At 37.9% G+C, this 288,358-nt stretch overlaps 12 protein-coding genes and 1 long non-coding RNA gene across 36 annotated transcripts in view; 6 read left to right on the top strand and 7 right to left on the bottom strand.

The window, feature by feature from the left end:
* Positions 1 to 24,102, bottom strand: part of nav1a (neuron navigator 1a) — a 148,037-nt gene extending 123,935 nt beyond the window's left edge. For 4 of the 7 annotated variants that reach the window (XM_082144968.1, XM_082144966.1, XM_082144967.1 and 1 more), the window contains exons 1-2: positions 11,038 to 11,168; positions 907 to 1,761 (exon numbers count right to left, since the gene is read on the bottom strand). In XM_082144968.1, the coding sequence (XP_082001094.1) occupies positions 907 to 1,742 (836 nt within the window). In that variant the 5' untranslated portion in view covers positions 1,743 to 1,761; positions 11,038 to 11,168. Of the gene's footprint in view, positions 1 to 906; positions 1,762 to 4,709; positions 4,732 to 6,421; positions 6,434 to 11,037; positions 11,169 to 23,998 lie in introns of those variants that run through there. The other 3 variants (XM_082144964.1, XM_082144965.1, XM_082144963.1) reach the window with 3 other exon arrangements.
* Positions 24,103 to 33,008: 8,906 nt separating this feature from the next.
* Positions 33,009 to 43,579, top strand: csrp1a (cysteine and glycine-rich protein 1a). Its single transcript, XM_082145296.1, has 6 exons — positions 33,009 to 33,167; positions 39,093 to 39,202; positions 40,519 to 40,687; positions 41,270 to 41,399; positions 41,532 to 41,625; positions 42,880 to 43,579. Exons 2-6 carry the CDS (start codon positions 39,094 to 39,096, stop codon positions 42,954 to 42,956), a joined length of 579 nt encoding a protein of 192 aa, XP_082001422.1. The 5' UTR covers positions 33,009 to 33,167; position 39,093; the 3' UTR covers positions 42,957 to 43,579.
* A 3,711-nt stretch (positions 43,580 to 47,290) lies between these two features.
* phlda3 (pleckstrin homology-like domain, family A, member 3) lies at positions 47,291 to 49,894 on the top strand. Its single transcript, XM_082144526.1, has 2 exons — positions 47,291 to 48,044; positions 49,143 to 49,894. The coding sequence occupies exon 1, from the start codon at positions 47,659 to 47,661 to the stop codon at positions 48,040 to 48,042; it is 384 nt and encodes a 127-aa protein (XP_082000652.1). The 5' UTR covers positions 47,291 to 47,658; the 3' UTR covers positions 48,043 to 48,044; positions 49,143 to 49,894.
* A 6,924-nt stretch (positions 49,895 to 56,818) lies between these two features.
* Positions 56,819 to 65,113, top strand: tnni1a (troponin I type 1a (skeletal, slow)). Of its 2 annotated transcripts, XM_082144633.1 has the most exons (7): positions 56,819 to 57,095; positions 58,001 to 58,029; positions 58,440 to 58,575; positions 59,746 to 59,877; positions 60,296 to 60,385; positions 61,907 to 62,083; positions 63,291 to 65,113. In XM_082144633.1, the coding sequence occupies exons 3-7, from the start codon at positions 58,567 to 58,569 to the stop codon at positions 63,393 to 63,395; spliced, it is 513 nt and encodes a 170-aa protein (XP_082000759.1). In that variant the 5' UTR covers positions 56,819 to 57,095; positions 58,001 to 58,029; positions 58,440 to 58,566; the 3' UTR covers positions 63,396 to 65,113. The 2 variants fall into 2 exon arrangements, with proteins under 2 accessions (XP_082000759.1, XP_082000758.1); XM_082144632.1 differs by lacking the exon at positions 56,819 to 57,095 and having other exon boundaries at positions 57,722 to 58,575.
* Positions 65,114 to 66,660: 1,547 nt separating this feature from the next.
* lad1 (ladinin) lies at positions 66,661 to 87,013 on the top strand. Of its 4 annotated transcripts, none has more exons than XM_082145194.1 (14): positions 66,661 to 66,829; positions 67,814 to 67,939; positions 68,641 to 68,932; positions 75,835 to 75,914; positions 76,075 to 76,243; positions 77,355 to 77,441; positions 77,754 to 77,797; positions 79,235 to 79,277; positions 79,402 to 79,445; positions 79,542 to 79,608; positions 80,080 to 80,208; positions 80,306 to 80,398; positions 86,135 to 86,230; positions 86,305 to 87,013. In XM_082145194.1, the coding sequence occupies exons 1-13, from the start codon at positions 66,792 to 66,794 to the stop codon at positions 86,201 to 86,203; spliced, it is 1,281 nt and encodes a 426-aa protein (XP_082001320.1). In that variant the 5' UTR covers positions 66,661 to 66,791; the 3' UTR covers positions 86,204 to 86,230; positions 86,305 to 87,013. The 4 variants fall into 4 exon arrangements, with proteins under 4 accessions (XP_082001320.1, XP_082001322.1, XP_082001319.1 ...); XM_082145196.1 differs by having other exon boundaries at positions 86,341 to 87,013; XM_082145193.1 differs by having other exon boundaries at positions 86,135 to 86,225.
* Positions 87,014 to 88,861: 1,848 nt separating this feature from the next.
* Positions 88,862 to 104,871, top strand: tnnt2a (troponin T type 2a (cardiac)). Its single transcript, XM_082145272.1, has 14 exons — positions 88,862 to 88,972; positions 89,172 to 89,210; positions 89,483 to 90,126; positions 93,213 to 93,266; positions 95,499 to 95,528; positions 95,876 to 95,900; positions 95,995 to 96,058; positions 97,272 to 97,388; positions 97,724 to 97,801; positions 97,891 to 97,998; positions 98,110 to 98,219; positions 99,410 to 99,500; positions 99,707 to 99,747; positions 104,644 to 104,871. The coding sequence occupies exons 7-14, from the start codon at positions 96,002 to 96,004 to the stop codon at positions 104,675 to 104,677; spliced, it is 636 nt and encodes a 211-aa protein (XP_082001398.1). The 5' UTR covers positions 88,862 to 88,972; positions 89,172 to 89,210; positions 89,483 to 90,126; positions 93,213 to 93,266; positions 95,499 to 95,528; positions 95,876 to 95,900; positions 95,995 to 96,001; the 3' UTR covers positions 104,678 to 104,871.
* A 1,474-nt stretch (positions 104,872 to 106,345) lies between these two features.
* On the bottom strand, positions 106,346 to 147,634 carry pkp1a (plakophilin 1a). Its single transcript, XM_082145115.1, has 14 exons — positions 147,353 to 147,634; positions 143,393 to 143,505; positions 131,812 to 132,059; positions 131,227 to 131,371; positions 129,514 to 129,721; positions 129,107 to 129,275; positions 122,883 to 123,000; positions 121,604 to 121,762; positions 119,647 to 119,814; positions 117,251 to 117,404; positions 112,981 to 113,167; positions 112,699 to 112,783; positions 108,413 to 108,504; positions 106,346 to 108,326 (listed from the first exon to the last, which is right to left on the bottom strand). The coding sequence occupies exons 1-13, from the start codon at positions 147,528 to 147,530 to the stop codon at positions 108,424 to 108,426; spliced, it is 2,013 nt and encodes a 670-aa protein (XP_082001241.1). The 5' UTR covers positions 147,531 to 147,634; the 3' UTR covers positions 106,346 to 108,326; positions 108,413 to 108,423.
* A 2,067-nt stretch (positions 147,635 to 149,701) lies between these two features.
* Positions 149,702 to 162,045, bottom strand: smpd2a (sphingomyelin phosphodiesterase 2a). 2 transcript variants are annotated; one of them, XM_082145185.1, is made up of 11 exons: positions 161,840 to 162,045; positions 161,454 to 161,533; positions 159,509 to 159,605; positions 159,261 to 159,337; positions 157,044 to 157,137; positions 155,107 to 155,196; positions 154,921 to 155,003; positions 154,714 to 154,846; positions 154,522 to 154,626; positions 153,594 to 153,732; positions 149,702 to 151,520 (listed from the first exon to the last, which is right to left on the bottom strand). In XM_082145185.1, the coding sequence occupies exons 1-11, from the start codon at positions 161,843 to 161,845 to the stop codon at positions 151,123 to 151,125; spliced, it is 1,302 nt and encodes a 433-aa protein (XP_082001311.1). In that variant the 5' UTR covers positions 161,846 to 162,045; the 3' UTR covers positions 149,702 to 151,122. The 2 variants fall into 2 exon arrangements, with proteins under 2 accessions (XP_082001311.1, XP_082001312.1); XM_082145186.1 differs by having other exon boundaries at positions 161,454 to 161,576.
* A 2,001-nt stretch (positions 162,046 to 164,046) lies between these two features.
* On the bottom strand, positions 164,047 to 208,549 carry tead3a (TEA domain family member 3 a). Of its 8 annotated transcripts, none has more exons than XM_082145179.1 (13): positions 208,351 to 208,546; positions 193,735 to 193,985; positions 180,590 to 180,654; positions 179,390 to 179,452; positions 177,873 to 177,884; positions 176,222 to 176,350; positions 176,094 to 176,137; positions 175,945 to 176,009; positions 175,733 to 175,869; positions 174,279 to 174,452; positions 174,003 to 174,146; positions 173,743 to 173,895; positions 164,047 to 167,196 (listed from the first exon to the last, which is right to left on the bottom strand). In XM_082145179.1, exons 2-13 carry the CDS (start codon positions 193,871 to 193,873, stop codon positions 167,083 to 167,085), a joined length of 1,239 nt encoding a protein of 412 aa, XP_082001305.1. In that variant the 5' UTR covers positions 193,874 to 193,985; positions 208,351 to 208,546; the 3' UTR covers positions 164,047 to 167,082. The 8 variants fall into 8 exon arrangements, with proteins under 8 accessions (XP_082001305.1, XP_082001304.1, XP_082001303.1 ...); XM_082145178.1 differs by lacking the exon at positions 179,390 to 179,452 and adding an exon at positions 179,572 to 179,634 and having other exon boundaries at positions 208,351 to 208,545; XM_082145177.1 differs by having other exon boundaries at positions 175,733 to 176,009; positions 208,351 to 208,549.
* A 980-nt stretch (positions 208,550 to 209,529) lies between these two features.
* LOC309480617 (tubby-related protein 1) lies at positions 209,530 to 219,436 on the bottom strand. 2 transcript variants are annotated; one of them, XM_082145226.1, is made up of 10 exons: positions 219,325 to 219,436; positions 217,683 to 217,793; positions 216,854 to 217,018; positions 216,574 to 216,653; positions 216,330 to 216,500; positions 215,047 to 215,159; positions 214,848 to 214,956; positions 214,659 to 214,757; positions 211,327 to 211,498; positions 209,530 to 211,115 (listed from the first exon to the last, which is right to left on the bottom strand). In XM_082145226.1, the coding sequence occupies exons 2-10, from the start codon at positions 217,729 to 217,731 to the stop codon at positions 210,982 to 210,984; spliced, it is 1,092 nt and encodes a 363-aa protein (XP_082001352.1). In that variant the 5' UTR covers positions 217,732 to 217,793; positions 219,325 to 219,436; the 3' UTR covers positions 209,530 to 210,981. The 2 variants fall into 2 exon arrangements, with proteins under 2 accessions (XP_082001352.1, XP_082001353.1); XM_082145227.1 differs by lacking the exon at positions 219,325 to 219,436 and having other exon boundaries at positions 216,854 to 217,002; positions 217,683 to 217,764.
* A 33,529-nt stretch (positions 219,437 to 252,965) lies between these two features.
* On the top strand, positions 252,966 to 268,220 carry LOC309480675. Of its 5 annotated transcripts, none has more exons than XR_014199699.1 (5): positions 252,966 to 253,488; positions 253,594 to 253,665; positions 253,818 to 254,065; positions 257,767 to 257,870; positions 264,300 to 264,437. It is a non-coding gene; the product is annotated as an uncharacterized lncRNA (long non-coding RNA). The 5 variants fall into 5 exon arrangements; XR_014199700.1 differs by having other exon boundaries at positions 253,594 to 253,629; XR_014199701.1 differs by lacking the exon at positions 252,966 to 253,488 and adding an exon at positions 268,206 to 268,220 and having other exon boundaries at positions 253,519 to 254,065; positions 264,300 to 264,362; positions 264,437 to 266,141.
* LOC309480620 (adenosine receptor A1) lies at positions 264,958 to 272,428 on the bottom strand. Its single transcript, XM_082145231.1, has 2 exons — positions 271,715 to 272,428; positions 264,958 to 268,831 (listed from the first exon to the last, which is right to left on the bottom strand). Exons 1-2 carry the CDS (start codon positions 272,035 to 272,037, stop codon positions 268,141 to 268,143), a joined length of 1,014 nt encoding a protein of 337 aa, XP_082001357.1. The 5' UTR covers positions 272,038 to 272,428; the 3' UTR covers positions 264,958 to 268,140.
* A 4,499-nt stretch (positions 272,429 to 276,927) lies between these two features.
* Positions 276,928 to 281,132, bottom strand: LOC309480840 (uncharacterized protein). Its single transcript, XM_082145506.1, has 6 exons — positions 280,973 to 281,132; positions 280,753 to 280,770; positions 279,294 to 279,444; positions 278,588 to 278,715; positions 278,342 to 278,486; positions 276,928 to 277,648 (listed from the first exon to the last, which is right to left on the bottom strand). The coding sequence occupies exons 2-6, from the start codon at positions 280,768 to 280,770 to the stop codon at positions 277,350 to 277,352; spliced, it is 741 nt and encodes a 246-aa protein (XP_082001632.1). The 5' UTR covers positions 280,973 to 281,132; the 3' UTR covers positions 276,928 to 277,349.
* Positions 281,133 to 288,358: the final 7,226 nt, after the last annotated feature.

A 288,358-nucleotide genomic window follows, 5' to 3' on the forward strand; every position in this document is an offset into this window, starting at 1 on the left:
AGTGTTCATGCTGGCAGGAGAAGCTTTTAAGCAAGAGCGACACAGTTTCTGAGAGCGGGACAGAAACTTAAACCGCTTGACTGATTCAGCACTGGAAAGATAACGAGTGGAAAAGGACTAATTTTAGGCATAGGTAAGACACAAAGTTGCCCCTTTAAGTGTACTGACCCAGTGACAAACTGTTGTATGATCTCCGTGATTTTGCCAATGTTCCCTGGATGAACAACATTCCTGTCCAAAAACATAGTCCTAACAGTATCCCTACCCCTAAACCTAACCCTACCCATTAGTTATCCCTGAAACCAGCTTTCCAGTAGCTCAAACAGTAGCGCGTTGGTGCTTGCAACGCCAAGTTCATGGGTTGGATTCCCAGGGAAAGCAAGAACTGATAACAATGTAAATGTGTACCTTGGAATGCAATGTAAGTCGCTTTAGATAAAAGCATCTGCCAACTGCATAAATGTAAATGTAAAATCAGAGGGAAATTATGGTGAATAACACTTATGTAGAAGGACCTAACCCTGGCTATAAGCCTAAACTTGACATTAACGGTAACCATCCCTCAAATCTGATTGGTTGATTGGACTGTTTTTCCAGGATCAACAAGGACGTTTATGTGAACAAGGATGCTGACAGTCAGTAGCATATGTTGTGTTTTACATATCAGTCTCGAGCATTAGGGGTTGATGTCCCCAATCACACTTCTTAACTAGCTTTACTAGCAAGCCCTGATTGGTCAAAAAGCTTTACTCGAAAAACCATTATGAACAATTAGGTCAACATTATACTGACTCTGCACTAACTAGAATAAACCAGCTGGGTCTTTTTTTTTTTTTGGTTGTGGTCTAAACTGATGTTGCGATCATAGCAGTGCTACCGTCCATCAGTGTATTTTTAATAACTTACCTGTATCTGAAAGGTGCGACGGCCGCCATATTGACCTTCGGTGTCTGTTTGGCTTTGAGCAGTTCAACACTAGAGGCGTCGTGTTTAGGGACTGCAATAGCCTCGGGTGGTGATCTCTGTGGGACCTCCGGGCTGAGGTCATCTGGGGTGCACATCTCCTCATCTGAGAAGCTACTGGAGGCACTGTTCTGCAGGGACACTCTCTCTCTATGGACTCTGAGGAGACTTGTATCAATGTTAGTGGCTGCTGGACCAGGCCTCAAGTTTTTGTTACTAAATTTGAACGAAGGGATACCCGTCTTGCTTTGACTGCTTCCAGAAGCAGCCCTCTCCTCGTGGCACTTGAGTTCTTCTGTGATCAAGCTGTTACCATTGTCCATTCGTCCTGTCTGAGAACAAAAGATCCCACTCTGGAAGTTCTTGTTGCAATTGGACCGAAGGTCAAGCATACTCTCTGTCTTGGACCCATCCAGATGACCCCTTGAAAGTGGGGACACTTTCCGTCGAACTTGTGGACTGTTATGGGCTGATCTAGAGTCTTGGGTCTGTGTTGGAGAACTGGTGGAAGAACGTTGAATAGGTGGACTGCCTCTTAGAAGCAGATGCTGGTTTCTGAGGGTGGTGTCCCTCAGTACATCTTTGGTGGAGACAGCTGTAGGGCTGCTGCTACTACAGGGGCTTTTGTTGCTAACAGGGATGTGTGTGGATGGTCTCGGAAGGCCACTGCTGGTGCACTTGGGCTCAGGTTTCGGGGAGGGGAGTCTGGTCCTGTGCATAGGTATGCCGGAGCCCGGCTGGGCTCGTGGCAGACTCTTCACATTCACTCCCCCACTCATGATGGCACCAAGTCAGATGCTGAGAAAAAAAGGAAGAAAAAAACACAATGAGGACCTGAATCAGTGCGTGTAGCTGTTCTCTTTTTTAGGAAAACTTGTTTTTTAAAGATTGACCCTGAATTGCATGCACAGCGCACACACACATGCCATTGTGTCGTCTCCACAGCCATTGGTTTGTTGATGGAAAACCCTTGCATATTCAAGCTGAGTGATAACTTAGTGATACTGGATGATAAGGAGGATTCTACATGTAAGACATTAGTTAAATATGATGAAAGTGTGCTAATTATAGGGTGCAAACTGCCTTAGACACTCTAAACAGCACGACAGGAGTGCCCTATTATTTGGCAAAACCAGCAATGCAAGTTTGAGAGGTGACGCCCTGACAAATCTCGCAAGAATCATGACTTGCTTTACGGCACGACGTCACATACATCAACAACATATGAAGCAGCCTCTATGGAAGACACTAGCAAGCATTTCAGACGTGAATCATGGCAGAGTTGACGAAGAAAGTGCGGTCGGAAGAGTGCAGAGACAGCTCTGCGTGAGTGCTATTTATGACAGTTACGTTAAATACAAGTACTCCACAGTGACTCTAGGGATCGCTGTTTGAGAAAAATGGAAACTGCATAGTATGCCTTTAACAGTTATTATTATTATTCAGTTCTCTGGATCAGTCAGCAATCACACTACTTGTATACTTATAGTCCTGATCCGTGCCCACGGAGAGCACAGATCACACTAGTCAAATGAACTGGACTTTAGGGGTCAAACGTGCTCCGACATGGTTCAGATCATCTAGTGTGCATACACCCTAAAAGCAGGAGAATCTAGATTAAAAAAGAAATGCAAATGCTAAAAATGTGTAAAAATACTATCAATCAGAAATATAATGATTAATTTGATTGTGTATACAAAAATTAAATCATATCAATTATCATTATTATTACTTTTAATCAAAGATTAGAACATTACTGGAAATCTCAGAGGGTTTACAAATAAATAATTTAAATAATTGGGGCTCAGCTGGCAAAGTCTGGGAACCCTTAGCCAAAGAGTGTTAAAGAAAAAGAAATGGAGACACTATAGAAGTTCAGAGAGACTAACTGATCGTGAACAGTACTCCCAAATATAATGTAAATTCCCACCTGTTGCATTTAAACACAAATGACATCGGCTGTTTAACTAAATCTGAGAAAATCTCCTCAAGAGCTTCTCTAAACAAAATCCAGCCAAGGGGAAGGATTTGGCACGAGTGGTTAAGAGTCTTGTGAAAGAATACAGGAGAAAAGGCAGTCGTTATTTGAAATACTTGCTTTAGAATTAAAACGGCTGATTATATCAATCTCATTTTGTTAAGCCAACAAAACTCTTCCCAAATACTGTAAAGCTCCATCTGGTCACCAAAATAAATCTACTAGCAATAGCAATGGAGATATTCACTGTGGTTTAGTCAAAGACCTTTAAACCCTTGCCAGTTCAGTTAGTCTGGCAGATATATATTCCATTCAGTGCCCAAATGTAGAGGCTTTCATCCCAGCCCACAGACTGGTCAAGATGGCCCAAAACCCTCACTGTTTACTAACAGTCCCATGGTAACTATTGACCTTCAAATGTACAGGCAAAACTCAATCCATCAAAATCAGGGCCCTGCAAACAACAGGCGTAAATGCTCTCTGGCAAACCAGAATCAGAGCAAGTGTTACGATTCAAACCGTGTGGGAGACCCCGAGTGCATGATGGGATGCAAGCTGAGTCGCCTGTGGTCTGAATTCAAGCCACAAACCAATCTAACATTAAAGAGAGCATGTAATACAATAGCCTTGCTTGAAAAGGTCTGCACCCTAATGTTTTCATGGGAATGATCCATTTTCCCAGAGGGATCTGATAGGACTGTGACAGAATTAAACAACAAGAAAACAACTTCAGGCAGTAAAGATTTTTTATATTATTCATGTCTTAACAATCTTCTTTTCTCCACTTATTGATTTTTTTTGCCCAAGCTTTTATGCCTGCTACATTTATTTACCTAATATTAATATACCTTATATTATCCACAAAACGAATCAATCATAATGTGTACAAGTGAACATAATAAAACCACATGGAAATACATTCTGACATTAGACAACTATAATAAAGATTATAATAATTTATTATAATAAAGATACAGTGAACTGTGATCTCAGGAGAGGAGTATTTGTTTTATAAATGTCAAGATGGGTCAAGTTTTCACAATTTTGCCATGTTATCACAAAAGGTCAGGCTGTTTTTCCTGGGCAATAACTGTAGACAAGAGTTTATAGACAACAGAATACAGAAACTGAGTTTCATTAAATAAGCCCCAGGCTCCAATATTTCTACAACGAGACTTACCGGAGCAGAGAACGTGTGATAAACTGCAAAATTGCATCAAAACTTTTTTTCCAAATTCTGCTCTAATGTAATTAGAAGTATAATGTAAAACAGGACATTAGGTAAGAGGAGGGAATTCACACTGACACTTAAGAATCAGGCTATTGTTTAACAACTCTAATCCTTTAAACAAATACAGGAATAATCAGAAAATGAGCTTTCAAATAATGCAGTGAGAGACAGGGCCTAATCGTCCATTTCATCATATGTATCTTAGAAAACTGTGTATGAGGTTTCAATTACCTTCATATATCTGAAATATTTTGTGCATCATTTAGTTGTTCAACTTCAGATCATTAGCTTTTCGGAGACAACATTCATTAAAATTCCACCCCAAAAACCGTAAGCAGACAGAAACAAATACGAATGGTTAACATTAACTCTACAAGTCAGCATGATGTCCAACATTAAGTGAGTTTGACAAGACAAAGCCAGTCTTACAGAAACATATTCTCTTAGCCTAATGTTTTTACAAACAAATCGCATGGCAAGTGACTTTAAAAAGAAAATCACCAACAGAAGCAGTACATCATAAATTGTCATCTTTACCTGAGCATTGACTTTGGCCTACAGCAAACTACAGTAATCCAATGTTCCTCAATGTTTCATGAGCTTGTGTTGGACTAAAGAGAGGCGAACAGAGAGAAGAGGAGACGGTGTGTCTACCATGTGAGTTCTACAGTCACATGATGCACAAAACCCAGAACAAGAAGTTTGCTTTTGACGATTAAACCATTAACAGGGCCTTGAAAGCAGACACCACTGGTGTCAATAGTGTTCTGTAACCAAATAAAGGCTCAGTGTCCAGAAAACCCTTACAAAAATGTGGTCAGCATAGTAGCAGCAATTATTATAACTATAAGCTTTATACATTTATGTAGGATGTTATTCAAAGAGTGTAAGAATGTCTCTCATTTTGTTCAATCATTTTTAATAATAATGATAGAATATCAGGATTATTAAGTGTGCATTTATAATATTGTGCAATTTATAAAACTAGCCTAGGCTGGTTGACTGTTTGAGCTGTTCTTCCAGCCTGGTCACACCCATGCTGGTTCACTTCTTTAGCAGACCAGCTAAAACCAGCTGAATACAAGCTTGGCCAGTCTGGGAGACCAGTTTAAAGCAGCTAAACTTATTTTCAGCAGGGTTGTGCTAGATTAAATAAAAAAAAATCTCAAAATAGTGGCACTTACCATTAACAATGAAATTCTTAATGATATGAATATATTGTCAATAATATTGAATACTATATTCAATCCAGTGCATACTATATCTACTATAAATGTAGTGTACACTTTGATATGGCATGCTTCCATATCCAGGACCCAGCCAGACAACAGGTGAATTATTAACTCTGTTTCACAGGCAAAAAATGTGGGTCAACACAATCATGCTTTGTTCAGGTTAGCAGAGACCTACAAAAGTAGAACCTTTTAGGGTTTCCCATCATGGAATCATTTTATTTATTTAGGTTAAATTTATACATTTTATGAATTTAATAGCTCGTAACCATTCTGTACTAGACAAAAATCGAAATACCCTGTTAAAAGTATTATGCAAAAATGTAAGACATTTGTCCTTATAGAACCTTCTTTTTGCCTAAAATCACTCTTTTAAGGGGTGGTTGAATATGATTTCACATTCCTAACTTTAGTTAGTGTGTAATGCTGCTGTTTGAGCATAAACAACATCTGCAAAGTTGCGATGCTCAAAGTTCAAAGCAAAGGGAGATATTATTTTACAGAAATCGCTTTTTAAGGACTACAACAAACGGCTGGTAGGGACTACAGGAGCTTCCTCAAAGAATAGTGACATCACTAACCCTAAAATGTGCATAAAATCATGAATGTACATGATTGATTTGTTTTGTGGATAATATAAGGTATATTAATATTAGGTAAATAAATGTAGCAGGCATAAAAGCTTGTAAAAAAAATCAATAAGTGGAGAAAAGAAGATTGTTAAGACATGAATAATATAAGAAATCTTTACTGCCTGAAGTTGTTTTCTTGTTGTTTAATTCTGTCACAGTCCTATCAGATTTCTCTGGGAAAACGGATCATTCCCATGAAAACATTAGGGTGCAGACCTTTTCAAGCAAGGCTATTGTATTACATGCTCTCTTTAATGTTAGATTGGTTTGTGGCTTGAATTTAGACCACAGGCGACTCATAAACATGATAGATTATCCAGACAGAATATTCTAATCAATGACTAGAAGATCACTACACATAAGCTACATAAATTCATCAACTAACCATTCAGAAATGTCCTGTTGCTTCTACGTGTTGTCACTTCTTCTCGAGTCTCTCCATCTTTCTGACTTCGGTTTGAACATAAAAGGCTAAAAGTTTTAGACATTTTCAGTGCATGTATGTGTGAGGTAAAAGGACACAAGCTCTTGAAGCTCCGCCCCCTGTGCCGGGAGCAGCAGCTCATTTGCATTTAAAGGGACAGACACAAAAACTGTGCGTTTTTGCTCACCCTCAAAAAGTGACAACTTTAACATGCTATATAAATATATCTGTGGGGTATTTTGAGCTAAAACTTCACATACACATCTCTGAGGACATCAGAGACTTATTTTACATCTTGTGAAAAGCGCATTTTAAAATTGAGTCAAGAACATTTGAACCCATTGAAGTAGGCCATTGAATCTTGTTTTCTAAGAGTGTGCAGCGACAGCTTGGATTCACCCACCCATTTTGCTATTTCCGTGAATTATCAGTTTAATGAAGGGCCCTGAATCATTTCCTCTAAAACCATCAGTTGAACTGTAAATACCTGTTATCACAGAGAAGAGCTGCAGTTTAATTACCAACCTAGAAGCATCATTTGTTCAGGTCTTCCCACGACTTTATCTTCAGACTCCAGTCAAACCCTCAGCAGTGCCGCGTTGGACAGGAAAATAAGGTATAACTATATCGCCTGAATGACTTCCTCACTGTGACATCCCACAAACAGTCCAAAATAGACAAAGTGATGGGATAGAAAACCTTTTACGTGTACAATGTATTCGGCTCATGACCTTGTAATAAATCTCTGTCTTACCAATTCAATCCGGATGCTTTGTAGGAAGTTATCCAATCTAAGATCGACATTACAGCATAATCACTGTTGCGGGTCAGATCAGAGGCTAATATGGTGTGACTCTCTGTCTCTGTCTGTCTTTGTTTATCTATTTTCATCTCATCTTATATAACATTTCAACTCCAAAAGAGGAAGAATGAGCCACACAGGTCATGTGTGGCCGGCAGACAGACACCAAGCCCATCCATATCCTTCCTTTTCTTTGTTTTTTAATAATCCAATAAATGCCAGGAGAGGTCTGGGGCTCTTCAGATGCCCTATTAATAATCATTAGGAGTCCAGCGGCGGCAGATGGGACCCGCGCTGGTCTGTAATGCCATGGAAATTTCCATCCAGAAGAAAGTCAGATAGACACATGCTTAAACACAAGGTATTCCTCAACAACCAACACATGCACAACAGGTTTATTAGTAAGCAACACCGCTCATAAAGGTGAAAACCACAGGATGTTTCACATGCCGTTTATCTCGGTCTGTGCTGACATAGTCAACCTCCTAATCGCTAGTCAACACATTGGATTGACATGGATCCTGTCAGCCAAACAACATTCAAGGCCAAACTACCTGCTAAATCTAACAGCAGACCCTTATTTACTCCGAGGGACCACATGAGAAGGTAAATCTGCAGTCTGGTTCATTCTGATATGTGTTGCTCTGACTTGAAAAGGAGACTGACAGTCTGAATCTGTGTAAAGTCTGCCACCTACTGGATGGCAAAAGAAGTGGCAAAGAACGGAGCTCTATTTTCCAATAAATGTCCAAACATGCTCTTATTTTATGTCATTATGTTCCATAAATGACCATATGAGTGTGCCCACCAAACATTGAGTCTTCAGCACTTAGCCTATCTGAGAGCACTGTGAGTCCACAAACCCTATTATCAAATGTAATTTGCATTTCAAGTGGGTCCTTGTTTCTGTCTCTGGTTGGCATGAACACAACGCAAAATTAATATTGTGGCCTTGTTGCAAACAAACATTTGTGGTAAACATAATGGAAAATTGGTAACAGTTTAATTTGCAGTGTCCTTGTTTCATATGTTACATGTACTTACCATAGTAATAACTAACCCTCCCTAAACCAAGCCCTAATCTTAACCCTATAGTAAGTACATTAGTTAATTATCATTACTTATACTTAAATAATATAATTACACTGTGTACACAGTGTAACCGTATATTTTAAGGTGTACTTGTTATATATATTTATATATTTAGGGTTAGGATTAGGGTTTGGTTTAGGGTTATATTATATTATATTATATAGTATATAGTATATTATTATTATTATTTTATAGTTTATTTCTGTACTAACTACTGTATATGTAACAGGTGTAACAAGGACACTATAAAATAAAGTGTTACCAAAACACCATAGGTATTTTATAGTAATTAGTAATTTAATTAAGTTAATTTAAACCAAGTTACCCCAATTTTATTGTAATAATAACTATAATGTTTTGGCAGAAACTATAGCTAATATGTATGTTTTATTTTTGTTTAATTTTGTGTATGATGATAGCTAATATGTATGTTTGGTCACACTTTAGTTTAGGGTCCAGTTCTCACGATTAACTAGTTTGGTGTTTGGTAACCAGTTCGATTAACTTTTCTCTCAATAAACTTCTAATTACTACTTATTAATAGTTAGTAAGGTATTTGTTTAGGTAATGGGTGGATTAATGGATTTATAAATGCAGGCAACAAATTAAATAAATACATTTGTATTACTATTATATTTCAATAGTCTTTTGGAGGCAAATAAAATAATTATTAAAATACAGTTTATTTAACTATATAACTGTTGGATTAACAGTTTATTTTTTTATTTTTTTTGCAATAAAAATAAAACAAAACAAAATAAAATACATTTTTCATGAGTTGTTTCTTTGCAAGCAAACTTGAATAAATACATAATTATTAATATTACGTTACAACTATTTTCAGTTTTTTTTTGTTTGTTTTTTTAACCAAAATTAATTAATAAATAAATAAAATAAAACATATTTCAGGTCACACTTTATATTAGGGTCCAATTCTCACTAGTAACTAACTATTAACTTTGACTTTTCCCTCAATAAACTCCTAATTACTTTTTATTAATAGTTAGTAAGGTAGTTGTTAAGTTTAGGTATTAATATGTGCTTTATAAGTACTAATAAACAGCCAATAATATGCATGCTAATAAGCAACTAGTTCATAGTGAGAACTGAACCCTAAACTTAAGTGTTCCCGTATGTTTTATTTATTGTATGTTTGATTTTTCTTTCATCCAGAATTCACCCAAATAAGAAATGATAGAGTTTCTTTTTATTTCAAAGATAAATATTTTACCACAAATTAGCTGTGATTGTTACTCATTACTGAGCTGCCACATTAAAAGCTTTAAACTTTCATTGTTCCTATAACAGATGTGCTGAACATTCCTTTTATTTCCCTTAAAACTTCATATTGTTCGACCTGCTACTGTAGATAAAGTGTGAGTAACACGGCAGACAATGAGATGGTTAATCACAAAGCGCTGTGTTTTCACTTGTTGAGTGACCGTGTGACTCATGAAGCCGAACACAATGGACACCCAGTCAGAGTCCCTCTCCCTTAAACTCAATTAACTTCAGTTCAGCACATCTGAAGAGACTCTGAACTGGTGACCACTGTCATCATGTGCTCAGTGTGTGTGTGTGTGTGTGTGTTGGGGGGCTGTGTATTGATAAAAAGGTTAAAAAGGGTCGAGTCTTTCTCGCGTGTTCAGTGGGTCTGAAGCTCTTATGACTCATTTGACCCTGTCATTCATCAGTTAACTTCACTGTATATTTGATGTTGCCACAATGTCATACGCTTAATACAAACAGCATGTGTGACAGAGTGTATTAATTAAAAAAAAAAGTATGGATGCAAATATTTATACTTCAGACAATCAATGGCTTATAACAAACAGATGTTACTGTATTACAGCATCTCTCTGTAATTGGAAATGATTGATCTGTTGCTTTTCTCTTCTATGAAGAGCTGATTTAATCATCTCAATAAAATACCTGAGGAAATATAAAATAACATAAGTATCTGGCACAAATTCATCTGTCACTTAGAAGCAAATTAGACAATTATTAGACAAATTAGTATACAAGATGCCAGCATGGACAGGTAGCATGGCATGCCTCATCTTCCAAAAATCTGAACAATACTCCAGGTAAAAGAAAATTTGACCCAATTGACAAAAGTCAATGCCTTCTGTGACCATGAAGCCATTGAAATTCAAGAGACATTTTAGAATCCAAACACTCACTATAAAAACAAGCCTGTTGATTTACCGACATGACACATCACACAACCTAATAAAGCCTCAAATAAGTGTGTATTAATCTACATCACACCAGTTACTCATCACACCTCAAAGCGCAAAAGCCTCACAAAAGTGCAAAAGATTCAGTTCAATTTTGATGTAATTTCTTTTTATGAACAATTTTAGTACTGTTGAAGTTCAACATAAAATGCAGTTCCTGAAGCAAAACCTGTTGAGAAGTTCTGAAATCTATATCTCTATAGTCAAGTACAGTACAGATGATGACAGCCCTGCCTCCAAACATGACATCCACCAAAATCACTGGAATGAAAAACATTATACATCTCCTCATTCAAATTGTAAACATGTCCTCTGTCCTGAAAAAAAAAAGCACAATCGTCTTCCTCAAATAACTTTTTCCCATACCGCAGTGGCAATTCTCATACTGACACATTCAATAACTAATATGTCTTAATATTAGTTCAATAAGTATTATGTCTTACCTTACTGTTTCACTATAACTTCTGGCTTCTTAAGATTGCCGTTGAGAAGCGCGGGCTGTTGATCCGTGTGCGATCCTAAGAAACAATAGGATGTGTTTTTTCCTGGATTACACTTGCATCCTTTGCCGTGCTTTTCCAATGAAACACAAAGTCCACTTGGAGGAAACAGGAAGCTTCCTCGCAGGGCAGCGAAGCCCTCGGCCAATCAACAGCTTCCAATTCTGTTAACGCGAGGAAGTCTTACTCATTCACAAAAGTTATGGAAAGCTGACCGAACTCTGACATCATATTTCTGATATGACACACAATGACAATGTCAAAACAATGTTCAAAAACACTGTACCGCCCAACATCATACATTTAAATTAACCAGTCCACCCAGACTAAACTGACGCAGTTATACTCCTTATAATGAAAGTGTGGCTCTCTGGTAGTAAACACACGCACTCTGCTCGACTCAAACTCACACATGCTGGGTCACTAACAAGTGTCACACTGACTCATCCGTCCCGCACAGCCCTGACTCAGAATCCTGACTCATTATACCTTCAAAACACAGCCGACTGATGAAAAACTACATCCACTTGTGACACACGTTTCCTGTTTGGAATCTGAGCATCTCTGCTGCCTTTCTGCTACAGAGACTCAGCCTGAGGGTTGTATCATTCCACACATCTCTCTCTCTCTCTCTCTCTCTCTCTCTCTCTCTCTCGATCACGTCACAGCCCTCCTGCCGCAGTCCGCCTGCAGTCCAGATCCTCCCCCTCTCCCTTATCGCTCCCTCTTTTGCTTTCTCTCTCTATCTGTCAGTAAATGGGGCCGTTGGCTGGGTTCCTGCTCAGCATGAAATATTAGCCCTCTCCTACAGCAGTAGCTACCTGAGCCATTAAGAGGATGAAGTTAACGGACATGGAGAACAAATTTGGGATGCGGGTGAAAGACTCTGATAAAGACTCCTGATGCTGCAAATACGACTGACACTGTGTGTGTGTGTGTGTGTGTGTGTATGTGTGTGAGTGAGGGCTATAAAAGCAGCGGAAGAATGATAAGGGTGTAAATAATCCAGTCTGAAGTGTGGGTTTTGAGGTTAAAGATTGAACAGTAGTTTATCTTGTCTGTGTTTATATACACAGCTACGTTGTTGTACAGTTGACATTAAATACTTGCTATACTCCATCTAAAAACTTCAAGAAATATTTGTACTTGTTATTCATTTGGCACACATTTGGCTACAAGATCAAGCCTGCACAACAAGTCGACGGTCGTACATGCTAGTTGGCCGACGACTATAGTTTTATTGGTGTGTTCAAGGGCAACTTTTCTGCCTAAACGCAGCTGACGCAGCCGTCGGTTTTCATCGCAGCTAGTTTTTGTTGTTGGTTTGGTGTACCGGCTTAAAGAGATTTTAGCCTAATTCACCCTTCGCAGAGAGTTTGATTGACAGGCGATCTGACCAATCATAATCCGCCATCCGCAGAATCCGCCATTTTTGTCCGACAAAGCAGTCAGGAGAGTTAGTAGATTAACGTTGGAGGATTAGAACTTGAAAAACGGAGTGTACTGACATCTTTCCGCGGTTAAAACAATGTTCATTCATGTTTATTTGATGCTATAAATTAACTAAGATGATCGGTTCACGAGCAGCTTTAACTGAGGCTCTACAGCGATCTGTCATGACACAAATTTGGAAGTTGAGACTGTAAGTAACCTGCTCTGTCCTGTCTGTCTGCGCATTGTCAGTGTCCTCTCTGCTCCGCAATGTATTTTTCGCTGCGTGAGAACATGGTGTGGCGTTAGAGCGGCGTGGCTTGTAGGACATAGCAACAGTAACTAAAGGGGGCGGGTCTTTGCGAACGATCAATTGTTGCCTAGATAATAAATCTACCCACCATACAGGCAAAAGTTCACTTTAAAGGTGCTCTAAGCGATGTCATGCGTTTTTTTAGGCCAAACATTTTTTTGTCATATCCAGCAAACATCTCCTCACTATCCGCTAGCTGCCTGTCCCCTGAACACACTGTAAAAAAAAGCGGTCTCTGTAGACAGCCCAGGCTCCACAAACGGCAACAAAAACAAACTGGCCCAGCCTGGACGACAAAACATAACAAACAGTGTTCCAGCCAATAACCAACAAGAATGATTTGGGGGTGGGTGTTGGGGGGTTAGTGCGTGTGCACATGAAGGGGGGTGTGGGGAGTGGAGGAGAGAGAAGCATGAAGAGGGAAGTTAGCTAGAGGAGAGATGTCCTAACAACGACTAACGTTAAAATTGTATATTCTTGAGAATTTTTATATGGCCGACACACGACCAAAGAGACGACGTTCCGATGAACAAATAACAAAGAATAGGGAAAAGGAGAAGGAACGCGAAGTCCCGGATTTACATCAGAAAAGCGTTCAAAAGGTAGCGAGAACTCCGCCGGCAGAAGGGCTTCCAATCCGACAATCAGGTGGCTCTGTTTTTGCTGGACAGGGTAAATCCAGTTTGTTTTTTCTAAATGGTTCATGACTGTTTCAGGAAGCACGGAAGGGAAGGGGAGGGGACGGGATGAGGAGGAGGGAGGGTCGAGCTAGCCTTCGTTTTGTTTGACAATACTTCGAACGTCAACAAGAAGTGACGTCACCCAACATCGCTTAGAGCACCTTTAAGAAAGAAAAAAAGGCAAAGAGTTTGAAGTTTGGTGTTCAGAAAAAAAACTGTGCAAACGGAAAGAAAACTTGCAATCTATTTTAGAATATTTTTTATATTAAAAGTAGAGATGCACCAATATGAACATTTTGTCCGATACCGATAATTATTTATATTTGAAAGCCAATAACCGATATATTGGCTGAGAAATCTAAATCCAAATTTGTATATAATTTTTGACATCCTAACCATTAAAAGTCATGTCCCAAGCATACAATTATAATGTTCTCATTATAATTTTATGTAGCTAATATGACAGCCAATGTTGCACTTGTATTTTCCTTTTTTTTTTAAGTGATTCCAATCATATTTCAAGCAATTCAAAACCATCATGGTGAACAGTACACATCTGAAGTGTCTCAGCTGGAGGAAATAATCCATTATTTATTTGCTTTAATATATCGGCCAGATTTTCTTATCAGGCCGATAACGATAACATTATAAATGAACATATATTGGCCGGTACCGATATGGTGGCTGTATATCGTGCATCCCTAATTAAAAGCACCAAAAAGACTGAAAAATGCTAAATACACAATCTTCTAGCATAGGGTGAAGTCAGTAAGTACATTAACAACGATTTGGGACAAACATGATTTAATTTAGTGGACAACTATGCGAGTTGTCCTCTGTGTTGCGGCAGGATTTTAAATAGCCGGTTCTTTACATTCATAAAAATTGTGTTAAAAAATCATCCGACTTATTGGTTCTTTAGTGCAAGCGAGCCGTAAGACCTGTCACACTGCCAGTGCCATCTTAACTGAAGGCTAAGATTCATCACAAAGACCATTAATTCGCCGTCTGTGAACATGAGGTCACACTAGACGATAAAAGAGTCATCATTTTGCCCTAGTAAAATGGGTTGATGACTTCAGCAGAAGTTACTCTGAAATCAGTATGAAACAGAAGCTGCGATTGTCATCTCTTCCTTATTATATCAGAGTGAAATGCTTCTGGAACAAGAACAAATGTAGGGCTTAATTTTTTCCATGGGGAATTGATTGGATGGTTGTGGTTTGCTATTGGTGGGTCTCATGTGAGTGACAGGTTATTGTCCCGCCCTCACGCCAGTAAACACATCATCAGAGAAGAGAAGAGATGTCACTGCTAGAGAGAGAAGACACTTTGATTAAAGATGTGAGGCACGTAAATAAAAAAATAAATAAATAAACGATTTGCATGATGGATAAATCATTTATAATAAAAGGTGCAGTATTCCATAAAATAAGAATTGTCAAAATGGTTGTCAAAATGATCACGTTAAAACTAAAAGTGTTGATGAAAGCTGCTAGCAACTTGAAACAAAAACTGAAAAACATGACTGATCAAAAGTGGAAAAACGAATAAAAAGGTAATGACCAACAATATTTTCGAAGGCTTGTGTTAGGTTTATGAACTAATTTCTTTATTCATCGACATTTCATAGTCTGACATTTGCACATGACCATGAACAGTTTATAGTGTAATAGTTAGCGTCATGCGGGGAACATATAATATTAGCTCTTAGAATCAAAATCCCCCTAGAAGCTGCAGGATTTAATATTCAATAACCTCATCTTGCGACTACATTGAGCAACATATTGGCTCATTAGCTTTGACACTGGTCTAACAAATAAGGAAGAATTAGCCCCTGGGGTGCATAGCATGCAACCAACAGCCTCTTCATTTTGACAAGCTTAAAATATCCGCTTAAATCACTGTAAGTCTGTATCAGAATCAAGTAAAAGGTGCTAAAATAAGACAAGTCTTTTTTTAAGTGGTGAATAACAGTAATTTAGGCCTGTTTGATAGGGACTGGGCGTAAAACCCAAGCGACAGAGGGGATGTTTTAATGAGGACCGCAGGAAGGCTTTCTAGAGACACAGCTGTGCTTGTAAATGGGCATCTTCTCCGTTTCTTTGAGATGTGCACTGAATAGGGTGCAGTAAACATTAATTAAAGCAGTGGGTGATGAAGGTTTACAGAGCAGTGGGCCGTCATCGCTGGCTGTGAGACTTGGATACATTATCAACATGCTAGCTTAAGGAGGCTAAAGGATACAAAAGTATAAAATCACAACAGTGCTTAATGACGCTGTGGTAATTGTCCTGCTTATATTCAGAGGTTAGCAGAAAACACTATTGTTTTACTGGATTTGACATTTAAAGAAACAGTACTCCCAAAAACGAATCACGTTTCTCTGCTTGGCAGTCTGATGGGCGAGTGTAGGTTTGGCGGATACCAGGATAATGTTGCCTGAAGTGTAAAGATTGGTGGAGAATGGATAATGATATGGAGCTGTTTTTCAGGGTTCCCCTTACTTCAAGTAAAGGGAAATCTTAATGTTTTAGCATACCAAGTCATTGGGACAATGCTATGCTTCCAACTTTGTGGGGACAGTTTGGGCCCTTTTCTATTCCAGCATGACTGTTCCCCAGTGCAGAAAGCAAGGTTTATAAAGACATGGTTGGATGAGTTTGGTGTGGAAGAACTTGAATGGCCCGCACAGAGCCCTGACCAAACCCCCCATCAAACACTTTTGTGGATGAGCTGGAATGGAGATTGTGAGCCAGGCCTTCTCGTCCATCATCAGTACCTGACCTCACAAATGTTGATGAGTGGGCAAAAGCTCCCAAAGAAAAGTCTTCAGCATCTAGTGGAAAACCTTCCCAGAAGAGTGGAAGCTGTTATGGCTGCAAAGGGGGATCAACTCTAGTCGTGGCCTAATGGTTCGAGAGTCAGACTGGTAACCTGAAGGTTGTGGGTACGATTCTCAATGCTGGCAGGAAATTACTGAGGAGCCTTTGAGCAAGGCTTCAAACCCCCAATCGCTCCCCAGGTGCCACTGCAAAAATGGCTACCCACTGCCCCTAATCTGCATGCACTAACTTGGATGGGTTAAATGTAGAGGACAAATTCCGAGTATGGGTTATCATACTTGACCATGACATGTCACTTTTCCTTTTCCTTTTATTAATGTCTATGCATTTAGAATGTGATGTCATTATAGTCCCTGTTGGTGTAATGGTAAGGTGTCCCCAATACTTTTGTCCATATGTATCACACAATGCATATGGGATACTTTTATGATGTTTTTGTCCAACCCAGGCTCATTGGAAACATTTCTGCAAAATTACATTTTGTTGCTTCTTGCACGTTTTGTGACTCTTTCAAAGTGAAATGAAAACGTCAATGTATCGCAGCAGTTTGGAAATTAAATGTCCAGTGAGTGACGGTAAAAGGTTAATGCTCTATCGTGTTTGAAAAATAACGAACCACCTACACTAAACCTTACTGATGCGATACTGAGCAAGTTAACTATGTCTGAAAATCTATAGTTTCTATAGATCGTTTAATGCAAATGTCAAAATGCATTCATTTAAAAATCATGCACTATGGTAAAAGTGTTATGAGATCATAACATATTGTGCAAGGAACCGAGAAAAAATTAATATTCACTGATAACATGTCCCTGTAATCATATTTTTTTGTGAAAAGGAATACAAATTGTTGATGTTTTACTGTCAGTAGTGTTTATTTGAGCTGTAAACTTCCATAGTAAATGGATGGATAAAAATATGTTGATGAACTCATACACACATCACATATATTTAGCTCCGCACAAACACCTACAGAAAAATAACTTCACAGTTGTTGTAAATGAGCTTCTCATTGTTGGAAGAGGGTGATTCACGTGTCACGGATGAGTCAGACAGACTTGAGTAATATTATTATGCAGTAAAACATATTCGTCTAAAGAACAAATGAAATGCTGACAGATTCCTTTGTTTTGAACAGATTGGGAAGGTCAGTAACTGAATCACTGGCGATTTAACCTTTGTCGCTGCCCTCACTCTTGAATGCAGGATTATTTTACAGGCAATATCACCCGAGACCAATTTATCCCAGAAAGTGCTAGGGTGACTCAGCAGATGAGCAACTGATCCTGATAAAATGGATCAAATTGACCGAATGGCTCTTTGAGGATGTGTTTGGTCATCAGAATATAAAATGCATCAACAGACAATATAATGTGCTCAGACACACAACAGGGCAATGGGAGATGTCACTGCTTGCTGTACATCTATTTAAATAAACAAACATATACAGATACACACTTGTGGTCTGTATGGAGTTGAGCAAAGCCAGTAAACAACATCTATCTCGCTGGCAGCTGTCGGACTGTAATTTACGGTGCCGTTCCTGGGAGTCAGGGAGAAAATAAACCCAGGACTGCTGGATCTGGGGGGTACATTAGATGTATAGAGAAAAATAACATGATATCCTATTCTAACATTTCAACAGGGCAGAAATAATAAAATAACAAAATAAGGGCCCTATCTTGCACCCAGCGCAATTGACTTACACCGATGCATGTATCATTCCTATTTTGCACCTGACGCATAGTGGACTTTTCCCTCCACAGATGCATGTTGGTAAATTAGGGAATAAACTTACACTCCCAGGGGCGGTTCAGTGCAAAGAGGAGGCGTGTTCCGGCGCAAACGATTCCTGGTGCTATTTTGCAGTTTCAGAAAACAATTCCGCCACAGACCAGGAAAAACCTAGTCTAAAGTCAGTGGCGCGTTATTCAGATGCTATTTCAAGGGTGCATGCTTGGCCATAATGGAGCGTGTGCACAACGCGCATACACTTTGCTTCTCTCATCTACACAGACGCAGAAATTCCAATTTTTGCAAACCATACACAATTACAAGGAAAAATATTACCACACAAGGGAAATCATTGTTGTGTCCATGAAGATGTGAAAAAATAGGCATAAATCTAGCTTACACATTTACCCAAATTATTATACGCCTGTTTAACCAAAGCTTATTTGGGTGGGTTTCTCCATCCCCATACAATGTCACTTCTGTGTCAATGTCGCTACTGACTTATAAAGCCCTAAACGGCTTAGCTCCAGTCTATTTAACGGATCTTTTATCACCCTATAATCCATCGCGCTCTTTAAGATCACTAAATTCAAGGCTTTTGGTCATACCTAGGATATCCAGAACCACCAAAGGAGGGAGAGCATTCTCACATTTGGCTCCAAAACTCTGGAATAGTCTTCCTGATACTGTTCGTTGCTCAGACTCGCTCTCCCAGTTTAAAACTAGATTAAAGTCGCATCTCTTCAGCCAGGCATTCATATAATCCTACAGTTCAAACTACAATCCGGCCTCTAGCTCATAAATGCCAGAGGAGAACTGGCCCCTGACTGAGCCTGGGTTCTCCCAAGGTTTTTTTTTTTCTCCATTAGGTCACCTGATGGAGTTTTAGGACACCATTAGGTCACTTGATGAAGTTTTTCGGTTCCTTGCCACTGTTGCCTTTGGCTTGCTCAGTTGGGGATATTTTGGGGATATTTAATTTAATTTTATCAATCAATAAATTCCTCTTGAAACAAACTTTGTTGTATTATTTTAATTTAATACTGTGAAGCTGCTTTGATACAATCTGTATTGTGAAAAGCGCTATACAAATAAACTTGACTTGACTTGACTTGACTTCTCTGTGTTTGACGGCCCTGACGAGAACGTCGGTCTCCTCGGCTGTGAAACGCTCCTGGCGTGCGCCTGGCAAATCCGCCGTTATAATAGCAATTTGCCATGGAATAAGCGCGCCTGCTCTTAAAGGGAATGTGAGATGTCGCTCTGATTGGTTTATTTCACGTTACGCCCAAACCACACCTATGAATAATGAAGCTACTTCAGACCAACTCATTTTAGATTTGCGTCGGGCGCAAGAGTAATTTATCCCGCCGGTATAACAGCAACAGCGTCCAAGACCCACCCACAATGTTACTTGCGTTTCAGATCATTAAAATAGGGTCCTATAGGTGTTTGTGTTGGTCTCTCTTTTGCCTCCCACACAACAATAGTGGAACTGCACACCTATTAATGTGACTGAGAGGATGATAAAAAAAAATAGGTTTTAAATTATCATCTTCAAGTACTGAAAATGGCAAGTGTCATATCAAGGTAAATTGATAAAATGCATATGTTGGGATATTCTGGACTTGTGAAGGGTCAGAAGAACATCAACATTTCCGTTCTTGTGTCAGATAACTACTAGCTGGCAATAGTGCAAGTGGCATGCAAAATATATCATTTCATTTGGAAAGGACGAGCAAGTAAGAAGAACTGCCTTATTAAGTAAATCACCCGCGGATTAAATTTTAAATAATGTTTCACAACGGACAAAACAATTAAAGAATGTCTTCAATTGCTGGCTACAAAGAAATGTAACTATCTATGGTCGTGTTTTGATATCTAAAGATGTATGTAGTTCTAGGATTGTATACCCAGTTTTGTACATAGACCTATATGAAAACCTGAAAACCTGCTTATCTATCGACTCTATCGACATACTGTTTAAAGTCGTTTCGACTCTAATAAGAAATACTTTGTAGGGAGGTGTGAATGCTTTGGACTTCAGTACTCTCAATCAGGTTTTCAAGATTGGTTGGATTAAACGCTGCTGGAATGCTGATCCTAATTCATTATTGTTTTACATTCCTAAATTCATCTTTGAAAAATGTAGGGGGTTACATTTTTTATTGTCCTGCGATTTCAAATGCAACAAACTTCAGGTCAAGCTTGCTAATTTTCATAAGCAAGCCTTGGAAGCCTGTAAGCTTGCCTTTTGCCACATTTATCCCCCTCATAGGAGTATTATATGGAACAATCAGAATTTGCTGCGTGGAAAAAAAATCTATCTTTATTAAGAATTGGGTTGACAAAGGTGTAATTTTTGTTCTGGATAGCAGCTTTTATTCCTATACTGAATTTACTGCTATTTTTGGAGTGGATTCTTCACCTAAACTTTTGCATATGGTCATACAGTTACAGAGTATCAGTCTGTGAAATGCCCCAGTTATCCATTGGAGGTCAAATGTAACAATTTTTGGATTAGAAGAACCCTTATTAGGAAAATCAGCTGTCATCCCAAAGCTATTTTCAAATGGAAATTAAATGATCCTTATTAATATATGGACCATAAGTTTCAGATACCTAACAAGTTTAAAGAACTTCACTATAAATTTCTACATAATTACTATCCCGGTAACTCAGTTCTTTCTAAGTTTAAGTTAGACATCTCTTCAAAGTGCTCATTCTGTAACTCTAATCTTGAAACAATACCACATTTGTTTTTTGAATGTTATTATGCAAAGGAGTTCTGGAAAGAATTAGCCTGGCTTATTTTCTCTGCTTACAACAACCTTTTTACTTTTGAAAAATTGAATGTACTGTCTTTGATTTGGGACCATGGGTCAAAAGAGATGGACAACAGATTAAAACTGCTAACTCTATGTGGCCAGTTTCCTCTCCATAAATGTAAAGTCACTGATTCTAAGCCCAATGTTAGGCTTTTCTGTGTTGATTTAAAGTTACTCTGTTCTATCAGTTAACTAGCCTGGAAATCCAGACCCAAATCTGAAAGATTAAGGGTCTGGCATTGAGTAATGAAAATCGCCCAACTCCAGGGGCGGCACCAAGCATGCATTTGAAAATTTCACTGCACGCAATTGGATAACACTATGACCAATCACTGTCGTTATTGCGCACTCACTAGCATTGTTGTCATCTGTTTAGCTTGCCTCTGGCCCGCCTATATCAAATACACAGATGTGATTGGTGCTGCTTGGCTACAAGGGTATAGTTAATGAGCATCATTACTCAATGCCAGAGTAACTCGCTGAGCAAATTCAAATTGTGCTCTCGCGAGAACTCTGGATTTCAAGGGTATCAGTTAACAAGAAAGCCGCTAAAACTGCTCTGTTGATTAAAAAAATTATGGTTTCATTATAAGTTACCTCCTGATTGCCTGAGGATGGCAATTTTTTTTTCACGTTATTTATTTATTTTTATTTTTATTCATGCATTGTATGTTTAATTTCTATTGCTTTTATGAAGTAATTTTGGTACACTATCTCTGTTTACTGTATCTTGTTTGAAAATTGACTTTATTGTATGCCTTGCTCTACCTTCCTCTAAAAAGGAAGAAAATAAGAAGCACTGCCTGAAACAATCATTTCCCCTTCACTCATAAACACATAAAATAACGCTTACTTTGAACTAATATTAGTCAAATATTAAATTAACTTTCATTTTACAAATGCCAGTGGACTGAACGTAAATAAATCAAGTTGTGATAAAAATCTTTGAGAATTGTGTTGGTTTAGCTCATTGTAATATGCAATTTAAGTAAACTGAATAGAAGCAACAACAACAACATAAAATCATTGCTGAAAAAGCAAAACGGTTTATGATCTTCTGTCATTATAGAAACCATAAACAATGTTCTTCTGTCTATTTTATTTGATATGTGAATATATCATGCTTGACTAACCTTGTCATGCATGAAAAAACTTTAATATTTGGTGGTAAACACAATTTTTTCTCATCAATAGTTTATAGATATGACATTAGCTAAACATAATCTGCTTCCTTTTCAAAAGAGGAAATCCATTATAGTGACACAAAGATGATCAAAAGCAATGGCAGTGTTTAATTCACTGCATGGCATGAAGCTCTTGCAAATCTGGCACCTCCTGGCATGGGAGGCGTCATGTGGGCATCAGTGATGAATCCATAATTAATTTCATACAATGAACACGCGCAGCAGGAGAACACAAGACGACAGATGAAAATCAGCAACACGTTTAAAAAGGCAGAAATAAGTTCAACAGCAGAAGTATGTGCACCTTTAGTGTGCTGAAAGTTCAGCCTTGAGAAACATTTCTCCTTGTGGGAAAAGCGTCCTCTCACATTGCAATCGACTGAAACTAATCTCTGATACTACTGTATATTGTCCATTACAGCACTCTAGGATCGGTTTCTCCCAGACATTGAAAGTATTTTCACCTTTAAAGGTGCTGTATGTAATTTTTGTTTGACAGGACTAAAGCATACAAATACCATAATATGTTTGAAGCGATTTGGGAAACATGCTAAGTTCACATACTTGTTTCTCTGAAAAACAATGAAACAGCCGGTTATTCTACTGGTGTCCTCAATCTGGCAACTCGTGTGTGTAGATTCTGAAGCGGAGCGGGGGATACGACTCTCTCCAATATTTAGGCTTTGAACTGCAGTGCACATTTCAACGCTAGCTGTTAATGTTACATAGGCTACTGCACCTTTAAAGTATTGTCATGCACAATGTGACAATGTGCAGTTGTTATATATTACTAGCTGAGCTGACTCCTAAATCATATGGAGCTGCCTGCTCTCTAATCACTCTTGCGGGACTTTAACATCATTCACTGATCGGTCTGCAAAGCGCTGCTTAAAGTCAAACACACCTAAAGACTTTTCACAAGTGTTGCTTGTGTTCCTGCACTAATCAGTTTTTGAACAAATCTCAAATGACTCATAAAGACTTGTCGTGTGATATCTACACTATACCATTCAAAAGTTTGGGCTAAGTAAGATTTAAATAACTTAGATTAAACGGATCACAAGTAACAGTAAAGACATGAGTAATGTAAATATATACTGTATAATAAATATATATAATTCATTAATGTAAATAATGTATATATTAATATGTAATATCCTATTACAGGATTATTTGATACAAAGAAAGTAAAAAAACAGCATATATATATATATATATATGATTCACTATATATATATATATATATATATATATATATATATATATATATATATATATATACATGCTGTTTTTTTAAACTTTCTTTGTATCAAATAATCCTGAAAAAAATACCACTTTCCACAAAAATATCAATGTTTTCAAAATTGATAATAACAAATGTTTCTTCAACATCAAATCATCCTATTATAATGATTTCTGAAGGATCATGTGACACTGAAGACTGGAATAATGATGCCGAAAATGCAGCTTTGATCACAGGAATTTTTATATATTTCACAATATTACCTGTTCTTACAGGTTTTGTTTTTGTTTTTTTGAATGGTAGTGAACCTCAAACAATATGGTACTGTGATTCCTTTTTCTTCTTTTTTTTTTTTTTTTTTTTTTTAGTGTATCATGTCCAATCATGTTAATCATGCACAGCACACAGTCAACCATCACAAATATCGAATGGATAAAAAGAGAAGGCACTATGAAGGAAATACAGTATAGCTAAGCTGACTGATTTCAGATCAAGCTGAAACGGCTGTAAGGAAATACATGATACATAAAAAAAAAAAAAAAATTAAATACTACCGGTATATTCAGAGCATGATATAACATCAAACCACAAACTCATCCGACTGTCTATGCAGATTTGAGAAATAATCAATAAGGAGCTACTCACAGCATGAAGACTGCAGAGCTGTTCGACCTGAGCGCGTTTCCACTCGTCTCTGGAGTGCGTGTGGAAGCAGAAGCTCTTCAAATGAAGGACGCACTCACACCAACACAAATGAACACGCTGAAATATCTGTTGCGCAGCACCATAAGGCTCTTACACAAGGCCTATAGAGTGCACAGATTGCACACATTCCCATATGAGAGTGTGCAGTGCAGTGGGTGGGGCGCAGTGCATGTGTGTGTTGGGGGTAAAGTCGCCAGAAGCCAAACTACTTGTGGCCCCCAGGCACGCTTTGTGCCAGCGCTATTAGGGGAAGCCCGGCAGACGCCGCCACAATGGTGCGCCTGTGCCAGTGTCACCCCGGGCCTTTGTATGGGGGCCCCCGCTTCGCTTTACAGACCGCTAATGATGAAGCGAACACGGCCATCTGTGTGCAGGGGGCCTTTTCTGAGCGGACACAAATGAGGAGATAACATGAGAGAGACAGACAGATTAAGGAGGCAGTACAAAGCAAAGTTGGTGTGAGATGATTATACGGATCTTTGTTGAGTGCTTTCGATTGTTTTGGAAGCATTATGCAAATGACATGCAATTAAGGCAAGGATTGACTGAAGGAAATTAAATGGGATTTTTGTCATAAGGGGATTTCACACAAACACTGACTCATATTTTGAAAGTGTAATGTAGACTTTTTTTTTTTCACATTGCTTGAACCATATGCCACATAATCTGCAACGGGAATGAACAATAATTTTAATGCTCAGGATTAGTACAATTGTGGTCTGTTTGCAATGGTGGATGAGCAGGACAGGTTCAGGAGAAAGCAGATCACAGCTGCGGTAACACACATCATGTCGTCCTGCGCACTTGGCATAAACTCGCACACTGATAAATCTCTCCACCTAACTCAAGAACACACTTTCACTAATTAAAAAATCTTTATGCTTACATATAACAAATGTATATGGCTAGGCTAGCACTTTGTAGAGTATTTTAGGGTTGTTAATGCACTCAATACACTCAGCTAGATTCAGTTATAAATACTTGGCCCACACTTTGCAAACACAATGCCCCTGTTGTCCAAACCTGCTGTGGCAGTAAAACACCTCAAGGGGGCGATAGAGTTTCCTTCAAATGTTTGTTCCATTAAAGCGATTTCTGAGAATCATTGTTGAACACTGTTGATAATTCAGATCAACAGAAACAAACACACCCCTCCCTTCATTGGAGGGACACGCAATGCAAGAGTGGATGTCTCTTTATCATAGCCGAAGCGAAAAATAAAGTGAAGATGATGAATGAACGACAAGGAAGAACAAAAAAATGAACATACATTACATGAGTATATAAAAGAAAGAGTTCATTGTTAGTTGCCAGCAGCACACACTCAAAACCAATGTTACTCACGAATGGAGCAGAAACAACTCAACCTCAGCGTCCATTTTCAGGCCTTCCCGCTTAGGTCTTTCCAGCACTGGAAAGCTTTTCTAATATTAATATGGGACGTAAAGTTATTGCCTGATCATAGCACTTCTTTTTCCAATGATACAGGTATTTCTCTCAGCCATCTCTCTTCCTGCAGTGTTTCTTCAAATCTCCCTCTTGCTCACTCTCTCTCCTCCCCATCATAGGTGGACACGCCCCCTACTGTTGACTGGTGTATGGGTGCTGGTACTGCAAGTCTGCATTCACCATCTGCCTGGCCGAGGAGGACGTCACAAGCCCCACTCCAGACCCAAAGCCCAGCCAGCCACCCTAACACTCTGCTCGGAGCAAAACCCAGAGCCCACCGCAGATGGAGAGCCCGAGCCTGCCGCAGTGAAAGAGCCAGATCAGAGGACTGAGCCAACCATCGCCCGGGAGCCCAAGCTGTGGTGCTGCTCGTAGTGTACAACGACATAGAGGAAAGCCCTGCTTACACTCTCACCACTGAGAGTCAGCTGCAGCTGGCCTCTGCATATTGTTATAAGGATTTTGAAGAGGATAATTCCCTGAATCTCCTGCCTCTACTAGTCCTGCCCAGCTCCAAGACTCCAGCGTCTCCTATGGACCCGCTTAGCCTACCTCTCCAGCCTCCTCTTCCAGGGCCAGGTGGTTCCCAAATCTCCTCTTTTGTTTACTTCACAATGCTGCGTGGATGCGCCTCAGATCTTCCAGTCACCATTAACTTTGTAACATTGAATAACACACTACAGTTAAAATTTTAATTAAGTACTTTACATGCGCTTTAGTATATAACTCAACACATCAAAATAAGTGTACTTCTTTCAAGCACGACAAAGTATTATTAAAACATGATTTCAAATGTAAAGTCAAACTTTTAATTTGACATTATTACAAAGTGCACACTTTAAAAGTATTAAAACACAGTCATGAAAGTGTTTTATTTCATTAATATTATATTCTCATATACTTTTAAGATTTTAAGTACACTACAAGTGCACATTCAATACAATAAGCACACTTCTTGTTAACAGGGGCAGTGAGAATGTGGTAAAATGTGGCCCTATATCTCTACACCAAAGACCAGCGAATTACAAAATGTTGAATGTGGCAGGATCCATTGGCTCCTAATGTATATAGCAAAATATACATTGTAAAAAATGTAAATAGCAAAGTATAAATTGTAACCCAAATACCTGTAAAATACACTTCCTAAATCATACAATGCATACAATTTGTATTGATTTTATGACGAGAGAGCATTTGTTGGGCCAGTGACTCATCTTATGATTTGACAACTGTTAAAATCACAAATTGTAAAAAGATTGATAAAATTAATTTATACATCTTATACAGAGGCAATAAAGATAAACAGAGTGACAGCTTCTGTGTCCCGTTTCTCAAACTCATTTGATGCCACAAGATGGAGTCAGTGAGTCCTAGATAAACATGACTGAATTGAAACACAACATCCTCTTTTCACCTAGGAGGTTTAACGCATAACTAATATAAAATATGCAATACATGTAATCTAATATGGCTTTTATTCAGTCTCCAAACATGACCTCCCTAGAAAAACATAAATCCATTTTCCTACAGATCCAAGAATCTCTCTACAAATACACACTAAGGGGAGGGCAAAACGATGAAACAGGACCCACCCAGACAGCATGCACTTCTGGGACAGATGTGGAATTAAGCAGTCACATCTGACCAACAGTATATGATATGAACACATGTTTTGCCCTTCACAGCTGGAGAGAATTTTGGACGTTTGCATATATTTGGGAAAATCAAGCACATGAACAATATATTAATCAATGTGTTACTGATTTGTGGGTACTAACTCTGATTTGAACACCTAACAGTACATGTCACCGTCAACATGTTCAAAATACCTGTACCTTATTTATAAATATGACAATTATTTGCAATGTCCTTACGTTTTAATTTGGGGGTGTGTCATGCATGGTGAAAGTTATTCATTATTAGTCATAATGACAGTCACAGGTGTCTGCTGCAAGCTACAGAAGAAGTTTTTAATAAATGACTGTTACGAAGTTCTTTTGAAGTTATCTGTAAACTTTGCTTTGACTGGAGCAAATAGCTCCTTCAAAAGCAGCACCAGAGTCCCACTCAGTAGATCTCTCTAACATTGTAATTATCCTGATACTGAAAGAGATACTCTGACAGCCGGGTGTGTGTGAGCAGTGCCTGATGGGATATTTAATCACTGTGAAGAGGAGCAGTAGTACATTGCCCACATGCTCTTGGCATTTCCAGACCCACCCAAGCATCAAAATCTGAAGGTCAAAGCAGCTTCGTTTGTCTTCAGCAGCTGGACTCCATCTGTCGATGTAAATGGACCATAAAATAATGGACTGCACATTGTCAGCAAGGTCATTCAGCAGAAATGTTGACAGCACAGGCACAAGTTCTCCATTCCAAAATATAGGCCTATAGTAATATTCTAATTATTATTATTGCTGAAACAGTTGTGCTGCTTTATATTTTTTGTGGAAACCATAATAATAATAAAAAATCTGGATTCTTTGATGAATAGAAAGTTTAAAAGAACAGCATTTATATGAAATCAAAATAGTCTGTACCATTATAAATGTCTTTACTGTCACTTCTGATCAACTTAATGCATCCTTGCAGAATAAAATTATTTTAAAAAGTAATTTCCTGTGAAGCGAAGATGTCCACCTCTGTTTTCGTAAAATCTTTCCCAGATCTGACAGTCCCCATCGGGATGAAGCGTCCAAACCCTTTGTGTGAATCTGCTCCCACATTCATGCTTCCGGGAATGTTAATCGTCCTAAGGGACAGGAACTTGTCCTGAGCCCAAAGCAGAACCTGGTCCGGTAGTGTGTTCAAACGGCGCGGAAGCAGTACGCCCTGGCAATTTATATAAGTGACTACCGCCGTGTTGTCCACCTGCTCCAGGACATGGTAGACTCTTAACTGCCGGAGAAAGTATTATTTAAGGGTCAGAAATACAGCCATCAATTCGAGGCAATCGATGTGCCAATCGAGATGACGGCCTCCAGTCCCCTTGGCTGGACGGCCATCTAAGACCACATCCCAGCCCTTCAGGGAAGCATCTGTCGTTAGCATCCTGCGACGACAGCATGCACCAAGAGTGAGACCCAAGGTGAGGAACCAGGGTCTGAGGCACATAGAAAGGGTATGAAGCCCGCAGCACGTAACCCTTATTCGCCTCTGGGGATTGGCTCTTGATGAAATCCCCTGGCTCGCAGCCACAACTGAAATGGTCATATATTCAGAAGGTCCAAAGGTACAACCATGGACACAGCTGCCATAAGACAGAGAATTCTTTGAAAATGATGGAGTGTAATCTCCTGACCCAGCCTGACATTGCTCAGGGTGTTTGAGATGGACTCGACACGTGCAGGAGACAACCGTGCCCACATGGTGACCGAGTACTATTTAACCCCTAAATACATTGTTTTCTGGGACGGAGAGAGAAAGCTTTTCTTGGCATTGAGTCTTAACCCCAGAGTTTGAAGATGAGCTAGGATGATATCTGAATGTCGTAGCGCAAGCTCTTGAGATTTGGCCAGTTTCAGCCAGTCGTCTATGTCCTGGAGTCGCAAAGGAGCCAGAGCTGCATCCATGCATTTAGTATATGTGCAGAGTGACAAGGCTAGGCTGAATGGAAGAAAATAGCGAAGGTCTAGAACAGTGGTTCCCAAACTTTTAACAAGCATGTACCCCCTGAGACATTATAGATCTTCCGAAGTACCCCCAACACCACCAATTGTTAACAACAAGTTTTTATTTTATTTTATTTTTTATATCAATTTTGTCGAGCATAGTGAATAGAATCATAAACATATGATACAAATCTCATCAAAAGTCAACATATGATACAAATGTGCTGAATATAATGATTTTAAACAGACACACCCAATCTCACACACAATAGGCCTACAACACATAATGTGCAGTGCAAATGCGGAAGTTAAGTTACCACCGTGGGACAGAGAAAACGTTTGAAAAGGCATATGACTTAGAGTCCTGCACGGGTTCGGGTTCCCGCGGGTACCCGACGGGTGACCCGCAAATTTTGGTCAAACGGGTGAAAAATATCCAACTGTGTCGGATACGGGTGCGGGTCGGGTCGGACACGGGGGAAACACGGGTTTAAAACAATCACATGCAAACGTAAAAATATATGCATATTTTTAGGAACACATCTACAAAAATATTCCTGTATTTCAAGTTGATAAAATAATTTAAAATCCACATCAGTTTATTTGTGCCCACGCGCAACGCCCTCCCAGGATCTATAACGTTACCTAGGCTACTTTCACTTTTAAAAATTCCTCATAACCGCGCGCGCGATCTGCTTGCAGTCGTCGAGATGGATGCTGAGGAGCTGAAGAAAAGAATAGCTAGTGGAGATTGTAAAGTTGTCGACAATACGTCATCAAAAGGCAAGTCCAGTGTGTGGGAGAAATTTGGAGTTATCTGAAGAAAACAATATTGTGAAAGGCTTTGCTGCATGCATGTTCGTGTTGGATAGCCGCAAATGTGGAACTTCATCGCCGAGGAAGCACGCAGATAACTGTGGTAACAAACCAAGCAGTTCTATCGAACAGTATTTTTCAAATTTAATACTGTTCAGTATGTGTGGTGTGCAGGGCGTGTTTGAACCCAAAATTGTCTGATGTAGGCTAGACGAAATTGCGTGGCAGATATAGTGTTGTAGCCGCGTCTGTTAGGCTACTCAGTTTTGTGGTAACCTTCCATGTTCTTCATGTAGCCTATCGGCCTTTTGACAGCTTCGGCTGAAGCTGTCCTTCTGTTAATTGTCGTTATAACTTCTGTATGACCTGGCAATAAACATTTTTGTAATTGTGTCTATAATGTGATTGGCTAAACTGATTTTATTTCGGGTGCGGGTCGGGTGTCGGTTCTATTTTAAGCGGGTCGGGTCGGGTGCGGATTTTAATTAGTGCTGTTGACGGATAACAGGCCGGATGCGGTTTGAAGCACTGCGGGTACGGGCGGGTGCGGGTTTACAAAATCGGACCCGTGCAGGACTCTTTTCGCGTACCCCCTGAAATCAGTCCACGTACCCCTGGGGGTACGCGTACCCCAGTTTGACAACCGTGGGTCTAGAAGGTCTAGAATTGGATGCAACCCCCATATTTTTTGGGAGCCAGAAAATAGCAGCTGCAATAACCTGACTGTCTGTCTGGGAAGGGAACATGTTCTATGGCCCCTTTGTCCAGCAAATCTTGCAGTTCATGTGTCAGCAAGTGCGCCTGTTCTGGTTTCACAATAGCGAAAACCACACCACTGAAACGCAAAGGAAAGCGCGCAAACTGTATTCTGTACAGCCTTTATCTACGGTTCTCAAAACCCAAGGAAATAAATTTGCCAGTAGCTTCCACGCTGCCAACTTCTCTGAAAGGTGCACTAGTTTTGACGCAATGTTGCAATGTTTTGTGAAGCAACATCTAGTGACGCAATGTCTGCTTGATGGGGGAATTCTAAATTGTGCACAGGTCCCCAATCTTTGTGAGGGGAGCGCACTCTGTGTCTGAGCTTCCCTCTTTTGAGATGGACCCGATTGGGGCTTGGTGGCCGACAGCACTGACCCTTCAGCACGGAAGGGGTGGAACATAGCAAACGCCTACTCGTATCTCTTAGCCTACTGGAACCTACTGACGACGGTGTTAACTGAGTCGCCCAAAAGGCAGGAAAGAGATACGGGATACGGGAGATATCCTTCTCCCTGATGTCAGTGAGATTGAGCCACAGATGTCTCTCTGTAGCGACCATAGCACCCATGGAATGTCCGATGTCGCGGGCGTTTGCTTGGTCACACACAGAGACAAGTCTGTGGCTCGGCACAGCTCTGCAAACACTTCCTCACTGACGTTTCCCTCACAGATGCTAATTCTTTAAGCAGGTCTGCCTGGTACACCTGCAACACCGCCATGGTGTGCAGGGCAGCACCAGCCTGACCCGCCACCTGAAGAGCCTTCCCCACCATTGAAGATGTAATTCTGCATGGTCTGGAGGGAAGTGCAGTCTTTTTCAGTGATGATGCACTGCCAGGGGAGAGATAGCCCGTGAGCATCACTTCAACCTGGGGTATCATCGTAGAACCCTGTGCCTTCGCACCAACGATAGTTGAATATACTGACGTCGAAGACACGAGAGGAATACGGTTTGTTCCATGAATTAGTTCCATAGTTCGTCTTGGAGATCTTGAAAGAAGGGGAGGGACCGTCTCTCTGGTGCATCCCCTTGGCCACCCGACAGAAATTGACTGTCTAACTTCGATCGTCTGGGGGGTCTCTTGTTCCTGTGGCCAGTCTAACTGAAGACTGTCCACAGCGTGAGTGACAACCTCGAGTAGCTCATTGTACCAGCTGTCGTCATAAGAAGAGCTCTCAGAGGCAGCGCACTCGACATCCATTTTCCCAAGAGAACTTGTGTCCTCAGCCCGGTCTGAATATATTAAAGGGACCTATTATGTCCCTTTTTACAAGATGTAATATATGTCTCAGCTCTCCCCAGAATGTGTCTTTGAAGTTTCAGCTCAAAATACCCCCTAGATTTATTATACCATTTTGTAAATGCCCATTTTTGAGTTAAAGCAAAACAAATGTTGTTTTCGTGCATGTATCTTTAAATGCAAATAAGCTGCTGCTCCCCGTCCCCCTATCCAGAGTAGTGATGTGCTTTTACAGCTCGTGCTTCGGATACTCTGTCAAAAACGAACAAAACATCTCACAAAACATCTCATGTCTGGGGGAAAAGCCCTCGACAAAGCAGAGTATGAGCCATGCGAGTAATTTCCCATACTCGATAAGGAAGAGCGAGCCTGCCCGTCCTTGATGATGAAATCATGGGGCTTGCGTGTCGATCTGGCTGAAGAGCTAGAGATGGGTCCTCCCCTTTCTCTTGCTCTCTCACCAGATCACGAGGTCCTTGAGCCCGCTTCTGGAGCACGTCTTGGCTCTTCTTCAGACCGGGCTCGAGGGCTTTTCCCCCAGACGTGAGATGTTTTGTGAGATGTTTTGTTCGTTTTTGACAGAGTATCCGAAGCATGAGCTGTAAAAGCACATCACTACTCTGGATAGGGGGACGGGGAGCAGCAGCTCATATGCATTTAAAGATACATGCACGAAAACAACATTAGTTTTGCTTTAACTCAAAAATGGGCATTACAAAATGGTATAATAAATCTAGGGGGTATTTTGAGCTGAAACTTCACAGACACATTCTGGGGAGAGCTGAGACTTATATTATATCTTGTAAAAAGGGGCATAATAGGTCCCCTTTAATATTTCCATCTCAAGTCTGAGATATGAAAGAGCAACCACAATAAACCTATAGACAATAAATAATACTTTTTTTACATTATTTTTTCTCCTGTCTCAGAGCGCCAGTGTGTAACAGGTCGTTTTTAGGATGAATAATGTCTGTCAGCCACAGAGGGGGCGTCAGAGAGCAAACACACAGCAGGGTCATGAGGTAGTGCTGTTCCTTTAACATCTCACCACAGCTCATAGTTTAGAGTCACTTCCCTCACTGTTTGCCACACCCTGAGCTCCTGCACTAAAGTTTGACACAGACCCTCCACCACTGCATGTGTTAGGACAGAAGAAGCTGTTCTCATTCCCACAGACTTTGACTGTAGATTTGCTGTCCATATCCACATACCTACCAACGATCACTTCAGGTAAGATGCTCTTCACAGTGTATTTTTTTGTCCCCTACATGCTTTTTCCGCTTCTCTTGTGCAATGGCTCTGCAAACGTGTGTGCAGCTCATGAGGCTTTTTGAGCTTTTGGTTTCCAGGAATTCTTTAAATTCTTTCTACCTCATCAGAACGGTTCGGCTTGTTGAGCTGACAAAATTCCTGGCAGAGAAGATGTAACTTTTGTGAACCTTTACTTATAAGTCTAATTCTTCTCTTTCACAGTTACAAACTACTACTAACTTTTCTAATCTGAAATCAGGAATGTGACTTGTCTTGTCTTGTTTTCTAGAATAACTGTAATCTAAAAATCATTCAGTCTGAAAAGGAACAATTTGACCAAGATTCTCAAAAAGAAGACCTAGACTTTTAACTGAGCTTTCATTTAAAACTGTTGTGCTATGTTGAAAATCCTTTTCCTAATTTGGTGTTCTTGGTCTTGTAAACTGATGTTAAATCTCGCATTATGCCATATTATCACCAAATATGGGATTCAATATTTTTGTCAACTTGTTTTCTTTCAGTTAGCACAGGTTATGTATTTCTTTTGGTAACTGATTGATCGTAGGCCTCATTGATCTGAGCTTATGCCATTTTAAAAAGTTCACTCAAGCTTTTTCCCCACCAAAAAACTGAATTGCATAAGCTCAGAAAAATGAGGCCTACGATCAATCCGTTACAAAAAGAAAAACAAAACCTGTGCTAATTGAAAAAACAAATAAAAAAACAAGTAGATAATAAAAGTCTGAATCCAATACAATAACATAGATAGCATAATGAAAGATTTATAAGCAATCTGTTTTAGGCCTGTCATCTTGGAGCATACTTGTTATACCCTGTGTGAGAAAGTAAGTAAGTACATTTTATTCCAATGTGATAACATTAACTACCATTTTCGGGAAAAAGAAAATACTCTTTGGGTCAAAATAACTGGAACACAATGTGAAGGTTAGGGCATGGGGAAACAACAACATTTCACATGTAACTCAATTTAGATTTTTAGAACTGCTGGTCTACGATCAGTTGTCTCTGTAATAATAGCACATTGGCAAAATATATTTGGCAAATGATCCAGTGCGTATTTGTGTTTGCGCTCTGGAGAATGCCAAACGTTTCAAATTACAACACATTTTTAAAGCATTGAGCAATATAGCCAATCACAAACATCTGTTGATTACTTGCATGCAATGGCCAATCAAAGGTGTTTAAGTTAGCAATGAACAAACACTCTGGTGTTTTGATCGATAAGTGGATTCTGAGTTCTGCATGCTGCATGATATGTAAATAAGGGATTCATTGTGCAGTCCGCTTCATTTATTGTAATAGAACTTTGTGAGATCGCAATTATCTAAGATGAGAGGCCGCTTTTCAGTGATTATAAAGGAAGCGTTCTTTACATGCTTTCTACCATGCCAAATCCTACACACAGTATGCTTGCATTTCTGTTAAAATTAACAGAGGTTTGTGAACATAGATGCAATGATAACAAATAATTTATCAGGAGCGTTTATGCTGGGATGTGTACGTTTTGCGGTGACGCGTAACTGAAACTATTTTAAGGAAATCTAAATATGTTTCGAAAGGGGAAGCGCATCTTCTATCTTTATCCTGGAGTTCACCAACCACCTATGGCCCTATTCTTACAATAGTTGTGTGTTTTTGTAAAATGTTGCTGTTTATTTGGTTGGTTGGAGTTTAGACCTTTTCTGGGTTCATGGCTTTTGTGGGCGAGCTTGGAGACATATGACCTTGGCTTTCAATGAAACTAATACAGCACAGTGCGGATTAAATTGTAGGCATCCAGAAAACTCTGAGAATTCTGATATCACAGGAAGTGTGAAGTAGATTAAATCCGATTCAATTAGACCATGCCTAAAACAATTTCACAGTGTTATCATAATACTGTCAAACATCCTTGAGTCTGGCTTTGTTTATAGTCTGGCCACTTTATCAAGCTTCATATGACCTTTGCAATAGGAAGGAAAAGGCCATAAGAGAGCATGCAGTGTCTGTACTATACTAGAGAACGTTATCTGCATGTGTGGCTGTGTGGCATTTCCTCACATCCATGACAACCCAACATGTTTGGAGTCAGGGGCCGGAGTTAGTGTTTAGACTGGAGACATCAGAACTATGCAGGAATGTCTCGATTACAACCAACAAGCCCTTTTATGGATAAAATCAATGAGGCATTTCCCAGCAATTACAGAAGATCAGAGGCACATGATTCAATGTCAATGTATAGGCATATTTTTGGCAACATGACACTTGAATTGTTTTGTGTCACAACGCAGGCTCTGAATAAAAGTTATGACTGCTGCATATTTACACTTAAATCAATAAACTGCAAAAAATGCTTTTCTTACTTAGTATTTTTGGCTGGTTTCCAGTCCAAATATCAACAAATTCTTAAATCAAGATGCATTTACTAGATAAGTAAAATTAGACAAGATATTAAGATAATATATAAAATTAAGTGAGTTTTTGCTTAAAACAAGCAAAATGATCTGGGGTAAGAAAAATAATCTTGTTTCTGTTTGAATTAAGATTATTTTTCTTACCCCATGGACAGATCATTTTGCTTGTTTTAAGCGAAAACTCACTTAATTTTGATTAATTCCCCCGGAAAACAAGACATAATATCTTATGGCATTTTACTACTTTAGTAAATACATCTTGATTTAAGAATTTTTTTGATATTTGGACTGGAAACAAGACAAAAATACTAAGTAAGAAAAGCATTTTTTGCAGTGTGCTGATCTGCTCTTCACTAGAATGTAGCCTAAATGCATCAGCTCTGCTCAGATTTTGATAGTTGACAGATAAATAAAACAGGCAGTGTGCCAAAGATGTAGGCAACAGGGTAGTTGTGGGTGCAGATGTGAAGTAAATTAACACTTATGAGATAAACTAGTGTTTCACGTGTAGATTGCTGAATTTATGCCTACACAGAAGAAAGCTTTGTAGGATCTGCTTCTGTGCAGTTTGTGTTGTTAGTCTGGAGTTGTTTGATAAGAAAGAGTTGCAATAAAAGCTTTAAGAACCGTAGCAGCGGATGGCTTTTATTCTGTTGGGAGTGGGACTGAGGAAGAACTGATGAAGGCAAGGTTCAATCTTTAATTGACCAATCAGCGGAAAGTTGCGTTTCATTCCCGCTGTAAGCCCGTTTATCGGTCCAAATGGGGGTTTCCGCTAAAACGGGTGAAGGTCTCTGTGAAGGTCTCAGTAGAGGTATGGCCACTATTACATATAAGCTGACCAACATTACTTCTATCATAATAGCTTTGGATTGGCCATGCCGCACGTTCACTTGTAACATTAAATTTAAACAGAGGTAAGACAGACCCAAATTTAGATTGGTAAACGGAAATTCACTTCTCGTCTTTGCAAACCAAGTACACTTGAATTGATGCCAAATATTAGTCGTCACTAATCTGATGCAAAACTTGCGGTTATATACAAATCCATTTAATCTACTTGGGAAAACAATTTCAGAGTCAGTCAGAATAAAAGCAAAAGTAACAATTTATTATGTCAGGTAAATCTATCATGTCAATTTCATAATCAGTTCAAAGATAATCAATACAATAACATCAAATGCTCTGAGATAAAGAGTAAAAGATGTAGGTTAAACCCGACATTTTGAAAAATACATAATGCTGAAGTCTTTGAGATCCTTCAACATTAATGGCTGATCTGAGATACAGAATCGCCCCAAGCCTCTTGTTGCAGTTCATTACATACCCAGATCAAGACAGAAACTCCTTTCACATGGAAACATTTGCTAACAATGGGAATTTGCATTCAGAGTTTACACCTTTTGGGAGCAGGATGCCATTTGCCTGGAAGACCCACCCTCCTCTGTGTGCAAGTTATCTATAAACTTTATTACCTTTTGTTTTACTTCTTGGGAATGAGACCTTTGTGCCAGTCACACTGAGACATTTCAAATTATACCAAACATGTGTAATACTGTATGATAATTATTCACATTAAACCATATAGATTATTGGGTGAATTTTGGTGATCTCAGCATGAGAGAGAAGGAATGGGGGAAGAGGGAAAGAGATGTAGATTAGGATGATTCTGAGATGGTGCACAAGAGTGAGTTCAAATGTTAATTTCCTTTGTTCTCTCAGAGAGTTGCCCTCTCTTCCAGTTTTTCCAGTCCTACAGCCCAAATGAAAACGAATATATTCAGGGCCTTTCCAAATACCCACACTTGCGTTCTTGGCCACTTGAGAGTGCGTGCATGCGACAGGAAGTAAGTGCGCAAGACTGTCCCATGTCTAAAAAATACCAAAGTGCAGTGGCCTTAATGCACACTATCTTGAATACCGCATCGGAACAATATTCAAAGCTAAGCGTATCCCATTATGCATTAGATTCGGGAAATCACATGCCTCAAAATCACGATAAAAACATTCCACTGTAAATTAAATCAATTAGATATTGCATGTATTTTGGTAGTAAAACAAATTGTTAAAGGATCATTTTATTGGTGCAAAGATGAGTAGGCTGTGTGTATTTTGTACAACATTAGAATTTGTATCACTTAATTATAAGCACCACAATTGTAAATTGTGTTTTCTGTTACATAGGGACTACTGACCAGACATGTAGAAGCTTATTTTAAACTTTTTTCAAATAAAGCTTTGTAAACACTTGCATTTTTGCAAGTGTGTCCCATCAGGTAATCAAAAATTCTACACACACTTGCAGTCTTCACACCTACTTTAACACTTGGGCCAAATACAGGAAATACGTCATGTAAGTAGACAAGTGGTCAAGTGCAAAGACCGCAAGTATGGGTATTTGGCAAGACCCTCAAGCTGTTTATTCATTTCATACCCTTGAACATAAAAAGGACAAATCAAGCTTAGAGGGGATTAGAGGTCAGTTGTGACCGTATGAAGCCCCTAAAGGGGCATGGTGAAGGAAAGGAAATTTGTGAATCATGATTTTGCGTTCTCTCGTGAAGTTCAAGCTGTACTCTGGAGTCACAACAAGTATGTGCTTTTGAAAGTCCAAATATGCTTATATATCAAAGCCACCCTGTTTCAGATTTCAGACCTACATACCTTACTAATCTCAATGCCTTTTGTGGCATAATATTTCTCTTGTGGTCTGACATCACTTTTATGCAAAGTTATCTTTTTTTCCATGCTAAATTCCAACTATAATTACATACATATGTAGTGTACAGAACCTTAGGACTTCTCATTGACCTCAATTGTTTTTAGCTTTGAAAGCATGAGATCCCACCCTCCCTTCAGAGCGACTCTAATGCCACGCCTCCTTCAAAACACATGAACACACAGCAGATTCTGCAAAGCCTCACGAGAGACGGTGTTAAACTACCTCATGTCTCAAAGCACGTAACATTACAATAATAATGAACATAAACAACTTAAAGAGCACTGACCTTTAGAACATCACGGGTTGCCATCTCTTAAATACGGTTATGACATGGCGTGAACGCAGCATAAGCTCATTGTTTTGGTTCAGGAGGAACTGTAAAAGGCGACTGCTGTTTGTTTGCGTGCTACGGAATGTGCTGATGACGTCCACGCGAGCAGATGCGTGGAGGTATAGAAATGCAGGCAGGGTAGGACATTGAATGCAATGATTGGAAGAACTTTTTTTTTTTTTTATCCTGAGACTTCCATAGAAGATATATGTACACGTTTAAATATTTTGACCCCTACTGTTATTGATTGTTATCAGGATGTGAAGAGAGTTTCAACCAATATAACAAAAAGTGTTTATATATAACAATGCATTTTCTGGATTTGAATTAAAACCCTACTGTTAGTTGTTTTTATTGAGGGAACCATTGGGAGGTCCCCAAAAGTAGGTGAATTCAGGACACATGTTGTAAGCTACTCTGCTGTGTGTGTGTTTCAGGATGCCTCTTGGGGGTGGAAACAAATGTGGCTGCTGCCAGAAAACGGTGTACTTTGCAGAGGAAGTGCAGTGTGAAGGACGGAGCTTCCACAGATCCTGCTTCCTGTGCAGTAAGTCCTGTTCTTTTTCCTGTGTCTAGTGCCATGACTCCATACAGTATCAGTAGATCAGCATGTTTAACAATGTTTACCGAAGGCTTTATTAATACATAATTTGTCTGATAATAATTATCATCTTTTGTACAATAGCAGGCACAACACATTGTGCTAAAATGAAAAATCTATGCCTGAATGCTTTGAAAGCTGTACTGAAAGAGCAAACTGACACGTTTCATAGTTTACGTATTACACAATAAAATGTTTGCTTTTTGTTGAAGGAGAAGTACTTGTGTGTGTGTGAAAAAGCAGTACACCAAAATAGGAACACCTCCATGTCATAAAATTGCCTTGATTCACAGACTGTCTTGTTGCAAGGGAGAATAAAGAAGGGTTAGTTCACCAACATTTTTTTAAATTCTGTCATTAATTACTCACCCTCATGTCGTTCCAAACCCGTAAGACTTTCTTTCATCTTCAGAACACAAATGAAGATCTTGAAAGTGGTAGTTGCATAGGCTGTCAATGAAGAGACCAAAAGCTCTCAGATTTCATCAAAAAGATCTATATTCGTTCTGAAGATGAACGAAGGTCTTACAGGTTTGGAAAGACATGAGGGTGAGTAATTAATGACAGAATTTTCTTGGGTGAACTAACCCTTTAACATCTAGCTAAATGCATTACCTTACAATTCATTATTACTCACTTTTTCTTACATTTAAAACATATGAAATCTACTATGATTTGGGTGAAACTACTTCTAATTCTGGATAGTATGTGAATCAGGCAGGTAAGAGCAGTATTTGTCCAACAGTTTCAGACTACTATGTGAAGTAAAGGCTGTTTTCTGGCGCCCTCTTCTGTTTGTCTTTATAAGCTACTTTATGATGCATAATATTACCCTGCATCGGGCCCTCAAAGGAATCTGCATCCAGACAGACTGTCGGCAGGGGAGGACGAAAATCAAAGCCCCTTTAATAAAAAACTCAAACACAGGACCCAGCCAAGGTTTTAGAGACAAAGCTGAAGGATTGCAAAATTCACAAAACTAGCACAGTATTATAGTCTTTATCGATCTACTCTGTCAATATATCAGAAGAAAGCAATTGTACAATTATTTTCTAATATAAAACACGACATATTTATAGTTTCTCATCTAAATAATATATATCTTTCTAACAATCATATATTAGTATGATATCCTCCCACTCAACACACTTGATCTACTATATTGCCCAAAGCAACAGGAAATCTTCAAGCTAAAGGTCACTGCAGAACACTTTTATCTATGTTTTTTTTTTTGTCAAATTCACTCATCCTTCTCATTTCAGTGGTGTGCAGGAAAAATCTAGACAGCACTACAGTGGCCGTCCATGAGAATGAGATCTACTGCAAGGCCTGTTACGGCAAGAAATACGGGCCCAAAGGCTACGGCTACGGCGCTGGTGCAGGAACTCTGAGCATGGACAAAGGAGAGTCGCTGGGCATTAAAGCCGAGGAGTAAGAAAAATACACCTGATTTGCATTTTGGTTCTTAAATATCACTCCATATTTTATTCTAGTCTTGCAAGATCAGACTTTTGACTATCAGAATGTACACTCTATCTTATTCTGGCCAAGAACCACTCACTATACTGAATGGGTCTGACTGATATATAAGGCAAAGCAACCAACTACTTTATATGTCTTGAATGCTCTGCTTGGATGTTCTGATATAAATGCATTCAATTTATAGCATCCAAGTTGCTCTTTCAATGATTTGGAATATAGCACACAAGTTGTAAAGACCACTTATAATATTATAATATCTTTATAGCTTTTTTGCTCTTTTTGGAGCTTGACAGCGCTTGGTCCCCATCCACTTTCATTGAATGGAAAAGAGCAGCATGAACATTCTTCAAAACAGCTTATTTTGTGTTCCACAAGACAATGAATGTCAGACAGATTTGGAATGTTATAGTGATCACGGAATTTACATTTTATGGGAAACCATTTCATGATGTGCTGGCAATCTAGCAAACTGTGGACAATCTGGTGACTGTTCATCATCTGATTCTTGTGTTCTGTGTCTCTTGAATGCAGGCCTCAAGAGCACCGGCCCACCAATAACCCCAACACATCCAAGTTTGCTCAAAAGTTTGGCAGCTCTGATGTTTGTCCACGGTGTAGCAAGGCCGTCTACGCGGCTGAAAAAGTCATAGGGGCAGGAAATGTAAGACGAAAGCAGAAACTGCAGGAGGAAATGCAGTGGTGGCGCACCAAAATTAAATAAGCCACCATTTCTGGTTCTGTAAGCTTTGGACGTGGTCTTCATTGAGCGACTGTTGTCTTCCTTCCTCTGCAGGCATGGCACAAGGGTTGTTTCCGGTGTGCGAAATGTGGAAAGGGGCTGGAATCCACAACTTTAGCTGACAAGGATGGAGAAATCTTCTGCAAAGGCAAAGTATCCAATGTTATCCTGGCTTTTTTTTTGTGGTTCTTGCCAAGCAACCACCTAGAAACCACACAGAACACCCTAGCAAAGGCATAATGCACTAAAAAACTTTCAGAAAATGTTAGCAATGGCATCGTGAGAAGGGCTGGGTTGACAATATTGTGTAATACATTTTAATGAATCTTCATTTTAAAGAACCGATATTGATTCTTAAATCCTCAGATCAATCTTTCAGTCTATGTTTTCAGGTGATGCATGAACAAAACTTGATTAAAAATTATATGTAGCGCGCCTCCCTTCCAAAAATCGCAGTAAGCTTCGTGCTTTGTTACTTTTGATATGAAACAAAGTCTCAGCTTTCAAATTCTTTGAGTTTTATCACATCATTCAAACAATAAATGCAGTTTTGGCGTGCTTTAAAGTCACAGCGAAACGAATCGTCTCTTCCTCTTTACCACTAGTTATAGCACAAAACAAACATGAACAAACATCAGAAGGTATGTTGAACGATACAGTAGAACTTACTGAAATATATAATGTCTCATGTAATTGCTCAGTGTTTCAAACGCAGATTTATAGTCATCCAAAAAACAGCATAGCATTGTCGAGTAGTTACATTTCCCTCAGGAAAGCCAGCTATTGTCCATACATTTGATAGTTAGCAAGAAAAACTAACTCTAGAGAGGAGAATTTATAAATAAATGCAGTATATTACATTTTCTATATATTTTTAATCTGCAAGTGATGTCTCCTGTTTGAATAAATCTCATGAGTAGAAATAACTTATCAAAAGTTGACATAAAAACTGCCTTATGTGCAATTTAAATGTTTGTATACAACTCGATTTGTAATTGAGTGTTGTTGTATTATTAATGTACAATCTGAAAGGGTTTCCTTATAGTTTACAGCATTAAAAATGTCAAAGAAAAATTGACACTGTACCTGATACAGTATATCCAAATCATTATCATATCAAATCAAGAGCTTACTGTAAAAAATAAGCAATTTTCAACTTTATTTTATAAGATGTACAAGATTCAACTCATTTTTTTAAGCAAGTTTAATTTAATTGACTACACTTAAAAATGTATGGCGGCAACTTTTTTTACAGTGTGAATTTTAATTGATTTGTGAAATCTGTGTCAATACTCAGCCCTAATAGCACCTAGAATCATGGTGGCGAGAACACCTCTCATTTTAAAAAGCTTTACCACTGTAATGGTGTCATATTAACTTCCTCGTCTTGTGCCCTACACAGGTTGCTATGCCAAAAGCTTTGGACCAAAAGGCTTTGGATATGGTCAAGGTGCTGGGGCGCTGTCACACACCCAATAGATTCCCTAACCCACAACCTTTCCTATACATTCCCCATTGTGAGCATCTGTAGAAGCAGCTGAACACCTCCTGCTCATTTACATGTGAATGCATGTTAGTATCTTCAAAAAGGAAACTGGCGTCAGTCGGTTGTGGGTTACAACCATTGTTTAGATGCTTCTGTCTAATTCTTAAACAAGACGACACATTCCACGTTTCAACACATTCCACAAGACATCATGTCATTGTCTTAAACCCATAAACATCTCTTCTTAACCCTTGAACACTGCCAAATGCTTGGAAGAATGTCAAGTATGTAAACAGAACATGGGATTAACACTTAATCCGCTCACCTAAGATGACCACTTGAGTTTTAGTGGAACCTGAGCTGTGCTGTTACGTCAGTATTACTCTGCTTAGATGTATTGTCTGTTCTCTAATGGATCTGCATATCCAGTTTATAGTTGACCACATGCTTCTTTAATCACTGTAAAGAATGTTCCCTTCAGCTCTACTCAAAGCATGAATTATTCACAAGCACTTCCTGGCTAAAGATGCACTAAATTTATTTCATTGTCAGTGGAAAATATCCCACATATACATTCTGCACGGAAATAGAAGTAAAAGTATACAAATATGTACAATTTTTGTGTCTTTTCTTATTTGTGTCCATTAAACTGAATGGTTGGTGAATGTAAATTTTTTAAATGGTTATAAAAATGAGCGTGCCTTTTGGTGTGTATTTCTAGCAGAGGGTATTTCTTACAAATGATTCTTAATATCACGCCTACATGCTTCCTTACTTTTTTGTAGAATGGTGTTTTACCTTTCAACATCTGGGATATGGAGAAAAATGCAAATTATTTAGTTACTATTTATGCTATCACTCATCAAAAAAAAACAAAAAAAACATCATTGGTTTTTAAAAAACAGTAAAATATTATTACGATTTAAACTAACTGTTTTCTATTGTAATATATTTTAAAATGTAATTTATTCCTGTGATCAAAGCAGAATTTTCAGCATCATTACTCCAGTCTTCAGTGTCACATGATCCTTCAGAAATCATTCTAATATGATGATTTGCTGATTATTTCAATGTTGAAAACTATAGTACTAATTAAAGGGTTACTTCAGCCAAACACAATCCGAGTAATATTTTTTTTTTAAATCCTAATATTTTTATGTATAAAAACATTCCAAACTTTATAATGGGAGTGAGAAGAGTTTTAAGCCCAAAAAAGTGTATCCCTCCATCATAAAAGTAATCCATACTGCTCTAGTGGGTTAATAAAGGCATTTCTGAAGTGAAGCAATGTGTTTTTGTAAGAAAAATATCCATATTTATAACTTTATAAATTACAATCACAGCTTCCGGTAACGGGCGCACGAGTCAAGTTCGGCGGAAGAGTGACCAATCCCTTTAATATACATACCATTTACGAGTCCTCATCTTTTGATTTTCAATACTTGACTAAACATTCACCAAACATTCAATTGGTCAAATGAATTATTCTTCCAAAACTTGCTTATTCGACATGTATCAAGGTTCTCGGCATTTGTTGCATGCGAATGGTAATTTGTAAGGTGTGTGCAACCACATTATATAATTTCAATTACATTTAATAGGGTTAGGTTACCTAACCTAATCATTTTACAATGTCAGAAATGTACTATGAGTCACTCTCGTACTGAGTTTCACTGTGACTGAAAGAGGTACAAGCGGACACTTACAGTCAGGTCGCTTCATTTTGGAAAGTCCCTGATAATCCTTTAAATAGTCATAAACATTTAATTGGTTATAGGATCTGTTGAACGTCACCCTGACTTCTGCCATATCTGAATGCCAGACACAATGCAATTTATAATCTCAGACGTCCCTCCATGACACATACCATTTAAATAGTTATGCTTGCAATTATTTGATTTTTTTTAAAGGGAGTTTTTATGTAAAATTTCATGATATTTTGTACGTTTATTGCATTATTTTTGTGTCATTCTGTGTTATCCTGATGTTGATTTGTGTAGGTTACACAGCTGTGTATATAGCCGTTGTTCATGAAAAGGCCAATTTTAATGTGAACATAATTTGCTACATTATTATTATTCATTATATTATTATTATCATTTATCATTATCATTTAGAAAAATGGATAAAGTTACAATAAACAATGCAAATTGTTAAAATGAGCTTCTGAGAAAGCTTCGTCCCACTACAGTTCACGCTTAGAAGAAAATGTTCTCTACAGGATCCTAAAGGTTTCTGTCAGGTGCGTTATATACCTTTAAGTGGTTCCCATCATAAGATCCTTTTATGGATATAGTTTAAATTATGTATTATTAATTTGTATATGGACTCAATTTTATTTATTAAACAGGTCATAAACATACTTTATCAATAAAATAAAATAAAAAACATAAAAAAGTAGTTTGCGATCATTTAAGATTTTTGTCCTTGCATAAAACTTTTTTGGCATAAAGGCTTCTTTAAAATTGAACCCAATTGAACCTTTTCTTTTTTCTAAGAGTGTACACCTGCTTGGTTCAACTTTTCACCTGATAAAGCAAAGTGAAATGAATGAGTGGGATATGCTCAAGCTGTCAAACATTACAAATAAAAACTCACAGTGTTGTGTGGGAGTAACGTTGTTCGTGTTCAGGGTGTCAGCGTGTAATGGCTGTTGAACTGAGGGAAGGAAAAGGGCCCCTGCCAAATCTAGCATTAACATGCACCACCTACACACATTCCATCTGTGAAAGACAAAGACAGGCAAATATTAAACCATTAATGCAGGTTTCATTCATAACGTTCGAATCTTGCTGTAGGTGTGCATTCGTTCTAAAAATGAGCAGCGAATGTATGAATGTTCAACATAAATATTTAATTATTTAGACAAAGTACATCTTTGTATTATGAGGGGATTATTTTAGAGCGATGACACTGATTCCAAAAGAAGACGACCTAAATGTTTAATGTGTGTCATGACTCTTTTAAAACAACATGGCATGATCCCCTCCAGTTTGGTTTTAAATGTTATGAAGAAGTAAAGATTGTCCTCTAGTGGACAGAATGCAAAATGATGTCCTGCAATATCTTAACTATGAGAAAAGCGCCTATTTCTCACGACCAACAGTGACTTTCAAAGATGTTCATCATTCCATTTGAGTTGTATCAGTAAAGACAACAACATCAGATGAGTTTCCCTTCCAGCTGTTCTGAAGAATCTGAGACACAGAATAAAGATTAATCTGTCCATTTATGTTTTGAGTCTTTTTTTTTTTTGGGTCCCCTTAAATTGATAATGGATTTATTTGATCAATCAATCAAAACAAAACACCAAACAATTACTAAATTGACATGCCATTAATTGCTTTTGATTGTTTTAACTATGACAGCAAAATACTAATACTAAATAATAAGTTGCTGCCTTACATTTTTTAAGTATAATCAACTTGGATGTTTAAGTCATTTGAACTTAAATTACATTAAACTGACTTTTAAAAAAAAAGGTGTTGAATCTTGAATAACTAAAAAATAAAAAATTTTTTTTTTTTTTTTTTTTTACAGTGCTGTAGTAGGTACTTATAGGCAAAGTATTTAAATTATTTGGGAGGGCATGTTGTTAAAGTTAGGTCTCAAACAGAGCATTCCAGCATAAAACACACACACACACACACACACACACAAAACCCCAAATCTCAACAGACCTTAAAGATAGGGTTGTGTCCATTCATAGATTTGGTGAGATTTGGTGGTGTGTAAAAATTGCAAGTGTACTGAAAGCTAATGGGAGAATTTAGCCTCAGTTATTAAATGGAATAAGTTTGACGTTTGAATAGGAGTGAAGATTTGGCCTTAACCTGGTATTAGTTACTTTTTTTTAGATGCTTTAAATTTTTAAGTACAATGAACTTGGATGTTTAAGTCATTTCAACTTAAATTACATTAAGCTTAAACTTAAAAAAATAACGTATTTTGATGAGTTAAATGTAAAAACATATGTAGTCATAACTTATTGATCATATAATTTGTTTGTTTTTTACAGTGTATTGGATATTGTGTAATTTTCAAAAGAAACCCTACAAAAGTTATTCTAAAATATATCCGTTTTTATGTTACGTGTGTTGTATTGGGATGATTTAAGACAAGTACCATTAGGTTCCTTTGGTTCTAACTTATGACTGAATTTCCAATAGAAATCCCTTTGAAATGATTTTTGACTGAGCCAGATGTCAGGACATGAATGGACGTATAAGCTATTAATGTTTATCAGGCAGCAGAAGCATTCCAGAGTGCAGTAAAAGTAGGACTAATCCCCGTGACGTCACGACGGGGTGGGGGGGAAGAGTCCTTCAGAAACACGAGAAGAGTCGCTTTCAGAGGAACAAGTACCAACATGCCCAGATTGCGGGACTTCCAAGCAGATTTTAACAATATATAAAAGTCGGAAATTGATCTTTAGTCACAGAGCTGTCTGGCGGCAATGCAGCGACGATGCGTTATATTCAAGAACGGGTTCTTTAGTGGAATTTCAGCAGAAACGTGTGAAGTTGAGCTAAACGATTAAATGAAGGCGTCTTATACTGTATTTAGGTGGGCGCACAGCGGTTTTGCGCGTTTGCGTGCAATGTTCGCTCTTTAACGCTACGCGAAAACATCAGTGAACGCTTCGCCGCTTCTGATTCACGTTTAATTTTGGTTTCACACCAACCTTTATTCAGAATGAACCAGTGTAAAGTCATGAAGGATGGTTATCTGGAGAAGAGGAGTAATGGACTTCTGCAGCTGTGGAAGAAGAAGCGTTGCGTTCTGTCAGAGGAAGGACTCTGTCTGTACGACAGTAAAGGCGATAGCAGCAAAGAGATGCGCTTCGAGCTGATGACCACGCTGGACTGTGTGGAGTATAAACGGGGTCTGGTGTACTTCACCATCGTGATGAACGGCGGGAAGGAGATTGACTTCAGGTGCCAGCAGGAGGGAACGGCGTGGAACGCGGAGATCGCGCTCGCGCTGGTGCGCTTCAAAAACCGCGTCGCCGTTCAGACCGGCAGGAACAGACATTTGTCACATCTGGGCAGCTGCGGGGAGGGAGACGTCGAGCTTTGAGGGTAAAGACAACTGGTTTTGATGTTGATCAGCATTTATTTTGGAAGGGTTGGCTGTGTGTCCTAGCATGGAGAACCATTCGCGTGCTCTCTCGGGAATCAATTATCCAGAATAGCATCTGCTTTTCATTTACTGGATTGAGCTCTATGAAACACACACACACGTTTTTGTTCTCCTCCTTTGGAAAATCGCGGCTTTAATTATTCGTTCACAGTTCCGAGAGGCTTTACCGCATGACATAGCTGCCTGAGGACTGGAATGATTCCCAATGATGGAATTTCGAACCATTTTTATTTGGGAATTTGCTTAGAATTCAATCACAAAACAAAAGCTGTATCTTTTAGAACGCATAGTTCCCAATACAACTATCTCCAGTTGGAATAAAGCTCATGTGGAACATCAAAAAGACAATTTTAACTTTAACTTCAATAGATCCCAAATGATTGTCACTAGCAAGTCATTAATCAGTTAATTAAAGAGTTTCAGAAGCACACTATTTAAATAGTTATAACATCCTTTTGGGATTTTTACATTATTCAATAGGATGTTTTAAAATTCTTATTTGATCAATTAGAATCCTTTACATTTGGTTCCACATTTTAATATAAAAAATATCCACTACTGTTTTTCATTATAAAGGCATTCCTGCTTGACCAGCTCCCATTCATAAAGCAAAAGCAGCTAAAGCTAAGTGAAACAGGGAAATCACACCAGATATTACAATATGAATATTGTTGTTAAAAATTATATGATCAATTATGACATGTCTTTACATTGCTCTAACTCATCAAAAAATGTAAGCCATTTTTTACACAAGATTCAACTAATTTTTAAAAGTCAGTTTAATGTAATTTAAGTTGAAATGACTTAAACATCCAAGTTGATTGTACTTAAATATTTTAGGTAGCAACTTTTTGTACAGTGTGTAATTTAATTGCACTCAAGCATTAGAAATCCACTAAATGGGGTTTGTGAGAATTTGTGCCATGTCCAACATTTGTGCATGAAAAAAAAAGATATGAATGAAAACGTCAATTTACTGAATCCATCTGTAATTCTTTCCACAACTCACTAATGCTGTGTTACTATTGTATTCTCAGCCCAAACACAGCACTGGATCCAGAAGAGAAAGAGAGAAAGACTGTGGTCAAGAAAATGAAGGCCCATTGTTAAGGAAACGGCTTATTCTGAACTTGAAAACTCGTATATCTTTTCTTTTGTACTTCCACCTTTTTTCACAGTGACACCTTTCGGCACATTGGATGGATTTCTGCAGTGGAAAAGATTTAATGCACTTTTACTGCATAAGTCAACAGGAAAAGAGAGACCCAATGGATTGCTCTTCACCATAATTCAATGCTTCACTCCTCACAATGCCAGAGTGGATTTCGGTGTCGACTTTACACTTTCAAGAGACGTTCTTACCTCGTGTGAAATGGAGGACTCACACTCAGTATTATAACTGAAAGCATGATGCTGCTTCAGGAGACATTAGCGATAGATGAAGTATGACTCACAACTGCACTCTTTAACATTTCATAAGTATTTGAACAAGGAATCTGGATTCATTCCCTTGTAAAGGTTCTTCAATCGCACGGAAAAGCACAGCAGACTGCTTTCCCTTGGAATGCATCCCGACTGCATGGAAAACTTGATGGATGTGTTTTTATTTTGTTTTCCACTGGGCAATGCTGTTATTGCTACAATTTTCTCCGTAATCTGCCTACATACCCAGAGCGGTTGCCAAAGTTTGATGGTTACAAATGATTAAACAGGAAGTGTTTAATTTTTGTTTCACAAAGCTCATTATGTCATTAGGCACGCATTGTCCAAATAAAAAAAAAAAGGATGATTTTGTGGCATTGCTTAATCTGAATTATTTTAATTGGTTTGTTGAGGCCCAAGTCAACAGCTTATAGCAAATTAGAAACAGTATTGAAGGTGAGTCGCAGTCTCTTCAATCTCAAGTGCCTGTGCGGCACATGCCCGGACAATGGCCTCACTGACTAATATTGTCCCGCCTTGCCTGCTTTCCTGTCAGTTTCACTGAGAGGCCGTCAAAGAAGTTGTCAAACAGGGCTTTTTCGTCAGGATGAATGTGTTTTGCTGTTGCGCAGGAACCTGTGGAAGTCAAGTGCTGCACTCCTGCATTAGCAAAACCAGGTGTGAAGGGAAGTATAGGATTAATCTCAAACGTGCCACAACCAGTTTGTTATCGTAGCATGATAAATGGCGAAATTAAATGACAGACTGTGAAAGATCTGTTCACTAAGAATCTGATGGTCTCACATGGAGAGGTCCAGCCTGATCTCATGGCAATTCGTACGAATTCTACGAGGTGACTAATTCGTACGAATTCATACGACCTCACTCGTACGAATTAGTAAGATTTTTGCTAAATCGTACATATTTTACGAATTGCCCAATTCGTATGAATTCATACGAATGACCTACCCCTGACCCCGCCCCTAAACCTACCCATCCCGTGGGTTTAGACAAATCGTACAAATTTGTACGAGTGAGGTCGTATGAATTTGTACGAATTAGCCACCTTTATCACTCGTACGAATTCGTACGAATTGGTCGTGAGATAGCGTTGAGAGGTCAGTTCGTGTCGGACAGAAATCTTCACATTTGGTTCATAGGGGGTCACAACCCAATAATGGCGTGCAGGGGAAAAACAGTGCTAAATACAAACAACAACCATATAATATTAGTGTATAGGTTCATTTGAAAGTACTGTAAACGACAAAGGAATACGACATAAGGTTTGACTAAAGTAAGGAGTCGAGGGCCGAACATGTTTACATTTTTGCGACTGTTACAAGGCTGTTATGATGGCCATGAGTCACATAACAAGTAAAAAGATTTACAACATATGTCATATTAGACATGCGGGTGATACTATGAACTAATTTAGGGGTTTTGAGTGTGACAAATTATATTACAATATAAATATGTTTAAATATGTATATATTCATATGTATATTTTATGTACTCTATATGCATATTTATAAACTTACAGTTCTACAGTACTGTGCAAAAGTCTTAGGCATGTTAATATGGTTAACATGCCTAAGAAATGGCCACACACAGTCACACACACATATATTTACAAACTTTTATGTTAGATGTGATTATTTGCAATTAATCAATTTGACAGCACTAATATACATGCATAATTGCATATTTATATGCATACATACACACATACATGTATTTACAAACTTTTATGTTAGATGTGATTAACTTAGACTTCCTTTATTAATCCCCGAGGGGAAATTAAGGTGTTTCAGTAGCAACAGAAATCGAGACAACATGCATAACAAAAATAGACCATACAGTCAATCAATAATTTCAATAATCTGAATATCTATTAATTACAAAATACCATACAACGACCTACTTAACATAACAAATTCAGAAACACCTCCAATTCCCTTACCCACATACACACTCAATAACCAAAAACAATGCCACTCAACCCCTAGTCCAAGCAAAAACATTCAATATATTATTTAAAACAAGTTATTATGGTAATATGGACTAAAATATTAAAATAGTAAATATACTAAATAATCACAATTAATCGATATGACAGCATATCGACAGCACTTATATGTAATATATATATATTACATGCATTTCTCTGTGTGTCATGACACAAATCAGCATATGTTCTCAAGTGAAGTGAACTTCTACTGATGTCCCCTACTGAGTGTGTAGGCAGCATTAAACACTGTAGTCACCCTGTGGGTCGCAGCACAGCTCCTACCATATTGTATTTTCTGGTCTCCGGGCCGTTCAGTGCCCTGGGCTGTGCCTGTGGTGTTGCAATAATAGGCAGATTGTGTGTGTGGAAAACCCCAGAGCCAGAGCTACTGAGGAGGCTCTGTTAAAAAAAGCCACAGTCTTGAGATGACTCAGCAGTCTGGCAGCAAAACCTGAACAAGAGCCTGCTCACAGTCTGCTCGACCTCGACACATGCAGTGGCTTTCCTGCGTTGTGGACAGCAGTTTCAGAAAAAAGTGTGTATATAAGCTACTAATAGTTCTGTGGAAGTTACTACGCTTTAATTTGCTCTGTGGCAAAAGTAGATAAGAGCCATAATGAGGATCTGTGTAGTTATTTATTCACTCTAAATGTTTGATCTCACTGGAGTTCAAAGCAATTGCACGGCAGTAGGTAAGTTTGTCTCAGATGACTCCTTCACTGTCACAAACACTTACACACACTCAGTCTCTCACAGTTACATAATGCTTAAGCCTGCATCCGGACATGTTGTGGCATCTTTTCCCAAGGTGTGTCTCTGCGGTTTGTGTTATGGCAGTCAGTCTGTGTGGAAACGGCTTCACACCCATAAACACACACAGGATCATGAGGGCATAGAGCATCACATGTGCATGTGAAGTGTGTTCAACAGCTGAGCTCTGCATAAACACTGCATGAAGGACATGCGTCTACTGAGAAGTAACTGTGGGCGTTTACACTACACTGTTTTCAACTAAAAACGGAAAACGTTTTATGCGTTTTGGCCGTTCATTTACACGTCAACAGCTTTTTGGGCGCCTGAAAACGCAAAGTTTTGAAGACGGGTTTCAAAGTGCACGTTATCGTCTCCACGTAAACTACAAAAACGTGAATTTGTGAAAATGGTGACTTCATGCACATGTGTATTGTTCAGTCTATAGGTGTGTAGTGTTTCTTTACAAAGTGACATCGCCATCTACTGGCCTGGCATGAATAATACATCGCTTTTAGTCTTCGCTGATCTCGTTGTCATCTGTACACGAAAAACACAAAGGAAAAACTTTTCCGTTTTACTACATTATTGTTGTGTAAACGTACCCTGAGTCAGAAATTAAAATACAAAAACAAAATTATCATGTTCTAATATTATCGTTAACTAAAACTATTAAAAACATTTCTGTGAACTGAAATAAAGCTAACAATAAAATACAATATTAGTTGAAAAACATGAACTAAAAAATAATTAGAAATGTTGCCTTGGCAATAAAGTGAAAAAAAATATGAAGCATATAATTATTAACTGAAAAAAATGAAAAAATAAAAAATAATTTAAAAGTAAAAAGCAATATTAAAAAAAACAAATAAAAGACAAAAGCACATAATGCATTTACAGAAAAGCTCAAATTAGCTAACTGAATAAAATAAAATAAATTATATATATATATATATATATATATATATATATATATATATATATATATATATACTGTACGTATAAAGCTAATTCAAAATATTAATGAAACTAAAATAAAAACATCCTGATTTTTCAGTTGTAAAAAATTATTGGATTATTAAACGATTGTTGGAATAGGCCTACATTTTACAAGAAAATACTCTTTCAGTCTTTCCACTTCAAAGTTTTCAAAGTGTTGCTCGTTGTTTCTTTGTGATTATTTGTGAAATTTAGGCTACTAGCAATTTCTGAGGAAAAATAGTTTCTACACCATTTTTTTTCAATGTGTTTAATTGGCAACATTTTTCAGAATATCTTCTCTTGCGTTTCGCAGATGAAATGCTCTTTCATCTCTTTAAGCGTAAAACAAACACAAATGAGAAGAAAGGTAAAGTTAATATGATATTTGTTTCCCCTTGACTGCAGTCTTCCAGTCTCTCACATTCCAGAAGCTTCTGTGCGTCACTGACAGAGGCATGTGAGGAGCAGAGAGACAGTGTGTGTAAACTGTGTTAAAATAGCAGCATGGTGAGAGCCTGATGGATTCAACACGCCTCTTTAACCTGTGTTTAATAAACAGAAAACAGATCTTCCCTGAAGCTCTGGGTCAATAAAGTGTGATTCCTCCAGGAAACCAAAACTTGAGTTCTCACAGCCATCAACTATTAGTCAAAACTCATAGCGTCCAGTCGAAAGGGGCCGAGACAGCAACATCGTGTCGGCCCACATCTGGTACTCATTGAATCCACATGTACCAGATGTGGCTCGGATTTGGGCCGACACTATATTGCTATCTGAGGAATGTTTTAAGGTTGTGTATGAGGAAACGAGATGCTGCGTCATGCCTGAAAGCGTGCATTTCAGGTGCCTATTTTTGGTCTCGCTCTAAGACTGTGAACTCATTCAAATGTATGATGTTATATGTATAAAGGGAAAGTTAGATCAAATTAGTGCATTGGCACAATTCTGTCAGCAGCCAAAGTTAGTATATTTTAATATAATGTTTATATAAATATAATGTTTTCTATATGAATCGTAGTAAGGTAGTTGTTAAGTTTAGGTATATGGGTGATTAAGGGATGTAGAATATGATCATGCAGAATAAGCCATTAATATGTGCTTTATAAGTAATAATAAACTGCCAATATTCTAGTAGTATGCATGTTAATAAGCAACTTGTTCATAGTGAGAATTGACTATTGTGACTATTAACAAAAATGTAAATAAAACACTTACTAAAAAAGATGAAAATATAGTTGCCTACCTTGTGACCATGTGAACATTAACCAAATTTAGAGAACCGTGAACATGCAAATGTGTTTGGTAAATTATTGAACATTTTTGGTCAAAAAGGTTTGGGAACCCCTGAACATGATACAATTGACTAGATCTCCAGCAGAGGGCAGACTCACTCAAACATCACGACTGTTTATTGTGAAGAATTTCTGCAGCGCTACATATAATATAATATAATATAATATAATATAATATAATATAATATAATATAATATAATATAATATAATGTAATGTAATGTAATGTAATGTAATGTACTGTAATGTAATGTAATGTAATGTAATGTAATGTAATGTAATGTAATATAGTTATAGTTAACAGTTTTATCAGTTATGTTGATGTATCATTCCTGATTATCCATGATGAAAGGATGAAAGTGATTGCTCATCCTCAAGCAAAACTATTTCGGAGACTACCACAATATGAAAACTAAAGTGGCCTTTTATTTCATTAATATTATATTTGTTTTATATTTTTATCAATATAACAGTAAAAAAATAAATATATATATATATATATATACTTTTGGGATTTGAGATACTCTACAAGTGCACATTAAATACAAAAAAAGTGGTCTTGTTTTTCAACGGTTCTCGGGTTGTTTGTCACACAGGAGGAGTGAGTGAATGAAGGGCTGATTCTCTGAGTGAGGCTGATGTATGATGTCAGCCTGGCTTTAGTCTAAAAATATTTTCATAACATTGACTCTGTGTGATGGCAACATGATGGTTAGTTAATTCCAGGTCATCCAGGTCTAGTAAGGCCACTCTAACAAGTGGCCTGTTGACAGTATTTTCTGAAAAGAAGAGACATCCAAAACCTTTAACTCTACTACAAAATGAAACATGAATTTTAAACCTGGCTTCATCCAATGTTCAGAGTTACATTTTTTAATTATATGCAAGTGAGCACATACTGTATATTTAATTAGATAATTGCCTCATTTGCATGATTAAACATAACATTTCAGAAAACTTGGGTGTTATACAAAATCAACTGGGGTGATACTGCCAATCACAATCACAATCATTGCATATGAAATGTGAGCATCATTGATCATTAGTGTTTCAGGTCTGCGTGAGTGGATGATGGATTGAGTGAGATGCTTCAGCGCTGCAGGAGATCACGAGAAGAGGAGAGGAATGTTGTCCTGCTGCTCGACAGGTGCTGGATTTAACACACACACACACACACACACACACACACACACACACACACACACGTCTGGTTTACTATCTTTGTGGGGACTCTCCATAGACTTAATGGTTTTTATACTGTACAAACAGTATATTCTATCTCCTTACACTAACCCTACCCCTAAACCTACCCATCACAGAACACTTTCTGCATTTTTACATTTCCAAAAAAACCTCATTCTGTATGATTTATAAGCTTGTTTACCCATGGGGACCTCTATTTAGGTCCCCACTGTGACACGAGTCCCCATGAGTCTGTGTGCATTCAGGTTGAAGTCCCCACCGGGATAGAAAAACAGGTACACACACACACACACACACACACACACACACACACACACACACACACACACATACACATTCTTGTATATCTATCTTTATGAGGACATTCATTGACACAATGCAATCTCTAGCTGCTTACCCTAACCTTACCCATCACAACTAAGTGTCTAACCCGAACCCTTACCCTAAACCTACCCTTAACCTCATTATAACCGTATCCCTAAAACCAAGTCTTGACCCTCAAACAGGCCTTTAAAGGGGTCTCAGAAAGTGAGGACCGGCCAAAATGTCCTCACTTTACTCTCTTTGTCCTCACTCCAGTGGTGTAAAACTCAAACTGGTCCTCACAAAGATAGTTGTACAAGTACACACACACACACACTAAAACCAAGTCTAAACCCTCAAGCGGTGTCAGAAAGTGAGTTCTGGCCGAAAGATCCTCGCATCACTCACTTTGTCTTCACTTCAACTGTGTAAAACTCAAACTGGTCCTCACAAAGAAAGTACAAACACCTCAATTAATTGCTCAATTTCACCCACAAAACTTTGATGAGCCATTTAATATGACCGCATGCCTTGAGAAAAGCTCTAGCTCCAGTTATCTGCAGTTGCCACTTGGTTTGATATTGTTCAATGACATTCCGACTTTAAGAGTGGCTTAAGTGTCCAAATACTTTCTGGAGCCACAGTATATAGACATTTCACAGCATAGCAGAACAATCAGCTCTGAGCAGATAAACCAGACTAGTGATGGTCCACTGGCACAGACAGATAGCAAAGAGCGGTGGAGCCGTCAGAGAGAGAGACAGAGAGAGAGAGAGAGAGAGAGACAGAGAGAGAGACAGAGACAGAGAGAGAGAGAGAGACAGAGACAGAGACAGAGACAGAGACAGAGACAGAGAGAGAGAGAGAGAGAGAGAGAGAGAGAGAGAGAGAGAGAAAGATTTGAGCTCTAATAATATCCTCCACTGACAGATTAGAGATAGAGAGACTCTGAGGGTTAAATAAAGGAGCACATCTCTATTCTGTTATCAATAATCAGTCTGAGGACGACACCATACAAACCCACACTGTACGGTAAGATCAGATGCTTCTGATGATGGGGAATCTGATAATCATTTTGCATATTTAGTAATAGACTAAATGTAAACTTCTTTAGTTATCCATTAATTTTAAGTCTCTTGTTGTTTGTCGAATGCATTTCTATATTTAACTTGTATACACTTTTATTGTCTTATTAATAGTCGTATTAATAATAAATGTTTTTTTTTTTTTTCATATATATATATGAAATAAAATCATTTTATCAATGTTTCTCATCCTGACCTTCTCGCAATTTTAAGAATTAGCATATAAATATATAATTTTTACACTCTAATCTAATGCATCATAATAACTGTACAATAAGGGAACAGATATTAAAGTTACAAAATGATGTTTTATGTTATATATATACTGTATATATAATTTGACATTTAAAAGCTTTATCAGTGTATATTAAATAGAATAGAATAGAATAGAATAGAATAGAATAGAATAGAATAGAAACGAATAGAATAGAATAGAATAGAATAGAATAGAATAGAATAGAATAGAATAGAATAGAATAGAATAGAATTCTTTGTTTTATTTGACCTCCCTGCTTATCTTTATAGACTCACATTACTTGCAACCTCATGCATTTATTTTTTTCCAAAAGAAAACAATCACTCCTAGCCAAACGCTTTACACATTTAGGACAGGACAGGTTCAAATTCTTGTCTTTGTGTTTGTCCAGCTAAGAAAGTAGCAGGGTCACTCATGGCTTTGTTTGGGGGTGTTTAAGTCACTGACAGAGACATACAGAAAAATGTGAGTAGGTCAGAGGAGGACATGATGTGGCCATGATGTATTCCTACATTTATTCAGTGGGAATTCAGTGGGAGTACTGAATTAAATCTAATGTATCAAATTCATCTAACACTGGTTTTGCTTTATTTTAGTGCTCATATGCCAAGATGCCTGAACAAGGGTGAGTGTGTATCTCTAAATATGTTCACACCAAGAACGGTAACTATAATGGTAACTAGCATCCACACCAGCAATGATAACGTTCTGTTTATTCAAGTTTTTTGCTCCAGCTCTTTTGAGCAGAATAGATTCTGATTGGCTATCATTGTTTTTATCATAGCCTACATCAGCTGGGAAAATTTCGTTCTGAGAGTGATTACAACTATGTATGTTCTCTGTGCCTTTATTGTGGTGTGGACTCTGCTATTCTTTTATATTAGAACGATTTTTAGATCTATATCTTTACTGTTATCGTTACAGTAGTTACCACTCTTGGTGTGAACGTGAACGGGCCTTTATACCAACAATAATCTCTACAGTGGTCTAATCAAATTTCACCCTACCAATGTACATTTTATGCTGTATTTTCAGGCAAGAGGTAAGTTATGCATTATTTTCTCTAATTAATTACTAAAACTACCTGCAATACCTGTACTGTGTTATAACTTTCATATCTGTGCCCCAGAGAAAGTCCAAGATCTCAGCCTCAAGAAAGGTTATGCTAAAGGTTGGTTTGTAACACATAACAAGTTTGTAACACACACACAGTACATTCGAAACATCCATAAACATAAATTCAACATCCAAAGCACAAACAGTGTGGAATGAATTTAGATTCAACTTAGGCAGTTCTCAAACTTTTTTGGTCACACCCCAATTTAAACCTTCTGCCGTCCACTGAAGAGCATTTCTATGGCTGGGACTGTAATAATTATATGATCAATAAGTTATGACAACTTATGTTTTTACATTGCCTTAACTCATCAAAATAAGTTGAGCAATTTTCAACTTTTTTTTATAAGTTATACAAGAATCAAACATTTTTAAAGTCAATATAATGTAATTTAAGTTGAAATGACTTAAACATCCAAGTTGATTGTACTTAAAAATTTAAGGCAGCAACTTTTTTTAATAGTGCCTTGATTAGACAGTGCAAAGTCAATAACACACCACTAGATGGCAGGCATATGTCTAAACCAAGATAATGTTTGCCAAAACTCAGTGCCCTTAAAGCACACTAAATAGACACCATAGTTAGTTGAGGCTAAGTATATCCCAGACAGCGACATAGTGTCTGCCCAGATTCGGCCCACATCTGGTACATGTGGAATCCACGTATAGCCTACCTGATGTGGGCCGGATCTGGACCGACACTATGTTGCTGTCTGGGATCCCATCATTAATCATGTTCATGACCTCATATGCCCTGAAATCGTGCAATGTCAAGGAAAACTTTACTGTGTAAGTTAAACTATAAAAATATCCCATATAACTTGGTAGTAAAAATGTAAAGTGTTCCACCTTTTACTGGTGCAGAGATGAGTATGTGAATGCTGTTTTGCAAAACACTTGCTTTTAATCACTTTATTAGAAGCACCACAATTACTAAATTGTGTCATCTGTTACAAAAGGACTACTGAACAGACATTTAGATATTTTGTGCAAAGTATTTCAAGTATTGAAAATCAAAATGTGTTAATAAAGCTCTTTAAAACTATACTTGCACTTTTACAACACTATAAGTGTGTCCCATCAGGTAATTAAAAGTTCTACACACACTTACGGTCTTCACGCCCACTTAAACACTTGGGACAAATACAGGAAATACGTTGTGAAAGTAGACTTGCAAGTGTGGGTAACGGGAGAGGTGCATTAACATTTACTTGTGTGTGTTCAGAGTTTGATGGTGGCCAAAGCCAAGGAGGAGCTGGAACAGGAGGGGTTGGATAAAGAGGAAGAGAAGCAGAAGTATCTGACGGAGAAAGCTTCTCCTCTGCAGATGCAGGGCATGTCATTCGCAGAGCTTCAGGTAACCTCATGGCATAATTCTACATGAAGTCCACCTCCAAATTTCCAGTTTAGCTCATTTGGTGCCACACGAAAATCCTCACGACTTAAAATCTAATGGTACAATCACTGCTGCTCACGCCACCCCACCCTGCTATATTTGCATGTTAGCTTACATAAGGCTAATGCAAATGTCCAGCGATCAATGCCTGTCTATCTTAATTTGACTAATTGCAATGTAAACAGCCATCCAAGCCAACCACGATCACTATTATTAGATGTCTGAGTAAAACGATAAGTATGAATTTGCCATATTATATTTCGTTTCTCATAATAAAATACTTTTTTGATAAGCTTTATTTTGTTAGTCTGTGTAATATTATACGCATTCACTTCAAATAGGATTCCTGAAACTCAATTAACATTTCTGTCTCTTTTAGGAACTCTGTCAAGAGCTTCATGGTAAGATTGATGTGGTGGATGAGGAGCGCTATGATATTGAGGCCAAAGTCTTACTGAATAAGCGTGAGGTATGACAATCCTCATAATCCATAGTTTAATAACCAGTTGGACAATGTCATAATGTGCTTTCTTCATGCGGTCTATTTGGAGGTTTCTAATATTAGTATGCAGCTCTGAGCATTTGGGATTGTGATTTTACACTGGCAAAGACCGGTTCACACCAAGAACGATAACTATAAAGATAACAATAACGATATTAGCGTCCAATCCATTGAATGGTAACGTTCTTTTATTCTAAGCGCGTACTGCAATTATGTCATCTGTCACTTTAAATGCTCGAGCTCGTTAAAGCAGGAGGGATTCTGATTGGCTGTCAATGTTTTTATCGTTCATCTGTTGGAAAAAAATCGTTCTGAAAGTGATTCCAACTATATTGTTTATCTATGTGGTTATCGTTATACAGTAGCTGTGGTGTGGTGCTATTATTTTATATTAGAAAGATTTTTAGAACTAAATCTTTATTGTTATCTTTATAATGAACGTCCTCGGTGTGAACGGGCCTAAAGGGAGAACACTAACTGAAATGGAACCTAATTCCGTAAATAAACTGCAAATGTGTGTCATACAAACAGAGTTACTCATGAGAATCAACTCCAAATTGATTCTGATACAGTTTGAAATTAGCATGTCGTCAAGCTAATAACATGGCACTCTAATCAGCTTAAAAACTCAAAGTAGACACAAATGCTGGTTAAAATAGTACTTTTGTAGAATTTTGTTCATAATTGACATTTATTTTGCTTCGTTTGCTACAGTAACTTAAATGGATTTGTTCATCATAGCAGTGCATTATGGGATGACTTATCCACAACGAATAGCCTACATGCACTGCATCCAAAATTGCATTTGATTACGAATTTTCTTTGTGACTGTCAAAAAGTGTGTTCTATGTATGACTGTGTGTAGTATGAATGTAAATCAGACGTACAACGTTTGCAATATTGCGATATTTCACTGCCATTCACAAATCCTCTCCCGTGGCCTCATGGGATAGTAAAGTGTCAATATCAGATGTCGGCCACATAGTGTCGGCCCAGATCCGGCCACATCTGGTACGTGTTGACTGTTATTTTGCCTACGATATAGTAGGGAAGTAGGTATATTTGGACACAGGGGCGCAGTACTACATCTGACACGGACCTAAAAAAGGCATAGTTATAGTAATAATTATTCAAAAGTATATTATGCCTGTGCGCTCACAAAAGAATACAAATATGCGGAGCATGAGTGTCCGAATCCCGACACAGAACCAAAGCCAAACTAGACCGGAGTGCCGGGATCCAAACACCACGCCCCGCACATGAAACAAGGCACATAGACAAGTGAGTGCAGACAAAGACGAGACAAAATAGGAGTGTCAGAGCTCTGTCACAAAACCAAGAAATTAACTAGACAGAAGGGACAGAACCCTGACACCAGGAGAATGCTATCTATGTAGGGAGCTCACTAGCTTTTGGAACAAGGCCTTAGTTGATCTCTATGCTAGATATCTCATAAGTAGGCTAATCAAATGACCGTCCGTCCTCTAGATCAAAGACCTGAACATAAAGGTTCTGGACCTGAGGGGGAAGTTCAAGCGGCCCACCCTGAGGAGGGTGAGGGTTTCTGCAGATGCCATCCTCCGATCTCTCCTAGGCTCAAAGCACAAGGTCTCAATGGACCTACGAGCCAACCTCAAATCTGTGAAAAAAGAGGATACTGAGAAGGTACAATGTCATCTGAACACATAAACGAAGTTACATGACCAATTCAAGCAATGCTTACATAGTCAAATGGCTAAATTGGTGCAAATGCCTGCAGATGAAACCATATAAACAAAACTTGACAAGTAGGAAAATCTTGGAATGTTCCATGTAAGATAATGAGAGTAAACTGTTAATCCCTCAAGGTTACGCCAGTGAAAGGCTTAAAAACATTACTAACCTTCTCACCTTACTCCCTAAACTTGTGGATCAAGCAATAGGCAATGGTCCACAAGCAGATATGAAAAGAGACAATGCACCCTGACTATTCAGAGCTTAACAGAGCTCAGACAAGAAGGATGACATCACCTCCAGCAGCTGTTGGAAAGGCGGAGGCTCATGGGATGTGAGTCAGAGGAGTAAAAAGGCAACGTTTTTGGATACCAAACAGTGACAATGTTAATTATTTTCAGTGTTTGTCTTGACTATAATAGAGATTAGGTGTTGGATGACAGACACGAGAGTGGACAACAGAAGTATGGTACGCTAGAAGAAAAGCTTTTTGTGTAGATGCGTAGCTGAATTCATTGCAAATAAAATATTGTATTGTGTTTCAGATAGATGAAACACAACATACTGATACCGAAGTGACCAAGCCCTTAAGAGTAGATAAACCAGCAGATTAAAGGGACGTTGTGGGTTATTTTCAGTTTAATGTCTTCGGATCATATCTGTCGCGTGCTGTCGATTAGCTAGTGATGGACAGTCCATCTGGTATGCGTAGAATCCAAGTGTACCAGATGTGGGCCGGCTAAATTACGATTTTAACAATCCTTACTGTTCCTTTCTGACTCAAACTGTGTCAAGAACAGTGAGATCCTTGAAGCTTGGTTTATCACATGAAGTTACTAATGACGAATTTTCAATATGGCTACTTTTGAATGCCTGTCATTGGAGATCTAGAACTAGAATGTAGAACTAGATAGTGTAGTTACAACATCTACCAGCAGGGGCTAGTGGCTTTGATAACCAGCTGAACCTCAAGTCTTTGAACGTAACCTATTTTTCCTTTGAAATTCCTATTTTCCTTTTTTCATTCAAGTGAAATCACCCAAAGTGGCTGAACCAAATTCATTATATTGGCATTCAATAGAACATCAATAGTTTGTTGACCACACAAACTTGTTTAATCATCACTTTATAATAGAAACACTGCTGTATCTTTCTGCAGAAGAGGCCAGTTGAGGACAGTGACTGGAGGAAGAACGTCGAGGCCATGTCTGGTATGGAGGGAAGAAAGAAAATGTTTGATGCAGCAAAAGGCCCCACCCAGTGAAACCGTAGTGAAGTTAACATGAAAGATCATGCAACTTTTGTTTGGCAAATAAAAGGTTAGGTTTAGAGTTGCATGCTAAACATAGCATTTATGTACTAGATATACTATAATAGTCTGGTTTCATTTTAGGTGTCATTAAACAGTGCATTGAAATTACAATTCAAGTCAAGTCAAGTCAAGTTTATTTGTATAGCGCTTTTCACAATACAGATTGTATCAAAGCAGCTTCACAGTATTAAATTAAAATAATACAACAAAGTTTGTTTCAAGAGGAATTTATTGATTGATCAAATTAAATTAAATATCCCCAAAATATCCCCAACTGAGCAAGCCAAAGGCAACAGTGGCAAGGAACCGAAAAACTCCATCAAGTGACCTAATGGTGTCCTAAAACTCCATCAGGTGACCTAATGGAGAAAAAAAAAACCTTGGGAGAACCCAGGCTCTTGGGAGAACAATTGCACTTCATTGCAACTGCTCTGCATTGGTGCAAATGATTGTGCAACTTTCATGCGGCCAATAAGTAAATAATTACTTGCTTAGTTTATCTTTTATTATGTCTATATATTTAGTTATGAGAAAGAGTCAATGTAAGGTGTACCAATGTATTACGAGAATAAACAAACATTTGTCGATGTCCAAGACTCATTATACATGTGTAGTCTTACCAAAACTTTTCCACACTCTGTTTGACATGTTTTTCTGATAATCTGGCTACAAATTTACTGTTTACAAAGACTTATAACCCTGACTTGCAATGGTGAAATTGAACTTATGAAATAAAAATAAATTAAAGTTTATTTGATTAATAAGTTATAGCAACATATGTGACACTGCATCACAAAACCAGTCACATGGGTCCATTTTGTGAAATTGAGATTTATAAAGCTGAATAAATAAGCTTTCCATTGATGTTTGGTATAGGATAGGACGATATTTGGCCGAGATACAACTATTTGAAAATCTGGAATCTGAGGGTGCAAAAAAATCGAAACATTGAGAAAAACGCCTTTAAAGTTGACCATTTATGTTCCCAGTTGTGCTGCATTCACTCACAAAAATAAATGTTTTATATATTTACGGAAGGAAATTTACAAAATATCTTCAGTGGAACATGATCTTTACTTAATATCCTAATGATTTTTGGCATAAAAGAAAAATCGATAATTTTGACCCATACAATGTATTGTTGGCTATTGCCACAAATATACCTGTGCGACTTATGACTGGTTTTGTGATCCAAGGTCACATGTGTTTTTGCATTGCTTTATCTCATCAAAATAAGATTAAAGGCCCACTGAAGTGCCTTGGAATTCACAGCTTTGTATGATGCGTTGACATAATTTCCACTGAAACAGGAAGCTAAGGCGGGACATATTGAATGGCTCCTCCCCCTTTTCAAATAGCAAGCAAATCCAAGATGATACGTTGGATTCAATAGTAGAGGTGTGAATATTTCTTTCTTAACCAACGTACAGTTGGAAAACGGAATAAAACTTGAACGTTTGAGCAACTGAACACACATCTCCAACCCAAATTGCTCTCAAATTATATCATATATCATACTAAAAACTAAAAAACTTTAGAGGGCCTTTAAGATAAGCAATTTCCAATTTTATTACACAGTTTTTTAAGTCAGTTAAATGTCATTAAAGTTGAAACGACTTAAATATCCAAGTTGATTGTACTTTTTTTTTTTACAGTGTTGTAAATGAACTTGCCAGAAAGTGCATAATAACATAAGTGCGATAACTTCTTTTTGCATGCTATGCCAATAAAATGCCTGAAAAATTAATCAGATGTGCTGTGTTTCTTTGTTTAGTCTAATTTAATGCAAATGTTTAAATTGCTATTGAATAGGCCATAGGATCATGCAGAGCTGATGAGATAAGGAGTTCATGCAGGAAGTAAAGCGTTAACTGTGGAGACTGTCATCTGAAGACAGTGGACTCCAACCCTTATTTGCATAGTGGATATCGCTGTCTCTTCCCTGTGTTAGCATTGGGTGGAGTGTACAGGCCACTTGTGCTGGATGTAGTTATTTAACGTTTTACTGTTGAAGTTCATTGTGACGTTCCTTAAGTGGAATGTTTTTTTCTCTCTCTGTTTGCTTGAGTGAATATAGAGGCAATTGTAAGTGAAACAATATAGCGGAAACATGTCACCAGATTTGTCATTCCAGCGAAGTTGCCTTTTATTTCCTTTATGACCAAACCCTTTTTATACTGGATAGTCTACTATGGCTTTCATATTGCCCTGGTCAAAGTACAGCAGATCTACTTGTCTCTTGTAGGTGTGGCACAGGGAATAAAGCAAACCCCTCCAGCCCTGGAGTATCAATGCTTTCTGAACTGCAGAGTAAATTCTGCTGTGAATAACTGACATAAAATGTCTTAAACGCTTGACTTCACTTAAAATGCTGTATTCCTCAGTGCTTTGAATCATGTAAGACGTTTCAGAATGTAGGCTTATATCCTTTTGAGAACATGTCACCACATACACTGCTACCAGATGCAATGCAACAAAACTAGATTGCTTCAATACTGAGTCAACCCAGCATAAAATAAAGTGTTCCCATTACAAGCATGCAAAAAGTAGACGTTTGGTGGATCTCACTTACAATGACAGCCTTTTTATAATTCCATATGACAAAAAAATATAAGGTAAAGTCAGGGCGGAGCTTGATTTTGTCCGTGGGGAATTGATTGGATGGTTGTGGTTTGCTATTGTTCGATCCCATGTGAGTGACAGGTTGCCCCGGCCTCATTATTATGATTATTAGTATTAATAATAATGATATTTTTTATTATATTATTTTATCAGGCTATTATTAAAATTATAATTAACAATAATTATTATTTTAAATGCAATTTCATAATAATAATGATGATCTTGTGCACGGAAAAATGTTATAATATAATTATATAACATTATAATATTATAATTATTATAATATAATTTTTTTCTGATATATTTTTGTCAATTTATTTGAGCTTTTTGACATTTCACTAAAACAATATTTTGAGGTTTATTTCTTAAGTAACTATATTGGGGTTTTTTTACGCTTGCTGACCAGCGATTTATGATAAAAGGGAGCGTTCTTGCGTCGTGATATCGTGTAGGTGTTCCTGCGTCGTCCACACACCCATACAGCCGCTCACTGACATCAACATGATACCCGAGCTGATAAAAATACGGAAGTGTTTCAATAATAATGTATTAACAGTGAAGTGAGCATGTATGATGTGAAGGCTTGGCGGGAGGTGATGAAGGTGGTCATGTGACGCGGCTCTCGTGAAGGTGCGGGGTAAAGGTGACACACACACACACACACACACAGTCAGACAGAAGAGCGCAGGACTTCACACACCTCTCTCCTACCGACAAACAAAAATAATGTCCATTAGCAGGAAAAACTGGTCTGCTTTGTCAACGTAAGTAGATTTAAATATATATTAAGCGTTAATTTAGTTTGGTCCGGTTAGTGGTTTTGCGGTTTCCAAAAAATGTGTCTGTACAGGTTGCAGAAGCAGGTGTCCATGGATGTTTAACTTACAACTATCATAACTATCACTGTAAGGCAATTATTTACTTTTTTTCTTCTTCATTTTTTTGAAAAATAATAATAATGAAAACCCCACCGAAACGTAAGAATAGTAACTTGTAAAAGAATAAACACGCCGAGTTTCCTTTCCCAGAAATATAGTTGGCTACTGTAGCACCCACGGCAGCACTTCCAATGTAATATACATTTACAGTCATCTTGATATGTAGCAAGTCATGTGCATGTTGAATGACAACTTTATGACTAAAATAAAAACTGAAAGTAAGTCAGGACTGGACATGGAGTCTGGACTAGTTTGTCCACTAGTTTGTGATGATGCAGGTTGTGTTTGTTTTGACAGCTAATGCATTCATATCCAGAGTAATGTCATGCTTTCAGACTAAAGGTAGTTAGTATCTTTGAACCAAATCAGAGCTTGAAAAACCTGTTATTGCACAATGAAACACTGTTTTCAAACTGAAATACAATAGTCCACCTCTGGGATATATCATCATGACCTTTGATCGTAATGCATCTTCTCATATTTTCAAAAAGACTGCCGGATGGATTTCAGTCGTCAGTAGCTCAGAACGTCATTTCCAATTCATTCAGTTTGCCTGAGTTTGAAATAAGTCAGATGAAAAGTTTGATTTTTTTAAATTATAAAAAATCAATCTATCAATCTATCAATCTATCTATCTATCTATCTATCATCTGTCTGTCTGTCTGTCTGTCATCAGCATCAATAGTCACAGAAAAGTGGAATCATGTATGTTTAGATATGTAGGGAAAGTCTGAATGGTTAGTGCTAGAATATAATAATTCTATGTTTAATATTAATGCCTGTTAAATGTGTGCTGTGTTTGATCTTCAGGCTGGCTCGACAGTGGACTGTGGAGGATGACGAAGAGGTGGAGAGAGAGAAGAGGAGGAAGACCAGGGAGTCTACAACAGACACGGATGAAAGTCCCACTGACGAGACTGAACCACAAACCAGTAGGTGCGAGGACAATAAAAGGACAGAAATTACACCGAAAACACAACTTTAGGCAACTTTCATTTACAGTGCATTTATGTGTTCTACTGTGTGTCCACTTCAACTTGCCTAAGAACTGTAATCAGCTTTAAACTGATAAGACTCTGATATACAGTATATCAAACTAAATGCAAATTTTATGTTCAATATTTGCATGAAGCAATTGACCTTACAGAACACAGGGATGAGCGCTTCAGAAAACTATAGATAAAGGTTTATGGTATCATAAATGTGAACATGAATATGATCTACATGTAATGTTGTAATTTGGTCTCATAATACCATACATGAACACTGTCCATGTTTATGTAGAAAAGCAGTTTGCCCAAAATAAAAGTATTGTCTGAGAAACACGTTTACAAGTATATTCTCATGTACCAGAATCTCTCCCAGTGGCTTAAAAGAGTGATGAATCTATCAAAGTACAAAGACAAATTCTGCCCCCCATGGAGTGGAACAAGAAGGCTTGTATGGAAAAAAAACGATCATGTAAATTTAATAATGCTGTTTTTAGACAAGTCTGCATCCCCTTGTGAAAAAGAAGTGCGCTTAATTGTATTGAATGTCTTAACCTCTTAATCTTAAACCCAGTACGAATGCATGGTAATAAATGTGTAAAAGCCAAAATGACATTATATAAACACACACTTACGTAATGTTTCCAGTGTTAGTGGGCCTGCTGATGATGGCGACTCCGGTGGCGGTGTGGACCAGCTGCAGATGGACTTTGTTGAGATGTTGCGAGTCCGTGATGAACGCCGGAGGATGAGGCACGTTGAAACGCTGAGGAAGAATAAGGAGGAAGAGGAGGGGGGCAGCCTGGACGCGGAGCCCCATGTGGAGCTGCTGGGGGAATATGAGGACGAGGAACTCCAGAAGAACATCCAGCATCTCGTGGAGAGCTTTATGTCACCAGAACCTCCCACCAACTCCAGAGACACAGAGACACAGGACAAGGTAAGAAAACACTAAAGAAGTGATTCTCAACCTTTTTGATTCTAAGTTCAACCACAATTGTCCACAACAAAATTCGAAAGCCAGACACTCCTAATTTCTGTGAATTAAATTTCAGAATTCCAGATGTTTTAAGAGCTGGATGTTCTTCAAGGTTCCCAGTCTTTTAAACCAATGAATTGACATGACTTTTCCAGTTGATCATGATTTACTGTTTATGGATTTACGAATATTTTTTTGAAATGTAAAAGAACAGGCACACTGCTATTTCTGCCTCCAAAGAAGTTTAACAAATCACATTGTTTCAACCACATCCAGTCTTCGTCAGGCAAAGAAAACAACAAACATCAACAACCTTTATATCAACGTGAAAAAGTTGTTGATATTTGTATAAATTTCAACGCATCATAGTCTAATATACTATTTTTACAGTTTTCTTTTGATCGAGCACCTGCTGAAGTGACGTTTGGATACTAATTTGAATTCCTAAAAATATTTCTTATAATTTCTACCTGATAAAATATTTCAGAACATAATTTTTTTTTTTAAGTTCCCATGGAGTTCTAGGATTTTATAAATTGGTATGACATTTCCAGGTTTGGAATTCACTCTTCTGAAGTACAATCACACCTTATATATCAATTTTTCCCATGATTGTGAGAACCCTGCTCCTTCACAGAAACTAAAAAAATAGCTAGCACCAGCATTTTCGATCATTTTCACAAAACCTTCATGGCCCCCAGAATATTTTGTTGTATAAATATCTGAACATGCAATATCAAAAGAAAGAACAGAGCCTCTTCTTTAAAAAAAAATTCTAGCTTTTTATCAACACTTGAATATGGGTAAGTTTCATTAAAAAAAGCAAAATATTAAACAAAAAAAGCTAAGAAAATCACGTTTTGTCAAACACTACTTCCGGAATGGATTCAGAATGATGATCAAAACATAAATGAAATAGATCGAGTCTTAAACCTCATCCTCTGTCGTCATTTCATTCAGTAAAGAAAGGCGGTTTTGATTTAAATGCTGTTTATTAATCACGCTAGCTTACATGTGCGTTAGCAATGCTTCTGTTTCCGTTTCTGCTTCTTCTTCACTTGTTTTTGGATCCATAGATTCTGTACTCTTTCAGAAGATGCACAATAGCGCCCCCCTACAGTATAACAGTGAAAACACAGATTGCCGAAAAATTCTGTCAATGGCGGGGAAGCGTTGTCATAAATGACGGAAAATTCCTTCAATGGCAGGGAAAGAGTTAAGATATTTACAAATCTCTTCACAAGACTTGGGTTAAACCAATCATTTAATTATTTTTACAATGCCTTTCCCTTTCAATGGAACTCGAGCGTCATCGAAACGCTGTGGGAACGCCTCTGCGTGATTGCGTCATGAAGCACGTATGAAACCAATCCAATGGCGTGACGGAACGTCATGTGACGTCATCAACCAGGAAACTATAAAGCACACCTGAACCAAACAGCGTCAGCTTCTGTCTTCAGCAAGCGCTCAATGTGAATCTATGTCCCTGATATTTTAGTCTGTCTTAGAATTTGGTTGGCAGGAGTTTTCTCCCATAAATATATATTTAAAAAAAACGTTATAATGGCGAGCGAACAACATTTCAATAGTGTGTTCATCCCTACCAAATCTACGTCACGGGCGGGGATACACATGTATTGTGTGTTGTTCGTTTGGGAGCGCAGCACGTTCAGTCAGCCCTCGAAGGGGCTGAATATGAGCATTGTTGTGAGACAGTTGAGAACGCTGTGCTCCTGCCGATCGCTCTTTGAGGAGGGCGACTCAGCTCGCGTTCCTCGCGTCCCGCTTCTGCTGTGGCAAAGTGGCGGCTCAAGTCATGGGCTTTGCAAATGGATCTGGCAGAGGGGTTAGAGATGGGCTTTGCCCTTTCTCTGCCTTCACCTGCCCAGGTCCAGTGTCTCATCTCTGGGTCGGAAACACGCTTTGCGGTTACTTCCACCCCGAATGAGGCACCGGTACTGCAATTATCCAGTTCTGAGGAGCTGAATGTTGTAGTTATCGAAACAGACTTGCCACTTCACGTGAAGCAAACACCCTTTTGAATCGTGTGACCCTCCCTGCCCTCACTACATTACATTACGTTAAAGTGTTTGTTTGGGGGCGGTGCATGCACGTCAATGTGGGCTGACAGTTTCAGCCCAAGGTCTGTGGCAGGACCATCATCTCTCATGGTATATCAACTGTATAGAAATGTTGGCGTGTTCCAGGCTCTGAAACACTTCCTCCCAGACTTGAGGGGCCATCATGTGCTTGTTCGGTCAGACAACACATCGGTGGTCTCCTATATAAACCATCAGGGGGGGCTGCAATCGCGCCCCTTATACAAGCTGGCTCACCAGATCCTCCTGTTGGGAAGCTACTTTCGTTGAGAGCGATATATATCCCAGGGTACTTAAATCAGGGGGCAGACATCCTGTCGAGGCAGGGGCCGAGGCCCGGGGAGTGGAGACTCCACCCCAAGGTGGTGGAGCTCCTTTGGGAGAACTTCGGTCGAGCCGAGGCCGACCTGTTCACACTGTGGTTCTCACTCAGCCATCCAGCCCCTCTGGGGTTGGACGCCATGGTGCACACATGGCCGAGGTCACATCTGTACGCATTTGTATTTGTATTTGTATTTTTATTTATTAAGCACAGATAAACACATCAGCAGTTGAACCATAGTGCTGTACAAATAAGATAAAACAATGAAAGGAAACAAACAAAAAATAAAAGGAAACAATACAAAATAAAATCAGCAAAGTTTACAAAGTTTAAAAAGCCAAAGTAAAAAAATAAGATTTAAATTTAAACTCATTAACAGAATTTGACGTTTTCACAGATAAGGGGAGACTGTTCCATAGCCTAGGCCCCACTATTGCAAATGCACGATCACCTATTGCCTTTAACCGTGATCTAGGCTGAGACAAAGAGCAGTTTTTTGTGGACCTGAGACCGCATTGTGAGACCGCATTTTTTGGACCTGAGACCTGATTTCCCCCGAATGTTCTGCTCCCAGGAGTTCTGGGAAGGGTTCGCCAGGATGGGGTCAGTCTACTGCTAGCCACCCGGAATATGTTTGTGGACCTAGTGTCTCTCCTCGACAGCTCTCCTCTGGAGATTCCGATCAGGAGGGACCTACTCTCTCAGGCGAGTGGGACGATCCTTCACCCCCGCCCAGAACAGTGGAAACTGTGGGCTTGGCCTCTGAGGGGGCCCAGCTCATAAGTTCTGGTCTCTCAACTGAGATTGTTGAGACCATTCTCCACTCCAGAGCTCCATCCACAAGGAAACTGTAAGCCTTGAAGTGGAGACCTTTCACTTCCTGGTGTGGAGAGCACCAGCTGGACCCGGTTAACTGCCCAGTGGGTGCAGTGCTGGAGTTCCTGCAGGAGCACCTCTCCGCAGGGTTATCCCCCTTCACACTGAAGATGTACGTGGCGGCACTAGATGCTTACCACGTTCCTTTGAGTGGAGTATCTTTGGGGAGAGACCCACTAATAACTTGTTTCCTTTGTGGCACTTTGAGGCTGAGGCCAGCAGTCCGCACGAGGGTGCCGACATGGGACTTGGCTGTTGTACTAGAAGGCCTCTTCCTAGCTTCATTTCGAGCCCATTGAGGAAGTTTCTGAAAATGTCTCTCTAAAATCTGTCTTTCTCCTCGCTATTTCGTCTCTCAAGAGAATTGGAGACATTAAAACACTTTTGGTGTCTCCCTCGTGCATTGAATTTGCTCCTGGTATGGTAAGGGGTTTTCTTCACCCTAAGACCAGTTTATGTTCCTAAGGTTCCTACTAATACTGTAAGACCTTGAGTACTGCAGGCCTTCTACCCTCCTCCGGACGTCAGACCTAGATAAACTTTATCTACTCTGCCCGGTTAGGGCCTTAGATGCTTACGTCCACAGAACTGTGGAGAAAGTCTGAACACTGTTTGTTTGCTTTGGGGTACCCACAAAGGGGTGCCCAGCATCTAAGCAGAGGATGAGCAAGTGGGTGGCCGAGGCCATCTCACTTGCTTATGAGTCGGCCAGTCAGCCTTTACCTTTGGCTGTACGGGCCCACTCCTCTAGGAGTATGGATGCACCAATCCAGGGGCGCAGGTGCTTTCGCCTAGATGTGCAAATTGATTTCACACAGACAGACACTCGCTGTTACGTATGTAACCCTAGTTCCCTGAGGAGGGAACGAGACGCTGCGTCACCCTGCCATACTCCCGGCATGCCCGTGATCGACTTGCTTCAGTTTATCAAGCTGACGCTGTTTGGTTCAGGTGTGCTTTATGGTTTCCTGGTCGATGGCGTCACATGACGTTCCGTCACGCCATTGGACTGGTTTCATACGTGCTTCATGACGCAATCACGCAGAGGCGTTCCCACAGTGTTTCGACGCAGCGTCTTGGTCACTCTTCAGGGAACTAGGGTTACATACGTAACCGAGACGTTATGAACTCCTGGTTATCTGGGCTTTCAATGGATGGACAAAAAAATAAATGCAAATATCTGGATATGTATTTTGAAGATTAACCAAAAACAGGTTTGGAACAACATGGGGATGAGTAATGATGACAGAATTTTTGGCTGAATTTTGACAGAATATATCCTTACATCAGACGTAGAGTCTGATGTAAGGATATATTCTGTCAAAATTCAGGCAAAAATTCTGAATTTAGTAGATGGACTCAATGACCAGTGACATTGAGCATTTTAAATCTATCACTATTACCACTGGGCTTCGTACGGTTTGGTGTTTGTTGGTAGAACAAATACTTTGCCATTAGCAGGCAGCAATTATGAATAACTTCTTTAAATAAACCAACTAAAAGCTTAGAATGTTTTGGCATAGCATATTCTTTGCAAAGGCTTGCAACCTGAACTGGGATCTTGTTTTTTGATAGGGTTATGCATCAGTTCTCACAGCAGGGGAATATTAATGTTGCAAATGACATTGTAGCACTACGCATTAGGTTCTATATATAGTAGGCCAGTGGCAATGAAATAGTCATGTTGTATCAAGCTGATGGAAGTCAACGAGACATCAACATCTCATTATGTTTGTCATTCACAGAAAAGTTCAAATGAATTTGTTTTGCAATGGATTAATAATAAAATAATAAAATCCCTGTCTCCGCTATCCACTCAGAGTCTGTAAGTTGTCACTTCCACACAGTGTACATCTGACAGGTTTCATCATGTGGCTAGGGGTCAGAGGTCATCTGCTTGCTTTGAAGCTGTCTCCTGTTATACCACCTGTGGAGTGTGTTCTTAATCATCTACAGGATTAACAGAAAGAGCTGTGGGAGGCCCAGTTTCCCTTACACACACCTACATGACCAAAACATGAGAGAACATTAAGTCATTTGACCCACTTCTGAAGTGTGCTGTGAGAGATTTAAAAACAAAGATGAGTTCTCAGCCAACAACATGTAATAATATGCACAGTAATGCTCAAGGACTATTGAAGTTTCAGTAGCACTATAGTTTACAGTCCTGTTTCACATTTATACAGTATACTATATACTTATTGTAGTAAATACAATAACTGGGTAATAACTAGTTACTAACTCTGAAACTACCCTAAACGTAACCTTAACCCACATAGTTACCTTATATTAACAGTACTTTCTTGGTACATGTAAGTAAAGTGCTACAGAAGTTTTAATTAAAAGACGTTCATTTTAATAAAACCACAGTCTTTCTCTGTGAATTATGAATTCTAGCTTGATTTATCTTCTTATGTTAGTATAAAGCAATGTTAACAGCATCTACCCAAAAATAGCAATTTTAACCAATAGTTGTAAAGATTTCAGTGATCTCAATACAAATGTGCTTGAATGTGAAACTAAGAGATATTCTCAGTAATTGGTTGTCAATTCACTTCACATTTTAAATTTAAGGTTGGCGGTATATCCAAAAGCTTATGTCACAGAACACAGATAGATTAACATTGATAATGTGTTAGAAAATATTTTTATTTCAAATGCTGTTCTTTTGATATTTTTATTCATCAAAGAATCCTGAGCAAAAGTTTCACGGTTTCCACAAAAACATGAAGCAGCAAAACTGCTTTCAACATTGATATTAATAAGAAATGTTTCTTGAGCATCAAATCAGCATATTAGAATGATTTCTGAAGGATCATGTGACACTGAAGACTGGAGTAATGATGCTGAAAATTCAGCTTTGACTATATTACAGTACAAAAATATTTATTTTAAAATGTAATGTTATTTCACAATATTACAGTTTTTATTGTATTTTTTGATCAAATAAATGCAGCCTTGATTAACATAAAAGGCTTCTTTGAGAAATATAAAAAAATCTTACTGACACAAAACATTTGAACGGTAGTGTATTTATCAGAATATAATAATTTTTGTTGGAAATTTACAGTAAAAGTGATTTATATATCAAACAATCTAATGATGTTTGCTTTATCCAATCAACAAACTGCACAATTGCACAAACAAAAGTAACTTAATCTCATTATTATTATTATTATTTAGATTTTTGATTTTTTTTGTATATGGAATTTGATGGATGCAAACCAAAAGATAAGATCACATTGATACAATGATACAACTGGCAACAGTGCAAAAATAGCTTCCTGTTATAACAGCCAAGTTATAAGATATGTGTTTAAGATCACACTTAAGTTATAAACTCATATAATGAGACAAATGATGTGATGCTGCCACAATAATTGCAAATAAACGTTTGTGTGCCTAACAACACCACTCAATAACAAATTCTTCTTCATCTTGACACATTCCCAACACAAAGTAATCCTGCACACTATCTAGTGTGGTGTGGCAACACAATATTAACACAATTCTGCCATCGCATCATTTTCGGTTACATACTCAATGGCATTTTTGTCTTTTTGCAGCGAGAAAATGGAGACACGAACCAAGATGCAGCATCAAAAAACTCCCAAGCTCCCTCAAAAGCATCCCGAAAGTTTGTGAGGTACTTACATTTCTTTTAATACATTTTTGAATTAGAGTGAGATGTTGGTTGGACTCACTCTTTTATCATTTCTGTCACTGATGACATTAATGTTTGTAGTTGTGCTGATTGCCATCATGAAAGCCCTGCTCAAATTGATGATTCTGTTCTCTTTGATCAGCTCTCTCTCCATCTCCTTTGATAAGAGTCCCTCATCACCCTCAGCAACCAGCAGACTGGTTTCTCCTCTGAGCCCCAAGTCTCCGCCCCCTCAGTCTCCAGGGGCGGAGCCACCACACAGCCCCGCCCACTCAGGCTCTGTGAGCCCCGCATCCAGCGGAGACACAGCGGTGAGACAGACACAGACTCCCACAGACAGCACAGCTGTTTTGTTTAGTATCGTTTCCCTGCAAAACATACTGTGATGATACCATGGGACAATGATATTCACACCATGATACCAATGGCATTTATATGGAACTGCAAAGAATAGCATAGTATTACCATGGTATATCTGAAGTAGAATGATATCAGGGCTCCCTCTTGAGGAACGCTGACGATATGACATTTACTGTAATGGCTGTAATGCACCTGTGGCCAACAGAAGCAGCAGATTTCCACAGATATGATAAATGAGCAAGGGGATCAACGAGGAAAACACTGATCCTTGTGAAAAAGAAGTGCGCTATGTCTATAAATCTATACATTTATCTTAAATTTATATACTTTTAAAAACTGCACTTGCAGATAACATAATATTAATGACATAAAAGGCAATTTAAATGCATTTAAAGATAATTTACTTTCATGACACTTTGTAATAATGTCAAATTAAAAGTTTTACTTTAAAGCACATTTTTAAATCATAGTTTTAATATTTTTGTCATGCTTTAAAAATTTAATTATTTTGATGTGTTGACTAATTAATTATTAATTTATAATTTAATTATAGTGTGTTATTCAATATTACATTTAAATTAAATATATTTTAAATGTACTAAATTGCAGCTTTATTACAAATGTGTAATTAAAAATATATTTAAATATAGCATCAGTGTATATTTTAGAAGAACAATAGTATACAATAGAAGTAATTATGAAATTACATATAAAGATGTACAGTACATAAGTGGGTCGAAAAAGTGCTCGAATTGCATTTAATATAAATTTGAATATAATACATTTTTATTTAATTGTTATAACATGTAATTAAGTGTCTGTAAACATCACATTCATAAGTATATTCTTTTTAAAGTGTATTATTTCTGTAATAAGAACACAATAAGGGCACTGAGTTGGCATTTCTCTTCTATTTATTATTTACAGGGTTTACAACCACATTCAGCTGAATTAACTGCAGAATAATTTAGGCCAATTCTAGAGATGATTTATCATTTATTTATTGATGATATTTGTGTAAAACATTATGCATTCTCATTTTGTTTTTGCATGTATGCACAGAGACATGAAAATGGGTCACCGAGCAATTTCGAACCAGCTGCGAAACCTGCGTTCACACGGCAGAGCTCCAGAACGGTGTCCTTCAGGGTAAAGCTCTCATTTTACTATATAAATACATCCGAAAATAATTAAGCATGAGAGTAAATATATTTCACACAGTGTCAACATTTGCATTGCATATGGATAGGATAGCAAGCCTGTCAAATTTTCTTGTGTCAATAATAAACTTTATGCTACGTCATGTACTTCATAAATACAGCGAGGACATTCATACACCTGCTTTTCATTATTTATGCCATGTGCTGTGAGGGAGGACTCATTTGTTAAATATTTGACTAACTGAACAAAGAGCAGATAAGACAGTACTGCTTTGTGCCTCACTGTCATAATCTGTTTCAGATGATGAAGAAGAAGGAGGAAGGAAACATGCCGTTACAGAGAAGGTACTGTACTGATCAACACACACACACACACAGAGATTGATTGAAATGTGCATTTGGCTTTAACTTAATTTTTTTATGCATTTCCCTTGCACTTGTAGTGTATCTCGAATTGTAACCGTATATTTGAAAAAATTTACTTGCAGATAATATATTGTAATATTAATGAAATAAAAGGCCACTTGACTGTTAAGTCACTTAAGTGCACGTTTGAAAAGTGCACTTTGTAATAATGTCAAATTAAAAGTTTTACTTTTAAGTACATTTAAATTATTGTTTTAATATTATTTTGTCGTGCTTTAAAGAATGTGTTGACTAACATACTAAAGCACATGTAAAGTACTTGATTTTAATTTTAACTGTAGTCTGTTATTTGATGTTACATTTAAAGTTAATATATTTTAAACGTACTAAAATGCAACTTCAGCATTACAATTGTGTTAAATGTTTTTCAATACATGACATAAGTTTCTTTGTTAATGTTAGTTAATAAAACTCCAGCTGTTCATTGTTTGTATATGTTAGTTCACAGTGCATTAATTAATGTTAACAAATACAACCTTTGATTTTAATAACATATTAATTTAATATTAACTAAGATTAGTCAATGCTATAGGCATTTAACTAATGTTAAATAATGAACCGTAAAGTGTTATCCATATAATTAAGTGTCCAAAAACTTTATATTTAATTTGCATTTAATGAATATATTCTTTTTAAAGTAAATTACTTTTTAAAAGTTTGCTAAAATTAACTTCTTTTTCACAAGGGTATAGCTAATTTTTTAAAGCAACTAACTAGAATACAAATTTGTACCATGACCAAAGAATATTCTTGAGTGTGAACTGAATGTAATGTTTTCTGACACTGAATTGCAAAAGGGAAATGTATTAATGTACAGTGCATGTCAAAAGTTTGGAAACATGGTCTTTTATGGTGTTTGAGTGACACATGCATGTTCCTATTGTTGATACGCAAGGTAATTTAACGGTATGAAGATTTACTTTGACCAAACAAATATAAAAATGTACAGATGTTGGCATGTACTGTAGTTATGTTACGTTCCACTTCACAGGTCTCTGTTTGTATTTGAAGAACATGCTAACTCATTATATACATGTACATACTGTGATTAAATGTGATTGAATTCATGCATTAAAAACAATGATTAAATGCAATTATCCGAACTTTAGAGTTCTTTACCTGCTTATATAAAAAAATAGATAGTTGTGATAGTTGCACTAAAACGGATACAATACATCTTAATTCTGCATTTAATGTCCTAGTAATGACTTTCAGAAAATATTACTTTCTGAATACGGTAGCTTTTTTAAATAAATGATATATGTTAACATTAGTTCATAAGTATTTGAATTAAGCTGTGACACAAATCTGCACTGACTTCCCCTCTTTTCTTTTTCCCTTCAATCTGATCCACAGTGCCAGTGTGCGGATAGCAGCAAAGAGCATTGAGTCCAATAAGGTACAGCTATCAAAGACACATTTACTGTAAAGCTACAGTATATAGTCACACAAACACATCTTCAGTCCAGACTCAATCCCATATTGATGAACTCAAGCTTATTCTGGATGTTTCTGGCCCACAGAGCTCCAACCAAGATGAGGAACAGCAGACCCCATTTCAGAGGAAGTGAGTGCGTCTGTATTACTACATGTATAGTCTGTGTTGTAGCTGCAGTAAAATAAGGGTGTGATGAATGAAATATTGTCTGTGCTGTTTCAAAAGCTCCCGACAAAGATTATCATCTCGCACCATTCAGGAGAAAATGGAACGACTGGCTCAAGCCTCACAGGTCTGAATCTCATCACTGCTTCATCTGAAATTACAAAACAGTTGCCATTTTTCCACACTTTGTACAAATGTGTTTTTGTTGTTGCAAGAACTATTAGATATTTTTGATAAACTTATCTTAACTGAAAATTAAGTTGCTATTTTAAACGCATCAAATGTCTTAAAATTGTTTTTTATTTGATAGATTTTGTCTATTTAATTTGAATATTTATTTCTATAACAGGGTTTTTAAACTGTATCTATTCATGTCTCAAATGTTGCTAATATGGTTGCAATCAATAAATAAATGGAGAAAATGAGCAAATAAAACAGAATCAAATGTATAATAAAATGCTAAGCACCTCATTTCATTGACCAGTTATTGAAAGAGTTTCAGCCTTTTTTGTGAACAGTGCCAGATATCGATGAATGAAGACAAAGAAATCACGCTTAAGGAATGGATTTTGATTTTGTTGCTCTTTCCAACTTTCAGAAATGGGAAATATCCAAATCGCCAATAGTTCCTAAGACTGTGGGATTAGTGGACGAGGTGTCAAGGAAGAGGGAGCTGTTTGAGAAAGAACAGGAGGGATCAGATAAAAGCCATGTGCTCTCCAAACAGGTGATGACCATTTCACTGTCAGAAGAAAACCTAACACATTTAAGCTCATCTTAACTGATCATTCAGTCATTTATTAAAATCATTTACTTTGTTTCAGGAATTGCGCAGTTTTTCTTCAGGAATCTCTGATCGAATTAATCGCTGGGTTCAGAAGCAATCATTTACGGTGTCATCATCTCATAGTCCTACGGTAAGTGCTGCATTATGGAGGAGAAATGAGCTTACATTTTGTTTAAGCTGAAGAGCATCACTATTTTTTATATACACCATTCAAAAGTTTGGGGTCGGTAAGATTAACTCTCTTATGCTGGGTACACACCAAAAGATAATCGGGCTGATTTTGGGCCGATTTCTCCCCTTCCGACAATCCTAGCTATGTCCCGATTATCTTGATGGTTTAACAGATTATTTTATCAGATTTTCCCTTGGTGTGAGGTGTGTTAAGAGTGTCCGAACCTGCTCGGAAGAACGTCGGAGCCGCTCCGATCGCGAATCGTAAATATTAAACACGTTTAATATTTACGATCAGAAATCCTGATGTGTGGGGGGAACCCCGAGGACAAACACGTGCACGCTCTGGAGATTATCACGTGAAACGAAACAATATCCAATCAGAAAGCGAGATGATGGAAGACACGGTCATTCTCACACACACACACACACACACACACACACACACACTTGCAGGAAGCTTAATGTTAAGATTTAGTATTCATAAGTGTAAATTTCAAGGAAACAAGCCTTTGTTTTTCATTTTAAGAGCAGAAATTTTACAATACCTAAACACAATATTGGGTTTGAAAAATAAGAAAGCTGCAAAGTGCGTTTCAATCTGTTAACATTTTCAATTTTTTTTTAACTTTTAAGTTTGTCACTGTTTATGTATATGTCTTTTTATGTTTGTTTATCGGCTTTACTCTTTGTACCCCCCTGACTGTAATTGTATAATTCTTAAAATCAATAAAAAAAAAAAATAAAAATAAAAAAAAAAAGCTGAGTGTTAAGGGTTCAGTGAGGTTCTATAGACTAGAGGGATTAAATAACTTTTTCTAAAGAGACAATAAATCCAATAAAGAATAAATAAAGACAATAAAGAATGAATATATTTCTGTATAAAAGGTTATATATAATGGTAGGAACAATGGTTTTTTCACGTGAATTTTCTGTGAAAATCATTCCAAACACTATCGCAATTTCTTCCGTCATGCTTATTCTGAAGTCTCACGATATTTTGCGAGATTTCCTGTGTTCATAGTCGAGACTCTGGTTGAAAATCTGTTTGTGTGTGGTGTGCTGTCTTTGTCACATCATGGCACACCACACACTATAGGAGCAAAACGCTTAAATCTAGGATTTTTTGTCCTCATGTTTGTGGTCTGTCACATTTTGAAAATCTTATAAGATGTAAAAAATCTTTTGGTGTGTACCCAGCATTATGCTCATCGAACCAGCATTTATTGGATCAAAAATACAGTAAAAACAGTAATATTGTGAAATATTATTACAATTCTATATTATATATATATATATATATATATACAGTGCCCTCCACAATTATTGAACCCCCTGGTAAATATGATCAAAATTGGCTGTAAAAAATAAATCTGCATCGATTATCCTTGTGATCTTTCATTCAAAAAATGTGCAAAATTCTAACCTTTCATTGAAGTAAAAGAATTGAAAGTGGGGGGAAAATCACATTATGAAATAAATGTTTTTCTCCAAAACACGTTGGCCACAATTATTGAAACCCTTTTATTAAATACTTTTTGCAATCTCCTTTTGCCAAGATAACAGCTCTGAGTCTTCTCCTATAATGCCTGATGAGTTTGGAGAATAACTGACAAGAGATCAGAGACCATTCCTCCACACAGAATCTCTCCAGATCCTTCAGATTCCCAGATCCATGTTGGTGCTTCTTCTCTTCAGTTCAGCCCACTCATCAGGTCAGGGGACTGAGACGGTCATGGCAGAAGCTTCATTTTGTGCTCCACAACAAATTTTTGTTTTGATTTTGATGTTTGTTTTGGATCGTTGTCCTGATGGAAGATCCAACCACGGCCCATTATAAGATTTCTAGCAGAAGGCGTCAGGTTTTGATTTTTTATCTGTTGATATTTGATAGAATCCACAATGCCATGTATCTGAACAAGAAGTCCAGGACCTCCAGCAGAAAAATATGCCCACAACATTAAAGATCCAATGGTATATTAAATTGTACACATGGGGTACTTTTTATCCTTGTGTTCACCAAACCCATCTAGTGTGTTTGCTGCCAAAAAGCTCTGTTTTAGTCTCATCTGACCACAGAACCCTGTGTTGTTTGAAGATCCAGTCGTGTCTGACAATTAAATTTGCTGGAATTTGTTTTTGGATGAGCGAGGAGGTTTTTTTTTAAACCCTCCCAAACAACATGTGGGGATGTAGGGGTTGTTTGATAAATTTTTTTTTAGGCTTTCTGACCCTAAGACTCAACTAATCTCTGCAATTCTCCATCTGTGATCCTTGGAGAGTCTTTGGCCACTCAAACTTTCATACTCGCCGTGCATTAAGACAGTATAGACACACGTCCTTTTCCTGGCAGATTCATAACATCTTTAGTTGGTTATAACTTCTTAATTATTGCCCTGATGGTCAAAATGGGGATTTTCAATTCTTTAGCTATTGTCTTACAGCCACTTTCTAGTTTGTGATGCTCAACAATCTTTTGCTACGCATCAGAACTATATTCTGTGGTTTTACTCATTGTGATGGATGATTAAGGGGATTTGGCCTTTGTGTTTCCTCATATTTAAACTCCTGTGAAACACGAAGTCATAGCTGGACAGTTTCATGTTCCTAGTCACCCTGGTGTACTAAAAAAGGTAAATATTAATGGGAATATACTTCAGAGATATTTTACTCGTAAAAAATTCTAGGGGTTTCAATAATTGTGGCCAACATGTTTTGGAGAAAAACATTTATTTCATAATGTGATTTCCCCCCACTTTCAATTCTTTTACTTCAATGAAAGGTTAGAATTTTGCACATTTTTTGAATGAAAGATCACAAGGATAATCGATGCAGATTTATTTTTTACAGCCAATTTTGATCATATTTACCAGGGGGTTCAATAATTGTGGAGGGCACTATATATATATATATATATATATATATCAAATACAATATTTCTTTTTGAATATATTTTAAAATGTAATTTATTCCTGTGATCAAAGTTGAATTTTCAGCATCATTACTCCAGTCTTCAGTCACATGATCCTTCAAAAATCATTCTAATATGATGATCTGATGGTCAAGAAATTTTTTATTATTATCAATGTTGAAAACAGTTGTGCTGTTTTAAATACAGTCATACCGGTTCAACTGCTTTTTAATGCAAATATGTCTAATCAGCCAATCACATAGCAGCAACTGAACTGCATTTAGGCGTGTAGACATGATCGAGACGATCCGCTGAAGTTCAAACTGAGCATCAGAATGAGGAAGAAAGGTGATTTAAGTGACTTTGAATGTGGCCTGGTTGTTGGTGCCAGACGGGCTGGTCTGAGTATTCCAGAAACTGTTGATCTACTGGGATTTTCACACACAACCATCTCTAGGGTTTACAGAGAATGGTCAGAAAAGAGAAAATATCCAGTGAGCGTCAGTTCTGTGGGTGAAAATGCCTTGTTGATGCCAGAGGTCAGAGGAGAATGACCAGACTGGTTCAGCTGATGGAAAGACAACAGTAACTCAAATAAACACTCGTTACAACTGCGATCTGCAGAAGAGCATCTCTGAACACGTCACAGCTTGAAGCAGAAGAGCTACAGCAGCAGAAGACACACCGGTGACACTCCTGTCAGATGAGAACAGCAAACTGAGGATACAATTCACACAGGCTCACCAATAGAAGATTGGAAAAAATGTTTCCTGGTCTGATGAGTCTCGAGTTCTGCTGTGATATTCAGATGGTCAGGTCAGAGTTTGGCATGAAAGCATGGATTCATCCTGCCTTGTATCAGCGGTTCAGGCTTCTGCTGCTGGTGTGTAATGGTGTGTGGGATATTTTCTTGGCACGCTCAGTACCAACTGAACATCGTTTTCACCGCCATTGATGGGAATTTACGGGTTTCCGTGTTTTCACTGTTATCCGGTAGGGGGCGCTATTACACATCTTCTGAAAGAGTACAGAATCTCCTGATCAAAACACATGCAAAGAAGATGCAGAAACAAACAATAGCATATGAGAGCAGATGCATATATACAATAACACGATCATCAACATTAAACAACATATAAATCAAAACTACTGAACCCAGGAACTACTGAACCCTTCGACCCAGGACGAGCTACAGGACTGTGAAGCTTTGGGGTGTTGATGCACTCGATCTAATCCATCTATGTTTTGACAAAGTCTTTGACAAAAACATGAATTCCTCAGCTTTTTGTTCAAATGTTGCTTTATTTAATGAAACTTACCCACATGCAAGTGTTGATAAAAAAGAATGCATGAAGCTAGAATACAACTTTATTCAAAGCTCAAATCATCTCATACGGGTTTCTTGAACATGATAGTGAGTTTACTAAACTCAAATGGCCTCCACAGTCACCAGATCTCAATCCAATAGAGCAGCTTTGGGATGTGCTGGAACAGGAGATTCACATCATGGATGAGCAGCCGACAAATCTGCAGAAACTGCCTAATGCTTTCATGACAACATGGACCAAAATCTCTGAGGGATGTTTCCAGCATCTTGTTGAATCTCTGCCATGAAGAATTCAGGCAGTTCTGAAGGCAAAAGGAGGATCATAAAAAAAAAAAAAAATAATAATAATAATATAATTATATATATATATATATATATATATATATATATATATATATATATATATATACACTTTTTTTTTTTTTTGTGAACCTTTTCTTGATGTATGATTTCCCGGAAGGTTCCTCTTCTACACTAGATCACTGAACACTGTTCTTCTCCAGTCTTCGGCTTGGTGGCAGTATTACACTTTCACTGAGCCAATTTCATAGACTCAGTTGACCTTATTAGTCATCACACAAATATGTGTCATGCATCTTATGAATGTGGAATGATTTGCACCTAGGAAATAATTATACATAACATTATAACGACGCAAGGCCAAACATGTCCTCAAACAACCTTTTTCATCTCGCCTAAAGATCTACTGTAAACAGTGCAAGTTCAGGTGGAGAACATGCTGCAATTAAAACAGTATTTAAACAGTTATAAAACTTTTTTTTTTTCACTGTCTTTGTTGCAGTCAACTAGATTTTTCACAAAGAAAGGAACAATAAACAAAAAGAAGCCTATTTTTAGGAACATTACGAATTATTGCAATTATTTACAAATCTGTTTTCTCAATAGTCATGAAAATAACATTGGCATTGCAATAAAAAAAAATTGAATGGTCCTAAAACAGGTTTAATTTCTCATGCAAAATATATTTTCAGATTTATTTTTATTTTGAGGCGACTCACCCAATCAGATTGCAGACTAAGTATATGCTGTTGATGGCTTGTTCTGCTACATTGATGTTTCAACTCTGGCCAAACTTGACTTGTCTGAATTAGTTATAAGCTTAAAATATGGATTCTCTCATAACTCACTAATTGTCACATTCCCGTTAGTTTGGTCATCACCTGTCTTCATCACTCATCTGTTGTCACGGACACTAATTACATTAAACTGCACTCATCAGTCACCATCATTAACACCTGTATATATGTTCAGTTCTGTTTCAGCTCAGTGTCCGATATTGTCTATGTTAAGTGTGTGTTGCTATCCGTTTGCCTTTCTGTTGGATCTTTCGAGAATAAACCTTTTGAATTGAATCATATACGTCTTCCTCATCTGTCTGCCAGACAGCAACACTAATAATATATCCTGATATTTTTGTCACTTTTGTTCTTGCTCAGGATCTGAGACATGTGAACATCTCCATTAAGAAAAGTCTGTTTGAAAGAGAAGAACAGGACCACAAGTGACATTCTCATGGCTAAAGGCAAAGTGAGGTGATTGTTTGTCTCTAAACAAACATTTAGAAGTATAAATTCGAACATTTCTAGTAATTTTTTCTGCATTTCAGGTTTCATGAGATTCATCTGATAATGTGTCTCCGCAGATTTTGAAGGAAGCACGATCGACTCTTTCAGACAGTCAGTACCAAGGATTGTCTATAAACTCCTTTCCTTCTGCTTCTTTACGTTGGTTAATTCTCAGCACTTTTTTCTGATTTACATTATTTGGGTAAATTCAAGGCTTACATAACTGGTTGTATCATTGAGAATGTGTGTACTGATGGATTGTGCAACTACTGTATTACAGTGTCTTTATAGACAGAAATTGAACATCACAAACTCCACTCCCTCTAACTTGATATATGCGCTGTCGATAAGTAAGTTAGTAGGAGAAAGAGGCATAATCTCTTACCCCTGATCTCAGCCATAACTCATAACAGTCTAAGGTACAACTGTAATATCATGAATGTTTGTTTCAATGAACTTTCTAATTTGTGCTTGATGATTCATGTTTAATAAAGCTGTGTTATGCTCTCGCTGCTGTTGTTTCAACTTGCCGCAGATTTAAGTCACAATATGGAAATGTAATTTAATGACTGAATGGAGACATGTGTCCTATCAAGCCCTTTGCTAACTGACATCAATCCATTCCAACTCAACCAAGCCTACGTTTCCTTTTCTTTTTACTTTGGGAAAAACTGAAAGACCTGACATGTAATTATCTCTTCTGCCCGGAAGGGTTATCTTGTAGATGAATAAAAATTTTATACCAGTGGTTATGCCGTCTCATGTTTTCAGTAATAACATCTATAGAAATATTTGCAATTCGATGCTTAATAATGCTTAAATGATGCAGGCCAGAGAGAATTTGAATTTGTGAAAATTTTAAATGTATTTTTTTATATATTATTATTATTATTATTAATGGTTACACTTAAGTTTAGGGTCCAATTCTCACTACGAAGTAGTTGTTTATTAGCATGCATATTACTAGAATATTAGCTGTTTATTAGTACTAATAAAGCACATATTAATGCCTTATTCTGCATGATCATATTCTACATCCCGTAATCCTACCAATACCTAAAGTTAACAACTACCTTATTAATAAGAAGTAATTAGGAGTTTATTGAGGGAAAAGGCATAGTTAATAGTTAGTCAATAATGAGAATTGGACCTTAATCTAAAGTGTGAGCAATAATTGTATTGTTATTATTATTATTCTCATTATAATTTCCATCAGTGGTTGTTGTCTCATGTTTTCAGTAATGACATGCTACAAGAAATATGTTTAATTAAATGTTGAATAATATAGCTCAAATGATGCAGGCCTATATTAACATTATTAATAATTATAATAGTTACAGTATAGTATATCATACTATAAATAATAACATTACATTACATTTTACATTAGTCATTTAGCAGACGCTTTTGTCCTTTTGACTTACAAATTAGGACTAAATTAAGCGAGTCATCGTGGAGAGGCAAGAGACAACGCAATTAGTGCTCAAAATACGAAGTTCAGGCATTGGTCAGAGAAGCATAAGCCTGATAAGCGAGGATTTAAAGGAAAAAGGAGATTTCTTTTTTCTTTTTTTAGGTTAAGTGCTCACGGAAGTGATGGGTTTTCAGCTGTCTTTTGAATGTTGTCATGGATTCTGCATTCCGGATGAGGGTCGGGAGATCATTCCACCAGCATGGAACCGTGAATGAGAATGTTCTGGAAAGTAATTTTGTGGCTTTCTGTGATGGAACCACGAGACGTCGCTCGTTGCCCGATCGTAGGCTTCTGGTAGGGATGTAGACTCGTAGGAGTGAGTGAAAGTAGGAGGGAGCTGAGCCTGTGATAGATCTGTAAGCAAGCGTCAATGCCTTGAACTTGATGCGAGCAGCGAGAGGTAGCCAGTGCAGAGAGATGAACAGAGGAGTGACGTGGGCCCTCTTGGGCTCGTTGAAGACGAGACGGACTGCAGCATTCTGAATCATTTGTAGAGGTTTGGTTGCACATGATGGAAGTCCAGCCAGAAGAGCATTGCAGTAATCAAGCCTAGATATGACCAGGGCCTGGACGAGAAGTTGTGTTGCATGCTCAGCCTGATCTTCCTGATGTTGTGCAGTGCAAACCTGCATGATCGGGCTGTCTTTGAAATGTGATCTGTGAAGGTCAGCTGGTCATCCAATATTACTCCAAGATTTCTGACCGACCTCGATGGGGTGATTGATGATGAATCATTTAAAACAAAAAATAAATACATCTCTCTTCAAAACACTCAAGTCTACAAACAACATAAGGCCTGTTAACCTTCAAACTTCGAGGCTTGATCATGAATATAAAACTACTTGATCATGGATTCAAAACTAAATAAACTGTAGATCTGAACACAGCGCTGTCTCAGTCTCAGGCTGTTGGCATGAGTAGAGATATGGAATGGTGTGACTGGTCAGAGACTAAGCAGTGCCACATGTTATCACAGGACACCTCAAGAGAGTTGCGTCGATATGGACGTTAGCTGTCTCTCACTTCTCTCCACCATAACAATGGCAGCGGCCTTTTAGGGAGCGCTTTCAAGACCGTTCTCCACTTATCTCTGAGGGTAAAAATAAACACAGTGAGAGACGTATGACCCCAACAAAGACCACCGGCTCCAATCATATAAGAATCAAGAGGAGAGCCACAGCTTGCCTCTCGGACATTAAGACCACCATTCTTTCTACATCTCAGCTGGATATCAGGTAAGAGGATTATATCTTGCATATGTACAGAAAAGAATAACAGTACGATGTACAAAATTTGTGTTTAAAATAAGAATAAGAATTTTTTTGATGCTTTAGAAAAACAGTGTGTTTTTTGGTTCACTTCTGAATTTATGTTATTAACATTCAATAAGAAATAATAAAGCATTAATAATTACAATATACATATTTTATACAGAGTAAAAATGTCTGACAACGAAGAAGTGGAAGAGTACGAGTAAGTGTACCAATTTATCACTCAATTATCATCCATCCATCATTGACAAATATGTCTCTTAAAATATTTCTTTTAGTGATATTAGTGTCAGAATAAGAATACTGTGTATTAACTGTCTACTACAGTCACAAATGCGATAGGGTATTTTAACACCATCTACTTGTGACTCATCTGATAAGTATACTTAATCTGAGAATTCATGCAGCTGTTGGGAAAGTACTTGAGCTATGAGAACAATGGAAATAACAGCACTATTTTGTCTTGTTCTCTAGGGAGCAGGAGGGTAAGTCTTGTGTTTCATAAAATAACTTTCATACACTGTAAACATACTGTTTTTGCTTACCAAAAGGTCAGAAATATCAGCCTTGCAGCTACGGAGTTTAGTAACCACCTACTGTAGGCTATATATGGTGGTTTATGTCAAATAAATAACAACATTTTGTAACAACAGAGTTGTTAAAATATTGTTAGTAAATATTACACTGAAATTTGAAATGGTAGACAATATTAAAACCTTCAAATCATACCAGCTGATCAGGTTTTGCATGCGTTACCCTGCCATTTTAAAACAAAATTCGGACAAAGTTTGGACATGTAAGCGTGGTAACAAGATATGGAGAACCGTCATGTAGATTCATGACTGTGAAATCTAAGATTTTCTTGTCAGTTGGAGAAGTTTTTCTCAACAAAACACACCCAAAAGTGACTATTATATGAAAAAAAGTGGAGCGGAAATATCTGAATGATCTGCATACCATCACTAATCCATGATTGTCTTTCAGTGCCACTTGTGGACAGATCTCTAAGCTTCCATCTGATAGTTTTTTGTTTGTTTGCTTATAACCTGCATTGCATGGCTTAGAGGTGCAAGAAGAGGAGCAGGAGGAGGTGCAGGAGGAGACGCAGCATGAGGAAGGTAGTGAACGCTTATCTGCCAAAGCCCATTCACTAACACTAAAAAAGTACTATAGTAACATGGTAATACCATATACCTGCCTTAAACACCTCGTTTATAGTCCTGGCATTATAGCCATGTCACCATGTAACATATTTGCATAATGCTGGCTACTTTGATTTGCCCTCAAACAAATGTAGCTATAAGGCCAGGAAGTTTACATAGTTTCTGTTGTGCAAATAGGCCGCCTTGTTGGCCGAGGCTACTTTCACTAACTTCGCCCACCAATGTCTGGTTGGGTCAAGACAAAATTACCAAAAACTCTTGTAATCTGCCAGAAGCAGTGCTGTAGGGAGTAAGGTGCGTTGCAGATACTTTTGGCACGATCGACCCGAGTTCTTTTCCTGAACTCGTTCTTCTCCCTTTTCCCATCACATATCTATAGAAGCTTGTTTCCGCCACAGAATTAAAAATAAAAACGTTATTGCGACTTTTTTTCTCACAATTGCGAGTTTACATCTTTTCTCGCAATTGCGAGTTATAAAGTCAGAATTGCGTGATATAAAGTCGCAATTATGTGTTATAAAGTCAGAATTGTGAGATATAAACTCGCAATTCGGAGAAAAATCTTTTTTTTCCTTAGAATTGGACTTTTTAACTCGCAATTGCGAATTTATATCTCACAATTCTGAGAAAAGATTTCAGAATTGCGAGATATAAAGTCGCAATTGCAAGAAATAAAGTCAGAATTGCGAAAAATAAACTCGCAATTCTGACTTTATTTCTTGCAATTGCGACTTTATATCTTGCAATCTTGCAATCTGAAATCTTTTCTCAGAATTGCGAGATATAACGGCAGAATATAAGAATAGAATATAAGAAATAAATATAAGAATATAAGAAATAAAGTCAGAATTGCAAGTTAGGTCTCGCAATAGGGGTTATGCAGAACGCCCAACGTTCGAACCGGAAAACAGGTATAAGCATTTCCGGTTTGCACTACCGTACGCATCTGCAGCAGTAGGTGATCTCTGAGGTAACTTATTTTTCGCTTTTTTAGAAAACAATTCTTATTTCTGTTTTAATTAAAATGTCACGAATGCTTAAGTATCAGAAAAAACATTTTTATAAAAAAAAAATTAAATGCAGTCTTCATTTGATTGTTTTAATCGTCTGCAGGCAAATATAAAAGGTTAAACTACTATGATAGCATACAAGTCTAAACTAACTTACTGATAGTTAGCTAACTCTACATCGGGTGCCATTAGCAAAAGCTACATAATACTAACTTACATACCTTCATAATCATGAATAAATGAGGAGGCGTAAAACTTATATCCTTTATCTAACGGAGTACTCGGGGCTCTGGAAGTCCGTTTGGCAATACGATGTACATCTGAAATGGATAGAATGGGTAGCTCCTGTAAACACCGGCTATAAAAGGTCGCCATTCCTACGCTGTGTTTACCTCAGTAGCTGACGACCGGAAGTAGTTATATCTGTTTTGTAGAACCCGGAAGTATGTTGCGCATAACCTCTATTCTGACTTTATAACACGCAATTGCAAAGAAAACACTGATATTTTTACATAGTGTAAATAAAATCTATTGCTATTTGCACTTAATGTAAATAGCCGCTGCTGGAAGTTTATTGCTGTCAAAATTAAAATGGAATGACGGAACGGCTGTTTCTTTCAGTGTTTTTCTCCTCCGTTTGGCCTAAAACACTGTGTTCGTAGTCATCCAGTTGGAAATGTTGACTACAAATACAGAGTTTTTTCAGATTGACCGTCAGTGTGTTCTCTCCATATTTACGATTCTGTAAATATTGGCACTTGGCCACTGCCTACAACATGCTTGATTCTTCACTGGAAACCGATAAATGGTTACGCTTTAAAAATAAAAATCAACACCGTTATAACTAAAAGTTTGCTAAGAAGTATTTCCTACTAAAGCAAGGCGGTATTTGACTCTGGTTAAGCAAACCCATGGTTGCCTTGGATGGCAACATGCCCAGTGCATTATGAGTGTTGGAATGTTCCTACTGTACCTATCTGGCAAAGGGGAAGAATCTAATCTGATCAGATAGCACTGATTTGAAAATGCCTTTCTACTGCATAGGCATCCACGTTTTATTGAAAGCCTTTTTTGCCAGCAGTTTACCCCCTTTAATATTAATAGATTTTTTTTTTCGTTTTCTTTTTTTTTCAGAATAGGTTTAAACCATCCCTTAAATGTGGATAGGAGCAGGCTTCACTCAATGTGTACACTTGTCAATTTTAAGAGTGCTGGCCTAGATAATTATAATACATAAAGTGAGAGAGAGGCCGCACTATGTTTAAATACGTTTTTATTTGTATTTGCACAGACGCGTTTCGTAACTTATTTAAGCATAGTGCGGCCTCTCTCTCACTTTATGTATTAAACCATCCCTTACAATGCGAAATGACATTTTTATTCCAATTGACGTGGTTACTCCAACTGCGCTATAGATTACAATTGGTTTATTAGGGTCCATGTGATATTAGGGCAGCAAATGACTCTCGCATAAAGTACCAATGTAAACTGAACAATGTAACCTAGTCACTACCGCTAATTTCAGAGTCTTACAGTCTGTCTGGAAAAAGACAAGTGAAATGATACAAACAGAGATCCGCGATCAGTGAAGAGTTTTAACGGCTCGGTCAATCAGATTTGAGGACCAACTGTTGTATAAATCAAAGTATGGTATTATCATCTGTACTACAATACTTTTTAAGTGTCGTCTGACTTCAATCATGCCGGCACATTTATATCATAGACAACAGTTGCGTGGCTGGTAGAGATTGCTGTGAGTGTGAAACCATCTGAGAGATTTGAGGTATGCTTTAATCTGACTGGCCTGCCACTACCCATCATGCCCATGCCCTCAGGAACTAACTCTCTCAATCTTCCACAAAAGAGTTCACCGCACAGTCTTACACACACAGATGTTTTGTTTTGTTTTACATTCTCAAATGACTAATCTCAAAAGAATCTTTATGCAGATTGTCACTTTGACCCAAATGAATCATAGTTGACAGTAATGCGAGCTAAATAGACCCGTCCTGCAACTTTCTCCATATTCAGAGGCTCAAGAAGAGGATGCGGAAGCAGGAGGAGAGGGAGAGACCCAGGAACACGGTGAGTCCTGTTGATGAACCCCTCAGTTTGACCTCAGCATGGATCTCATGCTTTCAAAGCTAACCTTTAACGACATTTAACGTCATCAGGAATTGCTCTAAACATTATGGCATATTCTCTTGGATGAACTGGAAAAGAAATACGCTTAGAATTAAGAATGTAAAAAAAAAAAAATCCACTTTGATTGTTCTCACCAAAATAATATTTTTGTTTAAATACCCAATATTTGTATTATTCCAAATAAAATAGTTTTGAGGTGAGAAGTTATGATTATGCATGATGGTCATAGTAAAGGTTGGCTTGGCTAAAGTCAGGAACAAATCTCATAATCATAAACCAAAAAAAAAAAAAAAAAGAAAAGAAGCAGCAGAGTTATAGATATTTTGTATAAAGTTAAACAATGCATATTCATAATACAGATAAAATCCAACTTTCCGCAAATCTTCCATGTAGCAACACTAAGGGCCCTATTTTAACGATCTGAAATGCAAGTATCAAGCGCAAAACGCAAGTAACTTTGTGGGCGGGTCTTGGGCGCTGTTGCTATACCGGCGGGATAAATTACTCTTGCGCCCGACGCAAATCTAAAAGGGGTTGGTCTGAAGTAGCTTCATTATTCATAGGTGTGGTTTGGGCGTAACGTGAAATAAACCAATCAGAGCGACATCTCACATTCCCTTTAAGAGCAGGCGCGCTTGTTAGATGGCGGATTGCTATTATAAAAGGCGGATTTGCCAGGCGCGCGCCAGAAGCGGTTCACAGCCGAGGAGACCGACGTTGTCGTCAGGGCCGTAAAACACAGAGAAGTGACATTGGTGATGGAGAAACACACCCAATTTAGCTTCGGTTAAACAGGCGTATAATAATTTGGGTAAATGTGTAAGCTAGATTTATGCCTATTTTTTCACATCTTCATGGACACAACAATGATTTCCCTCGTGTGTTAATATTTTTCCTTGTAATAATGTATGGTTTTCTAAAAATGAGAACTGCTGCGTCTGTGTGTAGATGAGATAAGCAAAGTGTATGCGCGTTGCACACGCTACATTGATTATGGCCAAGCATGCGCCCTTAGAATAGCATATGAATAACATGCGCAACCTAGACTTTAGACTAGGTTTTTCCTGGTCAGTGGCGGAATTGTTTTCTAAACCTGTAAAATAGCACCAGGGAACGTTTGCGCCAGAACACGCCTCCTCTTTGTGCTGAACTGCCCCCAGGGAGCGCAAATGCATTTCCTAGTTTACCGGCGTGTTTCTGTTGAGGGAAAAGTCCGCTGTGCGCGGGTGCAAAATAGGAATGATACATGTCAATTGTGTACAAAGTCAATTGCGCTGGGTGCAAGATAGAGCCCTAAGGGTTAAACCAGAAGCAGATGAAAAAAGAATATAAGCAACATAAATCTTTTGGAATTTGCACTTTGTTTCCATATTCAATTGTACTATCTGCCAAATGACTTATCAAAACATATGACCTAGCCACAGAAATGCCTTCTAGATTGCATAGGCAGAAAGAGAAAGTTTGGGCAGAGTTTGAAGGATAGTCATATCTATATTAAATCTGTGGGCAGAACCATGTTGAATTTTCATCCAAGCGTTGCTGTTGTTGTAAAAGGGTTATTGTTTGCACTGATAAAGACCTAAACCAAATAAACCAATAAAAAGAATCAAATAGCAACTCAAAAAAAAAAAAAAAACACAGGGCCAGAAGTTTGTAGTAATTGTTTAACAGGCTCATCTGTTGTCTAATTCAGAAAACACTTTCTGAGGAAATTAATTAAGTGAGAAAATGAAAATTCTAAATATCTAATTTTGCTCCACAGAATAAAATTGTATAGATAAATTGTAGGTATTTCAGTTTTAAAAGTTTTAAATCAACTTTAAAATCAATTTTAAGGTAAGTCGATAAACTGTAAGGTTACTTTACCCCTAATAGATAAAAAAAATATGCATTATCGTTCAGAATATAATTTTAACTTTTATATAGTTGTTAACCTTTTAAATTACTAATATCTTATGTGTATACCAGTGTATCTGGAACTGATCCATCAAATTATATTTAACTGAACTCATAACACACAACAAATCTCAAAATATTTTGCTCCTGTATATAGTTGAAGTGAAGCATTATGGTAACTTCCCCATCATTCTTCTGTCATCAGTTTCTCCTTCTGTCCCTCTGTTCTCTATGTCATTGTTAGTGATGCTGAATACCTTTCCATCTTTCTTTCAGATGGGGAAGATGCGACAGAAGATGGGGGAGGTATTGCATTGGTTAAAGTCAGGAAACCTGAGATTTACCGCTCTCCAGTAATTGTTTGCGACGTGTTGAAGCCTGTATTACGGCACCACACCCTTCTGAATGTGTCTTCAAACTAAGCATTAGATCATCCCAAATCCTTTTATGATAACATTCATTACAGAGAGAAAAAAAAGACAGCTGTTTTGGTTGTAACCTAGTTTGCGGATTTAATGACATATTCATCAGCATCTATAACCGTTTATTGTGCAAATAAACTGTGAAGTAAAAAGAAGTAAAAAGTTTTTTAAAGATCCCTCATATCACTTTGAATGACTTCTGATTGATTGATTTTATGTTTCATTTTTCAGAAGAGTCCAAACCCAAATTCCTAAAGTAAGTTGATTTGTTACATTTCTAAAGATCAAGATCAAACGAACACGATTTCATGTCATGCAGAATTTTGAAAGCCCATCGTTATATTTTTCAGACCTTTCATGTTGCCGAACCTCGTGCCCCCAAAGATTCCAGATGGAGAAAGAGTTGATTTTGATGTGAGTAAAATCCCCAGGAGGTTTACTGAGACTAAACTACTTTGGTTATGATGGGTCAAGATTGCCACTTGTCTTTTCCCACCATACCCTCACTTCAGTTCTGCTATCCAAAGTTTTTTATCATCATTAGGGGTTCAAGCGCGCAGTGCTGAAACCCTATTGTAATGAAGTTTTTCAAGGATCAGCATTCCCCCCTAAAAGTGATCAGGCAGACCTACGATAAGTCGTAGAGACTTGAAACTTTGATGGCTGGTAGTACTCACACCGCCTACAACGTCACCAAGGCCTGCCCTGATCGGCCTGACGGGGGCGCTACAGCGGTCAAAAGAACAAAATGGCTCATAATTCCTAAACCGTTAGGCGTAGGCTCAAGCAATTATATCGTTGGAATCCTTGAATCAAGGCGGACAAATTGTCATTTAGCGAAATTTTCAGTTTAAAAAAAAAATACATTTTTTAAACCTACTTTTGGGAACTTGTCCTAGGTTTTTGGTTCACGGTCCCTAAGGGCGGCCACAACGTTCGAAGTGGGAGGAGACACTTACTAAAATGGTTATAACTCAAGAACGGAATGAGATATTTTCACCAAACTCAGCGCACCTATTTAAGAGCTCTTGGTCGCGTTGAAAAGGACGTGGTGGGAAAAAAAACATGAAAACGGCTATAACTGCTTCACCACTAGTCCGACTGACTTGAACATTGGCATGCCGTCTCTTTGTTCAAGATGCCATGATTGTGTATGCGTACATTGATGTATCTCAAAAAACAAGTCCGCCATCGGCCAATGAATTACTGTTCTGTTAAAAAGCTTTTAAAAAAAACATATATTTCTTTAGTAAATTGCCTGAATTGGCTGTAAATTGTCTTTTTCTTCTATGAATTAAGTGGTTTCATGCTTGCTATATAAAACGTAATATCTTTTTACGCATATGTGCTTAAAGGCCTTAAATTGCTTGAACCCTGATAATTGCTGCTGGCAGCTATATTTATTATTACTTTGCAAGTGAATTGGATTATTTTTTTATTTTATTTTTATAATTAATGTCAAACCACTCTAGAACAATATATATAATATATATATATATTAGAAAGTACTGAAATATCTTGCTAAACAAAAACATTCATTCGTAGAAACCAGCCAATCTGACCCTGCACATATTGTCAGGCAACCTGTCACAGATACAATCTCAAAGGTACATTTTTCCCCCCACAGGATATCCATCGTAAGCGTATGGAGAAGGACCTGAATGAGCTCCAGACGTTGATTGAAGCTCACTTTGTAAGCCGTAAGAAGGAGGAGGAGGAACTCATCAGCCTAACAGACAGGATTGTGAGTGAACAATGCTGTCCCATCACATGGCCTCTGTTCATTATTATGTAAAGCTTCTATTCTCAAATGAATTACTTACAAAATACAAAAACAGAGAAATGACAAGAATGCGCCCATTGAGACAAATGTGACCCAGACTGAAAACATTCCAGTAGGTCCATTAATAATCAGTTCAAGCCTGAATGTGACTAAACAGACAAGTGTCGAATCAATCAGTTCTGTCATTCAATCAGCCGCTCTGTCATTTTGAAGAATAAACGCCGCCATTAGCTCTTGTTGAGTGATCTCTCCCTGCAAATAAAGCTGTCAAAGTTGTAACATGACTGATCCCGCAGGAGAAACGGCGTTCCGAGCGAGCAGAGCAGCATAGGATCCGCAGCGAACGTGAGAAGGAACGACAGAAGCGTGTGGAGGTCAGTAGAAACCAAACGCACTGGGACGTTGAGCACTCAAGCAAACTGGTATTAGCTTTGCAAATCCTTTCCTGTTTTCAAATGTTCAGGAAGAAAGAGCTCGCAAGGAGGAAGAGGAAGCCAAAAAGAGAGCAGAGGACGATGCCAAGAAGAAGAAGACGCTCACCAATCTGCACTTCGGTGGTTACATGCAGAAGGTCAGAGTTGAGACTGAATCTCGCTGAGAAAAAGGCTTTTTTTTGTCTCCCAACATGTTAAGTGACAGAAATGTTGTCAACATTTATATATGTATAAAAAAATGTTTGCAGATAGAGAGACGGAGTGGGAAGAAACAGACTGAGAGAGAGAAGAAGAAGAAGATTCTTGGCGATCGGCGCAAACCTTTGGACATCGATAATGCCAACGACTCCGTTCTCAGGTTTGAAAAGTCATGATGTAGATGTAGTGCTACAACAGGTCATGCATTTCAATTAGTCCACAGTTAAAAGGAATTACTCCACCCAGAAATGAAAATTTGTCATAATTTACTCATCCTTTCTTCTTCTGTGGAACACAAACAGTTTTGCTTCCCAATGACTTCCATTGAATAGACAGAAAAGAAAGTCATGTAGTTTTTGAACGACATGAGATAATAAGAAAAGTTACATTTTTGGGTGAACTTAAGCAGACAAAGCAGAAAAACAACATTAATATGATAATAAAAGCACATTTATTATTAATAATAAATAGAGTTGTAAAACGTACCAGTAGTTTACAGTCAGTACTAAAAACAAAGTGACGACACCAGTATTTCTGCAGTACCGGATATATCCTTCATGTTTGTTTGAGCGTTCCTTGAGCATCAAAGGTTTCTATTAACAGCATGTTTTACAAGTGTTGAGTGTTGTAGCCAATCACAATCATATCTGTTGAGCATGTGAACGCAATGGCCTATCAGAGATGCCAGTCAGTAAGTTAGCCAGTCAGAATCCGTGGTTTCACTTTATTTTGATGGTTCCTTTAATACATTCTGTTGACTATAAGTAACGCTGCACCTACATGTCTACTAACTCTCATTAGTGTATTAGTAGAGTTTTAGTAGACTGGTAGGTTTAGGGTTAAAATAAGTTGACATGCAGTTGCAAAGTTAGTTATATTCAGTAGAATTTCTGTAGAAGGAGCATCACAATAAAGAGTTAGCAGATATTCACAGTGTACAATTCTCTAATGAGAGTTAGTTGATATGTAGTTGCTAAGTTACTTATGGTCAACAGAATGTTCAAAAGGGACCACTGAATTGGAAACTGCAATGACTGACAGTAATAATCAACGGAAGAGACAATTCAACAGTTTTTTTCCCTCTGGAACTGAAATTGGCACAGAGAAGCACAACATTTTACTGCCATTGGTAACAAGTCCAACTACTGAAATTGTGTTACTGTGACAACCCTAATAATAATCTCAATAAACAAATTCCCCCAGCTAGTAATGTAGTTCAATAGCACAACTCTGTCTCGTCCAGTCAGATTTTTTTACTACTCCTTAACTTTTAGATTACTATTCTATACAAATAGCAATCAAGCAGATTTAACTATAAGAGAACGACACTTTCTCTCTATTTCACATCAGGGAGAAAGCAAACGAACTGTGGAGCTGGATGCGTCAACTAGAAGCAGAGAAGTTTGAGTTACAGTACCAGTTTACCAGACAGAAATATGAGGTAAGGCTTTATTACCTGGAGTTTTACTAGATCCACAGTCTCAACATGAAATCAGAAACAACCCTATTTGCTTTCTTAAAACTTTTTTCTAGTCTCTATGTGTACGAGTCATCTGTGCACGTTATTCAAAGAATAAAAAGTCATCATGATCTCATTATCCTGTTCGGTGAGATATTTAGTGTTTTTCATTGTGCATCTCTCTACAGGTCAATGTCCTGAGGAACAGAGTCAGTGACCACCAGAAAACGTGAGTTTATCTATGATTGTCCAACCTGATCTCATGAAAAAACGACTATTGTACAAGGTAGCGATTTTGAATGATGCGATTTGTATGAAAGGAAGCATGAGGGTCCACCCCTAAACCTACAGTCATTATGTATGTTCATATGCACTAACTTCCATCAGTCTGAATGAATCCAGTCCGATTTCAGACTCTGACAATTCTGTTTATGTGATATTATATTGTACTTTTGCAGAGTGCACTTTCCTGTCAATGACAAAATAAACACACATCAAAAGTGACAACCGTGAGAAAACAGCAGTTAAAGGATTAGTTCACCTCAAAATGAAAATTTCCTGATAATTTACTCACCCCAATGCCATCCAAGATGTCCATGTCTTTCTTCAGTGGAAAATAAATTAAGTTTTCTGAGGAAAACATTTTAGGATTCTCCACACAATGGACTTCAATGGCAACCAGAATGTTGAAGTTCAAATCAATGCAGTTTCAAAGGGCTCTGAAGTGCTTCCAAGGGCTCTGCACGATCCCAGCGGAGGAATAGGGTCTTATCTGGCGAAACGATCGGTCATTTTCTAAAAAAGATTAAAATGTATATACATTTTAACCACAATTGTTCGTCTTGTGCTGGTCTGCGATGCACCACGTATTACATCATCACGTTGGTAAGGTCACGAAAAAAAAGAAGAAAATAATAATAATAATTTAAACAAAGATGTCGGACGATTTTGAAGTTGGACGAGAAAATGAGATGGAATTTTTCGCCCTTCCCTATTTTTTTGAACCGGAGTACACAGACAAATAACTTAGAAAGATGACGTGACTCGTAACCTTTCCAACGTGATGACGCAATGCGTGGCGAGTCGCAGACCAGCACAAGATGAACAATTGTGGTCAAAAAGTATATACTTTTTTTTAATTATTTTTTTATGACCGATTGTTTCGCCAGATTAGACCCTGTTCCTCAGCTGGGATCATGCAGAGCCCTTTGAAGCACTTCAGAGCCCTTTGAAACGGCATTGATTTGAACTTCAACATTCTGGTTGCCATTGAAGTCCATTGTGTGGAGAAAAATCCTGAAATATTTTCCTCAAAAAACTAAGAGTAAATTATCAGGAAATTTTCATTTTGAGGTGAACTAATCCTTTAAGAAAGCATCAGATCATAGCGATGTGGATGTTGGCACCAGCTCTGCATTTCGGCACTCCATGTCACATCACGTTTATTTATATAGCACTTTATAGAAACCAAACAGCTTTACAGTATTGACCATGCAAAACAGTGTCAGTGTTGCTTTTACATGAGAATTACACTTCAATTTGTACTATAAAGCAGCTCTCCACTCTGTTCATGTTTTATCTAGATGGACTAAACAGAAGAAATTAACTAGAAAAGATTTCTAATTGAGAGAAGGCGGAGCCTCAGAGCCAAACCTACAAATTACATAATCACCACAGGCAAATGGTAGTACGAAGTTGTTTACTAGCTGAAAAGTTTCTGGATAATTTCGCTTTGGCAAGCTGTTTTGAAGTCCCGAATTGAACTCCAAACAAACTTTGTTTTGGCCTGTTTTTTTTTTTATAACCATAAAATAAGCTTCCCAAACTAAACCTGAGACCTGGAGAAAACCACTGTGATAATGTCACCGGAGTAACCGCGAGTACAATTGTCATTTTTGTCTTGTTGATATTTCTAAACAAAAAGCTGACATACAGTAGTACTGTGCAAAAGTCTTAGGCACATTAATATTTTCACCCCAAAAAGAGTTTTTAAGCTAGTTATTTTATATATTTTGCTGTAGTGTGTCAGTAGGAAATATTGTTTTAAATGTCCAAACATTCCTTTTGCCATTAATTGTAATAATCCAGTGAGATTTTTGTATGCACAAGGAGTCAATCTACTCATCATCAAATTTGCATGAAGATTACTAAACTTGGCACTCAGAAGGTTGGCAAGTTTGTGATAGTTGTCCAACCAACTGGTTCTGGCATTACTTTGGTTAACACATACCTGTGCCATTCTCTCAGGGTTTGGTATAGCTTCTTTTTTTTTTAACCCTGCTGGAGGACTTTCTCATGCAAATCAAGCTCTGACTCATCCACTCCTGCCTCAGGCATGGGACACAGACACAGAGTGTTTGTGAATGCATTGTCAGACAGAGTGACAGACCTGTCAGCTGGCAGAGCTGCTTCTTAGGCAGAAAATGATCGTGGGAGACCGAACTAAAGCGCTCGAGGGCATGAAGGCTTTGAGTCTACTGTACTGCAAACTCAGCATTTACTGTACCTGTGCATGTCCAGCACTAACCTCTCTCACACACGATTAGTCAGCAGAGGGAGAAGCTCTGCTCCAAAACCTAGTGAGCTGCCTATATTGACAGTAGTTTAAGACACTGGTGCACTCTTATATCTTGAACAAGATCATTCTTTGTGTAGTTTAAAGAACCATCCTAAGTGTAAACTACTTTCTTTTTTCAGCCAAACACAATCAGTTATATTAAAAAATATCCTGGCTCTTCCCAGCTTTACAATGGGAATGAATAGTAACTTCCAGTAACTGCCGTACGCGAGTCTAGTTCCGGCGGAAGAATCTGACCTCTGACGCATGTCAAGTCAAGTCACATTTATTTCTACAGCGCTTTTTACAATACAGATTGTTTCAAAGCAGCTTTACAGAGATAACAGGAACATAATGCAAAAAAGTTTGTTTCCAGAAGAAAATAGCGTCACAGTCCAGCTTAAGTAAGTTCAGTGATGTTTCATTTTTGTTTTAAAAAAGTTATTAATTTAGTTCATTTATATATACAGCCGCTCTGGAGTAAACTGTGATGTCATCGTCCAGCTCAGTTCAGTTCTTATATAATAGTGTCAATGCAGGCAGATCAATATTATTGTTGAATATTAAATTAAATGTTACATTTAATGTCCCCAACTAAGCAAGTCAAGCCAATGGCAACAAAGGTGGAAAAGGCGACAGTGGCAGGGAACCAAATCTCCATCAGGTGTGGCAGAATGGAGAAAAAAACCTTGGGAGAACCCAGGCTCAGTCGGGGGGCAGTTCTCCTCTGGCCAATGAACGAACAGTGTATGATTATGATTCAGGCAGCATTATAGGTCAGAAGTCATATTGGTTTGGAACAATCAGAATATTATCCAGTTCCATCTGGTTTAAACCATCAGAGTCATCTATCAGAGTCATCACACCGGGATGGAGACGGGTTTGTTGAGGATCAGTGCTGATGGCTGTCGTATCGATGAAGCCTTCAATGAGAGTCTAGTTGACACAATCTCTGCTGACACTTCAGGGATGCGTTATGGTCGTGTCTAGGTGCAGGTCCTCCTTCTGGTCTGGATATACGGCCCATATCCGGCTGACTACATCATGTGTTGTGGTCGTGTCCAGGCGCAGGTCCTCCTTCTGGTCTGGATACGGCCTGGATCCGGCTGATTACAGTAAACCTCGGAATAAGCAAAAAGACTAACATTACCGTAGATGCCATTCTTCTTATGATGTAACGAGTACATCGGGTGTAATAGGACGTGTTCCCGGTTCCGGCTGACTTAATTTATGCAGCCTAATAATCATTTAACTGATTTGAATAACAGGAATGTATAATTTTCTCTGTGTATGCCAGGTTAAAGAGATGTGTTTTTAGTCTAGATTTAAACAGACAGAGTGTGTCTGCTTCCCAGACAATGTTAGGAAGACTGTTCCAGAGTTTAGGTGCTAAATAGGAAAAGGATCTACCGCAAGCAGTCGATTTTGATATTCTAGGTATTATCAACTGGCCAGAGTTTTGAGATCGCAATAGTCAGTGAAGGACTATAATGCGTTAAGAGCTCGCTCAACTACCGGGGAGCTAAACCATTTAGTGCTTTGTAAGTAATCAGCAATATTTTAAAATGTATACGATGTTTAATAGGAAGTCAATGCAGTGTTGACAGAATCGGGCCAATATGGTCATACTTCCTGGTTCTAGTAAGATCTCTAGCTGCTGCATTTTGGACCAGCTGTAGTTTGTTTATTATGCGTGCAGGGCAACCACCCATAATAGCATTGACAATAATCTAGCCTTGAGGTCATGAACGTATGAACTAACTGTTCCGCATTTTTCATTGAAACCATATGTTGTAATTTAGATATATTTTTAAGATGGAAGAATGCGGTTTTACAGATGCTAGAAACGTGGCTTTCAAATGAAAGATTGGAGTAGTGGAGCATGTAGGAGTAGTGTAAGCTCAGGACTCAGGAGTCGACGCCTCTCGTGGTTTAAACAAATAGAGCTGGGCAACAAACTCAAGCTCCTCCCACATTTCTCTATAAAAATTCTTGTTTTAGACTTCTAATTCGTGACCGGTGTTTTGATCATCAATACGTCATGTGTTGGGTCAGAGGTCACTCTTCCGCCGGAACTATACTCACATACGGCCGTTACCAGAAGCAGGGATTATAGTTTATAAAACTATAAATATTGACAATTAACAAAATAATTAATGATCTTACCTGTCTAAATAAGTAACTTGAGCATCTACTCAGGATTTTCTCCATCATCAAATATATCTTGGATGCCGTACCGATGATTACGCACGCTTTTCTGCGTTCTAGCTTCAGATCTTTTCTGTTTTTCAGCAGTACAGGTACTAATTCTCCCGTTGTTTCCGCTGATAAAGCATGATAAATGTCCACTCATTTTCACGACACTTTGCGCCAAACAGCACTACATTACTAGCGTATACAGAGACGGCAGCCAATGATTCTCTCAGACTCACGACATACTGTACATAATTATATACATACTATTACTTACTTCTAAATATTGACTTAAAAAAAAAATCAGTTAACAAAACATGGTTCATGACTGTAAACTAAAGGCTGTTGTTTTCTTGGCTATTTTTTCTTCTATAGGACAAAGAGAACTAAGAGAGGCCTCAGGAAGTGAACGCTGTGCTGAAAGACACACTCGGCTCCTCACAAACACACAGAAATCATGAAGAGGACGTCCAGGAGAGCTGTGTATACTACTTCACCGATTCATTTGCTTTTAATTAGTCCTTAACACTGTAGATGTCTGTGTACAACTGGACACACAGAAGAAGAAACAATAAATAATAATAAAAACCCTCAGAAAATGAAGCTCCAATGGTGTGTTTGTGTTGTGTACTCTGTTCAAAATTAAATAAAAAAATAAAGACATTTATAATCTTGCAAAAGATTTCTATTTCAAATAAATGCTGTTCTTTTGGACTGTCTATTCATCAAATAATCCTAAAAAAAAATTTGTATCAGTTTTCAGAAAAAAAAAAATTAAGCAGAACTGTTTTCAAAATTAATAAGAAATGTTTCTTGAGCAGCAAAACAGCATATTATAGATTCATAATAGAAAGCATATTATTTCTGAAAGATCATGTGAAGACTGGAGTAATGATGCTGAAAAATTACATTTCAAAATATATTCAGACAACAACAACAAAATAAATTTTTTTAATCAAATAAATGCAGCCACAAATATGCACAATAAACATTTTCACACCCAGCTCTTTTCTTTTATTGACCCCTCAGGCCTTTCTGTGGTTTAAGAGGCAGAGAGGTCAAGAGATTCTCCTCCCAAATGATATGCAAATATTCCCATTCGGCACAGGATCATATACTCTATGAAGTATGAACACTTTCTGCTATTCACATCATCATCATGTGCTAGTGCTTTAACATTGATAAGTGCCCGTCTGAAACAAAACTCAATAAACATGCAAAACAACGACTCTACTAAACAACCATGAGCAGAACAGGCTAAACGCAGCACCAAAATGACCCTTGCTGAAGCCAGCGTTCAAACTCTCCAATATTACAGCAGGAACTTTATAATTACTCTGGAAATTTGTGCGTGTCATAAAACATCTCCTGGCTCACAGCCCGTCGTTTCTAGTGTAGGGTGGAGACGAGTAAACATACTAAATGTGACAAATACAATTGCTTTCTTCAGAAGTCTGCTTTCTGATAGTGAAATGACATTCCATAATCTGTCTCTATAATAAAGACATATGTTTGAGGTTTAACGGCTGTTGATGCCAGCTGTTTTTTGTAAATCATACACAGTAAACCGACATTTCTCATGATTGATTCGAGGTGAAAACTGGATGAGAGGTTTTTTTTTCCCGTCACAGGTGAAGAAAATGTTGTTGAGTTAAGTTCTCGTAATAAACGTGTTGAATGCAGGAGAAATGGGCAGGAATAAAGATCTGAGCGACTTTGACAAGGGCCGATTGTTATGGCAATGCGACTGGGTCAGAGTGTGTCTGAAACGGCAAGACTTGTGTGTTTCTCCAGGCCAGCAGTGGTGAGAATTTACCAACAGTGATCCTGAGGAGAGACAAACTACAAACCGGCGACCGGGTGTTGGGAACCCAAGGCTCATCATATTACTGTATACATATTATAAAATGTTACCCATAATTCCTTTGACAGGATTTGCTTGTACTGTAAATAAATGACAATTTATTACCAAACTATAAATGTCATGATTTCAGCAAATTTATGTGTAACATAGGCTACTCTACACGGTAAAAAATACAGTTAAAAAGGAAACATACCTTAACATAAAACATTAACATTCTTTTTGGATTGCACTTTTATTTCAGAAATACAGGTTTTATGCAAGATTAAAATGTACATTTTTGGTCATGCAGATGCAAAATGTCATTTTACACAGCCATATTTAATATTTTATTACAAAAATATTTTTATTTTTTTTGACAACATGATACAATTATCTAGACATTTTCCCATAAGCAGAGAAAAATCACAATCTAGCCAAACTAAAGTCAAATAAAAAGAATATTCACAAAATACACTATCACACACATTAAGCAAATAGCAATCAAAAAGGCAAGTTTGACTTTAAAAAGGTATGGAATCAAAATATATCTGGAATTATTTAAATATTTTAAATAAAGTCAGAATTGCGAGATGTAAACTTGCAATTGTGAGATCAAATGTCGCAATTATCTTTTAAAATGTTTTATTCTGTGGCGGAAACAAGCTTCCATAGGTTAGGACACAGTGTAAAACATGTTTTTAATTTTTTTTTATTAAAACAACATCTGACTTCATTTCAACGTTGAAGATTGGTCACGTTCCGTTGGGAAGTGAACGTTTTTTTTTTTTAAACATGCTAGTTTTCATACTATGGAAGCTTGTTTCTGCCATGAAATAAAAAATAAAAAAGGTAATTGCGACTTTTAATCTCAGAATTCTTAATTTTTTTCTCATAATTATGGGATATAAAGTCGCAGTTCGCAGTTCTAAAATCAGAATTGTGATATAAACTTCTTTTTTTTTTTACTAAGAATTGGACTCGAAATAATAATATTTCGAGTATATAATTACAATTCTGACTATTTCTTGCAATTGCGAGAGAAAAAAGTCAGAATTGTGAGATAAAAAGTCACAATTATCTTTAAAAAAAATTTATTACGTGGTGGAAACAAGTCTTCCATATAATTCCTAACCCTAACTCAGAACAACTTTTAGAAGGTTCAGAAGGTTAATAATATAAAAGCATATTTCGATTCTAACAACTATTCAGGCATTATTGCAAAAAATTTCAAAAGATTCAACCAGTGTGTACTCTATAATGTTGTAAAATATTGCATTAAAATATTGCTTCCTTTACCGATATGCCCAGCATTTTTGTATATACAACACAGGAGGAGAAGGAAAGCAGCATAAGTAGAAGAGTAGAATCATAACTCTGCAGGACCAGTAGTGTAAGTCTGTCAAGCCTAAGTGTAAGAACATGGTAAAAGTGCACATCTGTGTATTAGGCACTAAACAGGCCTGTACTAGCAGTGCAGAGAGCGACAAGATGAAGCACCATCCACTCATTTTATCATGGAATGGGATTAATTACACAATTTGGGGATGCCTAGCTCAAAAATTCGAGAAAAACATCATACAAAAATAAAAAGTCCATATAACTCGCAAGCTAAATTCCAGATTCACGAATGAATGAATCTGAGCAGTTTTGTGAACTGCTTCATTAAAAAGACCTGAAAATGATTTTCAGAGAAAAACTTTAAGAGATAGTTCACTCATTTACTCGCCACTTTCAAATTTTTTTTCTGTGGTTTTGGTTACTATTGACTTCCATTTTATGAACCAAAAAATGACAATGGAAATCAATGGGAACCAAAACGGTTTGGTTTCCAACATACTTCAAAATATTATCTTCTGTTTTCCACAGAGGAGAGCAAGTCATACATTTTTGGAACATCATAAGGTTGAGTAAACGATGAGAGAATTTTCATTTTTGGATGAACAATCCCTTTTATTTTCAGTGTGTTCCTCACACAAAGCACCTGGAATACAGCGCTCGAGTCATACAGACACTTTTATGATCATTTTATGGGTCTTTTTGCAATTTTGCCACTTGACAGCCCTCTAGTTCCACAGAAGAATATCATTTGGGTTTGGAGAGACATGGCGTGGCGTCTTTCCCTTTAAATCTATACCCATAAATCCTTGGAATACATTTCGTCTGGAAACTTTTCCCAAATCCAGCTACTCTCTCTGTGGCTTCCAGGAGACCTCAACTGCAAAACCCAAATTTTAAAATCGAATTAAAGAAAGAGTACAAAGAGGTGTCAGAATCAAAGCACTAAAATAAAATAAAACTCACCTGCACATCTCTCATTTTCCTTTCGTGCTTGTTGCCGCCTTGTACGCTGTAGCAGTGACGGGATTTACAAACGTGTCCTTGTCCATCCCTTCCTGCAAAAGAACGAAAGGTCAAAACTATAAATGGAGCGTTGTCGTCCTTTCAAAATGACACACAAGTCCATCACAATTAACAGTGTGAAAGCTCTCAGAAGCAAATGCATGTCGTGGTTCTGCAGTGAATCACTGCTTCATGATCACGTGTTCACACATGCCTGAGCTCTTCATGGCAGTTATGCTGAAGTCAGCCATCGTGGAACTCAACCTGTCACTATGGGCTGGCTGATGGATATTTCTACAACCACAACTACATAAAGACTTTACAATAGTGCTGATCAATCAATCAATCAATCAATCAATCAATCAATCAATCAATCAATCAATCAAATCAAATGCATTTCTATTTGCTAAGAAAATCCCTCCAATTGAGATTCTTTAAAAGACCATCTAAAGAAAAGTCTTTGTTAAAGCGTTATAAGCAATTAACCAATTCAACCAGCTGCAATGGCCATGATCTCCACCAGATCTCCTGGGATTGCTTTCCCATCATGAACTCCAATTCCCATAACCCATTGCCTGGACTCATTATTGTTTGATAACTTCCAGCTGTGTATCATTATCCTGTTAAGCTCTTCCTATATAAGCCCTGTGTTTTCACTCACTCTTTGCAAAGTCTGCATTGCACTGCATTTATGAGTGCGCTCTCCCTGATTTTCATGTGTTATGGTTTTGATTTTCTGCCTTGTTTCAAGTGGTGTTCAGATCGAGGCTTCGTGGAACACTGAAACAGCTGAAGCAAATGTGCCATATCGTGTTGAGGCTTCGAAACAATCCGACACCCGTCTCCACGGTGACCCCTAGTGGTCAGAACAGTGGAAATGCAACAAAACCATGCATAAAAATACCTTTAACAAATCTGTTGCAATTTTTTTTGTTGAAAGTAAAATCTTTCAAATGCAATTATCTAATCATCTAATAAGATTATCAAGTGTCTATATGTTCTTTAATCAATTGTCAGGGTTTGTTTTGTTTGTTCTATGAATGGCTCAACTAAACAGGCCAGTAATAGACTATTAACTACCATTATTCATTTTAATTATACTAATGTCTAATTAAAACGTCTACAAATGTATAAAACTGGTTAGATATCAGGTAAAACCAGTGACTCCTCATGATTCATGGGTTGACCCATTCACCCAGCGGTGAACCGTTGAAATTTCAAAGTATTTTGAAACGTCTCGAAACAGTTATGATGTAATGAAGCCTCGTTTACTGACATCACGTGACTCTGACAGTTTGATACAAGCTCCGAACCATTGATTCGGAACCAAAGATTCATAAAGGTTTCAAAGCTTCATGAAGCAGTGTTTTGAAATTGCCATAAATTGCCACTCATTTACAAGTGGTGATTATATAAAACTTAAATATTTTAAGTTTCTTGCAAAATATGCACATATATACAAACATTTAAGTATTTGGAGAGTGTAGAGAGACCGACTCGATTCGCAGTGCTTCATGGGAGTGGGTGGAGCTAAAGAGCTATTTTGCCATGTTTTGCTTGTTTAAACCCTCTAATTGGTGTAATTTTCTGAACAGCATCATTGGTAATGTAGTTTTCCACCACATATTCAGATGTTAAAGTTTAAATAATGTGGGCTGGCGGTCAACAGACGCAAACAACATCGATTAACCTTGTAGCTCATGGTAAGGCTGTCTTTGAAAGTTTATAAGTTACCATTAAAAATCTATTTCTCTATGGAGAAGCTTTTACTTTCGGAACCCGAATGTTGCATAATTGGAAGGATCTTTTCAAGGCAGCCTTTGTTTTGCATCCTTCATTCGGCCCATTTTATAGGATGCATCAAGTGTCTCCTTTGTGTCCTCCAATTACCCACAATGCTTTAAACAGTGGTGGAGGAAGTACTGAATCTCAGTACTTAAGTAAAATAACCAGAGACATATTTACTTTAGTAAAAGTAGAAGTACCACAATGAAAACCCTACTTAAGTAAAAAGTAAAAAGTACCTGATTTTAAATGTACTTTAAGTATTAAAAGTAAAAGTACTTGCATAACAATTTATTCTCTTAATGTCTATATTCTAATAATTAGGGCTGTAACAATATGCAATATGAATCCGAAATCGCTACACTCAGATCTACGAACCTGTGTCGCGGTGTGAGAAGGCAGAATCGCGACACACACCTTTTTTGAAGTTAACATTATACAATACGTAGACCTACACCACAAAACTAGTTGAGGGTAAATTATTTAATATTGGGCAATTCCATCGTTGTAAACGGGACATTTGCAGTAAAAACTTGAAATATAAATTCTCAGAAAATGCATTTAATACATATTGAAAAATATCAGTATGCGTTTTATATTTAATGGGAAATAGCCTAGGCTACACATGCGTTATACGGGACACAAAAAATCTTTCACTTTTAGGTAGAAAAATATTTTTTTGTACCTAATTCTGTAAATTACACTGCGCAAACCAAAAGTAATACCCAACGGATGAAGAAGGGTTGGCTCTCCACAGAACATAAAATATTGATTTTATTTTATTTTTCGTGTTCCCATTTATGAGGAAAAAACAAAAGACGTGACAGTTCTCTGTTACGGACATGACCGCTCTGAAAGCGACTTTAAAACTTTCACTGAGACCTCAAACAGAAAGCACAAAGCCTTTTTTTTTAAGTGAATTTTGTTTTGTATTAATTGTATCTTAATTTTAATCAATGTTTCATCCAGGATTTAATAAATAAGTAAATATGGTAGAAAATAGATAATCACGACACGTAGGCGCCGGCGAGTGAACTGAAGCGCGTCTCATAAATGAACCAAAACTCAGCGTATAAGGTATCCTACTTGCCTCACACAGACCTGATAAATATATCTTAAGAGAGCTTTAAATGTGTACTTTTAAACAGAACAATTCAAAACGAAAGAAAACAGACTGCTCTCTGCTTATGTAATCCGTATGAAATGCGCATTTCTCTCTGGCGCGTTCACTACTGCGAAGATCGCGTATCAGTATCGTCAACCTCATCTTTGCAGCCGACACAGAAAACACTTGTTTATTAATAAACAATTAAAATGTCTCCTTGCTATATTTGACATATTCATTGCTTTTGCCGGTTCTTTGTGACAGCTTTTAGGTGCTTTATTGGCAGCGCCACCAACTCGTCAGCACCGAAAACATGGAGATTTTTTTCAATCCCTGTTTTGGCAGGGGGGAAAACTGATCCGAAAATGTAACGAAAATGTAACGAAACGTTGTAGAAATGTAGTACAGTAGAAAGTATAATAATTGCTGCAAAAAGTAACGAAGTAAAAGTCAAAAGTATGCACTATTGATTCTACTTAAGTAAAGTACAGATACGTGAAAAATGTACTTAAGTAAAGTAACGAAGTATTTGTACTTCGTTACATTCCACCACTGGCTTTAAACACATTCTTATTCACGAAAAACAATTTCACTATGTAATGCAAGACAAAAAAAAATTTTGTTAGTTTTTATTTTTAGTAAATTAATGTACATGCATAAATGTCCATAAATGAAAACCACTCGAAGAGCACAGATGGTTTGTAATTCCCTGTATTGCAATGATAGAAATCAGTTAATATAAAGATTTTAAAGTATTTTCCCACAATTAATTATAATAGTATTTTGCCCTACCTATGCCCTTCAAAACCAACAGGCAGAGAATGAACTCGTCTCCCTGGATTCCTCTCTTACCCCCATCAACCTCATCAAGGGTTGGGTGGAGTACAAGTCAGGGCCTGGAACTGTGTGTGTGTTTGTGCAAGCCAGTGAGAGTTTTATTTAGCATGCAGACAGGGATATGGAGCAAAACCTGGGGATTTTTTTTTTTTTACCTCAAAGCAGGAAAGGAAAAAGAAAAAGAAAGCGCCACATGTGTGTACACACCCTTCCACACCCTCCTTTCTTTTAACCAGATATTGCTTTCATTTTCTTTTCCATCACTCTTTATTCGAAATTTTCATTAACCAAGTATCTGGTTTTGTACTATATAATATATGTAATATATATATATATATATATGTGTGTGTGTGTGTGTGTGTGTGTGTGTGTGTGTGTGTGTGTGTGTGTGTGTGTGTGTATAATATATGCTTTTTATTATAATGTCTTATCATTATAATTATTATAAGAAATTAACATGTATAGGATATTGCATCATTGATTTACCTCCTCTGAGCAGTTTGAGGTGGGACGGTCTTACCTTTTTCAACACTTTCTGGAAGTCTTTTTCTGCCCACAAAACCCAGAGAAGAACTCCAGCATCTTTTCTGGCTGTGTCGAAATTTCTGCAGGCAAGAGAGAAACTCAGAAGGCTATCCACTAATACACATCAAATTCTTATAGAGTACCTGTCATCCATGGGTGAATGTCATAGAGTCATTTATCATTTCTGTCCTCCTAAAACTCCAACCAGTAGCTTGCTAATGTTTGCTAATGCCATCCCTTCACTGTCAAACATGCATTTTCCTTTGGACACACTTACAAATTTGAACTCAGCATGCTCAGGGAGTCGATGAGTTTTGTGTTCAATATCTTCTTCCCAATTTCAGGTTCTGCCAGCATGAGTGTGTGCATCACGCGGCACGCTGTAGCGATGGTGCTGTCCGATTCAACCATTTTCAGGGTCACATTCGAGACCACAGAGTTGACTTTGGGAAGAACTTCCTTGGCTGTTGTTGAAAACAACAACATGAATGTTAGCAATGTTAATGCTGCAAGTGCAGTACAGTGTACTGTGCAAAATAATACTGCAGTCTGTACGTTACTCAAGGGGTCATAGACTGGATTATTTTATTATTTTACAATGTTTCCTGGGGTGCCCTTATAATGTTAGTATGATTTTAACATAAAAAATTGTCATAATGTATAAATATATGGCATTTTTCCAAGCCTAATTTTAGCCTCTGATTTGAACGCTCTGTTTTAAGGGACGTGTCTGCTGTGAGACTTCAGTGTAAACGCCCACTGCTGTGATTGGCTGACATGCTTGCATATGAAATAGCTAGTATTACATGTGGAACTCTCTCTAAAACTTTTACTACGTTTTTACTATAACAGCTATCGAGATTAAGGAATCGTGAAAAGTATTGATCATAATGATCTATTCCCATCACATGAAAGGTTGCAGTGATGAGCATTGAGCAGATGACGGACAGTCTGTTGATCGCGTATGAAATTACACCTCTGGCTTTTACCAAATAACAATGCAAACACGATGTAAATACAGTAAGAGCTTTGTTGTACTGTACATTGTAACAGCGTCATGATTTTGTGATGACTGATTTCAACGAGCTTCGGCAAGTGTCCAGATAAACTTGCGCTGTGTGATTGACAGCTTGGGCAATTGGAAAGGGAGGGTTCTTTGATCGCTTTCGTTATATAATTTAATCACAGTTTAAATACGATTATTTTCATCCTACTAAGAGAAATGTCGTGAAGTTGATAATTTAGTCACTGGCTTGATTTACTGTTGCATAAACAGTATTGAACGATATTTTGAGAGATAATCTGTCTGAACTTGAATAATTACATTAGAAATCACTGATCACAGATCAGGCATTAGAATAAACATGACTACTTACATGTTTGTGGCGTTGCTGGCAGAGCCATAAGGTCTGTTTGCAAAGCCTGCGCCGAAATTGACCAAATAATCCACAGTGAAATACACTGAATACAAACAAATAATGCACTGCTGAGACATTCACATTGTTGGGGGAAAACACCCAGTATCCTAGGTTAGGAAGGTAATGGTATCCTGTATCGATCTTTTCTCGTTCTGATGTCACTGTTCACTAACGCTCCAGTGGGCGGGGCCAAAGCTGAAGTGTGACGTCATTTGCTGGCCTTGGTTTCAATAAAAGCAGTTTTTGGAATAACAAGAAAGTTTTGAGTTTTAAAACGTACAGGTTATTTTTATAGTATAACGAACTCTTAACTGTCAAAGGATCAAGGAACATTTGAATTCTCATTCTATGACCCCTTTAGTGATGTGCAAGTTTGATGCTTTGGCTTTTTTTTCCATTAGAGGAAGAAAACATATATTAAATAACTGGCCTTGATATTAATTACCCCTATATTGCTTGTATTTAAAAAAAGGAATATCACACTAACATGTCATATGTTTTAGGTAACTGGGCTCAGTATGAATTACTTGTAAATGTCTTGCATACAGAATGTAAATCACAATTTTGCAAAAAAAGCAATATCACACTAGCATGTTTTAACTGGCCTTGATATGTGCTGGAGGAGACTTTACAGAGTGCTGAACAAAGATCTTGACTAAAAATTCATGCACCTCTTCATGGAAATAAATGTTGTGATGGCATTGACAATGCAAGAGTCCAGCACTCTGTAAAGTCTCCTCCAGCACATCCCCAAGACTTTCAATGAATTTAAGGTGCCAATTATAAATGTGTAAATATGGAATATGGCCATGATGTGTCTTCCTACATGGTTGTTTAAAGGCCAATTTATACTTCTGCGTCGGGTGCGCGCAGTAGGTATGGCGTAGCATACGCATAGACGTGTATCATACGTCGTACCCTTCGCCGTACCCTGACGCGCACCTCCTCAAAAATGTAACTACACAAGCTGCGTTCACACTACACGCGACAAAGCGACACGATACCATTCATTTCAATGGGGAGCGGGCGACTTCCGGCGACCGTTGGCGACTGGATGGGGCGTGTCTGGCGACACGACAAAGTTGAGAAATGTTTAACTTTATGCAAATGAAGAGCGACTTTCACGAGCGACAACCAATAGGAGTGGAGCCTGGAGCGCGCGTCATCATCCTTCTCCGCTCAGCCCCTCGCTCCATCGACAGAAAGATGGAGGAGTATTTTTTTAAATCTAAAATACTACTGTTATTGTGTCATGAAATGTAGTTATAGGAGTTTTTCAGTCGAAAATGTAGTTGTTTAAAGCTCAAAAATGTGGTTTGTTTATACAGATAGCGCCTATTTTCAATTTTGATCTGATATTTTCGGAGTTGTGAGACCCAGGTACTCGTTTATTTAACTTACATGCTTTACGAGTCTAAATATTTAATATTTTCCCTCCAGAATGTTTGGTTTTAGCAGCAAGAAAACTGATTCGCTGTCATTGGATGTTATTCATAAACATTACAAGGCAACCAGTAGTGGGAACGCCCACTAGCGACCTCATCGCCAGCCACCGGCGACATGCAGCGACAAAGTCGCTTGTAGTGTGAACGTAGCTACATCGCGACGATGCGGACCGCAAGATCTGTGATTGGTCGGCTTGGCTTGGTAGCATCGCATTTCCTCCTATGCATTTCCGGCGTGTTCTTCTGCACTGCCCATTATTTTTAAATTCGGTTCAACCATCAACAGGTTCACGGGTCGCACGTACCATCTCCTCCGACGCCTTCTCTCGTTTCTGCCTTTTAGTTTTAGTAATTTCACTCAAATTAACTGTTTTTCCACCTCGATAAGCTCCAACTCCAACATGTTCCGCACTCTTTCAGTCGCTTAGTAGCCTAAACTCAAAACAGCCGCGAGGAATCTAAACACAGTGGAACATTAAAACCCGCCCCCGCCATCTAGCGTTTCGGCGGTGTAACTGCAGAGCAACACAGACATAACGCAGAAGTATAAATGCTCACCACGGCGTCGCATACGTGCGTAGCCTACGACGTACACTACGGCATACACTCGACGCAGAAGTATAAATTGCCGTTAAGAAGTAAAAGCTACACACTCCATCAGTTACGGTTAGAAGAACTGTTACCAAACATATAAAATCATAGAAACATAATAATCACTGAAATAATGATCCAGTCATAGACCCTTAAGTATTTTCCTATTTAAATCCAAACAGCGACTTTTGGCCAGGCAGTGTATATTATATTAATATAGTATATTTCATGTATGTATATTTATAGTATATGTATAGTATATTTCATGTAAATAAATGCATGCTGCATAAAAGCAATATCACACAACATATATTTTAGATACAAGATACTACATGTAGTGATCATATCAGATGGCTTAATTAGTTTAGTAAATACTGTCATTATGTTTATTAAGTCATTATGTTCAGAAAATGCATTGGGTAAGATATTTTGTTACTTTTACTGCCCCTGGGGTTATCAGTTGACATTCTGCTGCTGTCAGTTTAGTGTCACAATTCACACAGACCTGCTGTTGAGTGACTGAGCAAAAATTGTACGAGTCCTACAAGTGCGTAAAGCGAGCTTCAGGGTGGGGTTGCACAAGCCATTCGTAAGTTCCTACTTAAATTGGAATGTCAAGTCCACAATAGAAGCTTAGTAACTACTAGCTGGTTTGTAACTAAGGGTGTGTTCACAGTTGGCATGTTTGGTTCAATTAAAACAAACTCTGGTGCGACTAACCAAAAACAGGACATGATGTCACAAGATGCAACCCTAAAAAGGACATAATGCTCCTGTTTTTTCTCGTCATAGTCGTGATGTTGCTCATCACAGTTCGATACAGGCATCAGAACCGCGTCTCCTCACAGCATATCTGTGATTGCGTGTGTGACGGAGGGATTCCTGCCACGGTTTTCACTCCTTTACACATTTATAAGCTTTTCACGAGTTCTCAGCTGGTCAAAATACCATCATATGTAGGTTACGCACACACAATGAGCGCATTTATTCCAGAACCCAGCATTGTTTCGGATGTTCGACAAGTTCCGCCATGAAATAAAAATTTTTTTTAAATCACAATAAAAGTTCTGAAAGTGTGAAAAAAGACTCTTACCCATAGAACCCCGTAGAGATGCCACCCGGGACATGTTGCCCACTAAGGATATGGCGGCCTTCTGTAGGCCCCAGTTTGTAGAACTCAGCTGAGTGGAAATGACAGGCAGGCCTTGCAGCTTCTCTATGATGGTTTGACTCACCAGAGTGGACATCTGTGGCAGAGATCCAATCAAAATATAATTTTAACTGCTTTTCCTCAAGCAGAGCATTTGAGGGGTTCTAAGGCTTTTTAGGACCCTTTTTATGACCTGCACAAATACAATTAACACCATATGGGCAGGGTAGGGTAATGTCTATGGTAAAATATTATGGTAACATATAACATAAGCACCTCTGATGCTCTTCTGTCATTTTTTTTTTTACTTCATCGGAATGGTATGAAACCTGGTAAAGATTTTGGGACCTGCTATGTGAAGACAAGAAAAAAGTGTCACACTTGTACTCCTCGTGGTCAGAAATTACAGCTTTGGAAACGAATGGGAAACGAATTTCATCTAGTGGAAACGTTTTGTACTGCGCCCCAAAAAAAATCTTACTGAAAGCTCTTTTTTTTATATATTATATATATCAAGCTCAAAATTGGAACACAACCTGATTATATTTATGGCTTTGATTTTCTCACAGTTTTAGAGTAACACGTGTTTTGGAAAGTATACATTTCATATACAAAATTAAAATAGTATTTTTGTGCATTTTTCATAACTTTTTTTTAAAAAGTTTTTTTAAACAATAATCTACCAAGTGTCTTCTTTAAAAAGAGGATTATAACTACTGCATAAATATAATGGATTATAACTACGGCATAAATATAATTTAGTACCATAAAATCCCCTAAAATTACAAAATATTAAATAAAAAAAAACATTATTGAAAAAAAATTAAAATAGTACATTCATTTCATTAAAATAAAAAGGTTTTTGACAGCCATGTGAAGAGCACCAGAGGGTTAAACCATAAAATGACTGTGAAAAGAATATTTCAACAAATTTACATCTCAAGTAATACAGGTTGACAAAAACAAAAAGTTTCATAAAATGATAAACCTCACATTTCAGTCTTCAAACCATTTAGTAAAAAAAGGTATGAATGTCACTAGTTTACAAGTATGATATAAACACAAAGTAAGCATTGTCATAATTCATGAAGCGTAGTTCATAAGGAATCGCTAAGCAAATGTGCAGTATTTATAGATTGCGAACTGCACTGAAACCGTGAGCCATAACCGTGAGCCTGTTGCGTTTTTACTTTGAAATGTGCAGTGCTCATATTTTCTTTATTAAAGGTGCAGTCTGTAAGAATGACAGCTAGTGGTCGAAATAGGTACTGCAGTTCAAATTCAAAATATCAGAGATCGTTGTTTCCCCCACCCCCTCCCTCCTCAGACTCGACGCTCACATGGGTAGCCAGTTTGAGGACACGCAACAGGAACGAGTGCAATTGACAATGAACGCCGAGGACACTTACACTGTAACTGTACGTTCACACCGCCGCCGGCGAGAGCGGCAAAATTCGCTCTCGCCGCCCTGCCACCGACGCCGTAGAAAGATTCGGGGACGCTCTGACGTAGATTAGAATGCGTGATTTTTTTCCTCTCAGGCGGAGGACTTCTACATTCCGATTGGTTGTCGCTGGTTGCCGCCGAACCGCGTCATAGCTTATTACCATAAAGTTGACTTGATTTCAACTCCTCTCGCCGCTCTCGCCGTCCAAGACGCGCCGCGCCGCCCTCGCCGGAGCTCGCCGCCGGCTCTCATTGAAAATGAATGGCTTCCGGCCACTTTGACGCTCTCGCCGCCGGCGGTGTGAACGCACAGTAAGTTGATGAGTTGATTTATCTGCGTTTTAATATGCTCTCGTTCATAGAGATTTTTAGATGGATGCCTAGGCTTTTTAGGTCGTGTGGAATCTGCAATCTCTGACCCAGTTTGTTTGCTGGCTGCAATACACTGTGTTTCCTGCCAACTGGCATCCCGGGGGGGGGGGGGGGGGGGGTGTGTGTAAATATTATTGGGTATAGTGGCAGTGGGCGGAGTCACACAGACCAAAACAAAAACAGACATTCGGACACGGAACGCACATTTCAAAGTAATATAACTGGCTGTAGAAGTGTTTTTCAGAGAAACGAGTATGTCAACTTAAAATGTTTCCGAAATATCTGCAAACATGTTAATGTTACATACAGCACCTTTAAATCATAGCCTTTTGAAGTTTAATAATTACATTAAGTCATATTGCGATTACTGTTTTTAGTCCCCAAACTTCTTCGAATTACATTTCTTATCCCATTTCAGATATTTAAGACTTTTTATGGCCTTAGCTTTAATACAACTGATTTTACTCGTCTGGGACCGTGTCAAGTTCAATGTCAACTGTATTCCGTGTATCAGCACATACAGGGCTCTTTGAAGCTGTGAGGTTCTGCAGAGCTCCACAACACGCCTCCAGAGTGGCTTCATTCTGACTGAAGGTCAGCAGAGACAGGTACAGCTGCAGAGACTTCTCGTGGTACAACCAATTCACTCCTTCAGGCTTATCCACCTCCATGGCTGAGAAGCTGAGCGCCTGATCACAAAAAGGAGTGTGAATGTACAAAACACACCTTTTAAATGCTTAACAACTTGGTTCAGGCTAGTTAGTGTAGTTTGGGTCACTTCTACACACACAAAAAAAAACCCTCTTTGGTGAGTAAACTCAACCAAAATCAGACAAGTCCAAATAACTTAATTTAATCGGTTCCAAATAACTTGATTCAGTCGTGTCCAAATAACTTGAATCAATCGTGTCCAAATAACATGATTCAATTGTGTCCAGATAACTTAATTCAATCATGTGGAACCTACGGTGGCCGAGAGAGCTCAACGCGCTGCAACTGAAGAAAACACATGCAAATAGAAAAACACCTGCAAATTAAGAAAACATCTTCATCAGTTTCACAACACATGTGTGCTCCAAATACTCAAAACACATCCAAATACAGAAACGCTCTGCAAAAGTTCACAACACAACCAAATACAGAAACGCGCTGCAAATAGGACAGAACACAACGGAAATGTTTCCGGGGAAGCCAATAAGTGACGGACCCGGCTGGGACGTGCTTACGGAGCTGTCTACTTTAATTTAATTAACGTACAAAGTAAGACGTACAGAGATTACACGTTTATGACATACAACTTTGTATACAATATACAAAATGCATTTGTAATATGTTCAATGTCATAAGAATACTAATCAGAAAAGAACAAGCTGAAGACTAAAATAAATGAAAGAAAAAAAGATAGAGAAAAAGAACATGAGGGAAATATATTAATATATACATCAGTTACATTGTACACATTCATGTTATGTTAAAATAAGTTTCATAAGAAATGTTAGAATGAAGGGTCCAAATCATAGACAGTATATAAGAGGTCCAAATATGAGACGGCGCTGCGTTGTCATGGGAACATCCCAGGTGAAAATAATGAGGAAATTACATTGGCTTTCGTTGGTCCCTTCATCAAGTCCGTTCCAAACGGCTACATAATGGCACACAAGTGCCCCGCTCCCTCCAAAGTGCCCACTTCAAGGGCTCTGCCGTCTGCCCTTTTAAGGGAGTAACGTTAGGGCATAGGTAATGCTCACGAGCAATAAAAAACGTCCCTGCCGGGTCCGTCACTTATTGGGTTCCCCGGAAACATTTCCGTTGTGTTCTGTCCTATTTGCAGAGCGTTTCTGTATTTGGTTGTGTTGTGAACTTTTGCAGCGCGTTTCTGTATTTGGTTGTGTTGTGAACTTTTGCAGAGCGTTTCTGTATTTGGTTGTGTTGTGAACTTTTGCAGCGCGTTTCTGTATTTGGTTGTGTTGTGAACTTTTGCAGAGCGTTTCTGTATTTGGTTGTGTTGTGAACTTTTGCAGAGCGTTTCTGTATTTGGTTGTGTTTTGAGTATTTGGAGCACACATGTGTTGTGAATCTGATGAAGATGTTTTCTTAATTTGCAGGTGTTTTTCTATTTGTATGTGTTTTCTTCAGTTGCAGCGCGTTGAGCTCTCTCGGCCACCGTAGGAACCACTGTCCATGATTGAATCATGTTCAACCAAAGAGTGAATTTTTTTTGAGTATACCAGAAAGTATTGCTGGTTTGAGGACTAGTTCACCCAAAACATATATTTTAGTCTGTTTCTTCTGTGACTTCACAAAGTAGTTCCAGAAGCCTAATAATTCACCTTTTGTTTTACACAGAAAGTCATACGCGTTTGGAATGTGATGAGTTTTCATTTTTGGGAGAACTAATCCTAAAAGTTCAGTCAGCATCCCATGACCAGCATTTAAAACATCCTGCATGTTAGTTGTTTCATCAGGAACAGCTTGTACCTTTTGAGTCTTGGTTCTCTTGGGGTTGAAGATGCTCATTTTGTTTTTGTTCTCAGTTGGGCTCTCGTCAGGGCTAGATAACTCTATGAAGTGTTCAGAAGCCTCTTTCTCCAGCTGGTAGCTCAGGTTATGGAGTATACAGACACAGTTTTCCACTGTCTGCTCCCCGCATCACATAAGCAGAGAAACAGGACACAAGAGTACATTTTAGCTTGTTGCACTACATTTTTGGCAATATTCTGGAGTATTCTGGTTGAAGTTAAAATTCTATGAATATGCTTGACCCTACAAAGCCTGCTGTATCATATTTGATGTGCAAAAAAAAAAAAAGGCCTATACATTTTCAACATGATAAAAACTTTATAGTAGTTTATTACATTCCTTCTATCATCTGATTGATAGTTTTCTTAGCAAGTAAAAGGCCTTTTAGTATAATTCTGTATAAAAACACATACATTTAGTGTAAAAACATCCCCCTTCAGATCATGGTTCACATGTCTTTTTGCTGTGAAAACTTTTCTGATTTTTATAAAGTAAATATAAGAATAACTTTTAAATTGTTAGTAATATTTCAAAACAATTACTGGACTGAAACACCTTAAGTTTACTTTTTTTTGGGAAAAAAACGTGTTAAAATGTATCAAATATGATCCATCAGGATTTTGAGGAAGGTTTATTTGTTCATCTCTCGATCATCATTGCATTGTATTTCATTAAATGTTTTGCCCATCAATAAAAACTACAGAGCTTTGATCATAAAATTGCATATTTTTGCTCAGTTTGGGCCTCTGAATAAAACTGATGTGGATTTTTTTGTCCTCGAATATGAGCTCAATATTCTCCTATATCATACGATATGAACCATAAAATCTGGATGCATCAAATATTATAAACAGCCAAAAATATATATTTTTTAATTGTGCCTAAAGGTTCATTAAACAACATTTTCTAAATATTATTTTATATGTCAGGCTTTACAGGGTTAATAAAAGTAAAACCTATTTTTAAAAAAACAAAGTACTTGAAGTGCTATTAATATACACAGCACATGGCCAAATGTTTGTAGACACCCCATTTTAATAAACCACCACTTAATTTCCGTCTTAATTCTACAGCATACAATATCATTTTACATGTACATTTATTAATTTTAGAGGTTAAATACATTTTAAAGAACCTTGTGCTTCCAACTTTGGGACATCATTTTTGGTATCCACATATTTTTCCATGTAGAGTAAGAGCTTGCAGATCATGCAGAAAAAAATGAAAGCATGATAACCTTATCATCTGCCTCTCCTCTATCCATCTGACTCTGAATATACGTCACTAGAGAGTCGATAAGTCCCGTGCAGTTCCTCATAGATTTCCTCTCCTTACCGCTGGCGCAGCTGAGGTTTCTGTGAGAGCACAACCAAAACTTAGCATTAAAACAAACATTATTTTTCCAAATTATCCTTAGAAAACAAACAACACACTTGGTTATATGTGTGCCAGTCTGTGATGTCACAGTTATCAGTCCAACCCAAGTAAACAAACATCTCGTGATATGCCTCTGATAAGAAGCAAGATAGGTAATACAACATTGGTATGAAAACATGCATGGCACAACACGACAGTTCTGAGGAATCTGCTGTAGATTTGCACAGATACATTTTAAGGCATCACACAGATGAAATCAACTGCAGGGGGTTTAGTGTTTCTAAGCCGCTGCCCATGTGAGGAATTATTGTGTGTTAAAGTTAGCAGACTATGATTGTGCTGGAGGAGTGCTTCTATTATGGTTTTATGGATATTACCTTTCATGTAGTGTGTTATATAGCTGTTTGTGAATGTAAAAGGTCTGGGAAGTTTCAAAGATCGAAGTGCACTTTATCTTTATTGCAATATATAGTTATTGTCTCTCAAATGAAAGAGTTGATTCTGAACTGCCTGAAATGAGTCATTAGTAATCATTGCCCAAATCTACATATGTTTGTAACTAATGGCAGTCTATGGTCTTTATTGGCTGCCCGTGAACAATGTCTACTTTGACCCACAAACACTGTAGCTGTAGCTGAGACTGAGACTGGAAGAGTTTGGATTGTGTTGTTGACATGTCGAGAAGACTAGGGCTGTAATCTCCCAGTCGATTAGTCGATTATTGGTCGATACGTTCTGGCTCGACCAAAATTCTGATTGGTCGATTTTTTGCCACGTTCATTTCATTAGTTTTGCCGCGCTCATGATAGTGTCTGTCAGTTATTATAATACATATGACAAAAACAATTGTCTAAATTATGTTGCATATTCCTCAAAATTTATTGTGATGATATCACTAGTTGACAACATAGTACTATTTTCGGAAATCATAGGCTATGATATTGCACGTGATGCAACGCTGTCAGAGCCGACAAACTCGTGTGTCAGACTCATTTCAGTACAAAATAATTAGGTAAAAAAACAATTTAATATACTGCAAATAGCCTACTTGTTTTTTATGTTTATTAATAATTCATTTAGGCGGACAACAAGGCTACCAAGTACTGCGCACAGTGTGCAGCTAATTAATTAAACCTTTTTTTTCCTAACGTCATTTTTAGTAGAAAATTTCAGGACTTCAAATCGACCAAGATTTTCTTTGGTTGATTATAGCCCTAGAGAAGACGCAGTTTTCTGCACTGCGGAGGCAAATCCACTTTACATGCACTTCCAAAGGACTCGCGCTTGAATGAAAAAGGTAAAACCGATGCAATTGTTATTGTTTGTATCACTGCTTATCAAGTGCTGAGGAAGATCCAGAGCTGAAATTCAGATATAGTAATTGGCATTTTGTTTCCGACACGTGCTGTAAGCGGTAGACCAATCACAACAGACTGAGCCATCTGACCAATCAGAGCAGAGTAAACCAATCACAACAGACTGAGCCATCTGACCATGGTTCGGGAGCTGAGCTCCCATAGAGAGAGGATGAGCACCCATGAAAGCAGTAAAATCATACACCTGTGGGGGTCTCTAAAAATCATAAAAACAAATAAAGCACTTTTTCCTTCAGACTACTGTAGCGTGACTTAAAAGATAGGACAAGATGCCATACACATGGATCTCGCGGGATCTCGGATCATCATCACACTACATCCTTATGTTTCGCTTTCTGCCAGGACTTTTACTGACTTTTCTCAACTCACAGAAGTGACGTCAATGTCCGATCTAGCAGTAGCATAACCAGTTAGACAAGTGTTATTTTAACATAGGCGTAATTTTCGGGTGGGACATGTCCCCACCACTTTTTGCTAAGGTCGATATTGTCCCCACCACTTTTGAAACATCTCGCGGCACTAATATACCAATACAAATAAATAAAAACATATTCAGTTAACTAGCAGAGCATTCATTTAGTTTGTTTGTTAAATAAGAGGCGATCTAGCGCTGAAATGTGTTGTTTTTTAAATCAAGTGATCAAAGTGCTCGTTTGTTGCCGCTGCGATCAGTGCGATCAGATACTGTGTTCTCTTGGGGCTCGCGCACAGTCTTCAATCGGATACTCTCTATTCGTTCCGGTGAAATTACAAAACAAAATGCACACAAACGTGTCCCTGCCTGATATACAACCACTGATAAACATAATCGGTTTTGATAAAAAAAAAAAAAAAACCTATACGAGTGCGGATTAGAACCCAGAACCTCTGACACGCTTGGCAAAAGTTCTGCCAGTGCACCACCACTCATTAAACGACAAATTAAACCAAATGTACTATTTAAATTGAATTATGTTAGCAACGCTTTTTTATTAAACATTTTTATTTATTTACATTACACCGCACCTGCTCATATAGGCTACTTTTTTTCACCCATACAAAGATAAGAGACCCCCACAAAGATAAAATCATAATTCGAACCCTGCATCTGACCAATCAGAGCAGACCAGACCAATCACAACAGACTGAGCCATCTGACCAGTCAGAACAGAGTAGACCAATCACAAAAGATTGAGCCATTTGACCAATCAGAGCAGACCAGACCAATCACAACCGACTGAGCCATCTGACCAGTAAGAGCAGAGTAGACCAATCACAACAGACTGAGCCATTTGACCAATCAGAGCAGAGTAGACCAATCACGACAGACTGGCCCATCTGACCAATCAGAGCAGAGTAAACCAATCACAACAGACTGGCCCATCTGACCAATCAGATCAGACCAGACCAATCACAACAGACTGAGCCATTTGACCAATCAGAGCAGAGTAGACCAATCACAACAGAACAGACTGAGCCATCTGACCAATCAGAGCAGAGTAAACCAATCACAACAGACTGGCCCATTTGACCAATCAGAGCAGAATAGGCTTGTGGAAAAGAGGGGTTTAGAGAGTCTGAATCCTTTATCAAACTGTTTTAGACACGGAGAAAAGAGGTGATGCTGGAATGTATGAGAAAATTTAAGTATTTTTTAACTTGAAAACATGTAAACATTTTGTAGGAGACACCAAAACAAAAATAGCAACCTTTAGAATAGCTTAATAGAGGCACTTTAAAGGGATAGTTCACCCAAAAATGAAAATTCTGTCATCATTTACTCACCCTCAAGTTGTTTCAAACCTGTATGAATTTCTTTTTTCTGCTGAACACAAAAGAAGATATTTTGAAAAATTTCTGTAACCAAACAGTTGATGGACCCCATTGACTTCCATAGTATTGTTTTTTTCCTACTATGTAAGTCAATGGGGTCCATCAACTGTTTGGTTACAGACATTTTTCAAAATATCTTTTGTGTTCAGCAGAAAAAAGAAATTCATACAGGTTTGAAACAACTTGAGGGTGAGTAAATGATGACAGAATTGTCATTTTTGGGTGAACTATCCCTTTAAAGCACTTAAAATATTATTCTATTCATCATCTGTTCGGATATCACATGCCCTTGGACTCAACAGTCAGTTTCTCTAGAGCAGGGGTTTTCAAACTGGGGGCCGCCAGGGGGCGCCGCAACAAGTTGGAATGGAAAACAAATGTGTTAATATGAGTATTGTTATAAAATAACATTTTAATAATTTGTTGCATAGCCTATCTGAACATTATACTTTTAATGCTAATCTTTTAGAGATTAACTGATTGATCGGCTGGTAACCAGAATTGGCTGATTTTCACGTGATTTTCAGTCTGACATAATGCCGATTCAAATGCACTCGGGCGCCGCATGATTAACATCGCGCAACATCAGCATCACACGTGCACACAGAACGCACATGTAGGAAACCTTGTGAATTACGGCCGTTTCAGACCGCGAGCGGCGCGTGAGTAGCGCGAATTTTTATCGCCATGCATGTTCAGTGAGTGCATTCACACCGCGAGCAGGAGCAGCGCGTGAGCGTCAAGCAGGAGCGTCGCGTGCTGTGAGCAGTAGTGAAGCGGAGGGTTCTAGTAACCCCAGAGTGCAGTCTGGACGATGGGGCGGGGCGACACTTTTAGGCGGGGCGACACGTGTCGCTCCGCCCACACCCGATTTTATTGGTTTATAATACAGCAATCTAATTGGCGTAGACGCTTGAGGCATGAGCATGCGCATTCCTTTATGTACGAGTCTATGGTAGGAGTTTATGAATGATCTACAACTACGACGCTGTTTGGCAATACTACAGAAATATTAAGTGATGATAACCATGGGGATTTCCAATTTCAGTAGCTTAATGATCAATTGGATAATATTTTGCTGAATTTACGAATCAAGTTAGATGAAGTTACTGTCAAAATGTATTCGTATAGCGCTCAATTCACATCGTCTCAAAGCAACTTTACAAAAAATCATATTGTAAGCTTCAGGCTAATATTGAGCAGTTTTAGGGCTAGGCAATATCACGAAATATGTTGCTGATAAATTACTGTTTGAGATTTAGCCTAGATAGCCTACTCATATTTATTAATTTACCCTGCAGATAAGTCAGTGCCACTTTTAGTGAGCAATGATCATGACAGCATGAAATTACTGGCATAGCACAGGCTATCAAAGGAGAGATAATTTCTAAAGGCTGATATAGACAATATTTCTCTGCATGTCATGCAGGGCTCCGGAATTTCAAATCATTCGTAAATGCTTCTTCGTTTTTCCATTAGGATCAGTGAATAAACACAAACTCGGGATTTTACACAAATGATGATAATTCACTGTATATCAGTAAAACATAGGATAAATCCGAAAGTGTGTTTTATTTTATTTTAAAGCAAAACCACAGTGACAAATAAGACAATAATAGGCTAGCCTACCAAATAGTAAACAAGCCCAGATCGATATAATAAATCTGTTTTAGTAAATACATATTTATTTATTTATTTTCACATCTCAGCACTACACGGTTTTAATTCTATTGTAACCAACGCACAAAACCCAATGGCCTGATGTCACAGTAACAGATCGAAGTAGCCTACGGTTGACACTTATAGAAAACATGAATCTTTAAAACTATAACATAGGGATTTACAGAACCAACAGGCCCTCATTTTATTAACAAAGAAACGTGAGTTTGCCATTAAACATTTTATTTGCACTTTGTAGCCTACCAAATAATGCACGCATTGGACATCATCTCGTTAAAAAAATGACAACAAAAAACGGTCGTGCTTTAAAAATTAAAATCAGCTGCTTTTACATTCTTGGAGAGAATTATCATCCTTTGTGTAAAATCCCGAGTTTGTAAAACATCTCCTTGAAGTAGGTCTGCGTTCGTTTTTAAACAATAACTTCATCCATTCTGTTTCTTAAGTACAATAAAACATTAGCCAAAAGATCTTAACTAAAATGACCATGGTAAACCGACAAGATAGACATATAGCCTACGATTAAAGTTAGCATTTAATATTTCTTTAATACGGCCAAATCATTCATAAAATCGTACTTAAAGGAATGCGCATGCTCAGACCTGAATCGTCTACACCAATAAGATTGCGGTATTATAAACCAATTAAATTGGGTGTGGGCGTCGCCCCACCCCATCGTCCAGACTGCACTCTGGGGTACTTCGAGGGTTCCACCAAAAATGCACATAATTTGCATGTATAGTGTGTTTTAACAAGACCTTCAGTAGGCTTCAAGAAAATGAAGACTCAAAAATATTTATAGAAAATGTACCCATTTAAACTTGTTTTTATTAATCAGTTTGGATAAAAGTGGTGTTTTATAAAAAATATATATATAAATATTTGTGTGTGCTGTAAAGTGGTTAGAAAAAATTTAATCAGAATCTGTATTGGCAGGTCAAACTCAATGACAAATCGGAATTGGCCTTGAAAATTGTAATAGGTTCATCTCTATAATCTTTCTGATTGGCTGGTATCAAACACCATCACATAATCTGATGTTTACCTAGATGTTTTATTTATTTATTTCTACATTTGCCATAGTATTGTCGATGGGTTCAATAACACATCCTGCAAAAGGGGGGCCTTGGCCAGAACCTAGTGGTATTTGGGGGGCCTTGTCATGGAAAAGTTTGGGAACCCCTGCTCTAGAGGACTCAGACAGGGCAACTCTCACCTGAAACAGCCGGTGGTGTTGTAGAAGACCTCGTCGTCAATGTGTTTGCTGGTGTTGCTGTCAGACAAATTGTTGTATGGCACCACAATGCTTTCTGTAAGCAGAGGCAGGGCGTTCCTGATCAGCTCTGGCTTCAGGTCATCAGCCGAGGACAGATTCCACAACAAACCTGAACAGATCCGACACCAAAGGGTCACACTGTATTCTTCACAATGTTCTTTTTAAATAGCTTTTGATACACACATTAATATCAAAACACAAAACCAAACCGCGTCACTTTCTTTCATGTTAACTATAAAGGACACCATTCACATACAATGTGATGAGGTCATACAACAACGAATGAAACCCGACACATTCAAATGTTGAACCACAGGAAGGAGTCGAGTGAGAGAGCCACGTCTTACCAGTGAGTTGTTTCTGGGTTTCTGCTACGTTGGTGTTTCTGAGCAACGTCAGAATGGCTTCTAGTCCTTCACATTTTTCTACCTCAATCTTGTTCTTTTCGTCTTTAAAAACTGTGTTGCGCAGTGCAGAGGCGGCTGTCTGTTGCAAGTGTAAATTGTCACTTTTCAGCAACTGAATCAGAGCAGGAATCCCTGCCAACCGCCAAACCTTTTAGTGATACCAAACAACACTTATTAGTCAATTATTTAAATATCATTATTCTTAAGTACATTTAAGATGGACAGATGGATGCATAGACAGATATACACTGATCAGCCACAGCATTAAAACCGCCTGCCTAATATCATGTAGATCTCCGTCTTGCTACCAAAACAGCTCTGAAATGTCGAGGCATGGACTCTACAAGAAGGTGTCCTGTGGTATTTGGCACCAATACATTAGCAGCAGATCCTTTTAAGCCCTGCAAGTTGTGAGGTGGAACCACCGTGGATCGGATTTGTAGGTCCACCACATCCTAAAGATGCTCAGTCAGATTGAGATCTGGGGAGTTTGGATTCAAAGGCAACACCTTGAACTCTTTGTCATGTTCCTCAAACCATTACTGAACAAGTTTTGCAGTGTGTCAGGGTGTATTATCCTGCTGAAAGAGGCCATTTTCATAAGGGAACACCATTGTCATAAGGGATGAACCTTTAGGTAGGTGGTACGTGTCAAAGTAACATCCACACGAACCAGGAACCAGGGTTTCCCAGCAGAACATTTCCTAGAGAACAACACTGCCTCCGAAGCCCTGCATTCTTCCCATAGTGCATCCTGTTGTCATCTTTTCCACCAAGTAAACGATGCAAAAGCACCTGGCCATCCACCTGATCTAAAAGAGAATTCTTCTATTGCTCCATGGTCCAGTTTTGACACTCACTTGCCCATTGTAGGCTCTTTCGGCAGTGGACAGGGGTCATCATCTACCTTAAAATAGCTTGAATTTAACTCTACACCCTTGCCTCATTTAGTATATGCGGTTCTATGAATATGCAAATTAGCCTTAAGATCCTGAGAGTAACTATTTTGTGTACTTCGTGTAAAATAGATTTATTAAAGGAAATGGGGGTGAAATAGTAAAATTCCAATAAAAATACACACCTGTGCCACAATTTATACAGTCGGCATTAACACAGGAAAAATGATAAAATAAAATAAAAAAAAATGCACAAGGGTTACATTTTTCATCAATATGAGCTACAGTAGCTCTGTGTGATCAGACCAGACGGGCTAGCCTTCACTCCCCACATGCATCAATGAGCCTTGGGCACCCATGACCCTGACACCAGTTTACTGGTTGTCATTCCTTGCACCACTTTTGATAAATACTAACCAGTGCTACCCAGGAACACCACACAAGACTTGCCGTTTTGGAGATGCTTTGAACCAGTTGTCTAGCCATCATTATTTGGCCCTTGTCAAAGTCACACAGATCTTTTCGCTTGCACAATTTTCCTGCTTCGAACACATGAAATTCAAAAACTGACTGTTCACCTGCTCCTAAAATGTTGTGGCCGATCAAAATAGATAGATAGACAGACAGACAGACAGATAAATAGATCTTAGCATTTTATCAGAATAATCAACACATTAACTGACAAATTAACAAATCATTTAATTCTGACTAAATTGAATTCTGACTAAAATCTTGGCACATGCAGCAGTTTCCCGACCTCTTCTTTGGCTCCTTCGTTTGTGAAGGTTTGGTGTTGTATGAATGAAGCTCCACGCAGCTGAGAGCTCTCATCCGAGAGTGTCAGATACCTCACTGCTTCCTCCAGAGTGATATCAGGCAATTCTCCACTGGCACCATTCGCACTGAACCATGGTTTTGAAATATGTAAGAGACACAAAATGTAAGGTTTTTTTTGACAAATAAATTTTTTTTCCTATTTCTCTCTAGGTGAAAAAGGATAAAGATTGTAAAATTTGCCAAAAGTTGTTTTTTTAGGCGCACACTAGCAGACAGAGGATGCGAGATAATATTTTAGACTTTACAGTGCCTAGTACTCTAGTTTACCGTATAATGCGCCTTATAATGCATTGTATGGTCTCATGAATAATCGTAACTACAGTTATAATACATTATAATTCACCTTAAAGGCATACATAAAAGCTTTAATTAAACAGTTACCAAAATATCTTATATGAAATGTTTCTATCAAGCATCTAATGTGCTTTTACATAGTACTTTTAGTACATACTGTAGTACTTGGGACGCAGATGTTTTTGCCGAAATAAATTTCTTGCACACTCACCCTGTCTGTGATTGGCTGGAGGAAGGCTTGATGTTAATGAGCTGTGATCGGCTGGCGCTGATCTGCTGGTTACTCTCCAGCCTCATGGACTGGAACTTCTTGGTATTTCTGCCACCTGTCTTATTCCAGGCAAAGTCATTGCCACTGGTCTTCATCCCATTGGATTGAGACTCCACATTCCAGCTCCTCTGAGACTCCCTCTGGGTCTGTCTTCTCACCGTGCTGCGCAAAGACAAGCTGCGACCAGTCTGGGCAAATAAAAAGCAATGATGAATAAAGTGCTAATAGATTAAGAAAAAAAAAAAAAAAACAGTAATACGATTAAATTATATTTATTATCAATATTTATGTTTATACAACTTGAGCTCAATCAGAAAATAATTATGACTCGTCCCTTAGTTTCTGCAACCAAATGCTTTAACTAGAAATGTTAAGCTTGTTTTTGGTCACACTTTATATTAGGTGTCTTTAACTACTATGTACTTGCATAAAAAAAAAAAATCACTTATTATGTTCTATTGCAAAACACTTGTGCTGCTATTGATGTATCACAGACATATCACACACACACAAAAAGCAAGGACATAAGATGATGTATCAGTGGCCGATTTCTTATGTGTTTAAAGCTCTGTTAATGCTCTACAGGAACATAACTCATACTATAACTGGCCTTTCTACACATGGGTAATCTATGGCCAGAAGGAAGAGGGCTGAAATATTGATAGAGTGGGTGGTCTGGGTCATTTAAAGGCACACTATGCAGTTTCCGTACCCCTAGAGTCGCTGTGGAGTACTTGTATTTAACATAACTGTCGTAAATACCACTCGTGCAGAGCCGTCTCTGCACTCTTCCGACCGCACTCTCTTCATTTTCTTCGTCGACTCTGCCATTAATTCACATCTGAAATGCGTGCTAGTGTCTTCCATAGAGGCTGCTTCATATGTTGTTGGTGTATGTGACATCGTGCCGTAAAGCTAGTCGTGATTCTCACAAGATCTGTCGGGACGCTACCTTTCAAACTTGCATTGCTGGTTTAGTCTTTAGTCTCTGGTCTTAGTCTTTGAAATATTAAGGTGGAGAAAGATATCATCACACCACATACTAAAAATATGCTATGGAAAGTTGATAGTCCAAAAAAAGAGTCATTGTCCTTATTAAGCAGTGCAAGAATGTCTGTAGTCTGTACCATCTGCATATTAAAAGTAACGAGTAGTGGTAAATGGACTCTGACCGTCATTTGTGTAGAGAATATAAAGAAATGGGCTGAGTACGCACCCCTGGGGGGCGCCAGTATTGAGAATACTGGTTGGCGATAATGCATTGTCCACCTTTACCACTTGCGCTCTATTAGAAAGAATATTATAAATCCAATGTATTGGTGATGATGGAACTTGCAGACACTGTAGTCTCCTTATTATTACCTGATGACGCTGAATTTAATTAAAAACGGAGTCAATAAAATGAATTCTGACAAATTTTTCATCGATATCCAGATGTACCAAACAGTGCAATAGACAAGCCACTGCATCATCTGTATCTCTCTTCTGCTTATATGCAAATGGGAGACAATCTAAAAATGGTGTAACATATGGAAGCATAATGTTTTTGAATAATTTTCAACATTTCATTACAGGGCTCGCAAAATCGCCTGCCCGACGTCCCGGGGCTATATTGTTTTCCATTCGGGCTACCAAAATGCATAACCGGCCTGCCCGACGGGCTATCTGAAATACTGTTCGTTTCAGTCTTGTTATAATCAGATTCAGCGCGTTCTTCATCTTCAATCCGCAGTGGCTCCGAGCAGAGCGCACGTCAGAAACAGAGGACAGGGTGTGTGTGTGTGTGTGTGTTCATCTGAGTCTCATTGGTCTGTCAATGTCAGAATATTTGAGATGACCAATCAAATCAAAGTAGGCGGGCTTTATATACACAGAAGCTTCTGAGCGCGAATTTGAGCAGAGCGGTCGACTCGCTTCAGTTTACGGTCAAGTGGGAGATAAGATGTAAGTAGCTAAACTAAACATTTCATATTTGACAGTTTTTTAGGTCATAAATGTGAAACGAATGACAAAAATGATCAGACAAACGAATATACTTTTGTCGAATTTCGCCATTTTGAACTGAAAATAGGCCTATGTAACGTGATTAGTTTGCTGTCATTGTGAGGGGACATTAACAGAGCATTAACAAAGCCGTTTTCATGTTGGGCACAAGATTAATAATGAATGTGTACATGTTGAGAATTAATATACAATTTGTAGCCTTCAGTAAATTAAAAAAGTTCAGCTTTAGGAGGGGAAGAGACAGGGCAAGATGAGACTGAGAGAAAAAGAAAGAGTGATGGATAAGAAGGTAGAGCAGGTATTGACAAATAATCTACTGCCCACTGACGTTGTTTTAAAGCTATTTCTTATCCTTTTTTGGCCTTAAAATGTCTTGAAATGGACATATCAGAGAAATGAAAAAAATTAACCCCCTAATAACCTTAAATGCAGGACCTCTTTGATTATAAAGCCCTGTCTACGGCCCTGTATTAGGAATAAGATCAATAATGAATGTGTACATACTGTGAATGAATTTAATAAACTTAGTTAGGCTACCTAGCTTTCCTAGTAGCTTTCAGTAAATTAATGCGTCTGAGAAAATGATTAATAAATCAACCTATCAGATGACCCTATGTTTACTTCACTGACAGACAAAAATGAAAAGCCTATATCAGTCAAAGCTCAGCTTTAGGAGGGGAAGACAAAGAGAATAGGAGTGTGATGCTGATGAGGAGAGAAAAATAATCAGCTGGCCACTTACATCCATTTTTTTTGGCCTTCAAAACATCTTAAAATGCACATATGTAGATCAGAGAAATCTAAATTTTCTCGGGGGTGCCCCCGAACCCCCCTGACTGAGTATGAGTGAGTATTAGACCCAGATTAGACCCTAAACTAAAGTGTTACTTTTTTTTAGTTTTTTTATCATACCCTCATTGGGGGCTGAGCCACAGACATGACTGATTCATGTTCCATACTTGTCACACACATTTCAGTTCAGTTAGAACCAGATGCATATTTGTTGATATTTTGTGTTTTGAAAAAGTTTTTGATTCATTGTTTTGACTCCTAACCAATTTTCTACATTGAAAATAGTTTTTTTATCTGGGCTAGTAAAATTCATTTCGGGCTACCAAAATCTGAAGAGTGCCTGCCCGAAGGGCTACCAGCGATTTTGAAATTTTGCGAGCCCTGCATTATGATAGGGGTTTACGATACAGGCCTGTAGTGATTTAACTCTGATTGATGAGTTTTTTGGGGGAGAGGAATAACAATTGATGATTTCCAGATTTGACAGGTATTGTTGAAGTACAGAGAGATCGAAGGAAGAGAGACTGAAGAATAGGGGTTAATTCCAGGATGCAGTTTTTCAGGATCCAACCCGAAATTCCATCCGGCCCAAATTCCACGGTGGCCGAGAGAGCTCAACGCGCTGCAACTGAAGAAAACACATGCAAATAGAAAAACACCTGCAAATTAAGAAAACATCTTCATCAGTTTCACAACACATGTGTGCTCCAAATACTCAAAACACATCCAAATACAGAAACGCGCTGCAAATAGGACAGAACACAACGGAAATGTTTCCGGGGAACCCAATAAGTGACGGACCCGGCAGGGACGTTTTTTATTGCTCGTGAGCATTACCTATGCCCTAACGTTACTCCCTTAAAAGGGCAGACGGCAGAGCCCTTGAAGTGGGCACTTTGGAGGGAGCGGGGCACTTGTGTGCCATTATGTAGCCGTTTGGAACGGACTTGATGAAGGGAGCAACGAAAGCCAATGTAATTTCCTCATTATTTTCACCTGGGATGTTCCCATGACAACGCAGCGCCGTCTCATATTTGCATTGTGTTGTGAACTTTTGCAGCGCGTTTCTGTATTTGGTTGTGTTGTGAACTTTTGCAGCGCGTTTCTGTATTTGGTTGTGTTGTGAACTTTTGCAGCGCGTTTCTGTATTTGGTTGTGTTGTGAACTTTTGGAGCGCGTTTCTGTATTTGGTTGTGTTGTGAACTTTTGGAGCGCGTTTCTGTATTTGGTTGTGTTGTGAACTTTTGCAGCGCGTTTCTGTATTTGGTTGTGTTGTGAACTTTTGGAGCGCGTTTCTGTATTTGGTTGTGTTGTGAACTTTTGGAGCGCGTTTCTGTATTTGGTTGTGTTGTGAACTTTTGGAGCGCGTTTCTGTATTTGGTTGTGTTGTGAACTTTTGGAGCGCGTTTCTGTATTTGGTTGTGTTGTGAACTTTTGCAGCGCGTTTCTGTATTTGGTTGTGTTGTGAACTTTTGGAGCGCGTTTCTGTATTTGGTTGTGTTGTGAACTTTTGGAGCGCGTTTCTGTATTTGGTTGTGTTGTGAACTTTTGGAGCGCGTTTCTGTATTTGCATTGTGTTGTGAACTTTTGCAGCGCGTTTCTGTATTTGGTTGTGTTGTGAACTTTTGGAGCGCGTTTCTGTATTTGGTTGTGTTGTGAACTTTTGGAGCGCGTTTCTGTATTTGGTTGTGTTGTGAACTTTTGGAGCGCGTTTCTGTATTTGGTTGTGTTGTGAACTTTTGCAGCGCGTTTCTGTATTTGGTTGTGTTGTGAACTTTTGGAGCGCGTTTCTGTATTTGGTTGTGTTGTGAACTTTTGGAGCGCGTTTCTGTATTTGCATTGTGTTGTGAACTTTTGCAGCGCGTTTCTGTATTTGGTTGTGTTGTGAACTTTTGGAGCGCGTTTCTGTATTTGGTTGTGTTGTGAACTTTTGGAGCGCGTTTCTGTATTTGGTTGTGTTGTGAACTTTTGGAGCGCGTTTCTGTATTTGGTTGTGTTGTGAACTTTTGGAGCGCGTTTCTGTATTTGGTTGTGTTGTGAACTTTTGCAGCGCGTTTCTGTATTTGGTTGTGTTGTGAACTTTTGGAGCGCGTTTCTGTATTTGGTTGTGTTGTGAACTTTTGCAGCGCGTTTCTGTATTTGGTTGTGTTGTGAACTTTTGGAGCGCGTTTCTGTATTTGGTTGTGTTGTGAACTTTTGGAGCGCGTTTCTGTATTTGGTTGTGTTGTGAACTTTTGGAGCGCGTTTCTGTATTTGGTTGTGTTGTGAACTTTTGCAGCGCGTTTCTGTATTTGGTTGTGTTGTGAACTTTTGGAGCGCGTTTCTGTATTTGGTTGTGTTGTGAACTTTTGGAGCGCGTTTCTGTATTTGGTTGTGTTGTGAACTTTTGCAGCGCGTTTCTGTATTTGGTTGTGTTGTGAACTTTTGGAGCGCGTTTCTGTATTTGGTTGTGTTGTGAACTTTTGCAGCGCGTTTCTGTATTTGGTTGTGTTGTGAACTTTTGGAGCGCGTTTCTGTATTTGGTTGTGTTGTGAACTTTTGGAGCGCGTTTCTGTATTTGGTTGTGTTGTGAACTTTTGAAGCGCGTTTCTGTATTTGGTTGTGTTGTGAACTTTTGCAGCGCGTTTCTGTATTTGGTTGTGTTGTGAACTTTTGCAGCGCGTTTCTGTATTTGGTTGTGTTGTGAACTTTTGCAGCGCGTTTCTGTATTTGGTTGTGTTGTGAACTTTTGCAGCGCGTTTCTTTATTTGGTTGTGTTGTGAACTTTTGGAGCGCGTTTCTGTATTTGGTTGTGTTGTGAACTTTTGCAGCCCGTTTCTGTATTTGGTTGTGTTGTGAACTTTTGCAGCCCGTTTCTGTATTTGGTTGTGTTGTGAACTTTTGCAGCGCGTTTCTGTATTTGGTTGTGTTGTGAGTATTTGGAGCACACATGTGTTGTGAAACTGATGAAGATGTTTTCTTAATTTGCAGGTGTTTTTCTATTTGCATGTGTTTTCTTCAGTTGCAGCGCGTTGAGCTCTCTCGGCCACCGTACAAGAGCCTTATTCGGTTTGCACTTAAAGAGCTGGAAATAGACATCCTGCCTAGTTAGAAGGGACAAAGTCATGCTCCAATTTGTTCTTATAAATCTTTTTTAAGAACTTAAAAAATTATTTTTGAAGTCCTGATTTATGAATATGAATTGTTAGATGACCTACTCTTGGTTATTGAAGCTCTGAGACTGGCAAGAGCCGCTTTGGTAACTGCAGTTTTCCTCTTTGATTTAGGTATAAAATCAATGATTTACTGGACATTTGACCATACACACGTTTCTTATCCCTGGCGTATTGTGTTTCATTGACAACTGCACACTAACATCCCTCAGGTAAAGGGGAACTTAGCTAAATCATTCACTTTAACCCTCCAATTTACAATCTATTGATTTACAGTATCAATATCCTGGAATTGTGAAATAGTTCATTTTCAAAATTAAACAAGACAGAACAAAACATTCTCTAGATGAAACATAAAGGGCACAATAAAATTGCTCTTCAATTACCTTGTTTACATGAGCATCATTGTTCCATAAAGATCTATACTCTGGTTAAAAAAAAAATATTACTTAGCAAAGAAAAGTGCAATTTAGCTTTTTGACAAAGAATTCAGATTAATATACTGTAGGTTTATGCCAGTTATCTTATTTGAATATCTAGAAATCTGAATATGAGCTTAACTGGCTTAGAGTAATCATGAAAAAATGTTTACATGATGTATATATATATTTTCACAATCGCTAGGACACATTTCTCAATACTTTTCAAAACTCTTCACACAGTTCTCCTAACCAACTTTCAACTTGGCACAGCAGTTCATTTTGTAACCAAAAAAGCTAAAAAAAAAAAAAAAAAACACTTCATTCATGTCTCAAATCAAGTCATTTTTCCTGAACACTAGCAACGTTTTGTCAACCAACAAACACACATTGTCATTTGTCACTCATAAAACAACAACCTAAAAACACACTAACAGCAGGAGCATTACACAATATGGTCTTTAGTAAAATGTCTTCATAAATGAAGAATGACACTCTCTACTGCTTATAATTCACTGCAGCATATGTTACATTATCCATGTTTACATTACTGTACAAAATAATTCCTACATATATATATATTTTTTTTTTACAATTGCTAACAAGCGTTTACCAATACTTGAAGTGCTTTTTTCTAAACTCTTAATGTAGCAACACACCTACATCACACAATTAGCCAAATAGTTCATTTTCTGGCCAAAACCACTTTTTGTGTTAAATGAATACAAACACAAACATTTCAAAATGCTAAAACCTTTTTCTACATATACTAACTCTATCAAAACAGCAAGCCCGACTCAAAATGTAATCATTCTGTCAAAGCACTATACCCAACATGAACACATACTCAATCATAGCCCACTGACTGAATGTGTGCATTCTTGGCAACGTACCATCTAAAAGCGAATGAGTCATTACTTTATTCAATGTACAGTAGAAAAAAAAATAGAAAGTAAAAGAATCAGCTTCATCTAATAGTTCGTATAGTATTTCCTTTTGTAGATTCAGAATATATTTCAATATGGTATTGCTGTAGCAACTTGTCATGTTCAGTTTTGTATTATGTAAGGTTTTGAAAAGAGTATGTACACATGTAAATTGGCCTGTTGGTACACTGAGGTTTGGTGGTGTTTGTGTCTAAGTGAAAAATGTATTCATGTCATGTAAAAGATGTAATCATTGAATTTCGTGCCAAAGCAATGATAAATGATCCACAGTTTAGCTCACATAGACGGCTGTTGTGCTCACTGTGTGAAGAGTTTTAAAAAAGTGACCTAAGTATTGTGTATAAGAAATGTGTCCAAGAGATTGTAAAAAAACAACAAATAAGAATATTCTTGTACATGTACTGTACACGTTTTTAATATGAATGAAAGTTTATAAGAAGTTATGACACATTTATCGTGAATGCACAAATCCATTTCACAACAAACTTTTGAGGCTGTAGCCGCGTGTCCATTACCCTTCAAATTGAGCAAACTGAAATTGAAACCAATGGAAACCAATGGAAACTAATGGAAACCAATGGAAACCAATGGAAAATTGTTTTGTTTTTTCAATTTAGAAAAAACTCCCATATATCGCAAAAAAGTTTTTGCGCTTGCTTGAGGTGTTTTTTCAGGCAATACGAAAAAGGAATATTTCGCACAACTGCAATGGAAACAATGCATTTTTTTTTGCATTTACAGGTCACCTGGTGTACGTAAAAGTCGGTATGTTTGGACAGAAGACGAGACGAGTTCTTCAATAAACTCATAAAAGACAAAAGCATCACGGGAATACTGGATTCTAAACAACAAAGAAATGCCACAATCAAGATCTTGAAGCAGATATGAGGGAGAAACATCTCATCCGTGCCGCTCACAAGTATAAGGGGCTTCCCTTGCCATTAATGCTTGGATATCACCACGTCTCCTTCCATTAAAAATAATGTCTAGTGCGGTTTACAGTACGCAAACCTCACAACATCTGTTGGCGTAATTGATGGGTTGACTTATCGCGAGAGGAAAAAAATGACGTTTTAGTTGCATAACATCGGTTAATGGAAACGTCGTCATGCATTTCGCAATAGTTTTTAATCGACATTTAGAAAATATGGCAAAAGTTTTGTGCAAATTTGTAATGCAAACACGGCTTTTGATGGCGTTGAAAGACAAAACCTTTTTATGCTTTCATATTTCAATAAAAATGTATTCAATATGTGGGCATCTTAGTGTACGTTTACACGAATGTACTAAAAACTTTGCGTTTTTCGCGTGCAGACTACAACGTTGTCAAAGCGATCCCAGTTTACACGGATCCATGAAAACGCTGTATTATTCATGCCAGGCCAGTAGATGGCGATGCCACTTTGTAAAGAAACACTACACACCTATAGACTGAACAATACCATAGACAGTATAAGAAATGGACAGAGTCATCTCATTGGAACTCAATTGAGGCAAGTGAAGCCCATTTTCAGCGATTTTTTAGGACTTCCGTTCCTGACGCGCAGACTCAAACTGAGCTTGACGACGTATATGTGACGTGAGCAACCCGTCTGTCTTCTAGTGGCTGTGGCATAAGAAATCTGAATCATTCCCTTCCGAATCTTGCAGAGACAGAGATCGTGAGTAGGAGGTGTCCATGAGCTAGGAGCAGGATAAACTTTTGCTAGGTATTCTGATTAATTATTTTGTCATTTTGCCTCCACATCTCCCCGATTGCCCGTGAGCTTCTCCTCCCGTCAATACGGTAATCTCTCTACTGCGCGACAGAGAGTCGTGTGGTTATGACGCAATCGTTAGCCTACTTTTACAAAAACTGTTTTTACGGGGCCATAACATAAGCTACAAGGTAATGGGGCATTTTATACATTGTCGTGTTTCTTTAGAAATAAATAATGGACAAATGGAGTCTTTAAATGCCTCAGATGTAAAGTTATTCGCTGTCAAAGTGACGCCAAAATGAATGGGATTCAATGGGATGCTAACAGCAGGTGAAGTTCTGCTACAAGATGGTGGCACGCGGCCGGCTTCAACTTCCGGTCGACTTCCTTCCCGCTTGAACAATACACATGTGCATGACGTCACCTTTTTCACAAGATCAACTATTTGTAGTTTACACATAGATGATAATGGTATGATTTTCTAAAACGTGCACTTTGAAACCCGTTTCTGGCCCCGAAAACACTGTTAAATGAACAGTGCAAATGAACAGCCAAAACATGTAAATAGCCCCATAAACTGAAAAATCAGACACCATTCCTACCACTCTTATCTGGGAAGAAACAACAGCCGGTCTGATCAAAGTTAAACTGCAAAATGCTATTAAGTCATAATAAATGGTCCTGGTTCAGATTGCATCTTGTATCTTGCAATAATAAACAAACTATCATCTCTTTTTTGAAGCTGCCGTTTCGTGAACAATGGAGTGTAATAAAACATAGTAACCCTCCCTCCTCCCTCCTTACGGCTAATGCCAAGCACAGAGCGACAGAGCACCTTATCAGGCATCACACTAAAGTCTCAGCATAAACAAAACACTCTTGGATTAAGAATACACACACAGGGAACAAAACTCTTCCACCGCCCTTATTGTTTTAATAACCTATTTCAAGTGAACAATGCAGGAGACTGCTGAGTTCAGAGTGTGCTAATCCACAAACTCTCTGCGTGAATTATCTACTGAAAATGACAGACAGTGCTAAAAGTGTGAATATCACAGATATAAGTTGATCATGCTTGTGTCATATTACAGCCTAAAATGAAAAGAAAAAAATATATATACAAATTATATATGCATGAATAAAAATGAAAAAGTCTGTTTTATTAGTACTAATACGTTATTTTTTTTCCAGAGTGAACATATTTTAATGGCGTGCAATCAATCGAACAAATTATCATTACTATAATGCAAAGAAAATCTCATTCTCATTACTGTAATACAGTATATCTGGATGTTTTACTACTTTGTATGCAATTCTTCATCATGAATCGTGTTGTTTTACATTGTCATTACTGTAATATATTGGTCCAGACACAATTAATTTAGTTAATAATGTTTAAAATTCAAATAATATATACTTTTTAATCTTTTTCCACAATAGAATGATTACAATGGTGCATGTGTGTGTATGTGTGTGTGTGTGTAGACAGTGTATATATATATGTATGTGTATGTGTGAGTGTCTGTGTGTGTGTGTGTGTGTGTGTGTGTGTGTGTGTGTGTGTGTGTGTGTGTGTGTGTGTGTGTGTGTGTGTGTGTGTGTGTGTGTGTGTGTGTGTGTGTGTGTGCGTGTGTGTGTCTGCGTGCCGTGTGTCTGTGCGTGCGTGCGTGCGTGCGTGCGTGTGTGTGTGTGTGTGTGTGTGTCCTGGTAAACCCATCATTATGAGGACAAAAAGACCGGGACATGTATACAGTACTTGATTTCGTGACAATAACAACAACTGCAAAAAGCTTGAAAATGTCATGCACACAAAGCTCTGTAAATATTTAATATTCAACAATATTATTTATCTGACTGTACAGACGCTGTTGAATGAGAACAGAACTGAGCTGGACGATGACATCATTTTCTGCAGAACTGCTTTACAGAAGAAATTAACAAATTTAATAATTGATGATTTTCAAAATGAACCTGAATCAACACTGAACAGACTTCAGTCGAAATGCATTCTTTTCCTGCCAACACTTGTAAAGCTGCTTTGAAACAATCTGTATTGTATAAAGCGCTATAGAAATAAAAGTTACGACTAATAAATTGTTTATTTGCATTTTTATTAATTTAAAAAAATTTAAAGCTAATTTAAAGCTAATAATCTACAACATTATTGTTTTATTAATTCACACTATATGCATCAAACACTGCCGACACCACTACTTCATCAAAAGCAGAGGGTCTGTTCTTTCTTTTGAGATATACTGTATGTATGTATAGTATATATATCTGACAAAAGGATTCTATTCTAATTTAGTAATATACTACTAAGTCAATTGGACAAGTTGCTGAGGTTAGGCTACATGAAGGAGAAGAGTTGTCAGTTGGGAAAATATGCACAACCTCTATAAACCAATGTCAATGAAACTTTAAATAGGCAACAATCATAAATCACTGCTGTCAAGCTGTACAGTTTATACAGTAAATCATGCAGTTTTAGTGTGTGAAGTCTTTACCGCTCTCTGGCTTGTCTTCATGCTGGATTCGGAGAATTGGAAGGATGTGCCGTTCAGTTTTCCAGGCGAGAACTGGAATTTAGGCTCACTGAACTCCGTCGCTGATGCCGGAGCTGCAGAAGGTGCAGACAAAACACAACACGGAAACTTTAGAAGATGCACACAGTTAAACATGCACAAAAAATACATTTCAAAAGTGTCACATATACTATAATTTGAGAGAATAGTTTCTCTAAATAGATGTTATTATTTGTACTAACCCTTTATTATAACTTTCATTAACAAAATTCACAAACACTATTACGGTTGTAATAGTGTTTGTAATAGTGTGACATGCTAATCTCCATCTAAAACTATTTTAAACTAACTTTCTAATTCTTGCATAACTATACACTGTAAACAATTATATGATCAACATGTTTTTACTCATCACAATAAGTTAAGCAATTTTCAACTCTTTTTTTTAAGTCAGTTTCTTTCAGTAATTTAAGTTGTAATGACTTAAACATCCAAGTTGATTTAAGGCAATTTAAAACAGCAACTTTTTTTACAGTGTACATGTAGTTGTATGACTACATATTAATTGAGATTCTACATGTTAATTTGAAAAATTATTTTGTTACATGAAGGGATAATTAAATATATGTGACAACGCAAAAGAAATGGTGACCACTATAAATGCACACTCTTCTCTTAAATATTATTGATAACATTTACATTAAAATCCCATTAGTTAACATTAGTTAATGCATTAACTAACACATTTTTAACATTAGTTATAAAAAAAAGAAGTTATTTTTTTTAGTTCATGATAACTCAGTTCTGATAAATAATATTAACAGATTTTAACAACTTTTAATTTTAATGATGTATTAGTAAATGTTGAAATTAACAATGAATAAGTATATCATTGTTAGTTCATGTTAACTAATGCAGTTAACTAATGTTTACAAACGGGACCTTACTGTTACCATATTAAAAAATATTGGTAAATTAATACCATATTAAAAAATCTTGATGCAAAAAGGTTCATTTTATGGTTTGTCAGCAATCCTCATTCAAATATAAAATACTTTAAAATATATATTTTTTAAAATAATAATAATAAAAATAAATAAAAAAACTTTACATTCACATATTTATACATACATTTTATATATATTAAAACAGCACAAATCCTTGAGATATTAAAAGCAAATGAATGCAAATCAGCAAACTTCTGCTCTAGACAGTGTGTCACATCTAAACACTGGGTGGATCCCAATATTATGTCTGTGCTTCAAAGCCTATAAGCTGCCTATTTAGACAGCATTGTGGACATCATGTGACGTTACAGTATTCTTGGCTAACGGCTGCAGTGCTTTCAGCAATTTTTACAGTTGCAGTTCTAAGATTTATAACAACTGCATGGTGTCTGACACTGTGACACACACACACAGAATAATTATTGTGTCGGAAGTTACAGTCTCTTACAGATTACGGTAACTGTAACAGTGCAATGTCCACAACACAGACTACTATGCTGAGGCTTAAGTTCCCAGCATGCACTGTGGCATGCATAAATTATGCGGTTGCATGTTTTAATATTGTGAAAAAGTGTTTAATTGTACATAGAATGTAATTGTAAATCATTACGTTTAATAATATTCTGTCAAGCTTTATGGAAGTACACTTGACTAACATAAAGCACATGTAAAGATCTTGATTGTAATTTGAACTGATATTTGATATTAAATTTGAAGGTATTTGAACTGTACTAAACGGCAACTTTAATTGTGTAATTACAATTATATTTAAATACAAGACATGACATACAAGTTTCAGTAGAAATGGAGTTAAAGTACATTTTAGTTTAATTTAATTTGTTTAATTTGTCCATTTATCTGTTGTTGTTGTTTACTGCAATACTTCCTGCTGCCACAGATATTTGCACTAGTCATAATTGTTTCATAATTGTTAATTTTATATTGCATATATTTTTATACTTATATTTATACTGTCTTTTTTTTATGCTCGGAGCCTTGCAACGAAATTTCGCTCAACTGTATATTGTGAAATGTGCAGTTGAATGACAATAAAGTCTGTTAAGGCTAAGTTTACCATAATTTATATTAGAAGTAATTATGATATGACATATAAAGGTGAACTCAATTCAAACAAATTTTTGCCTCTTGTTAAAATCAATTAATTAAAATAAGCAAAAGTAACCCGATTGTTTAATATTTTGTCACAACTTAATTTAATTGAGTTCAATCAACCTAATATATTTAAAACTGAAGTTTACTTAATTAATTTGTGTGAAAACTACATGAATCATTTTTGTTGACAACTAACTAGGCAGTGGATCTGTAGTTCCCAGCATGCTTTGCAAGGGACTGCATTAGGAGGGTCAATTTAGGGATTAAAGTGTTATTTTATGTGTTTTTCTGTAAATGGAAAGATGTTGTTAATGTTAGTGTTTAATATTCAGTTATGTTAGAAACTTAGAGGACTTTCTGTGATGTTTTTGAATTTTGTGGTTACCATTATGCAGAAGAGTGGCGACTGTGTTTAGTTTAGGGCTGTGGGCACTCAGTATACATTATACATGCATAAAACCTCACTCGCAGATTTGCATAAGTAATATTCAATATTACTATTTAAAAAGAGATTTTAATTAAATTGAACACTAGTGACTATCATTGGAAAAAACTGTAGAGTCAAATTAACTAAAATTATAATGTTGGTAATTTTAGGCCGGGTAAAGATTAATTGTAGTTAACCTGACAAAACTATCTAGCAGGAATGACTAAATTAATTTAAGTTCATACAACAAGATTACAACAAATCATTTCCAACAAATTCGATTTTGTTGGAAAAATGTAATTCATTTTCATGGAAAAGTTTTCCTTAATTTAATCAAGATCGTTCAACAGCTTATTTTTTTTAGTGTAAATGCATTTGATATAAATCTAAACTAAAAGACATTTTTATTTAATTGTAAATGACACGCAATAAGTGTCTTACTATATAAGTATATTCTTTTAACGTACTTTATACGTTGTTTATATGCTTGCAGTCAAATACAACATTAATCAATCTTGATTTTAAAACACAAATAACTACACTAATATTCCACAATAGATGAAATGGTTATTTTTGCAGTAATTTGTTAAGAGACAATGACCTGGATGTGATTTCACAGTAAATATTCCTAACTGTGTAAGAACTAATATTTAATGTTACAGTGCGACACACTGCAGCATTTTGGGCAAAATGTGCCTATGGGCATCAACCCAGAAATACTGTATGGGTATAGGCTTCTATCTCAGAAGATTTGGAGACACACCCCTGTCAAAGAATTGTGTTTGTGAAATTAATTACAAATGAATGCAGCTTTGCCCCAAAGACCTGCTTCAACTTGCTTATGAATTTTTTTTTTTTCATCCGGGAAAAAAACTCATATTTAATTTATTTTTGCATTGGCCTTTTTTTAATCTTTTTTTTTTTTTTTATCTACCTACTCCCAAAAGTTGAGATGACTATACATTTTGTCAAGTCAAACACACTGGACAAATCAATTGGTCAAACACAGTAATTTCTTTTCTCAGTTCTTAAAAATTCTAGTAAAATTATTTTCTTTTCTCAGTTTCACAGTAATACGATACTGCCAGACAAACATGCAGGTTAGCTAGTGAAGATTATTTAGTTTTTTTTTTTTTCGTTCAAGATAACTCAGCTCTATTAAATAATACTAACAGATTTTAACAACTTTTCATTTTAATGATGTATTAGTAAGTGTTGAAATTAACCATGAATAAGTATATCATTGTTAGTTCATGTTAACTAATGCAGTTAACTAATGTTTACAAACGGGACCTTACTGTAAAGTGAGGACCTTACTATTAAAGCTGTGAGCTTTGTTTCATCTTGTCTTATTGGCTTTCTTTATGCATTTGTGCAAATAAACAGCACACTTACTTGTTGGCGACGGAAAGGAGGAACTCTTGACCATCTTCGACTTGCTTCTCTTGATGCTTTTCACCTGCTCCAGCACGCGCTGCTGTCCCGTGCGCTCTTTTTTGTCGGACGGCAGGACCAGCGAGGTGTCCTCGCTCGAAGAGGGGACCATAGCCGAGTGAATCGGTTCGGCAGCCATCGCTGCTTCAGTGCTTCTGCTCGCACCTTCGGTTAAACCCGACAGGCTGTCTGTCTTCCAACAACACGGACACCTGTATGGCTGCGTAGGCTGACAGAGTGCACTTCTGTGGGGAACAACCACACCTGGGCCACGCCCACTGGAGCTGTCGAGCCGCTGGCCAATCACAGGCCCACATTCACTTTTTAAACCTGTCAATCATCTGTAACCCTGTTAACAGCACCATTGTAGTTCACAAGCATCACACATCTATCTATCTATCTATCTATCTATCTATCTATCTATCTATCTATCTATCTATCTATCAACCAAAAAATATTCAGACAGATATATTTGTGAGATGTTGAAGGTGTCTGAATACATTTTGGTTTGACTGTCTCTATCTATCTTCTTGGGGGAGCGCAAGTCTTTTGCAAGAGACCGCAATCATTGCAATAGAATTTGAAACATTTCTCACATCTTTTTTTTTTATTATGTTTTACCAAAAACCTCTAGTTCTGTTCTGTACCAATGAAGCTTTACTTAATATTTGCATACAGTAGCCTATGCCTGTATTTCACAAGCAAATAAATAACTGAAAGTAGCTACATTAAACATCATGTTCAAAAAGTTTGCATATGCCTGGTTTTAGAGTAATATCTAGAAGTGTCCTGCTCAATATCTGATAGTCTATAGTCTATAGTCAATATAGCCCCTTTCACTGCAGAGATGCAGGTGTTGTGGCAAATTTCGACCCCCGCCAAATTATTACGGGATTTTTACGGGTTGTGTGTGAACGCACTCTTTGATTCCAGAAAATCACTGGCAGTGAACCAAAATCAAACGAACCCGGGTCACTTTATCCGTGTATTTTCCGGAATCTCTGTGTGAAATGAGTCTCGGAATTGTTACTCATCTATTTATATGGAAAGACTTGTGTTGTGTTCATTAGAAAGTGACATGCGGATATTGGATTGTGCAATGTTCTCGTGCTCCAGTGTGGATGATGAGAGATCTTTTAGTGCTCAATCTCTGTCTTCACACCTAAGTGACAGATTTCAAATAATAGTCCAAACATTCACTCAGAAGAACAACACGATAACTGTCCTGCACACGCTTCAGTGCTTCACCTTCCGTGACTCACACACATAGCTTTAAAAGTGTTGGAACTCCATATTATAATTATCCCTTCTTTTACAGCCACACCCGAAAATACTACTTTCTCATGCTGTTAACAAAAGGGTTAAGACGTTCATTTGCATTTTAATATTACTTATGGCAATGGTTTCCCAAACTACTCATTAAATATGGTAAAGACCTACTAATCCACAATCTTTAGCCAGTTGCTTTTGAAGTCTGTATAGGTTTGTTAATAAAATATCAGTGTGGCCTGCAGTATAAGTTATAGAGCTAAAACAATATCAATGCTCTTTTTGTGTATAATTCTCTTACATGTGGATTTACAACCTCATATTAAATGAGACAGAATATTTGTACTTTGTAATATTATATAATTTTATAATTAAATATATAATGTAAATAACATTGTATAAAATATATTAACCTAAATATGTTATTTGTCAACTATTAAGTAAAAAACACATTATCTTTTTACTACCTTCAAATTTATTGAAAGGAAAAGTTGCTGCTGTTTGTATCTTCACTGGAACCAGTTTAGACTTCCACTGGAACCAAATTAAAGCTAAAAATAAAAATTGCTTGTTAACCACAGCAAACAGAAACAAAATTAGAAACTTAATTGGTATTGTTTACTCTTTAGTTCCACAAACCAGAGATATATTCACTTCATTATACACATTTATGTGTCACTTTCTTTCACAGTACGTGCACTTACAGTGTATTTACCCACGAAATTACTGGTAATATAATGTAACTACATGGGTTAAGGAAAGGTTTAGGTGTAGGTTCAGGGTTAATACCTAGTTATTAACCAGTTATTGAAATTATTATAATAAGTACATAGTATGTTCATGCGAAACAGGACTGTAAAATAAAGTGCTACCCGAATTCAATGTCATAACAATGGCTTAAAATGTATGTTTTAGAATTTAGGGTTAAGAAGAAGTTGTCTGCTTAAGTTGGCCCATTTGTGTTCTTACACACAAGAGCAACAGCACTATCTTGTGGAAAGATAGATAATTATTTAAAACACCCTACAGTAAATATGAAAATGCTTTAGAATAGTGATTTATTTATTCATGATTATGATGAAATGACATTCAAACGGTGTCCATAATTGCCTAAAATGTGGCGCTAGTAATACTTTAACAAGAAACCATTAAAAAAATCTTCTCTTTCGAGTTACATTAAAATATCAGAAAGCAGTGTCTTTACAAGCAGTGACAAGCACAGAACTGAATAACTCGCCCTCGTGAAAACGAACAGGGCTTTCCATTCAAGCCTTCCAGATTTTGAGTTGTCGAAATGCAAAACAGCAGCAGCTCCGTAACAATTAATGCCTCCATTGACTGAGTTGAGGTAGGTATAGCCTCAGAGCACTGATCTCGGGTCAGCTCTTCAAGTTATATCCTAATAGCTATTATGTAACACTGAGGTACAGTAACCTGATCCCGGACCAGCACTCAGGCCCTGTTTGCACCTGGTATTAAGATGCGTTTTGGTCGATCGGAGAAAAAGTGAATGACACTAAATACAGGTGTAGTCGAGTCTAAAACATTTTGAGCTTGTCCACTTTCCACCACTTCCAGAGGTAGTTGAAAACACATTTGACCGGATTGATTTCGTAGTGTAAACGCTCATGTGGATGAATGTGTTCAAACAGCCACAAAAGACCGTCTCCTCTCCAAATACTGACCTAATGCGTAAACATTATGGGAAGCGCTCAACGTTATCTCACAACCAATTCGTACAAATTCGTATGAGTGAATAAAAGGTGGCTAATTCATACGTTGTACGAGTGAGTAAAAGCTGGCTAATTCATACGTTGTACGAGTGAGTAAAAGCTGGCTAATTCATACGTTGTACGAGTGAGTAAAAGCTGGCTAATTCATACGTTGTACGAGTGAGTAAAAGCTGGCTAAACCCCAGTGACGGATAGGTTTAGGGGCGGGGTCAGGTTTAGGTCATTTGTAGCCTACCAACCATAAAATTCGTACGAATTGCCGTGAGATCGGGTAGGAAGCACACTAGCCAGACGGAATTTAAACTTTGTCGGCTGAAGACCGAAGTTTGGGTTGGAGATGAAAAACGTACCAAGCACAATGTTCTCTCACCATTCCTGATTTCTAACACACAACGCTCGGCTGCTCTTGGCTCAGAGCAGAAACTAAAGCTGATGCTCTCCGTATGTTTTCCCGTTGTCTCCCTGTAATTAAATTATTTAATTTAATTTAAATTTAAATTGCGTGAGCTTATTTTGTGCGTTAGATCGAAAGATCTGAAAAAAAACATACATTTCCCCGCCCATAGACCCTCCCCTCGAAGAATTCAGGACAGAAGTGGTTGAAAGTGGACAAAGAGACGGATTAAAACACCAGGTGTGAACGGGAATGTGTCTCCCTCGTCTACTTGTGATCCGATCCACCAAAGCGCATCTTAACACCAGTTGTAAACAGGGCCTTAGGGGTCAACCTTATTCCTCCCGTTTAAAGGAACTCGACGGCTGGAGCTCTGGAGAGCCATCGGAAGATGAAGATCCAGACGCTCTACATCCTGTGAGTTTAGTGTGGAGCTCGTTTGAGGTCAGCAGCATCTGGTCTTCAGTCTCTTTCAGGACTTTGATGTGTGTGGTGAAGAGCAGGTAGAGCAGAGCTCCAGAGAGGAGTGTGCCCATGCACACGGCTCCCAGAAACCCTGTGGTGGTGAAGGAGAAGTGGCACAGGCAGGGCAGGAAGGCCAGCAGCAGGAGCAGGAGAACACCGCACATCAGATGCAAGGCTTTGTCCCGCAGGGCTTCTGTCAGACACAGGCCTTCCTTCACCACCGCACGCGCCTCTGAGACCACCTCCATACGCTCTGATACAGGAAGTGCTGGAGGATACACAATAAAAACATTCAATAGACCTTATTCACTGCAGCGCCACCTTTGATTTTCAACGGGAATGAAAGAGAGGCTGTGAGAGATAGATGTACGGCACATCTCTTCAGTGGGTTGTACTGTTATTTAATGTGTTTTGGGATTGTTCTGCTGACGAAACACAGTAAAAATATATTTCCGAGAGATTTCAGTAGACAAAACAAAAACTCCAAACATGAGCTGTGGAAAGTTATAAGTGATCAAGGAGCTTTACACAGCATTTTACAGCGGATGCCGTTTAAAACAGAGTAAGTCTATCCCTCACAGTCTCACTTTCATTCCTCTCATGGCGCTGTTCTGAATAAGGTCTATTCTACATAGAATTCGCTTTTATTGAAATTACAATATCATGGTTTCACTGTATGTTGTTTGTTTCAATATGGTTGCCCATCAAAAGTTGGGGGTTGGTTTAGTTTCTAAAAGAAGTCTCTTAGGGGTTTTCAATGCGAGTCTAGTTCTGGCAGAAGAGTGACCTCTGACCCGACGCCGGAACTAGACTCGTCAGTGATTATAGTTATAAATATGGATATTTTTCTTACAAAAACGCATGGCTTTGGGGCTTCAAAAAATCTCATTGTAAAGCTTAGAAGAGCCTGGTTATTTTAATATAACTCCGTTTCTGTTGGCTGAAGGAAGTAAGTCATATACACTTAAGATGGCTAGAGGGTGAGTAAATTATGGGATAAGTTTCATTTTTGGGTGAACTAACCCTTTAAAGTGCCCTCATTATGCACAATAATTCAACTATGTATATTGGAAAGATGGGTTGCTGTGATACATCACAAACACTCCTCAAACCAGTGAAACCAACATACCATAACTCTCATAACAATCACATATCCACTATTCTGTAGGTAGTCCTGTATTCCAGTTTTCCAACATTCCTTTTTGTCAGCTGACACAAAATACCTCCATCTACAGTACCTTATGCAAATTTTGTCACAGAGTAAATGTCACCAGCATGTCTCTGTGCACCACCAGAATGCTGCTTTGGGAACGCTTTTTTGTAGGACTCCCTGAAATCTTGTTTGTTATTGGACAAAGAAAAGTTAGTGTAAACTATTAAAGGAAAGTAATTTTATTGTAAATTGTCTTAAAAATTTTCATATAGGTCTTCCATCACATGGTATTTGACTGAAAGATGTGCAGAAGAATCACACAAATGTTATCAAATTCATATTGTAGCTACTGTAATGACAAATATATTGGCATTTTGTCCCTGCTTCCATATTTACTTCCCCAACACATCACGCCTAAACAGAAAGGCAAAATAATGCCAAAATGCCATTTCTGATGTCAGTCGGGTCTCATAAGAACCCATACTCATTTGTGAGATGGTAAAATCATAAGAAATGACACACAATGTACAACCTAAAACTACACTACTGTTCAAAAGTTTGGGGACATTGAATGTTTTTGTTATTGTTGTTTGTTTTAAATAATGATTTTATTCGGCAAGGATGCATTAAATTGATCAAAAGTGACAGTAAATACATTTATAATAATGTTACCAAAGATTTCTATTTCAAATGTTTTTCTTTTGAACTTTCTATTCATCAAAGAATCCACAAAAACACATGTTTCCACAAAAACATGAAGCAGCACGACTGTTTTCAACATTGATAATAATAATAAAAGTTTCTTAAGCATCAAATCATAATATCAGAATGATTTCTGAAGGATCATGTGACACTGAAGACTGGAGTAATGATGCTGAAAATTCAGCTTTGATCACAGGAATAAATTACATTTTACAATATATTAAACTAGAAAACAGTTATTTTGAATGATAATAATATTTCACAATATTACTGTTATTACTGAATGACTCCAGCATAAAAGTAATCAGCCACCCCTAAACTCACTATGATTATAATTGGGGAAAGAAAACTATAGAAGTCGCATGTTCTCCTACGATTCAAGCTGTACAATATCACGCCATCTCGTCATGAGAGTTAGAGGTGTGCATATAACCCGCACTACAGCAGGGTTTCCTGAAACGATCCCTCGGGAGGTTCTGTACTCACCGTTCCTGCTGTCCTGTGTCCGCAGAAGGCTCAGGTCAGCGGTCAGGGCCTCGTGGTCAGAGTACGGGAAGGGTTTATCAGCCACTGAACCCTTGGTAGTGGACAGGGACTCACATTTCATGTTCACTCTGTGGGAGCCCTTCACAAGAAGAAGAAGACTAATGTTAAAAATGTTATATGGAAGAGCAAGCATGAATACTTTATTTAACATCTCCTATTTTGTTTCACAGAGTAAAGCAACAAAAAAGTAAATAAGGACAGATTTATATATATAAAATATATTATATATTATACATTAAACTTTCAAAACTTTGTGGTTGGTAAAAAAATGTTTTATGTTTTTGAAATTTATTTCATCAAAAATACAGTAAAAACAGTAATATTTTGAAATATTATTACACATTAAAATAGCTGTTTTCTATTATATCTATCACAAACTCTGAATCAACATGCACGTATGCTACAAATTTTCGTTAGCAAACAAGTATTCATTACTTCAATGAGCTCATTGTTTCTGCCTTAAATTATTACATTGTTTAAATTAATACATTTTTAGCTAAATGTGATTTGTATATGTACATTTCTGAAATAAATAACTTAGACAGTTACCAGATAACAGAACACTCTAAATTGTAATGTGGACTCATTCATTTTCTGTAAAGCTGCTTTAAACGATGTGTATTGTGAAAAGCGCTAAATAAATGTATATATATATATATATACTTTTTTTTTACCCCAAAAGCAGAGGGTCTGTTCTTTCTTTTGATATATATATATATATATATATATAATATAATATATATAATGATATATATCATTTTTTTCAAAATAATAAAAAATTCTGGTGGTGGCTCGTAACTGGTAAGCTGGTGGGGAAGTTGATTTATAATATATAATATTATAAGATTATTGTTTGAGATGAATTTACCTTGATGAGAATGTAGTCAATCCTGATGCCCTTCTCAAAAGGAATGAGATCCTGCTTCTTTGTGAAGTGATTGTCTGCTATCAGCGTGTGTCCGTCTTCACAGCCCTGCCGAGAGCAACAGAAAGTGATGCTTCAGAGAAAAGCAGGACACACAAACAAACTGAATACACATGTGAAAGGAAGTGCGCTCACATCAAACATGTCTGTCTCAGTATAGCAGTCTCTGAGGCCAGTGTGGGATCTAAGGAGACGGTTCCCAAGGTCCTGAGGGTGCATGTTCAGATCCCCTCCCAGGATCACCAGGTCTGCTCCACAGGACGTGTGGCTAAAGAAGCCATACGATATGAGTTTCCTGAAGGAATGTGACCTCTTTTCTCTAGAAAACGCACTTTCTCTTACCGCACAAACTGCAGTAGTTCCCAGGACTGCACTATTCTGTGGGGCAGGTATTCATCTTGAGCCCTGGAGTACTCCGCATGCAACTGAGAGCAAAGCAGTGTCATTACTAAAGGTGCATCGTCTCCAGTTACTCGACTGAGCATGAACAACACAAAGCCAGATCAGACTTTAGAGACTGTGACTTACATGGGTAACATAGACGTGAGCCTTTAACCCAAAAACCTCAACAATGACCAGTCCAACTGCTTTGCCTCCAAACCAGTCGCCATGACGCACCTGAGATGAACACACACACATATATGTAATTCTTCAAGCTAGAAAGTTGTTACATGAATCATTGTACCATCAGTATAAAGAAACAAAACACATATCAGATTCATCTACATACATCTTTATATGTAATTTCATAATAACTTGTATTTTCTTTGAAAAATATGGTTAAAGTTACTGCTGAATGCACTGACAAGGATTTATGGTGAACTAATTATGATTAACTTAATTTCTATTGTAACTTGTATGTCATGCATTTAATTTTGTAACACATTTGTAATGAGTAAATGTAATTTAGTACATTTAAAATATATTAACTTTAAATGTAATAATGAATAACACACTACAGTTAAAATTATAATCATGTACTTTACATGTGCTTTAGTATGTTAGTAAACATATTAAAATAAGTGTACTTATTTAAAGCACGACAGAAGACTATTAAAACATAATGATTTTAAATGTACTTTAATGTCAAACTTTGTAACAAGGACACCTTAAAATAAAGTGTAACCAATGTAATTATATATTTAAGTACTGTGTAATAATAATTAACTACATACTTACTATAGGGTAACTTTAGGGTTTGTTTTAGGGTGGTAGTTGCATGTAATTATGCATAATTTATGGTTATTACTACAGTAAATACATGTACCATGTGTAACAAGGACACTGTAAAATAAAGTGTTACCAAAGCTTTTAATTTGACATTATTACAAAGTTACATTTTTAAAAGTGTACTTAAGTGTGTTAAGAAACAATCATGAAAGTGTACTTGCCTTTTATTTCATTAATATTAAAGGTTACACGTCTAGTCACACTTTGTAACACATCTTTCCCTCGCGGGTCAAAATGACCCGATGCCCTAAAATTAAAAGTACACTACAAGTGCACTATACATTCTCTCTGCTTGCAGTGCGTCAGTCACTCTTGTCAAGAAAGTGAGTGAGAACACACACAAACACAGATTTATCGAATCATCCGTCATCAATAGCGGTTCACTTTGCCGATTTAGTACGATTGAGTTCAGCAGCAGCGCACCGTATATACAGGACTTCATATGAGCCGTAGGTGTGCACCCGAATTCGGAAAACAGCGTTCACATCATCCAACTCTGCGAGATTCTGAAGTGTGCATACGATGGACACTTTACTATCCCATAAGGCCACGGGGGAGGATTTGTGAATGGCAGTGAAGCGACGCAACTGATGCTGGAAGGTCACATTACAGTAACAACATGGCGGATGTAGTACGTCCGAATTTCATTCCTACAACACACATTCATACTGTACAGAACATACTTTTTTTTAACGGTCGCAAAGTAAGTTTCAAACCAAATGTTTTATAGTATGCGATTTCGGCTATATTGTTGTCATTTGTCACTCGTCTTCTCCTAGCAACGAGGCACGTTTTTCTGAATTAGTTTATTTTGTTCCTAACAACTTGAAAGTCTGGTAGTGTGTGATCCTCAGTCATTTAGCGTATGATGCCCAGTTTTTCAAAAGCAATAATGTTCAGTCAGCTTCTTAGCTCACTATCATAAAATAAACCTCGACAGGGTGATCAGAACCCCAACATGGAGACGTATTACACAACAATTAAGCAAATAAATGGTCATGAACTATTAATGTTGAGGGGTTTTTATGTGAGAAGAAAGAGAATGCAGAGTTATATGAGCTATATGAGAGAACTTGAAAAAATATTATAAAGCACAATGAGATAATTAAACTAGCACAGCTACAGTATTTTAGAAATCAGTACCTAGGACAAAAAGTCAATTATAGTTTGCATCATTTTGCAAAAATGTCTGATGGCAGTATATATAGCTACAGTAGTATCCTGAAATAACTTACCATATATGGGTAGCCATTGAGAGAGTACTGGTAGAGCAGAGCGTCCTGGATTCTGTGTTTGGAGAAGACAGCAAGACCACTGCCAATGACTCCACTGGAAACACAACACAGCATATCAGATACAAAATAACAGTTTCCTTTAGGTATCTCTCATCTATGCATACACACATTCAGCTGTGTTTACACCAGCAAGCAGGCAGCTGCACTCATTTTTGAGTATTAGTAGGAACTGCGGTAGTGCTGGTTCCTAGATAAGTTAAATGATTACAAATTCTGCCAATTCAGCTTTATTGATTGCATGTCATAAGATCAATGCTTTTTTCTTGTCTCATAATGATAAGGATAAGGCATAAAGGTCGACTGAAGATACTCAGTTCATGATGGAATGTTCAATCAGATATCTCAAAATAAGACTTTAAACTTCTTAAAGGTGCAGAAAGAGATTTCTGAGAAAAACTGTTATCAACTTAAACAAACACAGCCCTCCCTTCATTGCTCCGCCCACTTTATCATAGCTGAAGTGAAGCAAAATAAAGCTTCGCGAAAAATAAAGCAAGGTTGGCGAACAAATGACAAGGAAGAAAACAAATTACATTCAGCACACAAGAATATATACAAGCAAGAGTTCATTGTAAGTTGCCAGCAGTACACCAGCTCCAAACAAACAACAGCACTCAAAACTGTCCTGTAACTATAGCTAACATTATAACAACAGGATATCTTGATGATGTGAAACATAGCAAAACCAATGTTACTCACGTATAGAGCAGAAAAAACACAACCTCGCTGTCTGTTTTCAGGGCTTCCCGCTTAGGTCTCTAGCACTGGAAAGCTTTTCTAATATCAACCTCTTGCCTGATCATAACCAGTGAAATTCCTCTTTTTGAAGAGTTTTTCTCTTTTGTAATGTCTCTCAGCCATTTCGCTATCTACAGCGTTTCTTACCCTACTACTGATCGGCTCACTCTCTCTCCTCCCCCATCATGAGTGGACACGCCCTCTACTGCTGATTAGCTCACTCTCTCTCCTCCCCCATCATGAGTGGACACGCCCCCTACTGCTGATTAGCTCACTCTCTCTCCTCCCCCATCATGAGTGGACACGCCCCCTACTGCTGATTAGCTCACTCTCTCTCCTCCCCCATCATGAGTGGACACGCCCCCTACTGCTGATTAGCTCACTCTCTCTCCTCCCCCATCATGAGTGGACACGCCCCCTACTGCTGATTGGCTCACTCTCTCTCCTCCTCCATCATGAGTAACACACCCCCTACTGCTGATTGGCTCACTCTCTCTCCTCCCCCATCATGAGTAACACACCCCCTACTGCTGATTGGCTCACTCTCTCTCCTCCTCCATCATGAGTAACACACCCCCTACTGCTGATTGGCTCACTCTCTCTCCTCCCCCATCATGAGTAACACACCCCCTACTGCTGATTGACTCACTCTCTCTTGTCCCCCATCATGAGTGGACACGCCCCCTACTGCTGATTGGCTCACTCTCTCTCCTCCTCCATCATGAGTAACACACCCCCTACTGCTGATTGACTCACTCTCTCTCGTCCCCCATCATGAGTGGACACACCCCCTACTGCTGATTGGCTACAAGTGTGTTGTGCTGCTTGGTCCAATCCACTTTCAACAGTGTTTCTCAGAAATCACTTACTGTACTTTTAAATGGGCAGTTCACCCAAAAACAATCATATTTATTTACTTATTCATATTTATTTATTCATGTTGTTCCAAAACCATGTGCCACTATTTTTTTCTAAAGAACTTTTGAAGAATGTCCATCCTGCTTTTTTCCATACAATGAAAGCAGAATGGTTCTTGTGTGTCTTGTAACCAAATGTTACACACCAAATTTGTTAGTTTGTTTTTAGCAAATAAAAACTGAAATGTTGGTCTATTCCTGACAGAATGCTATCATTGGCTTGTGTTTCCACAGAGGAAAGAAACTCATACAGGCTTGGAATGACATGAAGAATTTTTTTTTGGGGGGGGGTGAACTATCCCTTTTATGTGGGTATTTTATTTCCCGCCTTTTCACCAGGATCTTTTTTTATCTCTATGCATTACTCTGGAATGTGGTCGAGAGCGTCTAGCCGCTTGATCGCTGATCAGAAGGTTTCAAAGTCTCTCTTTCAAAATCCCAATCGCTTTGAAGTACAAAGCAACATTCAAAGTCCCTCCATGTCATAGTGAGGTGAACTGACCTCTTGAAATAGTGAGTATAAGGATGAGAGGAGGACAGCTTTCCCTTCAGGAAAAGGAAATCTTTTTCACTCCATACCTAAAACAATGTCAAAGAAACCTAGATTAGTAAAGTAGTAGTAAGTAGTAGTAGTAGTAGTAGTAAGTTTTGGTGGGAAATTAGTGCGAAATGAAGTGCTAAAGCCTCGAGGGCACTGGGCTGAATAAAACCTTGATGATAAGTGTGTTAAAAGTGTACAGTGATACCCACTTCCTGTAACAGGGCGATGTCGTGCTGCTCTCGGTCCAGTAATTCCCCGATCATCTCATACCGCTGCGCGCAGTGTTGACTGAGGAATCGGATTCCCCTGAAAAACATCAAACCACAGTCAGTCTTGTGATCTACCTCTAACCCACATACAGTACAAAACCTCCATAACTGCACACACATGCAGACATTATCCTCTAAACACAGCTGACCTCATCAGGTCACAGCTTCATGCACGCTTTAATAAAGTGATGTGTCATCTAAATCAGGGGAAGAACGGAAAACCACATTTTCTGTCTCAGCTGTACAGTAACAATCTGCATTAATGCGCCTTTGGTGAAGATTGGGCTGTTGTTCTGGAACATGGTGCTGACAGTGCTGGTATCAGCAGAGCGGGAGGCCCACACACACCCACACACACACACACACACACACACACACACACACACGTTATGTCATGTGACCGCTCATGTGCTTCTTTACCCTTCACACTAACAACATATATATATATATATATATATATATATATATATATATATATATATATATATATATATATATATATACATATATATGTCTCAAAGATGAGTAGATCAGTAAATGTCTTGGTCTAGATGGTAGAATAATAGAGATATTTAATAAAGGTTTTTCATAAGTGCGTACAATGCAAATATTTTCTGATCTCTTACAACGTGTCCTAAGGATTTTTATAAGAGAGCAGATTATAACCATAATTTTTTTTTTTAAGCTGAACATAACTAGATAAAAATGTCAACACTTTACAATAAGGTTCCATTTGTTAACATTATTTAACTATATTAGTTAACATGAACTAACAATGACAAATAATTATACAGCATTTATTAGTCCAATTTTATGTTCATTTTAACATTTACTAATACATTATTAAAGTATGAGGCAAATGTCGCAGAGAAAGTATTGGCTTAATTGTCTATTTTAAATGTTTTGTATTGTATGTAATTTTGTGTAGGTTGTTGTAAGTTTTTAATGGACCTTGAGTCTGGAAATAAAGCTGAATTGAATTGAATTATTAAAATCAAAAGTTGCATCTGTTAATATTATTTTGAGTTATTAACAATGAACTGTTGTATTTTTATTAACTAACGCTAAAGATTAATACATACTGTGAGAAATGTCATTGTTAGCTAATGTTAGTTAAGTTTTATAACAAATGTAAACTAATTGCAAAGTGTTCCCGAAAACAAAAGTATCCATTACTTTTTACGATTTTATTCATTTCTGTGACATTTCAAGGCCTGGAAAAATGCTTGAATAGGAAAATGAGATTGTATTATGTTGCTAAAGCTCAGAAACAACTGTGAATGAATGAAAAAATCCAACAACAACAAAAAATATCAAATGCACATCACATTTACAAACTCCTTCAAAAAAACTCTATTCAAATGAAATACAGAACACTTCAATTTACTTTCCTATAGTTAAATCGACTTGTAGGCCAACATCACCAAATACACATGAATGCAGATTGATGAAATATGGCTTATGACAAAAAATAAAATAAAATAATAATAATATATAGGCTATATATTGTTACATTTCAAATATGAACGAAAAATACTCAATTACCAAATAAAATTACTACATTATCTAGCCTAACTTACTTCAAACCTGCGTTTTGCACTTAGACTTGCGCAACAAACTCATACAATATTCGTAAGCAAATACATTAATATTTAAATATGCATGTATTTGCTTACGAATACTATTTTATGAGTTTGTTGCACACGTCTAAGTGCAAAACGCAGGTTTGAAGTAGATAATAAATAAATAAACACAGCGAGCTACATTTCTGACCCATTTAGGCTAAAGAAGTGAACATTGTTCCGCAGCGCAGGAACAGCAATATATATATATATATATATATAAGCGCGTCATTTCGACGCGGAAGCATCATCGTGTCGCTCACCAGCAGTTGAGAGAGAACACGCGCAGTCTGGAGGGCCGCTCTGTTGTCATGGTTCCGCGCAGCTCAGGCTTCACCGGCTCCTGGGAGCGAGAGTCATTTGAGTGCGCTTTAAAGCCCAGTGTACTGCACACACACACACACACACACACACACACACACACACACACACACACACACTCACACTGGGGGCGGAGCTTAAACTAATCCACAAAGCAGCCAAACTCAGTGACATTTGAAACCCTACTGTTTATTCATTTATTAAAAGTATTTACAATCGTATTTTATATTGATCTATGTTATCTAATGGGTTATACACCTACAATAGCTTCACCAAAATGGTGTTAAGCTTACTTTATAAGCTACTCTCTCTTTAGTCATGTAAATACCTGCATGGGACTGCCACTCAGATCGATGCTCCGCGCGCACTACAGTCGCCTCGCGCTCGCCGCAAGCGAGCTCCCTTTCCGAGCGCGTCACCGTATTCTCGCATTGAGGGGTCGATAATCATCATCGTCCCGTCAAATGACCTCCACTGTATCTAGTGTATCACCTAACATTACACAGCACAACATAGCCCGTGCGCATGACATACTGTAAATACCCGCGTGCATTGTGGGTAATGTAGTTAACTCATTTAATCCCGTATTTTCTCAGCCATACACCTTTTTCCTACGCCACATGACGCTTTGCGCGAATTATGGGAGTAACTTTTGTTAAACTGTAAACAAGCAGTGAAAGGTTCGCTCTATGAACGCAATAATAAAAAAAATTGGAACAATGAAATTACATTATTCTACTCATTCTTCACCATCTAACATTAAAAGTGCATTTAAAAGTGTAAAAAGCATTAACAAATTACTAGTACAATAGCATGAATATCCCCAAAAGCTTGATTATTTCCGCATGGACTTGTTTAGCATCACTGTATAGGCCTATATGTCTGTATTATATAACACATTAGCTGGAACATTGAGTGATGATATTTCATTGATTTCCATCATTTTAACATAAAATAAATCTTGTATTTACTTGCTTTAGAAACATTCCAGTAAACACTGCTATAAGAATAAGAAGTAAAAAGGAGACAATTACATATTAAAGCACCCGTGTGAAAACAAAACCTGGAAAGAGACGTGAGGATTTGAGGAGAACAAATCTTGTCATCACGTCACATTAAATTACCAAGCGTTACCTTATTCTCTTGAAGTCTGAACATGAGAACATGAAGGAAAATGTACAGTCAAACTGACTGACGGACAAGAATTGGGCCTATTTGTAGCACAACCTTATGATTTTAAATTATTTGTTTCAGTCTTTTTGAGTGGAACTTGCCCAATCTGGAAGTGCCTGCCATAATCTAACTCAAAATCTTTGTCAAAACGCAGTCTTGTTAGGACAAGCTGCTGTCTAATATAACACCCAGGTCTTTAACTGTAGGGGATCAAGTAACAGGAAATCCTTCTAAATGCAAATTCTAAGAGATTCTGCGTACAGGTTTTTGGTCCAATAAGTAATATCTCAGTCTTATCTCAGACAGGTCATCCAGTATTGTATATCTTTAACAAACTCTGTCAACTTGGATAGTTTAGAGATTTCATCTGGTTTGGATGAAATATATAACTGAGTATCATTGGCATAACAGTGGATACTAATTCCATGTTTTCTTATAATTATAACAAGTGGCAGCATATGTATTGAAAATAGCAGAGGTCCTAACACAGATCCTTGTGGCACTCCATAATTTACTGACATTATCTTAGATTTTTCCCCATTTAAATAAACAAAATGGTAACGGTTTGATAGGTACAATCTAAATCAAATGTATTCAAATGCCTGTCCCTGAATACCAGTGTAATTTTGTAGTTGATCTAAGAGTATTTTATGATCTATAGTGTCGAACGCAGCACTACGATCAAGTTAAACTAGTATTGAGATACAGACTTGGTCAGAGGCAAGAAGAAAGTCATTTGTAATTTTAACGAGCACAGTTTCTGTGCTATGATGGGGTCTGAACCGAGACTGACATTTTTCATAGATATAATTATCTCGACACAGAGCGGATACAACTTTTTAGTATTTAAGTCATAAATGGAAGATCTGAAATGGATCTTTAATTTGCTAATTCATTTGGGTCTAGTTGTGGTTTCTTAATGAGAGGCTTAACTGCCAGCTTGAACGGTCTTAATACATGACCTAGAGATAGAGACGAGTTAATAATATTTTATAATAAAATGAAAAAATATATTTATATATATATATATATATATATATATATATATTTTTTTTTTTTTATATTTGATATTAATAATTTACACAAAATACATATTATTCCCCAGTAAGTACACTGTAAAAAACATCAATTGTTACCTTTAAGAGCAATTTTTACTCGGTTTTATTCAATTTATGAATCAAACCAGTTAATAATGATGTTAGCATTTATGTTTTTCCCCAATGTATACACACAATTAAAATGTGACCCCATTAAGAGTAGTGTAATTATATATAGTCACATCTGTTGCCCAGTATTGATTATCATAATGATATCATTACACTATAGTGTAAACTGTGTTTTTTGTTGGATTTAATGATGAGATTTTAGCTTCCAGGGCTCCAATGTCACTTTAATTGGCAAATACATGAAACACTGTAGACGTTACAACCCTTATTTAATATTAACCAGAACAAAAATTATATTGGAACAAAGCAAAAAACAAATAAAAATAAAGATGAAAAAAAGAATAGACATAAAAACCTTTCCTGTAACATTCTTAAAATATACATTGTAGAATTTCAAAATTATTTCAATTTTTTTTTTCTCTCACACACACAAACACACAGATATGCACTCAAGTGCACAAATACACACTCTCACACAGAAGCATGATTTTTTTTCTTTTAAAATGTCGTAGAAGACATGAAGCACACAATAAGGCAAGACTGGGTTCTGAGGGGGATGCTGTTCACATTCGATTCTTTGGTTAAGATATTACAGATTAGTCTTCAATGTACAACTAAATAAACAGTCCTTTTTATGCAACATGTGCTCTTCATAATGCATACAAATGTACCAAAATATGATGCCATAAATAATCAGATGATTGTCACTGATTACGTCCGACGCAGTGTCAAGGCGCTCGTCTTTAAAATCATATGTACTAACCACTGAAGGTGATTGCGGGTTTAAAAAAAACCGAAATAAAAATCGATTAAAAAAAATCAACACCAAGCTGGAAGCCACGTGTGGATCATAAACAATAAAAAGAGTATTGAATCCTCATACTGTATATGCTAACATTCCAAACCTAGAGTGTTTCTACATTACTGAAAGAACCTGAGAACACGTGGATCGGAATAGCCCGGATCTTATTGCACATTTTGATATGGAATTAAATGTTAATTTCACTTTGTGCTGTTCAAAATCCCCTGTTGACCAATGACATGCCTTACCACACTCAAAAATGTGTTACAGTTTTACATTAAAATACAATGTTTTTGTTAGGAAAATACTCAAGCACCTAGTTAAGTGTAATTGCTTTGGCGATGATGTAATTAGCATAAAGTTCTTATATGAAAAACACTGAGAAATTAAAAGCAAGTGTTACATGCTGAGATTTGTTTTGTCTTGCTATAAAATAGTGAATCTGCCCTTTTGCTTTGGACTATGTAACCTGATCTACTGAATTTTCCTGCTTACTCGCCAGTATGGCGAAGGTAGACACAAAAGTGATAAGGCACTCAAAATGAGGGCAATGGAGTAAAACCATGCATATGTGCTGTCTTTCACAATAATCATTATGGCAAAATGGCTTTATCTGGAAGCTTGTTTCCACCAGGAGGGAAAAAAAGTAATTGTGACTTTTCTCACAATCCTAACTTTTGGATTGCAATTGTACGTTTATATGCCGCAATTCAAGACTTTTTCTTTGCAATTGTGAGTTATATCTTATAATTTTGACTTTTTCCTTGCAAAAGCGAGTCTATATCTCACAATTCTGACTTTTTTTTTTCTCGCAATTGTGAGTTTTTAATCACAATTAAAAAAAAAGATCCACAGTTGTGTTTATCTCACAATTGAGACTTTTCTACTTTTTTTTCCTCGCAAAAGCGAGTTATCACGATTCAAACTTTTTCCAGTTCCATAAGTTTCAATTCTCACAATTGTAATTTTTCTCACAAAAACAAAACAAAAAAAACTCACGATTGTGAGTTTATATCTTACAATTCAGAATAAAAAAAAATTCTCGCAATTCTGACTTTTTCTCGCAAAAGCGAGTCTATAACTCACAATTCAGACTTTTTTAATTGTAAATTATCATAATTCTGACTTTTTCTCGCAATTTTGAGTTATCACAGTTCTAACTTTTTTCTCACAATTGTGAATTTACATGCCGCAATTCAGACTTTTTCCTCACAAATGCGACTTTATATCTCACAATTCTGAATTTTCCATTTTTTTGTTTCTCACAAATGTGAGATTAGGCTATATCTCACAATTCTGACTTTTTCTCGTAAAAGCGAGTCTACATCTCACAATTCAGACTTTTTCTTATCACAGTTCTAACTTTTTTCTTGTGAACAATTTACATGCTGCAATTCAGACTTTTTTCTCACAAATTCGAGTATATCTCACAATTCAGACTTGTCCATTTTTTTCTCGCAATTGTGAGATCCCAATTCTGACTTTGAGTATATGTTGCTTAATTCAGACATTTTCCTCGAAATTGTGTTATGCCTCACAATTCTGAATTTTTCCTCACAATTATGAGTTTATCTCTCACAATTCTAACTTTTTCCTCACAATTATGAGTTTATATCTTATAATTGTGACTTTTTATCTCAGAATTGTGAGATAAAATGTTGCAATTACCTTTTTTTATTCCATGGCAGAAACAAGCTTCCATTTTTAAACCAAAACTCTGCAGTAAAAATGCTCCAAACGCACTTCGTGTAACAACAGGAGGTAGAAATAACTCACACATTTGCACTTTCCAAAACAGAAAATCAAGCCAAATAGAGAGCAAAACTTGCAAAAGTGTGTAACATTCATGTAACTTGCGCTTTCCATCACAACAAACATTCAGTGTCTTTTCCAATTAAAAAAATTCCTATTTCCAAGACTTTCTCATCCTCCTGAGCACAATCTGAACCCCGATCAAAGGTCAGAGGTAGCATGCTTCTGTGTCTAAACCAAAGATTGTGAAAAAAGGACAGTCAGAACAAACATATGCTATCACAAAGTTCCTGATTAGAGAAAGACTTGTATTAACCAGCATTCCTTTCCAATTCGCTTACGATCACTTTTAAAAAGACCTTTGTGCCTTCAGAGTCTAGTACCATAAACATGACAAGGGTCATAATCAGAATAAACCCACCACAGATTTCCAAAACCTCTCCTCTCACAAAAACGGTAAGCAAAAAGGAAGAAATAGAATTATCCCTGAAAGTACATTTTCTTTTCCTTTTAAGGAACACGACTAAATATACAACACAACCTAGTGCAGAGGATCCTGGTTTGTGTTTTGTCCATGATTGTGTTTATGAGCTTCAGGTTTGTCTAATTTTCTTTTCCTCTTTTTGTTCGTACGTATTCGATGACCAGCGTCTGGAGGTGTTTGGGCACAGCGGTCATTCAGTCCTTGACGAGTCTGTAAACGTGATACTGTGCTCCGTGGTCACTCGTAGACACCTCAAACACAAACGCAATGCAAAGCAAAGTCTCTTGTGTGTCTCTGTTTGTGACAACCTGGGGAGGAGAAAAACACTTTAGGGAAAACTGTAGTAGAAGACTATATAGTAACACTAACTTTAATGAAAGCATGACATACACTTGGAAATAAATTTGTATTTTTACTGTATTACAACCATAATGATAAATGACTTTCATTGGATTCTGTTTTTTCTTTCTGATTTACATTTTTAATCAATACTGTACACATACAACTCACCGTTAATAATGTTTTTGAAGTCAAATTCGGTGCCTTATTTAAATTTGAATTGAAGTAGCAAGTGTATTGTAAAAAAAAAAATTCATTTTGAAAATAAGAAAAAAAATGAGACAAACATCATTACATACAAAAATTCTTATTGATTCAATATTGATAAGAATGTAACATGTTTTTTAGTTTTTTTGGTGTTCAGTAGAAAAAACAAAATCTTTTTTGATAGCTGTGTTTTGACAGTACTGAGCTTACAAATAAACTACCGTTAAAAATTTTGGGGATGGTAAGATTTTTAAATACATTTATATGATAAAAAATACAGTAAAAACAATAATATTGTGAAATATTATTACAATTTAAAATAACGGTTTTCTATTTGAACATATTATAAAATTTAATTTATTCCTGTGACGCAAAGCTGAATTTTCAGCATCATTACTCCAGTCTTTGTGTCACATGATCCTCTAGAAATCATTCTAATATGATGATTTGATGATCAAGAAACATTTCTTATAATTATCAATGTTGAAAACAGTCGTGCTGCTTAAAATATTTGTGGCAACTGTGAGAAACGTTTCTTTAAGGGATTCTTTGATGAATAGAAAGTTTAATGGAACAGACTGTTTGAAACAAAAGTATTTTCTAACAATGTAAAAGTCTTCACAGTCATGTTGGATAAATTTAATGTGTCCTTGCTGAATAAAACTATTTCTTAAAAAAAAAATCATACTGATAACAAACGTCTTCGGGTTAAGGTCCCTAAGAAGGGAACTAGACTGTGCATCAGTTGCTAATGCTATGGGGACGGTGTCTGAAGCACATGTGAAATCTATTGGCCATCGGCAGTTCGACGACGTCACATGGAGCCCGTGAGCTTATAAAAGAATGCCTGCATTACAAGTCCTCAGATTTGAATTGTTTGAAGGAAGACGCACAGGAAAACAAGAAGCATGGCAACAGAACGCAGCGTGTCATTCCCTTCTCAGGGAAGTGGGGTTACATACGGAACCCTAAGGCTATGTTCACATTGTCAGTCAAAATCTGATTCAAATCTAAATGATTGACTGTCCACATTGTGTATCGCAACTGTTCAGATGGTTGAATGATCGAATTCCAATCGGATATGCTCAAAAATCGGATTAGGACTGGCAGTCTGAACCTGGCTTAAGACATTTCGAGGGAATTTGACACTGCGTCAGTTGTTGATGCTATGGGGATGGTAATACCCATTACGCCACGGTGACGCTTTGAATGTCGGCAAGCACAATCTTGTCAGACTTAAGCACTGAAGGATTTGATGGACCTTGACCCACAGTAACCTAAATGCATCAGCAACCAATCAGAACACATCCTGTGACACCACATCCTTGCTCTCTAGAAGGCTCAGTGTTATAGGCGCTAGGAAAAAAGCCCTGAAACGTCCATGCCCAATCGTTTCTGAAAAGGGGACTACCGCATTAGACCAGTCTGAGCCACAGCTACAGGACAGCCCAGAGCCCCTAACAGCGGAGCTAACAGGGCAGACTATAGACATAGCCTCAGATAATTCCATAGTCCTACATCTGGCAGCTGAACCAGGTGATCAGTCGCTCACAGCAACTCTACATATAATCCTTCCAGACCTGAAGGGAGCCTAAGGGAGAATTCACCAGCTTCCAAGAATATCCAGATTGATGAAATGGAGAGTCAACTGTGATACAAACTTTTCCGCAAAGCTTTGCTCCGACCTTAGAGTAACCTGGAGATTGGGATCAACCCAATTACAGGGAGCATAATCCTACTTCAATACCCAATATGATCATTTGCAGAAGACAAAAAGTGAGAGAGTGAAGTTTCCATACTCAATCTCAGCTTTCAAGCTCTCCTCATCTAAAAGGCAACCTAAGTGAAGGGAGCATATAATTAAGCAACCCATTCCTTAAAGACTAGAAGAGGCCTCAGGAGAGAGCAGTCTGCTCTACCCTCAGTCCTCCTGAAGGAGAAATAGCAATAAGGAGAAACAGTGCTTTCAAGAGATCTGGCAAGGAAGCACTGAGAGTAGAGTGCCTATGGCAGTGCTACACTCTCATTCTCTACATCTCCGATCATCAAAGAAGCTAGTTAACACCTGCTACCTCCATCAGCTGGAGGGAGCCACAGAGAAAGAGGGACGCTCAAGCTGATAACAACCACTTCTTTCTCTGAAGTTCACTATCGCTGAAAGACTTTTACCACCGAACCCATAGGGAAGAGCTCTACTTGTCAGAAGAAATGAGCCAACGTATTCCCATCAAGCTACTACCTCCAGTGTAAACCGGAAGGGGCTACTAAGAGAGTGGGGCGCCGTAGCACCTCTCTCAACTACTTTCTGCCAAGTGGCCCTCATTGGCTGATGGTTGCCCATTCCTACAGCTCTAGCAAGGAGGTGTAAATGCATATCTACCTCTGGCCAAAGTGCTCTGTCATTCCATTACTCCTCGCAAACCATTGGAAAACACCACATTCTGCCTAACAACCCCTCTTGTTAAAAGTGAACGGGTTGCATCATCTCACTGTGACCAACAGCTTCAGCGGCCTTCAGCAGACCTTACATCAGAGCGCATGCTGAACAACAGCACTACTCTGGACCATATAAGAAAGCGGATCGCCTCATCTCACCATGACTTTACACTCTCACTTAACGTTAGTCCATTCTCTGGACTTGAGCTCCGGAGGAGCATACAAACAACAGCATTGCTCTGGACCAGATAAAATAGCAGATCACATCATCTCACCGCGACTCCACGCTCTTGCTCTGACCTCAGCCCCTGCAAAAGCAGGATGTTAGAGCAGACATAATCTGTGTCTGCTGTAATCTCCAAGCCCAGAAACCTAGAGAGGGTGACAGAGATGAATAAAGCACGATCTACCTCGTTAACTCCTTCATTGGAAAACACCTGCGGGTCCATGAAGGCAGACCCCAACACCACACTCTGGCAGCGCTGCTGAGTGGAGAATGGGTGGATTCGTGTGCAGACACTTGACTGTCATCTCTAAAGAAAAGAGCCAAGCGAGAGAAGAGCTCCCTCACTGCCTCCTCCCTTTGAGAGAGAATCAAGCAAGAACAGAGCTTTATACTGCAAATGCATCGCTATGAGAGCATCCAACTCCCTCGAAAGCCAAACGCGCACCAATCAAACACTCGAATCTATCCCTCGAGAGCAAATCAAGCAAGAACAGAGCTCTTATCTTCACACACACACACAAACAAAGCGGCTTCCTGAAGACAACGAAGCAGTTGGCATGTAATACAAGCCTTTTGTACGCTCAGGCTGTCCATGTGACGTCGTTGGACTGCTGTCAGCCAATAGACTGGTGTAAATTCACAGGGGGGCGTGATGCAGTGTCGAGTTCCATCGAAAGGAAACTTTTGACAGTAGTGTCAAATAATAAAAAAAACATTTTACATATATCATGAAATAAACAGGAATTAGTCTAAATAAATATTTTTTTTAAATATATTTATAAATAAATAAATAATTATTTATGTAGTGTGGCTTGTAAATTCCTCTGTTGAATATGTTTGCAGTGATTAGGTAAATTATTTATCCTTCTTTTCTGATTCAACGTCCTTTGTGGAATGTGGCCAGTTCAATTCAAAATCACACTCATGAATTGGAAGTGGCCCAATCTTAAAGGTGCACTGTGTAACTTTTTTTGTTCAATACACCCTCAATCCTTCTTCCCAAAAAAAACAAAGGAACTTCTGCTTGCAAAAGTAGAACTCGACAGAGCTCATAATAAACGTATTACTCAACAGGCGAGTATGGTATTTTATTGAACAGATAAACTGCCATATGTAGCTCTCTAACAGAGTTCATTGTAAAGCATTATCTGTTGTGAAAGGCTCATTTCATTCAGAGGTGTCAAAAGTATTCACATTCATTACTCAAGTAGAAGTATAGATACTAGGGTTTAAAAAGACTTCTGTAGAAGTTGAAGTATCAACTCAAGCTTTTTACTCAAGTAAAAGTATAAAAGTTCTGGTTTCAAAACTACTTAAAGTATAAAAGTAAAAGTAATGTAAGGAAAAAAATGCCATTAAGGACAAAAGCTTAGGCCGCGCCACAGGGGCCTATATAGTGCACTACCCCCCTCCTCAAAAAAACACATTTCTCTAAAGGCCATATTTGACTATAATTATATTAAAATGTTGATGTTGAAAAATTTGGGATGATGCACTAGGCTACCTGTTTCAGCCGTATATGCCCATTGAAAATATATTTTCTAAATAAATAAGCTAAATAAGTGGAGGAATCAGGAAACTAATAGGATAATGTATTAAGGTTTTTAGTCTATATTGACCTTAACAATACGTAAATTAATTAATTCTGTAATGTTACAAATAACTAATAAAGACATGGTGGCAGTTTAACAGAGACTTAACTTTACTCCGCTCATAGTGCAATGCAATAGTGCAATACTGTCTTGTTCCTTGCTTTTTGAAGAAGCCAAACACATGTCTGCATCTTTCATTAAAGGGATATAGTTCACCCAAAATGAAAATCATTTACTCACCCTCAAACTGTTTCAATCCTGTATGAATTTCTTTCTTCTGATGAACACAAAAGAATATATTTTGAAGAATGTCGATAACCAGACAGTGGATGGACCCCAATGACTTCCATAGTAGGAAAAAAAAAAAACTATGGAAGTCAATGGCTACCATCAACTGTCTGGTTATCGACATTCTTCAAAATATCTTCTTATGTGTTCAGCAGAAGAAAGAAACTGGTTTGAAACAACTCGAGAGTGAGTAAATGATGACAGAATTTTCATTTTTAACTAAGTCAACTAATCATTTAACAGAAATGAACTGTTGGCATATGTTTCACATCAATACTGTCCAGTTTGTCCTGTTGGACACGACACACAGCAATACTGTCGTGTCACTTGTGACCTCTGAGCCATGTTTTCAGTTTCCTAAGAGCACTGAAACTTCTTTCAGTCCAGCTGATGAGACTGGGATGATTTGATCAACAGGCCTCTCATTTCAACAAGACCAGCCTTCAACAGACCAAGCAATGTTATTTTTTCATGTTTTATGGGGACTTTCCATAGAATGATTTTTATACTGTACAAACAAACTGTGTATTCTACCCCCCTATAGACTAACCTTACCTATTACAGAAAACTGTCTGCATTTTTACATTTTCAAAAAACAAAAGTCTGATTTATAAGCTGTTTTCTGAAAAAAAAGAAAGAAAAAAAAAGGACAAGGATTTCGAATATTGACATCTTTGAGGGGATATTTTGACCCTATAATGTAGAGTTGCACACGCACACACACACACACACACACACACTCTCTCTCTCTCTCTCTCTCTCTCTCTCTCTCTCTCTCTCTCTCTCTCTCTCTCTCTCTCGCTCACGCTCACACACACACACACACACACACACACACAACACTCACACTCTCTCTCTCGCTCACTCGCTCACACACACACACACACACACACACACACACACACACACACACACACACACACTAACGATTATGTTAGTGTTATGTTATGATTGTCATTATATTGTAAAAACGTCTGTCCCCAAATCAATATTTGACGCGATTTGCCCCGTATTCTTGAGCACAGAACTGTTGATTTCTCCCTCGCTTACCGCATCTAGGTTTCCTAAGGACTCGTCTCGGAGAAGTTTTGGCGCTTCGCACAACCAAATGTGACTACAGCCTCTCACAAGATAGAAAGAAAACACAAAGCCAATCAGTTTAGCGATGTGTGTTCAGGAGGCGGGACTCAGATCTATTAACCGTTTGTGTAATTGGCCAATTTTTTTTTTTTTTAACGACGACAAGACGGAATGAAAACAAGCCGAAATGAACTAGGAGTAACGAGGCTATTTTTAAAATGTAAGGAGTAGAAAGTACAGATAATTGCGTGAAAATGTAAGGAGTAGAAGTAAAAAGTCGTCTGAAAAATAATTACTCCAGTAAAGTATAGATACCCAAAATTTCTACTTAAGTAATGTAACGAAGTATTTGTACTTCGTTACTTGACACCTCTGATTTCATTATAGTTGTTGTAGCGCTGTGCTGGAATTTATTTTCATGGAAGTACCGTGTCTATTAATGGGTAAAGCTACAGTAATATCTTCAGCTAGTCAGCTTGAGATCCTTTCCATCTAAACTTGTTTGATCTCTTAAGCCGAGTAGTGAATGTTTTATGAGCAGTAAGATAACCATATTAATAAGCACAGTCACACAGAGCCAAAGAACAACCAAAACAATGTTCTTTCACAAAATGCATCGAGTTATTTTTTTAACTGCTAGAGTTACAGTGTACCCAGAATTATGTCCTGTTCTCTCATTCGCTTACCTGCAGTATAGTGAAGTTCTCCAGGACACTGTTCATCATATATTTCTCTGGCAGGTGCTTGAGTTTATGGATGAAGTTGATCATGTATTCACACATGGGTGAGCGATGGATCCGGTAAACGTACCTCCCGCCCTCCACACGAGCATACTCTGTCTAGGGGTCAAAAAGGCAAACTATAGATGCTGATACTATTTCTTTGAAACCACTACCATCTACAGTATATGACAAAAACATATATGGTCAATAAAGGGTGAACTCACTTCAACTTTCTCTACCACCTGCTTCCCAAAAGAACAGACTTTAGTGGACACAGTGATGGTCATGTTTTCAGCACTGCTGTACTGACTGCTGACCCCATAGAACGAGCCTGCGCCATCCTGAACGTTATTATTGTTCAGATCAGCCTGAAACAGATGACATAAAAAAATCACTTATCTCAGCTATATAAAGAGATGAATGTATGACATATCAATTTACAAACTAATAACATACACTAGGTTTTCAGTATTGAAGAACAGATTAACAGAGTAACTCACCCAGAACTTGACCAGAAAGAAGGCGTTCTGAGGGCCTTTCTCATACAGCTCCTTCAGCCCTCCCTTCTTCTCTGGAAACTTGTCGTAGATCTGACGGATGTCCACGGCCTCCAGAAGAGGGTCTGAGTACGAGGGGTTTGTCTGGGCGATGTGGACAAACAGGTGCTTGCTGTACTGTGGATTAAGAGGTGAAGAAGTAACATTTAATGGGCTTTGAAACACATGCATGGAACATCGCCATTCTTGAAACACATTATGTATATTTTTGTCTTGTAAGGGCCGGTTCACACAGAATGCATTTTTAAAACTAAAGACGCAGGGCAGTGGAAGGAAAAAAAGTGCAAGGTCTAAACTAAAGTGTTTTTTTTTAAAGTTGAACTTCTTTTAACTTGAACGTCCTGTTTTTAGAAAGCCATCTAGCACTTTTATATTGAAAAAAAAATGGAAAAGTAACGCAGTGGAATGAAAAAACGCTTTCTGTGTGAACGACCCCTAACAGTGTTACTGAAAATCATTTAAATGAAATGAAATGTAAACTTAATTTTTTTTTTATAAAAATTAGAAATGTTGTCTTGGCTTCTAAATGAAATGAGTCAAATTACTAAACCGATAACTGAAATAAATATAAATGAAAGCTAATAAAAAAAAATAAAAAAAAACGAATAAAAAAATGTCAAAAGCACATAACGAAATTACGGAGCCCCTAAAAGGACATGGTGAAGGAAAAAAAATATGAGATGGAGGAAACATTATCTGTCAACGCTTTTGCGTTTTTTCGCAAATGTTTTGCGTTCCCCCGAGAAAATGTGCGTCCCTTTGCAAAAGCGTTTGCATTCCACCAAGAAACTTTGCGTTTTGCGAGCGAATGCAAAGTTTCTCGGGGGAACGCAAAACATTTGCGAGAGATTGCAAAAGCACTGACTTTTTATTTTTCCTCTCATATTTTTTTCCACCAACATGTCCCATTAGGGGCTCTGTGCAAAATTACTAAAACAAGCAAAAATGAAATTAAAAATCTCAATTCAAAACATTGAAAATACTATTATACACTGTAAAAAAAAAAAAGATTGTAATTTTTACTGTAAAGTGCAACTGTAAAAATCTGTTAATTGGTTAACAGTAAGTTCCCTTACTATATGGAGAAAAACTGTAATAGATCTCTAACCTTACATTTTGTAAAGTAATAACTAACTTTACATTCAGTAAAATACTGTTAAATGTGCCATTTTGGGAAGTAAAGAGAACAAATCATCTTATAATTTACAGTGAAAAGCTGTAAACTGACATTCCTAGAGTGTCCTTAAGTGACACTTCACATTTGACGGTTTTTAATTGTAATAAATGTATCTTCTTAGTTCCTTTTCGACATTTCACTGCATCTTGGTATTGACGCTATGGGAAACGCTATCATCTTGACCGGTGTCTCCAATATTCTAAGCAAAACGCTCACTCACAGTGTCAGGGTCTCTCTGGACCTCCATGAAGGCCGAGTACTCCAGCATGCGGAGTTTACCGGAGGCGATGGTCCGGTCCTGCCACACAGGCATGGCAGTGCTGGTCGGGGGGAGGGAAGTGGGCAACTGCTCATAACCTGTGGAGAAAACATGCTGGTTTAGGCCCGGGTGGGTCAGTCTGAGTTCAGATATAATCCCAGCACTGCTCTTACTTGATATGGGCGTAGGCAGTGGAGGCTGAAGGCTGGAGTACGGGTTCGGTGCAAAGGGCTTGATGCTAGAAAAACACAGAGAAAGATCAGCAGGCTCTCACAACAACACTGTTGATTAGATCAGGAACCAGTTTCGTAGAGATACTCACTCCTGAGAAGGTCCAGGCTGTCCTGGGATGGGGCCGGGCCAAAACTACACAACAAAACAGAGAACAATGGAAGTTTGAGGGTTAAGTTAGAGAACTGAGGGTAACTGGACCTTGGACTCTGAACTAACCCTGGCGGGAGGAGGGTAGGGGTGCTGAGGAAGAGGAGGCATCTGACTCTTCATCACACTGGCAGAAACGATCTGAGCGGAGGACAGAGCGGCCATGTTCTGCAGGGCTTTGTCTTTGGAAGCCTGATCCTGAGAAACACGCAACAAGGGCTTCGTTAATTTTTTTTTTATAAATTACCCAGGATTGAAAGGAACTTCAGAACTTTCATAATACCACTTCTAAGATGCATTTTACTGTTGGAATGTTTTTTAATAGTAATAAATTATTCTCATACACAGACACAATATTATATTATTGTATATATATATATACTTAATATACTTAATGAACATTCAAGAAATGCATTTAAATAAATTAATAATAATAATAACAGTAATAATAACAAAACTAAATGTATTAGTAATGCTAAATATTAATAATAGCTTACTTTAGTATATGATAATATGCAATGTTTATGAAAAACAGCCTTCAAGGATATGTACACTACAGTTCAAAAGTTTGGGGTCAGTAAGGTTTTTTTTTTAAAGAAAAATGTATATTTTTATTGATCAAGAATGCATTCAGTTGATCAAAATCGACAGTAAAGGCTTGTATAATGTTACAAAAGATTTCTATATCAAATATTTGTTTTATTTATCAAAAAATCCCACAAAAAAAAGGGATCATGTTTCCACAAAAATATGAAGCAGCACAACTATTTTTAACACTGATAATAATCATAAATGTTTCTTGAGCATCAAATCATCATATCAGAATGATTTCTGAAGGATCATGTGACACAGAAGACTGGAGTAATGATGCTGAAAATGCAGATTTGATCACAGGAATAATTTACATTTTAAAATAGATTACAATAGAAAATAATTATTTTATTTTGTAATAATATTTCACAGTATTACTATTTATACTGTATTAAACTGTATTTGACTAAAAAAATGCAGCCTTGGTGAGCAAAAGAGGCTTCTTTCAAATATCAAAATACAAAAAAATCTTCCCAACCGTAAACCTTTGTATTGTATTGAATTTTAGTGCGAGAGCTACATGCTAAACGGTTAAGACAAACATGCAAAAATCATGCTTATAAGGGCACATGTGATGCATGATATTGTGCTTGCATTTGAATCCAGCCACCAAAACAAAATACATGATCACACACGATAACAGAACAGGACACTTGAACAGCTCCAACATTCAGTCGAGAGAAAGAAGACAAAGAATCAGACAGAATGAAGGCGACAGAACAGAAGTCTGTCCCAACCAGGAAATAAAGTGATAAATAAACCAGATGAAGTGTTCAAATGTAAACAATGTCTTCAATTTCCTTTAGATATCTTTAAGAGTTCAGTCCATGACTGAGTTTTGTACACACAGGTAACAAAAAAGATAATGAGTGTAATAAACCCTCACATGAAATGACAGAATAAAACTCTCAAAATAATTTGTTCTGAAAAAAATTTAATAAAAAATATTTAAGCCAAACATGAAATGGAAAACAGCAATAGTGGCAGCTAACTTCATCCTGTGAGACGGGCGGCACTGGCAGCCAAAGCATCGAGCTGCGCAAACTGAAGCTCAAATCAGTGAAAGCTGAGCGTCTGCAGGCGCATGAAGCTCTGCAGGCAAAGCAGACTTACAAAACATTTCACTTACCAAGTTCATGGCCTACAAAATGAAAGGAAGAGAAACTGTTAAAAAAACGCTGCGGACACAAACGGATCAGATGACACACTGATCAAATGACTCTGAGTGCAGGTATGCCGAGAGGCCTGTGCTTTCTCTTCTGACACTGTGTGTGTGTTCAGATCCCGCAGAATAGTGCTCTCTTCAACTACAAAGTGAACCAATGACTTCCTGAAAGAACAGCCACAGTTCTCCATTTCACATCTTTAAGGAGGTCATGTGTTTACTTCCCCCTCTTACCGGACTCGGCTGAAAAAGCCGAATTATTAACCATGCGAAAAATCGGAAAATGCTTGTTTATTATCATGTATCAAATAAGGATGTTTATAGAACAATGTTAAATACACCAATAAGTGTTGTGCAGTGTGTAATGTGTCAACAAAAAGGATAGATCAATTAATTAATAAATGAATGAATCAATGAATGGTGGGAATAATAAAGCATTTCTTCTGGAAATTCCATTGGTCAATCAATCAATCAAACAATCAATCAATCAATACATACATACATACATATGGGTGATGATGTGGGAAAACAAGGCAAAATTAAAAGAGACAACCATCATAATGGTGGTTTGCTGGTCTATGCTGATTTTTTTTTGTTTTTTTTGGATGACTTGCATTTTTATGCAAATTGACTTTACATTACATTCTGACTTTTGTATAATGAAAATTATACAAGCAGAAGCCATTAATCAAAACAAAACAAGTAGTGCTACACCAAATTTAAATTTGGAAAGTGCAATGCTTCAATAAATGTAAGCCCTGAAACGGAGTATACATTTAAATCAGAGGAGAAAAAAGTAGAGATGGGTAGAGGTTTGAGTTATGAAGGTCAAGATAATTTATAGTATAGGAGCAAAAAAAAATAAAAATAAAAATAATAATTCTAGGTTCAATCAGGCATTGCATGCACAGCAGCACGTCCTGATGTTGCAGAGTTAGACGCGTTCCTGGCTCAACAAAGTTTGTCGATTCTGGAACCACATTCCTGTCCGAAAATTTTGTCCTAACCCTATCCCTACCTCTAAACCTAACCCTACCCATAACTTACCCCTAAAATCAGAGGGAAATGATGGGGAATAGCACTGAACACTGGTTGTAAGCCTAAACTTGACAATCTGTAAACCTCAAATCTGATTGGTTGATTGGAATGTTGATCCAGGAACATGTTGCACTTGGTGGAATCAGGTTCTACAACATAGCAACACAACTAGAAAGTGATGCAATATTCAGTCAGCCACCAGAGGAAGCCATTACTTTGAAAGCATACTGCTCAATTCCCTCATTCCATCCAATGTATTTGTTTCAATGAATGCATGCACACAACAAAAATTACCTGCATGCTCAAGTCATCATAAATGATTATAACATTGAGGGCGTGTTACAGATAGGAAGGTTTGGTGGTGATATAAGGAAAAGCCAAAGCACTCTGAACACAGTTAACAGCATAGGTCAGAGCAGAGCAGACTGCAGGGAAGCGCATACCTTCAGCTTAGACTGAATCTCGCGAGATTTTCTCCGCGCGAGAACCTGCAGATGGCTAGACACCTGCAGGAAGGAAGTCAGAGGAGGGAGAAAGGAAGGCAGGGAAAAAAAAGAGAAGAGAAGAGAGACATTGAACAGACAGTGAGTAAAAAAGAAGCCACCAGGTGGCGCCACAGCCATACCTTAATGCCTGTTTGATATTCCCGCATTTTCTTCCTGGCTAACACCTGAATGTGACTAGACACCTGAGGCAAAACAGGGCCACAGACATTTGATATCATCCAACATATACTGTATATCTTAACAACAAATCTGTCAAACCACTGAACCTAAGACTATACCAATGAAACTTAGACTAGAATAAGAATAAAGGTTCAATGGGGTTTTATATAGAACCCTAAAAGGTCCAATATAAGGAGAAATGTCTTGTTAAAAGTAGAATTATTACCCAATCATTTGTTTCAGTTTTTTTTTTTTTTTCAGTGATAAAGTATGTTTAAGAGCTGTTTAATTCATTCAGTTTAATTCAAAATAAAAGGATTCACAAAATTTGTCTCAGATGGGCCAAATCATGGCTAAAATTGTACAGTGTGACTCCGGCTTTATATGTAGGCAAATACTCTGTTTATCACACTGATCTGACACTTTTTACAGTAAGTTTATATTTATAGTGTGATATTAAAGTTGCGCTATGTAATTTTTCCCAGTTGCACGCTTAAATAGCTGAATAGAATTTTGCCAAACGTGTTTAAATTTAACTCACATGAGTCATATCATTTAATAAAAATAAAAATAATAAATGAATCGTGTGACAAACACACGTGAACAGTGATGGGGAAAAAAATCTCACAAATGCCATGAGAACTTGCAGCATCCACGCCAATAGGTGTCAGTATAGAGTTCAGTGTTATTTCAATCAGCTAAACAAAAATTCTTACAAAATATTATTTTTAAAATATCAAATATCAAATTTAAGTACCATCACAAACAAGGTGCAGGGAGACACTGTAGTTTAATCAAAACATAGATAACAGAAATACATTGTCTAGCATAGCAACTGTAATCAAGTTGTATTATGAACAAGCCAAAAAAAAAGACTGAATTAATGACTGCATCAATAACAGAATATGGTAATAACCTTTGTCTTGACCTCTGTTGTACCCATTCAAACAAGTGGTACTAGAAACATTTTCACATTACCTGTTTCCGTGTGCGGGTTTTCCCTGTCCGCAGCTTTATGTACCTTGCTATCAACTCATTACGACCTGGAAAAGAATCAATAAGAAACACAATATTAGCAAAAATGTAGTAAAATTAATCATATTATTAATGAAGTAACTGAACAGATATGAACATTTAGAACACAAAGTGCGTTTTATTACCTAAAACATGTTAAGAAATAGCTTTTGGCTGGAAGAGCACTGCACTACCACCACAAGGTCATGGGTTCGAATCCCAGGGAAAACATTAACTGGCAAATGTACCGTGTAGATTAATGCAATGCAAGTCACTTTGGATAAAAGCGACTCCATAAAATATTTTTCTCTTCACATATGCAATTTAACACTTTTAATTAAAGCTGGTGGGAATGAAGACTCCTATACACAGAAAAGCACATGGAATGCAGTAATGCCTCCACCAGCAATATCACAGTAGGGTGTAAAGCCTGCTATGAGACCATTCGTTTATTAATAGACCATTGAAAGACAAGGCTTGTGACAGATGAGTCAGGTGATATGGGTGGTGACTTGGCAAAAAAATAAATAGGGCCACCATGTGTCAGGGCCTTGACCAATCAAGCTGCTCTAAGTGGACAAATGTTTTCATACAAAGAGCTATTTATTAAACGAGTACAATAATAAATCTGTTTGTGTAATGGCATTAATATAATGATATGAGAAAAGGGGACAGGAAACAAGGAAGATAAATTGAGGTAAAGCGATAAAGAGGATTTCATCACAGTTTATAAAGGGTTGACCTTGTGAACAGCTGTGCAAAGTTTCAACTGTGAATCTTTCTTGACACCCCCACCCTCCTCCCACTGGCATCCCACTCACTGACAGCCGGGCCACCTGGACCCAACACAGGAGACCCCTGCTCCCAAACCACAAGCCATATAACACCAGGGACTCATATACTAGCATGTCACCAGCAAACAACATGTGTGGACATTGTGAATGTGCGAACAAATAGAGAGATTTGTGATAAGTCAACCCAAATATAAATTAAGTATCCTGTTCCTCTACATGGGACAGAAGAATTCAGGAAAAATATCCATTATTTGTGGTAATAGACTGATATATATTGGCCACCACTAGTGGCGCTAACAACAATCACAAAGATTTGAAAAGAAGTTTCAAACAATTTTCTCTTTTCATTGATCATATAGAATGGATAGTCCCACCCCAAACTCATGCTATTGGTTGAGCCAATGTTGTTAGAACGGACTCTCAATAAATAGACCTTTATATAGTTTGGTGGGCTTTCACACTGGCAGTTCAGTTCAAAACAGGGCACGGTTCGCATGAAAAATTGGTAATGTGAAAGCTGTCATTTGGACACATGAGCGCACCGGGCTACCGAACCCGAGACTGCCTGATCTGAGTTTGATTACACTGGAACTGTGGCAAGATTCACGTAAATGTGAAAGCAACTCTGACTCGGGCATACACTTGTTCGGGAAGTAAAACAACACGTGCATGCATTTTAGCCGATGATGTGTAGCCAAAACACAAGTAGGGGATGACAATGGTGATGAGTTACTGAGGATATGAGCGAGAGTGAGCATACAGTGTAATCATGCAGAGTAAGTGCAATCTGCGTTAAATGAAAGGTTCACAGTTAGCTTTCTCCTCTAAAGAGTCCGTTTGCAAGAGGCAGAAAGCCGCCTTCAATGTGACGCTCACTCTGTGACACAAGTGTTGTACTGCATATAATAGCACCAATTTAATAACTAATATCAATATATTGACCAGAGTTCTTTTTTCTATCATGCATCGTGCACGTTTGTTATGATGTAAGATTAACGCAAATGCCCCAGGGTTCGGTCATTTCTGCATTTTCGGTAGTTTCCCCCATTGTGAAAAAACCCCTTAATGCAGAAATTACTCACATCATGCATATACCAGCAGCTCTCTACATATCAGCCTCAAATATTTAAATACCAGTATAGGTTGTACAGTTGTTCTTTAAAAGTTTGATTGGAGTAAGTGTGTGATGCCAAGATGATACGAGAGATGTCCAGTGTTTTGTCACACCAACCAGAACAAATTAGAGCCTCTGCAGTTTAATTTAATTATCTATTACTGATGAAATGATAACACAAGCGAATGTCAAAGAGGATTAGCCAGTCAGACAGCCGGAGTAAGAGAGAATCATCCAGACAGTGATAGACAGAACATGTGTAAAAGAGAAGGCAAACATCTTCAGTTCCAGACACACAGAGGAGACTCTGATAGATAGAGAGACTCTGGCTCGTTCCCAAGCAGCCTTGAACTCCTGATCCACATCCAAAAGCTTTCAAAGGGCACCTAACTACCCCCCAGCCCACAAATAGCGCGTTTACGACCCTAAACGAAATGCTGCACTTCCTGGGAGGCTTGGAGAGGAAGAAAGACAGATACGACTGGGAGTCTGTAGAAGGGAGTGAGGAAGAAGTCTGCAGATAGACGATTACATAGAGATGAAAGGAGGGCATGACGAGGGAGAAGCAGAAAGAAATCTGGGATGTAAATCAGAAACCTCTAGCTTCACAACGCATGTACAGTCATCTATGAAGGTCACTTGATAGGTTTATTCATCTTTACAAGTAGTCCTTTGCCCAAAGTGACTTACAGTGCAGTTATAATATCCAGTTGCAGTTATTGATATAATATCAAGAGACAATCACATTGGAGAAACTAGAGGCTCATTACTACAGGTGTCATGATGTGCTTTACCTAAGGACATGATGGTAATACTCATGGGCAATAATAATAATAATAATAATAATTCATTACATTTTATATAGCGCTTTTCTCGGCACTCAAAGCGCTTTACATAGAAGGGGGAATCTCCTCAACCACCACCAATGGTGACCTTTGTGGGACCCAACCTTGCAACCTTACTACCTTACTATTACTAGCAAAGATCTTAAATGACCCTGTTCTGAATGGCACACTTGATAGACTTGCTGTCTTAAGGTTTTTGTGGCCATAAGTTCTTAAGTTCTTCTTAAAACAAAGATTTTCAGTGTAAAGGAGGAGTTGCTTCCTACTTTTGGAGCGGTGGCCTAGAACTTGACATACTTCAAAGTACTTCAGACACATTGACGTTTCATGGTCATGTGTGACATTCAGGTATGAATCCAGCCTTCACTGTGTCTCTATCCCTTTCCCCCTTAACTTCCAACTTCCATTTGCTTCCAACTGAAGTCTACCAGGCAATGCTAACAGACAAGGACACCTAACCCTCCAGCACAGGACCATTTACAACAACTGCCTTCAAGTACAAAAGAGCAACTCTTTCAGTCTCATTAAGAGCTAAAATTGACTACCTGCCTCTTTGGTAGGAAAATTAAAGGCTGACAGTTTCACTGAAAAAGTGCTGAGTATAAAAATATACAAACTTCCACTTCATATCAATGTCTGCATAAATACTCCCGCAGAACTGTCTGAGGTTGAGCCAAAGGAAAGTGCTGATTTGCTCCCAGATTCCTCTAAAGTACGTCCAGGAAAAGCAGGAGTGAAATAAAACCTGCTTCGCACACATTTATCCCCCCAAAAAAGCTCCCTTTAATGGCTCTGGCCTATCATCCTTTCCTGAAATCAGAAAGAACAACTTGCGCTGCAGCTGGGATAAGTATGTGAGATGGATCGCCATGGCGAGTGAAAGGTGTTTGCATATGTTTTTGTACCATATTGTCAAGCATTTGAAGGTTGTCACAATTTAGAAGTGCTAAATTAATTGCAATACTTTTTGGACTTGTCCTGTGGGTCACTTGGCAAGAAGCCTGTGGAAAAATGTCAGTGAGGATGATGATTAGCACCTTACCTCTTCTATTTACCCTCTCTTTCAAAGATCATTTTTCACCTTGAAAGTTTCCTCCCAAAGTTCACCCTGCTTAACCCTCCATCCCATCAGATGTGTATGTTTATTGACGAAAACCACCTGCGTTTTAATAACTCTCCCACCACCCACCTGTTATTTTTTTCCTGCAGTAAAAGACTGGAAACTGCCAATCAGAGGAAAAACCAAACCAAACCAATGGCTGATCAAAAACAAGTGCCATACCATCCAAATTACACTCTCACAGAAATGTTGCCAGTCTACTGGCTTCTTATACTGACACCTTCTGTCACGGATGCAGCATTTGCAAATAAAATCTAGATTTTCAGTTATCAATTCTATTATAAAACAACCCTGGCATGATTTATTTATTCCGCAATGGAAAGTGTCTGATAAATAGGAGTGACTGAGATCAAGTAAGAAGTGTTCAGATGCTTGTACAATCTTAGCATGGCTGCCAGCATGAGAGGTGAGTCGCCCCATGTAACCAAAAATATATTTTCTTGGCCATGACTGGATACTTCATCTTATGCAAGGGTTCATACTACTAATAATTTTATAATGAATATGTGGGGGCAGTAGTGACCTAATGGCAAAAAAAAAAAAAATCAATTAAAATGTATTTTTATTTACAAAATATTCACCTCTAACTTGCATTCACGAGACCACCAAGACACATGCGTGTTGTGTGGACGCGAGACTAGGCATTGTTACATGAACACGCGTTGGAGATATTTTGTAAATAGAGTATATTTACAATACATTTATTATGAATTTAAAAAAAAATTAAGATTCAACCACTGGAGTCACATGGATTCCTTTCATGAAGTCTTAGGTAGTTAGTGGTAGTTGCGAAGGCTGTCAATGGAGGGTCCTAAAACTCTCAGATTTCAATAAAAAGATCTTCATTTGTGTTCCGAAGATGAATGAATGTCTTATGCCTGCTTACAGACTGTGCAATTTCGGCAATCCTAAATCACACTGTACGCACTGATCTAATAAACTTGGTTACGACATGATGACACCTATTGAACCGTAGGCTACGACAGCCCAAAATCGTACCGGGCATTACGGATTTGGAACAATAGGAGGTTGAGTAATTAATAACAGAATTTTCATTTTTGGGAAAACTAACCCTTTAGCATTGGATTAATAAATACTGTAAAAGTTGTTCATTTTAAGTTAATGATACCCAATGCATTAGCAAATGTTAATGAATTAAACTTGTAAAGTGTTACCAATATATTTGTAAAGATAAAAAAACTTTTTAGAAAGTTGACAATAGTTCCTTGGTGCACCTTTAAGTACACAATAGCCTACGGCAAAGTGTCAACTAAAATATATGATTTACTTACAACTTACTTTCGGAACGGTAAATATGTCACATATTTACACTCTTGGTATAACTGTATGTTGTGGAAGAGGATAGAACAAAAACTTGGATTACCTAATACAGACACAGTTTCTTGAGGTGATTTCTTGAGATTCAGGGAAAGACATGCAATCATAAGCTCACTCAGTACCAGAAGAAAATATTGAAGTTAAGTAAATAGTCATTAGAAATATGACGTAGATTAGCAATATGACGTAGATAGGCATTTACACGCACACGTAGATAGATATTTCTGGAAGATCCTGTCTGAACCACTGGAAATCCTGTAGAACATGTTTCAACTTGTTCTGAAACAGATACGGACACACACCTACATTTTCAAAACATGCAAGTTGGAGCAGGAGGCAACTGGACAGTTGGTCCATCTGCACTGAGAGAGATTATAAGGGTGAAAACATTTTCAAATGGTACCATCTCACAATATCACTTCAGGCTAGCAATTATCTAAAGTGGAGAACACCTGAATAACACAGTTCCTGCAGCATTAAGTCTCTCTTCCTTAAATGAAACCCTTCGAACCCTTTAAAACACCGAAGGACAGTGTCCACACCCTTATTTTTGACAAACCTCCTCCTACTGACACTTCAGTTCTCAACCTCTGCTCCTCCCCAGTTCGCTGTAGTCTGTCCCATTACGTTTGTTGTTTTCTTCAGTACTTTCCTTTTCTTTTTCTTTTTATCATACTGATTAGGAGTAACAATTTTGGACACTTAGGTCACACTTAACTCTTTCCCAGGCAGTGTTTTATTTTTAATTTGCCATCGCAAGCATTTTTGATCATGTTCACAAATATTTAATGACCCCCAGAATATTTTGTTGTATGAATATGTAAACATTCAATATATCAAAAGACATAAAATAGCTGAAGAAAATCACATTTTGGTCAAAGACCTCACCCAGATCGGATTCAGAACAATGATCAAAACATCTGTTGTGACGTCACAATCATGTTGCATTGTGGTCTATGAATCTGCCTGCAGTTAACATACGAGTAGACTCGCTCCCTCTATCAAAATTGAGGGGTCGAGAGTCTGTCCAAATAAACTTCCCATGTCCACTTGGCAAAGTTGAGCGCACTTCAAATTGGCGGCTGGGATTCCACCAAGGGTAAGTGCTTAGGGAAGTTTGCGAGTGTGTCTAAAAGTGGAGTTAAATGGAGTTAATGTGTTCGAAATTGCCCCCTATACCCAACAGGGCACTAATTGAGGGGGTATCCATTTGCAGTGATGTCCGTAACCATAGTGGACGTTATCGAGTGCACTCATTCAATCCCACAATGCACTGCAATAACGAGTGTACAACCGATGTTCACTCAACGGCTAGTGAATACCCATAATGCGTCTCTCCAGAAGATGTCGATGCTAGTAGTTTCCATGACAGTTTAAGATCAATCTTTTCATTACTACTGGAGTTGCCAGTTTGCGAAGTTTCAAATAACTATTAAAAAGTGAAAACACGGTTTGCCGGAAAATCGTGTCAATGGGTTTTGTCATAAATTATGGAAAATTTGATCGATGGCGGGGAAAGAGTTAAAATGTATAAAGTTAAGAGGGAGAAAGGGATAAGTAAATGTCACAAGCCAGACTCAAACCAGCATCATGCACTTGAGCATCACGGCACAATATTCACTAACTGGTGCCTCAAGGTCCAGACATTTACACCCATCCCTTGCAAATTAGCTCATTTCTCTCAGCAGCAGTTCTCAGTGAAATCTCCTCAGAAGATCCATCACATCTGGGAAGCTTGTGCAACTGAGATGATGTCATGCGCCCTATCTGAGATGGTTCTAATTCAAAACTTCATGTGGAAACACGACTGTAACTATCAACAAGTTCAATAAAAAGCTACTATCATAAAAGGATGCATAATGATGAACAGAGCCACAAATTAGCCTAATTCAGAAAAGACCTTGAAATCATTTGCTAAGCATTAGCATTGATATTTTATTCCTCAAACCCAACAGCTTTGACACACTGGCAATAAACTAAAATGATTGCAGGTTGAGACTTTAAAAAAAGAAACCTGGCAAGACATCACAGGTGCAGGATGACACATCAAGCTCATTATAGCAGCCAGGTCCTGGATGGGAAGATCAGATTGTTTAACCAGTCTTCCCACGGTGCAATGAAAGTTAACTTTTTTAGAAGAGCTGCTCTTTTTCTAGAAGACAGCAGGAGTTTTGCAGTGAGTAAAGAAGCTCTGAGGAACATTAATGGTCACTAAATGCTAGGGATCAGGACAAAATAAAACTCGATCCTTCAGTTTCCACATCATACAGTGTCCTGAGGCAAAATATTTATAATCCAAAATATAGTGAGCTGTTTTTAAGGCATGAATGATGAGATGAAATTAAAATATAACTTAAGCTTCGAGCCTATCTGCTAGTATAGTCATAAATGATGTCAAAATTCATTTTTAGCACATTTAATACTGAATTTAAAACAAATTTTAAACTGTTAGTCATTCACTTTAAGAAAAATAGACCTAAAATATTGATGACTCATGCTGCAGTTTTGTCCAATCAAATGCTCTCTCTTAGATAGCAAATGACACCTGGCCCACATCTCCCACATTCTGGCCCACATACCTCAAGTAATGACGGCGTTGACTCAACCTGTGTGTGGCTGACAATAGCATACATATCCAGGCCTCATCTGGGCCAACTATGGCAAATATGGCTCAGTTCTGGCAGCGGCAAAGGTCACACATCCGGGCCACACACAGCAAGCAACAACTAACACCGGAACCGGCTTGATGTGTGTGGGCCAGATACGGCCCGGATGACCATTGCCGCTGCCAGAACTGAGCCATATTTGCAATAGTTGGCCCAGATGAGGCCCGGATATGTACGCTATATGGGCTAGAATGAGAATTAGCCTATCTTCGCTTAACTACAAAAAACCAAGGATTATTTCATCTCTACTTCTAAAATCCAAATAAAATATTATTTTTAAACAATTTACGAGCCCTCATAGTCTTTAAATCAAAATAACTTCCCCTTCCTCTGGCAGGGACATCCTCTTTGATGATGTGAGGGCGGGGCAAACTGTCACTCACATGAGATCAACCAATAGCAAACCACAACCAATTCCACATGGACAAAATTAAGTCCAGCCCTACATTTTTCTTGTACAATAGGGAAGACTGTCGTTCCTTCCATTTCATGCTGACTTTTAAGCATGTGAACGCTTAGATCCAACTATTTTCTCAATCAAATACCTCACGTTTCATCCAGAGGTTTACGTTTATTTGACTAAACGGTGTTTAGACATCTGGTGACAACTTCGAAAAATGTCTATAGCAAACTCTGTGCGCACAAAAACCAAATCCACAAAGTCACTAGGCCAGTTCTCTTCTGCCTGCATCAGATAGCCAGACTATTTTAGTGCTGTCTAGTCAAAGTATACATTGCGGCCAATGAACTTGTGTGCACTGGGGGTGGAAGAGAGAGGGGGCATATCAGGAGACGCTGTTCGCTTTTGGAGATTGACATCAGGGTCCTGGCAGGAGTAACGTAACTGGTCCGAGAAAGGGTTGTTTGTAAAGAGAGTGGAAGGGGATGATCTTGTCATACGGAGAGAAGAGAGAGGGCCCAAGGGCCTCTGCGGGGTAACATAAGCGGACACACAGAGTGAACGGATCCTGACAGCCCATGCTACCACAAAAGGACAAAATGCATGGCTGTTGAAACAAACCTTCCTCATCTGTTGCGAGGGGGATTAGAGCTTGTGCGACAGACGTGGGTGGAGTATTACAGCCGAGGACAAGGCCACGGAGTTGTGGAATGTGTGTCCCCTTCAAGCCAAGGGAAAAAAGAAAAGAATATAGGCCGGTCTCCATAAGCCTTTTCTACAGAGAGGGGGCAAAGGTCAAAACACCCCAAAGCCAACTGAGCTCATTTGTGCCAGCAATCATATATTAAATCCTGATGCGTTCCACAGACAGTTAACAAAAGGATTAGGGGTAAGTCATAAAGCTTAGTTTATCGATGTTACATAGTCTAATCCTGGCCCAGTTCTTACTAATTACCGAGTATTCGTGCTAATGATTTGTAAAATCACAAATGTGGCAAAAGTATTATCTCAAGGTGCGGTAATTGCTCGACACATTTTCGCAGGCAAACGTGAATATCGCATGAGTGCAAAATATTTTCCCACACTGATTTTGCAATGGGTTCAATTTGGTTGCACAAGTTTGTTGCGTTGGGCAACAAAATGCTGAATGGTTTGCAAGTGACTTCATACTTCGCAACACAATTGTAAATCATCATTCGCTACACTGTACTGACAATAAACAACGTCCTTTCTAGCTCATGCAATATTGCTGGATTTTTGTGAACGCAGCTTTAGAGTATCTGCTCCTATAGACAATATCAATTTACCAGCATTACACCAATAGTGAAAACACAAATCAAAGTGAATTGCTATAAAAAAGTAATCCAATGGTTTCTGACCCAAAACTATTCACAGTGATTGCAACACATATTTCATTTGGGCTCTGAGAAAACATAAACTGTAGTGAATCACACTCTCAACATTCACACAGCTACCGCAAACATGTCAATGTCAAATCCTGGAATGATACAATGGAGGTCAAATAAAATGATAGCATAAAATATGATTTTATATGATATACACTAATGTTTAAAAGTGTGGGGTCCATTAGATATTTTTTAAAGAAATTAATACTTGTATTCAGCATAGATGCATTAAACTGATAAAAAATGACAGTAAACACTGTTCAAAGAATCCTGAAAAAAGTATCACTCTTTCCAAAAAAATACGAAGCAGCACAACTGATTTCAACATTGATAATAATCAGACATGTTTTTTGATCATCAAATCATCATATTAGAATGATTTCTGAAGGATCACGTGACACTGAAGACCGAAGTAATGATGCTGAATATTCAGCTTTTCATTTATTTTAAAATATATTAAAATTAGGGCTGGGAATCGATTAAAAAAAATTAACTAATTAATTGCACAATTTCTGTAATTAATTGCAATTAATTGCGCTTCCCCCAAGCTTGTAATCATCAATATTTAAACTTAGAATCACCTAATTAAACACAGGAAAAAAAGGGAACAGAAAATAGCCCTATATTAAAATATTAAACATCAATATATCAATATATTATTCTTTTTCAATAATCAATCAACATAATCAATTTAACAGATTATTATTATTATTATTATTATTTTATTAATTATTAAAACAAAATATAGTCCTACAAAGCTATTATTACCAGAGCATGTGATCAGAGCAGGTCATTTTACCATTGTTGCCCAGCATGGCTATACCAGCTCAGCAAACAGAAGTCAACAGAGAAATTTCACGTTACTTGAGTGGACTTTACTTTTCCAGTGCTTAGTACATGATTGAAGCCTTTGGGCCGTTAACGACAGAGCCGCCGACACACACACACACACACACACACACACACACACACGGAACGGAGAGCTCGCCGCTGCTGGGCCATTAACGACAGAGCGAGCCGACACACACACACACGCACAATACAACTTTAACATCATAGGATGTCCTGTTACTTTATCCTCTACAGTAAAAGACCTGGGTGTTATACTCGATTGCAACCTGTCTTTTGAAAATCATATTTCATATGTTACAAAAACAGCATTTTTCCACCTTAGAAACATTGCTAAGCTACGTAATATGCAATCAGTTTCTGATGCAGAAAAGTTAGTTCATGCATTCATGACCTCGAGACTGGATTACTGTAATGCTTTACTAGCTGGTTGTCCTGCATCCTCAATAAACAAGCTACAGTTAGTCCAAAATGCCGCCGCTAGAGTTCTTACGAGATCAAGAAAATATGATCATATAACACCGATTTTATCATCACTGCATTGGTTACCTATAAAGTTCCGTATTAATTACAAGGTATTGCTACTGACTTATAAAGCCCTAAACGGCTTAGCTCCAGTCTATTTAACGGATCTTCTATCGCCCTATAATCCATCGCGCTCTTTAAGATCACTAAATTCAAGGCTTTTGGTCATACCTAGGATATCCAGAACCACCAAAGGAGGGAGAGCATTCTCACATTTGGCTCCAAAACTCTGGAATAGTCTTCCTGATACTGTTCGTTGCTCAGACTCGCTCTCCCAGTTTAAAACTAGATTAAAGTCGCATCTCTTCAGCCAGGCATTCATATAATCCCACAGTTCAAACTACAATCCGGCCTCTAGCTCATAAATGCCAGAGGAGAACTGGCCCCCGACTGAGCCTGGGTTCTCCCAAGGTTTTTTTTTTCTCCATTAGGTCACTTGATGAAGTTTTTCGGTTCCTTGCCACTGTTGCCTTTGGCTTGCTCAGTTGGGGATATTTTGGGGATATTTAATTTAATTTTATCAATCAATAAATTCCTCTTGAAACAAACTTTGTTGTATTATTTTAATTTAATACTGTGAAGCTGCTTTGATACAATCTGTATTGTGAAAAGCGCTATACAAATAAACTTGACTTGACTTGACTTGACACACACACACGCACGCGCGCGCGCGGAGCACAGGGCGCGACGCACATACCGAGCGGAAAAGACCCGCTCATGAAAGCTGCCCGAGAATGAAACCTGACCGCCGAACATGGAGGGGCGGGACGGCATATTTCGGCCTTTTTAATAGCAGACGCAACAGGAAATCATTAAAACGAGGCAAAAAAAAAAAGTGCTGCGTCAATTGCGTTATTTTTTTTTTACGCGTTAAACATTTCAAATTAATCGCAAAGATTAACGCGTTAATTCCCCCAGCCCTAATTAAAATACAAAACAGTTATTTTTAATTGTAATAATATTTCACAATATTACTGTTTTACTGTAAATAAAAGGTACAATATTTGTGACAAAAATTCCTGCTTAATATAAATAATGGAGTGTCTATTTACATTAAGTGCAAGTAGCCCGCCTTGTAACTCCGCCCACTAGAAATGACACTGTTATTATTGCATACTGTTTAATGTACAATACAACTGTGGTGCAAATAGTATCTGCCACTATTTATAAGTGTAAACAACATCTAACAACTATTTACACTTATTGCAAAGAAAATACTGCTATTTTTACATAGTGTACATAGAATCTATTGCTATTTAAACTTAGTGTAAATAGAATCTATCACTAAGAAAGAAAATATGCTATTTGCACTTTTGCAAACAGCCGCTGACTATAAGTAATGGCTTAAAGGCTACATATTAGAACCTAAAACTCTACATATTATAATACATCATTTTTTACTAGAAAATAAATATTTAACTCATAATGTTTGGTTTCTCTAACTATAGTTGGCCTGTAAACAGTTACAAACTGACCTGCTTTTAGAAAAGCTGTGCTTGGTAGAAGCCAGACACATCTCTGTAGATATGCAGTAATTTATACACTATAAAACCCAAACAAACATGAATCAACTCCTTTAAATTATCAAGTATTTTTAATAGTTGATGAGACTGAAATGGATCAAGTCTGTTTATTGTCACGTCTGAATCATCCAGCCAGTAATGAAAAAAATGTCATGCTTTACTCAGGAGGCTGACTCATGCTTTACTGAGAATGCTGACTTAAATGGGAGACACAGCATTCCTGTCAGTGGATCCTGTGTGGGAACGGGAAAATCTGGAGGTGGGGAGTGTCAGAAGTTCACCCTCTGATTCACTTCAATAAAACTCCAACAACATGACTTGGCCCTGTTTGTCCTTTCTTTGTTTCACTACATTTTTTCCCCCAACAACAGCACTGCTGCAATAAATAGCTGATCCGTTTTAGGGAGAAAACAACTTCTAGCAAACTGTCCTACTCTCTCAAGTTTCTAATGCTTTGCCTGCAAAGTGTTCTGAGCACAAAGCAAGCAAGCGACTCTCGCTGGGGGGTATTCAGCTCTCCGAGACTCACCATACATTTTTCCTTCGTCTGAAAGTATGATCTTTCTGCGGCCACAGGGTGGATAAATGGCCAGAGCCTCCTGAAAACTTTGCTCGATGTCAGGGCTCCAGACGCCCTCCGCATCCCCTTCCATTCCGGCCTTGTCCATCCCATCCACTCCATCCTCCTGCCCCTCCTCCGGGCTCTCGTTGGCGCTCCACTCGTTGGCTGCAATGGTGGCGGCTCCACCTGGGCCCCTACGTGAGCCCTCACACCCAGGACTAGGAGAGAGAGGGAGAGAGATGTCATTAAAACAGGAGGCTAGAATAGTTTACCCAAAATGTTTAATTCTGCCATTTAAAAAGGAAAATGCCCTCAGCATGCGATTGCGAATTCAGTTCTCTTTCGCGTCTTGTTGTGCTTGAATGTTCGAATACACACACAGTTATGTCACAATGCCCATCGTGTGTGGAGTATTCATGTAAACACAGCCGGTTATGTGTTAAGTGAATGTAAACAGTTGGGTGTAAACCGGATGTGTATCAGTATAATAGACCTGTGCATTTGGTCTTAAAGTGACAGTAGCCTAATAAACCTGTATCTCTGTCTCATTAATGTGAAAAACAAAAGAGAAAAGAACTTACTGCTCTTGACTGAACTACTTTTTTAACTTTAATACATTTATATTTAATTCATAGAGTGAGGGTTATGCAATATTTTATTTTTACATTTGATTAGTAAATTTCATTACTAATTCTAATTACAAGTTAAATAAACCTACCTGAAAAACTTAATTTGTTTCATTCATATTTTTGTATTTGTCCTATTGTTTGTATTTTGCTGCTTTGTTTCTTTTTTTTAATAACAGAAATTAGATAAAATAACTATATTGTGATATTTAGCGTTGTCTTGAAATAAGAAATTGGTCATATCGCCCACCCTATAATTGGGCATGAAATTGGAAATCGAAAATTCACTATTTTCTAAATGCATGTTATTTATCCCAGTGTGAACGATTCATACATAAAATAAATAAAAAACATTTTTGAACTCATAATTTTTAAATAAAAAAACTCTTTCGGTGAATTTTCGAATCATTTGGTCCACTTAAATCCCGCCACTTTTTTACAATTGGCTGCAAGCTCACATTCAGATCTTCATCCATCCAATCAACAACTGATGCACAGAACCAAGTCCCACACTGCATTTTTTCTTTTCAATAATCCGTTTCATTGCAAATGTAAGCTCCACAAATTAAAAAAAAGCAACATAAAACTCTGTCTTTATTCACTGAGAATCTGTTAGCTGTTGATCAACAGATCATTGAGTCAACTCTGGAAACAAGTCAGTCAAATAACCAGTTTGTCTGAGTCACAAATCGGACTGAACAGTTTGTGGAATGCATGAATGAACTGATGAATCATTCATCTTATTGAACCGGTCGCAAATGTCCTTGAATTAACAGATCACTGGAGGGGAAGGTTTTAGAGGAGCATCAGCTGCCCCTTCCAGACTGTCTTACAATGATTGGTTAATTGAGACGGCTCAAGACCAATAGGAGGGGTTGACAGTTACTATCAGTCCAGATGGTGTGACCATGAATCTCCCTTTGGAGCTGGAGCTTTTCCCACCCCTACTTTAAATAAAGAATCTTTCAGGATCGTGTAATCATTTGCATATGCCCTGTCAATCAGTTTATCCCATTATGCGACGGCGGAAAGAGGAGAATTGGACAGGAAAGACAAAATGGCTGTCGGAGCAGAGGACACACCGAGCTGCCGAGCAAGGTGCCAGATTTTTCAGACTCCTGATGTCAAGTGAAGTTCAGGTGACGAGATATCAGATTTTCAAGGACGTGCTTTACAGCTTTCGTGAGCTGGAGGGTACAGTATTAATAGCACTGGTATTGAAAATCAAGAGAATCTACTGAAGGCACTTAATAAATTGCCTTGGTGTCAACAAGACTGGCTGAGCAATATTGGCTAATATCAGGGTAAAAGTAGACAATGGAAGCTGGCAATTCCCAAATCTTCTTAATGCAATAGGGTCCTTTTTTGACTGATATCTATAACTATAACTATATATAACTGATTCAATTAACTGAACCAGACAGTTCAAAATAATTTTTTAGCAAAAATTAACCAAACTTGGCCAAATTCAAGGCACATTAAAGTCACTGCAATAGATATATTTATTTATACTACAGGGCCGTTGAATGCTTGAATCTGATTGGTTGACGAACGTTCTAAGGTGTGCATTATTTTCAGGGAAACGCACGGCTAAAGTAGTTCCAGGCAGGTCTTGACCGCATTACAGTTCCATATCACTTCGCGTAGTCAACTGTAATAACGGAAAATAGGATACAATTCATAACAAGAAAAAGCATTTCGCCCCGTGCGCTTGATCTGCAATTTTCAATGTCTAGCTTCACAATCAATAGAAACATGCAGTTTAATTTGAATAAATAAACTATAAAGTCCTATCTATAATCAATAGAAAATTAAACTGAATATAGGCTAAATAAATGGATAGTCCTGCAGCACGGATTTTTATTGCAGATAATAACAAATAAATAATTATTGATAGGCCTACTTGTTAAAAGGGCTTTGGGTTTCATTTATTTGGCTAGTCTACTGTCATCTGTCAATAATAGAAAAAAAAAAAGAATTAACGAATTAATTAAAACGATTGAATTAATTAATAAATAATAATATTGACGCACATGCTTTTCTGTCTCATTTATGCAATATCTCTCTCTAATAACTGCATTAATAACTGCATAAAGCCGGGAACACACTTTAAGGCCGGTTATGAATGTAATTTGATACTTTGACTGATCATGCCCGCGCGTGTTCAGCGCGTTCAGTCTGTTCAAAGTCGGTGTTTAAAATCTGCTGCAGTCGATGAAACAGTCAGAGAATGTGTCAGCTAGTCGTGTGTCCCCAGCATTAGTCTGCTATCAGCGGCTCTAACCTCCGTTACTAACTCTACCTAACCCTAACCCTAACTCAGCATTAGTCTGCTATCAGCGTCTTAAACCTCCGTTACTATCTCTCTACCTAACCCTAACCCTAACTCAGCATTAGTCTGCTATCAGCGGCTCAAACCTCCGTTACTAACTCTACCTAACCCTAACCCTAACTCAGCATTAGTCTGCTATCAGCGGCTCAAACCTCCGTTACTAACTCTACCTAACCCTAACCCTAACTCAGCATTAGTCTGCTATCAGCGGCTCAAACCTCTGTTACTAACTCTACCTAACCCTAACCCTAACTCAGCATTAGTCTGCTATCAGCGGCTCAAACCTCCGTTACTAACTCTACCTAACCCTAACCCTAACTCAGCATTAGTCTGCTATCAGCGGCTCAAACCTCTGTTACTAACTCTACCTAACCCTAACCCTAACTCAGCATTAGTCTGCTATCAGCGGCTCAAACCTCCGTTACTAACTCTACCTAACCCTAACCCTAACTCAGCATTAGTCTGCTATCAGCGGCTCAAACCTCTGTTACTAACTCTACCTAACCCTAACCCTAACTCAGCATTAGTCTGCTATCAGCGGCTCAAACCTCTGTTACTAACTCTACCTAACCCTAACCCTAACTCAGCATTAGTCTGCTATCAGCGGCTCAAACCTCCGTTACTAACTCTGAAATTACGTTTTGGAATTAGCAACGGAGGCGTGGGATTAGATGCGTAAGAAATTAGTCCTACATACAAGAGCGTTTTAATGACAAAAACTTTACAAACGTCTTGAAATACATAATCTGAACAATGTTTCGAGGTGTGGTAACTGTAGTATAAGCGGAATAATTGACTTCAGGCCGTTGAATTATTAGAAAAATAATGCACACCCGAGGTGTAACGGCCACTCCGCTTCGCGTCGTGACCGCATTACCACCTCGGGTGTGCATTATTTTTCTAATAATTCAACGGCCTGTCGTCAATTATTCCTTACATAATGCATGCCATCACCGTTCTCAGATTCACGTTTTTGAAGTTTATGATAACGGTATCGCTTTCAAAACTCGTTTTCAAAAGCTTGCACTTTTAAAAATATATAAACTATTAAATAGTTTGCGTTCTCATGCCACCAAAATGCCATTGTCGTGTAAATGAACAGCCAGAACGCATAGGCCTAAAGAAATTCTATTTTCAGTTGGAAACGGTGTTGTGTAAGTGGCCCCTAAGTTAATAACTAATGATTTTTACAATGGAAATTAATCGATTAAAAACGTACTTAAGCTAGACAATGACTTTCTTCTAGATCTGCTGTACAGCCAAAACAATCTTTGCTGAATTAATTTCCCATTATCACTGTAAAGCTGCTTTGATTGTTTATGTATACTGTTAACAAAATCATATTGAATATCTTGTGACTGCAACCCCAAAATGAACATTTCAATGCACTACATAAACAAAATCAACATTATTATTCTACTGTACTGCCGTCCAAAGGTTTGGGGTTGGTGGAGTCTCTAATGCTCACCAAGGCTGCATATATTTGATCAAAAATAAAGTAAAAACTAATATTATGAAAGATTAACATGTTTTCTATTTGAATTTATTTTAAAATGTAATTTATTCCTGTGATCAAAGCTGAATTTTCAGCATTATTACTCCAGTCTTCAGTGTCACATGATCCTTCAGAAATCATTCTGATGATTTGATGCTCGAGAAACCTTTATTATTATTATCATCATCGTTGAAAACAGTCGTGCTGCTACATATTTTTGTGGAAATTGTGAAACTTTTTAAAATAGAAATCTTTTTTAACATTATACATTCCTTTAACTGTCATTTTTTTTTATAAATTTAATGTGTCCTTGCTAAATACAAGTATTCATTTATTTATTTTAAAATCTTATTGACCCCAAACTTCTCAACTGTAGTGTACAGTATATAGTGATCTATAATAAGAGCCCCTAACTTCTCTAAAAACAAACAGGCTGGCATTCATCTTAAGGAAATTACCATTTAGGCCTTCATTCTTCAGCAGAGTCACTGAGGACATTTGTAAAATGAATCTGAAAAACAGAGTAAACTAATAAGAACTGCCCACAAAGCATTTTTGTGGCCATGGATTTGGTGAGCGCTCTGTCCTCCTCATTCAATGATACTGCAACATTCTCAAGAGTCAAGACCAAAAACAAAAAGCCATTTCTAACTATAGTTTGGGTTATTAACTGGTGAAAACACAATTTTCCCAGTTACATTTTTCTAGCTCAATTCCACATCGGCATTCATTCACAGATGTGCGAACTCTGAAATATTTACATATTTTTTTGTTAAATAACTTTTTTTAGGACACATCCCAACCAGTGACTCTAATAACCATAATATGGCAAATATGCAAAAAAAGCCACAACTGCACTTCAGACACAGCCAAAACGGTTATCATAAGGAGGTACTAGAGGAGACCACTGGTATGGACCTACAGAGAGAGAGAAGGGCTGACATTCCAGACATGCCCTTATTAAGAAAGCTAGTGTCGCTAACACACTCTCTGTCCATCTCTCTCTCTCTCTCTCTCTCTCTCTCTCTCTGGAGATCTGTTGTGTCACTCACACCTCCTGTCCTTCCCCTCCCGTCCTCTTCTCCCCTTCCCTCTCACTTACGAGCACCCCAGTCCAAAAAAGGGCCTGAAGAACAGGAAAATCATAGGGGGTGGGAGTGGGAGTGAGGGTTGCCTGACCAATTTAGGCATCCACTAAGGCTCAGGAAACACACAGAGCTCCCCAAGGACAATACTGCTGTTTTACGTGGACTAGGTTCATAACACACACAGCACTCCTGCAAGCCCGTGCTAACAAGACCTGGGGAACACACTAGTAGTGAATGCCAAATAACACACAAATAAACTAATGAATATACTAAAGGTCTACTTTATTAAACATCAGCTTACTAGACCTGAAACTATTCAGAACCCAAACATGGAATCCAGCAGCTTAAGAATAATAATCAAAAATATTAGTAAGATGGTCCTTCTGCAGTCTTGAATTGTTGTGCTTGTGTTTGGTGCGTATTGCTGATGAGTAAATATTGACCTTGGTTTGAAACATGTTGCCTTATCTGTGAGCAGACATCATGAAAAGGTCACCTGCCAACACCAGCAGCGCCTGGCCTCTGAAGAGACATCGGGTTACAGAATCAAGTGACAAACCAAAAGCATCCAACACTCTTGATGGATAACCAGTGTTCATTAAAGAAGCATCTTGTCTAAACCTTTAACTATCACATTGCGCTATTATAAAAACAAGGGAGGGTGCATTTGTTTGAGCAAATCTGAAGTGAACTGTTCGCTGAGTGAATGTCATGAAAGCCCATTTCACCCCAAATGAACACTGATAACATCTTGGTCCCTGTTTACACCTGGTGTTAAGATGCGTTTTGGTTGATCGGATCACAAGTAGACGAGGGAAACACATTCCCGTTTACACCTGGTGTTTTAATCCGCCTCTTTTGTCCACTTTCAACCACTTCTGTCCTGATTTCTTCGAGGGGAGGGTCTATGTATGTTTTTTTTTATTTTTTTTATTTGTCAATCTAATGTCAATTTACATTTAAACGCGAAAGAAGACAATGAGCATTTTGAATGAGCCGCTGTCCAGATAGGGGAGAACAATTGAGTGAGTCTGTATAGCATAGCTTTTTAGAAGTTTATTTTCATAGGATAAAAGTGAATAGAAAACAGTTGAGCCATAGCAATGAAACGCACACCCCGCCACTCGGTTTGAAAACTGTATCCGCTTCCCCCTACTGAACTCCACCCTCACTTCCTTACCTGCCCTATCCAAATACCTAACCACAATAATATAATACAAGTCTACAAAATTCATTATATTCAGTGCAAGTACTCAAACAAACTTGATTATATTCAAATTATTAATGATGTTTTATTAACAAAGTTCGGGAGGAGCACGTTCAAATGATCTACCCAATCAGCATGAGAGGAGGTCTACAAATACGTAGCCGACTCAACTATACTCTTCCACAGTTTTTTCTGCATCCCTCCAACATTGTCTCCTCACATTCGCCTGGTTACTATCCTGACCAGAGATACGGGGGAGTACTCTGGGTTTGGGCCACATTCCGAGCTCAGAGCCCTCCCCCGGAGAGCACGCCAAAAACTCACACTACTTTACTCTATATCTGATCATTTGCAAATGTTTGCAAACTAATGAAAATCAGTCCATTGAGTCCAAATATGAAAAGCAAATGGCTCCAACACAGAGAGCAGCCGCTTTAGTTTCTACTCTGACAGCCGCGAGACCAGCCGAACGCTGTGAGTGTGTGTTCGAAATCAGGAATGGTCAGAGAACACATTACCATGTGCTTGGTACATTTTTCATCTTTAAACCAAACTTGGGTCTTCAGCCGACAAAGCTTCCATTAATGTTTATGCTCTAGGTCAGTAGGCGGAGAGTAGACGGCCTTTTGTGGGTGTTTGAACACTATCGTGTAGTGTTCTCAACAACCTCTGCAAGTGGTCAGAAGTGGACAAGCTCAAAGCGTTTTAGACCCGTTTACACTTGTATTTAGCATCGTCCACTTGTGAGCCCATCAACCAAAATGCATCTTAATACCTGGTGTAAACAGGGCCTTGGTCACCGTGATTTTGCCAAGACATGTTCCTGGATATTTTATTAATCCTGGAACAACATTCCTGTCAGTAAATTTAGTCTTTACCCTATCTTATTCACTTTTACATGGTGTTTGAACATAAATGTGTGTTGGAAGTGTGTACACGACCACCCAATGGTAAAAATCCACCCACTCCTTTCATATATTCCCCATAAATCGCGTTTTCTACACATTGTGACATCATAATGTAACAGGCCCCACCCACGACTGTAGACAGAATCTGCCTTGTTAGCTTAGCTCCTCCCCTGAGTGAGCTGTACACAGTCCGCCATGTCTGTCGCCTCTCTAGAGCAGCTAGTGGAAACACAACAATGACTACGTTTACATGCAGCCAATATCCGGGTTATGGTCGGGTTAGAGTCACTATTTGGGTTTCTGAAACATTCGGAATAACGCGTTTACATGCGTAAGCAGAGAGAGTTACTCCTGTATACATGGAATTTACAATATCCCGATGTAAACGGCGACGCGCGGTTAGCGTCTGGACGTACGGACTTCCTTAAGACGCAATATGCGTCATTTCCGATTCTTTTTCCTGTATCCAAAGACAACAACAACAGCAGCAGCATGCGGATAATGAATAGTACGGGGCAGATAGCGATCGCCTTTGTTTGCGCTTTCCTCCTCGCTCCAAAAGTGTGGTGCTGTGCTGCGTCTCGCCATGTTTACCTCTACTTCTTGTTTACTTCCGGTATACTGCACGCGGGTTTCTGTATGCGCCGTCCCTACTCAAAAGACCAAGATTCCTTGCGAATAGAACATGCGCAGAACACAAATCAATGTCCCTTTTGATGGGGATATGCCGATACGCGTTTACATGACCAAATATTCGGGTTAGAAAGGGGGTACCCCAGGTATAATATCCGGGTTTTTAAAAACCGGGATATGAGCATATCCGGGTTTTTGCCGGTGTTTACATGGCCGTGCGCGACCGGGTTATTGCTAATATCCCGGTTTTGAACGGGTTATTGGCTGCATGTAAACGTAGTCAATGAGAAACAATCTAAATGTTGTTGTTAGCTGTATCAATGAACATTTTTTCCACTGAGCTACTTTTCCATTGCTTTTATTATGGAAACACGCTAGATGGATGTGTTTGACCGCTGTGTTCATGTCTCGCATCTTGTGCAAGAAACAGCGTTTTAAAAACACAGGGCCCAAGAGACTTCTTTCAAAAACATTGAAAAAAGCTTACTGAAACAAAAGTTTTGAACAATAGTGTATACTGTAAAAGGTTTACCCATCATAGTAACTGTTTTACTTCCCTTAAACTACGCTGTTTTTAAAAATATATATATATATTTAAATGATTTTATATAGTAATGTAATATATTGACTGACTGATTGATACTTTGAGTTGAGTTGAGCCAGAAATGTTTTTATGAGAAAAATCAGAGCAAGATTTAACCGTGGCAAGATATTCTGAGCTAATACTGCATATCATGGTGCTCGATGAATAAATAACATAATATTTATGGTCCATTTACACAGCACCATTTTTAACTATAAATGGAAAACTTTGTATGCATTTTGGCCATTTATGTACAATATAATGGAGTTTTGGGGGCCTGAAAACGCAAACTTTTGAAGAAGGGTTTCAAAGTGCACGTTTTTGAAAACAATACCATTATCATGTCCATGTAAACTACAAAAACGTGAATTTGTGAAAACGTTGACGTCATGCGGACGTGTATTACGCGTTCAGTCAATAGGCGCGGAGTGTTTCTTTACAAAGTGACATCGCCATCTACTGGCCTGGCATGAATAATACAGCGTTTTTAATCGTTTTCATGGATCAGTGTGAACGGGGATAGTTTTGACAATATTACCGCCTTTACGCGAAAAATGCAAAAGAAAAACGTTTTAGTTTTTAGTCTATCGTTGTTGTATAAACATAACCTGAGTGCAATTCAGTCTTGGTTTATCTGACAGGGGTTAAGCAGCACAGACAGGAGTCTGTTCTCTTCGGAGACTTGGAAAAACAGCTGCAATGCTTGTCAACAGGGAAAAGGCCTTTGCTCATCAACAACTCTCCTCTTGCACACTCCTCACCAACGCGCACACACACCCTTTCAGAAAGAACAACAGGGCAACAAGTAGGCGAGCAGCTGCTGCCCTAGATCAGATTACAGATAAGGACGGCATTTTAAGGCATGGCCAAGTAATGCTGAACTCTCTGATGGTTTAAGAGAATATATGAATATAAAAGCTGTTTCAACATGGGTTTTAAGTGTTTTATTTCACCAGGCAACTTGACAAGATCCTGCTAACACTGCCCTACAAGGAGAAGTGCTTTGCCTACTTTAGAGTACGATCTTCAAAAATGTCTAAACCAAAAGGCTTTGAGGCTTTGAGTAATGCATTACAAAACGTCTCTAAAACTCTTTCAGGAACTAATCTGCATAACCACAACATTCAAATATCAATTGATTAAATCTTCCTGGATAACAGAGTGAGCAGGACAGCTACTACACTAACACGTCCAAAAAGCTGGAAGCCGCGCTTTGGCATTGAACACTATAAAGCACTTTACATATGCTAGGTCAAAGACTCTACATTGGACAGACAAGAAAAGAGATAAAAACATGTTACAAAGAGGGAAGATTGAAGTGCCTCTCTCTTTCTTCCGTGGACCAAACCCATGTCAAACCTGTACAACCAGCTACTGCAGTTTTCTCAGAGTCTAAGGAAACCCCCGCTCCTTCAGTGAGCATCATTTAAATTTACTGCATTTTACATACTTACAGAATAGAAACTTACATATACACACACACACACACACATATATTTATACATATATGTCTCATATCTCATATATATGTCATTTTATTAAAGCAAATAAACTGGGTTGAATCCAAGGAACTACTTTTTTTTTTGTTTTTTTGTCTGAGGCATCCGTCAACTGAAGGCACACTGCCAGCGCAAATCAGTTTCTAGCATTTAAAAATGTTAAATACACAAATAAAACTGGATTTGTCAAAAAACAAAAACAAAACAGCAGCGATTGATCCAATTTTATTGTTATTGTTGCACAATGAACACTTAAATCTTTTTTTTTTTTTTTTTAAGTCATTAGCCTAACCATTCTATTATTTCACTCTAAATGATAACCTTTTGGAAATGACACAGGTTTTGCGCATAACAAACCAACATGAAAAATATTTGTTATTATAATTATTAGTATTCATTATTTTGTTTGTTGATCATAAAGTTAAAAGTGAGTCATTATCAATGAGAAAATTATTTTGCTATGTTGTGATCACAAGCAAGCAAGTCGTAATCTCGTGAAAAAAAAAAAAATAATAAAAATGTATGTTGGGATCACAAGAAAACAAGAAAGTCCGTACTTACTTGACTTGAGATGTTGTATAAACATTATAGGACATATCAACACACTTTCATGGCATTACGTAACTTTTATGTTTTAGCAAATTTGAGGGCAATTTGAATGAATTCGTAAAGCCTCATTAATATGTTTTTGTACGATCTACTTTTAGCCCACTGACAGGATAAAAAAAAAAATACAAATACTAAATTGTACATTTCTGTATGAATAACATCGAAATTCCATACAAATTCATACTATTTTGTGAGAATTCATACGATTTCATATGAATTTGTGCGATTTCACATGTATGAATTCATTCAAAATCGCCACCTCTTATAATGGTTCCATTTTCTCATGAGATCGAGTTGGACACATTTTCGCTCTGCCGAGCAAAAGAAACGGACTAAATTGGAAGAAACTGAGGTCTTCATTTTTAAAGTTTTTGCCGCTTTTACTGATAGGGAGAGTAGAGAGAAGACAAGACATTATATGGCAAAGAAGAGATGAATAGGAATGTTGCAGGCAGAATTTTAACTCCCATTTCCCACATGAGCACCAAGGGTCAATATGTCAGGGAGCTCACCACCAGGTAACTTTTTAAATAAAGGTGCAAACACACTAAAGAAAAATATGATCCATTTTGAGGGAGTGGAAAGAGCAAAGGGATTTCTAAAATTGCAACTGAACCTGCCTCTCTGAAATTATCATTGGCCAATGGTCAACGAATGCCTGCATTAAAGTACCGGACATCAAAAGCTACAATTTACAATTTTTGGATGCATGACAGAACATCACTTTCACAAATCCTTGCTTTTTAGTAGTTTTCTCTGCTGTAAACCCTAACGTGCAGCCGCCCTAAACCATCAGTTATATTGCATGTTTACATATGAATTATAATGATCTCCAACGGGGCTTCCTCTCAGAGTCCCAGATGCTCTCTGTCCATCACCCAATTTCCTCTCCAGACATTCATACACCCCTAGATCCCAACCAACATGCTTGTGAGTGCTAACATGTGGCCCGTAACATATGTAGCCATTCCATAGCATTTCAATTCACGTGGCAATGCCAGTTGTCGAAAGCCAATGAAACCAGACTTAAGTGAAATCACCATTGAAGAAAATTATCACAGATCCTTTAAATTCCTGATTTGGAACATTAAACACAATCTCCACAAGAACATTGACTCAACTCACCTGATTTCAATCGAGTTTGATGCTAGCGTTGCTATGCTAACAAGGCGATACTCGAATAAGCATATAGTACATATTAAAAAAAACTTGTTTGATGTTCGAGAACCAATGATTTTTGTTCTCGCGCTTCAAGCAAGTACGGCTTAGCTTCCGTGTTTATTTGATGAGCTCTTTGTATGTGCACTGATCAACTGTTATATGATTAAAAGCCTACATTTGTTTACTTCTGTAAGTCTCTACAGAAGACTTAAACTGCTCGTTTCATTAAAAATGATGGGAGTATATCAAAAATACCTTCATTTGTATGCAGAAGATGAGGTTTGGGACAACATGAGGGTGAGTAAATGATGACAGACTTTTAAAACGCTGTCTAGCGAGACAACTCACTAGATTTTGGAAGAAAGCATCAGTCTTGAGGGCACCTCTTAAAAATGCCCTCCAAACAGACCTTTACCAGAAAACTGAACTTGAATTCTTCCATATGGCTAAGAAAACAATGCAGTTGTCCACCGCATGAGGAAAGAATTCGTCACACATGTCTAAGTTCAGACTAAATCGACCAACACCAGATGATCAACAGGAAATTGTACAAAGAGTGACAATTTTGAAGTCTGGGTTTACAGGCGCACCACTGACCTCCACGTCCCCAGGTGCTGAGAGACACAAAAGAGGGTGAAACCCTCAAATCTATAGACCTTAAGGATGACAGAACTGCTTGTGTGGATCAGTAAGCTATCGTTCCTCAGAGTATCGGTCTGAAGCCCAACAAACACACTGCAATGCTATTTAAAGCGGTGAGCTCACCGAACACACTTGTCATGTTTTGCAGGCCCTCTTGAAGCTTCACAGCTTGTGTTAAGAAAATTCCCCTTCTCGTTGGGTTATTTTTCATAGAGAAAGAAGAAATACAATGTAAATATATTCAGAAAACCTTCTATAATATCATTGCCCATGTGAATGAATATAATAGTGTTCAAATCATGCAATACTCCACTAATGTGGAACTGTTTGGTGTTCTTGCTAATAAAAAAGGCAATCATGAAGATGTTATTCTTGTAATAATAATAATAATAATGATGAATATAATTGGAAACATCTACAGTTATGACAACATATGTTTTTACATTGCTTTAACTCAAAAAAATAAGTTAGGCAATTGGCAACTTTTTTTTAGATTCAACTCAAATTTTAAAGTCAGTTTAATGTAATTTAAGTTGAAATGACTTAAATTTCAAAGTTGATTGTACTTAAAAATTAAAGGCAGCAACTTTTTTTTCCTTTTTTTATTATGTGTTAGTCCATTAATGTGAGAGAAGAGTTCATACTTCAACAGGAGCTCTTGAAGGAAATGTCTGGATTTTTCTTTCTTGGCACCACTGTTATATTCGGTCACATTTGTTACAAGAAATTCTCTTTTGATTGCTCACTGTAGCCTTACTCAACCTGAAGAACCTGTTGAATCTCTGCACGGCGAAACTGAGGGGGTGCGTTGAACTGGCACGCGTGATGACTGAACCAAGATGCAAGGGATCTTAAATGACTTAAAAGACTATTTCTGATGAATGGGATCGCCACACTCCCTCTAACAGCTGTAACTGAATCATCCTGGACTGATCATTTTATACGCGCAATGCAAGGCATCAGAATTCAAGAGAGAGAAAGGAGGATTTTCATTTCTTCATGAATAGGCTGGGTTTTATGAGTAATTCTTACAGGCTTAAAGCTCATTAACCTACATGAAACACAAAGACGCTGCCATATTACACTAATTCCTTACAAAAAATAATAATCCTGAAACACATTTACACAGGTTCACCTTTGTAGAGCACAACAAACAACAAAACAATGATTTAAACTTCTGTTCTTATATAATAAACAGTGTTTTTTAATGTTTTCTGATTAGGCCTATGATGTAGTAGGCTACAGCGGCCCTGTTTTAATAACTAAACTAAATTATGCATTTTAGGAAAAAATGCTTTTGGACACACAGCTTACTTACATAATGTAGACAAATACTAGAAAAGTATACTAGAAAATACAAAAAAAATAAAAATTTGGACATTTAATCATTCTAAATGCCAACATAAAACAACTTCAAATGTATTAAAATGAAAAGAGGATGACACAGTTTAGTTAAAAAACAAAACAAAAGCTGTATGTGCTCTACTATTGTATTGTAAATACATAGAGATACAAACCATGAAACCATAATCATATGTGATTAAAATAATTTGCTCCACTGAATTAGTAGTATAGGCGACAAACTTTCTCACGCGCATACAGTGCTTATTCTACAGATGCATGTTTGTTTTGAAATATCAGTAATACGTTTACATTTGTAAACCCACGTGTGTAAGTGTGTAACGCAACATCACTGAAGCAGCTCCGAAAAAATGCCAAAAATGAGAATGATGTAAAAACTGCAGCGCGAGCGCGGTGACTGCATGAAACAAAGGAGCGCAACAAGAGTTTTGCACTTACCTTAAACGCAAACCTCTGCTCTACTGTGCGCAAAAAAATGGATTCCAAGCTCTATCTCATGAGCTCGTTTACAAATGCAAACCACGCTGGTGTTTTTGAAGAAATATTTCTCCTGAATTGACAGTAAAGCTGGAATGTGAAGTATGACTTCGGTATGAAATCACGGCGAACCCGAGCGGAGCGCTGGAGGAGGAGTCACGGAGAAGGAGGCGGGAAATCTCCACCCCACTCAAACTTCACGAGCAAATCTCACGCGTGGACATCACTTGAGACGCGCTCATTGGCTGTGTGTGTGTGTGTGTGTTTCTCTTATATATTTGTCTTTTTATTCTTCTTTTTTTATTTTTTTCCTCAATGTACCCCCTTGACTGTAGTTGCAATTCTTCAAAACCAATAAAAAAAAAAAAAAAAAAAAAAAAATAGAATAGAATTTAAAAAAAAGTGAGTGTGTGTGTGTTTCTCAAAACCTAGAATGCTACTTAGACTGCATTTTTTGGGCATGACTGGCTCATGACTTTCCTATAACTGACTCAGCTTACAAAAAAACAATTTTCATATGAATTCATTCTATTTTATTCTAGTTTGCCAATTATGTGGGACATTATAGGCGCATCACGAGCATTACACATTTTTTTTTTATTTTAGACTAACTAACTAACTAACTAGCTTGATAAATACAATATTTTGACCATAAACGACTTAAAGGGATAGTTCACCCAGAAATGAAAATTCTGTCATCACTTACTCACCATTGTGTTGTTACAAACCTGTATGAGTTTCTATCTTATGTTGAACAAAAAGAAGATATTTTGAAGAATGCTGGTCGCCAGACCAAAATACTGTGGAAGTCAATGGCAACTTTCAACTGTCTGGTTAACAACATTTTCAAAATACTCTTTAAGGAATGTAATATTTTGCTATAAATTCCGTATTTATTAGATTTTAGGTAACACCTCACAATAAGGTCTTATCAGTTAATAAACTAGAAATGAGCAATACATTTGTTACAGTATATCTTTGTAAACATTAGTTATTAAAATACAACTGTTCATTGTTAGTTTGTGTAGTTCAATATAAAAGAATAGGCCTAACAGTATTGTACAGTATGTATGTAAAGTGTTACCGATTTTTTATTTGCCATCACTTTCATGAAAAAAAATTATATCAAATTTAAACACACCTAAGCTGTTGTGGGAAATTTCTATGACCACTAGCCATCAAAAGGAATTGCATCAATAGCTGTTTCCAAAGAGGTTTCCCAGACACTCCCCCCTCTGCTATTGGTCGATCAAACAGTTAATCCCGCCCAGGAATCACGTCATTGGTTAATGTCGACACAGGCCACGTGTTACACTTCTTGGTTGCTGTGTTTACAAGCCTAGTACAACTGCCACATAGATAAGTATCATATCTCAGGACATGTAGGCTATTTCAATGATATCTGACTGTTTGTATGAAAATTTTATACAGCTTTAAAGTGCACAATACTCAAAGGGGGGATTTGGGTGGAAAAATATTTTTTTTTCCTTTTTATTACAATATTAAATAGTGTAGAGGGTGTGTTGAAGACTGGACATATTTAAACAGGTGAAAAGACCTTGGAAGCTTGTGAATTCACACAGCAGTCTGGTGTATTGAGACCATAACGTCTTGCTGAAACAGCACCACCCTAAGGACGACTTCTCCAGTTCATCACAATTACTCATAGTGATAAATAAAAAGCCTTGTTTGTGTGGACAATTTGGTTGTAGTTTGCAGCTGCACAATTCCCCTCCAGCTTGTCTCACTGTTTAAAAAAAAAAATAAAAAAAAAATTCCCACAAAAAAACAATGAAACGGGTAGTATTTATTTTAGAATTATTTGGAAATCTCTGAAAAATAGTCATTTCACTTCATTTCAATAGAAGAATATATATATAGCAATGTCAGAATGAATGGCACCCCCGGTAAATATGATAAAAAATGGCTGTAAAAAAATTAATCTGCATTGTTTATCCTTTTGGTCTTTCATTAAAAAATATAATTATGGCCAGCGTGTTTTGGAGAAAACCATTTATTTCATAATGTGATGTACCCCCCACTTTCAATTATTTTACTTCAATGAAAGGTTAGATTTATGCCATTTTTTTTTAATGAAAGATCAAAAGGATAAACAATGCAGATTTATTTTTTACAGCCATTTTTTATCATATTTTCCAGGGGTGCCATTAATTCTGACCACAACTGTATATATGTATATGTATATGTGTGTGTTTCCATATGTTTTGCACCTCAGGTGTTTGAGATAAAAAGGTACGTTGCATTCATCATTTGCTTTTGATATAAAAAATCCACACATTCATAAATCTCAATATAATCAAATAGTCTTTCAGTCATTTCATGTAGCCTGCATTCATCCCATGCATCTATGCAGCACATGTGTATATGTAATAATGCCTATTATTTGGTGTCAGTTCTTGTTCTGCATCTGAGCTAAATGTATCCCAATCGCATTCAGGCACAGCGAAAATTATAAAAATGTCCCACATTATCAGATAGCACATCTTTCTTCATCTTCCACACTGATGATGAAGTTATTCTGTGTTGACTGCAAAGATGTGACTCTTGGTCATATAATGCTGTGCCTCGTGTTCATTCGCAGGCCAATTTGCCATCAAAGCTGGACAGAGCGATAGCAAAGGCTTGAACTGCACACATGGGGTAATTATAGTCCAGAGTGAACATATCATCTGCCACCCTTCCAAACTGCATCACAATGTAGCTATCTGAAAAAGAGAGCATTTACAGTAAGGTTAGGGTTTTTACATTCATCGTTACAATTCCAAAACCAGCACAATTCCAGCATAATATAGAATTAGAACAAAAATGTTCAATTTGTGACATTTTGTCCTATTGAAAAGTTGTAAGATTTGTGTAAGCCCAGTTGTAGAGGTAAAGGACATTGGCAGGAATGGCAATATCAGCAGTCTCACTCACTGTCTTTGCTGTGGACGATTTGGAAGTTCTTGACAGAGGCCTGTGTGACCCGTCCAGAGAAGTTGAGGACATAGGAAGCCGTGTCGTCGTTCCAAACTGGAGTTTTGTTGTGGAGTTCAATCAGGTTGTCCATCTGTCTGTTCTGGTAGCGCACGAGTATATTGTCGTTGTCCTTTAGGTAAAATAACAAAATTGTTGTGCATGAACGAATTGGTCATTGTACACTGAAAACAGTGAAAAGACCGTGCCATTTATTTAAAGTGCATTTTTTATATCCGTCTAATCGAAAATTATGGTTTCTTTCGTTCAGTTTTACTAAAAGCAAATAACACTGCCCAAACAAAAAAACTAGTAGTATTTTCACTTCACCCCAGAGTGTTGATGTGCAGAACATATACTGGCTAGCTTCAATGACTGCAGGAATTACTGTGGGTTTTATTCATTTTTCTGGCATTTGTTAGTACATAAGAGAAAATATGATGCATACGCATTTAAAGTCGTCTTTATTTATGGTTAGTAAACTAAATTAAATTAAACATTGACCAACAAAATTCTTCAAAGGTGAACATTCTACTTTCGCATTATAGATAATTTAGCTCATTGGTTCTTGCTGAAGCTCAAACGTGCTGCGTAACACGATAATGAACCTCATTGGTTCTTGTAGAAGCTCAAACGTGCTGCGTAACACGAGAATGAACCTCATTGGTTCTTGCTGAAGCTCAAACGTGCTGCGTAACACGAGAATGAACCTCATTGGTTCTTGCTGAAGCTCAAACGTGCTGCGTAACACGAGAATGAACCTCATTGGTTCTTGTAGAAGCTCAAACGTGCTGCGTAACACGAGAATGAACCTCATTGGTTCTTGTAGAAGCTCAAACGTGCTGCGTAACACGAGAATGAACCTCATTGGTTCTTGCAGAAGCTCAAACGTGCTGCGTAACACGAGAATGAACCTCATTGGTTCTTGCTGAAGCTCAAACGTGCTGCGTAACACGAGAATGAACCTCATTGGTTCTTGCAGAAGCTCAAACGTGCTGCATAACACAAGAATGAACCTCATTGGTTCTTGCTGAAGCTCAAACTTGCTGCGTTACACGAGAATGAACCTCATTGGTTCTTGCTGAAGCTCAAACTTGCTGCATAACACGAGAATGAACCTCATTGGTTCTTGCTGAAGATCAAACGTGCTGCATAACACAAGAATGAATCTCATTGGTTCTTGCAGAAACTCAAATGTGCTGCGTAACACAAGAATGAACCTCATAGGTTCTTGTAGAAGCTCAAACGTGCTGCATAACACGAGAATGAACCTCATTGGTTCTTGCTGAAGCTCAAACGTCCTGTGAAACACAAGAATGAACCTCATTGGTTCTTGCTGAAGATCAAACGTGCTGCATAACACAAGAATGAACCTCATTGGGTTTGCTGAAGCTCAAACGTCCTGTGAAACACAAGAATGAACCTCATTGGTTCTTGCAGAAGCTCAAACGTGCTGCATAAAACAAGAATGAACCTCATTGGGTCTTGCTGAAGATCAAACATCCTGCGTAACACGAGAATGAATCTCATTGGTTCTTGCTGAAGCCCAAACGTGCTGCATAACACAAGAATGAACCTCATTGGTTCTTGCAGAAACTCAAATGTGCTGCGTAACACGAGAATGAATCTCATTGGTTCTTGCAGAAACTCAAATGTGCTGCGTAACACGAGAATTAACCTCATTGGTTCTTGCAGAAACTCAAATGTGCTGCATAACACAAGAATGAATCTCATTGGTTCTTGTAGAAACTCAAATGTGCTGCATAACACGAGAATGAACCTCATTGGTTCTTGCAGAAACTCAAATGTGCTGCGTAACACGAGAATGAACCTCATTGGTTCTTGCAGAAACTCAAATGTGCTGCATAACACAAGAATGAATCTCATTGGTTCTTGTAGAAACTCAAATGTGCTGCGTAACACGAGAATGAAACTCATTGGTTCTTGCAGAAACTCAAATGTGCTGCGTAACACGAGAATGAACCTCATTGGTTCTTGCAGAAACTCAAATGTGCTGCATAACACAAGAATGAATCTCATTGGTTCTTGTAGAAACTCAAATGTGCTGCGTAACACGAGAATGAACCTCATTGGTTCTTGCAGAAACTCAAACGTGCTGCGTAACACGAGAATGAACCTCACTGGTTCTTGCAGAAGCTCAAACTTGCTGCATAACACAAGAATGAATCTCATTGGTTCTTGCAGAAACTCAAATGTGCTGCGTAACACGAGAATGAACCTCATTGGTTCTTGCAGAAACTCAAATGTGCTGCGTAACACGAGAATGAACCTCATTGGTTCTTGCAGAAACTCAAATGTGCTGCGTAACACGAGAATGAACCTCATTGGTTCTTGCAGAAACTCAAATGTGCTGCGTAACACGAGAATGAACCTCATTGGTTCTTGCAGAAACTCAAATGTGCTGCGTAACACGAGAATGAACCTCATTGGTTCTTGCAGAAACTCAAATGTGCTGCGTAACACGAGAATGAACCTCACTGGTTCTTGCAGAAGCTCAAACGTGCTGCGTAACACGAGAATGAACCTCATTGGTTCTTGCAGAAACTCAAACGTGCTGCGTAACACGAGAATGAACCTCATTGGTTCTTGCAGAAACTCAAACGTGCTGCGTAACACGAGAATGAACCTCACTGGTTCTTGCAGAAACTCAAATGTGCTGCGTAACACGAGAATGAACCTCATTGGTTCTTGCAGAAACTCAAACGTGCTGCGTAACACGAGAATGAACCTCACTGGTTCTTGCAGAAACTCAAATGTGCTGCGTAACACGAGAATGAACCTCACTGGTTCTTGCAGAAGCTCAAACGTGCTGCGTAACACGAGAATGAACCTCATTGGTTCTTGCAGAAACTCAAACGTGCTGCGTAACACGAGAATGAACCTCATTGGTTCTTGCAGAAACTCAAACGTGCTGCGTAACACGAGAATGAACCTCAATGGTTCTTGCACATCAAGCGAACTTGCTTGAGCTTCCGTTTTCCACAACTGATGTGTGAGTTGATGAATGTTTATATCTGAATAAAAGCCTAGTTTGACCAATTAGCAGTGAACCAATGGGTAATCGTCTTTCTTTATAATTCTAATTAAACCAATCTACCATTTTATGTAACTGACTTCAAAAAGTCAGGGGCAGTCTTGATGAAAAAAATGAGATGACTAACTTTTAAGACTTAAATCACATTTTTCCAATGTGAATGAGCCTTTATTGTGAATTTACTTGCTTGCCTTTGTTGTAGCATGTCAGAGTCAGATATAGCAGCAACTGAACTCACTGTTCGTGGACATATCGGCACTCGCTCGTTGTCGTCATCCATGCCTGGGATGATCACAGTCATTTTTCTGGGCCCTTTAAACCCCAACACATTTGTCTCCTGGACAGAAACACCAGTATCCACTTTAAAACTTCTAAAAGATTATCCAACCTCCAGGTCGACTGTGGAGGAACTGAAGTGAGCACTCACGTAAATGATAGCCGCTAGCTCTTGCCGGGCGTTAGACATGTCCCTGAGGGCCCGGTCAGGGTTGAGACCGTTGTCAAACACTGTGAACTTGGTACCCATGAGATTGGACCTAAAAAGAATAGAAACCACAAAACAAAACAAAAGTGAGTAACTCAGCAATCATATTTTTTTTGCTTACATTTTCTATCAGACGAGTTACCTCAGCTTTCCGATAAAATTATCTCCTCCCCGTGACAGGTCAGTGGCATCTATGGATATCAAGTAATTTGACGTTGCACTCTTTTTTCTTTTTCGACCAGCCAATAGGAAGACCTGCAGGATGGAGAGAAATGGCAGAGACGGTCCCTAGTTAGTCATCAATAGAGCTTTTCATACTGTTGAACCTCATTGGTGTTTTTTAAAAGAGCCTTCTGCTCAGCAAGGCTGCATTTATTTGATAAAAAAAAATTAAAAAAAATTCTATTGTAATGTATTTTAAAATGTGATTTATTCCAGTGATCAAAGCTGAACTTTCAGCATCATTTCTCCGGTCTTCAGTGTCACATGATCCTTCAGAAATCATTCTAATATGCGGATTTGATGCTCAAAAAACATTCATTATTATTATCAATGTTGAAAACAGTTGTGTAATTTTTTTTCTGGATTCTTTGATGAATAGAAAGTTCAAAAGAACTGCATTTATTTGAAATAGAATCATTTGTAACATTATAAATGTCTTCACTGTAACTTTTTATCAATTTAATTCATCCTTGATAAATAAAAGTATTGATTTCTTTTATTTCCCCCAAAAAGTAAAATAAAAATTCTTACTGACCCCAAACTTTTGATTTGAACTGTAGTATTTAATGTTACAAAAGCTTTCTATTTCAGATAAATGCTGTTCTTTTGAACTTTCTATTCATCAAAGAATCCTGAACTAAAAATGTAAATAACTGTTTTCAACATTGATAATAATGAGAAATGTTTCTTGATCATCAAATCATCATATCAGAATGATTTCTGAAGGATCATGTGACACTGAAGACTGGAGTAATGATGCAGAAAATTCAGCTTTGATCACAGGAATAAATGACACTTTATATATTCACATAGAAAACAGCTGTTTTAAATTGTAATAATATTTCACAATATTGCTGTTTTTTTGTTTGTTTTAGTTTTTATCTTCCCGATCCAAAACTTTAAACTGGTAGTGTATGTGCAATTCTAGAGCCTTTATGTAATCAAACTATCAAGCTACTGACACTGCAAATTTGCAAATAAGGATGTTAACCCAGGATTTAGGGATGAACAGTGTGAAATGTCTGTTTATGAATACCCAGGATTAACTGTTAACCCCACTAACTAATTTCTAATTTGTTCGCATATCCTTAATAGAGCCATGCATTTCAAAATATTGATACACTATCCTCTAATTCACTACACAACCTTGTAGAATTGTCAGTAGTTCTGCAAGATTTTGAGCTAAAAGTGTGAGCAAGTCACCTTCTTCTCGTTGTCTAAATGGAGGTAATAGGTGGGGTAGAAGCCTCTGTCCATCCCACGCTTATCTCGCGTCAGTTTACACTTGATGGTGGTTCCCTGAGGCGCAGACTGAAGAACAAACTCCTCAAGGTCATCGAACTCAATCTCCGGTGATGGAGGCCTCTCCTCCTCCTGACACAAGAGACATTTTACTATTCAGATCTTTGTCTCAGGATGACATTGCCTCAATTTACAGGAGTCCTACCTTTTTACTTTTCTTTCCTTTGCCTTTCTTCTTTTTGGGCACTTCTGTATCACCATCACTTTCATCAGATTTAGCAGCGTCTAAAATGAGAAGCATTTATAAGCAGCTTAAAGGAATGAACGTTATTTTGTCTTTAAGTTGTTATATTTATAATAAAGAAATGTGAAATTATAGGGATGAAAATTTAAGTGTAGTTTGCAAAAAAATAAAAAAGGAAGATTTTTTTAACAGTTCTTTTGTCCAAAAAATATTACAAACAAACAGTAAGTCTTTCACTTACTCTTTTTCTTGTTATTCTTCTCTTTGTCCTTATTACTCTTGTCTTTTTTCTTGTCTTTTTCTTTGTCTCCAGCTTGAAACATGGAGCTGGTGTTGGCAGTGGATTTCTTTTTGCTCTTGCTGGGTTTAGTCTCTGGCTCACTCTCATCGCTGTCGGACATAATGGCTGGAGCAGATGCTTAAGTTCCAGTCAGCAAATTTGACAATTACACCTTTTATTAATAATAATCTATCAAAACACTATGGTCTCACTATGCATGCATTCTTTTTTTTTATTGTATTACAAATTATTTAATTATATATTCCAAGAAATGTCCAAGTCATATTTTACCCCTACATAAAAATGTATATTTAAATTATATATTGCATAAAAAAATTAAGTCAACACTTGTAGATATACATTTGCATTTTAACATAATTTTCGGAACTATATATTAAAAAAAAAGATTTTAAAAAATCATTTTTTTTTTTTATCAATGCATAATGTTTTTTCCCCAAGCAAGATGTTTGTGTGTGTGTGTGTGTGTGTATTAAATCACACTAAAAAATATGTTTTAAATTACATTTTTATTAATTTACATAATACATATTTGTTTTACTTTACAGAAACGAGAATTCGTAATTGTACTGAAAATATTGTAGCAATACAAAAAAAACGCAATGGTGGTATAAAAATTATTCATATTTTTTGCAAATTATTTGATTTTGATTTTAAGGTGAAATATGACCCAGACATTCTTCGTGAGATATGACCCAGAAAAGCTTTGTGAGATAGTTGCTTTTAGCAACACAATGATTCATGTACAGTGTTTTAAGAAAAGTGAAATTACCTTTCTTTTTTGCGATAAAATCTGGTTTATCTCCGTTTATCTGAAACATAGAAGCTGGCTCCTTTTTTGCCTTAGATGTCTTTCCTTTGCTCTCTGATTCACCTTTATTCTCTGCAGAGATAATATATTGTGGAAAAAAATTAAATAACTCAGTATTTTCTACAACGATGGCTCGCCTGCAACAAAACCTAAGAGTTAAGTCATTGAAGCCAATGTAGAGTTCGTTCACAGGGTATTTAAGTGACAAGTTAGGACCAGTTCCCAGAATTCCCCTGGGGTTATTAAGGTGTGCCAGCTTCAGATAATCAGCACAGCTTCTAATTGAAGAACAGTTCTTTCCAATATGCAAATGCTGTGGTTAATGGCTCAATAGGCTCCATCACAACAACCAGAGATCCAGCTAACAAAAAATAATCCAAGAACATTATGCTAACATTCCCTTTTTCTTTTTTTTTTCTTTTTTTGGTAACGGAAACATTCCACTTTGCAAACATTATGCTAATGTTACTTTTGAATGTCCGTTAACATCCTGAAACAAGTAACAACATAAAAAAAAAAAAAAAAATTAGATGAATGCCCAACTAAACGTTTCAGAAAAAAACTTCCATGAATAAATAAAGTTCTATAAATAGGTTCTATAAATAAAGTTTTTTGTGCTAACGTTTCAAGAATATTATAAAAGACCAGATAACTTTGAACAAACATTCTATTAACGTAACTGGAAGAACATTTGTTCGTAACTTTGAGAGAACCTCTCCAGGATGTTAGCCAAAGTTCTGAGAACGTTCCCTGTTAGCTGGGGAGTTTTTTAGTATGAATGTTAAAACAGCGATAGCTCAGTATCAGAGTGCCATTAGTTCTAATGTCCCTGCTCTTTTTTTTTTCCATCAAAAAAACATTGTTGAACTTTTGAAACATGGTTTCCACAGCACCATACATTAAACTTGAAGCTTTTAATAGGACCCCCAGAGGAGGTCATCTGTGTATGTTTTCAATCATCTAGGTCACTGCAGATTGTCTGGTAAAACGCATTAGTTAGCAGCTGGACTTTATTTTTTTATTTGTCCAAGTCGTTTCTCCACTTATCCGAGTGGCTTGATCAGACACCCCCCGAGGAGCTCACCATCTGTCTTTTAACAACAGGGAAAATGAGGCCAAGCAAACGAATCCCTAAAACCATAAGTAAAAAACAAGAGTTAAATTCACTTGAAAGTCCCCACTTCAGCTCATAGACAAACCGGAGTGGTGATCTTTTAGACAGCTCTGCCGTATTGTTCTGGCTAATCTTCTTAGCTCACGAGATCTAGCTAATCCTCTTCCTGAGCAGCAAACCCCCATGCATGTGTACATAACCACATTAAGAGTTACACACACTGAAGCCATTGTCTAAGTTTCCTCTGATTCGATACCTGAAGTGTTTTGCTCTGAGGGGGGAAATCAACCTAAAATCTCAAACTGTTTTACGGACCCAAAAATACTTTATGGAAAACACACTCAACCCCCCCAACAAAGTGCAAAGTTCAAAGTGACTCTTATAATAACATAAATGCCACTTGGCTGTTGAAACTAATGGAACAAAGCTCAAAATGAACCTTGGCCTCGCTCATTAGCATGCATTCAAGTGTGAATACGCTCAACTGACCTTTGGCCTTTGATTTCTTTTCTTTGGTGCCAGCAGGGGAGCTTTCTTTGGTGGTTTTCTTCTTTGTCTTCTTCTGTGAGGTCTCCTCTTCATCATCCCCATCATCTTCATCAGCAGAATCTAATCAAAATGACGGTTAGAAACGTCAGTTTTGAAGAACAAATCATATAAATGGTGCAGCAGTTGGTTATCATGGCAAGCAACACAGTGGCAGAATAAGGAGCTAAACATTAAGGCAGGGAGCATCTGATCAATAAAGATATATAAAGACATTTGGAGACAATTTTAAGCAAAATTGTTGAATGCCCATACATAAAATTACATAATTGCTTATTACTTTTGACCAATAGGTGGCACTGAAAATTACACACACAAAGTTTGGTGTCAACATGTCAAATCTTTCCAGCGATACAGACTTAGTTTGGCATTTTGCCATCACATTAGTTGATTCAGTATACGAAAACAGAAGTAAATCAACTGAAGATGATCTAACTCCAATTTGTTGAAAATCAGACAAACGAGGAGTTCGAAAAAGTAGGTTTTTAAAGAAAATCAAAGTGATGAACAGGAAGTTTGGCTAATTATATGGCAAAATTGGTATCCATGTTCTCAGCATGACTCAATGAATACAATAGAAATGCTGCACCGAATCTAAAGAGACAAGTTTTATGATTTTTGGTCATACTGTTTAGAAGTTATAAGCGAAAAAAAAAAAATCATATCTTGTGACCACTAGGTGGCACTGTTCCAAAGCTGTGCAGGTTTCCTGTTGGTCAGAAACATACACCAAGTTTGGTCCGAATACGCTAAAGGGTTGCAGACATATAGCCTTGTGTCCATTTGCATGCTCTTCGTTGAATTATTCGTGCATTATTCAAGAACAGTTTTGAATTCCATGAACATGAATTCCACTTTTTTTTTTGTCAAGATGGTCTGAAGATGATCTGATACAATTTTCGTGGAAATCAGAGCAATGGTCTAGGAGGAGTTTGGAAAAGTAGATTTTGAAAAAAAAGGTGGACAGAAAGTTTGGCAGACTATGGCAAAATTGGTATGTTATCGGCATGACCCAATGAATCTATTAAGTGTTATTACAATAGGCAAAATGAATCAAAACTATTAGCATTTTTTGAAATGTAATTATAATTTTTTGAGTCTTTTTGTCAAATACGCATACCGAGTTTTGTAACGATACACCAATGCACTCGTAAAATACAGACATACGACATAAATAGCAGAAGCCCAAAATGGCAGACATGAAAAAAAAATAATAATAATTAATGACGGAAAATGATGTCAATCAAATCGTCTTGAGCTAAGGAATCTGAGGGAAAAAAATATTTCGCTTCTTATGAACCTTTACGGTTCAAAAGTTATTAGCATAAACGTGAGTGCAACTCACAGTTGGTGGCGCTAGAGGGATTGAGTTACAGACTCCTAAATTGCTATGGTTAATGTTTAGACTGTGTACCAAATTTCATAACTTTTTACCATACAGTTCTATGGGATGCCATGAGAGTTTCTAACATAAGTGGTATAGATAATGGATACATGGATGGATGGATGAATGGATGGATGGATGAATGGATGGATGGATGGATGGATGGATGGATGGATGGATGGATGGATGGATGGATGGATGGATGGATGGATGGAAATTCATGTTTAATGATTATCTATTTGCACTAATTGATGGATTAAAAATCACTTATACCTTTCTTCTTCTTAGGAGTACTCTTGGTCTTCTTTTTTGTGTTCTTCTCTGTTATTTCTTCTTTGTCCTTCTCGATTTTCTTTTTCTTTACTGTTTTGCTCTCTGCTGAGAAGTAAAAAGAAGTTGTTTAAACAACCATAGATCATTCCACTGGTACAAAATGACAGTGCTCCCAAAAAAGTGTTCTAACACTAAGCACCTAAAAAAATCTGAATGTCATTTAATAATCAACTGGCCCCTATAACGATCATTTCCTGTTTAGTTTTGTTGTTCTTTGTGGCTACGTTTACATGCAGCCAAATAATCCGTTAGTAATCGGATTGACGGCTCAATTGGAATGAAAAGCCTTCATGTAAACATCTTACTCGAGCCGATTGAGCTCGATCCGAACGAATTTCGATCGAATTGAAAGGGGTGGTGTATTCCTTTTCTAATCCGATTGAGAGAACACTTGATCGGATTGAAAACCGAAACTGAAAGGACTGCGCATGTGCAATGACGTAGAAATAGCGTAATGACGTATGACGCGCGGAACGAGCTGTTCTTCCTGATCAATAAAGTGTCATATACTGTAAATGAGTGTCCCGTCATCCTAAAATTCTCCTTTCACTCAGAGTCTGTGAAGTGAAGCAGGACAACGTCCAACTAGTCCTTGTTTCGGATTCTCATCCACAGATGATTCTGGGTGCGGGGAGGGGTGTTTTTACTGATAAATATAAGCAGCACTGCACCATGGTTCATATGCTCATTGTCTCCAAATTATGACCTACTGTTTAAAACAAATGAAGAACCAATGTAGGAGAATAATTATTATGCGCAAACAGCAGGAAACTCTGTATATTCGTGCTGTGTGTGCATGTCAAAAAATCAATTCTGATTTGAAGCTTGTGACTGTGACTTGTTACTGTAAACACGCACCTCAACCCGATCACGTTTAGCGTTCATGTAAACAATACGTTCGGATTCATCAATCGGAATGAATTCAGTCCGATTGGAACAAAAGTTGTGCATGTCAATGAAGTCACAAGTTCTTGTTCTCGTTTATTGCCATGGTTACTGATTGAGTAACGCACCTGTTCCTTGTTCTGTTGATTACCATTCCTTGTGTATAAGCCCTCAATTCTAGAGGGTTCAGTGTTGTCAATGTCATTGTTAGTGTGTAATGTAAGTTAAAGTGGTTCTCTGCAAAGTCTCTTTGTATTAATTTATTCCACGTCACGCATCTTGATTCTCTTCTGGTGGATTATTCTACACAGCGTTATGTCATATCCCTAAGCTCTTTTTTTTATATATATAATAGATGTATGATGTCAGTTCTCCAAGAGTTCACGCAGGTGTTCTAGCAGAGAAACCAAAGATGTCACTCTTAGTAGAAGAGGTTCTATATAGAGCCTTAAAGGGTTCTGTCAGGCACTTACATATAACCCTTATTCACAGCAGCGCCATCTTTGATTTTTAAACGAAAGAGAGGCTGTGAGGGATAGACATACATCTCTTCAGTGGGTTGTACTGTTATTTAATGTGTTTTTGGATTTTTCTGCTTATGAAACACTGCAAAAATATCTTTCAGAGAAATGTATAAATTTAAAGTGATCTAGAGCTTTATACAGCTTTTTTACAGCAGATGCCATTGAAAACACGGTAAGTCTATCCCTCACAGCCTCACTTTCACACCCGTCATGGCGCTGCTCTGAATAAGGTCTATATAACCTTTTAAGGCATTCCACCAGGGGATCATTTTATGGATTTAGTTTTAATTCATTCATTTTAATTTAATTCATTTTTATTGCTAATAAAATGTTATCAGTTAAACAGCTCATAAACATAATTTATCATTAGAAAACATTAAATAACTGTTAAACATTCAAATGTATTATGCAATCATTTACAACATTTCAAGTATTTTAAGTTTTTTTTTTTTTTTTGGGTAGCCCCTGTACAGTATTTCTCTCAGAAAAAGAAGCTTGAACATGTGACAATTCAATGTCAATGTAAGCATTGTTTGGTGATTATTTTATTATAAGGAGCATCCAAATAATTTAAATCTGGTAAAAAGTCACAACAGTAGCAAAAGTATGGGTTTGTACTGTATGTCTGTGTGAGATGTGTAATGTATCAGACTGACTCTTTGAAGGCGTATTCTCCTCCTCGCCTGACAACTCTTCAGTCTTTTTAGCTTTGCTCTTTTTCGGTTTGTCTTCGGCTCCATTGGCCTTTCCAGAATCTGCCTCCGGCTTCTTCTTTTTTGTCTTCTACGTGGCTGTTAATAAGAACAATGAATCACATTTACATTTACAGTTTTTCCTTTACATGCTTGTACGTTTCTGTGCACAGCAGTGTAAATGTAAGCAATAGTTTTAAACTTACCAATAGCCAAACGTCAATGAAAGCAAGCAAAAGGAAGCACATACTTTAGAAATTTACATTACTTGAAATCATACATTGTTAAATTCATGTTCCCTTATAATCTTTAATCAAAATAACTTCTCCTCTCTCTTGTCCCTCTCTTCTCCTCTTTAATGGTGTGTTTACTGGCATGACCAACCTGAGATCCACTAATTGCAAGCAACAACCATCCAATCAATTCCCTACGGACAAAATCCCAACCTACATTTTGTTTGTTAGAGAACTCAGATATATGTCATAATAGAGAAGAAAAGACCCAACTTCCAATTAATGCCGTCTTACACAAAGACATGAGTCTTACCTTAAACACGTAATCTTTGTAGTGTGATAATCATGTCTACACCTTTCTTAAGGACAAACAATGAATCAACATTTTCTGTACATTCAAACATTGGTCAAACAAAGGAGGTTAAATCTGTTTAACTGGTGTGGCACATTGGTTTAAGACGTGACCTCTTATGTATAGAATGCTGCAGGAGGAGAAAGTCTAATTCTTACACAATGTGGGCCGGACGTCACAGTCTGCTTCCGTACTGCACGGAGTGGGGAACACATAATCTGATTAGTTCCAATCTTATATGAGTATTTATAGACCTCTCTTTAACAAAGAGCATAGACAGTGGGATCCTTGATTTCTGCCGGCATGGGGATTTTACTCATACATTATGGAAAATCCCTCCGTAGACCGTTACCCACAATAGATTCAGTTTTGTATGTAAGTGAGGTTCTGTTCGACAGAAACATTCAAACACATCTGCTTGGTTGGCTGAGAAATATTGATTGGATAATTTTTAATTACGGTTAATGTTTAAGTAGATGCCATAATTTCAGGGGAAAACTCTTTGGGGTCAGCGAGTTTCAGTGCCATCGCGCACCAGTGGCCTCGGTCAACCCCTCTCTGACATATTCTCGCTCCTTTTCTCCTCCCTTTCTGGTTAAAAATGTAACAGGATACTCAGGAAAAAGGAAACACATGTATAAAATATTTCCTGTTTTTGAAAAACAAACATTTAAAATATTAAACATGGAAAACCTGTTCTACAGCCTGTATTATTTCCAATGCCAAAAATATTCCAGAGAAAGGGTCACGCTTTATATTAGGTGTCATACAATAATAATTGTTAGGTCCAATGTACTTATTGTGTTGATGTTGAATTTCAAAACACTTGTGAGGCTACTGAGGTGGGATTCGGGTTAGGTTAGGGACAGGTTTGGTGGTATGGGTTGGTTTAAGGGGGAAGGTCAACAGTGTAATCAAACATGTAATTACAGAAATTAATTACAGCTGTAATTGCATTCAGGTATCTAAAAAATATAAGTACAATGTAAAAACATGCGTGCATGCAATAAGTTCATTGTATCAAATAATTAATTTAAGTAAGGGATAATGTACAACCCCCAACAGGGTGATCAGGACCCCGACTTGAAGCAGAGGGGTCTTGCATCAGCCTGAAGGGGTTTATTCTGAGATAACAACCGGCTGGATGTACATTACCCCACTTATTATGCATCTACGTGCCACATAAGTAACTAATTAGACATGAAATATTAATCTGAGACAAAATATTTATTAGCTCTTTAAACGTAAAGCTTCCGCGGAGAAAGGAGTTGCTACCACAGCAAGTTCAAACTAGACGGACATTTAAGGGATACAATATATTCATATCCCTTATTACACGCCATTTCGCCACATAAATAATAATGGGATAAGAGATATTGATTTGAGATGAAACTGTTTTAAAATCGTACGTGTTTGTTATCTTATAATCCAACAGTGTACAAAACCATAGTTGCAAAATGGCAGGAGCTGCATAACTATAGAGAGCGAGGCCACGATATACTGGATGGCATAATTAAATAACTGTACACAAAATATTGATTTGACTGAGTTTTGATATTTTATTAGCACAACAAACGCAAAACTTCCAAAAGGAAAAACTGTTCCTAGCAAACTTACAGCGCTGCTGACTTCAGTAACCCGAATGAGCCTATGTTTCTGTTTTCAGGGAATAACATACCGCTGGATGGCACGACTGACCAATCAGAATCAAGCATTCCATAGAGCCGTGTAAGAAATGTTAGTAGATTAAAGTTAAAATAAAGTGGGACCAAACACATTTTTTGAAACATTTTGGCATTAAAAGGTAATTTAAAATAAATTGATTATTCAATTCTTAACAATTTGATCTATTACTTTAATTCTAGCCTAACATTTTAACCAATATACAGATACCAGGAGCCATCTAGAACAAAGACACTGAATCCATTTGCTGCTAATATTGTGAAAGTCAATGTGGTTAGCATTGCTTTCCTCTTCTAAAGACTTTCTAAATCTTGCCAATAAGAAGACACAATAAATCAGATGAACAAAGAGTCACTTTGGTCAATCAAGATATTACACAATTTCCAGACTACGAACTATACCTAACCTAAAGGCAAAGGGCTCCCTTGGCTTACGTAATCCAGAGCCCAAATGTATTGCCAATAAGAACATATTTTTATATGCTATTTTATTTAAAAAAAAGAGATAAATCTCAAAACAGCCCTTAAGAAAACCTTTAACAGATTCAGCAAATTAATTGACAAATTAAGATACAAAATTACTTTTACTATAAGAAAAGATATCCGATTATAGACTATTAGAATGGATGACTAATGAATGACAATCTTAGAGAATCTGGACCTGTAAACAGGATCAAGGCAGAATGAGTCTTTGAGGTGGATTGTGGCACTGCCATCTTGAGATTACAAATTTGCAGTTAAAAAGGCTCTTGAAAAGTATGAAAATCACAAACTAGTACATATTATGTCCAGCAAAAGAACACTGACACATGTATGCTGACAGAAAACACTAACTAAACAATCAAACAGACTTATATTAACAAGTTTAGGCTTGTTTAGTGGCTTCTATAGTTCTATATTGGTCCCATTACTGCTTAAAACATCCGGACTCTTAATACATTGAAATTTAAGACATCTTTAACTGCATTTAGAAACTAGAAGCTCTGTTCAGCTATAAGACGCCACAGTTAAGATGTACCTTCTCTGCAGACATGGTTATTGAGATGACATCGGTTCAAGAGTAAAAGTCCAGGCAAGAGAGCAGATGAATCTGTCATGTGTGTTTATATGAGTGTGTGCTGAGGGCATCAGTGTGGCTGATTATGAAAGCTAGTTTAGTCCAGAGAAGTTGATAATAGGATTCAGTGCAAAGCCCATCTGCCTCAGGAGCAACCAAAACAACACAAGAGGAACGTACCATCTACTGAACTCTACTACAGAATTAGCGCTCTTCGTTACACTAGATTATCAGCAGAACCATTTAAAGTCCCCTATAGTCAATAATTGTATCCCTTAAAACTCATCTTTGATCACCAAAATGACATTTGTAAACATTTTGTCCTTGAAAAAAAATTCCTTCATGCCTTAAAATAGCTTGAATGTAACTAGACACCCTTGCCTCATTTAGTATATGTGGTTCTATGATTATGCAAATTAGCCCCGCCTCCACTCACTCACTCCAGCTCAGAGATCCACTCGTTGACGATCACACGTTGATCTGATTGGTTACAAGGTAGTTTGTGATGTCAGAAACACCAGCAATTTCAAACTGCGTTTTTGAGACTGTCTTTGGTTCACTGCAGTTTTAAGGAGAAAATACTCAGCAATGGTGTCGACTTATGAATTTGCACATGGTTTGCATATTAAAAGCATATTAAAAACACCACATAGACACATAAACAACATTAAAAGCTGGATTTTCACCAAAGGGGGACTAAGGGGGACACACTAAGTGAAAAAGTAGTGTTGTCATCGTATCACTGAGATACTATTGTATTTTTATTAATATTTGGAATTAGTTTTTTTAGGAATTGGAATTGGAATTTTTTTATTTTCTGTTTTCATTTTAATATTAGTTAAAGTATTGGTAAAACATTTTTATTTATTTTTTTAAACCTGTCAATTCAGTTTGAATTAATTTTTATTTCGGTTTTAGTTTTAGATATTATTATCCAATATACTGATATTTATGTTTTCTTTCACAGCTGTTTGCATTCACTTTAGACATAACTATGACAAAACATGACTATGATTACATTGACTATGAGGACACTGGCCAAGACAGTCTTTTTGACATAATTTTGTTTGAATATGTCAGTTTTTAGCGCAAGAAGATGTGAAAGAGAGCTCAGTTCAGTATCTGCACTCTGTCTGAAACGCGGATTTCTAGCTGTGCGCTTTGGAGTAATGAACTGAGTTCCCTTTTACGTGTTTTTGCGCTTGAATACTTAAATTGGCAAGGATTAGACTTCTAGGTAGGTGGAGCTGGGGAGGTGGAGGGGTTCAGAGGAACTCTGATAGCGCTGCAGGTCTAGCTTAAAGCAAACAATAAACCAGACTATTTAAATGTAGAGCACGGAATCTCATTGGCTGCAGAGGCCGAGGCCAATCAGCAGAGGCCAATCAGCTTGTCCCATGTGGTAATGATGCGATTGCTTGCAGATTGCCTGTCAGTCAGCGCCCTCTGGAGTTTCACAGTGGCGTAGACAGGGGAGGGGCCATGGGGGCACTGGCCCCTCCTGAAAACTGATTGGCCCCCCAATGTGCCCCCACCCTTCTACTTGTCTGTCACTCAAAATGTATAATTATATCTTTCGGCTTGCTTTTGAATAATTAACGGTTCGGCGATGCTAGTAGTTGTAGAACACAGATTAGTGAGCTTCAGTTTTCCAACAAAAAAAAAGCACATGGTAAGTTGAGCTAATTTATATTCCTTTTTTTTAAATTAACGAGTTGTTGCAGCGCTAGGTTTTTGTACCGTCTTCAAAAAGTGAAGAACAGTGTTCGATGTCATTACAATCCTCTGTGGCGAATGAATGTAAACAATCAGGGTTTTCCTGTGTAGTGATTTTTTTCGGCCGATACGCAACTGATATTGCAAATTATATGCCGAAGCAAATCGTAGGATATTATGTTTATCTCACGCTTTAAAAATTTATCTTTCACAATTTAAAGCTGTAAATATCAGACGTGGAGGTAAACTTGAGTTACGTGACTGCACGCGAATTTAAAGATTTCTAATAAATGAAGAAAATTACTTGACTTTGAATTGAGAACGAATACTCTAAATTAAATCAGTGTCGTACCCACTGATCTATATAATGACATTGTCATTCTATGTCATTCTATATAGATCGGTGGTCGTACCGCATGACTCGATAATTACTTTATAAGAATTGTAATTAAACTAGGGCTGGGAATCGATTAAAAAAAATTAACTAATTAATTGCACAATTTCTGTAATTAATTGCAATTAATTGCGCTTCCCCCAAGCTTGTAATCATCAATATTTAAACTTAGAATCACCTAATTAAACAACACAGGAAAAAAAGGGAACAGAAAATAGCCCTATATTAAAATATTAAACATCAATATATCAATATATTATTCTTTTTCAATAATCAATCAACATAATCAATTTAACAGATTATTATTATTATTATTATTTTATTAATTATTAAAACAAAATATAGTCCTACAAAGCTATTATTACCAGAGCATGTGATCAGAGCAGGTCATTTTACCATTGTTGCCCAGCATGGCTATACCAGCTCAGCAAACAGAAGTCAACAGAGAAATTTCACGTTACTTGAGTGGACTTTACTTTTCCAGTGCTTAGTACATGATTGAAGCCTTTGGGCCGTTAACGACAGAGCCGCCGACACACACACACACACACACACACACACATACACGGAACGGAGAGCTCGCCGCTGCTGGGCCATTAACGACAGAGCGAGCCGACACACACACACACACACACACACGCACGCGCGCGCCGACCGACCGACACACACACACACACACACACACACACACACTCACGCGCGTGCGCGCGGAGCACAGAGCGCGACGCACATACCGAGCGGAAAAGACCCGCTCATGAAAGCTGCCCGAGAATGAAACCTGACCGCCGAACATGGAGGGGCGGGACGGCATATTTCGGCCTTTTTAATAGCAGACGCAACAGGAAATCATTAAAACGAGGCAAAAAAAAAAAGTGCTGCGTCAATTGCGTTATTTTTTTTTAACGCGTTAAACATTTCAAATTAATCGCAAAGATTAACGCGTTAATTCCCCCAGCCCTAAATTAAACTTTAAAAAGTTAATAAAAAATGATTGCGACATTAAAATGATTGCGACATTAGCTAATATACAAACTGCAAGCGACGGAAGCAGCGGCGCCGGCGCCTCTGATCAGAGTCTACGAGCTGCAGGACGCTGTGCAATCACAAAACAATACAGGAGTAGAGGAGAATCTACGAATATTGTTTGTTTGGATTTAAACACTTCGAAATGGACCATTATTAATAAAAAGAATTTTGGTGTATGCACAATTTCAGTAGCGTACCGTGGGGTTTCAGTCAGGGCCTTCAGTAACGATCTAACGCCTTCAAGCTGAGTGCTCGTTGCCGCGGAAACAGTGTTCTCTTGTGGCTCACGCACAGTTTTCACTCAGATGCGCGCTTCGATCTATCGCCGTTGCGGAGACTTTCTATTTGTTGAAATCTTACTAAACAAAATGCACACAAACGCCCTGCTTGATATACAACCACTGATGAACATATTCGGTATAAAAAAAAAATAAATAAAAAAAAAACTATACGAGTGGATTCGTACCCAGAACCTCTGACATGCTTGGCAGAAGTTCTACCACTAGACTATCACCGTACATGAAAGTTATTCAGTATCAATGCATTTAGTCACGTGGAAATTCTCGGCACTAACAATATTAGTAGATCTAGAATGACAAATGTACCCAAAATGACCCAATGTACTAATGAAATTGATTTCTGGACATCGTAATGTTATTTTTCCTGAAAATTGTTATTGTACACAAACATGTATTGTATCAGCCCACCCACTCGATGACATCAGCGCGGGCTAGCCGTCGACACATCGCTGGGCCTCTGGGGCGTTCTGTCATACGCTTCACAATTTGATTGGCTGATAAAACACGTCAGTCAAAGTTATGATCAAATGGAAAATGGCAGCTTCAACGGAAGGCTAGCTATTCGGTTGTTAAGTCGTGACGTAACCACTCTCCGATAATACTCTTTCCGGGTCCAAAGTCCAGGTCCTCTCTACCTACCTACCGCTTTCGCTAGTGTTTTGGTTATTATTGAGTGTTTTTACAATGCCGCAGTGCTGTGTCCCGTGTCCCGAGCTAACTCACTTCAACCTCGTAAATCTTCTTTTTCATTGATGCCTGGACTCTACCCTTAATTATGCCACCTGAGTGATGAGCTACACTAACCACTCTGTTGGTGTTAAAGGAATTTAAACCCTTTTTGACCGCCAAGGGTGCCTCACTAAGAAGGACGTGATCGTAAATAAATGTACAGGTTCCACCATTGTTATTTCTGGACGAGAGGAGCGCTTGGACCCGGAAAAGGCTAAACGTCACGCGTGACGTCAGACTTAACAATCGGATACAACTAGTGCTGGTCCACGGAGCTGCGTTTAGATGACATATGGAATATCCAGCTCAGACTCACAAAAAAATAACCATATTCTTTCTGGAAATATAATCGTAACGTACTGATAGACATTAATTGAATTTAGACATGTTCAGACACACATTAATTTAATTATAGAAATTTTTTATTTTTTTTATTTTGACAGGGCCAGCAGAGAAGGCCCTGCTGGCTCTGACGGCACACCACTGCACAATTTGCAACCGGGTTGAACGGTCTCTTATGGATAATTTCTCATAATATCTAGATTATGAAGATATCTGATGTTGAGTTTTCTTGCTGTCTGAAACATAAAATAGATGGTGTTTTTCTACAAATATCTTGTAGTTTTGCAATGTTGTGTGGCACAATCTGGCTTTTTTTTTTTTTTTCTCAAGCAAAGTGAACAATATGAGTCTCAAATTAAGTGTGTAATGTATGTTTTCTATGAAGATAGAATTCACAGAAGTTAGTGACAAAACGTCATGACATCCAGAAACATTCTCAAATAAAAAAACATAAATATAAATAGCAATGTAAATAAAATATTACAAAAAATGTTTAATAGCCTATATATAAATAAATAATACTAAAATAACACTGGACTAATTAAGCTATTCTAAACTGTTTTTATAAGATTAATTTAATTTGCATGTAGTTAAACTATACCCTTATATAGGTAGCTATAAAGTAGCTATACCTCTAACAAAAAAAAAGGATATATGATAGTATACAATCATAAATGCACAAGGCTAATTAGCCCTGGCATATTTAGATTTTCTCTATTCATCAATGCAAATTTACTGCAAATGCTGCTATGCAAATTTAATGGGATGTGGATACAAGTTATTATTGTTGTATTTAATTATTAAAGTTATATTAATTAATTGTGTATTTATTATAGGAATAATATACTTAAGCATTTGTATATTTATTTATTTTTGCCCAAGCATTTAAGGTTGTGAGGATTCGTGTAAAGTTTATATGACCTAATGTTGAGTTTTATTATTTTTGTGAGTTGTACTCTATTCACAGATTGGATTCTTGTATGTATTACAGTTTTTCACTTCTGAAAAGTGAAAAGTTAATACAAATTGAATTTGACTGTTTTTATTTACAGCATTGAATAAATGCCATAAAAAAAAATGTATGCAAAATTTAAACTTACTGAACTTTAAATGATTTGGATATCTACAGTTTTACATATAAACACAACATAAGATTGGCCCCTCTGTAATTGTGGCCCCTCTTGTGCCCCCCCGTTGAAAAAATCCTAGAATCGCCCCTGGAGTTTCATGACTGAACTAGATATTAATCCTAGTGAAAAGTTGCATAATATCTTAGCATTTGGTTTGTCACCCTTTTCTTTAATAACAGCAGCAGTTGAGCTCCATAAGTTTGTGCAAAACGTGATGATCATGTCCTCCAGCATGACTTGAGAATGATCCAAAGAGCATCTTGAGCTTCAATAGAAGAACTAAAATCTTCAATCTAATAACTTTTCTTTTTTTACAATTGTTTTTAATCCTTAAACTTTCGAAGTTTAAATGGAAAACAAACAAACAATGTTTTCAATGTGTTCTCACTCTTTCAGACCCACATTAAAGTATGCTTGCCCTTGAATGTGAATGTGTATGTGTAGACATAGACTGAAACATGCACAAACTTACATAAACACATATATGTGTAACTCACCTGTACTGACCTTTTGGAGTCATCATTAGGGAGACTAAGAGATAAATCAACATTATCAGCAAAGCATACACACTTATGACATCAACTATAGTGAAGCAGAAAGCACTACTCACCTGTCCTCCGTCCAAACCTCCTTCAAGATCTCTTTCTGCAGAGGCATCAAGTGAAGATCACTGAAGATTAGCAAAACCTCTGAATTCCCCTCAAATAAAATATCCAAAGCTCAATGGATCAGTAATAATCTCAGTATTCCATTTCAGCTAGTAATTATACTTTTTCTATGTACTATGCATTTTTTCTCCATCCAATCTTGCTTTCTTTTATTTCCGTGGACTATGAGTTATGACACGCATTGCAGAAATGTTGCACTGTTGTCTTTTTGCACTTGAAAACATAGAGGTTGGGTTTTACTGGTCGTCTTAAAATGCCAATAAGATGAGAGCGCAGTTTCCCAGCATTCATTTAGCTTTAAATGAGTGCCATCTGTCACCGGGAGACAAACCAGCAATCTACCCAATACAAAACCAGTCAATGGAGGTCTTACCCATCCACCTGCAAAGATTTAATAGGATTGCCTTCAGAATAAGAAGGCTACCACATGTCTCTTTAGGGGATTGGCTACATAAAGCTCACACATAGGTTCTTATCATTAAAATAATGCTGTATTAATAAAAAATAAAAAGATGACTATAGCAAAATCTGTTAAGCTGTGCTCCATAAAAGCCATGTTATAGCATGACAGTGATGCATTTTTATTATACAATAATGGTAACACTTTGTTTAATATTAGTTTACTACAATAGCGTCAACTAACAAGGATCAATACTTCTACAATATAATCTTATGTACTGTTAATTTCAATTATTATTTTTTTTTTTTTTACGGTCAAAGGAACAAATGCATTTTTATTATCTAATGTTAACAAAGATTAATAAATGCTGTAAAATAAATTTCTCATTGTTAGCTCATGTTAGCTAATGCCTTAGCAAAAAAGGCCTTATTGCAAAGTGTTACCATAGTAATTATAATTGTTAGCACTGTTTTAGGAGTCAATATATGTTTATGAAATTAAAAATGCAATCTGCATTTCAGGAATTGTAAAACTTTTTTGAAAAAATAAATGTGATTAATTAATTAATTAATGAAATAATATGAATTAATAATTAATTACATAATTTAAAGTAATAATTAATTAAATAATTCAAAGTAATAATTAATTAAATAATTTAAATTAATAATTAATAAAATAATTAAAGTCCCATTGTCCACCATAATAGCTTTGTAATAGTAAGAAAGAAATAATAATACGTTTAGGCATGTAGAATCATAAATAATAAACCATATTAAGCAGTCTGTCCATAATAAAAAACAAACAAACATTTTATTTGTATTAATTTATGAGGAATGATTTGTGATTTGGGGTAGATCCAGTCTGGTGTATTTTATCTTTATTCATCATTTCATGTTTCTATATTGATCAAATCATATTTAAAAAAAAAATATCTTAACATTATTTCTGCTATCATAATTCCTGCATATAACACCCTGAGCAAATGTACATTTTCATGGTGTACAGTATAAGGTTTTATATAATTTTGGTATTATTATATTATCTTTAAATTAGCAAATTAACTTTTTTATTTTATAATATATGTTATGTCTGTGTGTAGTTACCAATATGTGCCACACGAGGGAGAAATATTGCAGCATATGTTGTGCTGCTGAGAACGCCAGTTAATTCAAGCAAGTTCTAATAAATATGACACAATATTATAGCACAACATGCACACTTTTTTATTCTTCAACAGTGTAATGCATGCGTTATGAAATGTATTCGATATTATGCATGTTAATGATGATACAGTGCATTTACCCTTTTTTCTCACTTTATATTGAACACGACTTTTGAATGAAATGTACAGTATGTGCGCACGTTAAAGCCCTCCCGCGCATTAACATTATCTCCATCTAAAGCCTGGACTAATTGCACCTCTCCATTTCCTGTCCCTATACTCACACGTACATGTGCTGGCTGCCAAGTGTTGAAAACAGGGACTGTATCTTTAACCTGTAGCTTTAATTACTGAGCCTCGAGAAGAGTGTTAGAGTTCAGTGGCCTGACATACATCTCCTGGTGACCCGAGGGGTCCAGCTCTGTCCTCTATAGCCTTCTCCCCTGCGTGATTATGGCAGTCTAGACTAATGGATCTGCTGGCTGGCCTGCTCTTTCTGACAGCCTTCCCCAACAACTGGCGTGACGCCCAAGAGAAGCTAGTGAATTGACCCACTGTGGCGAAGCTCCTCGGGCCTTAAAGGGACAGTGTCACGCTACAATCTGCCACTGAACGAGGGTAAGTTCCTGTGTGCTTTTCGTGTTTTCAGACGCGAAATATACTGTTAAGATTTAGATTTTTAACTCTTGACAGAATCAAATACATATTAGTATCTTTGTAGCCTACATAATTAATAAATGCCCGGGGGGAGGTGGGAGATAGTTCACCCAAAAATGAAATTTACCCCATGATTTGCTCACCCTCAAGTCATCCTAGGTGTACATGACATTCTTCTTTCAGACGAACACAATCTGAGTTTATTGTTATATTAAAAAATGTCTTGGCTCTTCCAAGCTTTATAATGGCAGTGAATGGTTGTTTCTGTTTTGAAATCCATCAAAGTGCATCACACATCATCAGTGCGTTTCATGCTATTATAGTAAATGTATTGGACTATCACATGTGTGGATAGCATAGCTTGTGTTATTTGGTGGGAGTTTGATGAGTAAGGTTTTATATTGGTGATATCTGCTTCTTCTCAAGCCTAAGTATTGTCTGAGGTATTGTTGAGATCTCTTCTGAAACTGTAAAGATCTGATATTATTGGGGTCGTTTTCACCGGAGAAACATTTGAGAGCTGGAGCAAAAGTCTCCATTTGCTCTCGAATTAATCTCAAAAAATTGTTCAGAGTATTTAGACTCAATGTTTGTGCATGATACATGTTTTATGATACATGTTTTATGTTAAATTGTTAGCTTTTAGGAACACGCTAACAGCTAAATTATGCAGCTCACTAGGTTTTGGAACAGAGCCTAAGACTAATCTTTCTCAAGGTATAACATCATGTCCAGGGTTATGCACACCGTGACAGTTTTTCAGGGTACAGTATGCTCTGCATTGAAGAAAATCAAACAAAAGTAAATGAGAAACAACAGATAATATAACGTCCTTAGGGGATTGAAAAGCAGAGCAGTATGTGCCTTATTCTGCACACACACACACACACACACACACACACACACACACACACACACACACACACACACACACACACACACACACACACACACACACACACAAATACAAAAGAGGGAGGGTGTTAAACAAAGAGGAGAGAAGGCGATATAATGAAAAGGAACAAAAGGCACACGGGAGGTGTTCTCCTTTCTAATAAAGGGCTGTCAGATGATTTGTCATTACAGTACAACAGGCTCCTCGCGCTTGAAAGATGGCATATTCTGTCATGCTGACGTCCTCATAGAGAGCAGATGGAGGGCAGTGTGAACAAGTGCACATTTCTCCCTCGGGGCGTTCTCAAATGCTCCTGCCCTCTCGCTATATCCACACACACGTGAGTTGTGTATCAACAAATACATTCACATTGTGCTACTATTGTTTCTATCTTCTGAACTAACTAACTTTCCCCTTGTGAAAAAGAAATACAATTTAGCAAATAAATGTGTACTTATTATGGAAATAAAATACTATATGAAGAATATACTTAAGTAAGCAGTGAATGTAACATTTTCAATTAAATGAAATTTATATAAAATGCAATTAGTTGAACTTAAGAGTGCTTTTTGACACACTTAAGTAGGATTTTTCTTAACTGAGCCCTGGTGCCTCTACAGAGCATAGCACAACATATGAATAATTAGTTTTTTTCCATTTGTTCCTTATGCTCCAAACAATGTAATGATATATATATATTACACATTTACACATTACGCAATTATACATTTGTGTATTTAATGATGAAGTTGAAATTTTGTACAATTAAAATATAGTATCTTTAAATGTAATATGAAATTGTCAGGGTTCTGTCTAGAGATGTTCCGATACCCTTTTTTCCCTTCCCGATACCGATTCCGATACCTGGACTCAGGGTTTCGGCCGATACCGAGGACTGATCCAATGCCTGGGTGTGTATCTATACAGCTGCAATTCATACTAGCCCTGTATGAATTGATATAATTATTTTATGGTGTGCTTCAGACTTATCCCTTACTAAAACATGAACAAATACATACAGCGAACTGGAGTATTTTTATTATCTGACATACATTTCACAGTAATGTATTATTTATTTTTTCTTAATTGAAAAATAACTTCAAATGCAGCCACAAATCTAATACTGTAAACTCAAAAAGCTATTTTAGTTTTACAATATAACTGTATAAAAAAATAAATCTAGGAATCTAAATATATGAATAATATAAGAAAATAATCCCTTTAAAACTTAAAGTCCAGAAACAATTTTGTTAAATAAACAGCATTTCAGTTTTTAAATACAAAAGTACAAAAAAAGTGCAACAGTAACTTATACTCAATCTAATTAGGCCTTTAAACTAAGTGCAGCCACAATGTAGTGAAATAAGAGACTTGAGTAATAGAGTACAAATAAACCTCAACTAAACAAGTTAAGATTCAACAAGAGCAGTATTAAACCCAGAATGAAAATATACATATTTCAAGTAACTTAAACTAGGTTACACACACTGCTGTGGGAACTTAGTATTGCTCACAATTTCAATAACAATGGCAAGTTCTTCAGGAAAATGAGCATTTCAGATCTCTCTCTCCTCCTAGCCTGTTTCTCCTTGCATCCACAATGTTAGATGCTGTGCTGAACAGTCTCTCACTGTCCACACTGGTACCAGGGGCGCAGAGAAACTTTGCAGCAGTGGCAGCCAGAGTGACAAACCGAACTTGGTTAACTGCCCAGTACTGGCTGCATGTCTGAGTGTAAGATAGTTTGCTCCATCGCATATGTCTAAAGTTGAACGTGTGCTTGTTGTACCTGCGCCATGTTCCTCATCATGCTCCTGTAGGATTTCCTCAAACAGGTCCTTCAAGCTACTCTCTCTGCTGCTGCTGCTGCTGTAGCCTACCTGCACTTCCATTCGTGGAGTTTTCTTGGGGTTTTCTGCTATTGTCTCTGCTACAGTTGTGGTGGACATTTTCAGTGACTTCTCAATCTTCTCCATCTCTACTGTCAGAGCATACTTTGCATTCTTGATGTTGTCTGCACTTGAGAAGTAACTGAAAGAAACAAGAATGAAAAACAATAAATAAATGTAACAAAATAAATAACCTCCCCCAAAGTAGCCTTTGGTGTGGTGGTCACAGACGTAATGCATCTGTGATTTTTAAATTAAGTGTAAAAAGTTTTTGAAAATAGCATTTATACAGTACCATTTAAAATAATATATAACAAGTGAACTAATATACTCAGTATGGCAATGACAATAATCAATATGGACATGAAGAAAATTTTTAATAGACATAACTGTCTTTGAAACGTGGATCCAAGAGAGCTGCAACTGCATACTAGGGTTCTTCTTCGATAGTTGCGAATCGTTTTTTGACGGCCTCAAGAAGGGTAGTTTTCATTGTTTTTATACCGGTGTCCTCCTGGGTCTCCCGTTTTAGAACTTTAACTGAGGGGATGACTTCCGCTACAGATGAGGTGGAGGAGCTGATTTGTTTTCCTCAAATGGTGCCAAAACAGTGACAGTTTTTTCCAACAAAGCCCACTAGTTGGCTGTCAATGTGGCTGGCAGGTCGTGATCAGCTCCGTATGCTGAAATCGGCCGCTTCTGCTCAAGTAAACTCTCTACCATATAAAAAGTACTATTCTACCTCGTCACCACGTCTTGTTGCGTCTTGTTTGGTGGGCAATTTTAGATCTCTCTGAATATCCTCCAGGTGTGTTGTGGCCAATGGCGAGTGTTTGAAATGGCCGACTATCCTCCTACAGTTCACCAGCGCATCACTCACACTTCTCTGTGATCATAAGCCTTCGTGTACCACCAGTTGGAGAGAGTGTGCGAAGCACCCTTAACTTGACACATCCAACTCGTCCATGGCTTTTTTCATGTTGCTTGCGTTGTCGTGCAAAATAACATGAACACGGGACTTAGAGATATTCCAATTCATAAGCATCCCCTCAATTGACTCAGCTATGGACGTGCCGGTATGTGCGAAACTCGTTAGCGCACTTTGAAGAGTAAAAGATGACGGCATCACTGTGTCCACCCAGTGTGCTGTCAAACTTAGTAAAGACTGCTGGGTCGCGTCGCAGCTCCAGATGTCGGTAGTAAAGCACATCTTTTAGTTTATATGAAATGTGTTCACGCACGGTCTCGAATAGCTTAGGGAGCGCTGTTTCAGAGATGTATTTGCGACCAGGCAAACTGTACCGGGGCTCCGAATGTTCAATTAAGCAGCGAAATCCAACGTTTTCGACGACTGACAGCGACTGGTCATCCAGAAAAACAAACTCGATAATTTTGTCAGTTATATTTATCGCTTGTTGGCTGTCTTTTGAAAACTTTTCTCTTTGTTTGAATGAAGCTTCCAGAGATTGTTGATTTTGGTACGGCTCATCCTTCTCTGCCCTTGCCTTTGTGTAACCATCGTGTTCTGCGGGGTGACGTGTCTTCAAATGCTTTATTAAGTTACTCGTGTTGAAGTTGCTAATACTTGTGCCACCCCTCGATATTGCAGTATGGCATATGAGACATGTCGCCGTTTCACTGGCTGGTTGGTCCAGTCTGAAATACTGCCAAACAGTGGACATAGCTGCTAGCGCACGCATTTTCATTTCTTCTTCGCTGCTCTAAACAGTGGTTGCTTGTGGCAACATAGCGCAACTTCCTGTGTTGCCACAAGCAACAACCGTTTAGAGCAGCAAAGAAGAATTGACCTCCGATTTGCAGCGTTAAGCAAAGCTAGCGTGCATAACTAGGTATTGTTTAAGAAAATGGTATCGGGTTGGTACATGAGTACAAGTACTCGCCGATACCAATGCCAGAATTTTTATTAATATCGGCGGCATTTCCGATACTGGTATCGGAATCAGAACAACCCTAGTTCTGTCACTTCAGTCTAGTCAATATTCTTGGTTTTGTGACAGAGGCCTGACGCTCCTGTATTGTCTTGTCTTGTGTGAGCGCGCGGTTTCGAGTTTCATTAGCTGCGTGTTCCTGTCTTGTTTTAACACATGGTTTGCGATTGTGTTCGCTGGCCATGTCCTCTTGTTATTGTCATGTTTGGTGTGAGCACATGGCTTGTCATGTGTTTCCTTGTGCCATGTGCGCTCCTGTCGATTGTCTAACCCCGCCCATCTTGTTACTTGATTATTGGTTCATTTGCCCCACCTGTCCTCTCTCGTGACTTGACTTGTTTGCTCCCTATTTATTCTCCCTGACTGAATCTGAAATCACCCCCTAAACCCTCAATCACTTTTCCCTACATTAGTCCACTAATACAGTTCACTTGAAGGAGTGAATGAAAACGAGTGAGCGAATTCGGACAGCCGTTGAGCATACATCGGCTGTACACTCGTTATTGCGGTGCAATGTGGGATTGAATGAGTGCACTCAATAACGTCAACTATGATTTCGGACTCCTCTACAAATGGCTGTCCCCTCAAGTAGTGCCCTATTTAATGGTATAGAGGACGATTTTGATGGATTCCCCTGTGTTTGCAGTCCTGTGCCAGATCGTTGTTGAATGTTACCTTATGTGTGTTTCCAGGCAAGTCTTCCCCCAGGTGTTTTTATTTATTTATTTTTATCCCATTATTCATTATTGTACTTATTTAGAGCATGAAAAAAAGACTATTAAAACATAATGATTTAAAATGTGCTTTAAAGTAGAACTGTTAATTTGGCATTAATACAAAGTGCACTTTTTAAAATTGTACTTAAGTTTGTTAAGAAACAGTCATGAAAGCGTGCATGCCTTTAATTTCATTAATATTATCTGCTAGGACGTTTTTTTTTTATATATATATGGTCACACTTTAGTTTAGGGTCCAATTATCATTATAACTAACTATTAACTACTACTTTTGCCTCAATAAACTCCTAATTACTGCTAGTTGTTCAGTTTAGGTATTGAGTGGATTAAGGGATGTAGAATATGGTCATTCAGAATAACGCATGAATATGTGCTTTATAAGTACTAATAAACAGCCAATATCCTTGTAATATGCATGCTTATAAGCAACTACTTCATAGTGAGAATTGGACCCTAAACTAAAGTGTTACAAAAAATATACTTAAGATTTGAAGTACACTACAATTGCACATTCAGGACAATCAAGCTCACTTCTCTTTGAAGGGTCTTCAAATATTTTTTGTTTGTCTTGGCTAAAACTTACAGAACATTTATGGGTGAGATACGTCGCGGGTTATATGTGTAACCCCAGTTCCCTGAAAGGGGAACTAGATGCTGTGTCAGTCGCTAAATATGGAGTAAGGAGTCGCTCACAGCAACTCTATAGCAACTCTACATGTTATCATACCAGACCCCAACACAAGCCTTAAGGGAGTGGCGTACCAAAAGGAGTGTGCGAGGGAAAATGTATCAGCTTCTTTGATTGTCCAGTCTAATGAGCTGGAGAGGCAACAGAGAATGGTTTGCTAACAACGATACCGACCATTCTGCCCTGTCAAAGACCTGCGCCGACCTTCGAGTAGCCTGGGAATGGGGATCAACCCACAGCAGCATAATCCTGCTTCAATACCCAATATGATAATTTGGCGAGGACTACAAGTGAGAGAGTGGAAGTTTCCATCCATAGTTGATTTCAACTGTCAAGCTCTACTCGTAATCTTCTCCTGCCAGGGAGCCCAACCCTACTTTAACCCCAGTCAAAGAACTGGGAAGGGCGACAGCTTTCATCTGTCAAGCTCAACCTTACAGATATTCACAAAGGAGCATAGCCCTGCTTTAACACCCAATATGATATATTGGGGAGGACGACAGGTGAGAGAGCAGACATAGCCTCATACAATTCACTGGTCTAGCTCTACTCTTAAATGATACCTGCCAGGGAGCACAACTCTTCTTTAAACACCAGTCGATGAATTGGAGAGGGAAACAGCTTCCATCTATCAGGTTCAACCTTACAGATTCACAAATGAGCAAAAGCCTGCTTTAATACCCAATATGACAAATTGGGCAGGATGACAGGTGAAAGAGTGGACATCATCATTTAATGTCACCTGTCGAGTTCTACTCTTAAGGATACCTACCAGAGAGCATAACCTTGCTTTAATCCCCAGCCAATGAACTGGGGTGGGCGACAGACTCTATCTGTCAAGCTTAACCATAGAGGTTCATAAGGAGCATAAGCCTTCCTGAATACTCAATCTTATAGATTGGGAAGGGCGACAGATGAAAGAGTGGGCTGCTTCTTGTGACTTAGTCCACCTCAGCTCTTACCTGTCCAGCTCTACAATGAGTAGACCAACCAAAGCTAGAGAGGGGAGCCCATAACCCTGCGACAGGTGTGAGAGTGGACATAGACCACATTTAATTTCACCTGTCGAGCTCTATTCTCATAAGGGTACCTTCCAGGGAGCCCAAACCTACATTAACCCCCAGTCTGGGGTGACAGATTTTTATCTTTCACACTCAACCTAACAGATATTTCTAAGGAGCGTAGCCTTGCTTTAATACCCAATCTGATAGATTGGGGGAGGGTGACATTTAAGAGAGCGTGCCACTTCTTGCAGCTTAGTACACCTCAGCTCTCATTTGTCCCGCTCTAAACAATGAGTAAACTAACCGAAGTTAAGGCCCCAATGGGGTTTTAAGCCTCAATTTGAAAAGTTTGGTAGGGTGACAAGTGAGACAGTGGACATAGACCACATTCAAACTCACCTGCCAGCGCTTTCCTCTCAGCTAATCACCCATTCCTTGCAGATCACCAGGGAGGGAGTACTGGATGGAGGGCATCCAAAAGAAAGGAATCGTATAATATAACCACTACTAGTCAACTTTATATCGGAAAGATTGCTCAACACTCCTTGACATCAGGGAAGTATACACCAATGTTATACTACTATGTAGTGCCTCCACTGAAAGGGGTGGGGGTGGGGTGCAGACAGGAGAGTGGGTCGAAAAATCTCACTGCGACTGGCCACCTTCTAATGACTTCCCTTCTCTGGGCAAACAAGCAGACACATCTGCTCGTCTACCTCCCTTTTTTTCTTTTTTCTTTTTGGAGAGAGAACATTGGGTAAAACAGCAGGTCATGCTTATCGTGACTATACACTGCTGGCTTTTCCCAGTCCTAAGCCTTCGCAATAGCAGGATGTAAATCTTAAGCAGGTCCCTTCTGCATGTGAGCTAGAGGAGCTATCTGCTCTTATCTGCTTTTCCGTGGGTGGAGAACGGTACAGTTACATTTTTTACAAAGAACAATTTCACCCCTGGTGGCTACATATTGGCATGTTGTAAATAAGACAAGATCTCTATTGCAAACCACTCCAGCTGTTTTTGTTTTTGGCATATGCTTACCAATGCAACGTCATTGTCAGAGAAACCAATACAAATATTCCGGAAAACAAAGAGTGCCGCGGGACACAAAAATGGATCTGAACAGTCGCCGATACACAGTGTGGACGGTCAATAATTTAGATCAGATTCCAATCGGATACACAAATAATCGGATTAGTACTGACAATGTGAACATAGCCAAAATTTGCAGTGACTCAACACTGTCAAAGTCACTTCCTCAGGGACATGCAAGTCTACATTAGGGAGGCTTACAGGAGGGGACGCCAATGACCTAGGAAATAAGTGTTTGTTTGATCAAACCTGCTTAGTGCCCGACCAGGTAACTAAACCTGGCCGTGGCGCGGATCATAGCCTCCACACTCCTATTTATTTATTTTTTTCAATAGATATCCATTTGGATCAGAAGAACTCGGGCGGGCTACCTAATGCAAAAATGGTACTCAAGAGTCAGGAGAAGAGAAAGAGGAACACCTGTATCAAGCTCTGCCCAATCAGACCCATAACATGCTCTCAACCAGATCAGAAGAGGCTTGCTTCCTGACTCAACATTAGAGCAATGGAGCTAGCAGGAGAAGCCCAAAGAAAGGAAATACCCTTGTCAGACTGCTCCAAATGCTTCACCTACAACCCCCATGATCGATCCCACCTTGCCACCTCGGCAGCCGTGGGACCCAAACCGCGAGGTGCTCAGATGCTTGATTTTCATCCCTCGAGAGTCAAGCAAGAGCGGAGCTTCCTACTGCGAATGCATCGCAATGAGAGCATTCAGCTCCCTCAAGAGCCAAATGAGAAGAACAGATCTTCCTACTGCAAATGCATCACAATGAGTGCATCAAGCTCCCTCGAGAGCAGAACGTGCTATGACAGACACTCACATACAAACAAAGTGGCTTCCTGAAGACAACAAAGCTGATGTGTAAAGCAGACACCCTTTTTGTGATGACATAGGACTGCCATCAGCCAACAAGATTTCCGTTATTTCACATGTGCTTCAGACATTGGTTTCCGCAGGATGTGTCCCCATGGTTCCCCATGAAAGGTGTCAGCAGTGGTGTCAGCAAATGATGCAGCGTTTCCCCTTGAAAGGGAAACTAAAATATATTGGGCCTCAATTATAACTATGAGCTGAATACAATAATTTATATAAGAATGGCTTTATGTATGGGTACAAAATACAATTATTAATTAAATGCAAATGTTTAATTAAATGACCAATTAAAGGTACAATATGTAAGAATTGTGTATCAAAATATCTAAAAACCACTTGGACAGTGTTATATATTTCTTTCAATTGTGTACTTACATTATCCTAAATGTTTCCAAGAATTTGTAAATTCATAGAAATTCACAATTTTAAACAGGTCCCGTGTCCCTTGTTGCCTGGCAGTGACGTAATATCCGCGTTATCCCTGGTTTCCGCTTGTACTGCCATAGTAACCATGGCGACAGACATGGACAACTGCGTTACGTCTAGCGGCACGCTCACGCGTTTTCGAGATGCCGAGAGCTCCGCGACAAACTTGGACATCACAGAGACGCCGCTCTTGCATGTACTTTATTAGACAGGTGAGCAAATGTACTGTACATAAAACAAATCAATGTTATATAGCTCAATATGATGAAATGTTAGAATATGATCAGTATGTTATTCTAATGTTGATCTAGCTTACTGCTAGTCTCATATAGCCAACAAACTAACACATAGAATAACATTATAACTTTCAACACACTCAAGTGCAGTTTAGTATGATAGTGTAGACCAAAGCCGCGTTTCCACCGAAATTACCCGGAACAATTTGTCCCAGGAACTTTTTTTGCCCCAGACCGGTTGCTTTCTGCGTTTACACCACGGTCTAAAGTACCGGGAAGGTAAACTGCGCGCAACTGCTCCTCCCAGTCTGCGACGGACAGTAATCAGTTTTGAGCGCCACATTTATAAGTATGGAGGAGATTCAAACTGTGCTGCAGGTATGTATTGGTTTACTAACAAGGTAATTAACAAAACAAAATAGACGAGCACTGATACTAAAGCGTGTTCAGAAAGCTCGTATGCGTATAAAATTAGACAACGTATGTTATCAGTTATTGTGAGATGCCTGGGACGAACGCGCAAAAATTTCCTCTTTCGCAAATACGCTTAAAAAAAAGCCTGAACCCCGTCTATCAATCATAAATAGTGAATAGTCTTGTAAATAGTTGTTTGTTACTAACCTCAAAGCGCTATTTCAATCCTGTTATAGTAAATTTGTAACATGGTTTGGAGTGCCTTGCAATATATGACAATGTGTAAACATAATGACTTAATAATAAAAGCTGTGGCAGAAAAGAGACGAGCACTGATAAAGCGTGTTCAGTAAGCTCGTAATGCTAATGTTAGATATAAAATTTGTATGTTATCAGCTAGTGCGGACATTGACCGTGAGATGGCTGGGACGAACGCGCAGAAAGTTTCCTCTTCCACAAATACCCTTAATAAAGCCTGAAACTCATCGTCAGTCCACCAGTTTTTTTAATTAAATTCCATATTTGCAGACAGACAACTCTTACTGCATGAAGCCACGACACGAACCGCAATAGATTTTTTTAAAAGGGAGGTTCAAAATAAATAAATGCTGCGTGGAGTCATCCAACCAAAATGCGGCGTGAACACAACCAATCAGCTTGTGCAGCGCACAAGTCCCACCCCTGAAAGTTCCTGAACTTTGAAAAAGTACTACCTCATGAGCAGGGACTATCGGAGGGGGAAATATTTACCCGGAACTTCATTTAGACCCTGGTTCCTGCGGTGTAAACACATCGAGTACCAGCCCAAAGTTCCTAGTTCCTGGGGAAAGTTCCTGCGGTGGAAACGCGGCTCAAGTGAAACAGCGCTGCGTTACCTCACAAGTTAAATTTGTTACATAAACTGACCTGTTTGAGTAGTAATTCAGCACTTGCCGGTAGTTCGGTAGAATTAAATGTCCTCATTCCTTTATATCCGTGGGACTCGCGTGTGGCGCTGATATCTGTCTCTCATACAATCGCGACCTGCTTCATACCACAGTCACGTTAAAAAACATGAATGTATTCACTCATCCATAAACATTATTAGATCCATCAGCATGACGACAAGTTCCATGATTCCGCTTATCACTGCGTCATCAATCTACACCTTTGTTATTGTAAGAACACTAGCTGTGAAACAAAAATACATATTGTAGCTTTGAATGCAATAATGTATATGAGAGTGATTTTATTAAAAATGCATTGTACATACACATTTGTTCAGCTCGTGTTTCATACATTTTGAGCCAAACAGAATTATAATAACAGCTGTTGCTGTGAAACAATCTTACATACAGGTCTCATAAATGAGTGGATAGATCTGTCATGCCCTTTGTGGTTCAGATATGTAGCAGGGGTTACTCATTAACTAAAGATATTTATAGTTGGGGCGACTGTACTGCTCTGAACCTAGCTGAATAAACACACCTGTTTCTCCAATGCAGAAGTCTATGCAAAAATAAATTGTATAAGCAAGTCATTTTTGTAATGATTCCCTAGTTAAATTATACAACATTAGACCCTTATGCTACTCTTATCAGTTCCTTTGGTGAGTATATTATGTCGGTCAGTTAACAGAACATGATGGTGCTACTTAAGAGTAGGGGTATGGTGGGAAGAAATTGTATTAGTTTATTCAAAAGTAAAACTTAAACACAGAGATATCAGGATACTGCGGGTTTAGAACATTAGTAAATGCTTCTTGCTAAACTAGCCAACATAGATAAAATAATTAACCTTGATATTTTTCTGCCTTTAACAACAATTAAATTAAAACACAATTTAAACTATTGAACAATTAAAAATTAAAAACACAACGGTTATTGTATAGTTGTAGATTAAATGTGAGCATGCATTCACTTTTCAGTCAGAATTGCTAGATAGAAACTTGCAATTGCGAAAAAAAAAAAGTCAGAATTGCAAGATGTTAACTCGCAATTGTGAGATAAAAAGTCGCAATTATCTTTTAAAATGTTTTATTCTGTGGCGGAAACAAGCTTCCATAGTTTAATTTTGTTGGTTTTATTGCTGAAGTAAAAGTATAGAACTTTATTCTTCTGAATCCTGTTCTTTTGCGATCCAGAATGGCAGCACAGCTGAAAGGTTTGTTTGTTAATTTTTGGTGTGAAAGGCCCTTGACATTTGCCAAAAATATAACTTTTTAAAGAACAAACAAACAAGTTAGCCCAGCCCAGGTGAGAAAAAGTTACATAAAAGTAATGTAACGCATTAACGCAAAGTAACTAAGTAACACAATTAGTTACTTTTAGGGTGTAACACAATATTGTAACACATTACTTTTAAAAGTTACTTTTCTCAACGCTGATTAACAGCAATATTTGCTTGTTTAAAAAAGGTTTTAGTAAAAAAAAAAATAATAGAATAAATTATCAAGTATAAATTTAGTATAATTTACCAAGTTAATAAGTCCATTTTTAATAATGACACTAACAAATGACTGAATTGGTATTCCTGTAGCTTAACTAGTAAAGCAGGACACCAGCAATGCCACGGTCAATACCTTTGGGACGCACAAACTGATAACCTATTCCTAGAATGCACTGGAAACCAGTTTGAATGGAAACATCTGCTAAATGTAAATGAATCAGCATTTTGTTTTTCATTGAAATGGAGAGCAGATTCACAGAAATGAATCAAACTTCACAATTCTAATGTCTTTTTTACTATAAAATTATATACTGGCATAGTCTTGAGGAAACGTATTGGACAAATAAAAAGCATGTTAATATATGGAAATATGTACACTGTTGATTTATTTTATGTAGCCAACAATATATATATATATATATATATATATATATGAAAATATTCCATATTTGCATAAGCAGTGGATGTAGCATTTAAGAAAATTTCTGCCTGTAAGTGTCCCGAGTTGCACTGAAGGCACAAACATACTACATTGACTCATTTCAGTAAACACAGACAGTCTATACTGTAGACCATATAAAGATGTCATATTAAACATTAAATGTCACTATATTTTACTTTTATAGATCATCACCTGCACCCTTTCCATGATTTTCTTTCCAATGTTGCAACAACATGAAGGCCTCAGGGCTCGGGCTGGCATGTTGTGATGTAGCTATTTCTCGGAGCCCTGTCTCTCCCTCTGAGAATCTGGGTTAGAGACATGTGTCCTGACTTGACCGGCGTTTTACAGGCGGGGCCATTGTTGATGAATAACTGGCAATAACCAGGACAATCAGCTGCTCTGTTGTTTGTACAGAGACACTATTGAGCCTGTCTCAAACACATACTCAGCTATGTATTTATCTTGCTCTTGAACGACAGGGCATTTTATTATGCTCTACTTTGACCAGACTGCCAAATGAAACTCAGTGTCCTGAGCTGAACCTGCCAGGCAGTGTCACCTACTAGAAGAAAGCTGAACATGTCCGCACATGTTAGCTGCAATGTTTTCAAGACATTCTGATTACCTCGACTTCATGTGTGTTTGAATGCTGACAATGGTAGCTTGCCTCTTAATCACACAAATGGGATTGCGAAAATTTGACAGGCTAATACAATCAAACCCCTTTAATGCTAGAGTTGGGTGGCTGACGATGAAAGATGTCTCAAAACAGGCCTCAAAATCATAGTAAAAATCACACACACACAAAAGTACCCATATTTTATGTAGTCTAGGTGGTTTTTTGGGGGGTTTTTTTATACTTTGAATCGTTTTCTTCATGTATTTTTAGGATGAGGGCATGTCCATCTGTCAACATACAATTGAGTTTGATTGGACTTTACATCAATAACTATAACTATAAGAAGCCTTTTCTCTCGTTTAACCCTGTATGCTATTTTATTTTTGCATGATTATGGTTAGTTGCAGTATATAATTAGCATTAGCATCATTTTTTTTTTCTAACCATCTGCAACCCTATCAGAATAGCACCTGGCTGGCACCATTTACATTTCAAATCATATGTTTGTTTTTTCTTCACCAATGATAATATACTTCCACCACACTCGCTGAAAAGAGTGAGGACCACTTCAGTCTCTTAAGCACTCCAGCAGAGCTTTCAGCGTGGCACTTAGGACTACTTAGCAGCTTCATATTTCAAAAATATGTCAGGTAAGCCTGACCAGGAGAAGGCTGGTCCCTTGATGAAGTGGGCAATGAAATAATTCATGCTGGACGTCTCTCAGAGCTATGGTCCATTTGGATAGTCATGAGGGGCTTTTGTTTTTTAGAGTGTTTGCACCGCAGGAACAAGGAACGATTTTAGTTCTAGGAACTCCTATTGGAGGAGCTAATTTAGCTCCTACTTCAGAGTCGGGTCTAAACCAGCACTATAGGAACTACCAGTGACGTTAGTGTTCGGATATTGGCCGAACACGCGCGAAACACCAGCACCCGCCATTTAAAAAAAGCTATGTATACACGCAGATTATAGCCTATATATTTACTCCAGAAACTAACTCTATGAACATGGAAAACAGTGATAGATGGACCTCTTAACCTTTACGCTGAGGAGAAAATCCAACGCAACTTTGAGGGGACCAAGCCAAACAAAGTTATGTATTTCTGCTCAGCTAGCAACACTGAATATCAACCACACGGCATACGCTAATGCTTTTTCATATACTGTCTTTCTAAGTATAACAGTTCTATATAATAATGTTTTAGACAGAACTGTTAGACAGATTGTAAACTAATAAACATGGAGAATGCGAGCGCTGTTTGCTCAGGCTTTGAGCTCTCAGTGCCGTCAAAATATAGGTCCACCGCGCCGTCAAAATAAAAGTCACAACAACAAGCGTGGCTTACATCACTTCAGAGTCCCTACTGGCGGTGCGAATGCAACCAGGAAAATGTTCCTAAGGGAACCATTAGTTCTCGGGGAACCACACTGGTGGCTAGTTCCTAGAACTAAGTTCCTAGAACTAGGGGCTTTCGCACCAGAGGAACCTATTCATAGTTCCTAGAACTAAGTTCCTAGAACCACCCGGTACGAAAACCCCTATGGTCGGACTTCCCCTAAAATGTCCTAAAAAATGTGACATTGAAATGTTTGTCTATGTACAAATAAATGGTATATAATAAATATTACACTTCATAATTTAAGTATTTTACCTAATGTTAAAATTACACACATTTGAAATCAATAGAGCAAAGATTTGATCCCAAAAGAACAAATCATGTTGGGACTGGATTCTGACGTGCCTTGATACCTGTTAACCTTCATAACTTACTACTGGAAGATAACTTTCAGACAAAGCATGATGGACCAGCAACTCTGCTGTATGGCTGAGCTCTTAAATGGGCAGAATATTGCATCAGACCGCAAATAATTTAAATATATAGTAATAGTTAAAAAAAAGAAAGAAAAAGTAAACAAATATTGCCGTTGACCAACAGAAGTTCAGATTTTTGTCTTCACGATAGTGTTAATCAAAAACAAAATCAAATACAACAGTAAAGAGACAAGAGTGCCGCTTGATCGCCACCAAGTTGTATATTTTTATATTACAGCAGCAACTCTAGGCATGTGACCAAAAGCATAAATCTCATTGGCTGGCCAACTTTATTCGCAAAGCTGTGGAAGAGAGATTAGGGTTTCACTTTATTTTGATGGTCCCTTTAACACATTCTATTGACTATAAGTAACTTTGCACCTACATGCCTACTAACTCTCATTAGAGTATAAGTAGACTGGTAGGGTTAGGGTTATAATAAGTTGACATGTAGTTGCAAAGTTACTTATAGTCAGAAGAATGTCTGTTGGCGGACCAATACAATAAAGAGTTAGCAGATATTAAACAGACAGTCTTCCCATACTCTAATGAGAGCTAGTTGACATGTAGTTGCAAAGTTTCTTATAGTCAACAGAATGTTCAAAAGGGACCATCAAAACAAAGTGTTACCGAGATTAGAACACCTCTCAGTAAAAAAAAAAAAAAGATCTGTTTCATTGACACCATGTCAATGTTTCGGTCTGAACAGATGCATTAACAGCCGCTCATACAGATTAAAATGTTTATCGCACCAAATTTTCGCACTGAACATTCATCCTGGTGTGAAAAGGCCCAGACAGTGCTGGAAACATCATAAACAGATTGTGTGGTGATGCAGTTAGTTAAAGTCATAACATGTAATTTAGAATCCGTAATCTTGATTTGGCATTTATAAATGTTGCAAAAACACAGGTCATTAATTACTGTGTAGTACTGTATACAAATATATATATTTGAATAGACCAACACATTTTATCATTAACTGATAGCCATGCTTCCCTCTTGAAAAGCACCGGCGCCACTGATAGTAACATGCACAATAAGGAAAAAAAGGAACTAGGTAGGTGTGAAGGGAACTTGCCCTGAACAAGCTCTGCAGGTGTAGACAACCATAGATGTGACAGTCAGCTGCTCAGACCTGCCATCAGTCATTTTGAGCAGTTCTCTGTGTGTTTTTCATGCAGTGCGAACACCTGTGGAGCGCACCAAGCCAAAGTCAACAGTTCAGGTTGGAAAGTGAGATGACTACGGGTCCACAGACCCAAAACAAACTTGCAGAAAAACAATCAGCATACTGGCATCACCGCCCATCCCATCCCTGCGTTTCCGGCCACATGCATTACACAGAATTCAGGATCACAGATCCTTCTTTGAAAGCGCTTATAGGCTCAGGTGGGACGAGGTCTTTTGTAAGGTATGCTTTACTGTACTGGAGTAACCAGACCCGGTTAGGATCCTGCTTTCAGTTGGCTAGATGGCATGTGCAGGAAGTGCCGAGGGAAGAATACACCTCACACACATGAAAAGGTGCTCTGATCTGTTCCACAACAGGCACACAAGGTCTGACCTAGATTCCCCCTATCCTGAAAAAAGCTGCTCTGCCAAGTAAGGCAGGGTGGGAAGGGCTGAGCCGTGGCGTGTAGCTTTGCCCCACTCTCTCTCTCTCTCTCTCTCTCTCTCTCTCTCTCTCTCTCTCTCTCTCTCTCTCTCTCTCTCTCTCTCTCTCTCTCTCTCTCTCTCTCTCTCACTCACTCTCTCTCTCTCTCTCTCTCGCTCTCCCAAACATGGGCGGAGTGTAGTGTGGCCTTTTCAAACTCACCCGGCTGGCAAGCAGACTGGCTTTTGGAAGCAAGCAATGCTGTTTTGAACCGCTGCCAAATGAGACAGCCTCTGCCGGCGCAGCTGAAACTTTTTACAGCCTCCCCTCATTCGACAGGAAGAGACACGGGGAGCAAATTTGTAGGAGAGGGGGGGGAAAAAGGGCGAAATAAATCTTTGTAGCGTCTGCAACTAAGGCACTGCATCAAGGATTTCCTTCTGTGCTTTCACGCTCCCCTACTTTGGCAAGGTGCCATTCGAAAAGGTTTAAAAATTATGTTTTTTTCTCTCTGTAGGGAGTATTGAACGGGGAACGGATGTGCTAGGAAGTGAAGAGTTCAGCGAGTTCAGTAAATGAGAAATATGTAAATGCATCAATAACAAAGGGACTGTGACGTCACGCACTGTGCTGCCCAGGACAGTGCCTGCGAGCAGACGGGACAAACGTGCGCACATCTGACAAGATGCCATCTGCGTACCATAAAGAGGATGCCTGTTTTACATCACAACTTTCTTGCACAGGAAGATGACCATGTGAAGTCTGTCGCTGCAACGACTGACACGTTGTAGTAACTTCCTCTTTCATGGTAAGGACTTGACAAACTTTTAGTGATATGTCTCCACTGCAAACTGCGATAACTTCTCCAGTGCTTATTTTAATACTGTTTTGCCACTCTTGACTAAATGACTGCATGCAAACTGCAACTTGGACGATGATGTCAAACACATGGCGAGTCATAAAACCAAATGTAGCAGGCAAGTGGGATCAGCCAACTGTGGTGTCTTTCAAGGTTCTTTGAGGAAGTACTACGAACCACTCATGTCATGTTTTCCTGATAAAGAGATCCAAAACGCAGGCAGTGGTAGAACAGCCTCTGGATGTGTGTAATGATTACCGAGGAGTATAACTGGAAGGCTCAAACTACCTGGGACAGATGCCAAATGCTGACAAAGGCAATCATTGCATTCTCAGGGGCGAGCAAAATGAACTCCTGGTCCTCTCGCACTTCTTTTGGGAGGGTTATTTATATTCCTCGAGAAATCACCGAAAGCGTTGACTAATTGCTGAAGGAGTCGGTCACATGCTTTGGCTAAAGGGCACAAAAAAAAAATCACGTAAGTATTGACCAGTTCTGAATCTTTCTCGCCTCTTCTGTCGGGACCCGCTCGGCTGATCAAGTTTTTCCTTTAAATAATCAATTCTGACCGCTTATTTTCCAGACGTCTGCTTGGAATAACTGTGACTGGGGCAGATGGGTACAAGCTGACTCTCTTGCATTCCCATAAATACAAGTTTGTCATGTTTTTGCATGCTAGTCTAGCAAAAGCTGTGCCTTTATGGCCACTCTGCTTTTTTTGCATGGCAAATACTCTCTTCTTGATCTCTGCGTTCTTTTTCGTTTCTCAGTCCCTTTCTTTCTCCACCTCCTCTCTCCCTCTCTCAGCTTCTGTCTTTCACTTCGCATCCTGTGCCAAAGTGGGCAGGGAGAAAGAGCTCGTGGTGAGGCGGGTGAAGCGGAGGCCGCTGTACGTGCTCTTTCTTCAGCCACAACCCCATGGAAGAGCATGTTTGGTGGCAGCACGTTTGTAGGTCTCTCTCCCCGAGATAGGCGTACTATGTGCACGAGTCTACCTCTTCTCGCCGCCATGACCCTGCCTTGTGTTCTTTGACGTTGAAGCCTCTAGTCTGCAGGTATTCCGTTCTTTCTTTTCCCCACTTTCATACTTTGTAATATTCCACTGATTATTTAGTCCCTTTTTAAGCAATTCTCTTAAAGCATCATTGTCGATTATTTTACCCAGCTGCTCTGGCTCTCTTGTTCACTGTTGTCTTCCTCTTGTAAACGTGTCCATGCCTCAGATTCCGCCATTTCTACTCCGCTAAACGACTTTCGAACAAATTATTGTCGATGTCCTTTTGATAAATGTTTTTTGGTTAAATTCTTCTTCTTTTTAAAAAAAATGCATTTTGTTAAGAAGTAATTTTGCAATTTGGTTCACATTCCTTCGTATAGCATGTATGTTCCCTTAGTTTTGGGTCGTTTTGGGCAGTTCATTTTGGGGTTTAAGTTTTTTTTTTAAAGGATTTTAATGATTTGAACATCTAAATGGTGTTTGGCTGCTGCCTTAATGCTTTTGGAAGGAAAATAACAGTGATATTTTTTAATATGATGGCAGTGATTCCTGGATGGCCTATAAAATGCCTCTTATGTCAAATATGTACAGTATTGTACATCCCTCACATTTCTGTACAGAAATTACCTTTTATCTTTATCGACTATATTACTGCTAGCTTTTTATTTTTATTCTATATCTCTCTATAAAAAAGTGCCCATGAGGGCTTAGCTGCGGCATATAATTTGCATTTAAGAAAGCATTAGTAAAGTTATCTTGCATGTACAGTACAAGAGCATTCGGTTACTTGATTGACATTGGTATTGATATAATCAAATTACTTCTTTTTATATTCAGATGGTATTCTTTTAAAAGGTTGGCTTGTTCTGTTTGTATTCGACTGCCTTTTTTCCTGTTGCATTTGCAGTGCAAATTAGATGAATGCCAAAATAAACCGAGTGGGGCTAGTTTGGGAAAGACAATAATGTAACGTAACCGTTTAGGAACTAACTGTATGTGTTAATGACCAAATTACATTTGTTATGCAGAAGTAACTGATCAAACTGATTTAAATGCTAATCAGATATTACATACAGAAAACAACAAACAGGGGTGTTTAAGACTTATAGTAAGACTTAAAATATACTATATATTTTATAGTAAACTGATTAAGTTTCAGTTATTGAACGTAACATCAGAGGGTTACAATCCATCGATATGACAAATTTGATCAATTTGTTTTGTGCAGTTGTTATGTTTGTGAAATTCACATTGAAGGGGCTGGACAATCGATGATATCTGCTTTCTCTAGAGTAAAAAAGGTCATTTTTTTCTAACAAGGACATTATAACTAGGACCAAATTACACCAGAAGACCACCGAAATTGAACATGCATCGACGAATATGATTTAAATCTGATTCACATTTTTAAGAAAAATTACAAAGAAAAGATTTCAAGATGGCGTCGACATGCCACGTGTTTGTGTACTGCTGTATTTTACGAGCGACTTTTTAATGCAGTCTCTTTAAAATAATAGTAAACATTTTAAACAAATCCTTATTTAGCAGAATATCGGCTTTCGGCATGCAAACAAAAGTGGAAAAGCTGTGAAAAATGGCGGTGTTAGGTTGACATAACACATAATATGCTGATGTTTGTTGTTTTGGCTATAGAGCAAGGATTTTTCTTGGATCATGTTCTTTTTAGTGCTTTATTACTCGTCAGCGGAAGGAACGAGGCCAGGTAATTTGCTGCCTTGTACAGTAAAACAGAGAAGTTTGCATATACATGTTTATTTTGCTCAGAGACAGAGAGAGATGGCAACAGGAAAAAAGTGGCGGGAGGGAGGGAGGAAAGGAGAGCATTTCCTCCACCCCCTGTTCTCCTCAGATGAACTTATCATGTAGCTTCATATTTTCTCTCCCTCATGCTTCCCCCCCCCCCCCCCCCCCCCCCCCCCCCCCCCCCTTTCCCATACAGCCTCGCTCCCTCCTACATTTACTGTAGCTGACGATCAGATGCACCCTGGGCCCCGACCCCACATTAGCAAACAAACAAACCGAGTTTAACCCTGAAATGCTTACATTTCACTGCACACACAATCATATCTACAACTTCATGCTAGAAAAGGCAGAATACAGCACCAGTTTTGCCATCTCCAAGTATTTTGACTTCATATTTAAAGTTTTATTTGGAAGAAGTGTTTATAACGAAAGTGTTCACGGCAGAAAATTCTCTGCAGGTGAGAAAACACTGCTGTTCACCTCCAAATGCACAGACACGCAGCATATGCTCGGAGCCTATTAGTTACACGGCCCCAGACGGGGGCAGAGATCTAAGTCTAATCTGCAAGGTCTTTCTATAAACAAGGCAAAGCAGAATCCTTATCGTCGAGTTTCGATGAGTAACAGCAGGCTCTCCGGAGACCGCGTGACAGAGTCAACCAAGGTCAAGCCAAGCCCAACTTCCTGTTTTTTGGGGACCGCTATTTTTGCAATAAGGGCGTTTCTTTCTGGTGTAGGTTGATGACAGGGGATCATAAGCTGAATGATTAATGACATTTTCGAAGAGTTAAAGCTTTCAATGGCTTAACTCTTTTGAGCAGTGTGGAAGAAATAACTGAGGAAAACGTCACAGGTTTAAGTAAACAGGAAGAAATGCAGTTCAGGGTAATACTGCGCTATTTATTGTGTACAATGATTCATACAAACTCAATATATGGCATATTTTGTGTTAAATAACTTGTGCAACAGTTGTACTAAACGATAATATGCTAGATATGGACTCACCAATGCTGAGAATGCTGATCAGCTGTACAAACAAAAGAGATGAGAAGATAGCGACGGTTACTATTAATAGTAAAAAATGATAAACATCTATTGTTTGTTCATAGCGTATCTTTTAGTTTCTTTCTTTTCTTTTATGAGACATCTTTTTTTTTTCACGAAGGCTAATTTTCTGTTATGTGGACGCCGAAGGGATTTTCAACGGGGAAGCTCCCCTCCTACGTTAAATTAATGCTGCACAAAGGCATTGTCTCAAGTTCCGTTTTTTTTTTTTCTTGTAATTGTGGCCTCTTAGTCTTCCTCTGCCAACATCCCCCACCCTTCAACGCTCTACCCACCACCCTCTTCTCCGTTCATTGAAATTCAGCCTGGCATACAGGCACTGCCCCTTTCTTGGCACCAGACTCAGGGACTCGGCGACAGAGAGGAGGGGAGAAAATTTAAATGAAAACATGAATATGTACCAATTTCTCAGTGAGCTTGTGCCAAAACGTTTAGCCAGTTTCATTGGATCTAGCGCAAGATTATCGATAGCCATTTTCGGTGTGCAATTTGAGCAAGTATCCTAACCGCATATGGTCTTGGCAACCATAACGCAGTGGGAGGCGTTCAGAAGGCTAATTGATTTGCCTGTTTACCTCCTGCTATTGGACGGGCACAAGGGCTAACGGCTGTGTCCTTTGATCGCTAGGTAAGATAGAAGGCCTTTTGTTGATCTGGTTTCATTTGTTTACCTCTTTTCTGAGTTGCAAAACAGGGAAGCAAGATGTTCCTTTTGTGACTATAAAAAAATGCTTGGTATATGATTATGCCAAGAGGTGGTATGGCATAGCTGATGTGTAAACAAACGCAGGCAATTAAAAATGGCAGCCATTTATCGAGTGACGCAGAGAGGGCATTAGCGGTTATATTACTTTGAGAAACAGGTTTTGTCATGTATGACAGAGATTATTTTAACAACTGCAATGATAATGTCTCTGTGATGTTTTTCAGATATTAGAGACGCAGGCTCTGTTCCAAAACCTATTGAGCCGCCTACGTAGGGAGCGTATTAAGGCATCATAGGTGCACTCCCGACTTAAAGCCGGTTCCAAAAGGTAAGATACTTCGCTTTAGCCACATTTTAAGGCAGTGCATGTATCGCAATCCCAGAATGCACTGCAAGCTCAGTGAAAATATCAAACCAAGATGGCGAGAGAAACGTTGATCAGCAATAAATGTCATTATTTAACAAAATGTCTGGTAAAAAAGTCAAATTGTAAAGGTATTTTACTCAATATTTTAGTGTGTTCTATCTATTTTTTAATCTGTATAAGAGTAGTATGGAATTAGCTTAGCAATATGCTAACAACAAACTCGACTGAAATCAAATACATTCGAGTCTTACTCTTCCATATTTGTATGATCCACAGAGTTGCTTCGTTCCACAGTATTCACTAATGTGGTCCATAATAATTATGATGCTGCCTGTGATGTAGACTGCTATAGGCAGTTCACTAGGTTTTTTAAAAACATCATTTAATTCGTAAAGGGCAACTGTACACTCTCTTAATTCAGATAAAGATGCTTAATACATAAATGTATAATAAACGGTGAAGTCACACGATGCCACAACAGTTACTAACTTATTTTGGTTGCTAATCTGGATCCCCATATGTAGGCTACAGAGTAAAGCTGATTTAAAATGAATAAACATGTAGAATTAATAACATAAGACACAAATGCCTGCAATGCTATAAAGTATTACATGCAGATTTGTTAGTGCTACTGTAAGTTGCTTGTCCTAACACTATGACTTTGTGCATTCTGTTTAAGAGGCTTGCTGTTTAAAAGTCAAGCTTTGTCTCAAAAAACTAATCAATAACCTCATTTGAATGCCATTATATAATCTAGTTTTGTAAGAGACTTATAGGAAAATTGTTAGCGTTAAACTCTTATGTTATGTTATTGTCATGTAATTTTAGTAACAGTGTTACTTTAATATTATTTATATAGGCCTAATATAACAGTATTTTATTATTGATTTTAATTTGCTTTTATTTTTATATTTTATATATTCATTTTATTATTAATAATTGTAGTACTTCAACTGCAACTTATTTATATCAGTTAATTGCCAAGGCAACATTTCCTTTGCTCAGGGAATGTTTTGTAAGTTTAGGTTTTCATCTAGTATTTATATTTACTAATATCTATTTTTAAAATAGTTTAAGTTTTAGTTTACAGTAACACTGTTTAGAAGATGTGGGACAAACCGTATATTTTTTTCTATGGAAATTATTACATTATCATTTATAAAATTAGGATACTATGTTCCATTCGCTCTGAAATTAATGTGTTAGTTCATCCAAAAATGAAAATTCTGTCATTAAGTACTCGTCCTCATGTTGTTCCAAACCAGTAAGACTTTCGTCCATCTTCAGAGCACAAATGAAGATATTTTTTATAAAATCAAAGAGATTTCTGCAACTACCACTACAGGCTTCAAAAAGTTCATAAAGAGATCGTAAAACTAATCCATATGAATTTAGCGGTTTAGTCCAAATTTTCTGAAGCCACTCGATTGCTTTATATGATGAACAGATTAATTTAGGCTTTTATTCACATATAAACATTGATCAGCGAACATAAACAGAAGCTCAACAGAACCTGGTTGATACGCAAGAACCAACCTCTTGCTGAAGCTCAAACGTGCTGCGTAACACGAGAATGAACCTCATTGGTTCTTGCTGAAGCTCAAACGTGCTGCGTAACATGAGAATGAACCTCATTGGTTCTTGCTGAAGCTCAAACGTCCTGCGTAACATGAGAATGAACCTCATTGGTTCTTGCTGAAGCTCAAACGTGCTGCGTAACACGAGAATGAACCTCATTGGTTCTTGCTGAAGCTCAAACGTGCTGCGTAACATGAGAATGAACCTCATTGGTTCTTGCTGAAGCTCAAACGTGCTGCGTAACATGAGAATGAACCTCATTGGTTCTTGCTGAAGCTCAAACGTGCTGCGTAACACGAGAATGAACCTCATTGGTTCTTGCAGAAGCTCAAACGTCCTGCGTAACATGAGAATGAACCTCATTGGTTCTTGCTGAAGCTCAAACGTGCTGCGTAACATGAGAATGAACCTCATTGGTTCTTGCTGAAGCTCAAACGTGCTGCGTAACACGAGAATGAACCTCATTGGTTCTTGCAGAAGCTCAAACGTGCTGCGTAACATGAGAATGAACCTCATTGGTTCTTGAGGAAGCTCAAATGTGCTGCGTAACACGAGAATGAACCTCATTGGTTCTTGCTGAAGCTCAAACGTGCTGCGTAACATGAGAATGAACCTCATTGGTTCTTGAGGAAGCTCAAATGTCCTGCGTAACACGAGAATGAACCTCATTGGTTCTTGCTGAAGCTCAAACGTGCTGTGTAACATGAGAATGAACCTCATTGGTTCTTGAGGAAGCTCAAATGTGCTGCGTAACACGAGAATGAACCTCATTGGTTCTTGAGGAAGCTCAAATGTCCTGCGTAACATGAGAATGAACCTCATTGGTTCTTGAGGAAGCTCAAACGTCCTGCGTAACATGAGAATGAACCTCATTGGTTCTTGCTGAAGCTCAAACGTGCTGCGTAACATGAGAATGAACCTCATTGGTTCTTGCTGAAGCTCAAACGTGCTGCGTAACACGAGAATGAACCTCATTGGTTCTTGCTGAAGCTCAAACGTGCTGCGTAACATGAGAATGAACCTCATTGGTTCTTGAGGAAGCTCAAATGTCCTGCGTAACACGAGAATGAACCTCATTGGTTCTTGCTGAAGCTCAAACGTGCTGCGTAACATGAGAATGAACCTCATTGGTTCTTGAGGAAGCTCAAATGTGCTGCCTAACATGAGAATGAACCTCATTGGTTCTTGAGGAAGCTCAAACGTGCTGTGTAACATGAGAATGAACCTCATTGGTTCTTGAGGAAGCTCAAATGTGCTGCGTAACACGAGAATGAACCTCATTGGTTCTTGAGGAAGCTCAAATGTGCTGCGTAACACGAGAATGAACCTCATTGGTTCTTGCTGAAGTTCAAACGTCCTGCGTAACACGAGCATGTCAAGCGAACATGCTAGAGTTTCCGTTTACCGCAACTGATGTATGAGTTGATTCATATTTATATGTGAATAAAAGCCTAAATTAAATCTGTTCATCATATAAAGCGATCGTGTCTTTTCTGAAAAATTTGGACTAAATCACACATTCATACGGATTAGTTTTACGATCTCTTTATTCATTTTTGAAGCATCAAACTGGTAATCTTTATTTGTGTTCCGAAGATGAACGAAAGTCTTACTGGTTTGGAAAGACACAAGGGTGAGTATTTGATTTTTTGGGTTAACTAACCCTTTAAAAGCATGACAATTGAAAGAAATCAACTGTGTTAATGTTCGCGTTTGTCTATAGTCAGTTTGAGCTTCAGTACAGAATCAGTATTTGTTCTTTTGGAGAATGATTTGTGTTCATCTACTTAAGTGTAACTTCAGCAGGCAATTAAAGTCACATTCCAGTCACTTAGTGGAAATTCCCTTAGAGTACAAAACTGTATAGTTGGAAAAGTATGGTGATATTCATATTTACGTTTTGTGTCATTAGAATTTAACTTTTGACCATTCTCTTTGTCTTTAAGTGCTATGCAGAACAATCACATGCAGTTTTCATAAGAATTATGATTTTGTGGGCTCAATCATGCAAACTCTTTCCTGAAGTCATTGAATAAAAGCGTTGATAGACATATCCAACTTATAAAGCCATCAAAATGCTATATAAATATTGCTGCAATATCTATTTTATGGTATCTTATGATCCTCTTTTCAGTTCCACCCACACTGTCTACGCTGAAAGCAACAGATAATCTCTAATACTCTCTTAAATACCCATGTTTCAAAAATCAGGGCAGTTGTGTCTAATTTGCATTAGCATTAGCATTACATATTTAAAAAAATTGACTAAAGAGGACATTTACATATGAAAAAATCAAAGCGCCACTAAAATGGACTTAAATATCTGGCAAAGCACCAAAAGCACTGGTTACTCCCCATCAAGGCGATTACCACACATTGGGGAACAGAAGAGCAGACTAGTTCCCTGTGTAATCTAAAAATCCAAATGTCACATCTGTCAGACCATATTAGCGTATTTCACGGGTGAGGCATCATACGTTGTGCTAAAGAAGCAACTCTACTACAGAATAGCTGGCACAATAAAACTACACAGTAAAAGCTATGACAATGTTTTTCTTTCTTTGATTGTTTCAAAGTAAGACAATTGTGTTTTTATTGATTTATTAAAGCTGAAGGTGTTTGTGAACATTATAACTATGAAACATGAATAAAGCGCCTTCACTGATAAGGGATAAAGATAGTTAAGCTTGTGTTGTTGCACAGCTTATGACTGACCCGACCTTTACCGAAAGTTGGCACAACAGTCATGACATGCCATCTCTCAGCTTCTGCCTCTTCTTTGTGTTCCAGCAGACAGCGTCGTGTGCCAAAACTTTTCAATCATTGTCCCTCCCAAATGGGCCAAAAAAGAGCATGTGTATGCTAATTAGCTAAGAAGACTTTTGTATGTTAACAAATTGCTGAAAGTCAGTTTACTGGAAGAGATTTGCATGTCTATTTATGCAAAAAAGACATGCTCCACCTATTAGCGCCACACATTAACTGCTTATACTGTCAAATGTTTTTGCATGTCCTACTTGTTTGATCAAGGTTGGAAGTTCAAGAATGAGTGGATAATGAAAAAGAAATGTTGTATTTAACAACAAACCTTTCACAAATTAGGAACTGATAGTTGTATGCTTACATGTTAGAATGCTGATGTTCAAAGATGTTTAGGTTTGTCACGCATGCTAACATGCTAATGGACATGATGTTTTGTTGTGTAATGAAAGAACACTATTGATTCGAGGAGGATTCTTGGCTTTCTAATCATTATACTGATGCCAAACGTCCCCCAGTGCATCGGGAGGGAGACCCTTACTCTTCCAAACAGCCTCTGAGAACAGTGAACGTGTGAATGGGTTTTTCAGGCACACCTCACAGAGGTTGTAAGGAATGCACAGCACTCGCACCCTAAAATGGCCGAAACGCCGCCATTTTGTTTTCCCACTATTTTGCTGTGCGGAATAGCAGAATCAGCTTTGTTAAAAGCTACAGGAGACAGCTGGGGAAGCCATGTTTTACATCGTCTGTTTACTTCAAAAGCATAGCTTACGCAATGTTGTCTTGTTGGAATGAGCTCAGATTTTGGCAAAACGGGCGCGAATTCCTGGCGAAGGATCAAGCCTTTTTTTTCTTCATGATCCAATGCCAGCCTCGCTAGAATGAGTGAGTAATTTAGCTTTGGCTTTCAAAATTAGCGCTTCCCTTTTAGCCTGAATCCTGGTTCAACTCCTCACAGTTCCCTGGTCTTTTTCATGTTTGATCGTTTTTCCGACTCAAATAAGCACCGCTGACTCGAGTCTGGAGAACACACATGCTGAGCTTTCAACTGCTGTTCTTTTTCGGCAACTACATAGAAATAAGTAGCTCTGTGATGGCAGAACCATTCGGGTTATGTGTGTGAATGACTGAAGTCAGACCGTTGAAGTCTTAACATAGATTGACGACAAATTGAACTTTTTTTGACACCTTGCATTAAAGAATAAAACATCACACCAAGTGGCATCTGCAAACAAATGCTGCACAATCTTTTGTCAGAACTAACTTTGATTTTCTGAGCCATTTTTTTGCAATGACTTTTAACCAGCTGGTGTCAAGATTGTTTGTAGTGGATGTATGAAGTCAGTTCTCCTTAAGTTCACACAGCAGGTGTTGAGGATCACATTAACTATGAACATGATGCACTAATGTTTGACAACCAGAAAGTGTTCAGATGCTCTTGCCGAATTCCAACCATTGTAAAAAAGAAGCACATTTAAGTACAGCATACTTTAAAAAAAAGAGTGCTTATTACAGATATAATAATATCTTTAAGTGTGCACAGCTTGTAATGTTTTCAGACACTTAACTGGATGTTATTTACAATCTGCATGTACATCTTCTATTGTCTTTAAAATAAAGTTAAAGTTGCTGAATGTACTGACAAGCATTTATGGGAGCTAAAATATACATTATTGACATTTCTATTGAAACTTGTGTGTCATGTATTTAAATATAATTGTAATTACTCATTTGAAATGATGAGGCTATTTATATTAACTTTAAATGTGATATTGAATAAACCATAGTCATGATTGTGTACTCTCTCTAAATGCACTTAAGTGGCCTTTTTTCATTAATATAATATTATCTGCAAGTACTGTTTATAAAAATAAACTGTTCAGATTTAAAGTACACTACAAGTGCGCATTCAGCACAATTAAACAGAATGTTTTTTTTTACAAATATACTTGCTCAAACTGATATGTGGAGTCCAGCTACAACCAAAGTTTGACTGTATAGTTGTGCTAACCATCTTTTCTCTCTTTCTCTCTCTCTCTCTCTCGGCAGGAATGAATCCAGCGGTCTGCTGTCTGACGGGTCGACGTCTGTTCTGCTGTCCTTGGGGCTGAGGTAGTAGATTGAATAGTTGTGGAGCACGGTGCTCTCTCACTGAGATAACTATACAATCTACTGTCTTTCCTAAGGCGACAGCCAAATCATCCACAAACAACATGGACTCGTCTGACCACCTCACGCACTTCCTACAGTCTGCAGTCGTCCAATGATTCGGGGAGGATATTCGATCGTATTACAGAAGTAAAATGGGTTGTGATAGATGTTTCATGTTGACAAGTGTGTCGTAGGATTGCACTTTGGTGTCTGGACAGGGTGAGGTAGTAGGTTGTATAGTTTGGTGGGAGGGATCAAACCCTGTTCAGGTGATAACTATACAGTCTATTGCCTTCCTTGTGGTACCAACTATCTGCCCACTAGCTGAAACTCCCTGAAGTTTATAGTTAGATTATAGTTATCGTTACGGTTATCGTTCTTGGTGGGAACGGGACTTTAAAGCTGCATGTTTGTGTGCATTGTGTAACAGGCCTTAACATTCTAACAAGCCTGAACAACATCTGTGTGTCTGATGCAAGCTTAACATGATGATCTGGCATTACATACTAAGAGAAAAATCAGATTAAATGAGATTTACTGAGCTCAGGTTTATGGCTTTATCAATAATTTAGCTTTTCTGTTGGCTTGTGATCAAACAGGATTTTCACACATCATAACAGGAAATTCAGTTTCAATCAGACAATACAAATGACCTTGTTCTGTGAATGGAAAGATATATAAATGCACAATGTGCATTATATGTTCTTGTTCTATGAATAAAATCGTTTTATTCTCAACATATTTTTGACTTTCTTTTCATTTTAAGTTAATGTTGAGCAGTATACAGTCATCTTGTGTAAAGGCAGTCTTGTTTAGCATAAGTAAGAACTTAACAGATACTGTATCTTTGTTGTGCAAACCTTATAAAAAGGTATCAAACAAACACAATGTATAACCATATAGTATTTTGCAGGCATGTACTGTAGTTTCAGGAGTCTTCGTTGGCATAAAGGATCAGAGCTTTAGAAATTCTCCTAATCACTTAGTCTGTGAATACAAAAGATTCTTGAACCATATATACAATATGGTTTTATGGGTGAAAATTATATTTAAAGGTACACTGTAACTTTTGGCCTTTTTAGGGATAAAAAAAACAAAACTGCATTCATTTTACAGAAGAACATTGTTTTGGTTGTGCTTCGGTTCTGCGTGACTGCGGATGAATACGGTTATCTTACTGCTCATAAAACATTCACTACTCGGCTTAAAAGATAAAACCAGTTTAGATGGAAAGGATTTCAAGCTGACTAGCTGAAGATATTACTGTAGCTTTACCCATTAATAGACACGGTACTTCCATGAAAATAAATTCCAGCACAGCGCTACAACAACCATAATGAAATTAGCCTTCACAACAGATAATGCTTTGCAATGAACTGTTAGAGAGCTACACATGGCAATTTATCTGTTCAATAAAATACCTTGCTCAACTTTTGAGTAATAAAAACACCATCTCTGTATCACTTTTACATTTCAAATCTTCAGGTATCGCTATCTCTGAAAAGCCACGCCAATGTTGATTCTTGTTTTATTACGAGCTCTGTCGCGTTCTCTTTTTGCCAGCAGACTCTCCTCTGTTCGGTGTTTGTTTGAAACGGGTGATTCCCCGGAGGGTTGAGATTTAGCTGATCCATGTCAGGCTTTCTCGCTCGCTGTGACAACTAACCTGTGCCACTCCCACACCACAACCACATCAAAGTAGCCAGAGCAAGTTTTCAAGACAAGACGAGACACGCACAGGTGAGTGAGGCATGTTTCCCACCAAAACCTTCCCTAGGTCTAAACTATAAAGACTTAATAGTGAATCTGGGTAAGACAAAAATATGTTTTGGAGGAAGGATTGATGTATTGACTCATTTAAATTTTGTTCATTTTGAACAAAAAAGTTAGCCTAGTTGCATACCTTAACTTCTGAAAGGATACATTGATGTTTAGTCTGCAAACAAACTAAGTGATATATAATACAGTATATCTTAATAGATAACATATTTCTTAGAACACAGTATATACATAATAAATTGTATACAACCAGTACTGTTGAGCTAATTAAAGCAAAACTCTAAAGGTCAACATCCTCAACCCATAAGGTTAGTCATATGCTTCATTTGATAGACTACCCTCATAAACATACCAATTTACTCACAAAGTATCTCACAAAGTTCTCACAAATTTACTCAAAAAGTATTACTGCACAAATATCACCATGTAAACTTTGGTCTAAGGCCCTGCATGTTACAAACATGAACCATATCAACAAAATTACAATGGCATTCAATGACACTGATCACACAATTAGTAAACAAGTATATACTGTATAAACATAAACATTTATAAACAGTTCAGAGATAAACTTGTTCAAATTAAACAAAACTGTACTTTTGTAGTCAAATATGTGAAAACATTATAATAGTCACTTTGAGAGGTAACTCAATTGTAATTGTTTTATTATCTCCCTTTTTTGTCCTTCATATCGATAACTAAAAAAAATATCTAATTTAATTATTCACACAGTGACGTATGGGAATGTACTATTACTGTTTTACATCATCAATTACCGTATGAGAGTTTTTACTTGCAAAACATAATGTGAACTATTTTATTAACAATATTTTTTTTTAACTTGAATTAGCTTTTTAATTTTTACGGTATTCTGCAAAAAAAGAGAAGAAATGTGTATTGTATTGTTATCTAATATAATACTTCACCACACATGGTAGGGTAAATTAATCACAAAGCTTACTGTATCATATTTAATACACAAAGGCCTCTATAATTATTAACCTGATCAAAACAGTTCACAATCTACATCATCTGATTTATAGGTTGTGGTTCACGTGTCTTTTTGCTGTGAAATCTTTACCGATTTTTAGTAGACATAAGAGACATAAGAATAACTTACTGTTATATTCTTACTAATATTTCAAAGACAAACACTTACTGGACTGAAGCAATTTAGGTTTACTTGATTATCCATACTACTTTTTTATTATTATTATTGTGTTAAAATGCGAGTATCAAATATGATCTTTCAGGCTTTGAGGAACATATTTGTTCATCTCTCAATTATAATTGGATTGCATTGCAATGCATTGCATTATATGCTAAGCATTTATATATATATATAATCTGACTAAGACGTATTATATTGTATCAGTCTCCAATATACTGTACCGTCCAGGGCTTCAGACTGCATTTTGTGACAATTTTTCCTGCCGGTTTGTGTTATATTGGTCACACTGGTGCCACGACCACGTTGCCCAACTGATAAGAGCTGCCATTTCTGTTGCATTTGAGAAACATCAAACGGCAAACGAAACAAAAGAACTCGTTTGAGCTGCACAGCGCGGAATGTTTATCAGCTCGGACCAATAATAGACAAACTTAAGCCATGAATGAATAAGTTATAGAAGGCTTTTCAGTCCACAAATCACCAACATTCACCATGGATTTAATGTTGTAACGCTAACTGTAACCATGGTGTTGTGGCAGAAATTGCACAAGTGTTTTTACATTATTCATATCAGGGTTCGTACAACCTTTTGAGAGTGAAAATCAAGCACTTTTCAAGGACTTTCAAGTGCTTCACTCAACTTTTTCCCAGCACTTCAAAGCTCTAAATGTGAATAATTGCATGCAGGCTGATTTAAGGTGTACAGTGCTCCTAGAAAGAAAAGTTAGTCTGGAGGCCTGCCGTCTCTCAAAGATCCATTCAGAACTGTATTACGCAGTGACATTTGGTTTATCTGCCTGATTCATGAACCAGTGGTTTCGATGTGGTTTGATGCCCAGCATTCTGTTCTCCAGGCTGTGATCTCCACGAGGGACTTGAGAAATCTCTTTGTCCTCTCCAGCAGAGAACATACCGTCTCCAGATCTCCAGATAGGCCTCCCTTATCTTTATGATACGAAGGGCGTAAACCACAGGGTTCACCGCTGAGTTGGCATGAGAGAGGAGTATTCCCGTGTAGAAAGCGATCTGGGGGACACCTTGTGGGCCCGTTGAAAGCAGTACACAATTCATGAGATGCAGAGGCATCCAACATGCTGCAAACAGCAGGAGAACCAGAGCCAGAGAACGTGCCAGCCTCTTCTCCTTGACTAGAAAAGCCCTTAGTTTAGATTCAACGGGCGCCGAAGTCTCGTCTTCCCTCCGGAGGCGTTTACGGAGACTGTAGAAGACCAGAGAGTAGAGAAGAGTCATGACTGCCAAGGGGAGTAGGATGCAGCCCAGGTAGTTGAAGTAGACCATATAGGGAAGCGGGATGACAGCTAAAAAGGTGCAGTTGATATGGGAAGAGTTAAGGAGAGGGGAGGACAGGGGATGGCCGTTGTGCCAACCAAAGAGAGGGGTGAAACCCAGCAGACAGGATATCAACCAACACAGGACTACTGCAGCCCATGAGCGCTGCTCAGTGGCGATCTCTTTGTACCTGCAATCACAGAGCATTTGTTCATAAATGTCAGCCGCTAATTAACTTAGCGGGACACACACTTAACCTAAATCAAAGTTCCTTTAAGACATGTCATTGTCAAGTCATACAAACACCTCTCAGGCATGCGAGTGCAGCTCCTATCTCTTTGAATGGGGAAACATTGAATTCCAAAACTGTTTGCCAAGCTTACGATTAAATTTCATATTTGAAATCACCAATGAAATCTGACAACAACTGTCTCATAAATTTTGTTTCTGAACGCTCGAATCATGACAGAAAATGACTTTTTTCAGGCTGGATCAAGCTCATGCGCAGTGGAAGTGCAAGTCTGACTGACTCTGGAGCTTCTAACGGCTGCAGTGACACGATGACTTTACCAATCGGCGATTGGCTCTTATTTAGAAGGCGGGACTTATTCACCCATATTGAGTGTTGCACTTTCCCCCATTCAAAACAATAAGAGTTACGCATCTTGTGTAATTCTAGTCTTTGCCTAAATCTACCACCCTTGTGGAAAAGAAGTTCACTTTGATATATGTGCGAACTGCATGAACTACAGTTTAAAACTATATTAAATGCAATTAGTTTTTTTTTTACCCACTTAAGCAGGACATCATTACATCTTTATATGTCATTTCATAATCACTTCTATTGTTTTTGATATATGGTTAAAGTTACTGCAGAATGAACTGACAAGCATTTCTATTGAAACTTTTTTGTCATGTAGAATATATTGAAATATCAGATATCTGGCCTGATATCTGATTTTATGTTTGGGTTGATTATTATGTGTTTCTCATTGAGCTCTGGATGTGGGAAAAGCATATGTTATGTGTCAGCTGGGAATACAGTCAACAAGTGCCATATTGTTTAGATAAATGCAGTATAATAAGTGTGAGAACACTGTTTATTGAGCCTCAAAGACCAATAAAAACAGGACATGAACTCTGCAAGGCCTTTGTATGTTATACAAAACTGAGAAATTAATAGCTTTTTATTTTAGTGAGTGTAACAAGTGCCACTTCAATTGTATCGTTTGCTAATTAAATTGACCCAAAAATGAAAATGTTCTTATTTTATTTAGGCTATACCCTTCATTATCTCATATGTTGATGTTGATATTTTGAACGTTGATGTTGATATTTTCCATTAAAAGAAAATGAGGCAATGAAGCCCCACAGGCTATATCATACCTTGGTATTCTAGGTTATATTGACTTATTAAATGTTTTACAGTGAATTTAATATTTCTCAATCCACTGTCCTTCCACATTAAAAAACAACAACAACAACAACAACCTCAGAAAACAGTAGGCTACAATATGACACTATAGCCAAACATTAGCAGGTTAGTTTGTTTTACTGTTTGTATATATCTGTGAGAGAAGAACATTTATTTTGCTTTTGCATTATTAAATGGACAGTTCTCCCAATAAAGTACAAATGCTTTTATGGTGCTTTTTATACTTTATGAAACTTGACAGTCTCATTCAGTCCTGACGTCCTGAGTGAGTAAATGAAAGTTTTCATTTTGGGCTGAATAACTAACAGTTAAATGACTCGCAGGCATTGTGTTAAAATGCGGGTTCAAATCAAAACAGATATATAAATAATGAGTAACACTTTGCATGACACGTGTTTAGGGTTTGAAATAAACACGAGCCAACCCGCCAAATGCGGATGAAAATCAACCGTGACGGTTATGAACACACTAGCCAATTTGGCGGGTTCTGATTATGTTCTGTCACTTTCCATCTCCATCAGAGTTTCATTTCATAGGCGACCCCCGTCCCATACATGGACTCGGAGAAATGTCGCACAGCCAAACACTTTTGCGCCCTCTAGCGTCTATATTGCGACGCTGCTAAGTGCCGATAATGCAGTGCTTTATGAAAAACATCTACAGTTATTGACGTGAAGGGCATGACAATTTTATCATCATGAAATTATATTGCTGTGGTATAATTTTGTCATCATGATGATATTTTGGAACATAGTCTTCATTATCATTGTTGGACGTTTTGGGAGTAAAAATCTAATAGTTGTGATTTTGTTAATCTTCTTCTGGCATATTTCTGATATGTTTGTTTGGCTAGTAGAATGGGCGGTTCTTGAAGTCCCCATGAAATTAAAATTGAAACAAATTTTAATGAGTAGGTATTGATATTTACTATAAATTATTTATCCTTGCACATCATTCTTTTTTTCTTTTTCTTTTTATATATTTTTTTATTTATTCCTGTGCCCTCATAATTTTTATTTGAAAATAAACCAGTGCTATTTCTTTGGAATGTTTACTAGCATGAGGGTGGGATATAGCAATAGCAAACCACAACCATCCAATCAATTCCCAATGGACAAAATCAAGTCCTGCCCTAAATTTTTTCTTATTTGAAAAGTCTTTTTCTTTGGATATGTGTCAAAATAGGGAAGATTAGACTATTGTGTCTTCTGTTTCATGTCAACAGCCAAAAGTGGCTGGTGGGTAAAAAAGTTAATTTCAAACCCTGGACTCATTGTATGATACAATATAAATAGTGTACAATCATCTCAAACTGACTAGGAACTGTAGGTGTATTCACGGCATGTTGTAATTACCCGTATTTACAATATTTCAACTTGTAAAAAGCGTCCATGTCCTCGTAGAACTCGTAATTACAGTTTGTAAGATGGGAATTTTCTCCTACTCCTACTTGTACCACCTGACCACTGCAGATTAATTGAGGTGTTGATAGTTTTGCCATAGAAATACATAATTCATAGTCCGAGGACGTGAACAACTTTTGAATAGAACATCATGTGTTGTCATCTCGACATGACGTGAATGCATCACGTGTTTGCTGGTTCTAACTGCTAACATAAGATTGCCAAAAGTTCTTACCTGAGAGGTATCGACACCCGCAGGTATCGGTCCACAGCAATAGCCAAAAGAGACAACACAGATGCTTGGGTCAGCACCAACACCACACAACTGACCGCCAGACAGGCCTGGAATGGGATCTCCACCCACCCGTCCACCAGCACAGCCAGTGGCACTGCCACCGACCCTACCAGGAAATCTGCCACGGCCAGAGAGACCACAAAACAGAAGGTAGGCTGACGGAAAGTCCGCGTCAAACACACGGCCCAAACCACCAGCACGTTCCCCAGGCAGCAAGCCACAGCGATGGTGAGCTCCAGAGAGGTGTAGATCAACCAGGCCATGAGGAGAGCAACCAATACAAGGACAACGAGCAAACAGAACAGAGTCTCAATCGAGATGGAAAAATCTGAAGATGGATCTGAAGAAGCCTCTGAACATCTGGTCTGCTCTCCTCCACACACACACACACACACACCCCTGATCTTCAGTATGCATCTCTAAGGGTCTCGTTTATATGTCTTCTGAATAGACAATATTATTCACTGTCACATCTGTATTTCATCAACTAATTCCATTAGAAGGCGGACAAAAATAATGATGTTACATCCCGAGTCACAATCAAAATGTTGGAAAACGTGCTGCTTATTTTAGTTCTATCACACCAACAACCACAGCTTCAAATTTATCTTTAGCCTCTACAATACTGGCGAGATACTGTTTGTGCAGCAATAAACATTTAATACAGCAGTATGCTACATTTGTCAAGTGACCATATCACATGCAAGTTTAATTCATCTGGGGTCCTCAACTTGGAAATAATGTGTTTTTATTGCAATTTCTGAGGAACTGTTTGTGGTCAAACAATATAATGAGACAAAAAAAAAAATATATATATATATATTGATATTACTTCCAGTAGTGTAAGGTGGTGTGGTAACAGAAGCGCATGGAGAAGATTAGGGGTAGAAAAACAAAAACAGTATTTATTTTAATAAAAAAAACATTCAGTAGATGCAAGGAGACTAAATAACAGGAACTTAGGGGATCACATACCAACATGAACAAACGAAAACTAACAAGGAGTAACTGAAACACAGGGCTTTAAATACACAGACAAAGGAAACTAGATGAGACAAAGGTTAAACTAATAAGTAAATAAGGCAACTAACTAGGGAGTAATCATGGACTAAACTGGAAGGGAACACAAGAAAATGAAGCTCAAGTACAAAATGACTACTTTAGGAGCCGGGCAAGCAGCTGGTACGGATGGGGACCTGGAGGAGACGGTAGAGGGAGACACCAAGGAGGAGGCAACAGAGGGATGAACTAGTGTGGAGCATGGGCGATGGGTCCAGGCAACACCAGGGGACTGACTGACGGATGCAGAGCCGTCAGAGATGGAGACCCAGGTGGAGCTGAGAGGAAGATGATCTAGAGTGACACTGTAGGTTTGGGAGGCCAAGGCTATGTCTCTCACCTGTGGGACCAAGGTGTAGATAGGGGACCCAGAAGACCAGTGGGACATCGGAGGGAGCGAGGACAAAGCAGGATCCAGAGGGAAGGAGGAGCCCAATGGAGCTAAAGGGATGGAGGGCTGAGGCGCAGCCGGAGGCCCGGGAAGTTGATGGCAGGACCAGGACAACGATGGACCAAGGCAGAGCCGGAGGATAGAGGGAGCCCAAGTAATGACAGACCACGGTGAACCAGAGTTAGCGTGAAGCCAAGGCGGAGCAGAGGGACTAACAGACCGAGGTGGAGTCATGGGCCCGGAGAAGGTGCAGCCAGGGAATCCCCCTCACAAGGCCAGGATGGTGTTAGAGATGTCCGAGGGGGAGCCAAAGAGCTGGAGGGAGCCAGTGGATAGGACGGAGCTGATAAGTTGAACGGCACCAGCAGAGAAGGCGGATCCAGGGGAGTGGATGGAGCCAGTGGGGAGGGTGGGGCCAGTGATGGAGGAAGGATTCCAGATGGGACCAGTCCATGCAAGAAGCCAAATGGGACAGGCTGAGGAGGAATGATATATTTCTGGTCTGGAGCGGGCAGGAGGATGGCTGCTGGAGGTGGTTGTGGATCGGGGGAGTTGGAGTTGATGTTGTCCACCTCGACAACTCCCATGGTGAAGGGGATCCACACACCCATGAGGTGTAATTGGAGAAGTCGATTAGGGGACGTGGCCCTCCTTCAATAGCAGTACCTGCTCCAATATTCCATCCAACCTGCTCCAGAAGAGGTACTTGAGTGCCTCATCGTCCCACCGTGCCTCATGGTACAGCTCCAAGAACTCCTCCACATACTTCTCCAGTGAGCATCCACTTTGTAGCACAGTCCACTTTTTTCTTTTCTCTTATCACTTTTAGGTCAATTCTTCTGTATGGTGGTGTGGTAGCAAAGTGTTGTGCTGGGACTACAAACCAAATCATATCTATCAATAGATATGTGTCTATCATATATGTCTATCAACGAGTGCCCCTCGACTTAGGCTGGAACTTATGCTTAAGTTTCTTTCCTCCAGGCATGAGACTGTACTGTGCCCCTACTACAAGTTAAAAGTCAAATGCAGTGTGGCAACTGAGGGTGATTTTGTTTATAGTGGTGTGCAGACATATAGCACAGTTTCAGTAAACTATGACAGTAAACTTGTATTTGACCCGTAAGAACACTAAATCAGTATTGTCATGAGGTGAGATCTCATTAAAGACCAAACAAGGCCAAGTTGAAATCTAAATCCTACAAAAAAGAACAGGAAAATATGACACTTGAGTTACATTTTTAGCAAATCATAAAATTTGTTACGCACACACACACACACAGCTGATGCAACTGGTTTCTGGTTGTGATCCCTGTAATGATGATACATTTCTCATATCAAAAGTCTCACTGTAAGGTCCTCCTGGGTCAGAAGAAATTTGGGATTAGACATCAAAAGGACATTTTTGTCGTGTAGTTGTTCTGATTACACAATCTTCTGTTATTCTCTATTATTGGGACCTTGCTGACATTTCATTCCCTCCATCTGCTGGTCAGTGTTCATTAATGCATCTTGTTTATTTAAAAGAAGTGTTTTGTATTCCTACGGACAACAGGGGGCAGTGCTGCATTTGAGTCTCGGAGCGACAGACAGTTGTGGTTAGTGAATGAAGCAGTTAAAAGGAGATGAATGACTGGGAGAACTGAAAAGACTTAAAGATCAAGTTTGAGAAAAAAAACTATTAAGAAATGCCCAAATGACCAGACAATAGATTCAGTTCTCCTCAAACAACTGGCAAAAAAAAACAAAAAAACAAACTGACCAGAAAGTGTTATTTTTTATAGTTTGTGTGTGTGTTAAAGATTGTGTCTTTGATATAAATCTAAAATATCTAATTCAGTCAATGTTTAAACGTTTCATAATCATGAATTTTAGACTGTCAGACTGTATAATATAAAATTGAATCAAATTTCAGGAGGTTTTTGAAGATTGTATAAGCATGTTTAAACAAAATTTATGTGAAACTGTGCTATAAAAAAAAATAAAAAAAAAAATTCTATATTGAAATTAAAACAGCATTTCTCTGTATGATGTTTCTGCATGTTAGAGCACCAGGGTTGTACATCATGATGTCTATGTAGAGAACAAAAACTTTTTTATTATTATGCAACTCATTTCAAATACAAACCAAAAAAGTTCTGTCAGAACACACATTTTTATAACTTCTAACTGGGATATTTTTTCATCAAACTTTATATAAGAAGTTCATCTATAAAGTAACACCTGCACAGTTTGTCACTAGCAATGCAAGAATTAAAAAACAAAACAAACAAAAAAACAGCTTCATCAGTCTCATTTCAAAATGTTCATTTTGGATCCTAAATGAACCTCATAATTAGTACTTTAACATGATTGCAAAACTAACATTTATTTTACACAACAGTACTGTAAACAGTAATTTGGCAACTTAAGTTTCATACAAAACTGTATAGTTTTATATTTTAAGGTCTAATAAATTAGACTATAATTGTAACAGTTTGTGTGGTTTTAACAGAAAGCCACTGGCATGAGACAAACAACATCTTTCTCTACTCGACAATCATTAACAGTTCTGTTGTAGTGGCGGTTTCCAGAGTACACATGCTTTGCATATGTGGCCATATGTGCGTGAATATGTATATGGTGGGCATGTGGTAAACTGCCATCAGACGGAGCACAGGGCTTTGTCAGAGATATTGTTATTTGTATGAGTTACTCATGGTGAGGCTTATGTGAGAATTCCAGTGTGGCCAGTTTTGTTTTTTGTTTTGTTTCATCTGTCCATAGAACGTTTGAAAAGTTACTGACACGACTGGAACTTCAAACGGGACGGGTTGTATGGTCAGATGACACCAAAAAAAAAAGCTTTTTTGGCAGCAAACACTTAATATGGGTTTGGTGAACACAGGGATAAAAAAGTACCCCATGTGTAAAATGAAATACTCTGCTGTATCTTTATTCTTTAATGCTGTGGGCCTTATTTTCTGCCAGAGGTCCTGGACATCTTGATAGATGTCAAATACCATCAGATAAAAAAATCTAAACCTGTCACCTGGCCGTGGTTGGATCTTCCAACAGGACAGTGATCCAAAAACAAACATCAAAATCAAAACTAAAATGTGTCACTGAGCACAAAACCAAGCATCTGCCATGGCCATCCCAGTCCCAGACCTGAACCCTATAGAAAATGAGTGGGCTGAACTGAAGAGAAGAGGCGCCAACATGGATCTGGGAATCTGAAGGATCTGGAGAGATTATGTATGGAGGAATGGTCTCTGATCTCTTTGTCAGGTGTTCTCCAAGCTCATCAGGCATTATAGGAGAAGACTCAGAGCTGTTCTCTTGGAAAAAGGAGGTTGCAAAAAGTATTTTATAAAAGGGGGCAAATAATTGTTCCCAATGTGTTTTGGAGAAAACCATTTATTTCATAATGTGATTTTCCCCCCACTTTCAATTCTTTTACTTTTAACTTCAATGAAAGGTTAGATTTTTGCATTTAAAAAAATATATATATCAAAAGGATTAACAATGCAGATTTATTTTTTACAGCAATCTTTGATCATATTTAACAAGGGGGCAAATAATTATGACTAGCACTGTATGTTGTCTGGTCGGTTCAGTCATATTAATACTTGGGGGAAAAAAAAACTGATCATGAACAAAACATTTTCACAATGTAACTTTATAAATTAAAAAGATGAACATGACTGCATTGTCAAAAATACAACTTTGCATGCAAAGATTCATTTATTCAGGCACATCAGGTGTCAACATTTAATGGCATTAAAAATTCATTGAAATTAGCACAAAAATTTGTGAATATTTTATATATAAAAAAAACGGATTCATAACTACATATAACGCAGTGTAATGGTTAACAATCCTCAGATTTACATATTTCAAAGATCACCTTCAACTTCATAGAATTCCATGTTATTCAATGTTAGTGTACATACAAATTCCCAAGTTCAACTGAGCCTCAATTAAGCCAAATACTATTATAAAATCAGTGTTTTAAGTCCACATTACATTATGAACATTAAAAAAAGGCAAACCCATCCTCTGTAAAATACTCAGTATTTATTTACTCTTTCCCAGCTAGGAGAAAGTCTTGGTGGATGGAGCACATTAACTACCCGTGAATCTCTACGAGTTGTTCTGCAGGCCTCTCAGTGTTCTCTCAGTGAACTGATAGGTAAGTTTACGCTTCACTTTGCAGATCTCTCCTGTTCGCGAATAGTTTCGCAGGGCACGGGCCATTTTCTGGTACGTCATGGTTTTCCGGTTGCCCTTGCGTCTGCCCCACATCTCTGCCAGCTTTTCCTTGTTCTGGGAGGAGAACTGGAACGTTCCGCTGTTAGACTGAACCCACCAAATGCAGCTCCGCATGTCTGGTGTCTGTAGCATCTCATATAAGAACTGGAACAGGCGCTCTTTCCTTTTACCTGAGAATTGTCAATGGTTTAGTGACTGTTAAATAACAGAATGTAACATTTACACATCTGTCTATTTGTCTATTTATCTGTCTGTCTGTCTATCTGTTTGTGTGTCTATGTAATCACTCAAGTAATTGAAAGACCAACGCACAGTCTATTATCAAGGCCTATTATTATTATAAAAAATGATCCTATATAGTGCCCAGACAGCAACATAGTGTCGGCCCAGATCCGGTCCACATCTGGTACGTGTGGAATCCTCGTGTACCAGATGTGGGCCGGATCTGGGCCAACACTATGTTGCTGTCTGGTTGATGTCCAAATCGATCGAACCAAAGCCAGTGTAAACCACTTGATGGGTGGGTGACATGTTGGAAACATAAACACAACATTTGACACTAAATAAAGTCAAAAGAGCCCAGCCAAGTCTGTCTCGAAGATATTCAGGTCTCTAGATATGACTCCTCAATGTAAGTGGGATTTTATGCCCATGTTAATTGAAGTTGTTTTTGGACCCCATTGACTTCAAACAATCTGTTGTGTTCCACAGAACTTGAGGGCAAGTAAATTATTAGAATTGATCATTTATTGGTGAAACATTCCCTTTTAATTATTTTTAACCAGTCCATTTTAAGCTAATCGACTGCCCCAAAACCAGAATGAAAATAGGACAAACGAAGGCCTACTAATGCCGTGTTTTACCTGAGAGCGGCGCTAGTGCCATAGAGTCATACACAATCTGTCCCTTCCTGTCAGAGGTCGGAGATGGGGGAAATTCTTGGCATCCAGAACTGGTGGACAGCGAATCTGAATCACTGCATTGGTTTCTGTCATACTGGCAGTGTCCCTAAAACGTAGACTCTTATTAACATCCACGCATAGGTCAAACTACATACAGAACTTCATATGACTGTATTATTATTAGTGTTTATGTCTGGTGAGACCTACCCAGTCGTTGTGACTTGACTGAGAGAGCCACGTCTGCTGCTGCTGAGGCTGTTGTTCATGAGTCTCATCTGTTCCTGGTACTGCACTATAATGCCATTCATATGCATAACGACCAGACCAGCTGTTCTCTATGGAAACACATCAATCATTATTATAACATATGCTGCTCGCTACAATCAACAACACATACAAGCTGGAAGAAGTTGTGGTTATTTTGGATGATAAAGCACTTTATCCAATCCAACTTGGCAGCAACAAATACCATTTTAGGTTGATTCCCATGAAAAGTGTAAGTACTGTTAATCTGTGGCACTTTCAAAAGAAACAGCAACAGCTCGACCAATGGTGTGAGTTTGGGGGCGGGGCTAGCTGTCTGACTGACCAATGGGGGATGTGGAGAAGGTAGACCTGTTTAAAAACTGTGTGACTGTGTTTATACAGTTTTTTTTGTGGCAAAAAGATCACACAATTCACAAGTAAGTAAGTAAATTCCAAGTGTTTTTACAGTTTCTCCTCTCTAAACTAAACTGTTATAACCTGAGGTATGGAATCCACGTCTTGAGACAAATAACAAAGCTTTGTCAAAGAGGAAATTACTAACCTTACAAAACTGAAAGTGCACTTCCATTCAATTCAAAAAGGAGAAGTGGCCCTTCCCTCAGTGGTCTCCTATGGTGTTTTAGTTTTGATCGTAACAAACACTCACCTGCCATACTGTGCTCCTCTTGGTTTCTCCTCTGGACACATGGCGCGGACATCACCTCCACCGAGTGCTCCTGCAGGTATTCCTCAATCATGTCGAGGTCCAGGTTCCCTGACAATGCCTCTCTAGGGCCCAGGTCTTGGAAGTACTGAACCTGTAGCATGTAAGCAAGCATTAAATCAGATGCAGTACAGACACTACACAATGAGCATCAGTGGAATAATGGGTAAAATAAAGTTAAATATTTCAGTTTCATTCTTTCGAGTTGGTTTCATGTTTAGGAGAGACTATTTTCTTTCCTTCTCGTAGATTCAAAGAACAACACATTTAAAAATTACATTAAAATGTATATATACAGTCAGGCTCAAAAGTTTACATAACAAATCGAGGGTTCATAAAATTGCATGTTATTTTTCATTTAGAACTGCCCTACAAAAGATACTAATATGCTTCTCAGAAGACAGACAAAAAAAAAAAAAAAAAAAGTCCCTCAATTGTCATCAGTGTGAAAAAGGTAAAAAAACAAAATGCAAAAGATACTGGAAAAGCAAAGAGAGTACAGGACCTGGAGTATTATCCTGAAGAAAAGAGCTCAGAACAAACAAGGGACTCGTGAACAACCATCACAAAACATAAATACAGCCGTGGATCATCCAGGTAATGAAATGCAGTATTAAGAATCAAGTGTAAAATTGTGAATGGGTTATTTTTTATAGATTCAACTATAATTATGTTTTTCTTGTGGACTCTATGTAAACTTCTGTTGTATTAAATATCATTTTCAGGTACTAAATATAAAAAAATAACATGCAATTTTAATGATCCCTTCTTATTTTGTTAAAAATATTTTAAAAGAAAATGCAAATTCTGCAAGGGGTGTGTAAACTTTTGAGCACAATTATATGAATTTATAGTTACAACTGTTTAACAGGAATATTGGAAGGAAGTTGCAACAATTTGCATGAGTACAAAGTGAATCTCCCTCTTCTCAGTAAAAATGATAATAATTTGCATTGTGAGTGTGTGTAAACATTTTAGTGGTAATGCATATCATTTTTTTTTTGCCTACAGCATTTTGACATTTAAGCCACACTTTAAATGTCTGAATGTCATTGCATTAAACAACAAAATATAAAACTAAGTGTCATTTTACTTTCATTTTTACACCAGCATATTTTCATTCAACATATGCAACACTTTAAATGTACATCAAAACTTTCTGAATTCATATGTGTAGATCAGATATGATATTATACAGGAATAATGATTGAATGTGAACCAATAAACAGTCATACAACAGTATAAAATATATAGTATATATATATATATATATATATATATATAAAAATATATATATATATATTTATTTTTTTGGGGATTTATTTTTTTGCAAATCCTGCAGAGCTGGAAAATCATTTGTCATACACCCCCACCCCAGAACAATAAATAAACAAATACTCACGGTTTCAAGGGCCAACATCTGAAAAAGAAAAAAAGAAAGAAAGTCAGATAAGTATACAAAACTCAAACAGCACATGAGTACAAACCCCTTATAGTGACACTGCACAGAATGAACGCAATGCTGTAAGAATGCAGTTTGATCACTTTCTGAAACATATTTCAGAAACTGAAACAAAGAAAAACTACACATAACTACAGACACATTGTGAATATTTACTTACCTCAATGTAGTTCCAGTGGCTGAGTCGACTATTAATGTGTCGCAATAGGAAAGTGGACAAGCCTGTCCTGAAAGTGACTGCTGAACAAGAGCTTGAAAGTGAAGGTGGAGCTGTGCATCACCTGTAATACACACCTGTCGTCTGATCTGACCCTTTTATATCCTCCTCTCTCTCTCTCTCTCTTCGCTTTCCCCTCCTCCTACTGGAATCCTCATAACGTTGAGCCAACCTTCCATCATCAAAATGCAAATCTCTATTAATCAAACATTCATCTGGGTTTAACGGTATGAACGCGTCTTACAACCACTCCCCATGCTCTGTCTGTAGTAAAGCCTTCTGGGTATTTGGTCTGCATTGTTATAGTTTGTGTCCTAAAAAGTGGGATTTTACTTCTAACCGCCACAGCGATTAATGAGTTAATTAGGGTATTACACGCATCCAGATAAAATCTCTTATCCCTGTCTGAAATTTTGCAGTTGATATGATTATGGTGTTGATATGTCAGGATAACCATCATAACACATCCAAAATGGATGAACTACTTGAGATCTACCGAAGCAGATGTTCATTAAATGTTTATTTGTATAAAATGAAATCAATTAACACGTGCATGTGAATCATCATCTTCCTGTTTTGTGGTCAGTAAAGTTTAATGACGGAACAGTAACTCGCATTCAAAGCAAAAGACTGAGACGGCGGCTTCTAATCGTTTAAAGTGTAAAACTTTACATTGTTCCAAAATATTTTTATTTCAAACTTTCTATTCATCAAAGAATCCTGAAAAAAACATTGTGCAATGTTTTCAACATTGATGAATGTATATTGAGCATCAAATCATCATATTAGAGTGATTTCTGAAGAAATATACAGTCTTTAGACATATACACATTTATTCATATATCATTAAACATAGTATTTTCATTGTTTAAACCATCATATTTCCTTATTTCTGTTCATTTTCCCCCTTCTATGTTGTGGTTTTCTCATTTATCTCATGTAATGTCCTCATGGACCACAAGACTTACAATTTTGTTGTACTGCACAGTGACAGAACAGAGTTTGAATTGAAGTAATTTCAAGTGAATTGTATTGAATGATAGATTTCCAATAGTACATATCAGATTGACAGCACTATCAGATCCTGATCCGATTCCTCCTCCTCTCTCTTCCTAAAAAGTCCTGTCTATCTGCTTTCCTGTTCAATAAAACCATTGGTCACACTTTAGTTTATATATACTGTAAGGGGTCTTTACTACTATGTCCTTACATAAATAATAATAATAATTGTTATGTACATGTGTATTGTAAAACACTTTTGCTGCTATTTAGGTGGGATACGGGTAAGGGTAACACTTTTTTACATGTTACATGAAATAACAACAGTAAATTACGCATAATTACAAGAAACTAACCATAAACCAAACACTAATACTAACCCTAACCCTATAGTAAGTACAGTATAGTTAGTTGATATTACGTAGTACTTAATTGTATAATTACACTGTAACAATGGCACCTTAAAATAAAGGGTCGCAGTTTGGGGAACACATATTCACTTTTAACTATGACATTTCCCTCAATAAACTCCTAATTACTGCTTATTAAATGTTAGTAAGGTAGTTGTTAAGTTTAGGTATTGGGTGGATTAAGGGGTGTAGAATATGATCATGCTGAATAAGGCATTAATATGTGCTTTATAAGTAATAATAAACAGCTAATAGTAATATGCATGTTAGTAAGCAACTAGTTAATAGTGAGAATTGGACCCTTAAATAAAGTGTAACTGAATAAAGTGTAACCTAACCGAATAAGGTTTGGGACAGGTTAGGGGTGGGTTGAGGTGTAAGGGAAAGGTTAACAGTGCAGTTATAGTATTTACAGAAATGAATTAAAGATGTAATCACATGCAGGTTCTTTAAATATAAGTACAATGTAATAACACTTACACTGAAAAAAACTACTTGTAAGATTTACTTAATAAAATCCTCGTAACAATTTGCACAAGTATATTTTAAGTAAATTTTACTGCTATAATATCAAGTACAACTTAAGTGTCATTATCAAGTAAAATCTACTTAGTATTGAACGTAACGCTCATGAAGAAATTAAGTAAAAATTACCTATTTACATTTCATTTAGAAGCTATATTTATTTAAAGTAATTAAGTAAAGTTTATTTATTGTTTTATAATTAGGAAGCTTGCTTTTACATTCAAAAACAAAACATTCAACATTCAAAAGAGCACTCTGAAATAGTGAACTTTAAAGGGGTAGTTCACCCAAAAATGAAAATTCTGTCAGTAATTACTCACCATCATGTTGTTCAACCCCGTAAGACCTTCGTTCATCTTCGGAACACAAATTAAGATATTTTTGATTAAATCTGAGAGCTGTCTCACTCCTCCATAGGCTTCTAAGGGATTGGAACTTGCTGGCCCAGAAAATGTATTAAAAACATCGTTAATATAGTCCAAGTGACTCCAGTGGCTCAATCTTAAGTTTATAAAGCGACGAGAATACTTTTTGTGCGAAAAAACACAAAAAAACAGTGAGTTCACGTAGTAAAAGAGTTCTCGTAGCGCTTCTGTGTTGTACGTCACACGTAGGCTCACTATTGGCCGACGCTGGTCATGTGTGTGATGCGTGTGGCGTATAACACAGACACGCTACGCTGTTTTACTACGTTAAAAAAACTCGAGGCCCAGAGAGAAGGAAATGAATAGTGGAATAAAGTCGTTATTTTTGTTTGTTTTTTGCGCACAAAAACTATTCTCGTCGCTTTATAAACTTAAGATTGAGCCACTGGAGTCACTTGGACTATATTAACGATCTCTTTAATACATTTTCTGGGCCAGCAAGTTATAGTGTCTTAGAAGCCTATGGAGGAGTGAGCCAGCTCTCAGATTTAATCAAAAATATCTTAATTTGTGTTCCGAAGATGAACGAAGGTCTTACGGGGTTGGAACAACATGAGGGTGAGTAATTACTGACAGAATTTTCATTTTTGAGTGAACTAACCCTTTAAAGAATACCATTACAACTTTAATGTATTAAAACATCAACAGCTGAATGTTTAAACAATTCTATCATACCATAGCATTTACTACAACTTCATCTTTAAAGGGATAGTTCACCCAAAATTGAAAATTCTGTCATAATTTACTCTCCCTCAAGTTGTTCCAAACCTGTATGACTTTCTTTCTTCTGCTGAACACAAAAGAAGATATTTTGAAGAAAGTCGGTAACCAAACAACTGATGGACCCCATTGACTTCCATAGTAGGAAAAAAAAAATACTATGGATGTCAATGGGGACCAGCAACTGTTTAATTACCAGCCTTCCTCAAAATATCTTCTTTTGTGTTTAGCAGAAGAAAGGAAATCATACAGGTTTGGAACAACTTGAGGGTGAGTAAATTATGACAGAATTTTCCTTTTTGGGTGAACTATCCCTTTAATCTTTGAACTTTTGGGAAGAGTTTAAGAAGGATGGATACATCGATTGGATCTCGATGTTTGAAGTTCTCCATCAGCACCATGGACGACCAGTATTTTAATGATGTGCTGAGTGATGTCACTGTAGCTGTCCTCCTGCATACAGTTTAGAAGAAAAAATATAATTATTTTGAGAAACAAATATAGAAAGTGACTTCATTATCACAACAGAATGAACACATACACATACTTAAAAAAGACCATATGGTTTCGATTATGTTAACCCTTTGATGCGTACGATTAAACCGGTGTGATTATATAGTGCATTTCAGGCATTTAAGTTACAGACACCTAAGTTACCACACACATTGTAATGTAAGTAACTATAAAGTTTACTTTTGTTTTTCTTTCTCCCACTTCACCGGCCTCTTACTTTCATGTATTTTGGGAGAAGTGGATGAATTTACATGTTGTAAATCCAACAGATCATATTCTCTAAATTCCAGTGCATACTAACATGGCGATGCCCAAGTGATGCTTTTAGAAACGCAGCCCTGCTTATTTTGAGACCTCATTCATGCACGATTTAGTGCGATTGAAATATTCTAGATTTATGTGTAGACGTTCCTGGGAAATATTCAGTAAGAAAATTTAAACTTTTCCATAGTCAACAGTATAACGTTAACGTTACTTCAGCAGGAAAGCAGTTAACGTTCATTTTAAGGCCTAATGTTAGCAAGCTAACTCATACCTGTCAAGTTTTGGATTTGAAAATAAGGGAAATTTTCCGTTTTTTTTTTACCCCGTCAGCCTATTATTATTTTTAATAAGGTTAAAAACCGGGAGATTTACGGGAAAATACTAATACGGGAGGACGGCGGGAAAGAAGGGTAAAATACGGACTTTCCCGGCCAAAACGGGATACTTGACAGGTAACGTATGAGCTAACTTAGCAGTTACAATCCAATCAGTTTGAAAATTTTACACGAAAAACAGTGCTTTCCGAATCTATAAAACTATTGAAAACTTTTCCGATTAAATATAAGTTAACCAATGTAGGAAGTGAAACGTATAACGTTAATGTACAATGGATAACCCAGACGCGTTAACTTACAACTTACAGTAATGAGGTCATGTTATAAGATGAGCATTAATGTTTATTGAGTCAAGTAAACAAGAATCATCAAAATCCACACAGACCCATGTTTTATTAAATGTAAAACAGAAAGACAAACTTACCTCAAACACGACAAAAAGCAGCCACGCAGCAGCTCACCAATCCGTCTGACCCAAAGTGGCAGTTAGACTGTCGTGTCTTCTTCTCCAAATACGCATGTGCGGATTCAAACGCGCTATACTTTTCGATTAAAATTTACTTAAAATTACTATGTTTATGTGAAGTGACTATAAAATGTTTAAATATTACAAGCAAATATATAATAAGATTTACTCTTTCCAACCAGTTAATTTATTACATGAATTAAATGTGTAGATATTTAAAATTTTACTTAGAAAATTCTAGTTCTCATTGAATTTTAATTTTATAAAGTAAAAATTATGAAGGTTAATTTAATATATATTACTATACCAAAAAGTTCGTTTTTACAGTGTACATGTACACAATAAGTACATTCCATCCATCCATCCATCCATCCATCTTCTTCCGCTTATCCGGGGCCGGGTCGCGGGGGCAGCAGTCTAAGTAGGGATGCCCAGACTTCCCTCTCCCTAGACACTTCCTCCAGCTCTTCCGGGGGGGACACCAAGGCGTTCCCAGGCCAGCCGGGAGACATAGTCCCTCCAGCGTGTCCTAGGTCTTCCCCGGGGTCTCCTCCCGGTGGGACATGCCCGGAACACCTTCCCGGGAAGGCTACCAGGAGGCATCCGGAAAAGATGCCCGAGCCACCTCAGCTGACCCCTCTCGATGTGGAGGAGCAGCGGCTCTACTCTGAGCTCCTCCCGAGTGACCGAGCTTCTCACCCTATCTCTAAGGGATCGCCCAGCCACCCTGCGGAGAAAGCTCATTTCGGCCGCCTGTATCCGGGATCTTGTCGTTTCGGTCATGACCCACAGCTCATGACCATAGGTGAGAGTAGGAACGTAGATTGACCGGTAAATCGAGAGCTTCGCATTGCGGCTCAGCTCTTTCTTCACCACGACAGACCGGTACATCGACCGCATTACTGCAGAAGCTGCACCGATCCGTCTGTCAATCTCCCGTTCCATCCTTCCCTCACTCGTGAACAAGACCCCAAGATACTTGAACTCCTCCACTTGAGGCAGGAACTCTCCACCAACCTGAAGCGGGCAAACCACCCTTTTCCGACTGAGAACCATGGCCTCGGATTTGGAGGTGCTGATTCTCATCCCAGCCGCTTCACACTCGGCTGCAAACCATCCCAGTGCATGCTGAAGGTCCTGGTCTGATGGGGCCAGCACGACAACATCATCCGCAAAGAGCAGAGATGAAATCACGTGGTCCCCAAACCTGACCCCCTCCGGCCCCTGGCTGCGCCTAGAAATTCTGTCCATAAAAATTATGAACAGAACCGGCGACAAAGGGCAGCCCTGCCGGAGTCCAACATGCACCGGGAACAAGTCTGACTTACTGCCGGCAATGCGAACCAAGCTCCTACTCCGGTCGTACAGGGACCGGATAGCCCTTAGCAAAGGGCCCCGAACCCCATACTACCAGAGCACCCTCCACAAAGCACTTCTCCAAATCCACAAAGCACATGTGGATTGGTTGGGCAAACTCCCATGAACCCTCCAGCGGGTATAGAGCTGGTCCAGTACAATAAGTACATTGTAAATGATTAATTAAGATTTTAGTACATTGTAGTTAAAGACTAGTTAAAGATAAAGTGGGGCCAAGAACTGTACACCCCCCTCCCAAAAAACCCCCTAAAACTAAAGACTTTAGACCACTTTTATGTTGCCAAAACAGTATATATATATATTTTTTTTTATTTTTATTATTCCATGTTATTATTATTATAAAACCAGTCCTTTAATAAAAATGGCTTTGAGTCTAATTTCTTATAGGACGTATTCACTGTCCAATACAGTTGAGTCAATGATGCTTGTAAATCATCCTTTTGACGGGATGACAATGTTCTTTGGCCCAAAGTATTACATATTTTATTAGGATCTTTGACACTATGATAGAACATGAAAAACTGAATACTGCACACATGAGGCAATCAGATTTGAGCCTGTGGTGTAATAGCTGTGTCGTGACATCAAGCTGTGTTACTGCACTGGTTTAGAGATGGGGAAGTACCTATCCAAAACATAGTGTAGTAGGAATGCACCCCTCAGAGGAACAGAGAAAAGGGTTGGAAAGTGAAATGAGGAACAAGCTTATGTTCACGAATCTTTTTCTGGTAAATCCAGTTTTATTCCCATTATGAACTGTGAATCATTTTTCATTCAGACACACTGTCTTTGAAGGCTAATTTAGTCTGTTATTTTATACCGTTCGGTCCATCTCCAAGCCTATTCTGATCCCTAGATATGGCTCCTTACTGTTTCCAAAAGTGATTTTGTCAGCAATAAAAAAATACTTGGGCACTAAACCCTTTGTAAACAGCGCTATCAAGCTGTGTGATTTAAAAGCATGTCTTAGTGTAGAAAATAAATAAAGAGAGCCTGTAAAACTTGACAGCCAATTGTTGGTTCAACCTCTACTTTAGCAACGAGGTAATAAATGTCAAAAAGAAAATGATTTTCAGGGCCACAACAATTTTAAATTCCACGTACAACCGAAGGTCTACATGAATATGTGATTTATTGCAAATAGAATAGTCATCAATAGAGCAGAATATATATACAGTATACATCTAACATTTTAATTTCTGTTCAAATTAAACAATAGATCATCATGTGAGAGGGCGTACAGTATTTCTGGACAAATCTCCTGTTCATAGACTGTTACCTTTGATGAGGTGAAA

Source organism: Leuciscus leuciscus (assembly GCF_965113295.1).
Source record: "Leuciscus leuciscus genome assembly, chromosome: 18".
Classification (NCBI taxonomy): domain Eukaryota; kingdom Metazoa; phylum Chordata; class Actinopteri; order Cypriniformes; family Leuciscidae; genus Leuciscus; species Leuciscus leuciscus.

What these genes read in the sequence shown, in the direction of transcription:
- csrp1a (XM_082145296.1), top strand. Translation starts at nt 39,094, where the DNA reads ATGCCTCTTGGGGGTGGAAACAAATGTGGCTGCTGCCAGAAAACGGTG. An exon ending in AAGTCATAGGGGCAGGAAAT is followed by an intron (nt 41,400 to 41,531) that starts GTAAGACGAAAG and finishes CTTCCTCTGCAG; the next exon opens with GCATGGCACAAGGGTTGTTT. An exon ending in TGGAGAAATCTTCTGCAAAG is followed by an intron (nt 41,626 to 42,879) that starts GCAAAGTATCCA and finishes TGCCCTACACAG; the next exon opens with GTTGCTATGCCAAAAGCTTT.
- phlda3 (XM_082144526.1), top strand. Translation starts at nt 47,659, where the DNA reads ATGAACCAGTGTAAAGTCATGAAGGATGGTTATCTGGAGAAGAGGAGT.
- tnni1a (XM_082144633.1), top strand. An exon ending in TCTTACTGAATAAGCGTGAG is followed by an intron (nt 60,386 to 61,906) that starts GTATGACAATCC and finishes TCCGTCCTCTAG; the next exon opens with ATCAAAGACCTGAACATAAA. An exon ending in AAAAAGAGGATACTGAGAAG is followed by an intron (nt 62,084 to 63,290) that starts GTACAATGTCAT and finishes ATCTTTCTGCAG; the next exon opens with AAGAGGCCAGTTGAGGACAG.
- lad1 (XM_082145194.1), top strand. Translation starts at nt 66,792, where the DNA reads ATGTCCATTAGCAGGAAAAACTGGTCTGCTTTGTCAAC. An exon ending in ACACAGAGACACAGGACAAG is followed by an intron (nt 68,933 to 75,834) that starts GTAAGAAAACAC and finishes GTCTTTTTGCAG; the next exon opens with CGAGAAAATGGAGACACGAA. An exon ending in GCCATGTGCTCTCCAAACAG is followed by an intron (nt 80,209 to 80,305) that starts GTGATGACCATT and finishes ACTTTGTTTCAG; the next exon opens with GAATTGCGCAGTTTTTCTTC.
- tnnt2a (XM_082145272.1), top strand. Translation starts at nt 96,002, where the DNA reads ATGTTGCCGAACCTCGTGCCCCCAAAGATTCCAGATGGAGAAAGAGTT. An exon ending in TCGGTGGTTACATGCAGAAG is followed by an intron (nt 97,999 to 98,109) that starts GTCAGAGTTGAG and finishes AAATGTTTGCAG; the next exon opens with ATAGAGAGACGGAGTGGGAA. An exon ending in GCCAACGACTCCGTTCTCAG is followed by an intron (nt 98,220 to 99,409) that starts GTTTGAAAAGTC and finishes ATTTCACATCAG; the next exon opens with GGAGAAAGCAAACGAACTGT.
- pkp1a (XM_082145115.1), bottom strand. Translation starts at nt 147,530, where the DNA reads ATGGCTGCCGAACCGATTCACTCGGCTATGGTCCCCTCTTCGAGCGAG. An exon ending in TGAAGACAAGCCAGAGAGCG is followed by an intron (nt 132,060 to 143,392) that starts GTAAAGACTTCA and finishes TTATTTGCCCAG; the next exon opens with ACTGGTCGCAGCTTGTCTTT. An exon ending in GAGGAGAGGCAGATGATAAG is followed by an intron (nt 121,763 to 122,882) that starts GTTATCATGCTT and finishes TGCGGGGAGCAG; the next exon opens with ACAGTGGAAAACTGTGTCTG.
- smpd2a (XM_082145185.1), bottom strand. An exon ending in GAACTACTGCAGTTTGTGCG is followed by an intron (nt 154,847 to 154,920) that starts GTAAGAGAAAGT and finishes TGGCTTCTTTAG; the next exon opens with CCACACGTCCTGTGGAGCAG. An exon ending in TTGACTACATTCTCATCAAG is followed by an intron (nt 153,733 to 154,521) that starts GTAAATTCATCT and finishes CTTCTTGTGAAG; the next exon opens with GGCTCCCACAGAGTGAACAT.
- tead3a (XM_082145177.1), bottom strand. Translation starts at nt 193,873, where the DNA reads ATGGACAAGGCCGGAATGGAAGGGGATGCGGAGGGCGTCTGGAGCCCT. An exon ending in AAACCCGCACACGGAAACAG is followed by an intron (nt 179,453 to 180,589) that starts GTAATGTGAAAA and finishes TCCTTCCTGCAG; the next exon opens with GTGTCTAGCCATCTGCAGGT. An exon ending in TCCAGAGAGACCCTGACACT is followed by an intron (nt 174,453 to 175,732) that starts GTGAGTGAGCGT and finishes CTTAATCCACAG; the next exon opens with TACAGCAAGCACCTGTTTGT.
- LOC309480617 (XM_082145226.1), bottom strand. Translation starts at nt 217,731, where the DNA reads ATGTTTCAGATAAACGGAGATAAACCAGATTTTATCGCAAAAAAGAAA. An exon ending in AGCTAGCGGCTATCATTTAC is followed by an intron (nt 214,758 to 214,847) that starts GTGAGTGCTCAC and finishes GTTTCTGTCCAG; the next exon opens with GAGACAAATGTGTTGGGGTT. An exon ending in TGCCGATATGTCCACGAACA is followed by an intron (nt 211,499 to 214,658) that starts GTGAGTTCAGTT and finishes TTTTACCTAAAG; the next exon opens with GACAACGACAATATACTCGT.
- LOC309480620 (XM_082145231.1), bottom strand. Translation starts at nt 272,037, where the DNA reads ATGGCCTGGTTGATCTACACCTCTCTGGAGCTCACCATCGCTGTGGCT. An exon ending in CGGGTGTCGATACCTCTCAG is followed by an intron (nt 268,832 to 271,714) that starts GTAAGAACTTTT and finishes CTGTGATTGCAG; the next exon opens with GTACAAAGAGATCGCCACTG.
- LOC309480840 (XM_082145506.1), bottom strand. An exon ending in AGTCAAGTCACAACGACTGG is followed by an intron (nt 278,487 to 278,587) that starts GTAGGTCTCACC and finishes TCTACGTTTTAG; the next exon opens with GGACACTGCCAGTATGACAG. An exon ending in GGCACTAGCGCCGCTCTCAG is followed by an intron (nt 277,649 to 278,341) that starts GTAAAACACGGC and finishes GACAATTCTCAG; the next exon opens with GTAAAAGGAAAGAGCGCCTG.